The 259,265-nt window shown below is 44.5% G+C and overlaps 5 protein-coding genes, 3 long non-coding RNA genes and 2 pseudogenes across 17 annotated transcripts; 6 read left to right on the top strand and 4 right to left on the bottom strand.

Annotated features, from left to right (window-relative positions):
- Nucleotides 1-23,435: 23,435 nt before the first annotated feature.
- Nucleotides 23,436-32,497, bottom strand: DYNLL2 (dynein light chain LC8-type 2). Of its 2 annotated transcripts, none has more exons than XM_079131510.1 (3): nucleotides 32,222-32,497; nucleotides 28,423-28,561; nucleotides 23,436-25,486 (listed from the first exon to the last, which is right to left on the bottom strand). In XM_079131510.1, the coding sequence occupies exons 2-3, from the start codon at nucleotides 28,552-28,554 to the stop codon at nucleotides 25,349-25,351; spliced, it is 270 nt and encodes an 89-aa protein (XP_078987636.1). In that variant the 5' UTR covers nucleotides 28,555-28,561; nucleotides 32,222-32,497; the 3' UTR covers nucleotides 23,436-25,348. The 2 variants fall into 2 exon arrangements, with proteins under 2 accessions (XP_078987636.1, XP_078987637.1); XM_079131511.1 differs by lacking the exon at nucleotides 32,222-32,497 and adding an exon at nucleotides 31,691-31,814.
- Nucleotides 31,914-38,359, top strand: LOC306656383. Its single transcript, XR_013762501.1, has 3 exons — nucleotides 31,914-32,049; nucleotides 34,180-34,363; nucleotides 37,455-38,359. It is a non-coding gene; the product is annotated as an uncharacterized lncRNA (long non-coding RNA).
- Nucleotides 38,360-68,136: 29,777 nt separating this feature from the next.
- Nucleotides 68,137-75,607, top strand: LOC306656385. Its single transcript, XR_013762503.1, has 3 exons — nucleotides 68,137-68,244; nucleotides 68,682-68,762; nucleotides 75,411-75,607. It is a non-coding gene; the product is annotated as an uncharacterized lncRNA (long non-coding RNA).
- A 17,471-nt stretch (nucleotides 75,608-93,078) lies between these two features.
- LOC306658584 (large ribosomal subunit protein uL30-like) lies at nucleotides 93,079-93,931 on the bottom strand (annotated as a pseudogene). Its single transcript has one exon. The product of its transcript is annotated as a large ribosomal subunit protein uL30-like (transcript).
- A 15,013-nt stretch (nucleotides 93,932-108,944) lies between these two features.
- LOC306656369 (calcyclin-binding protein-like) lies at nucleotides 108,945-111,043 on the bottom strand (annotated as a pseudogene). Its single transcript has one exon. The product of its transcript is annotated as a calcyclin-binding protein-like (transcript).
- A 1,710-nt stretch (nucleotides 111,044-112,753) lies between these two features.
- SRSF1 (serine and arginine rich splicing factor 1) lies at nucleotides 112,754-116,527 on the top strand. Of its 2 annotated transcripts, XR_013762473.1 has the most exons (5): nucleotides 112,754-113,051; nucleotides 113,467-113,651; nucleotides 114,019-114,191; nucleotides 114,392-115,073; nucleotides 116,016-116,527. XR_013762473.1 is itself a non-coding variant. In XM_079131477.1 (4 exons), the coding sequence occupies exons 1-4, from the start codon at nucleotides 112,858-112,860 to the stop codon at nucleotides 114,584-114,586; spliced, it is 747 nt and encodes a 248-aa protein (XP_078987603.1). In that variant the 5' UTR covers nucleotides 112,754-112,857; the 3' UTR covers nucleotides 114,587-116,527. The 2 variants fall into 2 exon arrangements, 1 of the variants encoding a protein (XP_078987603.1); XM_079131477.1 differs by having other exon boundaries at nucleotides 114,392-116,527.
- A 16,760-nt stretch (nucleotides 116,528-133,287) lies between these two features.
- On the top strand, nucleotides 133,288-146,440 carry VEZF1 (vascular endothelial zinc finger 1). 4 transcript variants are annotated; one of them, XM_079131419.1, is made up of 6 exons: nucleotides 133,288-133,631; nucleotides 138,313-139,007; nucleotides 139,779-139,842; nucleotides 141,155-141,356; nucleotides 142,713-142,862; nucleotides 145,680-146,440. In XM_079131419.1, exons 1-6 carry the CDS (start codon nucleotides 133,599-133,601, stop codon nucleotides 146,105-146,107), a joined length of 1,572 nt encoding a protein of 523 aa, XP_078987545.1. In that variant the 5' UTR covers nucleotides 133,288-133,598; the 3' UTR covers nucleotides 146,108-146,440. The 4 variants fall into 4 exon arrangements, with proteins under 4 accessions (XP_078987545.1, XP_078987546.1, XP_078987543.1 ...); XM_079131420.1 differs by having other exon boundaries at nucleotides 133,289-133,631; nucleotides 141,173-141,356; XM_079131417.1 differs by lacking the exon at nucleotides 133,288-133,631 and adding an exon at nucleotides 134,443-135,051.
- Nucleotides 146,441-147,440: 1,000 nt separating this feature from the next.
- On the bottom strand, nucleotides 147,441-153,208 carry LOC306656381. Its single transcript, XR_013762499.1, has 2 exons — nucleotides 150,910-153,208; nucleotides 147,441-149,677 (listed from the first exon to the last, which is right to left on the bottom strand). It is a non-coding gene; the product is annotated as an uncharacterized lncRNA (long non-coding RNA).
- A 7,739-nt stretch (nucleotides 153,209-160,947) lies between these two features.
- Nucleotides 160,948-239,846, top strand: CUEDC1 (CUE domain containing 1). Of its 2 annotated transcripts, none has more exons than XM_079131447.1 (11): nucleotides 160,948-161,101; nucleotides 220,258-220,911; nucleotides 225,444-225,571; nucleotides 229,648-229,774; nucleotides 230,417-230,603; nucleotides 231,908-231,991; nucleotides 233,860-233,931; nucleotides 234,967-235,060; nucleotides 235,916-235,974; nucleotides 236,718-236,788; nucleotides 238,092-239,846. In XM_079131447.1, the coding sequence occupies exons 2-10, from the start codon at nucleotides 220,573-220,575 to the stop codon at nucleotides 236,783-236,785; spliced, it is 1,158 nt and encodes a 385-aa protein (XP_078987573.1). In that variant the 5' UTR covers nucleotides 160,948-161,101; nucleotides 220,258-220,572; the 3' UTR covers nucleotides 236,786-236,788; nucleotides 238,092-239,846. The 2 variants fall into 2 exon arrangements, with proteins under 2 accessions (XP_078987573.1, XP_078987574.1); XM_079131448.1 differs by lacking the exon at nucleotides 160,948-161,101 and adding an exon at nucleotides 162,208-162,228.
- An 8,417-nt stretch (nucleotides 239,847-248,263) lies between these two features.
- MRPS23 (mitochondrial ribosomal protein S23) lies at nucleotides 248,264-256,413 on the top strand. Of its 2 annotated transcripts, none has more exons than XM_079133062.1 (5): nucleotides 248,264-248,397; nucleotides 248,895-249,065; nucleotides 254,630-254,707; nucleotides 254,870-254,996; nucleotides 255,458-256,413. In XM_079133062.1, exons 1-5 carry the CDS (start codon nucleotides 248,354-248,356, stop codon nucleotides 255,605-255,607), a joined length of 570 nt encoding a protein of 189 aa, XP_078989188.1. In that variant the 5' UTR covers nucleotides 248,264-248,353; the 3' UTR covers nucleotides 255,608-256,413. The 2 variants fall into 2 exon arrangements, with proteins under 2 accessions (XP_078989188.1, XP_078989187.1); XM_079133061.1 differs by having other exon boundaries at nucleotides 255,455-256,413.
- Nucleotides 256,414-259,265: the final 2,852 nt, after the last annotated feature.

The raw sequence follows: 259,265 nt of genomic DNA, 5'->3' as shown, positions 1-259,265 counted from the left end.
TATAGTCAAGAATATACAGTGAAATTACCGCATGCAGCAATGTAGAAAATTTTTGCTTTTTATTTTTTATTTTTTTTGGACCTCCGGATTGAATCCAGAGGAGCTTAAACACTAAGCCACATCCCCAGCCCTTTTTATTTTTTATTTTGAGACAGGATCTTGGTAAGTTGCTTAGGGACTCACGAAGTTGCCGAGGCTGGCTTTGAACTTGTGATTCTCCTGCCTCAGCCTCCTGAGCCACTGGGATTACAGGCGCGCATCACCATTCTGACCTGAAGTGGTTTTAATAAGTATTAGTGATACTTAAATGGCCACATTCAATGCTTTTTTTTATCTCAATTTTGACCATTTTGATTTTTTTAATGCATGGCATCTTCACCAAGTAAACTGAAAGGTCTATAATTAGCAGAACAAGTTGGGAGATAATAAGAATTTGTGATAAGCCTTTGAATGATATTAAACACTGCAAATTTCATCTGTTATTTAGAAGATCAAAGAGAATATTTTATCAAACTGCAAAGTTTGTGTGTACTTTTAGACCATAAGAGCTGATACTTTTATTTATGGTTTTATAGATTAAATTGTTTATATATGAAACAATGTAGGAAAGTACATTGAGAAAGGATTATGTTTATAGAGGACTTCTCAACATGTCATATTTCTTCAATTTTTTGGCAGTATTGGGGCTTGAAACTCTAGGTGCTCCTCTGAGCCACAGCCCTATTTGTTTGTTTGTTTACTTATTTATTTTGAGACCAGGTCTGGCTAGACTGCTAGCCTTGGTTTCTTTCTTTCTTTCTTTTTTTGGTATCTGGAATTGAACCCAGGAGTGCTTAACCGCTGAGCCACATCCCTAGCCCTTCTTATATTTTGAGACAGCATCTCACTGAGTTGCTTAGGGCCTCACTAAGTTGCTGAGGCTGGCTTTGAATTCTCCATCTTTCTGCCTCAACCTCCCAAGCCTCTGGGATTGCTGGCGTGCACCACCACGCCAAGCTGCTTAGAGTGGTTTTGAACTGGTGTTTCTCCTTCCTCAACCTCCAGGTGGCTGGGATTACAGGGATATGCCACTGACCCTGGTTTTAAATATACATTTTTAATACATACTTAAGTGATATTTAGGAAACCAAACAAAATAATACAATTTCAGTATAGTACATGTCCACAATTACAAAAATAAAACCATTTTGGTGATTTTAAAAAATGAAGAAAAAGTCTACTGATAATGCGAGGAGAGATAAGCATTTGCAAATCATATATCAGCTAAGGTGCTAATATCCCAAATATACAAGGACACAAGCAGGGCATGGTGGTGCACACCACTAATCCCAGCTACTCCAGAGTATGAGGCAGGAGGATTGCAAATTTGAGACCAGCCTGGGCAACTTAGCAAGAAGAAATAAATAGAAGGAATAAATAAACAGCAAGAACATGGACTGGGTCTGTAGCTCAGTGGTACAGTACTCAGTGGTAGAGTACATGCCTCACATGTCTGAGGTACTAAGTTAGATCCTTAGCACCACATTAAAAAAATAAAAATAAAGGCATTGTGTCCATTTACAACTAAAAATGTTTTTTAAAAAATAGCAAGAACACAAACATTCCCATTACAGTATGGGCAAAGGACTTGAATAGTTATTTCTCACAAGAAAACATGAATGGCCAATAGATAAATGGGAAAAAAAGTTCAATATCTCCAATCATAAGAGCAATGTGAATTAAAACCATAAGATCTCACCTTATACCTGTCAGATTGGCTATTATTTTAAAAAATGAAACGTAAGTGTTGGAGAGGATGTGGTGAAAAGGGAACCTTTATACCTTATTAGTGGTATTGCAAATTAGTACAGCCATTTTGAAAAACTACATGGAAGTTCCTAAAAAACAGAAACTGAAAATAAAATTACCATATGACCCAACGATCCCACTACTGGGTATGTCTCCAAAGCAATCAAAGTCAGCATGTCAAAGAGACATCTGAAAAAAAAAAAAAAAAAAAAAAAAAAAAAGAAAGAAAGAGACATCTGGATGCTCACATTCAATGCAGCATTGTTCACAATAGCCAAGACATGGAAGCAACCTCAGTGCCCATCAACAAATGAACAGATTATTTTATTTTTATTTTATTTATTTATTTATCTATCTATTTATTTAGGTCCTGGGGATTGAAACTAGGGGCACTTTACCATTGAGCTTCTCAGTCATTTTTTTTTAATTTTTATTTTTTTAGTTGTAGATGAACACAAGACCTTTATTTTATTTTATTTTTTTATGTGGTGCTGAGGAGCGAACCCAATGCTTCACACAGGCTAGGCAAGCACTCTACCACTAAGCTACACCCACGGCCCCTCTTACTTTTTATTTTGAAACAGGATCTTGCCAAGTTGCTGAGGTTGGCCTCAAACTTTTTTCTTTTTTTGGTTGTCAGTGGATCTTTATTTTATTTATTTATTTATACACAGTGCTGAGAATTGAACCCAGTGCCTCACATGCCAGGCAAGCACCCTACCACTGAGCCACAACCCCAGCCCAGCCTCAAACTTTTGATTCTCCTGAATAACTGGGGTTATAGGCACACACCATCACACCCAGCAGAATAGATTTTTTAAACATGCTATGTATATACAGTGGAATAGTAGTCAGCCTTTTTTAAAAAACAAAAAATGGGAAAGTCTGTCATTTGCAAAAACATGGATAAACCTAGAGAACATTATATTATTATTATCTCACATATGTGGACTCATAAGTCAAACTCAAGAAAGAATATAAACTTTCAGTTCAATAGGAAAAATAAATTCTGGTTCTCTATTGCACAGTATGGTGATTATAGTTAATGTATATTTCCAAATAACTAAAAAAGAGGATTTTAAATGTTCTCACCACAATGAAATGATAAATATTTGAGGTGATGGATATGCTAATTAGCCTGATTTGATTATTACACAATGTATTCATATATTAAAACATCACATTGGGATGGAGATGTAGCTCAATGGTAGAGCATTTACCTACCATGTGCAAGGCCCTGGGTTCAATTCCCAGCTCTGTAAAAGCAACAAATAAAAATAAAATCATGTGCTATCCCACAAATACATACAATTGTTATTTGTCAATTAAAAACAAAATTTAAAGAAAATGTTTAAATGAGAGGCAAAGGTCTAGTGATAGAGTGAAGATCAGTCTGTTGCCAGAAGATAAGAGGCAGAAAAACTGCCGAAGCATAAAAGAGATAGATGTTTGGGAATATTCTACATCATGATAATGGAGATGGGTACATCACTGAAAACATTTGTCAATATTCAGCAAACTGTGCGCAGATTTACACCAGTAAAACTGGTTTATAAAAATACTGTCTGAAATTAAAACCTGAGTTTTGAAAAATCAATGACTCTAACCTCTGTATGGTTTTATGGTTTTCATAATTGTTTTTCTTAACCTTGTGGGGATCTTTCAGTAATTAATGGGGTGGAAAAATTATTTCAAGTACAATAGTTCCTTCAGATCTACTTCATTCTCTTTCTTTTGAAGAATTTGATTTAAAATTAAGTTTAATTTGCATTTTCATAAAACATATAGAGTAGGAATTAATTTTTACAAAATCATTTCTGTCTAAACTTATCTAAAACTTTCTAGCAATCCTTTCTAGCAATTCTTTTTATATACAAGCACAGAGAGATATGTTTGAAATGATGTTTACCAAATTTACAGTTTTCATCCATTCTAAAACTGCAGATTTCTTTCTTTTACTTGTCATTGCTGACACCTTCTGGTAAGATAAAGAAAGTGCCAACATCAAAACTTGGCTTCATTATCAGTGCCTTGGAAGATAAATCAATAAACTGAATATTCTTTCAAGAAATGCTGCATCATCAATACTCTTGATGTACAAAAAATAATATTGTATTCACACACACACACACACACACACACACACAGATGACTGAGTCAAAAACTGATTCAGAAGAGTTGAACTCTAAATGTGAAGATATTTTAGAAATATATTGACCTGTTTCTTTTTTATGTTCATGTATGAGAAATGTTTGAAAATATATATTTAAATAAATCTAAAAGAGATATTTATTTCAATAAAGATTCTCAGTGATAAAAAGCCTTGCAACATGGTCTAATTGGAAGTATTTTTTTAGCGATGCAAAAAATTATTTGGATCCAAGCACAGTGGCACATGCCTGTAATCCCCCATCTACTTGGGAGGCTGAGGCAGGAGGATCACAACTTTGAGGCCAGTCTCAGTAATGTAGCAAGGCCCTGCCTCCAAATAAAGGTTTTGAAAAGGTCTGGGGATGTAGCTCAGTTGTAGAGCACTTGCTTAGCATGTGCTAGGCCCTGGATTTGATCCCCAGTACTGAAAAAATTTTAAAAAGATGTGGGGGCAGGGAGGTGTGACTCAGTGGTAGAGCACCTGCTTAGCATGTAGGAGGCCATGGGTTCAATGCCCAGCACCAAGAAAAAAACAAAAGATTTGAATTATAATCCAAAACTAAAATTGATGAAATACTGTGTTATGTATTTGTTGCTTTCTTCATTAACTTTTCCATAAAGCTTACTTTTATAATGAATATGGTAAAAGGAATATTATATTGAATATTATATATTATAATTATATGTAGTCTATTACATGATCTATTATGTATGACATAAGATATATGATTTATCTAAAATAGAAATATATTATATAGTAAATATGTAATTATATATTATTATATATAATAAATTATAAATATGCATATTATTTAACAAGTAAAAACTTTTCTAGATGGTTTAAGTTTATTATAAACTATTTGGTATTTTAATTGATATCTTTACTTGAATCATCACCTTGCTTAGCTTGGTGCATAAATTTCTCCATATTCTTCATCTTTTCAGTATTTGGGTCATGGTCCAGCTCTAGAGTGGTTTCTTTCTTTATGGAAATAAATTCTCTTGGGCTGTGTTTTTCTAAGAGCCTCTATTCCTATCTCCCCTTTCTTTCTTTCTCTCTCTTCTCCCTTGTCTCCAACTTTCCTCCACCATCTTCTTCCTTACCTATTTCACAATCCCTAATAGACTTCAGACATAAGCCACTAGTGTTCCTGGGTTAGAATTAAGTCCTAAAGAGGTGGTTCAGTACCATGGACAGTGATCAGGGCTGTCCAAGCAAGTTCTACCCTTAGCCTTTGGATCCCTCCAGAGAACCAGTCAGACTGGCAGAGGGCACCATGCACGGCAAATTCAAGGTCATCCTCCAAGTCAGGCTTAGAAAATTCTCCCCAACAAGGTATCATATAATAGGTACTCAATAACTTTGTTGAATGAATGAATTAATAAATAAACATGACAGCAAACAAAGGGTTATACCTATGTGCTCACTAATTCTCTCTTTTATAGAAATTGAAATATATTGTATACTGTTTTTATGCTGTGTCCTTTTCTCTCAGCATATCCCAGAAATCTTCCTAAATACTCTGTTTACATCTGTAGATGTTGTGAGGATGTCCTATAACTTGTTAAAGCAGTCTCCTGCTGGTGGACATTCATATTTTCAATCTTTTACTGTAACGACAAACCCACCACAGCCTTTAGACATAGGACCAAAGCTGTGGAATATGATCTACAAGGATCCAGACTCTGGTGTTTACTTACAAGATAAGTGACTTTGGGTCAAGTCTTTGGTTCTCTATGCCTGTTTCCTCTTGCAGAATGAGGTTAATAACAGCATTGTGACAACCTTTTGGGGAGGACCAAATGTGAAAATGCATGTACCCGGCCTAAAAGAGTAATAACACTCACAGTGTTCGCCATGTTTTCGGTATTTGCACTTACTGGGCTCTGTGCTGAGAATTCACAAGTTATCTCATTCCAACTGCACAACACTAAAAGGCAGAGACTATTTCCACACTTACCAAAGAGTGACTGAGAAGTTAACCAATATGCCCTCAACTCAGAAAGAAGCAGAAGGGATTCAAATCCAGGGTTTCTCAACTTCGAAGACCTGGTCTGAACCATTGCATCCCCCACTGGTGCTCAGTGATTGTAATTTCACCATCACCATCACTATCATCATCACCAACATCTTTATCGTCATCACCACCTGCTTTGAGCTCACTGGTCTCTGGAATGGCCTATATCCACCTATGTCTTCAGGTTTCCACTGAGCTGGTACCAGTTTTTCCAGAAACCATTTTTTCTGACCTTAGGCCATTGTTTCTTCTGACTTCAGCTACCTGTACACGCATGTGTGTACACACGTGCCCATACACACTCAGGGAGACCATACAGTTTTTTGGTAGCACACAGCATCTGTTTGGGGTGGTCCTTGTTTCATGGTTGTTGTAGCCAACAACAACAGCAAAGGCAGCTGAGCCAGGTGTAGTGGGATCAGGTGGGGCAGTGGGAGGACTGTCTGAGAGAACTGTCCACCTGCTCTTCCACCCCCACCACTACTAGGGCTAGTAGATGGAGGAAAAGAAAAAGAACAAAACTCAGAAGCCCACTCATATATTGCTGGTGAAGTTGCAAATTAGTGCAGCCACTCTGGAAAGCAGCATGGAGATTCCTCAGAAAGCTTGGAATGGAACCACCATTTGACCCAGCTATCCCACACCTTGGTTTATACCCAAAGGACTTAAAATCAGCATACTACAGTAATGCAGCCACATCAATGTTCATAGCAGCTCCATTCACAATAGCTACATTGTGGAACCAACCTCAATGCCCTTCAACTGATGACTGGATAAAGAAACTGTGGTATATACACAATGGAATATTACTCAGCTATAAAGAACAATAAAGTTATGGCATTTGCTGGTAAATGGATGAAGTTGGAAAATATCATGCTTAGTGAGATAAGCCAAACCCAAAAAACCAAAGGCCAAATGTTTTCTCTGATAAGTGCATGACAATATATAATGATGTGGGGTAGCTGGGGGAAGTGAAGAATGAACTTTGGAGGGTGTTGAGAAAAAGAGGGTGGGAGGGGGTGGGGATGGAAAAACAGTAGAATGAAACAGGTAATATTACCCTATATATATGTATGATTACATGAATGGTGTGAATATATATTGTGTACAATCATAGAAAAGTTGTACCCCATTTGTGTACAATGAATCAAAATTTGTCTGTAAAACTAAAAAAATATTTAAAAAAAAACTCAGAAGCCAAGTAGTGAGTGCCTACCACAGAAAAGAAAAAAGAAAAAAAAAAAAAAAGGCACTCTTAGGGTAAGGGAAATGACTTCACGGAGTGAAAGCGAGTTGCCCCCAAACCAAGGTTAGCGAGTGGCTGAGCTAAGGTTCAAAGCCAGGTCTGTGGAGGTGGAGATTTTTATTCAGTGTGTCACCATTCCCAAATCCTGAGAACGAGGGTCAGCCAGAGAGAGGCAAAGCCCCTAAAAGTAATTTGTCTCCCTTAGCCCCTTCCTCCCTCCTGGCCTCCTCTAAGTTGGCACATGTGCCAGAAAACCAGCGAGCCTATCTCCCACCTGCCTTAGAAATCTGATGTCCTGCCCCCGACACTGGGGGTGCCTTTAGGATAGGTTAGTTATGTGACAAAAAAGCTCCAGATCTCACGTTCAGTGTGGATGGGCTGAGGTTCTGCTCCCCATCGTCACTCAGGAATTCAGCTGTGATCTTCACCACAGCTAGAGGGCTGGACTCAGGGCTGGATCTAAAAGCTCTCACCTGGAAGTGACATGCCATGCTCACTCACATCTCATTTAGACAAAGCAAGTGGCATGGTTCACCTGACTCAGTGTGTGCCTGGAAGAGAAGGGAAACGTTTGGTGACCGGCACTGGTGACCACCCCATCCAGAGGCACTGCCCCCCACTGACTCCTGGCCAGACTCTCCTCACTTCCTGGCCTGTCTCCACCTCTCTGCCACCCCTCTGGCACATTTACACTGCCATTATTGCTTCTTTTCCCCTCCTCCAAGGTCCTGAGCATCACTTGATATAGCTGCCATGTCCATGGGATTTTATTGAACCACTGGAACACATCTGCTTTTGGGGGCATAAGTCTTGGGCTGGATTTGCAGGAGGGTTCTAGAAAAGCTTCCAGTGTCTGCTCTGGGGTGAAAGCACCACACGAAGATAAGGTGTTCTCCCAATCCCCTCCCAGGGCCTGGCTTCTCTTCTTTGGCCTCAGTTGTCATTGGCACAATGAGGCAAGGTCTAGGTCCAGAGTGGAAACCAAGGCTGTGGAAAAATGGTCTTAGAGGCAAGCCCCTCACAGTATAGCTGAAGGAAGAACCAGAAATCTGCCAAGTCGGAAAGTGGCTGGTGGCCGCCTGAGGTCTCTGACTCTACTCCCCTTCTCCTGGTGGTCCCTCTCTCCCCAGAACCAGCCATTCACACCATCAGGGGAATTACCCCTGAGGACTGGGATCCAAGGAGCAGCCTAAGGACACTCTTATCCCTAGATAGCTTCCCTTCTTCACTGCCTCAAATCCCTGAAGATTCTACCATTAAAAATTATTCTTTTGGGTGCAGTGGTGCATGCCATTCCCAGCTACTCTGAAGACTAAGGTAGGACGATTGCAAGTTCAAGGTCAGCCTGGGTAACTTTGCAAGACCCTGTCTCGAAATTTAAAAAATAGAACTAGAAAAGACTGGGAGTGTAGTGTAGCTCAACAGGCCAGCGCTTGAGAGCATGTGCAAGACCTGGGTTCAATCCCAGTACTGGGGGTGAGCGGGGAGCTCATTCTTGTGCTAAGGGCGCAAAGATCTTGTGACTCAACCACTCAAACTGCAGAGCGAAAGCACCACCCATTTCTCCTTCCAAACCAAGACACCCTTGATTTCCAGTAACGGAACTCCTTTACACCGTCTTGGGCGTGGTGTTTGCCTGGAGGCACAGGTGCTCCCCGAGGTAGTCAGCAGCAGCAGGTGCCACGGGCCATAGGGCTGTGGAGTAAGGGCAGTCTCCCACATTTTCACTTTCTGGGGCACCCCCCTGAACACCAGTTTTGTAACACCATGGCAATTTCTGTAATTGGTCAAATGTAAATGAGACGAGATCTGTTCTCTCTGGAAGATCTGACCTGCATGGCAGACAGGCATCACCCACAAACTAGAGCAGGAGGGGGAGGGGCGGGAGGGATTTCACCTGGGGAGATGGAAGAGTCCAGGGCCAGACCCAGAAGGGGCAAAGCCATGGTGCCCTTGGCTAACTTACTGAGGCAGTGGGCATGGGTGGTGAGAAATAAGGTGGAAAATTTGTTTAGGTGAAATTGTGGAGCATTTGGGTGCCAGGAAAATGAGTTTAGCTTTTATTGGGGGGGGAGGGGTGTCAGAAGTCACTGAAGGACTGGGACTGATGACAGGAGGGTGGTGCAACTGGCTTCCAGCTGAGGGAGGCATGAGGAAGGGAGGCCATGGAGCCAGGGAAGCTTTTGGAGCAGCCCAGGCACAGAGAGAAAGGGGCTGACTGACCAACTGAGGAACAGGCTGGGGGCAGAACGGCAGGACGGCAGGACTTGCGAGCTCCCTACATGCAAATGACTCCCTTGAAGTGTCCACAAATCTCACAGGCCCCGAGAAGAGGGGCCCCTGGGCAGGGCCTTCTCTGTTTGGGCAAGGGGTGGTAGAAAAGTGTTGGGAAAGATCCAGAGCACAGGCAGCTTCAGTGGGGGACCAGGGTGGAGCCAACAGTTGATGGTGTTGAACATGTGTGTGCCACACATGCACGGGCACACCACCACTACCATTCCAAGCACACCCTGCAGTGACTGGTTCAAATCCTGACTCTGCCTCCTACAGGCTGTGAGGTCTTATGCAAGTCTCTCAACCTCTCTGAGTCTCAGTTTTTTCATCTGTAAATTGTTGATAATAAGATCTACCTCCCAGCTTGTGAGGATGAAAAGAAATAACAATAGCCACGATAGACATCACAAACAAGCCCACATACTCCTGCCCTCCTGTATCTATATCCTTGCAATGTGACCCTGGAGCCCCTCCCATCAAGGGGTGGAATCTAATTCTCAGGACCTAGAATCGGGGTTCAGCATTTGGTTTGGCTGAAGGGACAGTAGTGACACCATAATAGCCTCAAAAACTGCTCAACATAGAGACTTGCTGGCTTGTATGCTTGGAACCCAGATGCCTGGTTAACAAGCTCAGGTTTGATGGGGGACACTGGGATCTTTTGATTGAATGACAATGGAAACGAACATGAGTCAGGTGACCGAACAGAGGCATTGCTTTTATTTGGGCTTCCATCTAAGAGGGGAGGCACAGTTCTGAAAAGAAGACATCGGGATGGCTCCCTGAACGAGAGAAGGAAGCCCATTCTACTGTGACTGGCCGGGTCGGGAGTGGTCACTGGCTCTAGGTGTACTCACTCAAGTATGTCCCCTGTGCTGAAGATTAGTAATCGCAGCTGTTCAAGAGAGCACACACAGGCCACCCTGACCTCAAGATGCAAAGCTGGTGCTGGGGGAAGGTGACACACACAAAGCCTTCTAGGGTCTGCTGGCAGACCTTCAGCCAAGGCCCGCCCAGAAGTGCATTTGTCTTTTGCCTCCATGGTGGTCCCTGTCTCAGGCTGGTCTGCTTGATGACAGACATGTGGCCAAGTTGCCCCAGCAACTGGACATATGACTCAAATCAACAACCAGCAATGCACAAGAAACAGCCACCTTGCTGACCCGTGACTGACTGACGACCTGTGTATTAGGTTGGCCATGGCCAGCAAAACTGCCCCTCGCAAATTGCCGGCATACCAAGTCATGAGAAAATAATGGTGGTTGTTTAAAACTGCTTCTTTAGAATGGGTTATTAGGCTGCAAAATCTAATTGGTAGGATTAGACTCTGCCCAAGATGAAGTAACAGGAAGCAGATTTATCATCCCACCTGAAATAACAACCAAAATAACCAGGTAAGAATCTGGACATTGGTTGGGTAACAAAGCACAGCAGTCCCTAACAGAGAGGAAACCAGCCAATGTGAACGCTATGATTGCCCCAGCTTACTGCCTAGGATAAGGTTACAGACTGTAGTACAGATGGGGAAACCCATATGGAGCAGGGAAACTCCTGAGCTGGAACATAACAGTTTCCAGATCAAGGTGGCTGAAGCTCTCAGGACAGAGTGCCGGAGAGGAGAGGACTGTACAGAAAGAACCCCAGAGATGTGTATTCAACAGAGTACTGATCAGCACATGTGTGTGAGGAAACCACCTGATGTCTAGGAAGGAACCTTCTCACAGGATGAGGGAACAGTGTCCAGCTCTTTCTTGCACAGAGACAGAAAAAATGCCTGCAGCCACCAGCCAGACTGGAAACACTCATAGTTCATTGGCATTGAGGAGGATATTCAATAAGGTCATGCCTTACTACTGGGGAATAATTCATCCTAGAGAGAACATTCCTCCAGTCCTACCTAATAAAAGCAAGGTCTGAAAAAAAAAAGATTACTTAACTGCATCCCAGAAAAATCTAATTGATGCAATACTAAGAAAATGCTCACCATATTCTAGTACCTTTACATAAAGGCACATATTTTACATATATCACTATGTTCATATTACTTGATTTAAGATGACCCTTCTTTCAAAGAGCTGCTGTTAATATCTTCATCGAACACATGATGAAGTCCAAGATAATAATCTATCCGGTGCATAGTATTTTCAAGATATGCTATTTCTTCTTTGCTACATGCCTGCACCAACAGCCATGTGACTTTTCCCACGTTGCACCTCTACTGCAAAGATATCATAGCTTTAAAAAGCCCCAAACTTCAGCTTTCAGGAGGAAATCATTCTTTGGGATCAGGGAAAAGTCCTGAATGAAGAGTCAAGAGTGCTGATTCCAGCTTGGCTCTGTCACTACCTTACAGGTGACCTTGAGTCATCTTCCCCTGATGCATTCATCTGCTATGTGGTGGTGGTTGGGAGAAGGGACAGGGGACTGGCATCAGATTTCTTGAAAGCTACCCCTCACTTTGGAGCCCAGGACCTCAATCCTCATATTATTCTCATATTGTGGGACAAGGAAAAGTTGGAAAAGTGAACGCATTTAACAGTTAAAATGCACCTGTGGTACGTACACACACACACACACACACACACACACACACACACACACTCACACACCCCATTTGAGGAGCCTCTTCAATCCCTTGAAGCATTACCATTTATGCCAGAAGATGGCGCTGTGTCTCCGTGCGCATTCAACTACACTCCTTCAAAACTTAAATGGTTTGAGCCACTACAGTGCCCAAAACGGGTGCCAGACCCAGAGAAAGCACAAAGTGGAACACAGTTTTTCAGAGCCTTACAGTGTAGTCTCAAGTGATACTATCAAATTAGAATGGAATTGGGACTTTGCTGGGAAGAAACTAGGTATTACCGAAAGTGCCCAGCACTGGGCTCGCTGCTTTACAGCCCTACTTTTCAAAGCCAGGGACTCCTTTCCACAATGTATACACATATCAGAACATCAGGCTGCACACAACAAATATGCACGATTTTTATTTGTCAAGTAAAGATAAATACATACAAAAATAAATAAACCAAGGACTCTAATACTGAGAGACAATAAAAATACAAAGTTGGCTCTATGTTGATTTCCACAACATGAAGCCTTCCCAGCACAGGGTGCTTGGTTGATGATCAAAAAAATTGTATTGATATATTGATTGAATTTTAACTTTAGACCTGGTGTGGAGGCTCATGCCTGTAATCGAAGTAACTCAAGAAGTTGAGGCAGGAGGATCTCAAGTTCAAGGCCAACCTCAGCAACTTAGTGAAACTCTGTCTCAAAATAAAAAATAAAAAGGACTGGGACTGAGGCTCAGTGGTTAAGTGCCCCTGGATTCAATCCCTGGTACCAAAAAAAAAAAAAAAAAAAAAAAAAAAAAATTGTAACTTCAGATAGAGAACTAAATGATAAGCCAGAATGGCAGGACCAAAGAGAATACTTAGTTCAAACACTGCAGTTCTTAGATGAAAAATGAGGCCCAGAGAAAAGTGGGAAGAAAAACTATGTGCCTGGCACAAGGGAGGTGTGCTCCAAACATCTGCTAACTAATAAAGTGCTTTTGTCTAAATCCTCATTCCTTGAAGTAGTCATTTGTATCCCCACTTTACAGATGAGAAAACTGAGGCTGTCACAAAGTACCTGGCCAAGACTCCATGGTGCAAAAGCAACACACATTCATTCTGTAGCCTGCATGTTCAAAGCGCATCATAACCTGCCTTCTCAGAGTAGTTCTTTGCATTTCTCTTACTCTTGATGGTTTGTCAGGTGCTTTCAGAAACAGTCATCCATTCCTTCAATCCTAACCGCCAAGAGACACAGGAGAAAGTAAGAGCTGCAGCCTCAGAATCTCTGCTCTTGTTCTATGCCAGTTTATTTTTAACTCAGACATTCTTGGGTGTACAAGAATCCCTAAAATAATTTTTAAAATGTTTTTAGATGTTGATAGACCTTTATTTTATTCATTTACTTACATGTGGGCTGAGAATCAAACCCAGTGCCTCACACATGCTAGGCAAGTGCTCTACCACTGAGCCACAACCCCAGTCCCTACAATAATTTTTTACTTTGTTTTCATTTTGTAAACTTTTCCAAATGGCTCTGAATGGTCACCTCATAACTAAGAGCTGCCTTCTGATTTCAGTGTCCCCATTTCGGTTACTGGTAGCTTTGGCTACTTTAATTATTCAGAGGTAAGGAGGGGAAAAAAAGAGATAGACCTGATACTGAAATGATGTACAAACACTGCATGTAAGCCAAACAGCCCTGTGATGCTTTATAAGAAGGGACAATTTGGAGGGGTTCAAATCACAGCAGTGTGTGTTTGATACAGAAAGAACGAAAAAAAAAAAAAAAAAAGCATTAGTTGTTTGTTTGAATTTTATAGTCTTTGCAATTCTCTTTGTACTTAATTTGGAAATTTGCTTCTAGTTTGATAGTCACATAAGAGCGATATGCTTGTATTTATACCTGGTTTATGGGTATACAGAGGTAAGTAACATTATAACAAAATCAACATTTGGAGTCCCTGGGAATTTTTTCCTTCTAAAAGGATTGCACATAGTCAGATTGGAGCCACAGTGATCCTATTGCCTTTCTCCAAGGAAGGGGCAGAAACCAAGAACACTTTTTCTTCTGAATGGAAAGGGCTCTCACCCTAAAGAACACTTTAGAGAAAGGGGTCATTCCTAGGCCAGATGCAGGGCAGGAGAAAGGTGACCCCTTCTCTCTCACCCAGGCTTCCCTGCAGGCAGGGGGCTGTTTGCTTTGAGTCTAGGAGGGGGTTCCCTGGAGAAGAGGAGCAATTCTCACCTGCGCTAAATCGGGAAGGCAAGAGGATGGTGGATCTCAGGACTAAGGGTAAAGGGTCCACCTTCCTTTCACCTGACTCACTGGCAACTGGAGGTGGCAACATTAGATACAAGGTTTCACCACCAGTTTCCTTTAGAATTTTACTCAACTCTTCAAAACGTCATGAAAGTAACTTATGTTCTTTGCATCCAATGAGACAATAATATGCAAAGAGGTGATTAGTCTCCCCTGCCTTCCACATAAGCAGCTTGGATGCCCTGGGCTAGCCCCTTTTCCATACAGACACTGCTGGGTCTACACACTCTTCTGTATTTACAGGGTGATTTGGTCTTAGTTTGACAGCATGAGATCACACCACACACAGGTCTCAGCCACTTGCTATCTCAACTAAAATCATTTTAACCTTTCAGGTCGATGGATCTAGACCCTCATCTCATTCTTTTTGTGTAATATTTCAGAGGATGGGTGTTGCTTGCTTTACTCACTCCCCTATTGATAGCAGTCAGGTTGTTTTCAAGTTTTCTTTCCTGGCCATGATGTTGAAATAACCTCCTCAGACATGTGGTTTTCTCTCTCACTCCTCTTTTTGGATGGGTTTCTAGAAATGAGGGTAGGTCAACATATGTGGCTATTTTTTTTTTTTAAAGTTTCATAGCTGTTTAAGTTTCATAGCTGTTATTATTCATTTGTTCTCTTCACAGATGTGCATTGAGCACCTGCTGTATGCAGGGCAACTGTGTTAGATGTTCAGGAATAAATAAGACAAGGCTTTGTCCTCAGGGTATACATGTATTAAGAAGTATGTCTATAACTCATATTTAGTTATATAAAGTTATTAGTTTCATATTATATAAGAAGTATTTATGTAACTCTATGCTGTGCACAGAGAAACAGCACCCTAAGGGAGTTAAGTGTGGAAGAAGAGGACAAGAAAGTGTGTATTTGTGTCTGTGTCCTCTTCCTCCAGGATGGGCAGAGAGGGACTTGAGGGGGCTCTTTGTTGGGATCACGTTCTGTGTCCCCCTTCTCTTCATCTCTGGTCTCCACAGAGATAATCTCTGGACCTGGGACACATTGTTCCTGCTTATATTTGCTACCATTATTATAGGGTCCTACTATGTGCTAGACACTTAAAGTATATTCCCTTATTCACACAAATCCTTACAAACACTATATATTATTATCTATTGCTATATAACAAAGTACTCCAAAATGTGGTGATTTAAAACACAAATGTTTATTGTCTCACAGGTTTTATGTAGCCTTTCAAATGTCTCATTCACTTGAAGAGTCAGTGCTGACTGATGGCAGGTCTGTTTCTCTCCAATTAAAGTTGTCACAAAATATAAATAAAAATACAGAATTCCTAGTTAAACTTGCATTCCGATAAACAACAATTTTAGTCTAAGTATATCCCAAATATTGCATGAGACATACTTATTCTAAAAAATTACTCATTGTTCTTCTGAAATGCAAATGTGGCTAGATGTCTTGTGCTGACAAATCTATCCCAATCTAGACTTCTCAATAGGGCTGATTAAATATACTCACAATGTGGTAGTTGGCTTCTATCAGCAAAAGAAAGCACAGTAGGGACTAGGATTGTGGCTCAGTGGTAGAGTGCTTGCCTAGCCCATGTGAGGCACTGGGTTCAATCCTCAGCAGCACAAAAAAAATAAAATAAAGGTATTGTGTCCATCTACAATGAAAAAAAAAAAAAAACAAGCACAGTAGAAACCAAAAGTCTTTTGTGATCTAGAGTCACATGCCATCAGGTCTGCAATGTTCTTTTGGTTACACAGGTCAGCTGTAATCAAGATGAGAGGGAACTAGCCAGGAGCAGTGGCACATGATTATAATCCCAGCTACTCAGGAGGCTAAGGCAGGATCACAAGTTTGAGGCCAGCCTCAGCAATTCAGCAAGACCCTGTCTGAAAAAGAGAGAGAGAGAGAGAGAGAGAGAGAGAGAGAGAGAGAGAGAGAGAGAGAGAGAGAGAGAGAGAAAGCTGAGGATATAATTCAGTGTTCTTCAGTGTTCAGTGGTAGAGCACCCCTGGGTTTAATCCCCAGAACCACAGAGAGAGAGAGAGAGAAATGGCAGATGGTTTCCAACTCATGATAGATAGTTCCACCCACAATTTTTCAACTTTACATGGTGCAAAAGGAGCACACATTCAGTATGTCATATTTCAAATTTTGAATTTTGATGTTTTCTTGGGCTAGGAATATGTGCTCTGATACCCTTTTTTGATGCTGGGCTATAATAGCAAGTCCCAGCTCCCAGTCAGCTATATAATCACAAGGGTAAACAACTGCCCTGGAAAAATTAGGGAAAGAAACAGATGAGCTCAGGGCTTCAGATTTCCAGACTAAATTCTGCATAAACAACCTGAAAGCTTCTAGGTCTGCCATGAAAGAAGTCCTTAGTAACATATTCCCTGGTAACTACGATATGGTTTTTGATCTGGCAAATACTTTTTCTCAATAACTGCTTGTGAAGACACTAGAAGTGGTTTGCTTCCAGCTGTCAAGAGCAGCCACACACCCTCCCAGCCCTGCCCCAGGGGACATCAGCTCTCCAATTCTATGTTATCATTTAGTTCTCAGGGCTCTTGATCACCTCTGCCTTCCACAAAACTGTACGCTGGTCCATCCCATTGATGATGTTATGCTGATTGGACCTGGTGAGTATGAAGTAACATAGACATATTGGTAAGTCATTTGCATTTCATAGGGCAGGATTAAATTTGAAAAAACAAATTCAGATCATTCCACTTCTGTGAAAATTTTTGAGATCTAGCAGTATTGGGGCATGTCAAGATTTCCTTTCTACTTGGTACCAGGGATTGAACCCAGTGGCACTTCACCATTGAGGCACATCCCCAGTCCTTTTTATTTCTCTCTAAATTGCTTAGGGCCTCACTAAGTTGCTGAGGCTGACTTTGAACTTGCAATCCTGTTGCCTCAGTCTCCTGAGTCCCTGGGATTATAGGCATGTGTCACTGTGCTCAGCTGTTATGATCTTTATTAGGAGATTAGGTATAGTTTGAGGTGTGTGGGTGCCAAGGTGACGAGATGTGACTGTGATGGTCAGTTTTATATGTCAAGTTGGCTAGGTTCTAGTACCCAGTTATTCAAAACCTAATCTAGGTGTTACTATAAAGGTATTTTGTAGCTGTAGTTGACTTTATATAAGGACATAATATGGGTAGGCCTGATCTATCTAGTTGAAAGGTCTGATGTGTCCCTGAAAAAGAAATTCCAGCTGTGGAGTGCAATGTCAGCTCCCCACCTGAGAGTTGCCACCTTCTCTACCTCATAGCCTATCTTATGAATTTTGGGCTTGCCTAGTCAGCCCCATGATTCCTTGCAATAATACTAGATAGATGGGGCTGTAGCTCAGTGGCGGAGTACTTGCCTAGCATGCATGAGGCCCTAGGTTCGATCCCCAGCACCACATTTTTAAAAAATGAAAATTTAATAGTTGTTTAAATATGTTTTTTAAAAAACTAGATAGATGATTGATTGATAGATATAGACAGACAAGACAAATATCCTCCTATAATCCCAGTGACTCAGGAGGCTGAGGCAGAAGGATCACAAGTTGGAGGCGAGTCTCAGCAACTTTGCAAGACTCCGTCTCAAACTTAAAAAAGAGTGTAGGAGGAGCTTGGGTTCAACACCTAGTAGCAAAAAAAAAAAAAAAAAGAGAGAGAGAGATCCTATTGAACTCTGACTGATACTCAAATCAACAAATCATCAGAGAAAACCTTGTATCCTTTAAGAGTCAGAGTATGCTTTTGAGCCAAAAGGGATTATCAGACATTTTCATGGCATCAGAACTATTGGGCAAATCACAGGAGTTCCAAAGATATTTCTGACAGAAGAGCAAAATGGCAAAATGGGAGGTCAGAGTCACACACTCCTCAAATACTGTTTTGTCTTTCAGATTTGGTCCTTTCATGTTAAACTATCTGTAATGCACTGGGATATTAGAGTGACTTTAAAGTATGCTCATTATCAACTGTCTAAAAGGAGACACAACATCTCCTAACATCAATTGTTTCTAAAAAGGGGAACCCAGTGGCTGAGGGATACAGGTAGGAGGGAGAATTCACTTTCCGTGCATTCAAAGTATTGGACCATGTGACCGTATCAACCTAGAGTAGAGTTAGCACACTATGCTCCACAGTCAAACCTGAAAAAGTTTTATCAGAACACAGCCAGCATATTTGTTTACATATCTCTATAGTTGCTTTCCTGCTATAATAGCAGAGTTCAGACAAGAACTACATACATGGCATATGACCCATAAGGCCTAAAATATTTACTATATGATCAAAAATTTTTGCCAACCTCAGTGTAGATTTTAAAAAAGCAAATTGACATTTAAAAGATGCCCCAGGAGGCTTAGATAGTTATTTGGATGTGAGTATTGATCAAAATCTGCACTTAAGCATGCTTTGAGAAAGTGTGGGAAAATAAAAAAAAAAGATGCCCCAAGAGATATGAAAACATATGTCCACACAAAAATGTGCACATGCATTTTCATAGCAGCATTATTCATGATAGCCACAAATGTTGTTCAACTGATTGAAAAAAACAAATGTAATTGTAGCCACATAATGGAATATTAGTTAGCCAGAAAAAAAGGAACAGAGTACTGATAGATGCTACAACAAATGAATTTTGGAAATATCATGCTAAGTGGAAGAAGCCAGACACCAAAGGTCACATGATTCTATTTATGTGAAATGTCAGAATAGGCAAATTCAGAGACAAAAAGTAAGTTAGTGGTTTCCAGAGCTTGAGTGGGGAGGGAAGAATAAGGAATGACTACAAATAGGCACAGGGTTATTTGTCTGTTTGGGAGGGGATGTAATAGAAATGTCTGGAACTAGATAGTGGGTATGTTGCACAAGTTTGTGTATATGCTAAAACCTACTCAACTGTACTACACCAGCAAGGACAGGGTCCTCCAGAGTTCAATAGGGAGTGCAGAAGCTACTGATTAGGATCAAACCTGACACGGGAGTCAGAAGACCGAGTTCTACATCCCAGTTGTTCCAAACATTCATACAACCTTAGGTAAGTTCATTTCCATGTCTGGTCTTTAATTTCCTTTCCTATAACATGCACAATTAGGCAGAAAGGGAGAAGGCTGGAGTAATGGGGTTTGAGGGGAGATTTAGGGAACTTAACTTCCCATAATCCTTTACTCTTTCCCCAAACTTTATTAAAAATCCTCATAATCAATATCTTTATTTTTTTGGTATTGAGGATTGAACCCAGGCTTGCTTTACCACTGAGCTACATCCTGTTATGGTTTAGTTATGAGGTATCCCCTGAAAGCTCATTAATGCAAGAGGGTTTTGAGGTACAATGATAGGGTTATGAGAGCTTTAACCTAATCAGTGCATTAATCCCCTGATAGGGATTAACTGGATGGTAACTGTTGGAAGGTAAGGTGTGGCTAGAGGAGGTGGGTCATTGGGGGTGTGCCTTTGGGATATGTATTTTGTCCCCAGAGAGTGGAGCTTTCTGCTTCCTGGTGCCATATTCCTGGCTGCTTTCTTCTGCCACACACTTCCACCATGGGATCTGCCTCAACCCAGGCCCTGAGGAATGAAACCAGCTGTCTATGGACTGAGACCTCTGAAACTATGAGCCCCCAAATAAACTTTTCCTCCTTAAAATTGTTCTTGGTCAGATCTTTTGGTCACAGCAGCAAAAAAAGCTGACTGAAACAATCCCTAGCCCATTTTATTATTTTAAGACAGGGTCTTGCTAAGGTGCTGAGGTTGGTCTCAGACTTCCAATTCTCCTGCTTCAGCCTCTCAAGTTGCTGGGATTACAGCATGTGCTACCAATCCTGGCTCACTATCTTCATTTTAGTCATCCTCGTCCCTTTCCAGTTTCAAAGCACTTCATATACATAACAACATTTAATTCTCATAACCATGCTCTAGGAAAGATGTGTTATCTCCATTTTACAGATAATAGAATTGAAGCTCAGAGAAGTCAAGCTACTTGTTCATGTTCATGTAACAGGGAAGTGTTGGAACTAGAACTTAATTCCAGGTACTCAGGCCCTAGGGCCTATATTCTGCCCATAAAACTAGTTTTTTGTTAGGCCTCTCTCTAGGAAGCCCAAGATAGCAACGTCCAGCAGCTGCACCACAAATGCTACACACCTTTGGAAAAAGGGGAGAGAGGCAGCAGGAACCTAGGGTTCTCCTGGTTTTTTATATTTTCTTATGAACCTCTTTATATTGGCACAGTAGCAGAGTGGATATAAGTATTCATGCACATTGGTGTGCCCACCAAGCCCACATACATCACAAAGATCATATATTATATATGTTGTGTGTGTGTGTGTATTCCGATAATAATATCAGAATTCAGGGAGTCTGCTAAAACCACTCCTCTCATGAAGCCTGAGGGTTTGGGATGAGATAGAGGTAGAAGGTGACTTGCTGCACTACCCAGATTCTGAAGCCTGAGGAGGGGCAGCTCCTTGATTCTTGGTAGAGGAAGGAAGTAATGAGGGAGAGATTTTCCTCTTCAACCATGCTAAAGCAGAGCCCCAGAAGAGGGAACATCAGTGGAACCAGGATTCAGAATTCGACTCAGACCTAAGCCTAAATCTTAAGGAGTGTCAATAAGATCCCTGGCATCCAACATCAACTAATCCTCCTGAGTCACAACAGTGCTGAGCTCTAGAAACAGGCCCAGCTATATGCACTTTGGCAAGTCGCTCACAACTCTTTCCCCATTTGCTTATCTCGAAATGTGGCTAATGACTGCAGGATCAAGTTCACAGGTGTTCTTGAGGGTTCGGTGACAAACTGAAATGCATTTTATGAACACACTCTTTCATTCTTCCATAGCTGGCAAACAAGAGAGGTTGATGCTTGATCACTCTTGGGGAGTGAACCTCTGTTTTCCAGGCAGCAGAAAACACCCAGGGCTTTGGCAACAAGAGAGACCAAGTCAAGGGCAGAAGTCTCTTCAGAAAATGCTGAGACCCCCAGGGCAAAGGGCATGCCCTGGCTTGCTCATACTTTTCTTTTTCATTTGATCAATCAATACTTATCAAGTATTTCTTACAGGACAAGTGCTGTGGTTTAAGATAAAGCAGGTAAGAAAATTGATCTCATGGAGCTTTATTCCAGTTGTAGAAGACAAAGTAAATAACATACATGGAGAATGGTCAGCAGGTGCTATGAGGAATTTAAGTGGATAATGTTAACCAGGCACAGTGGTGCACAACTATAATCTCAAGCTACTTGGGAGGCTGAGGCAGGAGGATCAAATTTGAGGCCAGTTTAGGCAGCTTAGACCCTATTTATAAATAAAATAAAACTATTTATAAATAAATGGGAATGGAGCTCAGTGGTACAGTTTGTCTAGCATGTGCAAGGCCCTGTGTTAAATTCTCAGCACTGTGAAATAAAACAGGTAATGGTGATGGGGGAAAGGTGCTGTTTCATACAGGATGTCAGAAGGCACCTCAGAATAGAGCATGTTTGAGCAAAGACCTCAAGAAGTGAAGGGTTAAAGGGACAGCCACACCTCGGTTCTAGGGTAGAGGCCACTAGGGTCCAGGGGGCAGAGACTGAGAGCACCATGGCAGCATAGGTAACCCAACTCCTCCCCTCCTGCTTAGACTCCATTTGCCCTACTCTTAAGATTCATTCTCTGTCCTTTTCTCTCCTGTTCCCAGCAGCAAGGAAGCTGATCCTTAGACTTCATCTCTGCATCAGTCCTGTCACCTGCCTTTTGGCTGGGTTTAACCAAATGGAGGCCTGAAGACTGGAGAATGAGTAGAAATATTGATGCTCCCACACTCTCTCTCTCTCTCTGCAGGGCCACAATTCTGAGGCTGTGTTCTTCAAGAATTCCAATTCCCTTCTGCCTTCCACAGCCCCTTCAGTGACCGCATCCCTCCCCTGCAGGATTAGCCTTCCAGATAAGCACCATGAACCTAAACGTGCAAAAATCTGTCCACAGGTGGCACGGGTTTGCTTGCTTCTTTGATTAGGGCAGGAAGTGGATGAGTTTTGGCCCTAGAGACACCAGTTATCACAGATGAAATGTGAATTGTGTCCTCGTACTCCTCTAGAAAGTTCTGGCTGTCAAATGACTCAGACCAGCAAAGAGAATAACAAAAGTTGGGGTTCTATAATCCCTTAGGACCTCACTGCCTCAGAGATAAAGCATTCTCCCCAAGATTCAGTCAAGCAACTTCCTTAGGCAATCTACCTACTTCCAATGTTCAAAAGTTCATTGTCCAGTGCATTTCGTTGATAATACATCACTAACAGAAAAGCTTTATTTGTGTGTATGTCTGTTCTACTCATTAGAATGCACATTGCAAAGAAGCATGGAATTTTTGGGCCTCATTTTTGTGTGTTTCTAGGCCCAAGTGTTCAAGAACTCAGTAAATGCTTTGAGTGAACAAATAACAGTGCAAAACACATCAGATTCACCACCTCCCAAAGATTGTGGCCAGTAAGCTTGGACAGTGATGGCTTAGGATCAGGGGTGGGTACGTAGGCACTACTCACTTCTCCCAGGTATTGAGGTGAGCTGAGGCAGGAAACCCACAGTGGAACAACTCTCAGGAGTCAGAGAATCACTGGTTCCATTAAAGAAGAGACTTATCTTTCTGAAGATTCCTAGCTTTCCCATTTGAAGTGGAGAGCCTAACTTGGCAGTCTCCAAGCTTAGGGAACCTAAGATTTGGAGAACTGAGCTTAGACCATGCTCGGGCAGACCCAGCTGCTAGGAAGACAGCAACTATTTTATCAAGGATGAACAATGTGGCTTCCCTGGCCATCCCACACCAAGGCAGGAAGGACTGGGTAAGCTTTATGGGTGAGTGCTGCTGGCTTGTTCTCCCCACTCAACAAATAAGTCCTGCTTCAGGCTGATCAGTATTTCTTGCTTGGTGTTCTCTTCGATTCCCATTCCACCACTCTACCATGCCCCACTGCATGTGGGACCACTGCCTCCAGACCAACACTTCTCCCCTAAAGAAACTCCAAAAAGGGTTGGAGACGCAGCTCAGTGGTAGAGTGCTTCCCCAGAGTATGCAAGGTCCTGGGCTGGAACCCCAGCATAAAAAAAGAAAAAGAAACCCAAACAGCTCAGAGGTGCATCAATCGACCTTTAATGTCCAAAAGAGGCGTGGATGCAGAGCATAGGAGATGTGGCAGGGGCTTATACCCTGCTCCAGAAATGAGGGAGAGATGAACACAAACCAGACACTTCCAACTGGCCACACAAAGTCTGGGAGGGCAGGGGGGTAACACAGATTTGGACATTCATTTAAAAAAAAATAAAATAAAAACAAAAAAAATAAAAACAATTTTATACCCACTGAAGAGACTGATACAGGGAACTCAGTCACCACCCCAGTTCCCACCCTCCCTTGCCAACATTAAAGAAAGCTCGGCACACTAGGACTTAGGAAGGAAGTAGTCTGCCTCCTCGCCAGCCCCAAGAATTGACTGGAAACAAAAATAATGAGCTCGATCCCCCACCCCCCACAGTGTCAACCCTACACATGAGAGTTTTGAATGATTCACGAGAATCAGCAGCTTGATCAGCAATGACCACCCCACCCCTATGTCATTCCTATGTCATCAACACAAGATTTCCCCTACATCCTCCCTGGAATCTCTTCCCACTCACAGGACCTAGTTCACCTCCTGATATCTGGGGTTTCATGACTGTAAACTGACCACTAAGTTCCAAAGAAGCCCTCTCGGCCTTTATTACTTCCATCTCCACCTCCCAAGAGAAGCTGCAATCATCCACAAAGTCAATTTTCCCCTCCACTGAGACCCAGCTCCAGGGCAGGTGGCAGTATAGCTATCTTACCCTGGGTGATCCTCCCAAAGCCTTCTCAAGGAGCAGACAGCCATAAGGCAAGCAGTGTCTGGGCTAGATGACATCTGTCTTCAACCCCACAACAGACACCCCCAGAGGTTTTTAACATAAAGGCCCACTTAGAACTGTGCCTCCTACCTACCTATACATACTAGAGATTCCATCTGTCCTGCCCCCTCCCTCCCTCTACCCCAATCCCACACATGAGACAGACAGACAGACTCACACACACACACTCACACACACACACACAAAGGAGAATCAAGGGAGACATTGATTTGGTTTGATTGCTAAGACCTAACTAAGGAACTACAGTCACCAGAAATTCCCTTACCAGCCAACTAACAGGGGCTGCTCAGAGAGAACTCCAGAGGAATGAGTAAACTGAAGGCTAAGCAGGGAGCAGACAGGAAAGAACATAAAGAAAAAAAATTCAAGCTAATCCTACCCACAACATCCTTCTAGTATGATCTCTGGCAGGAAGAATAAAATAAGGTAATCCACAAAGACACAGCCCTTACTTAGAAATCCTGACAAAGACAGCAAGACAAGTAAGTCTGCTCCCCACTCCCACACACCACAGACACATCACAGGGCCCCTTAAGAACCCATCCCCACCCCACCCTCTGCCCCAAGCCGGAAAAAAATCACAGTTCGTGGAATATTCTCCCTGGTACTAGATCAATCCCCCCACCCTCCTTCCTATCCCTCTCCTCTCTCCTTGCCAATCTTAAAGCTGTCCCCTGCTGCCTCCCTGGTCCTCTCAAAGAAGCACCCACCACCAGGAAGAGGCAGCTGCACAGTTTTAGTTCCACCTCCAGAGACCTATTTTCTTTCCTCAGCCCTCTTCATCTTTTGGGCTTCGTATTCTGTATAGGTAGAGAAAGAGAAAAAGGAGGGGTGGGAGAGATTTCCTAGTGCAATACAACCAAATTTTTTTTTAAGTCTTGAAAAAAAAACATAAAGCAGCCTTCTTCCCCAGGCAACTAAACAGAAAGAAGTTTGGTTTTGTTTACTGCGACATACACATGAAATCGAGTATACAGTCCATGCAGTAGCACAGCCGTTGGAGAGGACATCCTGATGCTGGCCCCAGTGCAAAACAGTCCCAGCAACGCTGCCTGCTTGCCATCGCTGCCGCCGCCACTGACACCTTCACCATGGCCACCTAGCCTGACTTGAAGAGGAGGATTGCAACTTGACCCAAGTAAAAATAGATGAAGTGCTTTGTCTCATGTGTGACGTAGCTGCCAAAATTTCGGCCCACAATACAATGCCAGGTAGGATTATATTTCTTGTCAAATTCCTAAAAAAAGAATAAAAAGGGGAGAAGAAAGGTGATTAAGGTAGCTAGAGGATGGGAAATCAGAATGGGAGCCTCTTCCTGCAACTCTAGCACCCATATATTTAGTTATTACCACCTCCCCACCCCCAGTCCACAGCCTCAGCTCCTGAACCTCAGGAGCTCAGGTTCTAAAGTTGGCCAGGACACTCCTCCTCTCATCAATAATGGAACATCACAAAGGCTCCACTATTCCTCCCTGCAGAGCCTTCTAGCACTCTACACCCTGTTCATCTCTCCTCCTGTAGTTATCCCACACATTCACACCACCCTGAGCCCATCCATGATTCAACGAGATGACCAGAGGCCAGTGGAATGATGGACCATTCCAGTGTTACACAGCATGGAAAATGGAGACTGGCTGCCCACTGCCTCACACATTACCAAACCAGCATTTCCAAATGCATAAACTAAGATATTAGAGCAAATGGGGACTAAAGGTCAGGAGTACCAGGAAGCAGTTTAATATAAATCAACATTAAAGGCAATCCTGTGTACCAAGCAACCATGCAGGCTACATACACCAAAACAAAGACCTCAGCCATGAGACCAAGGTTGATTTCCTCACTTCTGTCAAGAACAACAAAATGATCCAGGAAATCCCTGAGCTAATCAAAGAGGCAGCTCTCTACTCTGGCTCAGTGTGCCTAGATGTATCCTGCCATGGCTATGAAAGGGAAGTAGCCTTCTACCACCAAATAATCAATGCTGCTAACCTTGGGGATCTTCCTCCCACAGGGTGCTCAACATATAAGCTGTTTGGCTTCCTCACAGCCCCCATACCATACAGGAAGCACTCAGTGCATAGAGAACCTGCCGATATGGAGGGCTGACTGGAAATTTTTTAAATGGATGATCAGCACTGGGGTGATAGGTTTGGTACTTTCCAAGAAGTATAATAAAAAGAGGAAATCAAACCCAGCTTCAATCCTGGACTGTAAAATATGGGAAGTCATAGTCACATCTCTGGGTCTCATTTTTATTATCAGCAAAACAAGAAAGGTGATCAGGTAATCTAAGGATTATTCTGGATCCAAAGTTCTAGGATTCTGTATTTTCTCCCTGGCAAGGCCATTACTCAGCAAGAAGCCAGCACCCCCAGCTGGTTTTGTACCCCCGAACACACACATACACATAGTCCAGAGTTTCCTCTTCTCATCCCACCCTTATCAGTAGGAAAACCATCGATTCTGTAAAATTCAAGGAGACCCTACCAACCATACCCCTACTGCTAGATACCAGATTGCCACCAGTCATTCTCTGGAATGCCGGAGCTGAGATTATCAAAGATTAGGACCATGCCTTCACTGGACACATGCTCTGACTGGGAATCAGGGGACTCAGTTAGCCACTTCTTAAATCTATTTCAGGTACCTCCTTAACAGTGTTAACCATATCCATTTGCCAATTCATTTAGGATATTCAGGGACCAAACCTATGGCCCCAATACTGATCATCCATTTTAAAAAAATTATACAGTCTTCCCTCCAATATCTATGACTTCTGCATCCATGCACTCAACTCAACCACAGATGGAAAATATTCAGGGAAAAAATTACATCTGCACTGAACATGTACAGGTTTTTGTTCTTGTCATTATCCCCTAAATAAAGTAAAAACAACTACTTACATAGCATTTACTTGTACTAGCTATTAAAGTGGTCTTGAGATAATTTAAAATATGTGTATACTATGCACAAATACTATGCCATTTTATATGAGGTGTGGATTTTGATATTTGAGGGGGATCCTGTATTCTGAGGTCTTGAATCCAATTCCCAAAACTAAGGAATGACTGCATATTCAAGCCCATTCTTTTCTTAAGAGGATAATGCAATACCTGAGTCCTTTTTTTAGAGAAATAAAACTCCCTACATTATAAGGTACTTTTTTTGTATTGGGACTGAACTCACTGAGCCACACTCCCAGCCCTTTTTATTTTTCATTTTAAATCAGGGTTTCTGCTAAGTTGCTGAGGCTGGGCCTCGAACTTACAATGCTCCTGCCTCAACTTTCTGAGTCACTGGGATTACAGGTGTGTGCCACCATGTCTGGCTTTATAATATCACTTTAAGTGATGCAGATCTCTGAAAATTTGTACATGATTATTCATTCTAATATCCTTGAATTTAATTTTGAATAGTTCTAAACTGAGCCAGAAATACTTAATTTTGACACTTCTCTGTATAGTTTTATCCTTCCTCAATGTCTTATAGTCACCTAATTATCTGTAAATGTAAATATACATACCCAGTGGAGCTTCTGTTAAGAACTCCTAGAGTGAGCTGGGTATGGTGGCTCCTGCCAATAATCCCTGCTACTTGGGAAGCTGAGGCAGGAGGATTTCAAGTTCAAGGCCAGACTGGGTAACGTAGCAGGATCTGATCTCAAAAATAAACTAGAGCCAGACACAGTGGTGCATGCCTATAATCCCAGAGACTAAAGAGGTTGAGGCAAGAGAATCCCAAGCTCAAGGCCAGCCTGGGAAACTTAGAACTTAGTGAGACCCTGTCTCAAAATAAAAATTAAAAAAAAAAAAAAAAAAAAAAAAGGAAGGCAGGGGTTGGCAATGTAGCTCAGCAGTAAAGAACCCCTAGGTTCACGCCTCAGTACCAAAAAATAAAATAATGAGGGTTGGGGTATAGCTCAGGGTTAGAGTACTTGCCTAGCATGTGCAAGGCCCTGGGCCCTGGGTTCAATCCCTAGTATTGCAAACAAAACAAAACAAAATTCCTAAGGTGAATGCTTCGGCAATTCAATTCCCTCCCTAATTTGTATGCTTTATGAGTTCCTAGGGTTTTGTTTGCGTGGAATATCCTTATTTTCTTAGGTGCTCAACTCTAGCCGTCTGTAGAGCCCAGCTCAGTTGCCAATCCCCACCCTTGGCTCTCCTAGCATACCTTCTTGATATAGGCAGCAATGTCCTTCTCTATGTTGTACTTCTCCATGGCCTGTGTGGCGCAGTCAACGGCATCTTGTTGCATGTCCTCAGACATGTCTGCGTTCTTGATCACTGCCTTCCGGTCAGACATTGTGACACTGTAGAAGGAGCAGAAGTGAGGTTGTCAATTCCATGCTGTGAGCAATGAACATGTACTTCTAGTTATAGGTCCTCAGTGGGAAAGGAAGTATAGAAGGTGAGAATATAGGAAATATGAATATGAGACATTAGGACAGGGAGGTCCTGAACTCTAAGCGAACACAGTCCCCACCCCTTGGAAATAAGGGGCAAAGGGAAAAAAACCACAGCGGCCATCAATTTTAATCATGTGTAAATTGAGGTTTTTCTAACTCTAACAGCCATCTATTTCTGATATTCTGTACAGCATTGACAGCCAAATTGATTTTATAGTCTATCACCTAATTGTCTTTGGGCTAGCTACTTTGTGTTTTTTTCCTTTTCTGTAAAATGGGAACTGTAGGATTATCCTGAGGATAAGCCAGATGGCATAACACTGGAACAGAATAAGATCTTGATTTAATGACCATTATTACATCATTGGTATCATAGCAGAAAGAATATGGACTAGGGCTGGGGATATGGGTCAGTGGTACAGCCTTTGCCTAGCATGCATGAGGCCCTGAGTTCCATCCCTAGCACTGGGGGGACAGAGAGCACAGTAAGAAAGAAGATGGGGGCTGGGGTTGTAGCTCAGTGGTAAAGTTCTTGCCTAGCACATGTGAGGCACTGGGTTTGATCCTCAGCACCATATAAAAATAAATAAAATGAAGGTATTGTGTTCATCTACAACTAAAAAAAAAAAAAAAAAAGGAAGAAAGAAAGAAAGATGAACTAGAAATCAATAGCCCTGACTTCTGGTTCTGACTTTGAACTCTTGCAGTCTTGAACAAGTTATTTGGTCTTTCTGCATCAATTACTTCTATTTCAACAATGAAGTTAGTTCTCTACTGGGAACTGTTATAATTATAAGAGCATCTGAAAACAAGTCTATACAGGGGGCTATCCATTCAGGTACCACCTGTTTTTGTACAAAAGAGTGTTACAGGAACACACAATAGAGTCGAGTAGTTGTGAGTGACTACATGGTCTACAAGAACTAAAATTTACTATCTGGCCCTTCACAGTTTACCAACCCCTGTTCTAAAAAAATGAAAAGTAGAGTACGTTCTGGGCCACCAATGCCCAGTGGGGCAAAGACAACAATAACCTTTTAAGTACCCAGGACTGACATGCCCCTAAGAGGTAGAGAAGTTGGGTGACAGTCTCAGACTTGGTCAGTCACTTGTACCACCACATTCCATCCTTCTCTCTGCTTCTCCCCTACAATGTTCAATTTTTAAAGCTCAATTTTTGAAAGTCATAGATTTCAGACCCAGCTCCAAAATGATTCATCATTTTTGCTTGCTCATGTAAAATTTACTTGTTTACTCAAAAAGTACTACCTATTAGGTGAAGTAAAAGGTATTTTGTTAGGGGAGACTAGGGGAGACTATCTTGTCTTCCTTACAGGAATACTGAGACCTTTTCGCTAAATTAAAACATAGGATTGGGAAAAACCTGCAGATAAAGAGTGCAGTGGTGGGGTGGGGGGCAGTACCCAAGAAAGGCGAAGACGTTTTATTTTAACAGCCATGTTCCATATCCCTGCTAACTGGGCCATGGCATTCATCATACAGAAACCAGAGTTCAGAGGGAGACATTGCATAGACACTTCACAGAAAGACAGGAATCCCAAGAGGACTGGCCAGGACCTTTGTGGCAATCTATAGCATGTCAGGTACTTTGCAGAAGCAGGGTGGATGAGCTGCAAATTTCTGTCCTCTGTCCTTGACCACAGTCCCATCACACAAAGTAGAAAGGATTTCCCTCATTTCATGCTGAAAAGTGCCAGTCTGTGGCCCAGTCCAATGGACAAAAATGTTATCAGTCTGGGCTTCTATGATACAAGGTTACAAAGCAGCCTGCCTGCCTGCTCAATAAGAGATCCCTGGTGTCATTTCAGGCCACCATGATCTGAGTCCACACTAGTCTGTGGGCTGGATGGGCTGAACCGCAAAACAGAAATCTCAACCATATTCAGCCTACACCAGATGCACAGGATGCATGCATGCATGCCAGTTGCCAGTCAGGAAGCCCTTGACCTCATCCAAGGCACATTTGTCTGGCACTGTCAAACTTAACCAGGGCTGGCTCCACCTCAGTAGACAATGGCAGAGCAAAGAGTTAGCAGATCACCACCTTCTACCCCCACACCCCAAAGAGAAAAGTCAGAGCCTTAAGAAGTCTGTGAGCACCACAGACTGAGGAAAAGGCCAGGAGAACCCTGTTCTCAAGTCCTGACTAGCAAAGTGACCTTGGGCAAAACAAATATTTTCAATTCAAAAGCCACTGACTGAAGTGAGATAAATGTGGTAACCTCAATGGGTTTTGAGCAAAAGTATGAAAGCAGCACTGGGAGAAGCTTCTGATATTCTAAGACTTTTCTTAGAGGAAATATAGTGTCACCTGGTGGCCTATTCCAGGTTACCACTCAGAAGGGGGCACTGTTTACAAATCCAGAGGTGGGGGTGGGGCCTGCTAAGAGACGTGAAAGATCAAGTATGAAATTGGCACCATTTTGCCAACAAGCTCACCCGCTCCACTGCCTCATCCCCAAAGTCCAAAGGAACTACTCTGTCAGTAATTAAAAGCCACTTTACTCTCCAGGAGAGAGCCTGCGGTTACATAATGTCAATCTTGTGACTACAATGCCACAATTCTTTGCCCCTGGCCCCTCAGGCAACTGAGAGGTAAGGCCCAACCCTACAATCCCTGTCCAAGGTGCCAGTAAGAAAAAAGATAGCCCAGCCTACCCTCTCCCCTCCTAAGAAAAAAGAAAGGGACCTGGGCCTCCACATAAAGTGATGGCCAGAGACCACAGGCCAGCAGCCTCAGTCACGAACCAAGGGCGCCTCCGGAAAGGGAGAGGGGCACTCCTGGACAGATCCCACCCTCTACCCCGAGTCTGGCGACCAAAAAAGAAAAAAAAAAAAAAAAAAAAAAAAAACCAACAACAAAAAAAAGGCTGTCTCCAAATGACCTGGACGGCCTTCCCCTTCCCCACTCTCCAACACACACCAAAGCTATTTCCTCCCTTCAGATCTCCAAGGGGGCTGTACCCTCCACCATCCGGCCCTCCAGAGAGGGGCGGCCCCGAGGGACAGCACCTGGGCCTGAGAAGGAACCGGTCTTTTCCACCTCTGGCCCTCGCCGCCGAGTCAGGTCCGCAGGCCTCGGCGGGTCAGCCGCCCTCCCCCGCCCGGCCTGGAGCAGCGCCGGAGTGACTGGGCGTCCTCGCTGCAGGAAGGACGCCCCAGAGGGTGGCGGCGGCAGGAGGAGCCGCGTCACGCCGAAGCCCTCTCCACCCCCTCTCCCTGGCCCCAGACACCGGAGGCCTCCACGCAGCACGGGGAAGACTCCCCGGGGGTGCGGGAGAGGCAGCGCCGCAGCCTGGGCCCTCCAGTGGCGCCACGAGGGTCGCCAGGACACAGGGCCAACGCTGTGCACACTGGAAAGGGCGCTGGGGGTGAGCGGAGCTGCCCGGCCGTACGCCGAAGGCGACTGGGCCACCGGGCTCCAGGCCCTGGGGCCAGGCGTCGGGCGAGGAGGCCGCAGGGCCGCGGCGGCCAAGGCTGGCGCGCTCAGAGACGCACGCGATGGGCGCCGGCGCGGAGCCCGGGGTCCCACCCACCCCTCACCTTCACCGAGGCGAGTCCGTACGGGCCCCGGGGGAGCAGCGATGGGCTGAGGCAGAGCGCGGGCAGGGGCGGTGTCCCCTGGGCTCCTCCTGCAGCAGCCGCCGCCGCCGCGGTGTCCGACTCCCGCAGCCCGGGGCCGAGCGCTCGCGCCGCCGTCCGCGCTTAGAGCTTCCCCGGACGCCCGCGCTCCGCCTCGCGCCGCCGGGCCGCCCGCCTGCTCCGCGCTGGCGCCTCGCCGCTCCGCTCCGCTCTGCTCTGCCGCTGAGCGAGGCCGACGCGCGGCCCCCGCTGAAATAGCGCCCCGCCCCCGCCCCCCCGCCGCGCGCGCTGCTGTCCGCGTTCCCTATTGGCTGCGCCCGCCCGGCCCCGCACTGCGGGCTTCTCCCCGCGCCGCTCTCGCCCCACATCTTGTTTCCTCCCACAATGCCTCGGGGCCGAGGGAGGGGGTAGGGAAGGGGAGCTGGGGAGGGTGGGGGCAGGGAACTGTGGCCTTTGGAAGAGGGAAAAAAAGAATGCAGATCCCTTTGCCCAGGCTGGAGAGGCCAGGCCCGAAAAGGGATGAAGAGAGGGAAGGAGGGGTGTGGAGACCCCAATCCCAAGGGAAGAAAAAGGCAGAGGGGGATGGAGATTTCAGACCCAGAGAGCAGATGGGAAGAAGCACAGATTTCAACCTTAGGGAGAGACAGGGGAGGAGATGAAGTCACCAGCTCAAAGAAAAAGACAGGACCCCCACCCCCCCCACCACACCAAACCCACCAAACCTGTGGGAAAGAGAGGAACAGCCAGCCCCATGGAAAGTAAAGGCATAAAGAGCCAGGGGGGCTTCCCTCTCTTCACATTCTGAAAAGGCCTCTTCCCCCTCCAGCTCAGTCTTTGTTCTTGAGTCTGAAGGCCTTTAGACCTAACTCCCAGCTGGGGCCCCAGCCGGTATTTATCTTTGAGAGCAATGGAGGCAGACCCTAAGAAAAATTGTGAATGGGGGGCTTTGTCTTGGTACACAGGCCTCTGCCGTCCTTGAAGGTTTATGGTCTTGGGGTTCTTTGGGGAGAGAGGTAAGAGTAAGCTATGTCTTGTAAGCTTGTCCCCACCTGTCCAGTTAGACAGGACTGGAGGGGAATTGAACAGAGCCCCCTAGAGGTGTAAACCAAAGCCTGTCAGTTGAGTCTCAAAAATCAGCCTATCCATGTCCCTCACTTTTTAGAGAAGGTTCAGAAAGGGTAGAGCCCTTGCCATATCCGTGCAAGTTAGGTTAAGTTTGGTTAGTAGACTGAAAAGTGGTGCGTCTAGGCAGGAGCCCCTCTGGAGGCTGGCAGACTCCTGTGTTTGTGCTGTTCATGCATATTGGGAGTGTATCTGCCCTTCACTGTACCTCTGAAAAGACTCCCAGGAAATGTCTGCTTTTTTCCTTCCCAGACCATTTCATACAGGAAAACTAAAGGGATGATAAGGTCTTTATTGGGAGTCAGGCGTTTTGGCTAGACAGTGGAAATTAGGAAGCTCCCAAGGATGGCTCCCAAACCCATCTTTTTCTCTTTCCTGCGCTAAGCCACTGTCAGGAAGTCAGACTTGCTCTGCCCCTGGCCTGCTCTGATTGGGAGTATTAAATCATGGATTCATTGTGAGCCAGGGAAAACCTGGAAAAGCGACCCCTCCTGCCTCTGTTTTCTACAGTTCTGTCTTCTCCCATTTCCAATCAGGGATTCCAGGAAAACAGGCGAAGCCAGTGGTCTCCCCTCAGAGGAAGGGTATTCTGATGTCAGCTTCTGTGTTAATGAATGGGGGGCGGGGCATATGCGAGAAGGGAGAAGAAGAAGGATGATTTATATACTTAGGGCTTTCACAGAACAAATCTTATGGGCTGCTTGGAGAAAGAGCTAGTACCCTCTTTCCCCAAAAGTCATTAGCCTCCAGCCCTTTCCATGTCTTGAAGGTCATAACTGCTGTGTGTGGTTCTGCAGGTTGTTCACTGCACAAGGGCATCCGTCCAAGGAAGCAAGTGAGGACCAAGATACAGCCTACATTCCACATGCTAAACTCTATGCCCTGGTACAGGTCATTGTTCAACCAGAAGATGACTTTTTTCAAGTGTTCACAAAGGTGATTATGAGCCAGCAATGGCCCTTCAGAGGCCAGGCTGCCAAGGTATAAATCCTCTTCTTCCCCGCTCCCCTTCTCTGGAGTAGAGTAGGGAAAGACCTCAATCATGCCCAGTAGGGCTTGTAGTGGGATAGAAGTATGGGAACAAAGAAATTCAGCTAACAGGAGTCAAAGCCAAGACTTGACTTTTCAGAAATGTGACTCTCAAGGTGTGCATGTGAAGTGTGTATCTAGAGAACTAAACTCTATACAGAATTATCAGGGAGACTTGTTAATAGTAGTATGATTTATAGATAATAACAATTAACCCTTAAGGAGGCCTCACTGTGTAAGGCTCTGTTCTAAGTGTTTCAAAATCAGTGCACTCTATTGAACTCCAGAAACTATCTTTTGAAGTGAAGCTAATATCAGTTAGGGACGTTCAATAACTTCCCAGGATTACCCAGGGGAGGATTCATGCCCAGGATGTCTGTTTCCAGGGCCAACCACCTTAGTCATTATACTATACTGCCTCGAACAAAGAGAAAAGTGAAAACCAGGGATTTGGTTCTTTATCTAAATCATTCCTGCACTTCCTAAACTTATCTGATTCCAAAACCATGTTTTATCCAAACATTTTAACACCTCCAGGTACTACTACCCACAGGATACAATTTGGGAAAGTCGGGCTATAGTAATTATTGCTATTCATGTAAAATGCTTACTGTCTGCAGTTAATTACCATGCAATATAGTAACTGTTATAATCGATATGTCAGCTTGCCTTGGACATTACTATTTGACATGGCTCTTTGTGATTGCCTAGTTTTCTGTTGCCCCGATGGCAGTCACATCTTGGTTTTAAAAACCGAAGAGGCCTGTTTTGGTCTCTTCTGTGCCCTCTGTCTTCTTCAGTTTCAGAGTTCCCCATGCACTGCGCTTTGGTCACTGCTCACAAATTTCATTCACATTTCTGATTTTTACCATGATTTGAAAACCAGGGATGCTCTTGTGCCCAGACTGCTGCACTGCAGGTGCCACCAGGCTCTGCAGACTCTTCCTGTACACACACATATTTAGTGCTTAGTGGCATTGTTTGTGGGACCAAGCTGCCTTGATTCTGAATGTTTCCCACTACTCACCAGTTGTATGGATTTCGCCAAGTTAATTCAACATCTCAAAGTTTTAATTTTCCTCCTCTGTAAATTGAGAAGAATAATATGTACTTCGTAGAGTTAAGAAAAAGTGCATGGAAACTCTTGACACAGTGCCTGGGCCATGTAAGTGATTCATAAGTGTTAGCCATTATCAACGGCGCTCTCCCTTTCCTGCATTTCTTACCTCAGTTCATGGTGCCATGAGCCACCCATGTCCAAACCAGAAACCTGACAGCCTCCCTGGAATTGTGTCTCTCTCTTACCCACCCAGTCTCTGTCAGCACCCACCTCTTGGCTATTATTCCCACCCTTGTCTTTCAGTGTCATTATGAATACCTCGCCTCAGGCACCCATTACCTCTTCCAGTTTGTTCCCTGCCTCCATGTTTGGCTCCTAAACCCCAAGTTGAAACTGCAGAAATCAGTTGAAAATACGGACCTCCTTGGGAAGTTTCCTTTTTGCTCTTCAGAATCAAGGCTGCTCTTTCCCATAACTTCCTCCCCGACCCCCACAGGCACCTGCCTCTCTGCCTTATCTCCTTGCGCTTCCCATCTCACTCTTCTGCTTAGTAACACCACAGCCGCCTGTGTTTCCAACATCCAGATTCCACACCTTTGTTCAAGCGGTTCTCTTCCCTGTGCGGCTTGTGACTTTCTTTTCTGGCCTACTTCTTTGGGTGTCATCTATGAAATCTTCCCTGAACCCCAGGAGAATGCACATCCCTCTTCTGTACTCTGTAACTTCCAGGGCTTATCACTGCCCACTTTCTGTTAAACTCATCAGTCTGATGTCTGTCTATAGTTCTTTGCAAGCAGGGATCACATCTTATTTATGTATGGGCTGTAGGACCTTGAACAGTTCCTGAAACTTGGGAAGTTCTCTAAGCAGGGATTAAACTGGTCATGCCCAGCAATAGCTGAAAAACACAATTCAAAGGATATTCCTTCTCTTCCTCTACTCAAAGAGTGGTACCAAGACTCTTCGCCTCTGTCTCCAGAAACAGCAAGGCATGCTATTTATGCTGGGCTCTCCCTGCCCAGAACAGATTGCCAGCTAAGATAAATCATTATCATCCCTGGGGAAAGTCCAGCCCTGATTTCTGAACTGACCTCCTCCTCACACTCTCCACTGGGATTTGACTGAAATCCTTCTAGGTAAATACAATCCAATTCCAGATGACTGGGTCATCTAGAGGAAAGAGACCATGGTGGTGACAGAAATCTTTTTACCAACCCTTTTAAGTCATTGACCTGCTTCAAGGGCTCTGAGAAATTGAAGAAGGGTGGGAAATGCTCACACTAACACTTCCAATGCAAGGCAAACCCTCGGGCCAGTTCCCACACCTAGGTAAGAAGCAGCAGGACTACAGCCGCTGGAAATTGCCACAATTCTTTGCTGACTTCTTGCGAGCCTTGCAAGTTTCCATAGGCAACTATTTTCCAAATCCAAAATATTGCCTCTCCTCCTCACTAAACTCTAAAACCTGGAGGAGCCAGTAAATTCAACCATGTGGCTACAAACATGAGAAATAAGCCCTGGGACTGGGATTCAGAGAAAACCCTAGCCTAGTTTGGGGCTAGTCATTTCACCTCCCAGAATCTGAATTCTTTTGTCTAGAAAATGTAGGACTAGATATATCTGACGTCCCTGTCAGCCCCAAAGTCTTTGATTATCTGCTTTCGACACCCACCACAAATGATACTTTTCTTAGGGGTCAGAGAAATATCTCAGGCTGGGAGCTTCTGCCCCTAACCAAGTTTAAATGCCCTCTTTTTCTGATCCTTCTCTCTTATCCACTCAATCAGAATCCACACCAAATGAATTTCCTGAGAGTCGGGATATCATTTTGTTCATCTTTGTGTTGGCCCAAGAGACAACCTTACCTTGATCCAGTTGAAAGTCAATGAATCATCTAGAGCTTCAATTAAACATTAAACACCTGAACAGGTATTCAAGTCATGACTACTAATAATTTCAGAGTTCTTCTCCTTCATTGTCCAGGCACCCCTGACAAATTCTGTCCCTGCCATGGGAGAATCAAGACAACGGTAGGGAATTTGTTAGCCCTTGAGTATCTGAAGTGACCAAGTTAGGGTTCTTGGATTAAAGATGCATCTGAAGAAAAAGGAAAACAAAAATAAAAATTAAAAAAAAAAAAAAACAGGACCAGAATAGTTCTCCCAACCAGCTGGGATCCCTTAAGGAATCACTCCCAACTCAAAATCCCAGGGAAAAAGCATCCGATTGAACAAATTGGATCACATATCCACCTTGGAGGCATGGAAGGGAAGGGTAGGTAGTCCGACTGACAGATCTTCTGAGATGAGAGAGGAATGATGACAGAAGGAAAGCCCACATGTGCTTAGAAGTAAGAGATGAAAGCCTTCGAGGTGGTACACACCTGTCTTCCCAGCAATTCGGGAGGCTGAGGCAGGAGGATCACAAGTTCTAGGCTGGGAGACTGTAAGCAACTTAGGAAGACCCTGTCTCCAATTTTTAAAAAAAGAAGAAAAAGAGGAAGCAGAAGAAGGAGAAATACAGGCAGAAGCCACAGATATCTACTCTTTTAGAGCCTCAAAAGAGGAGGCAATATCATGTAGGAGGGAGATCCTTGGCCCCACTATCATAAAAATGTACACTATGTCCATTCTCTTAGAATATGGTAGGAATGGTGGGAAGAGGAGTCCTAAAAAAATGAGATCCATGAAACTTTGTCTTCCTTTTTGAGGATGTGTGTGTGTGTGTGTGTGTGTGTGTGTGTGTGTGTGCTGGGATTGAACCAGGGTCGCTTTTCCACGGAACTACATCCCCAGGCCCTTTTTAATTGTTTAATTTTTTACTTTGAGACAGGGTCTCACTAAGTTGCTGAGACTGACTTTGAACTTGCTATCCTCCTGCCTCAGTCTCCCAAGTTCCTGGGATTACAGGTGTGTACCACTGTACCAGCTGTTTTTTGGAGAATAATTTTCAAAGAAGAAGAAAAGAAAATGCTTTGCCTTGTGAGGCATATTGTGGAGAATAATTTTCAAAGAAGAAAAAAGGAAAGAAAAAATCTTTGCCTTGTTGGGCATATTGTAGTTTATTCAAGTCAAGGAAAAAAAACTTTTTTGGGGATCTCACTAGAAGAAAGGAAGTTCACTTTATGATTTGATGTGGTAAATTCTATTTTTTATGTGTAACAGCTTTATTGAGATATAATTAACTCATTATAAAATTTGCCTTCTTAAATTATACAATTCAGTGATTTCTTGTGTATCCATAAAACTGTGTAACCATCACCAAACTTTTAAAACATTTCATCACCCCAACAAGAAACCCCATACCCATTAGTAGTCAGCCTTCCATTTCCTACCAATCCCCACTTATCCACTTTCTCTATGAATTTGCCTATTCTGGACATTCATATAAGTGGAATCATGCAATATGTGGTCTTTGATGACTGACTCATTTCACTAACATGTTTTCAAAGCTTATACCTGTTACGGTATGAATCAATACTTCATTTTTTATGTTCAACTCATATTCCATTGTATGGATATGCCACATTTTGTTTTTTCATCAGTTGATGGACATTTGTGTTGTTTCCACTTTTTAGCTATTACAGCTAATGTGACTGGTAACACTTTTTTGTGTGGAGGTATATATATTTTGAGTGTATGCCTAAGGTGGGTAATTGCTGGGTTTTGTGGTAACCCTGTGCTAAACCTTTTGAGAAGTGGCCACCGGTTTTCAAAGCATCTGTACCATTTTACATTCCTCCAAAAGTGTGTGAGGGTTCCAGTTTCTTCCTAATTTTGTCAACACTTATGGTCTGACTTTTCGAGTATAGATATTCTAGTGGCTGTGAAGTGGTATCTCTTGTGATTTTCACTTGTATTTCTTTGATAACTAGTGATAGTGAACATCTTTCTCAAGTGCTTATTTCCCCTTTGTAGATCTTCTTTGGAAAAATGAATCATCGAATTCTTTGCCCAGTCAGGCACGATAGTGCACGCCTATAATCCCAGTGACTCTAGAGGCTGAGGCAGGAGGATGGCAAATTTGAGACCAGCCTCAGCAACTTATCAAGACTCTGTCTCAAAACAACAACGACAAAAAAAAAAACTGGAGATGTTGCTCAGTGGTAGAGTACCCCTAGGTTCAATCCCCAAGTACCACAAAACAAAAAGCAAATCCTTTGTCCATATTCAGGATTCTAGACCCTCATCACAGACATGGTTTCCAAATATCTCTCCCATTCTGTGGGTTGTATTTTCATTTTCTTCATGGTGTTCTCTGAAGCACAAAGGTTTTTAATTTCGATGAAGTTCAATTTGTTTATTTTTTCTTTTGTGACTTGTGCTTTTGGTGTCTGTGTTAGTCAGCTTTTGGGGGGAGGAGGGGAATAAACCTGTGGCACTTAGCCACTGAGCCACATTCCCAGCCCTAAGTAAGACCCAGAAACTTAGCTGGGTCTCCATAAGTTGCTGAGGGCCTTGCTAAGTTGCTGAGGCTGGCTTCGAACTTGTGGTCCTCCTACCCCAGCCTCCTGAGTCACTGAGGTCATAGTTGTGTTGATCAGCTTTTCATTACTGTGATCAAAATACCTGACAAGAACAACTGAAAGGAGGAAAGATTTATTTTGGCTTATGGCTTCAGAGGATTTAGTCCATGGTCAGCCAGCTTCATTGCTCTGGGCCGGAAGTGAGGCAGAACATCATGGCGGAAGGGTGCAGTGAAGGAAAGCTGCTCAGCTTATGGCAACCAGGAAGAGAGAGAGAGCAAGGAACTAGGGACAAAATATATTTCAAGGTCATGTCCCCAGTAATCTACTTCCTCCAGTCACACCTCACCTGCCTACACTTATCTCCCAGGACAAAAGTCCATTCAAATTATTAATCCAGCAAGGCATAGTTGTACATGCTTATAATCTCAGCAACTCAGGATGTTGATCAAAAGGTTAAGGCCAACTTCAGCAACTTCGCAAGACTCTGTCTCAAAATAAAAATTAAAAAGGACTTGAGAGTTACTCAGTGGTAGAACACACCTGGGTTCAATTCCAAGTACTTTCCCAATGCATTCATCAAATCTAGCTGGGGTTTGAATAGTTATTGGGTTTTGGGGGGGAGGGGTACCGGGCATTGAACTCAGGGGCACTCAGCCACAGAGCCACATGCCCATTTTGTATTTCATTTCGAGACAGGGTCTCACTGAGTTGCTTAGCACCTCACTTTTGCTGAGGCTGGCTTTGAACTCATCAGCCTCCTGAGCTGCTGAGAATAAAGGCAAGTGCCACTGCACCCAGCTTGAATAGGTATTGTTTGGAATCTGTAGATCAATTTGGGGACTACTGCCACCTTAACAATATTAAATTTTCCAATCCATGAACATGAATGCCTTTCCATTTATTTAGGCGTTCTTTCTTTCAGTAATGTGTTATAATTTTCAGTATACATGTTTTTTACATTTTTGGTAAATAAATTCCTCAATAATTAATTCTTTTTGGTGCTACCGTAAATTGAATTTTTTAAATTTCATGTTCAGGCCGCATAAAAATGAAGCTGAGTTTTGCATATTGTATTATCATCTGCATCCTGCAACCTTGCTAAAATCATTCATCAGTTCCTAACAGTGTATGAATGTGTATTTCTTGGAATTTTTATATGCAAGATCGTTTACAAATAAAGATAGTTTTACTTCTTCCTTTTCAACCCAGGTTTCTTTTATTTCTTTTTCCTCTATAAATGTGCAGACTAGAACCTTAGGTTTAGTGTTGAATAGCACTGATGAGAAGCAGTCATCCTTGTCTTGTTTCTGATCTTAGGAGGAAAGTTTATAGTCTTTCATCATTAATTACAATGTTAAATGGGCAGGGGTTTGTAAGTGCTATTATTAAGTTGAGGAAGTTCACCTCTATTCTTAGTTTGAGTGTTTTTGTCATGAAAGGGTGTTGGGTTTTGTTCTGCATCTATTGATGATCATGTAGATGTTGTCTTTTATTCTGTTAATATGGTGTATAATCTTTTTTGTGTGCTACTGTGTTTGTTTTCTTGGATTTTGTTGAGAATTTGTGCATGTATATTCGTGAGCAATATTGATGTCTAATTTTCTCATGATGTATCTAGGTAATACTGGACTCATGAAATGAATTGGAAAGTGTACCTTTCTATTCTTTTGGGTGTATCTGTGTATGTGTGTGAAGGATTAGGTCCAATTCTTTAAATATTAAGTAAAATTCGGTTGTGAAGGCAGAAAATATCAATTTGGTCTCTTTACTTGTTATAAATATATTCATATTTGTTTTTTCAGTGCTGAGGATCAAACCCATGGCCTTGCTAGGTAAGGGATCTCCCGCTGAGTCACATCCCCAGTCCCAGTTCGTGTCTTCCTAAGAATTTGCCCATTTTATGTTCATTATCTAATTTGTTGGCATAGTATTCCTTTAAAATTCCTTTAATTTCTTTAAAGTTGGTATTAATGTCCCCTATTTCATTCCCCAATTTAGTAACTTGAGACTTTTTTCTTTGTTCTTGATCAAGACAGTTAAAGATTTGTCATGTTGAAAGGATTCTTGGCTACTGAGCACGCCAGTAGAGTGTGCCCAGTTCAAACTAGGATGTGCCCCAAGTGTGAAATGCAACCTGGACTTCAAAAGACTTTGTATGAAAAAAGAATGTGAAAGGTGTAAGTAATAATTTTTTGTATTGATCACATTTGAAATGATTACATTTTTTGGATCTAATGAGTTAAATAAACTTTATTATTAAAATTAAAAATAAGATTTGTCATGTTGATTCATCTCTTCAAAGAACTGACTTGTTTTCATTGATTTTTTTCTATTCTTTTCTATTGAGTGTTCAAACAATACAGTCTGCTTGGGTCAGGAGACACTCAGACTGGGACTATTTCTTTGGGCAGCTAGATTCCAGCTCATCACCTTGTCTATTTTCTTCCAAACCAGGGTTCTGTTTCTGTATCTCCCCATCACTTCCACCCTTGGAGTAATATGACAAAACAGAGACCTCACTATTATTTGTTACAGAGGGACACATTTTCCATTAAATCCACAAACATGTCTTGAACACCTGTAACAAGTCCTGTGGAAGGTAGCAAGGGAAGCAGGGAAGCCAGCTTGGACCTCTGCAAGATGATATTGTAGTTAGAAAGACACACCTGCACACAACCAACTTTAACACAGGTCAGACTGCAACAGGGTTGGAACTAAGAATGAGAAAAATGCTCTAGGATCACGGGGTGGGGGGCAATCAATCTGCCTGGAAGTTTTGGGGAACAGAAGAGCTGACATGTAAGATAAGTCTTGAAGAGTGAATAGTATTTTGAAAGAAAACAAGGATAAAGGAGGGTAGAGAGAGCCAGGCATGGAGGCACACACCTGTAATCCCAGCAGCTCAGGAGGCTGAGACAGGAGGATTGCAAGTTCAAAGCCAGCCTCAGCAACCTAGTGAGGCCCTAAGCAACTCAGCAAGACCCTGTCTCTAAATAAAATATTAAAAAGGACTGGGGATGTGGCTCAGTGGTTAAGCGGTTCTGGGTTCAATCCCTGGTACCCAAAAAAGAGGGTAGAGAGGAGCACATGAGCCCAAGAAGGGAATGGTAGGAAGCCAGGTCAGGCAGAAACACAGCATGCTGTGAAAAGGAGCACGTATGACAGAAAAGCTGTGGCCAGACTTTAGAGGGACCCATGCTAAAAATCCACTGAAGAGCTCTGAGTGGGAAAATGACAATGGACCTTTGCTAGGTGCTGTGTTTGGAATCTTGAATGTCCCTCAAAGGTCCAGGTATTAAGCTCGTGGCACTATTAGGAGATAGCAGAAACTTTAGGAGATGGCACCACAGGGAAGGAAATGAGGTCATTGGGGATGTGCTCTTGAAGAGGATGTTGGGACCCCCACCCAATTGCTTCCTCTTTCTCTTTGCTTCCTGGTGGCCTTTGGATGTACAGGCCTCTTGTACCACGTGTTCCTGCTCATAATGTACTGTGCTGCCACAGGCCCAAAGCAACAAGGACAAGTGATCTAGACTGAAACCCATGAGCCAAGATAAACTTTTCCTCCTTATAAATTGATTATGGGTACCTGGTCGTAGTGATAGAGAGTTGTCTAATGCAGTGGGATTGGGGATAATAGCAGAACCCTAAATTGAATTTTTCAGGTTCCATGGTGCCTTCCACTCCTGTAGAAGCCAGCAAAGATGGCTGCCTTCTCCATCATTGATTCTTGGGATTCTCCTCCCTGTATGTCTATGGCATAGCACCTCCATGACTTCCTTCCTACCTCTCTGGCTACTCCTTCCAGGCGCCTCTGCTGACTTCTCTTTCCCTGCCCATCCATTAAATGTTGGTGCTCAGTGCTCCTCAGGGTTCTGTTCTAGATCCTTTTCTCTTCTTCCTTGGTGATCTCAAGTGTTGCCAGGGCAACACCTGAACTGGTTACTCCCAAATCTACACACAGCCTGCCCTGACTACTCAAAAGATCTAACTGCCCTTTGGTCGTCTCTATACTCATTAGAATTAGGTCTAGCTGTGAGTAAAGGAAAATTCCACATACAATTGTTCAAATAAGGAAGACATTTATTTCTTTTTCTTCTTCTCCTTTTTTTTTTTTTTTTTTTTTGGTGGGGAAGGGGGTTCAAGGGAGGATACTAGAGATTGAACCCAGTGGCACTTTACCAATGAGCTACATCCCCAGTCCTTTTTTAATTTTTTATTCTGAGACAGGGTCTCACTAAGCCATTGAGGGTCTTGCTTAGTTGCTGAGGCTGGCCTTGAACCTGCGATCCTCCTACCTCAGCCTCCCAAGTCAATAGCATTATAGATAATCACCACCAGGCCCATCAGGAAGATGCTTGTTTCTGTTGCAGATCAAAGGAGACCAGAGAAATTTATTCCAGGCTTGGTATGATGATGCTTGGTATGAGGGTCTCAGGATCTTTCTGTTATTCTGCCACTCTCAACCCCCAGTCTTCACCTCATGATCTAGGATGACTGCTCAGACCTCAGCAGGAGCGAGGAGGTAATGAGAGCAAGCCTTGCCTTCAGATATGCATCCCAGAAGTCACTCCATGTGTGCTTAAATCCCACTGGCCAGAACTTAGTCAGAGGGCGCACATGGCCATAAGGAGGACTGACAGTATGGTCTGTACTCGGAGTGGTCATGGGCCCAGACAAACAATTGGAGAAGAGAACAAATAGAGAACAATTCTTCCATGATGTCCCCTGAGCAACTCAAAGGCAAGGCACACAAAACTCATAATTTCCAGCCCTTCTGCACCCACTTACCCCACCCTCTTCTTTTTGAGACTTCTCCATCTCATAATGGTCCAAGCAATTGACTGGTTGCCCAGGACAGAAACGTGGGAATCATATCTCTGAAATCTGTGCCTTTGTCTCTTTCTTCAGTCCACCGTCATCCTCCAGATCAACTAGGACAGCCTCACCTCTGGTCCCTCTACCTCCATTTTTGCTCTCTCAAATGCATTCTTTACACCCACAGTGTCCAATATGGTAGCTCCTAGCCACATGTGACTGCTGAGCTCTCGAAAGGTAGGTTGTTCAAGTAGCAAAGTGCTGTAAGTGGAAAATACATACCAGAATTCAAAGGGTTAATATGAAAAAGTAAAATAATTTCTTAATAGTCCCATACTGATTATATGCTAAAATAATATTTTGCATTGTGTTAAATAAAATAATTGTTTTAAGTCATTTTCACGTTTCTTTTTCAGCCGGTTACTAGAAAATTTTAAATGCATATATGACTCCCATTTGTGGTTCTCATGTTTCTATTGAACAGTACCACTCCACACCAAAGCAAAACATATTTTTCTTTCTTTCTTTTTTTTTTTTTTTTTTGGTACTGGGGATTTAACTCGGGGCCACCCGATCACCGAGCCACATCCCCAGCCCTATTTTGAATTTTATTTAGAGACAGGGTCTCACTGAGTTGTTTAGTACCTAGCTTTTGCTGATGCTGGCTTTGAACTCATGATTCTCCTGCCTCAGTCTCCCTAGTTGCTGGGATTATAGGCGTGGGCCACAGCACCCAACTCAACACGTGTTTTTCTATAACACAAATCTGATCATGTCACACATCTTCTTTTGTTTGTTTGTTTTGCAGTGCTGGGGATTAGAACCCAGGGCCTCATTCTTGCAAGGCAAGCACTGTACCAACTGAGCTATATCCCCAGCCCCCACACATCTTCTTAAAACCCGTCCGTGGCTTATCGTGTCTTTAAGTTCATTCTGCTCAGTGTGGCTTTCATGCGCTCCATGAACCAGTCCAGCCTCATCTCTGACCCACTCCTCTCTCCTTCGGTACCTGCATTCTACACTAGAGCCCTGTACACTTCTTTCAGGCCCTACAATGTACCTGATGCTGTTCCCCTACACCTGGAATGGTCTTTTGCTTTTGGCCTGCTTAATGCTTCACTCATCTTTCCAGCATCAGCTTAGGTGTGTCTCTTCCCCAGGAGGCCTTCTCAGCTACTCCACTTCTCTAAGCTCCCATTACTTCTCTCCCCTATCCCTACTCACCTCGCCCCCAACTAACTCTCCCTATTCCGGACTGCTGAGGCTCTTGCCTGTTGTGTTCACTGTGGTAACCCGGCACCAGCCGCAAAGCCTGGCTCATAGTCACCCATAGCTTTTGCTGAATAAATGAATAAATCAAGAATGATACAAACCAAATCAAATTTCAGATAGAAAATAGGACCAGCTGGGGGTGATGGTGCACGCCTGTAATCCCAGTGGCTCGGGAGGCTGAGGCAGGAGGATCACAAGTTCAAAAGCAGCCTCAGCAACTAAGTGAGTCCTAAGCAACTCAGACCCTGTCTCTAAATAAAATCTAAAATAGGGCTGAGGATGTAGCTCAGTGTTTAAGCATCCGTGGATTCAATCCCCTGTTCAAAAAAAAAAGAAAAGAAAAAAGAACAGAAAAGAAAAGCTGAGTCTTGAACAGAGCCTAGGAGAAAGTGAGGAGCACAGTCCTATTTTGTGCCCAGCCCCACTGCTTCTTAGTGCCACCCCACCCCCCCACCCCCCCCCCCCACACACACACAGACACATACTCTTTGCAGATGAGGTCTAACACTTTTTAAGTCCTCTGCCTGATGCCTTGCACTTTAGAACTTGGAGCACCCACTACCCCTTCTCAACTTTAAAGGGCTCCCATTGAATGGATAGTCTTTGGCTCAGGAGGCTGAGACAGGAGGACTGCAAGTTTGAGGCTATAAGGAATCCCATGGAAACCATGCTGGACATGGGAAATCACATAAGACAGAGTGTCTCCCTGCAGGGTAAGAGAGAAAATGAGAGGAAAAGAAAGGGAAAGAAAAAGGGGGCGCGCTAGAGAGAGTGGAAAAGCAAGGAGGAGAGAGAAAGCAAGTCAGGGGGAGAGAAAAGCAAGAGAAAAGATGGTGGGGCAGCTATCCTTAAGCAGTTGAATCCCACTGGGCTAAGAGGGGACCAATAATGGAGAAGGATACTTGCAAGCTGACTGATGAACCAATAGCTAGCTAGGATGTTCACAGACTGACAGTAGTTGGGAGGCGGGGAAATGGCTGCAACGGAAAGGGTGGGGAGAGCAGCTTTGTACATTCCAGAGGCCAGCCTCAGGAACTCACCAAGACCCTAAGCAACTTATCAAGACTCTGTTTCAAAATAAAAAATAAAACAAAACAAAACAGGGCTGATGATGTAGCTAAGTGGTAAAGCACCCCTGAGTTTGATCTCTACTACCAAAAAAAAAAAAAAAAAAAAGACACTGTCTTCAGCCCAGCCAGAGACCACCCTGACATGGGCTGCTCCATAGTGGGGTCTCTGACCTCAAAAGGGTTCAGCATAGACAAGGTAGTGAATTCCCCCTGTTCTACCAAAAGTGGTTTTGTGCGTGTGTGTGCATGTGTGTGTGTGTGCGCGCGATACTAGGGTTTAAGCCCAGGGCCCCATGCCTGCTAATCACATACTCTACCACTGAGCAAAATCTCCAGTCCCAAAAGTGGGTCTCAGGAGTGGGATGCACACTGGAGGCCCATGTTCTTCAGCCAGGCCCTGCACTGCTCAGAGTTTCATCACCCTCTTCTTTTCTCCTTTCACAGCCACCTCAGCTCAAACACAGCAATCAGTGGTCCCTGCAGTAGCCAGCCCGTAAACACTGTCCGCAGGGTGCTGCCGGCAGAAGAGGCTCTGCCCTTGCACACAGGCAGGCTTTGCATTCCTGTTCTCACTCATCTGTGAACTGCTTCCCTTCCCTTTCCTTCCTTTCCCAGGGTGCCTTTGAAAAGGAAATATGAGACTGGGGTTCTTCAGAAAAGCCAGTTCCAACTCCTGGTTCTACTGTAGACAGACTTCAGGCTTCGCTATGATTCAGATCCGTTGGGTCATGTGTTCATTCTTTCATTCAAAACATTTAAGGGACCCCTGCCTGTCCTGGCCTCAGCCTCTTGCTGGGGACACACTGAATGCGACTTTACTCCTACTTTTAAAGAAACGAAATTAAGGATGTGATTTAAGAAGTTATAGTAAAAATCAAAACGTGATGCGCTATAAGGAAAGTACCAATCAAATCCTAGGGAAGAGACAATGTCTACAAGGGCAGTTGTTTCTTGAGAGTACAGTAGCTAAGATTGAAGCTGAGTCCAGGCCCTAGAGATCAAAGTTCGAATCCTGATTTTGCGATTCACTAGCTGTGTAACCCTAAGGAGAAATGGGGAGAATTTTGAGACTATTGTGAAATTGAAGTGCAGTCTGGCACATAGTAGATGTGCAATAAATGTCAACTGCTATAATAAGGGAAGATAGCATATGACATAAATTTTTCTGTGGTATGGAGCAGGAAGTTAGGATATTGTAATAATATGGGCATAGGAAGAAAATGCAGTGTGCATATGGAATTCCCTTTGGCTACTTCAGAACCTGTGAGAAGGGAAGAAAGAGGAGATAAGGTCAGTAAATTGGGTTAGGGTTAAACTTTGGGTCACTGAATGCCAAAATTAACTTGAGAAGAGGTACGATGATACAGACAACCTTAATAGGACAGACTGCCCACCTAACCCAAGCAATGATCCTTATCTTTAGAGCCACATTCACTAGACCAAATTTCGGAGTCTCCAAAGTAGGAGAGCTGGCCCTTGGGGCTTATGTTGTAGATTTTACCCATCTGGAAAGACCTCAGGAGGAGATGAGAGTAGAGAGTGAGGCCAGGCCAGGCTGATCAGGCTTATTATGGTTATTGTCACTACCTTCTGTTTACCTCTGGGTTTAGACAGAACCTCCTCAATCCTATTTGGGAGTGGGGCAGGCAAAGAGCAAAGACTTCATTAAACACAAAACACATTGCAGAGGGGCTCTACAGGGAGAATGCAGAAGACACCAAGAGTCCCAGAGGAGTGATTTGTGGCTCAGGGACCTCCCGACCCTGGGGTTGAGGGAAAAGAGTGGCATTAAGGTTCTGGAGGTTACTTCAAGGAAAAGGATATGAATTGGAAAGGGTCCTCACCTTGGGGAATGGAAGGCCCAGTTCTTGCCCAGGTACATCTCTCAACTTTGTGCAACTCTGAGCAATCACTTCCCCTGGACTTTTTCCTTCTTAGTAAGATGAAAGGGGTTTGCTGGGAGGGACTTAGAGCCTTTCTACTGCTTAGAGTCCTGACATCAGACTCAAGTACTGCCTGGGATCAAGATTGGGGTGTTAGAATGTGCTCTAAATGTTGGAAGAAACCCATAACAGCCAGATCTGAGGGGGGTGGGGATTATAGAGAAGTTATCCACAGCCCCTGGCCCCCAGGATGCACAGAAGGGCTGCAGAAGAGATCGGGAGAGGAGAGAGAATGGGGAGGCAGGGGATCTATCTGAGTGTCAGACATCTCCAGGGCAAGGTTGTAAACTTCCTTTCTTCTCCCAACTCAAGCTACCTCAGGATCCTGTGGAAAAGCTGCATTATAATCGATAGCCTCATAAATAAGTGAAGAGTCAATGCATCCTGTATCCAGCTTAGGACTTCTTCAGGAAAACTGAACCTCGACCCACTTCCGTCGGCCCATTCTGGCTTCTTCAGAGGCCTCCAGAGAAAAGAAACCCTTAACAGGTCATCTGGGGCATCCCTCTGCCTCTGAGCTGACCTCCATGTGCCCTATCCAAGGAGATCAAGGGCTGGGGAGTGCCCTCTTTCACCATCCCACCCAGGCTGACCCCCTCTCCTGGCAGCCTCCCTTCTCCCAGGCCCCTGGGTGCTCCCTCAGACAGGCAGTATTGGTCATTCCCTCCCTTTCTTCTCTTGCTCCTGGTATTCCCTGCTCTTTTCTTTCAGCTTCCACCTTTGCTTCTCTCCTCTCCAAATTTTATGCCTTTCTTCTGACTACTGCACCAAACACTAGTATCTACAGGAGGAAGTCAGTTGCTCCCCACTCCTCTGCAATCTCCCCACGATGCCTCCCCAAGATACCTTGTCATTGATTATAAATGAGCTCCTCAAGGTCTGACAGAGAAAATGCATTTCTGGGTATAAAAGACAAAGACCCATGTGATTTACAGAACAGCAAGTTGTGTGCCAACAAGTTGTCTGGAAGGCAATTTCTTCCTCTCCTGGTTTCCGTTATAAAATAAGAGTGAACCTCCAACAAACCCAGTTGAATATTTTGAACCCCAATGATCAAGATGGCAGTCAGTCCTGTGTGATGATGGACAGCTGCCTTCACGATGTGCCCTGAAACACCTCAGGACCTCTCTTCTTCTTTGGTGCCTCAGTAGAGATGATAGGCAAAGGAGTACCCTCTGCCTGGACCAGAGTCTCAAGTGCTGCTTTGGCAGTTAGCTTGGAGAAAGGAGTTGCTTTGCTCATAATTGTTGATTGTCATGCTTCATCTGGTCCCTGGGGACCGAACATTCCTTTAATTAAAAGTTTCTGACTAGAAGATACTATATCCCTGATTTCTTTGTTCTCTAAGTAAAATATTTTGAACACTTCTTTCTGAGTTAGCCTTGGCAGGGCTTCCATCCAAGTGTCCTAATTCCAGCTGACCTCCTGTCATCAGCCCCATCATCTGAAGGAAATGATCAGGAGGGTGAATTTGTTAGCCAGCACGTCTGAAATGCTTCCCACTGCACATAAACACAACCATGTTGTTTTGAGATGCCTGTGCTGCAATTCCTTTCCCCCTCCCCTAATCGAGGTTTAATTATCCCAGGGAGGAGCTCGGCCTAGGAGGCAGTCAGTAATCCAGGCACCTGGCTCTGATTTGGCCAGTTCCCAGATGACAGAATGTATCTCTGGCACCCCAGAAAGTGGCATAGGATTCTCTGCCTGGTACCTGGCAAGATTCAAGGGTGGCCAGCAGCACAGTTCACTGGGCTTATAAAACTGGTTACTAATTTGCACAGACCCTTCCTTTGTCCCCCTCCCACCACCAAATATGAAAACATGGATTTCCTACCCTAGAAGTTGGAGGTACACTTGGAGAAACGTGCCACAGGAATCTTCAGTTACAGCTCCGGCAGCCCAAAGGGTCTTCAAGCAATTATTTAGGCCAGGCTGTTCAAAGGGAGAGGCCCAGGCTTGAAGTACCAGCCCACGCTTTCCTGGGGGGCACTGAGGTCCAGCCCTAGGTTCCTGGCTCTGACTGCAGCACAGGCTAGGGCTGGCGCTGAGCAAATGGGTTGTGGCTGTCACCAGAGAGGAACTGGCAGCAGACATAGCAGACTATGTTTTCTTTGCAGGCTGAGGGTAACTAGAGGAAGCTGAGAATTCCTCTGTTCTGTCTAAGGGAGGAGGGGACGAGAGAAGGAACAAGCAGGGAAGGCCACTGGCTCTCCCTCCAGAGGGGGAATTTCTTGGGCTCCTAGAATGAGCAAGGTAGTACAGACCAAAGATGGAAGGGGGCCAACCTGGGGTCCCACAGAGTTCCTGGGGTAAATGTCAGGAGCTTGGGTCCCCTGTCTAGAACTCTTCAGGGGCCATCATGGTGGAGCTAGAATTTATTACTGTTCCTTCTGTGCCAGGCACTGTGCTCAGAGCTCAGACGATGAAGGAAGTTTAAGCAGGGACTGGGAACATTGGCCTAAACAACACCCAAATGTGTTCAAGTCCCCAACTTTGCTACTTACTAACTCTGTGACCTTGAATGAGTTATTTAACCTCTCTATGTCTCCCTGACTTCATTAATAAAACGGGAATGCTAATAGTACCCGTTTGATAATTTGAAGATCAAGTGCATTCACACATATAAAGCTTTTAGCAATGTATCCTTGCAAGCAAGCAGTAGATAAGTTTTTGCTATTAATATTTTCTGGAATTCTCCACAAAGCTCCAAAGGAAGCTGAATGACTTGCCCAAGTTTCCTGGGTCCTTTGATTGTCCACCTAAATGCCCCTTAGGGTCTCTTTCTTTAGGAGGAAGCTGCTTCTGCATGGATAGCTCCCCACCCCAGGGCCACTGCAGTTTGGAAACTGCACAGCCTCTTCATCTACAGCAGAAACAAAGGTGGATCTCTATCCTGCCTCGGAGGCCTGGCTTGCCCCTTGGGGCCAGGCTGGCTGGTGGCTCCAGGCCCAGCCAGAAGGTCCCTCCCACTGACTTCAGCAACACACAGAACTGGGAGCCTCCCAGGTGCCTCACCCTACACCACGAGCTCTGGGCCTCCCCCCACACAGCAGTCATCCACCTCATGCAGCACGTTGGCTGCTGGGGCCAGAGGGACCCTGTCATTTTCAGGATAAACAAACTGACATTCTGGCCCAGCCCTCTGCCAGCTTGCTGCTCCCCACCCCCCTCAATCCGCAGTGCACAGCCGCTCCGCTCTGTTCTCCTGCCAACTTGGCAGCTCGTCGCTGCTGTTACTATCAACACCTCTGAGGGAAAAGGGAGAGGAGTCAGCTCTGATCGCCTGACGGGCTGAGCAGCAAATTCATGTCACAGCCAGCCCTGGAATGTCTCCCAGGCTCCCAAGGCTCCTGGTGGGGAGGGAAAGGTGGGACCTGCATCACAGGGGTCTGATGGGGCTGGGGAGTGGCCCAAGGTCTGGTCAGAGCAACCCTGGTTCTGTAGCCTCCCAGCAGAGCCACTGGGTCACCCTTAAGCTCAAGCCCCCAGGAGAAGGCACACCTCTGATAGAATTAGACGCTGCAGGAGGCTGCTTCCGGGGCCTTGGAGGCATGCAGGACAGGAGTCGGGGGGGTCTTGGTCTCACCCCAACTCTAACTGCAGCCCAGAGAGGCTGGGTGGCTTCAATTTCTGGGATGGTTGATCAGGGTTCTATGGCCAGGATAGAAAAAACAGTTTTTTCCCTATCTAGACTGTGAGCTCCAGAATGAATGAACTTTGCCTTTTTCTTTCATCTTTCTTGAACTCCTTGTATGCAAAGCCTTCGTCTCCCCTACCCATTTTTGAATGTGGAACCCCTAAGGTGTGAGTTTCCCCACCAAGTGGAAATTTCCCACAAAATCCTTATCCTTTTCTGACCCCCACCTCCAGTCGCTCAGACCCAGTTCATTGGCCCCAGTAAAGCAGCTGATGCTGGTCTCTGGCTCCCAATAGAACTTCGGGGTTCCAGTTGGGAAAAACGGCCTATATCTTCAAGGACCTAGTGCTCACTGTTGAGCAAAGCCCATCCACAGCTTAGGTTCTATCAGCTCACCTCTCCCTGGACAGGATAGCAGCAGTCACTGTGTAGCCAACCCCTCCCAGGAGGAACGCCTTCCCAGTCTTCCCAGCCTTCCCAGCTTTCCCAGTGCTTGTCACTGAAATGTCTGTGTTCCCTGCCCCTGGCCCTTGGTATCAGCTTCCCAATCCTTATACCCCTGGCCACCTCATCCACCAAAGGAAGTGGTCCTAAGCCCCAGCCTGGAAGTTGCCAGCCTGTTTTCTTCTCTGCATCCTACACAGAAACTTGAGCACCTCACGGGGTTACATGATGCCTGCAAGCTCATCAGTTGTGCCTGGCACTTAGAATCTTCCTTTCATCCTTCTTTAACCTCATTCTTCTCTCTGCTCCTTCCAGGAGCCTTTCTCCCAGATATGTAACTGATACTAAGACCTCCTCTATTCCCACATCCAGAAGTCTGAAAATCCTGAACTTCCTGAGAAGACATCTCTCAGCTTCATCTCTATCCCCAGAAAGCCTGCAGGCTATCCAGGATCCAGACTACAGGAAAGAGAACTCATTTGAGGGCTGGGATGTAAATAAGCCACAAGAGGATGCACAATTCTAGGCTGCACCTGTGAGCATCCCTCTGATGAAGCCCTGTCAGCGTTTCCATGACAAACTCATATTTCCGGATGCCTCTCTTCCAGCTTCAAGAGCGTGCCTCGTGGTGAGGCTTGTCACTGAAAATGCTTTCGTAATTCTTTCCCCTAGAAAAGGTTGCACATTCTAAAGCAGTACATGCTTATTATATATGTTTGCTTTTCATGCTGACAGTTTTGTGGATATGACATTTACTTGGTATACATGCAAGCAGGTACTACATGCATGGGACTTCTTCATCACAGTGATACACAGCCTCCGCACAGTGTGGCAAGATGTTTCTCCTCCCAAAACATCTCCTGCATCCATTTGCCCGTCTCAAATCCTGAAATTCCATCATTAAAGATATTATAATCTTAGGGCTGCTGTTGTAGCTCAGTGGTAGAGTGCTTGCCTAGCATGTGTGAGGCACTGAGTTCAATTCTCAGCACCACATGAAAAATAAAGATATCATGTGCATCTACAACTAAAAATATTTTTAAAAAAAGATATTACAATTTTAACCAGACATGGTGGTGCACACCTGTGTAATCTCAGCAACTTGGGAGTCTTAGGCAGAAGGATCATGAGTTTGAGGCCAGCTTCAGCAACTTAGCGAGCCCTGTCTCAAAATAAAACATAAAATGGTCTGGGGATGTGGCTCAGTAGTTAAGCACCCCTGGATTCAATCCACAGTTCAAAATATATGTACATATATATGTGCATATATATATATATATTCAAGTTCAATATGTGCATATATATATATTCAAGTTCAAAAGTAGTGTATTATGTATAATATATATATACTATATTTTATAGTATATATTCTATATACATACACTACTTTATATATACTACTTTTGAACTTGAATATTTTATAGTATATATTCTATAAATATATATACTACTATATGTATACTACTTTTGAACTTGAATACATATATTTATAGTATATATACTATATATATGACCTTGAAGAGTTTACTTTGTCATACTACATGGAGGCAATGTAGACTCCTAAATGAGCTGACTTTTGAAGCTTGTCAGTTCCCATCTGATGAGGGGTTAGCAGAAGGAAAATAAGGCATCAGGAAGAATGGTCAAAGGGCAAAAGAGCCCTAAAATAAACAAAAGGCATCTTAGACATTTTATTTATTTTACAGGTTTGGTCGGCCTACCTACAGGAGGAAATACACACACATACACTCACACACACATGCACAGTATTCTTTTTGTTTTTTGGATTTGTTTGTTTGTTTGTTTTGGGTACCAATGATTGAACCCAGGGGTGTTTAACCAGCAAGTCAAATCCCCAGTCCCTTTTGTTTTTTATTTTGAGACAAGGACTCTAAGTTACTTAGGTCCCTGATAAAGAGCTGAGGTCTTGAACTTTCAATCCTCCTGCCTCAGTCTCCTGAGTCACTGGGATTACAAGCATGTGTCACCATGCCCAGCCAGGGCATTCTTCTTCTTCTTCTTTTTTTTTTTTTCGGTACTGGGGATTGAATTCAGGGGCACTCCACCACTGAGCCACATCCCCAGCCCTATTTTGTATTTTATTTAGAGACAGGGTCTCACTGAGTTACTTAGCAGCCTTGCTTTTTTGCTGAGTCTGGCTTTGAACTCAGAAATCCTCCTGCCTCAACCTCCTGAGCTGCTGAGATTACATACCTGCACCACCATGCCCGGCAAGGCATTCGTTACATAGAACAGTTGTTCCAAAACTCAGTGGTCTTCACATTCACCTGGGTGCTTCCAAAGATACAGATACCCAGGCCCAGCTCCATACATACTGAATCAGGATTTCCAGGGCTGGAGCCAGGCCTAGGACTCTGCATTTTATAGCAACATCCAGGTGATGCTGATGATTACTCAGGTTTGGAAACCACTGATATGGGAGTTAGAGCACCAGGTGAGAAAACAAAACCTAAATTGGAGTCACAGCAGCACCATTTATTGAGAGATCCTGGGCGCTTGACTCTCTGGACTTGTGAAGGGAATATGGAGATCCCATGGTCCATATGAGGACTAAATGAGGCAATGTTATAAAAATTCCTGTTGAAAACCATCAGACAGCCAGGCACGGTGGGCAGGCCTATAATCCCAGCAACTTGGGAGGCTGAGATAGGAGGATTACAAATTCAAAACCAGCCTCAGCAACTTAGCAAGGCCCTAAGCAACTTAAAGAGACCCCATCACAAAATAAAAAATAAAAAGGGCTGTGGATGTGACTCAGTGGTTAAGTACCCTTGGGTTCAATTCAAGGTACAAAAGAAAGAAAGAAGAGAGAGAGAGAGAGAGCGAGCGAGAGAGAGAGCGAGAGAGAACGAGAGGACAGAGAGAGCGAGAAGAGAGAGAAAGGCAGGCAGACATACGTGGGTATGCCATATATACATGAATGTGTATCCATGTATGCACTGGACCTCATACAGTCAGGGTAGGTATGGTCTTCCTCATTCCCTCTTTTTTCACTTCTTTTTCTCCCCATATTTTTATTGTGCATTCTAGTTATACACAATTGTGGGATTCAATGTTACATATTCAGATGGACCCTGCTTCACTCAGGACACGCTCCCTGAAGTCCTCTCCCAATAAATAGCTCAGCACAGTCCCTAATCATTTTTTTAAAATATTTTTAGTTGTAGATGGACACGATACCTTTATTTTATTTATTTTTATGTGGTGCTGAGGATCGAACCCAGTGCCTCACATGCCCTAGGCAAGCGCTCTACCACTGAGCTATAACCCCAGCCCGTCCCTAATCATTTTAACAAGACTTCCCTGCCTAGTGAATTTATCTGTCATCTATGATCTTTCAGATGTTCATCCCTTCTAGGGAGTAAAAAGAAAGAGGAGTGGTCACTCCTGTTTTATGACAAGGGGAAACCGAGGAAGATGGGTTTAGAGGGCTGAATACCATTTAAACATAGGGCAGTGGTTCTTTTGTTTTGAGAGCCTAGGAAAAATGCAAACACACGGAATTATCATACACATGGTTTCGGGGTTTGGTGGACCTACTGACACCTTTCCCTGGGTCTCTGGAAGTCCAGGAACCCCAGGTAAAAACATCTGCCCCTCTTGGATCTGGCATCCTAAGCCCTTAAACTCTCAGAGGATCATGTTCAGCACATGAGGCATCCTTTCAGTCATGCTTTTACTGATCCCTTCTCCCCAGGCTTCCAGATGAACTCTCCTGACCTCCCCTAGAACGAGTGACACATCATCTGCAACAGGAAAGCATCTTCTCAGACCAGACTATGCCCCCTGTTCATGAGCCTGCAGCACAGAGAGTCTGGGCTGTCATACGGCATCAGGAGGATGGATGGGTTTTATTGCAATAACAGAAAGCTCAACAAACTGGCTACAACAATAAAGAGAACCTATTGGTCCATGACAATAAAAACAAATCGTTTGAGGTAAGGTGGCCTTATGCAAGGTCTGATCTATCTGCTCTATCCTGTTTCTGTTTGTCTCTCCATTCTGTCTTCCATGGTATCAACTTCATCTTAACACCAGTCCTCAAGGTTACAACATGGTTGCCAGCAGCAACCAAAGCTGTCTGCACCTTTGTTCACTCATGGGAGAGACAGCAGCTGCTTTTTGAATAATTCTCGTGGAAGAAAGTAGAAGCTCCTTTCCAGAATCCCTTGGTCAATGTTTCCCCTTGTCTCACTAACCCAGAATGGAAAACATCCCAATCTGAGACCACCTCTTGACCCGGGGAGCTGTGTGGCTAGGAAATTCAGAAGGGGGTGAAGTCATGCCTCCCTGCTCAGAACCCTCAAGACCTAGTCCTTGGACTTTCAGGAAAGGAATTAAAAACTCAAAGGAAGGTTTTTGTAAATGCACGAGCTCTAGTCCTCTCCCACACAGACCCTTGGTGAAAAGCTGAACCAAGCAGGCTGGAACTGTCTCAGGATGGGTCCAGAAAGGGAAGAAAACAGAATCCACAGTCAGGCAACTGATAAGCAAGCAGGCCACACGGGTTCAGGTCTCCTTTAGACAAGTCATCAAGTGACCATGAACAACTTGGTCATCCTCTCTGGCCTCTGTACAAAAACAAGAAAGTGATCACCCCTTCCAGTTAGAGTAACCCACGGGTAAGATTACTACCCCTTGGAAGGAAGCCAAGTCCTCAGAAGATTCTGAACATGTGTGCTGTGCAGAGGTTAGAGAGCATGGTGTGAGGAGTGGGTTCTGGCCAGTTTTTGATTACCAGAATCATCCAGAAAACTATTTAGTGGTAACTCCAATAAAAGTGAGGGCCTCTGAGCCATTGTGGTTCACAATGTAGTTCCCGCCACTTGGGAAGCAGAGATAGGAGAATTCCTGGAGCCCAGCATTTCAAGAGTTCAAGGCCATCCAGGGCAGCATTGTGAGGCCCCCTGTCTTGAAACAAAAAAAAAAAGTATAGGGTCTCCATGAGTCCCAGACTCTACTGGAGGCTCACATAAAGAAACATGATGCTGGGCATGGTGGTGTATGCTTGTAATCCTAGCAACTCTGGAGGCTGAGGCAGGAGGATCACGAGTTCAAAGCCAGCCTCAGCAAAAGCAAGGCACTAAGCAACTCAGTGAGACCCTCTCTCTAAATGAAATGAAATACAAAACAGGGCTGGGGATGTGACTCAGTGGTCCAGTGCCCCTGTGTTCAATCCCCAGTAAACCCCTGCCTGCTGCCCAAAAAAAGAAACATGGTTCAGCAAGTAAGAGTAACTATGAAAGGAATTCCAATTATTTACCTTTCAAAGCTAGAGAAGCATTTTGCAATGTTTTCCTAAAGCCCCTTTCCACCTCCCTAGTTCTCTTACATTCATACCTATTCAAGGTCCAAAGCTGCAACACCCAGATACCTCCCCTTCTCTGAGCTCTTTACTCTGAGGGGTGGTTTGACCTCTTGAGTCAGGTCCTTCTCCTTCTCCTGCGGTGTCTTTCCCCACTTAGTCTCTGCATCCCAGAATAGCAGATTTATTAAGCTAGAAAGAAATCCCCTTAGAATACTCAGGCATCAATAATTCTTGATCCATTCAACAGAAGCATCTTTGGGGAACAGACTTCCAGCCTCATATACGTGAAAGTTGTCTGAATACCTTGAAGTAGAACATGGGCTTCAGTTTTTGCTGGTGGGAGAGGGGATCAGGAACCATTTGCCCTGAGAATACTGCCTTTTAACAGCTGCGACTCCTGGTGTTGTCATTCTGGATAAGCCAAAGTTCTTTGTCAGCCTCTCCAGCTCTACTCTCTAGCCTTCTGCACCCTGCTGGGGGATCCAGAGGCTGACTTGTGGGGTCTCTACCAAAAGGACCCTTTGCCCTTTGGTTTCTAGTTGGGATTGGCCTGTGAGAGACATTGACAAGAGATGGAAAAGAAGAAAAGGAAGGCAGAAGGTTTATTCTCCTAGCTGCCACCTGTCCCAGGCCTTCTCCCACAGCAGTAGCTGTCCCCAAAGCTGTCACTGCTCCACACCTGCCCCATCAGCCTGGAAGTGGCAATGAGTCCCTGCTGTTGGGGGTCCCTGGATACGTTCCCCACCTCTTGTTGCTTCTCTCGACCTTCTACATACCCCCTTCATCCAAGTCTTCTCCTTTCCTTGAGTGACAGAACTCTGACTGATTCAGTGCCCTAGGAATCTTCAGCTTTGTCACCTCATTAGGGATCACGTTATTGTTGTAGAGAGGGGAGGGAGGAAGGATTACACTCATGTATAGAAGTTGTGACACATGAAAGTTCTAAAACCAATTCTGTTAAAAATCAAGCTCTAAGTTGGGTTGAAGTACCGTGGAGCATGTCTGGGTTCCCAGCATACTCAGGAGGCTGAGGCAGGAGGATCACAAATTGGAGACCAGCCTCAGTAATTTAGCGAGACCCAGTATCAAAATAAAAAATAAAGAATTGGAGATGTGGCTCAGTGGTTAAGTGCCCCTGGGTTCAATCATCAGTAAAAAAAAAAAAAAAAAATCCAACAGTGTCTCTTTGTAAAAAGCTGTGTGGAAAATGAATCCACAACTTGTCCCTGTCATGATTGAACCACTGGACTGCCAAAACCAGGCAGCAACCACTAAAATTCATTCTAGTCCATTCTGACCACAAGATCATAAAAGAGAAAACACGAGGTACATCCATCACAAAGGCTGATCAGCATGATTAAAGAGATTCTGGAAAAGATTTCACCCTCGAAATGGCACCTCCCCACACCCGATTTTCCATCCTGGATCTGATTAGAATTATCTGCCCATATCTAAAATTTTACCAGTAAAGGGGAGTAACTTTGCCTCTAGACCAAATGTAAATATCATTCCTTGAAAAGAGTGATTCAGTAATAGTTAATTAGTATTTCCATTACGTGCAGGCACTATGCTAAGCACTAGGTAAGGTTTTGTGTTGTTTTGTTTTTGTATCAGGGATTGAACTCAGGGGCTCTCAACCACTGATCACATCCCTAGCCTTTTTATATTTTACTTAGAGACGAGGTCTCGCTGAGTTGCTAGGGCCTTGCTAAATTGTTGAAGCTGGCTTTGAACATGTGATCCTCCTGCCTCAGCCTCCTGAGCTGCTGGGATTAAAATAGGTCAGGTTTTAATCCTATCACTTACCCTGGAGTATGAATAAACCGAACATCAGGGGAAGATTGTTTGAGTGGCAGGGGATTTGAACCGTGGTCCTTGCGCATGCTAGGCGAGTCCTCTCCAAAAGGAGCTATCTCTTCAGCTCTGAAAGAGATGTGAAGTGAGGAGAAAAGGAGGAAGCCAAAGATGAATTTGCCTTTGTTCATGCTGAGAAACTGGAGTAGAGCACAAATAGATCCATAGCATATGGGCGGTGTTTAGAGGCATGGGACCAGATAAGTTCACCCAGGAGGAAGAACAGAGAGAAGAGGGCAGGGTGAGGGAGAGAAGGAGAAAAGAGGACACTCTAGAACTAAGCCCAAGGGCATTCCCATCTTAGTGATTGTGAAAAAGGGAAAAGTGAATCTAAAAGAAATTGGAGAAGGAACAGCTAGTGAAATAGGAAGAAGACTCTAGAGTGCTGGGATCAACTGAAGAGAGTGTTTCAGTGCCAGCGGCTCGAGAGACTGAGTCAGGAGGCTCACAAGTTCAAAGCCAGCCTCCGAAATTTAGTGAGGACCAGTCTCAAAATAAAAAAATTGAAAAGAAAAGGGCTGGTGATGTGACTCAGTGATTAAGGACTCCTGGATTCAATCCCTGGTACCTCCCCCCTCCCCCCCAAAAAAAGTGTTTTGAGATGAAAGGAGTGATCCAGAGATTTAAAATGCTGCTGATAGGTTGAACAACCCTTAACCATTGAATTTGCCAACAGAGAAGTCATCGGTGACTTGCTACTTGTGGTTTCACTGCCATGGTAGACAAAAAAGCCTGTGTGATGGAGAATGGGACGTGAGGAAATTGAAACAGATACGCGTTTTTTTAACTTTTTCTCTGACTGGTTAACAGACAAATGGTGAAGTAAATGGATGGGAATGTAGGGTCAAGGTTTTTTTTAAAGATGAGAGTTATTATATCCCATTAGTATGCTGATGAGAATGATCCAGTCAAGAGGGAAAATGTGATCATGCAGAGAAGCGGATAATTGCCAGAATGATGCCTTTAATAAGCAGGAGAAGGGCCCATGTGCAAGAGAGGGGGTGGCTTCGGATAGATAGGGGATGGCCCATTCACCACGAGGAGGGGAAGGCAGAGTTCTGTGGGCCTTCAGTAGCTGGAGGTTGATATTTTTGGTGGTGGAAGGATGAGAAGTTGTTTTTTTTTTTTTTTTTTTTTTTTTCCTGATTTCTTTTTTCTCAGTTAGAAAAAAAGTGTTGTCATCAGCTTAAAGTGAGAAGCAGGGAGGGCTGTGTGGAGGACTGAGAGCAGAGGAGGTGTGAGGCCGTTATGGCAAGGAGTAGGAAAGTGGCTTGCAGCGCGTAGGATTGCTGGGTAGCAAGAAGGTCCTCCTTAGATCAGTCATTGTGAAATTAACAGGCAACCTTTCGGCATGGTCCTGTGTTTTTCTCCAGTCACATTCAGCAGCCTGGATGGAGTGCATGGAATAGCTGAAAGTTAGATTTGGGGTCTTGCTAGGCTCATAGGTTGGGAGGGAAGACGGTCAAGAAGATTGTATTAGTTATCTATTGCTGTGAAAGAAATTGTCCCAATACTTAGTGGCTTAAAACAATACACACTGATTACCTCGTAGATTCTGGGAATCGAAATTTGGAATGTAGAAGCAGCTTGGCTGGGCAGTTTGGGATCTGTCGTGAGGCTGCAGTCAAGATGTTAGCTGGGTCTGGAGTTATCTGGGCGTCTGACTGGGGCTGAGGATCTGCTTCCAACATGGTGTACTCATATGACTAGCAGGTCAGTGGTGGTGGCTGGAGACAAGCTCAGTTCCCCTCCACATAGGCCTCTCCACAGGCTGCTTGCGTATTCTTACAACATGACAATGGGCTTCTCCAAGAGCTAGCAATCCAAGAAGGAGACATAAGCAGAAGATATCCTTTTCTAACCTCAAATTACATTGCATTACTTTTATCACATTCTATCTGTTAGCAGCAAGTCACTAAATCCAGTTCACATTCAAGTGGAGGGAAATTAGACTCTACTTTTAGAAGGGACAAATATTGTTATGGACTGAATGTTTGTGTGTCCCTTTGCCCCAAAATTTATATGTTGAGGTCTTAGTCCCTAGTGTAGCTGTATTTGGAGAAAGTGTAAGAAAACCCACGAAAACCACGCCGGACACGGGAAATCACATAAGGGAGTTTATTAAGCAAATAGAGCGTCTCCCTGCAGGGTAAGAGAGAAAATGAGAGGAAAAGAGAAAGGGCGCACGCTAGAGAGAGTGGAAAAGCGAAGAGGAGAGAGAAAGCAAGTGAGTAGGAGACAAAAGCATGAGAAAAGATGGCTGGGGTACTATCCCTAAGCAGTTGAATTCCACTGTGCTAACAGGGGACCAAAAACGGAGAAGGATACTTGCAAACTGACTGATGAACCAATGGCTAGCTAGGATGTTCACAGATGACAAGTAGTTGGGAGGTGGGGAAAATGGCTGCAATGGAAAGGGCGGGGGAGCAGCTTTATATTACAGAAAGGGCCTCTAAGATGGCTATGATGTCACAAAGTGATAAAGTCTTATGGGGCCACCATCGTATAATATGGTCTGTCATTGATCAAAACGTTCATAGCTAAACCTGGGACATGCGCCAGTAATCCTAGCAACTCAGGAGGTTGAAGTAGGAGGATCCCAAATTCAAGACCAGCCTTAGCAATTTGGCGAGACCCTTAGCAACTTAGTGAAAGCCTGTCTCAAAATAAAAAATAAAAAGGGCTGATGATGTGGCTCAGTTGTTAAGTGCCCCTGGGTTCAATCCTCGTGCCAAAAAAAAAAAAAAAAAAAGATGAGACACCAGAGAGCTCAACAACTCTCTCCCTATGTGCATGTACCAAGAAAAGGTCAAAGGAAAGACACAATAAGGTAGACATCTACAAGCCAGCAAGAGAATCTCACCAGAAACCAAATTTGCCAGAACCTTGATCTTGTACTACTAGCATCCAGAACTACGAGAAAATAAATTCTGTTGTTTAAGCAACCCAATCTATGATATTTTGTGATGATAGCCCAAGCAGACTAATACAAGTTTCAAAGAACTTGCAGACCTATTTCAATATCACTACAAGGGCCAAGGGTATATGTCAGTGTATTAATTTTAATGGACCAGGAACTCTAATCTGAGCAGTGAGGGAGGTGATGGTATGGAGGAATGAATGAACATACTGGAAGATCAGTGAATGGAAGGGAGGTCTCTGCAGGTGAAGGGAAATAGGAGTGAGAGTACTAGTGGTGTAAGGCCCCCAAAAAAGGAAACCCCAACTCTGTCCCATGGATGGACGGCAACCCCAATCAACCGCAGGAGGCGTCACTTGATGCAAACCGCAAGAGGTGTTTATTCCAGCGCGCTGGGACCCAACTCAAGGAGTCGAGTCCCTAGCAGAAAATCTTGTAGGTTTATAAAGGCAGAAACCACACATCGGGAGGAGTCACACATGAAAGGGGGAAAGGGGGAAAAGGGGGGACAAAGCTGCCGGGAAATTTCAAAGGGGGGTCTGGGTTTGCTGATAACATACAACATGTTTCACAATGTTTTACAATAGGGCGTAGATTCTGGTCAATAGTTTCTGGTAATCATTCTGTTTGATCACTATCTGGCTATCTGGCTCAATTTACCCTTTTATTCTCTGTTTGGGGCTGTTTCTTGGAACAGCTTTAAGGGCTTTGTTTCCATTCCTGGGAGGGTGACCTTAGGGAGTTGAGATGACTGGGAGGGTGACCTTAGGGAGTTAAGATAACTGGGAGGGTGACCTCAGACAGCTTAAAAAAATGTCCATTCTTTCAGTGGAAGTGAGATGAATGGACGTGAGGTTACGATCAGAGAAAGCTGCTTGGGTTGGGTATGGTGGCCCATGCTTGTAATCCCAGTGACTCAGAGGCTGAGGCAGAAGGATCACAAGTTGGAGGCCAGCCAACCCAACTTAGCAAGAGCCTGTCTCAAAATAAAAAATAAAAGAAGACTGAGGATGTAGCTCAGTGGTGAAATACCCCTGGGTTCAATCCCCAGTACCAAAGAGAAAGAGAGAGAGAGTGCTGCTTGGGGGTTTCTATGACATACCCCCCTCAGATTAGTAATTTGCTAGGACAGTTTACCTTCACTGGTTTATTATAAAGGATGCAAATGAATATCCAAATGAAGAGATACACAGGGCAAGACCTGGAAGAGTACAGAGTCTTTGTCCCAAGGAGTTTGGATGTACCACTCTTCTGGCATGTGGATGCATTCCTAATCCAGAAATTTCCTCATTGCTTGAAAGTTTTTATGACTCAACATCCAGTCAGACTATTGACGGAGCAGCCATTCCAGAAGTATTTTAGGTTAACTCTCTCTGAGGCTGAACTTTTTGTGGTTGTTGTTATTACTAGGGATTGAACCCAGGAGCACTTAACCACTGAGCCACATCCCCAGCCCTTTTTTATATTTTATTTAAAGACAGGATCTCACTGAGTTGTTTGGGACCTCACTAAATCACTGCAGCTGGCTTCAAACTTGCAATCCTCCTTCCTTAGCCTCCTGACTTGCTGGAATTACAGGCATGTGCCACCATACGGAGCTTCTGAGGCTGAACTCTTATCTCCCACATCCAGCAATATCAGCTATCATTCTTTCCTCTACTTCCTCTTGAGATAGTCTGAGTTTGTTTCTGTTCTTTACAACCCAAATGCTCTGACCAAAGATCAGAATAGCCTAAGTGAGCCCTATAAACTAAGAATGACTGGAAAAGGTGGGTGTGGTGGGGCACACCTATAATTCCAGCTACTCAATAGGCTAGGGCAGGAAGAGCACACGTTCAAGGTCACCCTGGGTAACCTAGTAAGATTCTATCTCAAAATAAAATAAAATAAAATAAAATAAAATGGACTGGGAGTCTAACTCAGTGGTTGAGCACCTTTGGATTCAATCTCCAGTACCAGCAAAAAACAAACCAAAAAAAGTGACTGAAAAAGATATCATTAAAATCAATGGTAAAATTTTTCTTTGGGAAAGAACTATTGGAGTCTAAAATATGGACTGTAGGGAATAAATTGGAAGTTGAAGCAGAACAAAGGGAATTGAATTGCTTTGCTGAAAGCAAAGAGAGAATTTTGGTTTTTACATTTAGCCTCCAAAGAGGAAATTTTAGATTGCCTCTAATTTTACTTTATTGTCAAGTTGTCTTGAACAGAAGACACATCCTTGTACAGTACCCCAAACTGATCACATGACCAAATTTCAAGATATGGAACTATTTGGTCATAGCATAGATATATTAGAGGGTGTGGTTGTGTGTTTTTAAATCTGGAACCAAACTCCCTCCAGACAGATTGAAACATGTTATATTTCTGCCAGTAGTAAATGAAAAGTACTTGGTTTTCCAAGTTGTTCATATGTGGGTTTTTGTTTGTTTTGAGACCAGAGATTGAACCCAGGGGCACTCAACCACTGAGTCACATCCCCAGCCCTTTTTGTTTTTTATTTTGAGACAGAGTCTTGCTGAATTACTTAGAACTTTAGTAAATTGCTGAAGCTCTCTTTGAACTCACGATCCCCCACCTCAAGCCTCCTGAGTCGCTGGGATTACAGGTGTGTGCCCAGTTCACTTGTTAATTTAGGAGATAGCCATTTCTTTTCTTTTTTTTTTTTTTTTTAATATTTTTAATTGTAGATGGACACAATACCTTTATTTATTTGATTTTTATGTGGTGCTGAGGATTGAACCCAGTGTCTCACACTGTGAGGCAAGTGTTTCACCACTGAGCTACAACCCCAGCCCTAGGAAATAGCCATTTCTAAAATCTCCTGGTGCCATCCCCAAAGTCTGAATTACTTATCATTCCTGTTGTGAATGTGTACTCAAGGACAGATAACTATTTTTCCCCCCAAGGATGGGAAGAAAGGTAATTGTTTCCCCCAAAATTAGGGAGGGGTGGGATTAGGGAGAGGAAAATGGAGAGGAAGCGAAAGAAACATGTTCATTTCATAAATAAGTCTCAGCAGCAGAGCAGCAAGGGCCATATTCAAAGCATGAAGTGGACCACTGTTAAATTTCCCCACCATTAATTTCTTCAGAAAAATGGCGACTTCTTCCTCCATCTGTTTATTGGCCATATCTGTTTCTTCTTTTAAGAATTACCTCTTACTGGGCACAGTGGTCATACCTGTAATTCCAGTGGCTCAGGAGGCTGAGGCAGGAGGATCGAGAGTTCAAAGCCAGCCTTGGAAATTTAGCAAGACCCTAAGCAACTCAGTGAGACTCTGTCTCTAATAAAATATGAAAAAGGGCTGGAGATGTGGCTCAGTGGTTAAGAGCCCCTGGGTTCAATCCCTGGTAGAAAAACAAACAAACAAACAAAAATCCCACCAAATTAACAAATGAATTACAACATTAGGACAGGGAACACATAGAATGTAGCCTTTGAATCATCTGTTTAACAACTGCCTGTTCCCAGTGATGGGTAGAATCACAGCCTGTGGGACAGGAGTCCCTGTGTTTCTCCTTTGCTAGCAAAGCAATAAAACTTTTTTTTTTTTTTTTTTCCTTCCTTTTTCTCAAAAAGAAGAAATTACCTCTTAACTGGGAATGTAGCTCACTGGTACAGCGCTTGCCCAGCATGTTCAATCTCAGCACTGCAAAATACAAAACAAAACAAAGGATTGCCTCTTAAGGAAAGGCCTTTGTTCTCTCTGTCTGTGCTCCCCCCGCCCTTTCCTAGTGCACACAATCCTACCACTCCTCTTCTCCACCTACTCAGCCCACATGGATTTACTAATCACAACCCCTCACAAAGGGACCGCCTTGTCTGGTTTTAAAACTCAAAAGTCCTGGGCTGGGATGGAGCTCAGTGGCAGAGTGCTTACCCAGCAAGCCAGAAGCTCTGGGTTTATTCGACAGTACAGCAAAAAACAGAACAGAAATAAGACCAAAAGTCCCGCCTCCTAGAAATCACTCAGACCAGGGCAAACAGGGATCAGATGTCCTCTGTTACTCCCAGCCCTTCATTCATTCATCCTGTATATATATGTCATGTCCCACTGTTCTGGGGATGCACTCTGCTACAGAGGTGTCTGGGAGTCCTCAGTAAACAGGACCCAAGTATCCCCAACATCCATGATGGTTCTTCCAGAGGAAGGCTATTTTGTGGCAAATTCTTTTCCCTCCCTCCCTCCCTCCCTTCCTTCCTTCCTTCCTTCCTTCCTTCCTTTCTCTCTCTCTCTCTCTCTTTCTCTCTCTCTCTCTCCTTCTCCTTTTTCTTTTTTCTTTATGTGGTGGTGAGTTTTCAACAGAAGCCTTATGTCATTGCTTGACAACAGATAAGGACACTAATGTGAAGCAGCAAGAGTGGTCCTCTGGGGACACCTGTAAGAGAGGGATGAAGAGGTCAAAAGAAAAACCCAGATGTACTTTGAAGTTTGGCAAGGCTCAGCCTGTCCATAGTCCATCCCAAGAATGGATGACTGTCCATTTCCCCAGAGCCTGATGCAGATGTCCCGCCTTCTGAGGCTCTTACCCCTTGCGCCCTTTAGAGTCCAAAGTCCTCAAAATAGGCATTTTCGAAATGCCTCCGCTGGGCCCCCAGGCCTATAATGACTTCATGCCTCTCTTTTATTAGCCCGGGTATATGGTCTCCAAGATTTTGAAAGAGCTCCTCTCCTCGAGGCATCCCTTTGAGAGGAGTATTACCCATCACTTAGAACAAGAGCTTCTGTGCTCTGCAGTATTGAACCGCACAAAATACCTTTTCACAATGACCAAGGAAGGGCCTCAGAGATGCAGCTGAGGACTTGCCACGGACTGCAGATGCGGAGCTGTTGAGAGCTCTCTCTTGACCACCACCAGGCTAACGGGGCCTGGATTTTTTTTTTTTTTTTTTTTTTTTCCTAATCAAGAGACTGCTGGGAATATGATGAATTCACCGAAGGCAAGAACAAAGTCCTGGCTCCGATTCCCCCTGCGGCACTGAACACAGAGCCTGTACACGGTAGGAGCGAAGAGGTACTGTCCTGACGGAATTGGGAAGACTGGGCGTGGGGAGAGGGGTGTAGGACCCGGAGGAGAGAGCTAAGCTCACAGCCCCTGCCGCTGCAGCTTTCAGGCTGCCGGAAAGTTCTAATGAAAAGCCTGCCAGACCGCTAACGAGAACTCCACTGCCAGCAGGCTGTGATTGCTCATTGTGTTTGGTTATAATTAGCAGCATATTCTGCGATGGCAGAGCAGGCAGTGAGCAGGAGCAGGGCTGGGGAAGGGCTGCCACCCTCGCAGCCACCAGCACCCCATCCCTGCACTGCAAAACCTGGGCTCCTTCCCCTCCTGGCCCTGCCTGTCCTGCCTCTGCAGCAGGGTCCTGTTGACTGGTAGCCCTTGATCATTGATACTGGACCAACCCCAAGCCCCTTTCACAGGCCAAAGAGGACTGTTTTCTGTGACTTCAGGAGAGCACAGGCTGAAAAAATGGGCACACCTGGGTTCCAGATGAAGTTTTTGTCTGCAATTTACAAGCAATATGACTTCAGGCAAGTGAGCCTCAGTTTCCTTATCTGTAATATGGGGACAGAAGTAACAGTACCTATCTTCCTTGTGGATGTGGTGATACTTGAAAGGGGGATAATTAATTTAAATCACAGAATTGCTGTGTTCTGGGCCCTGGGGTGCTTGTATGGCTGGAGGTGGCTTCTGCTCTGGCCCTTTCCTCTCTCCTTTCTGTTCTGTCTCAGCCCTGGGTCAGGCTCCTCCCCCACAGGTGTTCAGCAGCCTTTTTTCCTTCCCTGTTGACTGACTCATGGGGGAGCGTCAGTCTGAACTGTTCACTCTCAGTGTGAATACATGTAACTGTGTGATCTCTCCCAGAAGAATGGTCTCAAACTTTTAAACCATGACTCTCAGAATAAAATACATTTTGTAGAGTAGATGAGAACATGCATGTATCAGTAGATAAAATAGCAATGTAAATTTCATGAGATAATACTTATTAAAACCAAGTGGGATGCATGCTTGTTTTATTTCTTTCTTACGTTCTTTGTTTGTTTGTTTCTTTCTTTCTTTATTTTGGTACTGGGGATCGAACCCAGGAGAGCTTTACTGTTACTGAAAGCTCAGTCTTTGATGCCAATCCAATAAAGAGGACATGGTTTTGAGAAAAAGGAAAAAGAATGTTTATTGCTTTGCTAGCAAAGGAGAAGCACAGGGGGCACTTGTCCCGGAGGCTATGATTCTGCCCATCAAGGGGAGCAAGGGGCTTCTAAAGAGGTGATTCAAAGTCTACATCCCACGTGTTCTCTGTCAAGTTGTAATTCACTTGTTAATTTTAGAAATAGTCATTTCTGAGATCTGGTTCCATCCCCAAAGTCTGGATTACTTCCTTCCTGTGGAGGGTATGTGCTCAAGGACAGATAACTCAGCCGAGGATGGAGAACAAAGGTAATCCTATTTCCCCTGAGATTAGGGAATGGAAGAGATAAGGGAGGAGCAGGGAGAGAGGAAGAGGAAGAAACATGTCCTTTTAAAAAAAAAGTTGCAGTGACCGAGCAGCAAGGGCTATATTCAAAGCATAAAGTGGATCATTGTTACAAAGCCACTGAACTACATCCCCAGCTCTTTTAATTAACCAATTTATTTTTTATTTTGAGACAGGACCTCATTAATTTGCTGAGGCTGGCCTCAAATTTGCGATCCTCCTGTCTCAGCCTCCCCAGTTGCTGGGATTACAGGCATGCCCCGCGGTGCCTAAATGTGATGCATTCTGTCCTCTTCCCTTTCCTCTTCTATAATATGTATTCTTTTATTTATATTATATATAATAGTTATATGTATATTTGTATAAGCTACAGAATATAATAGTTAATATGCAATTTGAATTATTTATATACATGTATTATTCTACTTATTCTATATGTATATAAAATACTTTTGATGATTTGCCAAAGATCAGGACCCATTAAACTGAATTCATGGCCCAACTGTGGTTAAGATATCCAATGTGGAAAAAAAAAAAAAGTGTCCCAGGAGGAAAAGACCCTTATCTCTCATTATTGATTAGAAATCTCTGCTCTCTGTTAAAGGGATTTTTAATCAGGTAGTTAATGGGAAAGAGAATTCTGAAAAGTTGGAAGCTTTTCTTTAAAGCCGTAGAGAGTTAAAGGTGGAAATAAATCTGTCTCTAACCATGATGAGCGTGAGGGTTTTGTTGTTGTTTTTAGTACTGGAGATTAAACAAGGAGCCATATCCCTAGCCTTTTTTATTTTGAGACAGGGTTTTGCTAAGTTGCTGAGGGGCTTGCTGAGCCTGGTTTTGAGCTTATGATACTCCTGCCTCAGCCTTCCGAGTTGCTGGGATTACAGGCATTTCCCACCATGTCCATTGACAGTGAGTTTTTGCATGAGTCTTTGGGAGCTTCAGAATCAAACTATTCCCAGAAAAACAGGGAGGTCACCCATCCGTTGCTGCCACACCATCCTGCAAGCTAATTTTTCCTTAGTTTGGGTTCCAACAAATCTTACAAATGCCATGATGCCTAGGTGCTAAGGAAGCTCAAGATTTATGTAGACTCAGCCAGACAGGAAATGCTTTGAGCTAGGCTTATACTTATGGTTTTTTTCCATAACAAAATCAGGGCATGTGACCTCGCAAGTACTTATAAGGACAATAGGATAAAATATTTAAAACTGGAACTGTCCTGGAAAGTCCCCAACTTGGGATCACAAGGTTACCATGAGAAATGGTGAATTTAATGCCAAGAAAGTCAGAAGGAGGGAAAAGTCCTTCTCTCAAGAACCCAGGTCTTGCCCTCTGATTTCGGGGAAGGAACCTTGTGTTTCCAGAAACTTTTGGAATACCAGAATCTCCTCCAAATACCCTTGAAGGTGTTCGGTTATTAAATACTTTAGTGCATCTGTTGCAGGATTGGATCCTGATTGATGAGAGGAGAAGTAGAGAATAAAAGGAAATGAGAAGTTTCCAAAGTGTTTCCTAATTTTGCTTATAGCTTCTTAAGCTCCCAGCTTCTTGATCCCCAGCCCTGATTCCACCTTCCCCTCATTCTCCACCACATCCCCACAGTCCCCTCAGCTAGTGCTGCCATTAACAACCTGACAAAGACAGAAGAACAAAGAGAGACTGCACTGGACTGAAATTACACAATTGGCTCTTTTCTTCATGGGTCAGTTCCATGTAGGAGAGTGATGTAATCATCTCCTAGTCATTTGGGACCTCGAATGCTGGGGTTCCTCCCTTCTACACTGACATTCAGGTTTCTGAAGCTTGAATAGGAAAATAGTTCTGTGAAAGAATCCATGGACACTCCTCTCCAATATTGCTCTCACAACTTCTCCTTCCAGGCTGTATTAGTTAGCTTTTGTTGCTATAACAAAATACTGGAGGCTGTGCACTTTATAAAGAGAAGAGATTTATTTCACTCATAGTTTTGGAGGTTTATAGGCATGGTGCCAGCATCAGCTTGGCTATGGTGAAGGCCTCATAGTAGTTGGCTTCATGGAAGACGGCATCACTGTAAGAGCACATGTAAGAGGGAGGAGAGGTCACGTAGCATAGAGAGAGAGACTGAGGTTCCACAATAACTGCTTCATTTCTTCCGAGGGAACACCCTAAATGACTTAAAGATCTCCCACTAATGCCTTTTAAATGTCCCACCACCATTTTTTTGTTTGTTTGTTTTCTTTTTTTCCACTTTTATCTCTTTGTTCAAAGTATTTTTGTTAGCAAGTTCATAAATTATTTATATATATATTTTTTTTCCTTCTAGCACTCTATTTTTTATTTTATTTTTTAAATTTTTTAAAAATTTTACAGACTGCATTTTGATTCATTGTACGCAAATGGGTTACATCTTTTCGTTTCTATGGTTGTGCACGATATAGATTCATACCATTCGTGTAATCATACGTGTACGTAGGGTAATGATGTCTGTCCTACCACCTTTTAATATCACTACACTAGACCAAACTTCCAACACGTGTACCTATGGGGAACAAAGCACATCCAAAACATAATAGAGCCCTACTAGCTACATGCACTGCCTGGGTCTACACTCCCTAGTTACATACATAGCCAATGGGTATGGACATCTCCAGGCCTGAGCCTTTGGTGAACTCCTTAGTATTGTTGACGTGGGTCTACAGAAAAGATGTTGGCTCCAACATACACTCAACAGCCTACTCTGGGCCCCAGGTGAGAAAACCAGATGAGACCAAGAAGCACCTCCTCAGAGACCCCTCTATGAGAGCTGCTTCCCCACAGATTCCAGAAAAAGGAAGGGAGGAACAGAGGGAGATGATCTCTTTCAAGATCTCTTTCAATCCCCATTGCTATCAAACAAGTACAGCCCAGCTCCAACAGCCTCCAACCTCCTTGCCAAAAAATAAAATGCAAAGTCCCCTTAATCATTTGCTTGATTGCCTTGCTCCAAGCTCAGACCCTTCCCACTCTCTTTCTTGGCCCTGCACCTTCAGGAAGCAGTGCCTTTAATTAAAACCCCTGGCTGCTGCTGCTCTCTGCCATCTGCCTCCTTTGCCCACTTGTTTCCTATGTCTGTGTTTCTGGGACTCTAATTGTCATTAAATTATAGGGTAATGCTAATAGGGGGGTGAGAACCCAGTTAATGGCTCACTGTTCCACTAAGTAACAATTGTAGTAATCACCAAGCTAAAGGCCCCCGTGCATTAGCTGGAGGTTGCTGGGGTTTCCTGGCCTACGCTTTCTCCACACCCCTGTCTCAGCAACTGAGTACAGTTCAAGGGAAAACTGAAAACTCAGAGGCAAGTGACATGATTGAAAGAATATGGGGGAAAGCAAGAAAATGCTTTCAGGAATAAGAATTTGAGTCACATGAAAGTCAAGGCAAAGGAAATTAAGTTCAATGTTTCAAAAATATCTTGGAAAGTGAAGTTAAGTAATGACAAATTATTATTAAAGGATTTGGGGCTTGATTTTTCAGAGATATGATGAGGTTACAGGAGTACTGGTCCTTCACTCAGTTTTTCCAGAATCATCTAATGGAGGGCACATGTGAGCTAAATATGTAGCTATGCAGAGCAGATCAATGCCCACGAACATGCCAAACAGACACGTGCCAACAGTGCTGCAGTTCCACCCAGTACAGTGTGCTGACCAGGGATAGAAGAAAAACCATATGAGTTCCTTCCTGCAAGATGGTCACAGTCTGAGGAGGGAGGCCATACAGAATTTAACTGTAAGATAGACTGACACTTTTGATCCACTTCTTAATGTAGGAAGCATTTCACAAGATCTCATCTTTGCACATGCCTGTAATCCCAGTGGCTCAGGAGGCTGAGGAAGGAGGATTGCAAGTTCAAAGCCAGCCTCAGCCACTTAGCATAGCCCTAAGCAACTCAGTGAGACCCTGTCTGTAAATAAAATTTTAAAAAGGACTGGTGATGTGGCTCAGTGGTTGAGCACTCCTGAGTTCAATCACCGGTACCAAAAAAAAAAAAAAAATCTCATCTTTGAGGAACATAGGGATTATTATTCTCATTCTACAGATGTAGAAACCAAGGTTCAGAGGGATTAAGTGACATATTTAATGTCACATGTGTCCAAATTTCTGAATTCCTTTGACTCTTGCCTCTTCCTGCAAGAAGTCCCCAGTAATGTTTCAATATGCTCATCAAGAAGTCCTTCCTTGGGGCTGGGAAGATAACTCAGTCGGTAGAGTGCTTGCCTTGTAAGCACAAGGCCCTGGGTTCGATCCCCAGCACCCAAAAAAAAAAAAAAAAAAAGAAGTCCTTCCTTGCCACTGCTCCCCCATCTCACACCAGCCCCTGGACATGCTAGGAAGCAGAAAGGAAGCCCTAATGGGGTTAGAGCGCCATTTAGGGATGCCCAAGGCCTTACAGAGTTTGGTTGAAACAATGACTCTAATTAGACCTCCCTCGCTTAGAATCCAGACTTGGATTGCTGAAGTCCTGGTCCTGTGAATAAATGTCCTGTGAATGTTCAGGATTCGGATCGAAGGAGGACTTTAATTCAAGATGCATCATACATCAAATGTAATCAGACATTAAAATAGATATTTTAGCTGAATCACAAATAGATACCAAAGTGAAGTGCTAGACCAGGATTTTCAAAGCGGCCAAGAATATGTATGGTACAAAAAAGTCGAGGGAACGTTTTTGAAGAGAATTTCTTCGGAGAGAGTTGTGCTGTGAGTCCCACCCCATCCTTATCTCCATCAGAGGTGTCAAGCCTGAGAAACAGAAATGGCAAGGGTACAGCAGAATAGAGGGTCACACAGGGGAGCTGTCCTCACAGAGTTGTTGGGGTAAAGGTGTAAGCTGTGGGTGACTTGGAATGACCAGGGATTTTTATCCAAAAGGGCAGCCTGGAAGGACAAAGAAAACTCAGCCAAGAGAAGCTGGGGATGTGAGCAAATTCCTAGGGAGGAGGAAAAGAGTTTTGCTGGGGGAAAGTGTATCTCCTGAGCTGAGAGGTCGCAGAAATGGGGGGCACAAAAATGTCAGCAATAAACACCTGCCAAGTCCAGGGAACATCAATGCCAAATCCCATGGCAGGACCTAGCAAGAGGAAATTTACCTACTTCTTCTCATTCCAGCACTCATGAGGAGAAGATATCACAGTTCACAAGCGCCAAAGATGGGAGAAGAAGGGTACTTCCCCTAGGTGTCCAACATGAGCCAAAGGAGAGGGGAAAAGCCTCAGTTTTATGTCATTTGGAGTTTTACTGATCGTATGTAAACATCTTTGTGTGTGTGTGTGTGTGTGTGTGTGTGTGTGTGTGTGATAGCTGGGGATCGAACCCAGGGCCTTGTGCTTGCAAGGCAAGCATTCTACCGACTGAGCTATCTCCCCAGCCCCATATATAAACATCTTAATCACTGAGGTGAGACTATTCAGACTTAAAGCAACCGAGAAAGACCTAGAAATTCATGGGGTTCAGTGGTATAGTTGGATAGGAGGAAGAATAACTTCTAATGTTCCATAGCACTGTAGAATGACCACATTTGATGGAAATTAATTGAATATTTCAAAATAGTTAAATTAGTAGAGAATAATTTGCATGTTGTGGGGGGTACTGGGAATTGGACCCAGGAGGGTACCACTGAGCCCTTTGCTTTTTCTTTTCTTCTCTCTCTCTCTTTTTTTTTTTTTTTTTTTTTTTTTTTGACAGGGTTCCATTAAGTTGCTGAGGCTGACCTTGAATTTTTAATCCTCCTGCCTTGGCCTCCTGTGCAACATCATCCCTGGCCTTAGAGAGGTGTTTGAATGTTCCCAACACAAAGAAATGACAAAGGTCATGAGATGACAGACTGGTTTCCCTGATCATTACATGTTGTGTACATGTATTAAAATGTCACAATGTCCCCCTTAAATAAGTACAATTACTATGTGTCAATTAAAAATAAAAATGTATTTTTTATAAAGTCATGGGGTCTGCCTGAATTTTTATCCAGGTGTAGACATGCCAGTTCCACAACATTTTTTCTTCTTCCTTTTTGGGACAGGGTCTTACTAAGTTGCCCCAGCTGACCCAAACTTGTGACTCTCCTGCCTCAGCCTCCTGAGTAGCTGGAATTAAAGCCATACACCACCAGGCCCAGTCCCACCAAATTTGAAAGGTTAATGAAAGAGCAAACTTAATTTTTCAAATAATTTCATTCCATGCATTATGCTTATCTAGTGTGACAGTTGTTTCAAATAATTTGTTAAATTGCTTTACTAAGAAAACTAGAAATGGTTATGTCATTCAAAAATAGACCCCAGTCCTCAGATGATGTTGGGCTATTGGGAGGAGATAAGCCAATGAGAGACAGGCCTCAACTCTTGACGTCACCCACTTGAGGGAAGCAGCCAGTCAGGAGTAAGCCTGAGGGAATCAGTACCCAAGGTCAGGCCTTTGTCACAGTCTGCAGCTGGTAGAACACCACCAGCCTATTCTGAGGATGCCCAGATGTCCTGAGACTCAAGATTCTGCCAGCTTGCCCTGGATGGGAGAGATGGAAAATTATGCAGCTGAGCCTTGGAGCCAAAGTAGCTATGAATACAGAGTCCGCTTCACTTGTTCAGATGGGAGGAATTCTATCCAAGGCTGAGTGGGAGGGGGTGTGGGCAGTGGGTGCCCCTTGTCTCTTTGTTCACAATGTACCATCAATAGGCTCTTTGTACATATGACTGCCTAGGGTAAGTGGACCCACTTCAGCTGAAGCACGCAGGTGGGCAAGGGAGGATGAAAATAGACTGTGTGGAAATTACTCAAGGTAGTTTAGAGGTCATGCCTTTGGAAGTCAGCCCACTGTGTTCATCAGACATGTCCCAGCAAGTCTGAATTCAAGCTGGTGTCAGGCTGAAACCTGTCTTTCCATTCTTTCCCCGCAACTGGTAAGCACATATGCGTGTGTACACACACACACACACACACACACACACACAGAGCTTTAGCAAGTAAAACATAAAAGGGTCAAGAGTGGAGTCCAGCACTTCTGGTACATTTCTTCCTACTGCAATAGAGTCCCTACTGGCCTCCTTGCTTCAAAATATCCCTCCTCAAAGTCAGTCTACATAACACCACCAGATGAATGTCCCTGAACCCCTGTTTTGCCCTCACTCCTTCCTCAAGTGTGAATCATCCTGGAGTCCCTGTTACCTCCAAGCTCTAGCCTCAGCACTGAAAGGGGCTCAAAGCACACACATTTTTAACCTCCTCTGATGCTTCTCTTCCACACAACTCTTCTTCATCTGGGACACTGCTCTATTTGTTGGCCCTGAAGATGCTCCACATTTCCCTCTTTATCTGTTTCCCTGCTTCAGCAGAGCACAGAGTTCCAAAAGCCTCAGCTACAAAGGGCAGAGGAGCCAGCAGGACAAACTGTGAGACCTGGAGCTGCCTGGTTCTACCATTTTCCAGAGCTGTGACCTTCAGGACACAGCTTTGATTTTTTTTCTTTGGGGGGGGGGGGGACTGGGGATTGAACCCAGGGGTGCTTTACCTCTGAGTTACGTCCCCAGCACTCTACCAGCTGAGTTATCTCCCCAGCCCCCCAGCCCTTTTTTATATTCGATTTGAGACAAGGTCTTGCTAAGTTGCTTAGGGCCTAAGTTGCTGAGGCTGATTTTGAACTCATGATCCTCCTGCCTCAGCCTCCCAAGCCACTGGTATTACAGGTGTGCACCACTATGCCCAGCAGTAACTTGATCTGTAAGTCTCTTCTCTTCCCTCATAAAACTATTAGACTGGATGATTTTGAAAAAATTTTCCCCAATTCAAAAGTTTTATGATTCTCCGATTAACCCTGCTTTTAAGAAAAACTACCTCTCAGACAATTTCCAGCCCCAAATGAATTCAAGTTCTATGACGTATCACTTTGTCTCTTCTGGCAGTCCTTAAGCACATTTTCTCTCCTTTAGTCCCCCAAAGAGATGAGCATCTCCATCAATGAAGGAAACTTGACGTTTTGTTTTGTTTTTTTCTTACTACCTACTGAGTTTGAGCATTTGTGTTTTTAATGGCAAAAACTTGACTTGAGGTCCTACTTCAAATGGTGGGCCAATTTTCAAATATTCTGCTGCCCAAAGAACTGGACACAAAAGGCCCTGAGTTCATTTGGAGCCACAAGGACAGGATCCTCAAGGAGAGAAAGGGCAAAGGATTAGTTATAATATTTTCAAAACTCATTAGACTGAAATTTCACAACTCAGGGAAGGCTGGATAGGGGCTTTCACATTTCAAGAGCCTCACCAAGTGATGTTAAGATTGCTTGCCAACCTGTTCTTGGTAACTGTTTTTGTCACCCTCTGAGCACCAAAGACCATGGTGTCTGCCCTCCTTTTCCATCATAAGTCCATTTTAGGATCCTACTCTGATGGACATGAACGCTCCTCAGAAATGCAAATATTTGTCTTAAGGACTGAGCATCCTGGGTACCCATCTTTTTTTTTTTTTTTTTTTTGTAAACAAATGGGATACATGTTGTTTCTCTGTTTGTGCATGGCATAAAGGCATACCATTTGTGTAATCATAAATTTACATAGAGTAATGTTGTTTGATTCATTCTGTTATTTTTTCCCTTCTCCCCACCCCTCCCACCCCTCTTTTCCTTCTATACAGAGCTTCTTTCCTTCATACTTGCCCCCCTCCCTAACCCTAACTCTAACCCTAACACTAACCCTTCCCTCCCCCCATTATTATGTGTCATCATCCACTTATTAGCGATATCATTCTTCCTTTGGCTTTTTGAGATTGGCTTATCTCACTTAGCATGATATTCTCCAATTTCATCCATTTGCCTGCAAATGCCATAATTTTATCATTCTTTATGGCTGAGTAATATTCCATTGTATATATATACCACAGTTTCTTTATCCACTCATCAATTGAAGGGCATCTAGGTTGGTTCCACAGTCTGGCTATTGTGAATTGAGCAGCTATGAACATTGATGTGGCTGTATCTCTGTAGTATGCTGATTTTAAGTCCTTTGGGTATAGGCCAAGGAGTGGGATAGCTGGGTCAAATGGAGGGTCCATTCCAAGTTTTCTAAGGAATCTCCACACTGCTTTCCAGAGTGGCTGCACTAATTTGCAGCCCCACCAGCAATGTATGAGTGTACCTTTCTCCCCACATCCTCGCCAACACCTGTTGTTGCTCATATTCTTGATATTCGCCATTCTAATTGGGGTGAGATGGAATCTTAGGGTGGTTTTGATTTGCATTTCTCTTATTACTAGAGATGTTGAGCATTTTTCCATATGTTTGTTGATTGCTTGTAGATCTTCTTCTGAAGTGTCTATTCATTTCCTTAGCCCATTTGTCAACTGGATTATTTGAATTCTTGGAGTAGAGTTTTTTGAGTTCTTTATAGATTCTGGAGATTAGTGCTCTATCTGAAGTATGATTGGCAAAGATATTCTCCCACTCTGTAGGCTCTTTCCTGGGTACCCATCTTAGACAGCTGTTCTACTAGCTGAATGATCATGGGCTAGAGTAAACCTCTCTGTCTCAGCATATTACCTATAAAATAGAAAATAACAATAGGGTTATCATGAGGACTAAATAAGATAATGTACGTGAAGCCCCAGTCCTGAAGGGGCCTCAAAGCACCCACATTTTTTACCTTTTCTTGTGCTTCTCTTCCACAAAAACCCTTCCTCACATGGTTGACACAATGTTTGGCACTGGTGATTTATATCACAATAGAGTATGAATAACTACACCAAGTGCTCTCTGTCTGTGTGTACTGGAGAGAGGGGTTGGATAATGAGAGGGTACAGAGAGAGAATTCAGGGCCCCAGTTTCTAATCCTGATCTCCATACCTCCTTGCCTTCAACATGAGTTTCAAAGCACCCCTCCCCTCTGCTCAGCACCAATGCTGAGCAGATAAAATAAGAAGTAACATAGAGGCAGCAGGATGCTCAGTTACTAGAATGGCTTAGGAAAGGCTAAGTAAGTGAAGGTAAAATGTAAGAACTGGAGGGGCCACAGCACACCTGGACTCCATTCACCCTTGAGCCTCTCTGTATAGATAAGCAAAGGACAACATGAAACCAACAGTAGGACTGCGCAGGGAGGTCTTCATTGATTGGAGACCCAGGGAAATAGTGATGGGTTAATTTTCAGAAAGTCATGGAGAAACAAATATTTCCTGTTTTTTGTTTTTTTGGGTACTGGGGATTAAAACCAGAGGTGCTTTACCATTGACCTACATCACAGCAAACTTTTAAAACCTTTTTTTTATTTTGAGAAAAACTTTTACTAAGTTGCTTAGGGCCTCCTTAAGTTGCTGAGGCTGGTCTGGAACTTGTGATCCTCCTGTCTCAGCCTCTGGAGAGGATGGGATTACAGGTATGTACCACCATGCCTGGTTCCTGTTTTGTTTTGTTAAACTGAACTTGTACTGGCCTGTAAACCTGGCACCTGGACAGAAAAAGCCTGAGCTGGGGGAGAGCTAGTCTGACTTGATCAGAGAAAATAAGAGAGGGGAGGGTGAGGCAGGCAGAAGCACTGAAGTGAAGTGACCATGGAGGAGGAGGGGGAAATCCTGCAGAGCCCAGAGACTGGTGAAGTTGTCCCAAACTAGGAGTGGTACTTTGAGTGACCAGTGGGCAGTAATAGAGGAAGGAGGAAGGCCTAAATGATATGGTACTATGTGAAGGAGAAAACCCTGATCCCTAAGACGGAGGAAGACGAAGACCTGCCTGAGGTGGAAAATCTAGGAAGACCTGCCAGACCTACTAAGGACACTTGGTAGGAAAGGTTGGTAAAAAGGAAACAGAGAAATAACTTTTACTTTAACCTGAACCATAGGCTAGGTAGTGTGTTTTTAAAATAGTTTTTTTGAGATACAATCACATATCATATAATTCAACCATTCAAAATGTACCGTTTCATGGTTTTAGTGTATTCACAGAGTTGTGTAATAACCACCATTATCTAAACCTAGAACACTTTCATTACTGCTCAAAGAAGCTGCGTGTCATTGGCAACCCTCCTCCACTACACCCCATGGCAATTCTCTCTGAACCCACACCCTAGGCAACCGCTAATTCACTTTGTGGAGTTGTTGATTCTGGACATTCCCTATAAATACAAGTAGACAATTTGTGGGGTATGGGGAGCCATCCCTGTTTAGCAGAGTCAGGCTTGGCTGAGCCATGGTGTACAGAGGTCTGACTCCCAGGAACCGGCAGTCATGAGAGACTGTTTCAGATAGCCAGGGAGTAGGTGGCCCTGTACAAAGTTGGCTCAGTCCTGAGGAAATGCTAATTCTCTAAGCAAATGACTTGCCTAACTCCACCCCATCCTGTTCCTCACAGAAGAAACCCCTCCCTGTCTTGGTCCCTTTACCTATGCAACTATAAATAAAGGGAAGGTGGACTTCTCCATCTTGTTGGAGGCCAGATCTGGTATGGCCCGATCTGTCACACCCCTTCCATTTGAAAAAGAGTATTGGCTCTTGTGTTTATTGATAAGTTATTAGTAATTAGTTTATAGCCAACAACGTCCACTGACAGAAATCCCTTCCCTCATCCACGCCGGACATGGCTGAACCCCCCACAGTAGGGTTTTTGTTTTTTGAGGCAAAGCTGGACTCAAACTCATCCTCTGCCTCCCAAGTAGCTGGGATTACAGATGTGTGCTACTGTGCCCAGTTTAATATGTATATGTATCTTTTGTTTTTGTTTTTTGGGTTTTATTTATTTATTTATTTATTTGGTGACTAATTTGTTTCATTTAGTGTAAGGTTTTTTTAAGTTTCATCCATGTTGTAGCATGTATCAGTACTTGATTTCTTTTTATTGCTAGATAATATTCCATTGCATGGTTTCATTTATTCATTTATTCATTTACTTATTGGTACTGGGGATTGAAAACCCAGGGACACTTAACCACTGAGCCACATCCCCAATCCCTATTGCACCAATATAAAGTAGTCTCCTCTTATCCACTGTTTTATTCTCTTCAGTTTCATTTACCAGTGGTCTCTGTTTAAAAATAAATGGAGAATTCAAAAAATAAACAATTTATAAGTATTAAACCATATGCCAGTCTGAGTAGCAGGATGAAATCTCATGCCATCTGGGTCTGCCTCACCCTGGATGTGACTCGATCCTTTGTTCCGTGTATCCACTGAATATACTGTCCCACTAGTAGTTACCTAGTTGTCATCTAGGTCATCAGATTGACGGTCACATAAGGCAGACCTTAGGTCAAAGCAACTCTCACATAGTAGCCCAAGGTCATGTAACAATACCTCTGTCATTCACCCCATAGCCTTTCATTTTAACCACAAGAAGAAGGATGAGTACAGTACATTATAGTACAGTACCACATTCAAATAGATTTTATTACAGTATATTGTTATAATTGCTCCATTTTATTATTTATTGTTGTTAATCTCTTACGGTGCCTCATTTGGAAGTTAAGCTTCATCATAAGTATGTACGTATAGAAGAAAACATAGTATATATAGGATTTGGTACGAGTATCTACTGGAGGTCCTGGAAAGTATTCCTCAGAGATAAGGGGAAATTACTGTACACATTGTGTTTATCTGTTCATCAGTTGGCAGACATTTGGCTTGTTTCCGCATTTTGGCTATTATGAATAATACCACTGTAAACATTCATGTACATATTTTTTTGTTTTTGATTTTTGGTACTAGGGATTGAACCTAGGGGGGCTTCACCACTGAGCTACATCCCCAGTCCTTTTTATTTTATTTTATTTTGAGACTGAGGGTCTTGCTAAATTGCTGAGGCTGTCCTCAAACTTGTGATCCTCCTGCCTCCGCTTCCTGAGAGGTTGGGATGACAGTCATGCACCACCCCACTCGACCTATGTACAAATTTTTGCATGGACATATGTTTTCATTTTTTTTCAGGTACATACCTGGGAGTAGAATTGCTGGGTTATGTAGTAAATCTGCGCATGATGAATTGCCAGACTGTTTTCCAAAGTGGCTGCTCTACCCTATATTACTATCAGCAGTGTACGTGGGTTTCAATTTGTCCATGTCCTTGCCATTATCTGACTTTTTTTTTAACTATACCCATCTTTGTGGCTGGGAATTGATATATCATTATGGTTTTCACTTACATTTCCCTAATGGATAATGATGTTGAATATTTTTTCATGTGTTTTTGGATTACTTGTATATCATTCTTGGAGAAATATCTATTCAGATCCTTTGCCCATTTTATAATTGGGTTGTCCTTTTATTATTGAATTGTAAGTATTCTTTATATATTCTGTATACTAGATTTCATCAGAGACATGGTCTGCACATATTTTCTCCCTTTTGTGGGTTGTATTTTCACTACCTTCATGGTCCCCTTTAAAGCATGTGTTTACTTTTGATGAAGTCCAATTTATCCATTGTTTTCTTTTGTCACTTGTCTTTTTTTTTTTTTTTTTTTTTTTTTTTGGCATTGGGGACTGAACCCAGGGGCTTTCTACCACTGAGCCACATCCCCACAGTCCTTTTTTATATTTTATTTAGAGACAGGGTCTCGCCAAGTTATTTAGGGTTTCACTAAATTGCTAAGGTTGACTGAACTTGTGATCCTCCTCAGCCACCAGAGTTGCTGGGATTACAGATGGGCAACACCTTGTCTAATTCAAACATTGAAAAAAAATTTTTTTTGTATTTGGGGGTTGAACCCAGGGGCACTTAACCACTGAGCCATGTCCCCAGGCCTTTTTTAATTTTGAGGCAGGCTCTCCCTAAGTTGCTTAGGGACTTGCTAACTTGCAGAGGCTGGCCTCAAATCTGTGATCCTCCTACAAATATGTGTCACTGTGCCTGGTTCAGGGTATGAATTTTGAGAGGACAAAAATATTCGGGCCATATTACAATTCTAACATCTAATCTCCATCTCGTGACCAATATGAAGAATCTATATCGTGCTTAGCACAGTTGTGTTACCTACATGTATGCACATTTCAGAGTAATATTGTTGCACGGCAAGTCCTGCTTTCTGGTTCTTGCAAACATGCTGGGAAGAATTGGAGTGAGACCCATAAAGTCCAAGCCAGAGTTTATCAGAAAGAGTTTATTAGACAGGGTGAGAAATGAGGGAGACATGCCATATAGAGACTGCATGCATCTCCTGTAAAAGAAATGGGCCGATCTTCACAATATGGGGAGTGAGTTTGAAACCAGCTGAAGTTGGCAATTGGTCCCAGAAATTTTTGCTCCTCTTGATGTGATAAGGCTCTGGAGACTAGGAAGAGGCCGAAATACCCCCGGAAATACTGTCTTTCTGAGTCCTGGAATCTTTGATCTGTATTCTTCCTGTTTCCTGAGAAATGTGACATATCCTATTGACTTAAGCCAGGGCAAGGCCAGAGTCACCCAAGGTAAACTGCCTTTTTCAAAAGAAGGCACATGGGGGAGGAGCCAGCACAGCAGACCCAGTCTACAGAACCATGCCCCAAACCCAGGTTCTTATCACTCATGTTTGCTTGCTACCCATCAATATGACTTAATACTGCAAAATAGTCCTTAGTCACTATCTGTAACTTTTGCAAATACCATACTAATTATTGTGAACCACAAAAAGAACATAAAGAGAAACAAGAAAATGAATCTGTGGCACTCCTGGGAAACAATCCTTCATTATGCAAGAATCTATTGCATTCGTGTTATCTGAGAGGAAGGATTTGACAAGTTAATTTGTCTTTTCTCTTACCTGAGTCCTCTGCCACTCAAATCCAAAGCATTCTGTCTGCAACACAGGCAGCAGCACAATTCATTTTGTTTCAGACACTGGGCATGCATAGAAGCACAGAAGTGTTGCCCAGGCACTTGAAGATTATTTCTTGTGAGAATGGATGTTTAGGGTAATGTCATGCTGAGTATAGAATCTGGAGAGGCAAAGTCAGCTGTTTTTAAAATAAATGTGTGTTTGTGATCTAAGGTCCTAGAAAGCTCCAGACTCAGAGCAGGGAACTCTATTGTCTCCCTCTAAGAGTGGTATCTCCAGGAATCTAAGAGAGAAGTGACATGAAAACTTCCAATTATCTTGGAAGTAGACCAGTGTTCCAGAACAGAATAACTTAACTGTGCTTCAAATTTATAACTATACTGTAGTCCTAAGTTTCAGACTAAATAAGTTTAGTTGGTTTGCTTCTCTTAGCTAAGAGACTTTGTCATCCCCTAATGGTGTAGATGAAGTAGATGTTTGAAATATTTTAGAACATTAAACACATTGGAGTTTCCCCAGCCTGCCTCCATTATAAGGATTGAATCCAGGGGTGCTCTACCACTGAGCTACATTCCCAGACCTCTTTTTATATTTTATTTTAATTTTGAAACAGGGTCTAGATAAGTTGCCCAGGCTGGCTTCAAACTCACGGTCCTTCTGCCTCAGCCTTCCAAGCAACTGGCATCAAAGGCATGCACCGCTGCACCAGGCCATATTAGTGAATGTAGCAAATCAAATTAGTGATTTTAATTTGAAATGTTCAATGTCAGCAGACATTATGTTTTGAAATGTTTATCAAAGTTCCCCATGCTTTGTTTCATAGTTTATATTTCATATTTTAAATTTTAAAAAGAAAATACCTGAAAAAAAATTCATATTATAAAGAGTAGACTGAAGGGTTCTCCATCAGTTCCAGTAGCTTCAATTCTTATAGTTCTCCTGGTAATTAACTCTATGTTTCCACAGTATACCGCTCTCATTTTATCATGGAAGAAGGCATGTCTCCAAAGAAGGGTCCAAGGGGTTCCCAGGGAGAAGGGTGAGCTTGACTCAGGACCAGACTTGTTCTTGGCATTCGTGAGGGTAAAGAATTACTACATATGCCATTCAAAGACATGGTCAGAGGTTCATTTAGGAAGTAAATACACATTCAAGGGAGAATGTGGGCAAGCTTAACAGTGAGAAACCTTTGGTGTAAAGCAAGGAGTTCAAACTCAAGGAAAAACGCAACTTATCTCCAGAGAGAAACAAACAGCAACCTATTTGTGTGGAGTGTTAATATTTATAAAGGGAGGGTTGCCAGGAGCGGGACTAGAGGTGGAGGCAGGGTGGCGCTACATACTTTTCAGTTTGGCATTGCCCTCATGTTACAAGGGCATGGGTCAAGGACACAAGCTCAGGAGCATGTGACTCAAGAGTAGCAATTGTTCCTAGTTGCTTTTTGCATCCATCTCCATGGTTCCATTAGGTAGTAGTTAGTAATGAGCAGTGAAACAATAACACTGACAGGGTCATGGGTCTTATTTGAATTGCCTTTAATAAACAATCAAGTAGCTCCTAGAACAGCAGATATACTAACCCTGGGAATAAACCCATGGAAACAAAGGGAGCCTAATAAGAAACAGATCAAGAGAGAAGGATCAACCTGGCTAACTCCTGGCCAGGTCTACTGAGGTCATTGTAAGGCTAGGAATTATGGCCATATGTTTCATTTCAGAAGGGAAATTTCATTAATAGCAGGCACACTAAGATGAAGTCTGCCTGGTCATTAACTCCAGCACCCACATTAACATAGGTGACCCCTGAATAGGATGGTCTTTACCTATTGGTAAAGACTGCAGGAAGTGAAACCCAGTTCTCCTGACAAATGTCAAACAGTAATCAATTTGCAAGTGGCACTATTTCCTTTGTTGTTCTCTCCTCTAAGAGGACCCACTTTCTCTCTTGAAAGTGTTCTTTGCATGAGCCTTACTTAACTTTGACTCAGTAAAATTCTTCTGACTTTGTCTCTGACTTTACTTTTTTTTTTTTTTTTTGCCATATGAATTTTATTTTGTAGGTTAAAATGTATGCCAGAATGTTTGCATGTTGTTTTATTTGATGTCAGAAGTTTTCCTTAGTATGGAGGGTTTCATAGAAAGAAGAAATTTCCCAAAGAAGTGGCAAGGTGTGATGGCTCTTAGACCATCTAACAGGACGATGATTTTTTTTAACCTTTTCAACTTGTGATTTAATTAAAAATTTTCCACACTTACTGAATCATTCGCATTTTAAATAAACATTATTTGTAATTTACTAATAGGGATAAGAAATAGAAAAATTATCTTGTGGTGCTGGGAGTTGAACCCAGGGGTGCTCCATCACTGAGTTATATCCCTAGCACTTTTTATTTTTATTTTATTTTATTTTTTAATTAAAATACTTTTTATTTTTACAGACACATTTTGATTCATTGTACACAAATGGGGTACAAATTTTCATTTCTATGGTTGTGCACAATGTAGATTCACACCATTCAAGTGATCATACATATATACAGGGTAATTCTGTCTGTTTCATTCTACTGTTTTTCCATCCCCACCCTCTCCCACCCCTTTTTCCTCTACACCATCCAAAGTTCCTTCATTCTTCTCTTCCCCCCATTACTCCGCCTCATTATATATTGTCATGCACTTATCAGAGAAAACATTCGGCCTTTGGTTTTTGGGGCTTGGCCTATTTCACTTAGCATGATGTTTTCCAACTTCATCCATTTACCAGCAAGTGCCATAATTTTATTCTTCTTTATGAATGAGTAATATTCCATTGTGTGTATATACCACAGTTTATTTATCCAGTCATCAATTGAAGGGCATCTAGGATGGTTCCACAATCTAGCTATTGTGAATTAAGCTGCTATGAACATTGATGTGGCTGCATCACTGTAGTATGCTGATTTTAAGTCCTTTGGGTATAAACCAGGAGTAGGATAGCTGGGTCAAATGGTGGGTCCATTCCAAGTTTTCTGAGGAATCTCCATACTGCTTTCCAGAGTGGCTGCACCTATTTGCAATTCCACCAACAATGTATAAGTGTGCCTTTTTCCCCACATCCACACCTACACTTATTATTGGTTGTTCTTGATAATAGCCATTCTAATTGGAGTTAGATGAAATCTTAGGGTGTTTTTAATTTGCATTTCTCTAATTACTAGGGATGATGAGCACTTTCTCATATATTTGTTGATCACCTGTATATCTTCTTCTGTGAGGTGTCTGCCCATTTCCTTAGCCCATTTATTGATTGGGTTCTTTGTATTTTGGGTGTAAAGTTTTTTAAGTTCTTCATAAACTTTAGAGATGAGTGCTCTGTCTGAAGTGTGTGGAGAAGATTTCCTCCCACTCTGTAGGCTCTCTTTTCACATTATTAATTGTTTCCTGTGCTAAGAAAAAAACTTTTTAGTTTGAATCAATCCCATTTATTGATTGTTGCTTTTATTTCTTGTGCTATGAGGGTCTTGTTAAGGAAGTCTGGTCCTAAGCCAACGTGATGGAGATTCAGGCCTACTTTTTCTTCTATTTGGTGAAGGGTCTCAGGTCTAATTCCTAGATCCTTGATCCATTTTGAGTTGAGTTTTGTACAGGGTGAGATAGAGGGGCTTAATTTCATTTTATTGCATATAGATTTCCAGTTTTCCCAACACCATTTGTTGAAGAGGCTGTCTTTTCTCCATTGCATATTTTTGGCACCTTTGTCTATTATGAGGTTACTGTACTTATGTGGGTATGTCTCTGTGTCTTCTATCCTGTACCATTGATTTACCTGTCTATTTTGGTGCCAGTACCATGCCATTTTTGTTACTATTGCTCTATAGTAGAGTTTAAGGTCTGGTATAGTGATACCTCCTGCATCACTTCCTACCCAGGATTGCTTTGGCTACTCTGGGTCTTTTGTTCTTCCAGGTGAATTTCATGTTTGCTGTTTCTGTTTCTATGAGAAATGTCATAGGGATTTTAATTGGAATTGCATTAAATCTGTATAGCACCTTTGGAAGTATGGCCATTTTGATAATATTAATTCTGCCTATCCAAGAACATGGGAGATCTTTCCATCTTCTAAGGTCTTCCTCAATTTCTTTCTTTAACATTTTATAGTTTTCATTGTAGAGATCTTTCACCTCTTTGGTTAGAATGATTCCCAAGTATTTTTTTTTTTTTTGAGGCTATTGCGAATGAAGTTGTTTTCCTCATTTCCCTTTCAGATGTTTCATCACTTTTGTATAAAAATGCTTTAGATTTACGTGTGTTGATTTTATATCCTGCTATTTTGCTGAATTCATTTATGAGGTCTAGAAGTTTTCTGGAGGAGTTTTTTGGATTCTCTAAATAGAGAATCATGTCATCAGCAAATAGTGACAGCTTGAGTTCCTCTTTTCGTATTCGTATCTCTTTAATTTCTTTAGTCTTTCTAATTGCTCTGGCTAGTATTTCAAGGACGATGTTGAATAGAAGTGGTGAAAGAGGGCATCCCTGTCTTGTTCCCATTTTTAAAGGGAATGCTTTCAGTTTTACTCCATTAAGAATGATGTAAAGGCTTAGCATAAATAGCCTTTACAATGTTCAGTTATATTCCTACTATCACTATTTTTCTAGTGTTTTGAGCATGAAAGGGTGTTGTATTTTGTTGAACGCTTTTTCTGCATCAATTGAAATAACCATATGATTTTTATCCTTAAGTCTGTTGACATGATGGATTACATTTATTGATTTACAGATGTTGAACCAACCTTGCATTCCCAGGATGAATCCTACTTGATCATGGTGCACTATCTTCTTAATATGTTTTTGGATATGGTTTGCCAGTGTATTGTTAAGGATCTTTGTGTTTATATTCATCAAGGATATTGGTCTAAAATTTTCTTTCCTTGATGTGTCTTTGCCTAGTTTGGGTATGAGAGTGATATTAGCTTCATAGAATGAGTTTGGTAGGGTTCCCTCTTTTTCTATTTCCTGGAATACTTTGAGAAGTATTGGAATGGGTTCTTCTTTGAAGGTCTGGTAGAACTCAGCTGAGAATCCATCTGGTCCTGGGTTTTTCTTGGTTGGTAGGCTTTTTTTTTTTTTTATGGTGCTGGGGAATTGAACCCAGGGCCTTGTGCATACAAGGCAAGCACTCTACCAACTGAGCTACAGTCCCAACTATTTCATTACTTGCTATTGATCTGTTTAAATTGCGTATGTCCTCCTGGCTCACTTTGGGAGGAGCATATGTCTCTAGAAATTTGTCGATGTCTTCAGTATTTTCTATTTTGTTGGAATATAGATTTTCAAAGTAGCTTGTCATTATGTTATGTATTTCAGTGGTGTCTGTCATGATATTTCCTTTTTCATCATGAATTTTAGTAATTTGAGTTTTCTCTCTCCTCTTTGTTAGTGTGGCTAAGGGTGTGTCTATTTTGTTTACTTTTTCAAAGTACCAACTTTTTGTTTTGTAATTTTTTGAATTGTTTCTTTTGTTTCAATTTCATTGATTTCAGCTCTGATTTTAATTATTTCCTGTCTTCTACTACTTTTGTTGTTGTTCTGTTCTTTCTCTAGGGTTTTGAGCTGTAATGTTAGGTCATTTAGTTGTTGACTTTTTATTCTTTTCTTGAATGCGCTCCATGCAATGAATTTTCCTCTTACTACTGCTTTCATAGTGTGCCAGAGATTTTGATATGTTGTATAGTCATTCTTATTTACCTGTAAGAATTTTTTTTATCTCCTCCCTGATGTTTTCTGTTATCCATTGAATAGCATATTATTTAGTCTCCAGGTGTTGGAGTAATTTCTGTTTTTTATTTTGTTGTTGATTTCTAATTTCATTTCTTTATTATCTGATAGGACACAAGGCAGTATCTATTTTTTTGCATTTACTAAAGGCTGCTTTGTGGCATAACATAGTCTACTTTCGAGAAGGTTCCATGTGCTGCTGAGAAGTGAATTTGGTCATTGATGGGTGGAATATTCTATATATGTATGTTAAGTCTAAGTTATTGATTATGTTATTGAGTTCTATGGTTTCTTTGTTTAGTTTTTGTTTGGAAGAACTATCCAGTGGTGACAGTGGTGTGTTAAAGTCATTCAGAATTATTGCATTGTGGTCTATTTGATTCCTGGAATTGCGAAGGATTTGTTTGATGTACATGGATGCACCGGTGTTTGGGGCATAAATATTTATGATTGTTATGTCTTCCTGATTTATGATTCCCTTAAGCAGTATGAAATGTCCTTCTTTATCCCTTCTGACTAACTTTGTCTTGAAGTCCACTTTATCTGAATCTGAAATATGGATGGAAACCCCTGCTTTTTTACTTAGTCCATGTGTGTGGTAGGTTTTTTCCCATCCTTTCACCTTTAGTTTGTGGATATCTTTTTCTATGAGATGAGTTTCTTGAAGGTGGCATATTGTTGGATATTTCTTTTTAATCCATTATGCCAGTCTATGTCTTTTGATTGGTGAGTTTAGGCCATTAAAGTTCAGGGTTATTATTCAGATATGATTTGTATTTCCAGTCATTTGGGTTTATTTTTGGTTTTTAACTTGACTTGGTTTCTCCTTTGAATGGATTTTCCTTTAAGGTAGTTCCTCTTTTTGCTGACCTACATTATTGTTTTTCAATTCCTTCTCATGGAATATTTTGTTGAGAATATTCTGTAACACAGGCTTTCTATTTGTAAATTCTTTTAACTTTTGTTTATCATGGAAGGATTTTATTTTGTCTTCAAATCTGAAGGTTAGTCTTGCTGGGTATAGGATTCTTGGTTGGCAACCATGTTCTTTCAGAACTTGAAATATGTTGTTCCAAGCCCTTCTAGCTTTTAGAGTCTGGGCTGAGAAATCTGATATCCCATATTGGTTTCCCCCTATATGTAATCTGATGCTTTTCTTTTGTAGCCTTCAAAATCCTATCTTTATTTTGTATGTTAGGCATTTTCATTATGATGTGCCTGGTGTGGATCTGTTGTGATTTTGTGCATTTGGTGTTCTGTAAGTCTCTTGCATTTGATTTTCCATTTCATTCTTCAGGCTTGGGAAATTTTCTGATATTATTTCATTGAATAGGTTGTTCATTCCTTTGGCTTGTACCTCTGTGCCTTCCTCAATCCCGATAATTCTTAAATTTGGTCTTTTCATGATGTCCCATAGTTCCTGGAGATTCTGTTCATGATTTCTTACCATCTTCTCTGGGCAACTTTATTTTCAAGATCAAATATTTTGTCTTCATTGTCTGAGGTTCTGTCTTCCAAGTGGTGTACTCTGTTGGTGATGGTTTCCATTGAGTGTTTCATTTGGTTTATTGTTTCCTTCATTTCAAGGATTTCCATTTTTTTTTTTTTTTTGAGAATCTCTATCTCTTTGTTGAAATGATCTTTTGCTTCCTGCAGTTGCTCTTTGCTCTTTCAACTGCTTATTGGTATTATCCTTCATTGCCTGCATTTGCTCTCTTATCTCATCCTTTGCTTCACAAATCATTTTAATCATGTATAATCTGAAGTCCTTTGTTGACATTTCTTCTATTATACTGTCACTGGATTCTATTAATATAGAATCTAGATTTGTTTGGATCATTTTCTTCCCTGGGTTTTTTCATGTTGTTCATGTATCTTCCCCTCTAGCAGTGCAGATCTGGGGTATTACGGTTTGCCCCCCTATAGGCTTATAGTGACCCAATAGGTTTCCAAAACCTTTTCTTTAAGGGGGAGATCATATTAGCAGTGCCCAGTTCAGCCAGTATGCAACCTGAAATCAAACAGCCCCTATGAGGATGTTAACAATATTGTCATAATAAACAGAATGAGTTCAATTATTATCTTCAGTATAACAAATAGATCTGCAATAAGGTCTGCAGTTTATAATGGAGGACAAAGAGTATGCAGAGGGGTGTAGGATGTAGCCGTTAATGGGATAAGAAAAGAATATATAGAAGTTCTAGATCATAGAAAGAGTGAGAGTGTAATCAAAAAGAAGTCAGTTGTTAGCATGGGAAAAGGGAGAAAGAGACTCTGAGGGAACAGGTAAACAAAAGGAAAAGAGAGAGAGAAAAGTAAAGAAATAAAAACTTAAAATTTTTCAATAAGGAGAAAAAATTTCTTTTTCTTTTTTCTACACTATAACAGTCATATAGTATTCAAACCTCCCAGTGTTCAGTTGCCTGATGTATGAGAGGTACCTGACAGTGAGCTTCCAGTCTCCAGCAGGCGTCTCAGGATGGGATTTGCCCCACCTAAAGATGGGAGATACAGCTTCCAGGATCATCCAAGTGGCTGCTCTGGCTTCCAAATGTGTTGGCAAATGGGGAGCTTGAGTTTGGGGTGTGGGCATGGTTGGCTGGAGGTCCTAGAGGCGGGGTTTGGTTGGTTGGGCAGGGGTCCTGGAGGTGGAATGTTGTCGTTCTGGTTGCAGGATCCTAGAGGCAGGGTGCAATCATTCGGTCTGGGAGTCCTGGTGGCGAGGAGCAGTAAGTCGATGTGAGGGCCCCAGAGGCAGGGAGTGATCGGTTGGGCTGAGGGATCCTGGAGACTGGGCTCAGTCACCTGGACAGGGGTCCTACAAGTCCTGGCTGTTGTCTCAAAATCTACATTTTTTTTTTTTACATTGAAAGCAGGTATAGTTTTATTAACTGACCAGATTACCAAAATATGATGGTAGATACCTTAGTTCATCCTTCTAATAAACCTGTTGATCTGGTCCTCCCTGTTGCCAGCATCTCCACCTTCTACAAAATGGGTCGTCTTTTTCTTCATTCCACCTCTTGGAGAAGATAATTTGAAGGGCCACAGAAAGTTATTTACTTCTTTGAAGCACTTTCCAACAGTATAGATCTCATGAATCAGCTCCTCCGTGCAGACGATGTCACATTTACCAAGAAATCCAGCAATCAAAGTGTTATCTGTCAAGGCAATTCATTTCTTCTTGATTTTGCCATTTCCACGCTTGTAGGTTAGTTCATCACTGACGTCAGGTTTGGGTAGCGCCACACAGTAAATGGTTCCACAATCCTCAGCACATTAATTGAAGGCTTGTTGAGCTTAACGAAGGTGCCACTGAAGATCTGGTGAAGGAGAAGAAATTATAACACCTTACCAACCTTTGGGCTCACACCATTGATACCTCTGATCCTGATGACAAATGCCAATTTGGATTCTGCGGGTACATAGAAGTTGTCAGCTTTTCTTGCCATCCTAGCCATTAAGAATCTCCATTCTGTACATCTGCCTACATTCCTTGTAGTACGGCTTGGCTTTTTCATAGATGAGCTTCCTCCTTGCCTTTTGGAGCATCTTTTAGGCAAACTTCTTTAGGCGCTTTACCTTCAGCTCTGCATAATTCCTTTGCTTTTTTCTTAAGGGTTTCTGGCACAGCAGGAACCTTCTTTTTCTTCTCTTTGGTACCCTCTGTGGTTCCAGTCAGAAAAAGAGGAACTACATTTTCTTTCGTTGGAACATAAGAACCGAGGTTTGGAGCTTCATCTTCCCACTCTCCAGTGATAGTTCATAGATGTTTCCTATGAGGCTCAGTATCTCCCCCTTTACTTCCAAATTGCGATTTCAATTTGGCCCATCAGTTGCAAATGGTATTGTTAGGAACCGACAGATATGAATGGTGGCAGCACAAGTTAAGGGAATAATTCCCTCAACTGGGCCCACTTATTCCCTCAACTGGGTCCACTGCGCTGACCCCACATGCTTTCTTTTCCCAGAAGCAATTTACCTGCAGCCCTTCTGGCCTCAGGGAACAGGATATGTCACATTTCTCAGCAAACTCCCAGTTCACTGCAGGAGAAATGCAGGCCCAAAATAATGTTGATAAGAGGAAACCAAGTTACCCTGAAGTGGGGAAAACTTTGTGACCAGATCCTGAAACTTGGAGATAAGGATAGTTTCTCCTAACCATAAATTTGTAAGAATAAAGAATTCTTTATTGATTAAGAATTCAATTAGAACTGGGCCAAGGTGACCTAGAGTTGCCATGACAGTAGGGACTTGAAAGTCTGATGTCACCTTGCTGTTAGTCAAAAGCCAAGAGATAGACATGCGTGGGACTCCCTAGAAACTTCTCTGGGATCCTTAATAAACCTGGAGTACAGGAGAGGCTCATTGTCCCTATCCTTTCTGAGAGGATCCACACTCTCCCTTGAGAGTGTTCCCTTCCCCTTTCCTATCCTTTCAATAAACTCATTCCTGTTACTGTGAGTGACAGTCTGAAATCTTTCTGACTTGATTGCAAGAATCAGGGTTTGAAACGGGGGAATCTTCGCATTGCCTCAGTTTCCTAGAAGGCCCCAGCTCTGTAACAGTGTCTATGACTTCCTATTTTGGTAGATGAAAGTGTTTAACTCTCTTATAACTCCTATCCAATTGCCAACTATAATTATATCGTAGATTTGTTTGAATCCATGTTTCATATTTTAAACACCATGACTATGTAAATATGGTTCAAATATAGATCAGTTGTATACTATGATTTTTCTTTCTTTCTTTTTCTGTGTGTGTGTTGTGGATAGGGAGCCCAGAGGTGTTCTACCACTGAGATACATACACCCCAGCCCTTTTTATTTTTTATATTATTTATTTATTTATTTATTTTGTGGTTCTGGGGATTGAACTCAGGGCTTTGTGCATGTGAGCCAAGCACTCTACCAACTAAGCTATACCCCCAGTCCTTATTTTTTATTTTGAGATGTGTATCACTATATTGCTGAGACTGGCCTTGAATTTGCACTTCTCCTGCCTCAGCCTCCTGAGTGGTTGGGATTACAGGTGTGTACCATTGTGCCCAACTGATTTTACTTTTTTTTTTTTTTTTTTTTGGTATCGGGGATTGAACCCAGGGGTGCTTAATCAGTGAGCCACATTCCCAACCTCTTTTAGTTTTTATTTTGAAACAGAGTCTCACTAAGTCACTTAGGGCCTCTCTCAGTTGCTGAGGCTGGTTTTGAACTGGGATCCTTCTGCCTAAGCCTCCCAAGCCACTCGGACTCTAGGCATATGCCACCGCACCCAGCTTGATTTTACCTCATTTTTAATAAACCTATTGTGTTTTATTGGAATTAGTAATTGCCTCATTTTAAAAAGTGAACTTCAAACATTTAAAAATAGGGCTGGGGTTGTGGCTCAGTGGTAAAGCGTTTGCCTGGCATGTGTGAGGCACTGGGTTCCATCCTCAGCATCATATAAAAATAAATAAATAGGGCTGGGGAGATAGCTCAGTTGGTAAAGTGCCTGCCTTGCAGGCACAGGGCCCTGGGTTTGGTCCCCAGCACCGCCAAAAAAAAAAAAAAAATTTAAATAAATAAGTTATAATTTATAGTTACTACAAAAATAAAACAGAAAGAGCCCATGTGTTCACAGTTTCCCTTATTGCATCAGTGTGCACATCTGTCATTTTTTTATGAACTGATAATGATACATTATTAACTAAAGTCAATACTTTATTCGGATTTTCTCGGTTGTAAACTAATGTCCTTTTTCAATTCCAGGATACCATCCACAATATTTAGTCATTGTGTCTCCTTATATTCCTCTTGGTTATGACAGTTTACTAGATCTGCTTGTTTCCATGATCAGTTTTGAGGATCATTAAGTCAGGTATTTTGTAGACCGATCCCCAATTAAGAGTTGTCTGATGTTCTTCTGATGATTAGACTGGGGTTATATATTTGGGGGAGTGAGACTGCAGAGGTTAAGTGTCATTTCTATCAAAAATGCACATATCAATATTAACCTTGATCACCTGGCTTGAGGGAATGTTTGTTAGCTTTCTGGCAAATATTAATTTTTTAATGAGTGAGGAGTTTTCTCTACATAAACATCTATCTATTGTCTCCCCTTGTTTATTCAGTCATTTCTTTACATATGGACTCATGATTGATTATTTTATAGTTTAGGTTATAACCCAATATTACCTGTTTTGTTTTGTTTTGTTTTTCCTTCCTCATTGCTCAAGTTGTTCCAGCTTTGGCTGTTGGGAGCTCTGTCAGTGGGTTCCTATATCCCTTTGGCATACCCTTATTATTATGGTAGTTTTGTTTGTTTGGGGTTGGGGTTTTTTATTCTTTTATTCTATTTTATTTTTTTGGTATTGGGGATTGAAGCCAGGGCACTCTACTGCTGAGCTATACACCCCCAGTCCTTATTATTTTTTATTTTGAGGCAGGGTCTCACTAAGTTGCTCAAGATGGCATCAGACTTGCAATCATCCTGCTTCACCTCTCAGTCACTGAGATTATGGGCATTCACCACTGCAGCCAGCTGCTTTTATTTTTTTAAAAGCAATTTTATACTTTGTGACTCTAACAGATGTATATTCTCCGTCCCAATACTAGAATCAGACAAGTCTCCAAGGAGACTTGGATCCACTTTAATAGAGAATGGTATTAGAAATGAAGATTTGGTGCTAGGTGTACTTATTTCTGGGGTGTCTTGCTTTTAGTCCCTCTTGGCTGACAGAAGAGGAGATGTACGTGTACATTTCTATATGTAGCCATCTGTATCTATATTAAGTGTAAGTTCATACTGTCTCTAACTGCAGTTCATCACCACATGAATTATTCTAGCCTCTTCCCCTTGCTTATCTTTAACCTTCCATTCCAACAAGTAGAACCTGGCTCCCACCATCAGCCATCCATTTACTTAATTATTCAATTTCTACCTATATGTATTGTGATTTCAGAATTGTTACCCTGTATCCCTGTGGAAAGTTTTCTATCAACTAGTGTGCAGGTCCTTTTATTTTCTAGTTATGAAATCAGCCCCTATTCCACCACCCACTTCAGGGAGGTTGCTTCAAATATTAACAATACATTGAGATTCTTTTGTCACATTCTATATTGCATGCTGGATTCCCCCAGCTTCCTAAATGATTTAAAGTTTGCATACCTTGTAAACTTTGTTCATTCTGCTGTAAAGTTTCTATGTATTTTGAAAATTGCTCAATATTTTGTATTCATCATTACAGTATCATACCAAGTAGTTTTACCACCCTGAAAAAATCCCATATGCCTCATCTATTCAACACTCCTCCTCCTGAGACCCGGTTGACCACAGATCTGCCTACTATCTCTAGTTTTTTTTGCCTTTTCCAGGATGTCATATAATTGGAATACAGTATGTAGTTTTCTGAAGAGTGACTTCTTTCACTCAGTAATATTTAAGATTCAGCCATGTCGTCTTATGGCTTAATTCTTCCTTCCTTTCTTCATGGCTTAATTCTTCCTTCCTTCATGGCTTAATCCTTCCTTCCTTCCTTCCTCCCTCCCTCCCTTCCTTCCTTCCTTCCCTGCCTCCCTCCCTCCCTCCCTCTCTTTATTTTGTACTGAGGATTGAACTCAGGCGTGCTCTACCACTGAGCTACATCCCAAGCACATTTCTATTTTTTTTTTTTTATTTTGGGACAGGGTCTTGATAAGTTGCCAAGGTTGGCCTTGAACTTGGGATCCTCCTGCCTTAGCCTATGGAGTCACTGGGATTACAGGCATGTGATGCCAAACTGGTGATTGTTCATTTCTTCTCATTACTGAGGGTAGTAGTCCATTACACAGATGAACCAATCTCATTTACATGCACTTAAATTTCTTTGAACTTAGTTCAATCTTGTAATGCTCCCCAAAATTGAAATGCCGGTTTTACAGGGTTAATTTTGTCAGATCATCTTTTAGTTCTCGTTTCCCATCCTGGAGACACCACATCTGCAATTTTCCATTATCCTGTACTAGTCTAGGATAATTGTCCTCTAACGAAGCTGCAGGATTGTCTTCTTGGGTTTGTTCTTTGATATCGCCCTAGAAATTTCCTCTCTCTCTCTGTCAACCTCTTGTTCCCTAAATTCAGTTTCTTCCTTTTTTCATGGGTTTACTTCTTCTTTTTTTAATATTTTTTTAGTTGTCAATGGACCTTTATTTTACTTATTTATATGTGGTGCTGAGATTCAAACCCAGTGCCTCATACATGCTAGGCAAACACTCTACCATTAAGCTACAACCCCAGCATGGTTCACTTCTTTATTTTAGTGGAACATATCTTCTAGTGGCCTCCTGAGAAATAGTGAACAGTATGCACTGAAAGTTTTGGATTCACTCACAATTAAAAGTTTGACTAAGTATAGAACTGAACCCTGGAGATAATATTCACTCAAAAATGTAATGAAATTGCTTCCCTATGGTTGCTTCTAACCTCAGCATTGTTATTGAGAAATCTAGAGACATTTCTGATTCCTGGATTTCAATTTTTGTATGTGACCTATTTTTTTCCTTAAAGGCTAAAATTTTTTTTTTTTTTTTTTATACTGGGGGTTGAAACCAGGGTCGCTTAACCACTGAACCACGTCCACAGTCTGGTTTTTTTTTTTTTTTTTTTTTTTTTTTACTTATTTTTTTTATTTAAAATTTTTTTTCCATACATGTATACAGGGTAATAATATCTGTCTCATTCTACCATCCTTCCCATCCCCCCCGTCCTACCCCTCCTCCCACTCCCCTCTGCATAATCCAAAATTCCTTCATTCTTCCCTACTCACCCTCCACTATGGATGAGCATCCGATTATCAGAGAAAACATTTGGCCTTTGGTTTTGGAGGATTGGGTTACTCCACTTAGCATTATATTCTCTAACTCCATCCATTTACCTGCAAATGACATAATTTCATTCTTCTTTAAGGCTGAGTATTGTGTATATATAACACATTTTCTTTATTCATTCATCTGTTGAAGGGCATGTAGATTGGTTCCACAGTTTAGCTATTGTGAATTGAGCTGCTATAAACATTGATGTGGTTGCGTCACTGTAGTATGCTGATTTTTAAGTCCTTTGTGTACAAACCGGGGAGTGGGATAGTTGGGTCAAATGGATCCATTCCAAGTTTTCTTAGAAATCTCCATACTGCTTTACAAAGTGGTTTTACTTTTTATTTTGAGTTGCTTAGGGCCCCATTAAGTTGCTCAGCCTGGCTTTGATCCTCCTACCTCAGTCTCCCAAGCCCCGTGGTGGCATACAGGCGTGTGCTACCACGCGCAGCTCCCTAAAGGGTTTAGAATATTTTCTTTATCCATGGTATTCTAAAATTTCACAATGATGTAATTTGGTGAGGGTCTTTCTTCTTTTTGTTCATGGCCTTATCATTTTGAAGACTTGTGTCCTTTAATTCTGGGAAATACTTTTGTGCTATCTCTTTGAAAATTTCTCCCCATTGTTCTGCCTTTTTGAAGCACTCACTTCTAGTTTTAAAACTTTGTGTGCATGTGTGCGTGTGTTGGGGATGGGACTGGGGACTGAACCCAGGACCTCACACATGCTAGGCAAATGCTCTGCCACTGAATTACATCCTCAGGCAGTTTTTAAACTTTTTACATTAACTGATTTTCTTATCTTTTCTCTCCTATCATGGTCTTTTCTATTCTGATTTCTGAGAGGTTTCCTTGATTTTACCTTCCACTCTTTGGTTTAGGAAAGTTTTTATTCAATATTATCATTTTGAATTTTCAAGAGAACTTCCTTCCTACTCCTTATTTCACACACACATGTGAAGGAATGGACATTTTTTTAAGCTATTTTATCTCAACTCCCTAAGGTCTCCCTCCCAGTGACAGGAACAGAGCCCTTAAAGCTGTTCCAGGAAACAGCCCCAAACAGAGAGTAAAAGAGTAATTGGAGCAAGATAGTATTCAGGCAGTTAAGACACCAGAATCTACACCCTGTTGTAAAACATTGTGAAACATGTTGTATGTTATCAGCAAACCCAGACCCCCTTTGAATTTTCCCGGCAGCTTTGTTCCCCTTTTCCCTTTCATGTGCGACCCCTCCCGATGTGTGGTCTCTGCCTTTATAAACCTACAAGATTTTCTGCTAGGGACTCGACTCCCGGACTCCTGCGTGAGTCACGAGTTGGGTCCCAGCGCGCTGGAATAAACACCTCTTGCGGTTTGCATCAAGTGACGCCTCCTGTGGTTGATTGGGGTTGCCATTGATCCATGGGACAGAGTTGGGTTTCCTTTTTGGGGGCCTTACACATGCATGCATGTGTATGTACACATTATCTTTTATCTCATGGGGGCTGTTAATTGTAGATTCTTTGAAGATTACTCCTATTCCCCACATCGTGTCTGTTTCCTGTGGATCTTCTTTTTCCTATGTCTGCTTTAGTCTCTCTCTTATTGCACATTTTCCTTGAGAAGCAGGTTCACCCTTCCATCTTTTCCACTGAGTGAGATCATGGAGTTCATTCCCTGGGGAGGATAGAGCGACACGTGCCATCATGTAAGTAGAAAGCAGCCCTAACCAGATGTTAACCTGCTGGCACATTGATCTCGGACTTACGCTCCCAAACAATGAGAAAAATATTTCTATTATTTACAAATTATCCAGTCTGGAGTATTTGGTTATAGCAGCCCAAAAAACTAAGACAAATACTATGCAAAGGCTTTCATCATCATAGTTTTAATGCTGAGGAAAGTGTGCTTTTGGAATAGCTTATTAGCAGATTAGTATCCTCTAAAATAGATTCTATGCATCCCGGTGGCATGTGAGGTGGTACTATTTTCTTAATCGGATGTTGTATTAGATACACAACAGTGTGAAAATCCATGTATATAATATACAAAAATTACATACATGAGGAGTTGGTACTCAAAAATATTTTACTGGTGGCATGAGTGATCAGGAATATTTGTAGGATACTATGGTAGACCGGGGTAAGTTGTCCAGGCAGGTGTCATGGTTTTACCTTGTACTCCTAAGTCTAGCTTAGTTCTGGCATTGAGGGACTGCTTGATATGCTCTGAATGAGAGGAAATAAACCAATAAATAAAAGAACATTAATTCAGATGTCCAGGATAATACAACTAGTAAGTGGAGGCATCAGGATTCAAATTCAGATCTGCTTAACTCCAAAATCTACTTTTCCAAGAACAGGTGCTGCTCAGAACACCAAACAGATAAGGGGAACACCAAACAGACAAGTTGTTTTTCAAAATACTTGGTTGTTAAAAAACAAACAAAGAAACAGGGGGCTGGGGAGATAGCTCAGTCGGTAGAGTGCTTGCCTTGTAAGCACAAGGCCCTGGTTTTGATCCCCAGCACCCAAAAACAAACAAACAAACAACACCTAGAGAAATTCTAAGCAACAGAGAAAAGCATTAACCAGGAGGTTTTAACACTTTTCTATTAGAGAGAAATTCTTTGAAAATTTAGGAAGGCAAAAGAGTTACATCATATTTCCTGCAGTTGTATATTAAGGCAGCATCAGAGGCTGCGTCCTTTATGATCAGAAACATTTCTGTTTGTCTATGTGATATATAGAGGAAATTTTGCAACTTAATTTTTCTTTCTAGGTCATATTTGCCCTCTCAAAGATCACATAAAACAAAAACCCAGATTCAGAGCCAGTGTAATGGTGCATACCTGTAATTCCAGCAAATAAGAAGGAAGCTGAGGCAGGAAGACTTCAAGTTCAAGGCCAGCCTCAACAGCCTAGTGAGACCTTGTCTCAAAATAAAAAATAAAAAGGGCTGAAGATGTAACTCAATGGTAAAGCACTCCTGGATTCAATCCCCAGTACCCCAAAACAAACAAACAAAAAAACCCTTAATTCAGGCAAGAACTTGAAATTTCTTTTCACTAAGCTATTTATCCACAATATCAAATTAGTCATAAAACAGACTGACTAGAGTTTCACTTTTTATTCCTTCCTCCAAAGAGTAAAGTGGAACAAAGTCTAAACCACTGATGTTGGAAAACCAAGGGTAAAGGTTTTCAGATCCTGAATGAGAATCACTGCTAATTACTGAGAATTTCTATGTGCAGGGCACTCTACAACTAGTTGATTTCCACATGTTATTTAATCTTCCAACAGCCCTAGAAGTGCTATCATTATCCCCTTAATAAGAAACAGGCTTAAGCAGTTAAGGGCGTTGTGCAAGATCACACAGCTAGGGAATGATTTAGGGAATTTAAACCCAAATCCTTCTTGTTCAAAGTTCATCTTTCCACAACACCATTATATGCCTTTTAGTGGTCAGATACATAGAACAGAGTCTGGCACCATCCCAAGGCTCCCAATGTGAAACATAAGCAGGAAGTAAACCTAAGTTGTTTTGTTAAGTCACTGAGATTTGGGGGGTTGCAACTTTATCCAACAGAAGCTGACAACAGCACTTGTAGTGGTATAAATCTTGGAAAGTGCTATAATAGCTTGTATAGTGCAAACCGAGCCTGGTAAGAACCTCTATTAATTTATACCATCCCCAAACAAATATTTGCTTTTATTTTGACAAAAGTACAAAAATGATTGACGTTTTGCAGAGAAAACAGTGAGTGACTCTGTTGGACTATGCCTTTGGCACTCAAATAGTTGAACACAAATTCTTGCACAAATATCTACAGAGATATATTTTCATAAGGGTAACTAGAATATTTTAAGACTACATTGTCAAATAAGAAATGTAACTAGAACCCCAGATATTCATATATATCTGCAAAATAATTTGGAATTTATAAGAAACTTTCTAGAATTGAGATGTGAAAAAACATCAACAGGGAATCCAGAAAGAAATGGTAATACTCTTTAAACCTGGATTTAGTTGAAGTAAGGAAAACACATATTAGGGTGATAAACAGTTATTTTAGCTACAACAGTAGAGGCTGAACAATCCTTTAGAGCAGACTGTTTCCTTTGGTTAGGTAGTCTACATAAAGGAGCTCTTTGAACAAATTTAAAGCAACACCATTCATCTTGGGAAAAATTATAAAGAAAGAAAAACACTTGAGATTGGGAAGCTAAGTCTATTACTTGGGCATGAAAATTGTTTTTGGTGAAGACAAGCTTGGCCTGTGCAGTTACTGTGGGAGAATGGGAATGTAGAGATAGAGAGATATATTTCTTGTCTTTGTATGGATGTAAATATGTTTTGTGGGAATGTGTATATTCTTGTTTAAGAATATACTTAAATTCTTAAACAAGTATTGTTTAAGAATACTTAAACAATATTCTTAAGTATTGCTTAAGAATACTTAAGCAAGTACTTAAGTATTTGTACTTGCACTATACTTTGCAAGTATAGTTGCATGCACTATACCAGAAACTGAAATCTAAAAGACCATATAAGAGATATTCAGACTCAACTAGAGGAACTGGAACTGGAAAAGGAAAAATAGTACTGGACCTTGTTTGGCTGGTAAAGTTCAACCTTGACTATGTATTGATAATTTCTAACATATGGTATTAACAGTGAACAGTGCAGATTTTGAAAAATATATTAATATTGGCTCATTATTACCTGACATAATTGTTCTGTTGGAAGCAGAGGGAAAGGTTTTATCCTCGCAGAAAAGAGGAAAATCTTATAAAGGCAAAAATTCTCACTCTCAGTCATCCTATGTGAAGGTAGAGCGCAAGACAGGAAATGGAGAACCAGATTCAAGGGAAAGAATTTTTCTTCCCTGTAATCTGAATTTTACAAAAAGCAGACATTTACTTGGAAGCAATTGCAGCTTATGAGGCAGAGTAGCCCTTGACTATGTGAAGGTAGATGGGAACCTAACAAAGAAGGACATGGATCTGGACTGTAGACTGCATAGGTATGCACATCTAGTAGCCCCCAGGGGCCAGGGTGGTAGTCTGAAAGCAAGTGATCCCAGAACTGCAGAAAAACAATCTTCAAATTTGGAAATTTCACCTGAAAATTCCATACTGAGTAGATGTTAATAAATATGGATTTAGAACAAAAATTATTATGAACTAAAGTGTACAATATTACTTCAATGCAAGACTGTCATAGAAACTTGTATTCTTACAAATGTTGGACAATGTTGAATCAAATGGACGACAAAAAAATGTAAGCAACTGGAGCAGAGCAATACCTCCATTTCTGGGCTGGGCCTATGGCAGGAGAGTTTACTTCCACCAGTTCTCAGTATCTTATTACCTGTAGTGGTGGCTGGGGAAGCACATGTAAGCAATATATCGTTTGAAAAAGTATTACTTATGTTTACAACTAATAACAGTATATTACCCATGACAAATACAAGGGGGAGAGGACAGGACAAAATCAATTATTTAAGTTAGGTCAAGCAAATATTACGACAGCAGGTTGTTTCCTTCTTGGTAGTGGGCAGCAAACATTTTCTGTAAAAGGCCAGGCAGCAAATATTTTAGGTTTGTGGACCACAGAGTCTATGATGCCACTAATCAAGTCTTCCTTTGTTGCTTGAAACTAGCCCTAAACAATATAAAATAAGGGGGCATGGCTGGCTCTCAATAAAACTTATGTGTGGATACTGAAATTTTATTTTCATATAACCGTCATGTCACAAAATATTATTCTTTAGATGTTTCCCCAATGGTTTAAAAATGTAAATAACATCCCCAACTCACGGGTATTTCAAAAACAGGCCACAGGCCAGAGTCTATACTGACCCCTGCTCTAGGTCATATAAGCTCTGGAATAGCTTCTATAAACAAATTTAGAAAATTAATTCTGAGAATTTTTAGCTCACCTAATCTGGGATACTTTTAAAATAAAAGGGGCTGAGGCTATAGCTCAGAAGTAGAGTGATTGCCTAGAATGCATAAGGCCCCAGGTTTAATTCCAAGGAGAGCAAAAATAAAGGGGGAAAAAAAAAAGGCCCTGGGTTTGATCTCTAGTATCACAAAAAAAAAAAAAAAAAAAAAATACACACATACACACACATGCGCGCGCACACACACGAAAAGAAAGAAGAAAAAAGTCTTACCTTCAAAACTTTGAAGAATTTTATTGAAATTAATTTTCTAACACATTGGCAGCAGTACGAACATAGTACCACAATTACTACTACTAGTAAAAAAGAACTAACACTTACTTGGACTTGCGCCAGAAGAATAAGTTGCAAGGATGCAGTGCAATGTCACATGCCTGTAATCCCAGGGACTTAAAATATTGAGGCAAGAGGATCACAAGTTCAAGATCAGCCTCAGCAACTTAGTGAGACCTTATCTTAAAATAAAAAATGAAGAGGGCTGGGGATGTAGCTCAGTAGTAGAGTGCGTGCTAGAGTGTATGAGGTGCTGGGTTCCATCCCCAGCCCAGTGCTCTAGAAACTGGAAGGTAGGGTTTTTTTGGCAAATAAAACTCTCTGCCGTATCTTCTATATAATACCTTAAAAGACCCACTTATTCTAGTTAGGAAGTATATGATGTGAACTGGAGTTTTGATTTTTTTTATGGACATAATACCTTTATTTTATTTATTCATTTTTATGTGGTGCTGAGGATTGAACCCAGTGCCTCACGGATGCCAGGCAAGTGCTCTACCACTGAGCCACAACCCCAGTCCTGGACTTTTGATTTTTAAGAGAAAGAAGCAACCATGAAGAGGGGAGAGGGAGTTACAGTAGTAGTAGGAAGAGGAAGACCAAAAAAAAAATTTTTTTAAAGGTGCAAAAATATATTTTTTTCATAATACATTATCTATCTATCTATCTATCTATCTATCTATCTATCTATCTATCTATCATCTCTATCTCTCTTTGTACTACAGACTGAACTCAGGGGCACTTTACTACTGAGCTACACCCACCAGCCCTTTAAATTTTTTTTTTTTTTTTATTTTCAGGCAACTTAGTTTTCACTAAGTTGCTTAGTGCCCCACTAAGCTGCTGACGTTGGTCTAAATTGTGATCCTCCTGCCTCAGACTTGGGAGTCACTGGGATTACAGGCAACATGCCCAGTTTGTAATACATCATTTAAAGAGGATTTTCTGGCAAAACCATATTCTATTGCTATCAGTAATGTGATTTTAAAAAATGGGAAGAAGTAGTTAAAATAAGAAGAATCAAAGCATGAGGGAAGCCAGTCCAAAAATAAAATGATCAAGACTGTATTATTTGATGACTTATTTGGGTTTAAAAAGTGGCTGACTTTTATTGTATTATGAAATGAAGACATTCCATGTATTCATCGTATCTATTCCATGATAGCTAAAGGAAGAAGTTCCCATGGAAACATCCTGCTCATTTACTGTCCCACCTTTTTCAAAGATCAGTCAGTAGCCAATAATATTCATCTTAACAGAGAATATACTGGTAATAAAGGGAATTATTGGCCCATTCTCAACACAATATACCAAGGAGATAAGACATAAATTTTAAAAAGAAATATATTATGTCCTTCCTTTTCAGAGAATATCACCAAAATCAGTAGAGGATAGGAACAGAGAATCACACAGGTGAATTCTTCCTGGGAGTAAACTCCCCTACACTGTGGAATCAAGTATTCCTAACCCTTTAAGTGTCTCTTAGCCAGGCATGGTGGTGTAGGCATGTAATCCCAGCAATTTAGGAGGCTGAGGCAGGACGTTAAGTTGAAGGCCAGCTTGGGCAATTTAGTGGGATCCTGTCTTAAAATAAGAAGGGCTGGGGATGTAGCTCAGTGGGAAAGTGTCCCTGGGTTTAATTCTCAGTACTACCACAAAACAAGCAAACAAACAAAAAGTGTGTCTTAAACTACTATTAAAAATAACAGATATATTTCCTGTGAAGATAGTAAAGATGGGCACAAAAAATGTTGAGCTTGGTGCACTGGCACACACCTGTAATCCCAGCGAGGCTGAGGCAGGAGGATCTCAAGTTCAAAGTCAGTCTCAGCAACTTAGTGAAGCCCTAAGCAACTCAGCAAGAACCTGTCTCTAATAAAATATAAAAGAAGGGCTGGGGATGTGGCTCAGTGGTTGAGTGCCCCTGAGTTCAATCCCTGGTACATCCCCCACCCCCACTCCCGAAGAAAAAGATGAAAACAGCAATTCCAAATTAGAAAATCAATATTTCAGTGCACTCCCAGTAAGCCTTTGCAGGAATGGTAGCGGAGAGCAATCTGGCTGATGATGGAGACACCACAGTCATTTTCAAAAAAGTTTTATTGAATTATAATTTACAATTACTTGTTTTAAGTATACGATTCAGTGGTTTTTAGTATATTCAGAGTTGTGTAACTATCACCACAGGTATGGAGTTTTCAGGGTTAAGCAAATTGCTGGAAAACCGGGTCTTGTGATTTCAACCCTTACAATAAATAACTCTTGGAATTCCACCAGGCCCCAAGTAATCATTTTTGGAATAAAGTCTGGTGCTGACACTAGTAAATATTGGATTGAATGGAAAGCATTTTAAATGTTTCTTTTGCGGGGAAGTAACTTTTCAAAAAGGCAACAATGTTGAAAGTAAGGTCCTTTGTGAGAACCAACCTCCTAAAATCTTATTTTAATAAGTTGATTGTGGAACAATTCATAAAGCTGCCTGTGCATGTGTAACTGAGGAGTATAGGACTCCCTTCCTGTCCAAACTCTGTGAATGCATGTTCAGGAAGCAAAACTGGAATGGACTGCTGTTCACTCAGTAGAAGCCCAATTAATCATCTACTATACTGTTTAGAGAAAGTGTGTAGATTAGTTTATGGAAAGAAAATTGTCAACTTTTACCCAGTATTGTCCAGAGAACAGAGACACAAAATCCAGGAAGCACAAGTTTTCCTATCTTGGAGAACTATACTGTTTTGGAGTAGGTTTCATATGTCAGGTCTCACACTATGATTCATATGAATTAGCCCTCAAAATGATTCACCTCATTTTGTCCTGATTCCCAGTTTATCTGCTTTTAACACTTTCCCCCCCACTTGGTACTGGGATTTAACCCAGGGGTGCCTTATTACTGAATCACATCCCTAGCCCTTTTTATTTTTTGAGACAGGGTCTAAGTTACTTAGGTCCTCACTTATGTTGCTGAGGTTGACCCCAGTCCTTATTTTTTATTTTGAGACAAGGTCTAAGTTGCTTAGGTCCTCACTAAATTGCTGAGGTTGGCCTTGAACTCCAAATCCTCCTGCCTCAGTCTCCAAAGCTGCTGAGATTACAGGCATGTTAATCAACTCTGGGGCACTGAGAATAAAATCACATTCTTCACTGTAATAGTTATCAAGCTAATACTATCCTGGGAGACCCTGATAAACAGCCACCTAGACTGTTCCTCATTATCAACACCAGGACCTATCCTTCAATTACGTTCAAACACAGAGACGCACAAATAGAGAAACAAGAATATCCTATTTACTCTATATTGTTATCCCTATGAAGTGAACAAGATCATGAATGATCATATTAAATTAGACAAGAATTAAAGTGAATTCATGGTTTTCTTATTTTTTTTGGAATGAAAATACCTTGAAATTAAAAGCACCTATGCTTAAAACACTTGTTATAATTGATTTAACATGAATCAACAGAAGAGGAGCCTGAAGACATTTCATCTAAATTAAAAGATAAAAGAACAGCAAGAAAATGTGCCTAGCAAGTAACCGTTGAATGAAGGAATCAACATGAGTGGCTAAAAATGTTTTAAAAATCTCATCTTTTCTGCCACTAAATCAATGGGACAGTGCTAGAAAGTGAATATGATTATTGGGATAGTGTCTTTTTTTTTTTTTTTTTTTTTTTTAGCAGCTCCTTTTTATTAAAAAAAAAAAAAAAAAATCCTGCTTTTTTTTTTTTTAATATTCAAAGTCCAGCTTCAAAAAATATCATTTAAGGATGGTCTGAAGGGTAGACAATCTTTCCTCTAAAATTTTCAAAGGTCCTTTTCAGAGATCTATAGATTCCCTTCAAGAAGCTGAATAAAATTTCAAATCCTCTTTCCAGAACAAAGTACATGCACATATACATATAATTTTGGAGATCAGCCAGAGTTCAGGGACTACCAAAGGTCCTCTACAGGTCTGTTGAGGACCTACAGATGCAATATTAAGCATCCCTACTCATTTCAAATTTGAATTTGTATTTTAGGGTTATGGGGATATAATCGTAAAATACATTTTAAACAGTTTTAGAATTAAGAAAATGTGTTCTTGGAGCCCAGCACAGTGGCCCATACTGTAATCCCAGAAACTCAGGAGACTGAGGCTGGAGGATTTAGAGTTCTAAGCCAGCCTCAGCAACTTAGACAGGGCCTAAGCAACTTACTGAGAGTTTGTCTCAAAATAAAAAAATAAAAAATAAATTACAGGGTTTTTTTTTTTCATTAAATAAAACCCCAACTTTATTGAACCTAGAGATAAATTTTCAAATTCTTTTTTGTTTTATACCCATCTGATCCACAGTAGATCTTACTAATTGCTCCTACAAAGATGCTTATCCTTGTTTTGATTTAGTTTCAATGTCAATTCTGTATTCATAAATAAATGTATTTAAATCTACACAGAAATGTGGCTAGATTATTAGTGCAGGTTATGCATTACTTAAGTCAGAAACAAGCAATCACTCTACAGCAACTTTTAAGCACAAGTACAACTGAGTTTTATGGAAAAATTCAGGTTTTACTCTTATTACATTGGTGGGAGCTGATGTCACTAACTTACCCTGTAAGCAAATACTGCTAACAGAATAAAAAACACAAAATGGGCTGGGGAGATAGCTCAGTTGGTAAAGTGCTTGCCTTGCAGGCACAGGGCCCTGGGTTTGAACCCCAGCACAGCCAAAAAAGAAAAAACAAAACAAAAAAACCCACAAAATGTACCATTTTCATTAGGTCAGACTTGCTTTTTACATTTCAATGAAAATGCCATATAACCGTTTCTTGGGGGGAAAAATGACCAGATACCAATGAAACCATCTTTGAAGTATTTAATAAGCACATTTTATTTAAATATATCCTCCCATAAGTAGAGAATTTACTGTCTTAACTGTGTAAATAGTTGTCAAATTTATATGTGCAGCTCTCCAACATTTTCTTATTGGAAACAACCATATTTCCACATTACAGTTCCCAGAAAGACTTAAAAGTCTCAAAATTCTGTATCTCCTTTGGCTTGCTTCTCTCTTTTTTTTTTATTTAGTTGTCAGTGGATCTTTTTATTTAGTTACATGCCGTGCTGAGCATGGAACTTAGGGCCTCACACATGCCAAGCAAGCCCTCTACCACTGAGCCATAACTCCAGCCAAGGCTGGCTTCTCTCTTGACTTCACCCAGGCTTTATTAATGGTTCGCTCATAATATCATCTCCATCTTCATACATTTTTCTTTAGAATATTCATTAATCCCTCACTAGGGTCTGTTTCAGCATCATATGAAGACTTTTCTTTCTCTTTGCATTCTTTTTCAGCTACTCCCACCGTGTGTTTTCTGCTTGCTTTCTACTTAAGAACTGTATAAGTCTTTACTTTTTTTGAACTGCCTTCCCAGTTTCAAAAGATTGTTCACAATCATGGAATAACTAACTCTTCCAGGTTAAAGTCTTTACTGAAAGTTCAAATGACCTCTCTGCGAAATGCGCCTGCACATTCTCAGTAAGAACTTGATGAACTCCCTTAAAGTAATGTAGATTTTCACAAACTTATCTGATTCCATTCATAATTATTAATTTTCACGGTATATCCTGTTGTAATGGGAGTAACCACAGCAGCTGGCTTTTCATTGTCAAGAAATTCTGTTTTCTTCTGTAATTTCTGTTGCATCTTGTCTCAATCTTTTTTCTGCTGTGATAGCATCACGTACTCTTTTCCTAGTGGTCATTTCCAGCAACACCTTTACCTCTTCGAGATTCTTCTGCAACTCGTCCAGAGCCGAAGCCAGGTTCGGGCTGGGTCAGGCCGCCGACCCGCGCTGCAGCAGTGCACCAGAGATAGGTAACACCGCGCGCGCCGTGCTCACCAGGAGCGTAGATGCAACCGGTGCAGCCTACGCGCGCACCCCACCCTGTGCGAGACTGCGGCCCGCCCTCCACACGCAGGGCCTCCGGAAGAGTTTTGTTTTTAACTCGAATTAATTATACCAACATTTAAACACCCCACGATTTCATGCACGAGGTCCAATCCCCAGCACTGCACAAAAGAAATTTCACATAAAATCCCACTATTCAGACGTTTCTGGAAGAAAGGCAAAGTTCTTATCTCCCTAGGCCAGAATGCAAACGGGACCAACAGTCCTGCGCAGTAGTAACGGTTCTCATACATCCATTTTGCTCATTTGAAAACTCTTGTATATAAACTTCCTGCCTTACTTCCCTCTACCTGTCACACTGGGATCAGGAGCACCTGGTGTACCAAGCTATGCCTTCAGCTCTTTATTTTTTGACACAAGGTCTTGCTACGTTCCCAAGGCTGGTCTCGAACTTACAATCCTTCTGCATCCGCTTGTATATAACTTTTACCTGCTTTTTTTTTTTTTTTGCGGTGCTGGGGATTAGAACTCGGGGCCTTGTGCTTGCGAGGCAAGCACTCTACCGACTGAGCTATCTCCCCAGCCCCCGCTTGTATATAACTTTTAGAGGAAACCTTTGAAAAAGGAATTAACCTCAGAATTCACACACACACACACTCTCTCTCTCTCTCTCTCTCTCTCTCTCTCTCTCTCTCTCTCTCACACACACACACACACACACACACACTTTTCTTTCCGCGTTCTTTGAATAGAGGAAGAGAACAGGCACAAGTTAATGGGCAAATATTCAGAGCTTCTCTGCGGTAGGTCCAGTGACAGGCAATTAACAAGAAAAAAATTACCGAGAGAAGCAAGATCTGGGTCCTGAACGGCGGTATAATGGTTTCTTCTTTTATGATTAGCAAGTGCCACCGGTGACTGATCAGGGTGCGACCCACTGCCACTATAAAGACCGTAGAATTGAGCCATACAAATTCTGAATTGAAGTTGGACCAGCAGTGTATTTTTCAAGAAATTTAAACTGGATTTCTCTAAATAGGACTCAGTCTAAGCAATCACCACCTATTGGCAGAAGGGGTAGGAAGGTACCGCTAAGCTCTGGCTTTTAATTGAATCACCTGCAATCCGGCTTCTGAACCACAAGCAACATCCGAAGATGCCCTGGTTTCCGGAGTAACCGCCCGATCCCTCCCCCTTTGGTCCCGCCCCCGGAGCCTTTCCCGCCAAAGGCCGTTAACGCCGCGGAGCATGGTGGGACGAGATTCTAGGCTAGGTTTCACCAAGGCCTTTCCGAGAGAAGAGTGGCTTTCAAAGAGGAACATTCCTAGGGAAACTGGCTTGCTGGAAGATCCCATGGGAATTAATAACACCTTTCACGAGGCTTCAGTATTTAACTTTTCCCAAACAGCTACTCCTTCCAATAGCCAATTACCCGCATGCGAGGAACGCCGGGGACTTTTTCCCCTTCGTGCGGAGGGTGACGTTGCGCGTGCGTGAGCGTCCTCGCAGAGTGCCCGTTACGCTCCTGCGCGTGCGTATTGAGGTCGAATAGCTGCTTCCTCCCGCTTCTCTTCCTCCCTCCCCCCATATCCGTGCGCCGAGCTGATAAAGGCGCCATTTTGGAGGGGCCGCGGGAGACGTGGTGCCGCTGCGGGCTCGTTCTGCCGTGCGCTAGGCTTGGTGGGAAGGCCTGTTCTCGAGTCCGCGCTTTTCGTCGCCGCCATGTCGGGAGGTGGTGTGATTCGTGGTCCTGCAGGGAACAACGACTGCCGCATCTACGTGGGTAACTTACCTCCAGACATCCGAACCAAGGACATTGAGGACGTGTTTTACAAATACGGCGCTATCCGCGACATCGACCTCAAGAATCGCCGCGGGGGACCTCCCTTCGCCTTCGTTGAGTTCGAGGACCCGCGGTGAGGCAGCATGGGGCTTGCACCCTTGAGGAAATAGGTCGGAGTAGTTGGGGAAGGCTCCAAGGCCTTAACATAATGGGGAAGGAGGGGCTCTTGGGCTGGGGGCGACACGCTATCGCCCCTGCAGAAGTCGAGTAAGGAGCCGAGTCGGTGTGGTGTCCCAGGTGACTGGGCGCCTTGGACGCCCCCAGAGCCCACGCGCAGGCCCGGAGCGGGAAACTGAGGCGCCGGGGGCTGTGTAGTGGTCGGGCGCCTAGCGTGTTTCTGGGTGGGGGAGGGGCCGGCCCTATTATGCAGCGCATGTGGGCTCTTCCACAGTGGGTGCGCATGTGCCGGGGTCCTCTCGTTCCCTACTGAGTTAGTTTTTGTCCGCGGGTCTCTTTTCTCATCCCTTTTGCTTTCTATGATCACGCAGGGACGCGGAAGACGCGGTGTATGGTCGCGACGGCTATGATTACGATGGATACCGTCTGCGGGTGGAGTTTCCTCGAAGCGGCCGTGGTACAGGCCGAGGCGGCGGCGGGGGTGGAGGTGGCGGAGCTCCCCGAGGCCGCTATGGCCCCCCATCTAGGCGGTCTGAAAACAGAGTGGTTGTCTCTGGTGAGCTTATGTCACTCTTGTGGGTTGAGAAGGGACAGGAATCCCTTAGGATATTTTCTTTGCATGACCGGTTTAACGATTGCACGTTGTTCGCTCTGGGCCTTAAATTATTTCGGTTTTGGGGTGAATTTAGTAAATAAGGATTACTGTGGTGGTGATTTGCCCAAATTAGGTTGCGGTTCTAGAATATGAAGATCCTTTACAAATAAATTTGGACTCTGGATCTCAGACTCTTACCAGCTCTTTACCTGGAATCACTTAAGTACAATCATTAAGCATTTTTAAGTAATCTTTGTTCTAATGTATGTTATAAGTTGTAATATAAAACTTAGGGTAATTGGTGTTAAGGGAAAAATCGTTTTTTCAGGACTGCCTCCAAGTGGAAGCTGGCAGGATTTAAAGGATCACATGCGTGAGGCAGGTGATGTATGTTATGCTGATGTTTACCGAGATGGCACTGGTGTCGTGGAGTTTGTACGGAAAGAAGATATGACCTATGCAGTTCGAAAACTGGATAACACTAAGTTTAGATCTCATGAGGTAGGTTATACACTTATTCTTTTATTTGACCAGAATTGGATACAGTGGTCTTAACAATGGAATTTGAAGGTAAGGATTCAGGCAAAGGTGTCCACGTAAATTACCAGATACCTGGTTTTAGTTACTTTGTATTCATTCAGCATGCCTGAAGATAGGTGAAAGCTTAGATCTTTCAATGGAAAGTTCTGTCTATCCAATAGGGAGAAACTGCCTACATCCGGGTTAAAGTTGATGGGCCCAGAAGTCCAAGTTATGGAAGATCTCGATCTCGAAGCCGTAGTCGTAGCAGAAGCCGTAGCAGAAGCAACAGCAGGAGTCGCAGTTACTCCCCAAGGAGAAGCAGAGGATCACCACGCTATTCTCCCCGTCATAGCAGATCTCGCTCTCGTACATAAGATGATTGGTGACACTTTTTGTAGCACCCATGTTGTATACAGTTTTCCTTTACTCAGTACAATCTTTTCATTTTTTAATTCAAACTGTTTTGTTCAGAATGGGCTAAAGTGTTGAATTGCATTCTTGTGTAATATCCCCTTGCTCCTAACATCTACATTCCCCTCATGTCTTTGATAAATTGTATTTTAAGTGATGTCATAGACAGGATTGTTTAAATTTAGTTAACTCTCCATGCTCTTCAGACTGTGATACTGTGTAAATGTCTATTCTGCTCTGGTTTGTGTGAACTGGGATGTTGGGGTGTTTGTGGTTATCTCACCTGGGGAAGTTCTTATGTTTATCTTGCTTTTCATGTGTCTTTCTGTAGACATATCTGAAGAGATGGATTAAGAATGCTTTGGATTAAGGATTGTGGAGCACATTTCAATCATTTTAGGATTGTCAAAAGGAGGATTGAGGAGGATCAGATCAATAATGGAGGCAATGGTATGACTCCAAGTGCTATTGTCACAGATGAAATTGGCAGTATTGACCTTATACTAAAAGGCAAGGGTTAAAAATGATTTTTATATATATATACATATATATATATCTTAAAACACTTGCAAACATCTGATGCAGGTATTTTTAGCTACAATTGCTTTGCTCTTTAAACCTTGGCAATTGTGGCAAAATTACATCGCCCATTTTGTAACTATTTTGCTCCCTTCCCCCCCTTTTTTTTGTTTTAATAGGGACTAATGTGGGAAGAACTGGCTAATTTGTCACAGTGCTTAGTTGCAACTGTTAATGTGTGACCTGCTGTTGGTGTACATGTGGGTACAGGGTGTCTTTAATTCCAACAAGATAGAGTATAATATCAATACTGCTAAATCTGCATGTCCTCTGTGTGACTGATAAGAGCGTTGCTATTTCATTTTTTTAAGACAAAATGAAAGCAAAATATAGAATTCCAATGTATTGGTGTAGATAATCTAGTATCTAGTTGGGAGTACTTTTAAGTCTCACCTTCCCCTTTAAACTAATATTCATAATTGACTCATGTTTAAGACACTTTAATTTACAAATTAAATTGCAGATGGGAGCATTAGATTTAGTTTAGACTTAGGTGGGTAACAATATCAGTAAACTTTTCAGCTACATAACTTTTTGCAACCACAAAACCTGTAATACGCTGTACAGTAACAAGTGTTGGCATTATCAGTTGAACTGTAAATATAAAATGCTTCTTCCAATTAGTCTCTATGATGATTAAGTTTCTAAGATTTATCTGAACACCATTCAGAAACTTGTTTTGGGGAATTTGATAGTTATTGATGTACATCTGTTAAACTGATGACAGACATAACTCATCATTCCCCAGAAACCTTTTTTGATTACAGTATCTAACATTTTGCCTCCTCTTTTTTGGTTTTGCTGGTTATAAAGGTTTGGATTGGAGAGGGCTCACTGGATCCCAATCCTTGGAGCTGGATCATTGGATTCAAATCATAATGTGGATAGGATAGGGAGGATGAATTACAAGGATTCATGGAGCGGGATCAGATTACCAGGAACATAGGAGTGGATTCCTGCCCCAACCAAACCGCATTCGTGTGGATTTTTTTATTCAACTTAATTGGCTATTCCAAAGATTTTTTTTTTTTTCCTATTTTTGACGATTGGAGCCCTTAAGATGCACGATGGAATTGTGTTTTGCATTTTTTGGTAAAAGGAGCAAAGCGAGGACCTGGAGATATACGCTGGAGCAATCTCCTTGGAAGGATTCAGCACGAGTAGATGGTAAACATTTAAAGGGGAAAGGGGGGGTTTGTTTAAATAGTAAATCAGTAAGTCACTTCTAAATTTAAAGAAAACAAAATTGGAGTTGAAGAATAAGTAGGTTTCCAATTGGCTATTGCCGTTTTTCTTTGAAAAAATAAACATTTTTTAAAAAACTATGCATGGTTGTCCTTTTTCCTCTTCATGTAAGATTTTAACTGGGTAACTATTCTATCAGTTAATTCTTTAAATTAGTAAGATTAAGATTCTGACGCTTGTGTTTATACTAGTTAATTAAAAGTTCTTGGAAGGCAATCTGAATCGTTTTAGCTTTCTTAATTTTTGTAACAGTCTAAGGGGACAATAAGGGAGAAATTTGTAATATGGTAGTTGAGGCTGTGATCTAGTCTCTGAAAGATGCTTTGCATACTTTTTGCTAAAATGGTTAAAAACTTAGAGATACTGCTTAATTTGTTGACCATTTAGACAACAGAGGTTTGTGTAAAATTGGCTGATAAATATAAACTTGGAGATAGCCTTTGAGATTCTCAATGAGACTTACTTTAAAAATTGATAAGTAGTACCTGTAAACTTAGGTATATTAGAACTCAACACAAATGGCTTTCTTTTTGAAATGTGAACAGTGCACTGGAGGATTTAACTGCTTATTTGAGTGAATCTTTACCTGTAAACCTTTGATCGTAAGGTTGTTCTGTCCCCAAACTTGATATTCTGTTAGTTTTTTTTTTTTTAAAGACTTTTACTAAAGAGCCCCTTGATGTTAAATTTTCAGCTTTGGGTTGAGGAAGAGAAATTTTACTTAAAATTGCTTATCTTTTGATTTCCTCAAACCACTCCTTTCTGTATCCAACAGAAATATCTAGATCTTTAAAACTTTTTCCTTGTGTGCTAATCATAGTTGTAAGCTGCATTAAAAATGATTATTCAGGTGATAAAATTTAAAACAGGGAAAACCAGAAGTAATCATGGTAGTGGAAGAAATGAGCAAAAGAGATTTGTCACACAACCAGTACATTAAATTACGTGATAGAAAGTCAGGAGGTAGAGAGGGTAGGTTCAAAATAAGAACTGTACTTTAAAGCCATACTTTGGTGTAGATCCATTAGGTTAAGTAGTAATATAGGAATTCAAAATAGCAAAAATAGTAGATTTTGTTTTAACAGTTCTGAAGAGTTACATGACATGCTTGAAGTTTTAAGTGTGATGTGCGGAATTTTTTTTAAGAATATCTTTAGTAAATGAAATTATTAGAGGAAACAGTCAAATGACTAAGAGCTATACTTTGCAAACCAGGTTTCATTTGTGTTCACTGAATGTTTGGAAACAGGACCAAAGTAGAAATAGCCTTTATTCAATCTTGTCTATTAATTTAGATGAGATGTACTAAAAATTTTAGTAGTTCAACCCCAGATTGAAATGAGAAGAGATATTTTTTGCTAAGTAGGGTTAAGAGTGAAGATTAGAGGACTTAATGCATACTATGAAAGGTAGAGAAGCAGGTTTTGTAGTTCAGTGATCAAACAGCTAAAAGCCAGACAGAAACTAGGATGTTGTTTTTAATGTTAGGAAATGGCCCTCTACCCATATTGGCGATTACCTGTTGGAACTACAAAGGCTACCTTGAATTTTTCCCTTCTGTGTCCCTCTATAATATTGTAGGGAATCTATAAATAGTTTATTTTTTAACCAAGAAAGCACTTTAAGAAGCAGTAACTATTCATAACATCAGATTGAGTAACCCACCTTGCCGTTCAGCCCACATCCTACTGGAAACAAAAGGTAAGACCCATTTTCTGATTCCTAATTGTCTGGGATCTAAATTATATTTTGAAAGCTAATATTTTTTAACTTGGTGTTTGAAATGTGACTATTTCCCCTCACTTAAAATGTTTTCCCTAAGTTTTATACTTTTAATAAATTTCAAGTGTTCATAAATCAACCTATTTTAGTGCTTGAGTTCAATATGATTAACTCTAGAACCTCAACTTTCTCAGTTTTGTCTATAACATGTCTTGTTCATTAGGGCTGGTGCTGTTTTCAGGTTTCTGTGGTCAAGGTGGATTTCTTATGTGTGCCTTTTTGCTTTGTATATGAAATTTGTAATGAAATTACAAATGAAACAAGTTATATGTATGTATACCATAAATAGTATTAAAAGGTCAGAAAGTATTAGACTCAAGTTCTGTTGTAACAATTTTTTGGCTTACCTTATTTCCATCACTGTGTGAATACAAATGCAGAAAACAGATTCACAATCTCTTATCCACAATTTTGAAATTTTAACCTGAATAAAAGGTTTTTTTTGTTGTTGATCCAGTGGAATGTAAAAACTGACAAGAATTGATGCCTGCCTTTTGCACTTAGTATGACTAAGCATTTTTCCTGCAGAAATAACTGGTGTACTTTGATTAATCATCACATAGTTGCCAAGACTTTACCAAGGGCATTATGTAACAGTATATATAATATACCTTTTATAGAAGTACAGCCAGCCCTAACTCTCATACATCTGCTCTGGAGTTTGGATAAGGGATTGGAGAACTGTACTAAAACACACAGGTTTAATGCTGCTGTGTAGTTTTGAGTGTGAGTGAAAATCAGCCTGTTTTGTTCCTTGATTGAGATTTAAGTTCCTCATTATTTTAGGCTGGGAAGCAGATAGTAGAAGAAAAGGTATGACCACATTTCTTTATATTCTGTTGCTATAGTAGGCTCACAACAATTTTATACTGTTGAAGGAAGTATTCAGCCATCCAAAATACATAGTATAATACTGTTTTGAGGTTGTTTCTATTTTAATACTTAAGGAACATTGACATTAATCATTTTGATCCTTGGGAAAGGTTAGGGATTGGCATGAAGTAGAGATCATAAGGAAAATATCTGCATATTTAATCTGTTGTGATTGTTGAATAAATAGGTTGGCAAAATAACTTGCTTTAAACATAGACCTAAGAAGTTAGTGTATTTAAACCAGAACTTATTAATTCTATGATTAAGAACTTTGGAGTACTTGTTAGATTTGATGGCTATACCTGACAACCCACAGAGTTGTGTTTGTAGGAATCAAGGAAAAGATTAAGATATTTTTTCCTATTAAAAATCACTTGGTGCTTCAATAGAACACAAAATAAATTGACGTTTTTGTAGTGTAGAAGGGAATTTCAGAAATATTTCCAATTTCAGAGTTAGAAATAGCCTCATTATTTACAACTTTGTGTGTGTGTTGGGGGTTTCTGGGAATTGGCAAGCACTCTTAATCACTGAGCTTAGCTATACCCACAGCCCAACTTATATTTTAATAGGTGCCAGGATGGATTATCAAGGTGAGAAAAAACAAATGCTTTTTTGTAAGGTTACCATTATTTTGTTTCCTTTTTTTGGTACTGGGGATTGAGCTGTATCCCCAGGTCTTCAGTTTAGGGTCTCACTGTTAATGCCATAAGGTTACCATTAATATAAGAAAATAAATGAAATCACAATTCAGCTTTGTATTCTAGTACTTAAAAAGTACAAAGGAGATGATAAGCACTGGGTTGAGTTCTATCAGCATACAAATATCAGCTGTTGGCTATTGATTGGACCCTATAAACAGAAGAGATGTTGGAAACTGAACTTCTAGGATACTATACTTACCCATACCACACAGACTGAATAAAAAGTTTGGAGGTCTGGGATTGTGGCTCAGTGGTGGATCACTTGCCTAGCATGTGTGAGGCACTGGGTTTGATTCTCAGCACCACATACAGATACATAAGTAAAGGTTCTTCAACAACCAATAAAAATTTTAAAAAACAATTTGAAGGGATACCAAAGTGTCTAGTAATTTTTCACAATGCTCTATTCCACTTGGAATAAATGATAGAAATTGTCTAGCGTGGTGGTACATGCCTGTAATCCCAGCAAACGTGTGTGGGGGTGTGGGGTAAGGCAGGATTGCAAATTCCAGGGCAGTCTGATTAAGCATAGCCCTAAGCAACCGGGCTGGGGATGTATCCCAGTGGTCAAGCGCTCCTGGGTTCAATCTCTCAAAACAAAAGGAAAAAATCAACCACTAGAGGGAGCTATGGCAATGGTCAGCCAGGAAGGTTATCCCTATTTGTAAAGAAATACAGCAAGGTGAAGGGAGACCAGCTTCCTTGATCTGGATCAACTAAAAGATGATTTGGGTAAATTTTCCTATAATTACCACTGCCTTCCCATATGTTGCAATATCCTTTCCCTTTGCAGCTTTGGATCCATTTAGGTTTTGAATAGTACTTACCATGTTATGTATTCAACTTATGTAAATCAGAAAAATGCCTAGATTCTGGGATTTAGGAGAAGATGCTGAAGACCTGCATGTGCTTGTTTTTCTCTCTGCCTTATCTCTAGGTAAGGAATATAAAGCATGGAACATAAAGCTTGATACAGGAGTAGGTACAGTGCAAAAAAAACAAAACCTAGGTAGGTATGACATTAGTCACATACTAAGAAAAATAAACATGTTTTCAGGGGTGTTCATAGTTTTGGTGGTATGAAGTGGCTTTGTGTGTGTGTGGGGGGGGGGGTAACCAGGGATTGAACTTAATGGCGCTGAGCCACATCCCCAGCCCTATTTTGTATTTTTTTTAGAGACAGTGTCTCACTGAGTTGCTTTGTGCCTCACTTTTTGCCGAGGCTGGCTTTGAACTCATGATCCCCCTGCCTCAGCCTCCCAAGCAGTTGGAATTGCAGGCATGCGTCACCGCACTCAAGAGTGAAGTGGTTTTAAGAGATTTTTTCCCCCTTTGCTATTAGGGGCTTTGTTTTTGTTGTTGTTGTTTTTGTACTGAGGATTGAATTTGGGGCGCTTAACCACTGAGCCATGTGTCTGTCCCTGTCAGTTTTTTTATTTCTATAGAGACAGGGTCTTACTAAATTGCTGAGGCTGGCTTTGAACTTTGCAGTTCTCCTGCCTCTGCTGGGATTGTAGGCATGTATCACCATAGCTGGCTCTATTAGGGTCTTTTCAAAACCCTGCTTATTTATTTCTAGGCCTTGATTTTTGAAAAATCAGTATAAATAGATTTTTTAATACATTTTCTACTTGTAGATAGATGGACACAATACCTTTACTTTATTCATTTATTTTATGTGGTTCTGAGGCTCGAACCCAGTGCCTCACGCATGCCAGGCAAGCCCTCCATCACTCAGCCACAGCCCCAGTATACACAGATCTTGACAATGCAATTTTAAGAGCTGGAATTTATTGAGAATGAAACAGTTTGACATTTGTCATTCCCATCATCCCCTGCCTCCCAAGTTTATATTATGGAAATGGAAAGGACAGACTTGCCTTCTGTTCATGAAGTAATGTCACTAAGAATACTATATATTAGTGACTTTTTTAAGCCCACTTGATGTGATTTAGTCATTAGGAGGATGGATGTGGGAACACTGGCATTAAATCAGTGTTGAGCCTGGGGATATAGTTCAGTGGTAGAGCGTAGCATGTATAAGGCAGTTTGATCCCAGCACCACAAAATAAATAAATAAATTGAAGTATTAGAACGGGGCATAGAAATGCATGTCTATAATTGGAGTGATTCAAGACTCTGAGGCAGGAGAACCAGAATGGGCATTTACCTCAATGGTAAAGTGGTCCTGGGTTCAATACCTAGTACTGCTGCTACTGTCCACCCACCCCCCTGCAAAAATTTTAGGGTTAGAAATTTGCCTGTTTGAAGAATACATCTGAAAGTAGGTATATAGATTAGGTAGTTTTCTATAAGAGAAAGGAAGGAATAGTCACAATTGCACAATAGAAATTTTCCTGCCTATGAGGCTAGCAAGAGAAATAACAAAAATAGGTGGTTAGTGGGCATGTTGCAAATTGGATTTGAGTTCATCCTCAATCTGAAAAATGTTAGCTCTTGATGTCCCTTTACTAATTTAATATCTGAAAGGTGCTCTGAAGCCACTGATAATCTAGAATTCATAGATGAGAAGGGCTAAACAGGTTTTAATACATAGGAGTAGAATACGGCATTTATCAAATAAAAGGAAATCTACAGCTTTTAAGTGGACTTGAGAAGCCCTAAACTGAATATCTTCTGTTCTTAACAATGGCATGCCCAGAAATTCTAGTTAAAAAATACTGAAAGTGACATCTACATCTTAAGACTAGAAATGTAAAATATTAACAATACATCAAATACACTTGAAGAAAACCAAAAACAACTTTTGCCCTCTAAAATCAGGCAGTAAACTGTAGTAAGGTAATAGTCGATAGTACCATTGCTTTTATGACAGGTGGAACTAGGTTTTGTTTTCTTGCCAGATAGTTTTTCAAAATGTGCTGTTTGGATTTGCCTCCCATTTCAGTAGCATCCTTGTCTGTATACCCAAATTTGTTACTGAAGTGCTTTAGATGGTATTAGTGATTTAAGTCTTCATCCTATTGTCTGACCTTCATAAAATGTTATCACTCCCCTATTGTGAATTCTTGATGAATTATATCCTACCTTTCCAATTTATTATTTCTTAAATCACATCTTCCAGTTGGTAAATACTGTACTGACCCATTTGGTTTTGCTTTGTGGTCTGGTTATATTTTCAGATCCCCACTTCCTTCCCTTAGCAGCCTGCCTCTTCAAACCCTAACCATCCTCAAAGGTTCAGCTTAAGTCACATCTAATTCCTGAATCTAAAAAACAAGGTGCTAAAGCTCTTTAGTAGCTCTTTTTGTTAGTGTATACTTGTTCTCACAAGTATCATTGGCAGTTTTGTGTCTGTTTTTCCTACCCAGTGGAATTTTTGCAATACTTTTTATTTCTCAATGAACCAAATGCGATGCTGATAGTTTTAATATCAATTGAGAAAAATAGTAGTACTCCCTAAAAGCAAAGTGTTATTGAAGTCTGCATTTCACAAAACAATTAACTGAGTAGATGATTGGAGAAAGTATTTTAATCCTAACATTGGATTAAATAATTCCTCCTTAGATGTGAAGCCAGGAAATTCAAATTAATTTATATGCTAAGCCCAAGTATAATTGGAAAAGTAAAGGTTGCCCCCAAACTGGTCTTGAAAAATAGTTATCTTGATGTATGTTGTTGACAATTCAGTATGTATAGGTAATTAAGAATTAATGGCACTGTTTCCAGTTATCTATCTTGCTTCCTCTTAGGCCTCCTTTTAATGTCATACTTAAGCTTGATTCTTAAGAGAGGATGCCTTAAGTCACCTATGACTTCAGTGGTTTTGCCCCAGAATCCCTGCACATTTCTCTTTGGGGTTGAATCAATTCAGTTCTTTTTAATAATCTTTAAAGGATTAATTCTTACATTGAGATTTAGAGTGAGCTGGCTTGGTGGTGCATGCCTGTGATCTCAGGTACTTGTGGGGCTGAGGCAGGATTGCAAGTTTGAGGTATGAGCCTCAGCAATTTACAGATACCCTGTTGCAAAATATAAAGAGCTAGGGATGGAGCTCACTGGTAGAGAGGCTCTGGGTTTTAGCACCAGTACTGGGTTGGTAGAGATTTAGAGAGAGAGAGAGAGTGTGTGTGTGGGGGGGGGGGGGGGGGGGGGTGGGGGAGATGGACAGTGTGTTATTGGGTTGTTTTTTTCAGGACCCTGACCCTGTTTTTTTAGACTGATAAAGACAACCAGTGTAAGTGATTAAAAAAAATTATTGTTGATGGACCTTTATTTATTCGTATGTGGTGCTGAGAATCAAACCCAGTGCCTCACACATGCGAGGCAAGTACTGATCCACAATCCTAGCTCTGTAAATGATTTTCTCAAAGCCAAGAGATCCTATATACATGTATTTAACTATGCCCCAAATCCCACAAGCAGCCCCATTCCTTTAGCACCTTTCTTGATCAGCCAATGACTGAGACATTTGTGAACTATTTGCACTCTTTCTGTTTCACTTTTCTTCGGCATGTTTATACAGTGTGTGACATGCATGTACTTAGGTCCCCTTAAAACTGCTCTTTAGTTGTTCCATGTGTATGTTTTGTTTCCCCCAGCTACATAGCAGACTCTTAAGGGCTGTGGGTTTTTTTTTTTTTTTGTTTTTTGTTTTTTGTTTTTTGTAAACGGGATACATGTTGTTTGTTTGTACATGGAATAACAGCATACCATTTGTGTAATCATACATTCACATAGGGTAATGAGATTTGATTCATTCTGTTATTTTTTCCTACCCCTCCCACCCCTCTTTTCCTTCTATACAGTCCCTCCTTCCTCCATTCTTGCCCCCCTCCCACCCCCCATTATGTGTCATCATCCGCTTATCAGTGAGATCATTCGTCTTTTGGATTTTTGAGATTGGCTTATCTCGCTTAGCATGATATTCTCAATTTCATCCATTTAAGGGCTGTGGTTTTTAACTTCCTCATAAGATGCCCACTATGACAGTACACAAACCTCAGTAAAGGTCTATGAATAAACACATTAGCAAAATGTGAACTAAGACTCCTACATACCTACAGTCTGAAAGCCCTTCCAGTCCAATTGGGCTTATTCCTAGAGTAAGTACCCTTAAGGGTTCATGTCCTTGCTACCTTTTCTAATGGAAACATTTGAAGGAAAACCTAGTGTTAAAATAATGGCTGTTTTGCAAAGCATTTTGACTCATTTTAATCCTCAATTGCTATTAACCTAATTTTGCAGTTTGAGGAAACAACCAGAGGTGTTAAGTGGCAGACCCACCAGGTCTGGTAGTGTACACCTGTAATCCCAGCAACTTGAGGCTGAGGTAGGAGGATTGCTAGTTCAAAACCAGCCTCAGCAATTTAGCGAGGCCCTGTCTCAAAAAAGTGCTGGGATGTTTCTCAGTAGAACACTCCTGGGCTCAATCCCTGATGTACACACACACAATGGCAGACCCAAAACTTGAACTTTTAAAAAGCTAGTCTGCCTTTTCCAGTTGAGAGGTTCTTCAGGGCAAGAATATGCCTGCTTCAAGTGAACACCACCTGTAATATCTACCTGATGCCACCAGGGTGTCCCATGGTACCGTCTTTGATCTCTACTTTTCAGACCAGTTCAGTTGCCATGACCAGAGTACATCTGAAGACAATAGGAAGCTTGGCTTCCTAGCTTTGCAGTGTACAGTGTATATATAGCCAGTTCTCAGCTAAACCCCTGCTCTTTTTTGGCCCCTGCTAGTCAAACTGAACTCATGGAAGGACAGGTCACACAGTGGCCAGGACCTGGCTATACACTAAATAACTAGGCAGCAGCCCTACAAAAGACTAGCATGCAAGAGAGCCTATGAATGGGTAAAGTCTACAAATAGCAGCATTTGTTTTAATACCCGAGTTTACACTTAAATTTGTATTAATAAAATAGATCCATAAAGGCAAAACAGACTGAGTTGCTACCATACTAAGTAGATAAATTTTATTAATTCATTTGGTACTGGGGGATTGAACCCAGGGGCACTTAACCACTGGGCCACATCTCTACCCCTTTTATTTTTCGAGATGGTCTTGCCAAGTTGCTGAGGCTGGTTTTTAACTTAATTCTCGTGCTTCAGCCTTCTGGGACACTGGGATTATTGGTGTGTGCCACTGTGTCTAGCAGTAGATGAATTTTAAAAGTCAGTATGTGCTGTCCTCCCACTTTCCAATTTGCATTGAAAATGTTTGCATTGCAGTTAACCTGAATGTATTGCCTCCTGTCAGTTTTTATATTCAAAGCCCTTAGATGAGCTACAGTCTCTTTTATGTGAGAACCAATGAGATGAAGTCTCAGATTTTATATTAGGAAACAAACAGCCACTTTAAAAAATTGTCTCTTTCCCAGTACCTAAGTACTTTGTACAAATATGTATAACTGGTTTATAATATTTTTAACAAGTGCCCAGGAAATATTTGTTTATTGAAATAGCAACATATATAAATTTCTGAGATAGGTCTATGTATGAACCACTTTTGTAAAGAGAGGGATTTTTGTTGTAAGCTAAGATTGTGAACTGGAAAAGCAGTCGCTGGGATGTCCCAGTTGGCCTTTCACAAGGTTCTATGTTGGGATTCTCATCCAGGCTTGAGTTTGGGACTGTGGCTAAGCTATTTCTCTTTAGGTGTCATCTGTGCAATAGCTCTCATCTTTGTTGCAGGGGAGCGGTACTGGGGATTGAACCCAGGTGTGCTTAGCCACCAGTCCTTTTTATTTACTTTTTTTTTTTTGAGACAGGGTCTTGCTAAATTCCTAAGGCTGGCTTTGAACTAGTTGTCCTCCTGCCTTAACCTCCCCTGATTTGCTGGGATTAGAGGCATGAGCCACTGCACCCAACTGTGTAATATCTCTTAAACTGAGGGTTTACCAGGGAGGGTCTTAAGCCACCAGGACAGACTACATAAGAATAAACCACTGATTTGAGATACTGTACTTGAGGTGCCTCTCTCCCACTCTGTTCCCTGCTTCCTTGCATGAATTTCTATCTTGGAACTTCAGAAATGGTTTTAGGGGTTTTTTGTTTTGTTTTTAATTGCAATGTGGAGATTGAACCCAGGCCTTCCAGCGTGTTAAGCAAAGGCTCTTCCATTGAGCTACACCCCAAGCCCTAAACCTACCATATTAAAAGGTAGGTTTTAGTTCCTCTCTGGTGAGAAAGCTAATCACACCAGATTACATATTGTAGTACTAACCTGGATTCTTTTTCCATGTGTTTTTCTTAGGTGATCAGTATAATTATCTCCACCAAATAAACTCGTGTAAAAAGCAATGGACGTTCACAGGCTTTCAGGAGACCATGGACAAGTTCTGATACAAACAACTCTTGTCCTTAAATATCATTAAAAGAGGGTATCATTAAAGGATTTTCCCCCCCATACTATCTGGCTTAATATATTGGTCCAAAAATATCCTTTCACATATGAGAAATGAGTGATGTGCCTTTCTTACACAAAGTACTAAAAGGCAGAAGTACTGTGTATTCCAATCCTCATAAAGTGTTTTTCTGGACTTGCTTTGTACCTGACGCACAGGAACTGTTCTCACTGCCTTGGGTTGTCTACTTGCCATCTGTTCCCTGAGCATTCATTGCTGCATGAAAGGGGAGAGAAAGTGAAAGGAGAGGTGGGGAGAGAGAGGAAGCTGGAGAAATAGAGGAAACAGCTGGAAGCTGAGGGGGTGAGACTCATCTAAGGTCAGTAAAACGAAAAGCAGAGGGCAGGGTCAGATCTTGGGGTAGAGAGCTAATTAACTTCTGTCAGCTATTTGAGTAGAGCCTTGTATACTTTGTTAAAGATACTTCAAAGGGAAAATCTAGATTTTCCATGTACCTTAGTAAATTGTTCATTGGATCAAACTCCATCCTGCCCTCCTGAAATTCTGGTCTTGTTTTTAGGTCACTGCTGCTCACTTTCTTCACCTAGGGAAGCTGCTCAACACCTGTGTCATTATTCCCTGTTCACTTCCAAGAATGGAGGGATATCCCCTGCAACTGAATATCACATTGATCCAGTAGAGAAGAGATTGATTAGAGATGTTTGTTGGAGTTTGGGTAAAGGGCATTCACTAGTTAGGTTTTTGCCCTGCCCCTGCATGTGAACAACACAGTTTTTCTGATAACGCAGATGGTTAACACAACACTGGTGCCATATATAGACAGACAGATATATATAGATAGATAGATAGATAACTCACCCACATCTCCAACCCTTTTCTATTTTTTTAATTTTGAGATTTTGAGAGAGGGTCTCTTTAAATTGCTTAGTCCTCGCTAAATTGAGGCTGACCTCAAACTTGGCAGTTACTCTGCCTCAGCCTTCTGAGTCGCTGGGATTACAGCCATGCACCATGCCCAGCTGTATTCTTTTTTAAATGTATTTGAGTTAGAGGTTATAGCCACTGAGAAGAAAGTCAACTCTTCTCACCTGTGTATCATGTACAAAGCAAGCCCATAAGACAACTATATGTAGGATTTGGCTTATGTTTTTTACTATTAACACAGCTGTATAACTGAGGCTAAACATTATAGTTTGGTTCAGGCGAACCAAGTTTATGTAACTATTAAGTATCAATTGTTTTTTAAGTTTAGCCATTGCCCCAGGGCTGGGGCATTTGAGGGCAGTGAGGAACAGGTGTCCAGAGGAGAAATGTGGGTGCCCAAGAGTGTGTTTTCCAGTTGTATTGAATTTCTTACTTGGTGTATTTTTGACCTGTCTTTTTCTTTCCTGCTTGTGGCCTATGCTGTTTTGCTTGCTATTTGTTGGATATTCTGTCAGTCATTCAATAATTATAAAATGGAAGTTAGTAGTTTTGCACAAATGCTTTAAGGATGAAACTGGTAGGTTTAGCATTGACTTTTTTTTCTTAGTACTGGAGGTTGAACCCAGGGGCACTCACCACTGAGCCACATCCCCAACCCTTTTTATATTTTATTTAGAGACAGGGTCTTGCTAAGTTGCTGAAGATGACTTTGAACTCACCATCCTCCTGCCTTGGCCTCCCGAGTTACTGGGATTACAGGCGTGTTGCCACCGCACCTGGCTTGACATTAACTTTTGCCAGTCAAGAAGACTTAAAGTGATAAATGTATTTCTGTGACTTTGGACTTGTTTCTGGAGTTTTGTATATATGACCCTTACTAGAAACAATACCGTTTTAGTTTACTTAAATATGGGCACTGTGGCACAGGCCTGTGGCACAGGCCTGTATCCCAGCAACTCTGGGGCTACGGGGGCTACGGCAGGAGGATCGTAAGTACAAGGCCAGCCTTAGAAACTTGGTTGAGATCCTATCTCAAAATAAAAATTTCCAAAGGGGAGGTTGGGGATATAACTCAGTGGTAAAGCACCCATAGGTTAAATTCCTAGTACCACCATAAAAAGGGAAAAAGAATCCTCAACTACCAATTGAATTAAATATGTACTCGGAAAATGGGTAGATTTGTTCCCTTGTTCTCTGTGACTGTGTTCCAGTATTTGGGGTGTGGGGGGGGGGATGTTTCCCTTCTGCACTTTGCCAGTTAAATTGGACATAACTAGTGATGGTACTTAGGTGGTAGAATGGAAACACTAACCTGACTTCTGACCACATGGGCCATAGGGAAGTGGTTGGTTTTTTTAGCAGAGGTAGAGAGGGTGGTGCAGTGGGAAGGAGATTCCTTATGCTTTCCTCCCAGAGAAGCCTAGGGTTTTTAAGTGTTGGGTAGAAGAGTATGGTTCTTTTGGGTCTGGTATGAGCATGCTGCTTTTTTTTCCTGATTGCATTGAGGCTGATATCTAAGGGTAATATTTCTTTTCTGGCCAATGCATTTTGGTATTTCTAAATATTGCAGTCTATTAATTGTCAGTTCTGGTTTTTTTGCATGAGTCTATTTGCTAATTTGAAGTTTCTTCTAATTAGATATTCTGTACTTAAAGTTTTGGATCTGATTTGTTTTTGGTTTGTCGAGCAGTCTTACCTGGAGACAAGTAGCCGACAACAGCAAATTGCTTTCTATTCTTAGGACGCTGTCTGTAATCCAGATCTTTAATGTAGTCACAGGACTTTAAAATTCTCTCCTAACTAGGAAGGAAATATCCTGTTGCTTTCTAAACAAATTTGTGTGTGTGCACAAGCATGCCACTAGTAGGAATTGAACCAGAGCTTCATGAGTGTTCACTCTAAGCTGAGCTGTAGTCTCAGTCCTTTTGTTTTTAGTTTGAGATAGGATCTCTTGCTAAATTGCACTTACTGGCCTTCAACTTGTGATCTGCCTGCCTCAGCCCTAAGTAGCTGAAAATTACAGGCATGGATCAAGAAGCCCAAAACTTAATGGGCATGTTCCTTTGTCAAATGTCATTAGCTCTTTGCCATTTACCTTAGGGTTCTTTGAATGAAAGAGATAGAGAACATGTCACTTTGAAAAAAAGTTATTTTATTATTACCATTATTTGTGTGTGGTGCTGGGGATTGAACCCAGGGCCTTGTGTATGCAAGGCAAAGCACTCTACCAACTGAGCTATATCCCCAACCCATGAAAAAAAGTTTAAGGAATAATTAACTGGCTCAGAGGTGTTCTGAGTTCCTAGCCCCAAAATTAATCTAGAATTACTCAACAGCACCAATAGAAATATGTACTTAGCACTTGTTACATTTTATGAATGTGTTCTAAAATGTTTTTTAAGAATTTTGTATACATTTTTCATTTTGTCTATAGGCTGCCCCTGTGAGATAGGCTTTTTTTTTTTTCCCCCTACAGTACTCAGGATTGAACCCAGTGCTCTACCACTGAGTTACAACCCCAGGCCCCTTCCTTTTTTTTTTTTTTTTTTTTTTTATTTTGAGACAGGATCTCGGGCCTCTAACTTGCTAACTTCTTGCTTCAGTGAATAGATGGGATTACAGGGCATACTTGTCTCTTTGTTTTTGTTTGGAACTGGGGATTGACCCCAGGGTGCTTAATCACTGAACCAAGTCCCCAGCCCTTTTTATTTTTTATTTTGATTTTATTTGGGGCAGGGGTTACTGGGGATTGAACTCAGGGGCCCTCAACCACTGAGCCACATCCTTAGCCCTATTTTGTATTTCGTTTAGAGACAGAGTCTCACTGAGTTGCCTAGGCCTTGCCAGTGCTGAGAGTGGCTTTGGACTCGTGATCCTCCTGCTTCAGCCTCCTGGACCACTGGGATTATAGGGGAGTGCCACTGGGTCCGGCTTATTTTTTATTTTGAGACAGGGTCTTGCTAAGTTGCTAAGGCTGGCCTCAGGTTTGCAGTCCTCCTGCCTCAGCCTCTGTAGGATTACAGGCATGTGCCACCATGCCAGGGTCAGGGTGGAATCTTTGAGCTCACTGGTTTGATTATAATCCTCTAACAATTGGAGCTGATTGTTTTTGAGTACTTGTTCTAAACTTTAAGGTATTTTTCTTTGCAAAATGTTCCAATGTTAAAATTTTCATCTGAATTTAAAAGTTTGTTAACTTTTCTTTTTAGGGGAGAGTGGGCAACCATCAGGAATTCTGGTTTTGTCTTAAGGAGAGATAAAATTAGCCATTTCCATTTTCCTCAAGAAAAGTGATATTTCTGAATCTCAACTCTTCAGTAAGGAGAACTGGACTGTTTTTACTTGACCTCTACTACCTGTTCGTGGGGAAACTCCTCTCCAGAGGTGCTGTGAGAAAGATTGCTAGATTGGGAAAAGGGTTTCTAGATGCCAGGATATGAAGTTCAAGTCCACAATATTGCCATTAGAAGAATGGTATTCCTAATCCTGAAGCTTTTTTTCCCTCCACCATACTTGGAAAGACAGGAGTAGTTAAGCATAACAGGTCATGCAGGGGAGGAGGAAAACCGAGGAAATGCTTTAAAGACATTGAAGTTAATGTTTGGGCAGGGAAGAAGCAAAGAAGCAGGAGAGAAGCTGTATACTGAATGAAAATGGACATGCAGTAACCAAGATCAGAGCAAGAACATAGAGATTCTACCTTGTTAATTCTTGCATCTTATTTCCCTCCTCAGCTTGCATGTATATACAAATCTAGGCTTTCCAAAAGATACTAATGAACATTTATAGGAGTTATAGAGGCCATTTATAGGAGGCATGGGGACCAGTAGAACAGTTGAGCTGAAGAATGTATCAGAAACCATCGTCATTTTCTGTCCCCTCCTGTCTTAGGCTTGCCGGTTCCCTGGTGTTACCTGCTTCTGCCACTGTTCCAAACTACAGAACTTATTCATCCCCAAGGCCTCCGGGCAGTATCCAATGGGGAATCAGCTCTAAAAGGAAACCAGAACATCGTTTTCCAGCCCCTTCATTCTGCTGACTGATGGAAGGAAAGAGTGGGAGGAGGGATATACTTGCCTTTTGGATGGAAAAGAAACAGACCGTCAAATTACTATACCTCCATTACCATAGAATTCTGCAACCATACTTTTTGTATTGTATACGTTTTGGGGAAAGTTAGTTGGTGACCTTCATTAGAAGTTTCTGGAGGGGATAAGAGTCAGTTGGTTTTGAAAGATGTTGAAGCCTTGACATAATGTGCTCATCTGAGGAATTTTTTAAATTTAAAAGCTGTTCATAAAAATACCACTGATACAACTGCCCCCTCATTTCCCCACTACAGACTTCTTGGACTGGAGACACTTGTTTAATAATAGCTTGTCTCAGTAGCTACCTCTGTGAGGAAAGGATAGAAAACGTTCAGGACATCATCATACAGGCTCCTCATCTACAAAGTTCCAGCAGCAGTGACGCCTACACAGAAGACTTGGAACTGCAGACAGGCTGGGGTCACCTCAGTGACATCCCCAGAGACGCTGTCCAACCAAAAGTTCGATTTTTGTTTTCGGGGGTGAAGAAGGAAGCAGAATGTACTAAAAGACTAAAATAATTTCAAGTCTGACTTTCTCACATTTTATTTTTTGGCGGGAGAGGAGGGGATTCGGTAGAATTTCACATCATCTGGAGTGAAAGGAGGGAGGATGGGGAAGCTCAGCCCTTCACCCAAGAATAACCCAGTAATGACATCTGTATGCGTGGGAAGTGTTTCCCTCCACACTGGGAGGATCTGAGACTGCACCCCAGTGGGATTCCCTGCTTGAATTGGGAGGCCATTCAGAAGGCGATGGCATATCATACCGCGAGCGCCGACGGCTTAGCCGGCCAGGAATAAAATGACAGGGAAGAGACTGGAGTCGAAGGGGCATCCCCCAATTTGTAGGTGGGGGTTATGCAGGAGTGGCTGAAGAGCCAGGTGACCGCTGTGGCTCGTGCCCTCTGCTGAGGGTCTGGCAGGGATGCGACGCTGCTGGGCACCATGTCCTAGTCACGCGAGACGGCCCAGCTGTGCCCAGCGGGCCAGCGCCAGACCCTGGCGTCCTCCATCTTCTCTCCTGAGCTCCCCCTGCTCCAGCTGCCTGAGCCACGGACCGCAGCACCACACACCCCCGCGGGGGGGGACGCCGCGCCCCATCCCCGCCCCCGGCCCCACCCCAGTCCCCCCGCGGGGGCCCTGACCCCACCGCCGGCGGGCACTGGCTGAACTCCGAGGCAGTGAGCCGGCAGCGGGAACGCTCAGAAGGGGTCCGGGCAACTGGGGGCGGCGGCGGCCGGGCCGGGGCTCCCCCCCCGCCCGCGCTCGCCGCCGCGGTGGTGCGTCCCGGAGGTTACCGGAAGTGGCCGCGCTCGGCGCTGCCATGTTGAGGAGCCGCCGCTGCCGCTGCCGCCGCCGCCGCCGCCGCTTTGTTGTCGCCTCCTCCGGCTGAGGAGGCTCCCCGAGCGGGGGGAGTGGGGAGGAGGGGGGTCGGCCACCGCAGCCATGGAGGCCAACTGGACCGCGTTCCTGTTCCAGGTACTGGGGGCCCCCCCGGGGGGGACGGGGGGGACAGGGGGGCCGGGCCCCGGGCTGGCGGGCGGGCGGGCGGGCGCTCCTCCTCCCCTCCCTCCCGGCTCCGCTCTCCGGCCCGGCCTTAATCCCCCTTTGTTTTTCCGCCCGCCCGCCCCGGCGGAGCCCGGCTGCTGAGGTGAAAGGAGGCGGCCTCACGGGGTGCGGGGGAGAGAACAGGCCTCGGGGTGAACCCCGGGCCCCCCCCCAGCACACACGCACACACACACACCCTTCCCTCCCGCTCTAAAGGGGAAGGGAGGAGACCGGTGGCTGTCACCACCCCGCGGGCCACAGAAAGGAGGGCGCCGGGCCGCTGGATAGCGCGGGCCCTCGGTCACTGCGCGCCGGGCCGGGCCGCACCGTGGGGTGAGGGGGTCCCCGGGTCCTGCTCTGAGTCTCCTCCCCCCACACACTTGATCCATCTTTCGCTCGCACTCCTTTCTCTTTCCCTCCCTTTCCTCTCTTTTTGTGTGTATGCGTGTGTGTTGACTTTCTGACCTCCTCCTGCATCCCGCGAATAGCGGGTATCCCTGGGTTCCCCGCCACTCCCCCTTCCCGCCGCCCCTCTCGTGTTTACCCACTTAGAAGGGGGTGTTGTGCGTGCGTCTCCCCTCCCCAAACTTTTTCACTAGGTTTCTTTTTTCTTTCCCAAGCCCCAGCCGAGCCGTGGCAGCTGGCACCCTCTCCCTCTGTCCATCCCTCCCGCCGTCCCATTCAGCTCGGGGAATCCCCCAGCCGGGCCGGGCGGGGGCGGGGGCGCGGGGGAGCGGCGGGGGCCGGGACTCCTGGAGGCCCGACCTTTCCCGGAGCGCTTTTCTCTCGCAGCCCGCTCGAAGGTTTCCTCCAGCCAAGTGGGGAGACCGAAAGCGGAGAGCGCAAACAAAGTCCGCTTACAAAGCCCCTAGATGAGTCACTCCTTGGGGTGTTGGTCTCCGCTTTTTGCAAGAAACTTAAAAGTGACTGTTGCTGATATGTTGACCATCCTCTAACCCTCCCACTTTAGGTGGGGAACCCTGTTTGGGAGATGTAGGCTGAAACTTTTTTTTTCTGCTTCGTTTCGGTTTGCAAACGAAGCATTTAGTGGGCAGTGGAGATGAGCTCAACCGAGAAACTTCAGAACCGGAGGAGGTTAGGAAGCTCGTCACTTTTAAGTGCGTCCTTCCCGCCTCTATGAGTTATTTTCCTTGTTTGAATATTTCGTGAAATCCCAAACGCGTATCTTTGGCGCGAGACCTTTCGGAACTAACCAGGAACGGATGCAGAATTTTCAAATTATCCTTCCAGCCTCCGATGCCATCCCAGTGGCGTTAATATGGGGAATGGAGAATTCAAAATCACTTTTTGTGTGAACCTAGTTTATTGTTATAAGACGTACATTTCGAATGTGAGCAATTTGATTTTTAAGTAATTGTCAAAATATATTCGGGCTTCTTAAAATTTAAAAATACCCAAAAGTATGGAGCTTCTCCCTTTTCTTATTTTGATTTAATATTGTTTTATTGTGTTTTGATGAGCTTGATATTAATGTGATAAATCAACTCAAGAATGCATTGGAAAAGAAAGGATCCATTAACTAGCCGGCATCCAGGTTGTTAAAGGTGTCAGTGCCTTCTTTAGAAAAGTTCTCAGATGGACATTTTAAAATAAAGGATTGATGGACATTTTAAAATAAGTGATTTTCACGTGATTAAAACTCTATTAAACTTTGTGACTAAATTTTCTGGAGATTGAAAAAAAAAGTTCTTTATGGAAAGGGATAACTCATACATAACTCAATTTTGAAAAGCTTAGTTAAATGATATTTTGTAATACTCCTTAAATTATTATTCTTCCCCTGGATAAAGCACATGCCAAGTATTTCTTGATCAACTTTTAAATAAGATTTTATATTAATTTTTTTCAGCTTTAAAATATTTTCTCCATTTGGAGAAATGTGAAAGCTATTATTTGATTAAGAGTTAGGCAACTTGTGCAGTGAAAGTCGTTGGAATACAATTTAGAGCTGATAATAGTTAAAGGGGTAAAAATATTTCAGTCTTTTCTAAAAACAAGTATGAATAAACTTAAACCAGTTCTGATTTTAAATAACTTTCACTGGGGAAATGGAGAATTAGAGTCTCTGGTTTGTTTCCTGTAGCATCCTGTTGAATTTATACTTTAAAGCAATTTAATACCTGCTTGCTTTCCAGATAACTTGGTGGAAAGTAAAAGTCATAGCTGTTAAGATGTTTGATGGATGATTCTCTTAACAGGACATTCAAGATATGACTCACTGATGCTAATTTGTTTCAGTACAGAATCCTTTACCCTCTGGCACTGGAGATTTCATGGTGCCGTATCCTACCACCCTGGGTGATGAAATAACATTTCTGTTTTGTTTTTTGCAAACCCCAGAAAAGGAAAGCTTGGAGCTTGGGCAGGGCTAAAAAAGCTTTACATTTGAAAGAGGAAATAAAATTAAAACTTTGAGTCAATGATGCTAGTCAAATAAAAACCTCCCTAGAAGTTATATTTTAAAAATAAGCCACCTAACTAAAGGTAGGCCATGGTTGTTACTTTACCTTGTCTCTCCTTGAGAGAGAAAGTTGGAAAACCCAGTTCCCTCTATGAAGACTAAATGTAGAAGTGTGAGTATCCTAGGAATCCTCAGAAAATAATTCAGTAGTGGTTCTACAGCATTTCACCCAAGAAGCAGGGACCTGATGTGACCTTTGGGTGAGAATGAACTTCAGCAATGCTGTACAAAATACTTCATGTTGCTACAGACATCTGGATTGGTAAAATGGTAGTAAGAACTTTTAGTACTCCATTGTACTGATGGTTTAGAATTGAAAAATGCCTCAAAATGTTATAAGTTTGAACTTTGTCCTAAAGATTTTCATTCCTTACCATCTGATCTGTTAGCCTTTGAAATTATATATCTTGAGCTGTCTTCAACTATTAACCATTTGTATACTGTATGGAAACATGGGTGTCCTACAGCCAGGGTGGAAAAGGAATAGTATTAGAATCCAAATACTATAGTCTGTACTAATACCACCTAGTAGGTGGACCCCAACAGTTATAGGAGCTGCACATTAAAAGTGGACTGTAATTCAATATGAGCATTAAGTCTAGGAAGATACTCATAAGTAATCAGTTTCTGAGAGTGCCTCCCGGACCAAAGTTTATTTAAATCAGAATTGTTAAATTGAAACTGATAACTCTGGATACCACACCTCCTTATCATTTGGGGAAGAATAATTCCATTCTAAGCCGTTGTGCTGCCATTAAGTAAACATGGAGCAATGTGTGGTAGATGTTCTTATCCATCAGGGGAGGAGCTGTGTGTATGTGTTTCCTTGTTTTTTCTTCTTTAATCAGGTTTGCTGATCAAGTGATTATAGAGTGAGAAGGGTAAATAACTGTCTAAAGTATCTAAAATGATGGAATGGGCCCTTCCTAGCACATTGTATGCTAAAAATACTTGCAGCTCTTACCTCTGAGTGTCCGTGTTCTTTTAGGATTACAAAACTCAAGCATCGGGTCTTGGGCTTATTCTCAAGGGCTTCAAAATAACGTTGGTAAAGAACATACTAGAAAGAAGTAGTTCAGGAATTTTTTTGTTCATTATTTCCTAAATATGTGTCTATATGGAGGTGTGGAGAAATTTGAAAGAATCAAAACCAAGAGAGTAACTTCAGATACCAAGAACTTGATCCACGATGAAATTTTGATTTCAGTGCAGCTAAAGAAAATTTCCACACAGTGGTCCAGCCCCCACTTTTGGAGTGGAGAAGCACATTGTAACAGCAAATGTCTAATACTTTATCAAAACCTACAACTGCTGGAAGAAGATGGACGTGAAAGGAACTTAAGTGTTTACAATTTGTTTTTCTCTAACTAATCTGTTTTTAAGGTAGGGTTTGAACAACTAGTGTTGCTAGAGGATATAGACTCTAGTGGAAGATTAAATGACCTGAGAAACAAGTGACAGGTGTTTTGCCATGGGCTACCTTCATAGATGCCTTCCAGGTTGATTAATAGCAGATTTCATTTCAACCAAATTTTTAATAAAGTGAAAACTTTAAAACTAACAACTAGCATATGTATTTTGAGAACTGGGTTTCTTTCATCACATAGCAATAGCTCCTTTCTCAGTCACTTAAGTTTTCTTTTGATGGAAAGGGAGGGACATGGTGCTTTTCCTTTTCTGGGTAATAGGCAAGTAGATGATTATGTCATTGTGTGTGAGTGTGCATTTGTGTGTTGTTGCAGGAAGGTACTCTTAAATACTTAAGTCTGGGGTGTAATTTTTTTTGACAAGTTATTTAAACTTGGTTTCAGCGCTAACAGACCAATGCAAACTGATTTCATCAGCTGCTGTGCCCCTTATGATTCAGGGTAGTTTGTAGTTCAGTCAGCTATTTGAAAGCAAGATCACTGTCAGCAACTTAGTTGCAAAAGTTTTGTGTCTGCACAGTGATTTTTCAATGCTTTGTATTTGGAGCTCTGAGAATAACTAGGTGATTGCTGGATCTCTGCTGCAGAGAATCACTCACAGGCTCTTCCACTGTTTCTTCTGGTCTCTATTGTCTGGAACATGTTGAATTTTGAAGGTCATTGTGAGAGGCTGAGTTTCTTAAGTGTAAATGTTTGGTTTTAGGCCCATGAAGCCTCCCATCACCAACAGCAGGCAGCACAGAACAGCTTGCTGCCCCTCCTGAGCTCTGCTGTGGAGCCCCCTGATCAGAAACCATTGCTTCCAATACCAATAACTCAGAAACCTCAGGCTGCACCAGAAACATTAAAGGATGCCATTGGGATTAAAAAAGAAAAACCCAAAACTTCATTTGTATGCACTTACTGCAGTAAAGCTTTCAGGGACAGCTATCACCTGAGGCGCCACCAGTCCTGCCACACAGGGATCAAGTTGGTGTCCCGCTCAAAGAAAACCCCCACCACGGTGGTTCCCCTTATCTCCACCATCGCAGGGGACAGCAGCCGAACTTCGTTGGTCTCCACCATTGCAGGCATCTTGTCTACAGTCACTACATCTTCCTCGGGCACCAACCCCAGTAGCAGTGCCAGCACCACAGCTATGCCTGTGACCCAGTCTGTCAAGAAACCCAGTAAGCCTGTCAAGAAGAACCATGCTTGTGAGATGTGTGGAAAGGCCTTTCGAGATGTGTACCACCTCAATCGGCACAAGCTCTCCCATTCGGACGAAAAGCCCTTCGAGTGTCCTATTTGTAATCAGCGCTTCAAGAGGAAGGACCGGATGACTTACCATGTGAGGTCTCATGAAGGAGGCATCACCAAACCTTATACTTGCAGTGTTTGTGGGAAAGGCTTCTCGAGGTACTGCGTTTTGCTTTGCTTTTTTTTTTTTTTTGTTTTGTTTTCATTATGGTTATCCGTGAACTTCAGTTTTGTCTCTGTGTGACCTAGAAGATATATGTGAGAATAGATGTGGGCAGGCCTGTGTTATTAGTGGAGATTGATGATAGATAAATATTACACCTCCAGGTCTAATTCCAGTTTGGTGTGGTTGACAAGTGGTGTCATAGTGATTAGTCTGTTACTTTGTTTAAGAAGTCCCTTAGATTCAGGTCTTCATTTAGCATGTGGGTACTTCTTATCACTACAAAAGCACTAGTTTCCAATTTAGCTGAGAGACTAGACATGAGGTTTACTGTGCAAATCAAGGAAACTTATTTCCTGGAAGTTGGGATGACCTTGGATACTCTTAATAAAACTTTTAAAATGTTTTCCCATTTTTCTGTGGGCACTAACATTTTACTAATGGCATTTTTAAAAACTTTTAGAGTTAATATAGTAATAGCTATTCCTGGTAAGTGTTAGGACTAAAACTTTGGGTATTTTGTGATTGTAAAGAATCAAGACCTAATATGATTTGATGTTGGCTAAGAGAAAATGAACAGGTAAGCACTTTTTTGTTTGTGGTTAAGAGAGGTAAGGAGGCTTGCATTGGGGGGAGGTGGAGTTGGTAATTCTGCTACTTTCTTTAAAATGCTCCCCCCTAATCTGCCAAGCACTTAAGCATCACATAAGTAACATTTCTCTGTGTGTGTTCCATTACATCTTCTATTGAAACTCTCTTTTTCACAGGCCTGACCACTTAAGCTGTCACGTAAAACATGTCCATTCAACAGAAAGACCCTTCAAATGCCAAGTAAGAGTTAAAATGACTTATCCTTAGTGTAGCACTTAATGCACATTATCCAGAAAGTCTGAGCCAGTCAAATCTCACCATTCTTGAATAGGTGTAAAATCACTGACTTGAGTAAATGTGGTCCATTTGAATTCTGGTTTTATAAACTATAAATGACAGCTTCTGTTTCTATAAGACAAGATCATTGAAAAATGTAAGTGTTGTTTTTGTTAAATTATATTTCCCTTTCCTTGTGCAACAGCATTTTTGGTAAAAATTGTAGTTTTATAAAAGTTGTTATATAATTAAAATGAATTTTGAAAAAGGTTTTAAATTGATTTCTGGACTGATGGTTAAGGGTGTTTTAACTGTAATAGGAGAAAATAAGAACTTTTCTTCCAAGTGTTATTATTGACTAGATTTTTATCTTCTGTTATCAAATTAGAACATTTTCTAGTTGGTTGAAAATCTATTCAGGTTAACGATTTTTTTCTTTTTCTCTTCTTTTCTCTTTTTTTTGGGGGGCAGGTACCGGGGATTGAACTCAGGAACACTCAACCCCTGAGCCACATCCCCAGCCCTATTTTGTATTTTATTTAAAGACAGGGTCTTACTGAGTTGCTTAGTGTCTCGATTTTGCTAAGGCTGGCTTTGAACTTGGGATCCTCCTGTCTCAGCCTCCTTAACCACGGGGATTATAGGTGTGCACCACTGCACCTGGCAAGGTTAACGATTTTATTTGATATGTTATGATAATGAAAAGGTTAAGAACTTTGTTAAATTAAATGACTATTTTAAGCATCACTAATCCAAACAAATCCTAGTTTGTTGTTAGAAATCCTATAGTGCTCCTTTCAGTTATGTTTGTTAATGATTGATTTTTAAAGTAAATGATTTGAATTCTAAGAAAAATCTGGTTGGAGGAAGGAAGCTTGTGTCATTGAGTACTTGCTATGTGTGCCAGGCTTTTAATCCTCTAATAATTTTTGTAATAGGTATTATTATTCCCATCTACAGATGAAGAAACATTCAGATAGGTTAACTAATTGTTCAACATTACAGTGGTTAGTGAATGGTGAAGCTCAGTTTAAATCCAGGTTTAACTGACTCTGGTTCTCACATCCTTTCACTACTCTGTATTGATATATATTTTCTTCCCCCAAAATGGAAGACTCTAAAATTCATCAGGTGTTTTAGTATGATTATGATTCTGAGTAACACGTGCAATTAAAATTCAACTAATTCAGTCAGCTTGCTGACATGGGTAGAGTAATGCATAGAATATAACATACTTTAAAATGAGTAGAACAGGATAGTCTATATTTAAAAAAAGTTTTCCTCCCTCATGCAGACATGCACTGCTGCCTTTGCCACCAAAGACAGACTACGGACACACATGGTGCGCCATGAAGGCAAGGTATCATGTAACATCTGTGGGAAGCTCCTGAGTGCAGCATACATCACCAGCCACTTAAAGACGCATGGACAGAGCCAAAGTATCAACTGTAATACATGTAAACAGGGCATCAGTAAAAGTAGGTGTTGCTTCAGACCTTTGCATTTCAGAGTGATGAAATCTAGATTTTTAAAAAATATATCAAAGGTATTTTCATGTGTTCTCAGGGCTGTATTAATGTTCATCTTACATGTTTCCTCCTATCACTAGAACGTGCAAGCACGCATCTTTGGAGAGAGTATGTTAGTGTGGGAACTGTGCCTTACATGCATATATGCAAACAGCATTGATGAGCTCCCCATGCTTGTCCACATAACAACCATACCAGAAGAGCAAAATTCTCCACAACACTTTTTCAGTGTGTCCTTTTTTCTATGGAGTTTGAATAAAAAGCTCTAGTTTTTAGAATTGAGGCAGGAGAAACCACACTGGGCAGCTGTGTTGTATGCTAGGCAATTTTGTTTTTATTTATCATTAAGATTTTCGAGTATCAGCATCTCCTAATTCCAGATCATATTAATAAAATGTCCTTAATGATAACCTTAAAGATGAAAACTATGTTAAGTTTGCTTTTCAAATCCAAATTTGTAGAGAAATGGAAATACATATCCATTTGAAGGTTTAAATGCTTTGCTCATGTTAACTGCAGAATTGAAGATAGAATATTCCAGAAACATATGGATAAAATTTAATACTTGTATTTACCCAGACTTTTAAAAATGTTGCCCTAATCACTAGAAGAAAGTATTTTCCTAATTTTTCATTTTATTGTATATGTATTTTATGCAACAGAAATAGCAAATTCTCAACAACAAAAATAGGTAACCAAAGTGAATGGGAAAGAAAGCTTGTGTTTTAAATCTCATCCATCTTTGCTTATTTGTAAGTACATTGCATTTATTATCTAGCATCTTGTACTTTACAAAAATTTACTTTTAGTGTATGTCAAGTAAGCAAATATATTGGATATTTTAATGAACAAATGTTGGTGAGTCTATGCTAATATTACCCAACCTCCATTTTTAAGACACTTGCCTTTTCTTAAATGACAGTTACTTTATTTACCATACTATATTTTGCTTGCTTCCTTTGTTTTTTGAGGTATTGGGGATTGAACCCAGGGACCTCATGCTTGTGATGTAAGCACTCTTCCACTGAGCTACATCCCTAGCCCCAAGACACTTGCTTCTTAAATAGCAAAGAATTCTTTTCTCCTTTGTATAGGTTTTTCCTAGTTCTCTAGATTTTTTAATCAATTTGTTTATTTTGATCAATATAGAAACAAGCAGAAAAAAAGATGCACTATAGATAAATAGATGAGCTGTTAAATGATAGAGGTCACAGAGGCATAAGGAGTCAAAGTACTTTAAATTTTAGAAAAATGGTCACGTTTTTTCAAGGTAAATACAATGTTTGGGGTTTGTCTTTGGAATAGCATGCATGAGTGAGGAGACCAGCAATCAGAAGCAGCAGCAGCAACAGCAGCAGCAGCAGCAACAGCAACAACAACATGTGACAAGCTGGCCAGGGAAGCAGGTAGAGACACTGAGACTGTGGGAAGAAGCTGTCAAAGCAAGGAAGAAAGGTAAGATGAGGCATCTAGTGTTCTAAGTGTGGCTTGAGAAAGTAATTTAGTATGCTAAGTAATCAAAGGCAAGAAATCACAGGGTAAGAAATCTAGCTTTATGGAAACACATGCTGAGAAATAGCTATAACTTCGTATTGTCAATAGAGTTTACAGACAAATGTTTATTACTAGAAAATAAAAAGTCTTAGTACTTCCTATCACATTCTTAATTTTGATTTGGTCCTTTGTTGTACTCAGAGTTCTATTTTTAATGTTCATTTTGATGTCAACTTCCATGCATTATGGGCTCCTTTTTTTTCTTTCTAAATATTCCCACTTTTAGAGGTGGATGAAACATCCTTGTGTGTATGGAAGTTCATTTTCTTGTAACTATGTTATTTTCTGCACTTTACTGTTCTTTCTCCCTTGTATTCTTTGATACATGATTCAGACTATTTAATGCTGATGTCTTTTCTCCATGTCTCACCCTTAATCTCCTTTCATCTATTACTGGGGACAGCCTTAGCTTAACTTGTTTGCATTTCCATAGAGACACTGCTGTAAATTTAAAAAGTTGAGATTGATTCGCTTTTCTCTATGTATATCTTAACAAATCAGTCAGAGGATCCGTTTTCAATTTAATAGTTACAGCTTTGACTTCTGGACTATTGTATAGTCATTTCAAATAAATCATTTTGTCATCCCACTATGAGCTGTAGGCCATTCCTAAATTTCTTTTTTCCTCCTCCACCCCTGCCATGTCTTAGTGCTTTAAGATCTAAGGAATCTTCTACATATAGGTTTGTCTGTATGTAATTCCTTTGTGGTGTAGTTTTTTTTTTTTTTCCCACATTTTACTTTCATATATTTTAACTGTTCCCTTCATCAGATTCCTTCTAAACATACTGTACTTGAATAAAGATAAAAGGAATAGCATCCTTCTTCATTCATCTACTGTCATTGAAGGAGTGCATCTTGTTCCTATCTTCTAAATGAAGATTTGTCATTATTTTGAGAAAATGTTTTGTACTAGGAAAGGGGGTGGCAAATGAGGAGGAAGATAGGAACTGGCAGTGGGGAGCAAAAAAAAATGTAGTGCTATGATAATTATACAGTGGGTCAAAAGGATATTATGCAGGATATTAGAGAAGGAGTAGAAATGAGTGTTTTAAGTCTTAGTGAAAGGATAGTGTTGAAGCTGGAGGTTTAGGTCACTGGTTGAGCATTTGCAGGGCTGTGAATTTGATCCCAGCATAGATGGGGGAAGGGGAGATACTGTTAAAATGAAAGCACTGGAGGTGTGAGGGATGGCACACAAAGTGAAAATTCCTGCTTTGGAGGAAGCTATCCTTAGTAATGCTACCATTACCTCAAAAGTGAGTTAGCTTTCACTCCCATTCTCTCTCTCTCTACACTCTTCTATTTGGTATTGTATTTCAGTTTGCTTTTGCACAATAAGACTTGATTGTTTAGCTCATCTTCTGACCTCCATTAAACAAAATGCTATTGTGTTCCCATTTGTACCATGCATGTCTCTGGAAAAGACCACTGATGTTAGAAACCTCTGTATTCATGTTAGTAAATGTTGATTTTGGGGGGAGAGGAGATTCCTGAACTGAAAATATATATTTGAATCAGCAATGTCTTTTTATTAGACCTAAGTAAAATAATATAAGTTCCCAAACCTGAATGAAAATCAGATCATCTCTGATGAACCTTCACAGATTTTTCAAGTTTTATCTCAATTTCACTATTGAACTTCTTGGGGATACTTTTTTTTTTTTTTAAAGCTCTCTGGATAGATGACTGATCCTCAGCCAGGTTTAGGAATTGCTTGCATGGAGTGTGGAGACCCCAAAGTTATGTTGATCAAGGAAGGGCTGGAGAGGAGTTGGAGGGGGTGCACCTGAGGTGATTTGGCTTACGGGTCCACCGGGCGGACGAGGGGTGGGGTTGCCTGGTTTTCCTTCTTGGTATGCTTGATGGTGTGTGTTATATGTGCAATTAAGATAACTGGGCATAAAGTATGTGATTTTTGTCAACATCAGATAAAGAAGAGGAAGTGTGAGTGAGGAGAACACAAACCTATTGAGTAGTTTTTTTTTTAATTTTAATACAATTAAGAAACATCAGAAACTACAAGATTATTTAACTAGAAAATTTTTTCTGTGACTCAGATAAACAGATGATACTAAAATAGCTTGCTTATCATTCCTCAATTATATATTTTTAAAACTTAACAGAATGTAGCTTTACTCCTGAGAAGGCTTTAACATACCATCAAGTACACACACCTTTCTCTGCTAGTTACAGTGTGCCTTATGAGAAGATTTTTTGGATTATCTGTTATTGTGTAACTATTACCAGCTCTGTGTAAATAATCTCTTTTCACCTGGTCTGCTGGTGGTTGACTCAACCCAGGAAAGTTTTTAAAACTCAGAACTACATGAAATGGTAGAACTACATGAAATGGCGAACACTTAGCTGTACTTGGTATCTTTGTCCCCCACTCCCCAGAATGCCTTACAGATTTTAAGTGATTCTCCCAACGTCACTGTGAGGTAGGTAAGTAAATCTGAACTTGAAAAACCCAAAGCTAAACAAGTTACCTAAGTCTTTACAGGAGGTACAGCATCAGAGAAGAGATTTGTATACTGGAATCTCTAGCTCCCGAGCTTTTACTCAGAGGGAATCTCTCTTCCTGTTGAGCCTTGGCAGAAAACTGTAATTTGATTTATTAAATGTTCATCCTTTTTAATTAAAAGAAGTGATTCAAACTGTGAATTTTGTTCACTTTTTTGAGAGTCTAAAGCCCCTTTTGTCTTCTCATTTTAGAAGCTGCTAACCTGTGCCAAACCTCCACGGCTGCTACGACACCTGTGACTCTTACTACTCCATTCAATATAACATCCTCTGTGTCATCTGGGACTATGTCAAACCCAGTCACAGTGGCAGCTGCAATGAGCATGAGAAGTCCAGTAAATGTTTCAAGTGCAGTTAACATAACCAGCCCAATGAACATAGGGCACCCTGTAACTATAACAAGTCCATTATCCATGACCTCTCCTTTAACACTCACTACCCCTGTAAACCTCCCCACCCCTGTCACTGCCCCAGTGAATATAGCACACCCTGTCACGATCACATCTCCAATGAACCTGCCCACACCTATGACATTAGCTGCCCCTCTCAATATAGCAATGAGGCCTGTAGAAAGCATGCCTTTCTTGCCCCAAGCTTTGCCTACTTCACCGCCTTGGTAAACAGTATTATAATATCAAAATATGGGTTAAAGTAAATATTTACCAGCAACTTACTCTTAGTTGATTAAAGCAAAAAGCAAACCATGAAATTGGGAAATATTATTACATTAGTTAATAAGAGTGTAGTAGCATTTTCCTCCAATTTGGCTGGGATGGTTCAAAGTAGGGTGTATATGTAACTTATCACTGGACCACTTTAGTTTAATCAAAAATTCCTTTTAGCTGACATAATTGCTTAAACAGAATAGTATTTGGCAAGATAAAATGCCAGAATCAAAACCAATCATAAAAAAAAAAAACCATCAAAATTTAAAAAAACAAAATAAAAAAACAGCATTACTGTTTCTAATCCCAAGAAATCATTTTGTTCTAAACACTAGCAGAAACTTCTCCCTATACAAGGTGGATGGCTGATTTTAACCTGAAATTCTAAATCCACAGATTGAGAGCTAGTGTAGAATTGTCTGTTTATTGTTTTTATGAGTAAATACATGCATTATCATAATAAAATGCATTTCAGAGAATATGCATTTTACCTTTGGGAATATGTTAATTTCAGGCAGCATTCCCTATGGGAAAGGTGATACCAGCTCTGATATGCAAAGCATATGATAATTTATCATTCTAACTTCAACATATAATAGGGATTGTGACCTGATATTTGGAGATGTAAATATTGCTCAGCATATTAATCCTGATGGAATATAGCATTGTAGTTGACTTTTTAAAAAAATTTTAAAAAATATATACAAATTGTGTTTTGGTAAGAAAGGCCACAATTGACAGGAGAAGTCAAGTGTATGGACCCAGGGGTCCTAACAAACAGGCCAGTGGGACTCCTGTTCAGGAGCCAAGGAGTACTTTGGAACAGTTTAAATATATTGCTTTAAATTGGAAGACGCTGGAGGCACTGGGATGTAATATGCCCCTCTCTCTCCCAATCAGAGCCTGTTGATGTTACAACAGGGACAGATGTGTTAGATGCTCACTAGAGTTTATGTCTTATATTAAATTGTATACAGTTTTTATTCTAACCACTAACTAGGTAGTATGCCCCTTCAGAACAAGCAGAGTATATCTTTTTTTTTTCCTCCTTCCGTTTAATCAAGTATTGTGCAGATTTGTTCAACTTTGTAAATACGGACATCACTTTTTTTTTTCTTTGATAAAACACTTGTATCAGCTTTTTGGTGTTTTCAGGGAGACAGCGGTCTGTACTCTCTGTAGAAACCCAGCAATGATTGTGCACGTTGAGACATGTGCTTTTTATTTTTTAGCAGGATATTTTATCTCTGTACATAAGGTAGAAACCAAAAGCTAGGGAAACAGATACTCTTTACACCATCATGCCACACATTAATGTTTGTAAAGCATTGTGTTTAAAAAAGAGTTAACTAAAACCAAGATGCTGTGATTTTTTTTTTTTAGTTGCAATGATTGTTTTTTTCCATTTTTAATCTTGCAGTTAAGACAAATGGAAATTAGTTGTGTTAATCCTGCAGAATGTTTGCAGGACTGACTATCAAACTGGATGACTTCCGTTTATACCCCACTGTGTCAGTTCAAGCATAAAAATACCTTGCATCTGAGGCAGACTTCCTATATCAGGGATAGGTATCTGTGTGTCATTATACAAAACAGTTCTAGGGGGTTGAACTACATAGTAAAAAAATAAATAAATAGTACCTAGTGTAAAATAATTTTATAAATGATCTTTTGTACTTTAGGACATTAAATTGTACAACTTTTGTATATATAAGAGCTTAGAAACTTTCTGTTTAGCAGGAAGGCAACACATTCCTACACTTTTAATGTATATGTTTGTTATAATGTCCATGTAAACATGCCCTATGTTTGTGCCTTTTAATTAGTTTGTCTCAATAAACAAAATGTAGAGAAAAATATGTAGCTATGACTTTGTTACAATTGTTCTTATCCACAGTACAAAAATGGTTTGTTTTTAATATGTAGAGCATTATGTGTGGACTACTGGAAGGACTCATGTAGGGAAGGCCCAGGATTGGCCCTGCTGAGGCCTGGATTGGGAGGGCAGGGACCACATTTGGAGGAAGCCCACATTTTCTGGCATACATACCCAAGACTGGGTTCTGGCTCTGCTGCTGGGACCAGTCATTTCTTTCTGGTGGACTAGCAGTCATAATCCTCCATGATTTAGACAGCCCAGGCTTCCTCCGTAGTGGCCCAAGGAGCAATTCTCAATGGGGGCAGATGTGATGGACCCTACCCCCAGGCCAGAGTGTGGTTGTCAGTCTCCTGAAAGAATTAGTTCTTTTAAAAAAAAAAAAAAAAAAAAAAAGATATATACTAGAAATTATTGTTTTATCAATTCATTGTATAATAAACAGGAGTGAGACTTCATTGTATGACTTCAGTTAAAATGCTATTTTGTATGCATTCTTTATTCACTTAAGAAGCTTGTCTGCAATAATAAAACCACGTCGTGTCTTCTTTTGGGAGGGAGCAAGTTGATGGCAGGATTGGGGTGAGGGCTGGCCACTGCAAAGGGGCCAAACAGGTTATATGGTGAAACCCTCCTGTGTCTTGGAACTGGAATTGAGTTGCGATGCTGATGAACTGATTCAGCCAGGTGTTGAAGGTACGACGGCCACCGCTCTTCAGAAAGGCAGAGTATGTTTTTCCCTTCTGGTTATAACCTGGTTGAGAGCTTCCCCTTTATCAGATTGGCAGCTAAATGGTTGTATTAGATAATCCTCAAATCTGACATCCAACCTGTTATGCTCTCAGGCTCACTGCTTGGCCTGCATTTGCCTTGTATTGTGTATCCATTTCCCTCCTAAGGTGTGCTCCTAAATGAAGGTTTCTATGTAAGCAGATGATGATTTTACCTGTCAATACCAGCACTGTATTACTAACATGCAAAATATTGCAGATTTATTTTGACAAATTAAAGTTAACCAGTCACAAATGTTATGATGGATTGCTTAATACCTCAGAAGCTTCATCAATTTGCAATGATAGAGAAATCTTTGAAGCACTACTTCTCCAGGTGTATACTTCTCAATATTGGACTGAAAGGGAGGGAGGGATCATGTGGGCTGGTTGGTATCTCCATACCCCAGAAGACAAAGGGTGAAAAGGCACTAAAGTGACTGCAGAGGGGAAATACCCATACCAAGCATCTCCACTGAAGACCAACAATGTGCTGGACGATGATGGGCACTTAAGGACTTGTAAAAGTGATTAAGGCATGGTTGCTGCTGCCAAAGAGGCTGTCAAGGGAGGTGTGACGTAAACAAATGACGATATCACTAGATAGCAAATCAAGATGGATTTGACACTTCATTTATTGAAAAAGTTTTGCATACCTACATGTTTTATATAGAATTGAGGCGTTCCAAACTTACCTTGATAATTGCTTTAGTCTCTATTGACTCACTGAATATAGCTGGAGGGAAAGTGTTCTTTGTCGTGTTCTCTTGGGAATAAGAAGTTTATTTCACTGAATTGCAGTTAAAACTTTCCAGTCCCAGGTGTCCAGGTGTCTGCTCTTCTCAGGGGGCCCCGTAGTTTGGTTCTCTCTGAAGAGACCTGGTTTGGAATGTAGAAAGGATAGTGGAAGTTTCATTTCAGTATCCTCAAGAATCACTGGACAGAAAGTCCAATCTGTTTGTGGATTAGAAATCAATTTTCTCTCCTGCCTTAATACAACTAGTCCTTAATCTACTACCATCCTCTGCACTTCCTCTTTAAAGAGTCTTGTAGTCTAAAAGAATTATCATTTGTTCCCATATGGATCTATACATCTCTTCACTGCTGGCCTACCCCTGGCAGGTAACTGAATCATCTCCCACTAAACCCATGGGGCAGGCTGGTCAGTGTACAATGATCCAGGACTGAATGCTAACTGAGTTTGTGTAGTAGTCCAGACTCTAGCTTCTCTTGGTGGCCACCTTTGGGCAATGTAAGGCCCATTTTGTTCCCAAGAAAGGGATGGAGGGCCAAGGGCTTTACCTCAGATCTTTGTGTGAGCAAGCCTTCTCCCTGAACTTACCCACTAGGGGTTGGCTAGTTAAGTCTTCCTCTTCCAAAGACAAGCACTTGGACCATGAGAATTCATATATAGCACTTTATGAAAACTGTCCTCCCATGGTAAAGGAATGAAGTCACATACTTCAGATCCTGTATCATCACCAACTTGCACCATAATTTCAGATATTTTTTTCGTCACTATGTTAAATTAACGTCCCACCTCCCAAACCCTAAATATCCCTTGGAAAAGTATATAAAATAAGAGCTTAAAACCACTACTCATTTTGGACTGAATCCTTTCTAGTGTATGTAACTTAGCCATGCAGGTAGAATAATGTGGGGTGTTTTGTAAATTCTTGTTTACCAAGTTTCCTCAAAGTGGGATCCACCTGCATTTTGGCTGTGTCAACCCAGGTCAAAGATGGACATTTGAGGAAAACATTCTATTCTGTCAGGAAGCTATTTCTTTGGCATGACAGCTGGGGACTTTTGAAAAGACGAAAAGATGAAGGGGAATAGAAGGGATATACCCTTTCAGAAACGGGTCCTGCAGTTCATGCTGGCAGTCAGTGCTCAGGTCCAAGACTGGGGCAGATTTGCCAGTTCTAGAGAATGCTCATGGAGAACAGAGCCAACCTCAAGAGACCAGGTTGGGAAGCTAGGCTTTTGTACATCTTAGAGGCAGTTAGGGCCCCCAGAGCCTTTTCTGCTCAGGGTTACTAGAGTCAACCAGATCTAAAGTTCTCACTTGGATCCCAAAGGCCCTTGCTCCAGAACCAAGAAATTCCTACCTTTGTTGGTGGTGGGAAAAGAGCCAGAGGGAAATCAGTCTTGTATACGTGGGGAAAGGGAACAAGGAAGTCTTGGACATTACAAAGAGTCTAAGGAAGAGGAGAGAGAGGGATTTTGAAGACAATGTCCTTGGGCTACCTGTGACATCACCCCTCCCCCACCTCTCTCCTTTCCCCATGCACCACCCCTGAGCTGGACCTGATTATTCAGAGGACTCAAGTCAGGCTGCTAGTCCCAGCCAGCTGTGATAATTTCAGCTACTGTCAATAGGCAGAAAAGAAGATGTGCTTTCCTTGGCTGGATAAAAGATAAAACGAGGAGCTGAAGAAGCAAGCAAGATTCAAGTAATGAGGAGGGAATTCAGGAGTTGGGAACCAGTAAGGTGCTTCCTGCTGGAGGAGGTGATGGACCCATTCCTTTCTGGAAACTCAGTTTCATCCCAAGAGCGCAGGCCCTGGTTCCAGGGGAGCCTTCTCCCACACAAGGGAGTTCTGTCCACCCCAGAGGCTTTGTCATCAGGGATCTCGAAGGGAGAAGAATGGGGTGGGGTCTTTGGGAACAGAAGGAGAAAAGAGGCAAAACAACAGCTTATACTGTCCCATGGGCCTAGGATACCTTCCCCACAATCAACCCTCCAACCTACTGTCTCCACTGTGAATCCCTTGACATCTAGAAAAGCCATTTAAATGTCACTCCCTCTGAAACTTAAGGCATTAGCTTGTTCCACCTTGTATAATAGGAGGTTGGAAGATATTAAAATAAAGGTGGGTGTAGTCCAGTACCTCAAGAAATGAAGACAGGCCCTACATTGGACTGTAGGTTCCAAAAATTGTGCCAATCTTAACTCTCCCATTCCAAATTAGTGGAGGCACAGCAGGCTGTGATTTTTGCTGATTTTGCCCTTCGTGGATGAGTCCCAATGTCTAGGAGATCTGAAATGCAACAAGGAGTCAAACACCAAGGCCAGAAACAGGAGCAATTGGCAAAGTAAATGAGGAGACCCTCCAGAAGATCCAGAGCAGAGGGTGATTTAGCGTAAGGGATGGAATGAAGGGGTGGCGGAATCACAATAAAGGGTTGCAATCAAGAGCAGAGGCTTGGAATCTGACAGGCCCACTTGGAGCTGTGTGACCTTGGCATAGTATATAACCTTTCTGGTCTCTTTCCTCAGCTGTAAAATAAGGACAGTAATAACTACAATCTAGTACAGTTTTGATCTAACTCATGTAAAATTTCTAGCACAGAGCCTGGTATAGAATATGAACTCTCAAATCTAATGCATCCCCTCTTCACCTGGTCTTCCTGTTTCCTATCTCAGTCATGGCAACATTGGTTCGCTCAAAAGCATCCCTTGAAAGACCTGCAAATGAGCTGAATTCATCCTGCATGGCTTCCTCACCTCAGACTGGAGATTTGGGATTTTGTCACCTGGTATGGAAACAAAAGCTTCATTACAGAAATGAGAAAATTCTATGGGAAACGTCTGAGAAGCAGATAGTTGAAGGTTGGCTCTAGATGTGACAGGGAGGTTTTCTGATTAGACCCAGGGAAGAACTTCCAGGCTTGAAGATATGTGCCTATCTGGGGTGCATCCTGCTTGGAGAATTGTTCCATCTCACTTCACTTCCCCATATTAAGGTTCCTGTACAGCTGCCCTCCGTAATTTTTATCCTCCTGAAAATCAGGGAGTTAGTTCTTCTGAATAACTAGCTGCAAGCCTCCTCTTTCCCTTCCAAGAAGAAAGGGGAGGGCACCACCACCTACCCAGGTTGGTTGGAGAAGAGGCCAGACATCCTTCGAGCCCAGCTCGCTCCAGAGGCTGTCCTCACAGCTGCATCTCCTCTCACAGGGCGTCCTGGATTCAGGGTCTGAGAGAGGAGTCCCACAGAGCGCAAGACAAATGTGGGTGTTGCCATAGCCCAGGATCAGCCCAGGCCTAGCATTCGCTGTCCTCCACTTTTTGGTTTAACCTACTTTGCCAGCTTCTGGGCGTCCTCTCCGCCTCCTTCTCCCTAGGAGCTGGAGCCAGGGCTTGGGGGGCGGGAAGCCTGGGAGACAGGCGGACAAACAACTCTTGGGCGTGTTGGCCCCGTGGCCCCGCCCCGACTGGAGCATCGCCGAGTTGGGATTGGTTGATATCTCCTGGGTTCTGATTGGCCGGGTGTCGGTCAGGCTGCTCATTCACGGCATTACTACGGTATCTACCGAGGCTTCGATTGCTGCACTCTGACAATAGTTGTACTCATCCTATGTAAAAAGATAAAATTCAGTTCCATTGTTTTCGCAGATGATGTGCCCTCAAATACAAAGCTGGTTCCCTCAAGGATGACTGAATCTCAGTTTATTGTATCCTACCTCCAAATCACACATGTGCAAGAGATCTGGAAGAGGCCTATGCGAAGCTGTGGAGGGCTGCGTTCTGCATACCCAGGCAAGCCGCGGCTTATCCTGGGAGGTCGGTGGTTTGGTGGGTTGACCCTTTTTTTGTCAACACCAGTCCTTTCTACCATCTATACTTACGTCACCTTTTCTTGCCTTTGATCACACTGTTCCACGTGTTAGGAATGCTTTTTCTTATTCACCTATGTCTACTACCTTTTCATTTTTTTTAAGCTCGGAATTGAACCCAGGGCCACTTTGTCACTGAGCTACATCCCAGCCTCCTGCTTCAGGTTCCCAAATTGCTGGGATTACAGGCGGGCAGCATTGGATGACCTTCACTAGTTTCAAAATGTGGTTAAATGCTCTTGTTCACTAGGATTTCCCTTAGAGAAAAAGCTCATGGCAGGGCTTAAGCAGAGAAAACACAAGGCGAACATTAGGGGAAAAAATGTTTTTATTTGGAAATGTTTCCAAACTTAAAAAAAGACTTGCAAAATTGAAAATACTACAGTCAACACATATGTACCCTTTACCCAGAATCAATGAATCGACATTTTATTCCTTGCTTAATCACTTGTGGGCTCTATAGATCTAAATTTTTCAGGACCATTTCAGAGTTCCATACATATTGTCTTTACCCCTAAATACTTTCCTGTGTTTTTCCTAAAACTAGGTTAATACTCTTACACATTTTACTTATTAATTTTATATTTTTAAATTTATTTCATTTGATCTACCATTCAAATTCCAATTTTATCAACATTTCTTTTCTCCTCTAGTATAAGATCTAGTCTAGGGTCAGGTATATGTGTTGTTGTCATGTCTCTAGTCTTCTCAATTCTGGAACATTTATGTATCTGAAAAATTTAAGATACCCCTTAGGCTGGGGTTGTGGCTCAAGGATAGAGCTCTTGCCTAGCATGTATGAGGCACTGGGTTTGATCCTTAGCACCACATAAAAATAAATAAATAAAATAAAGGTATTGTGTTCATCTACAACTAAAAAATAAATATTAAAGTTTTTTTTTTTTAAAATACCCCTGCCTTATTTTTTTACTAGAACATTCCTCGTTTTCTGTTTGTCTGACATTCCCTCATGAAGTTATGCATTGTTAGCTGGAATACAGCATAGGCAATGTGTCCCCAGGATATCCCATTTGGTGTCCCTCTCTCCCTCATAGATGACATTAATTTGGACCATCCAAATCAAAGTGTTGTCTAATTTCCCCACCATATAAAAGCCTCCCCCTACACTTTACTAATCAGCAGTCTAAAGGGAGACTCAAGGGACTGAGGCAGGACCAGGTTTATAACTTGCTCCATATTTATTGTGGGACCTTAGGCAACTTATATGACCTGTCTGTGACTTAATTTCCACATCTTTAAAGCCTGGTGTTAGGGGTTTTCTGAAGATCAAATGAGAAAAGACATGCAAAACTACTTAAAACAGGGTCAGACACATTGTAAATGTTCAAGGAAGTTTATCATCTACTACTATTATTATTTTTAAGTGAGTGTCAAGGCAATATTCTCTTTGCCATTTTAGAGATAAGGAAAATGAGACTCAGAGAAGTTAAGTAATGAGCTCACTGTCACCCAGCTAGGAAGTGGTGCAGCAGGGATTATTTGTACCCTAGTCTTAGTGGCTCTAAGTTCTGGGCACTTAGCTACTGCTTTATGCTTGGGGTTTCAGAGAGAGTTCAGGATGAAAGGGGCATCCGCAGCTGCGGGGGAGACCAAACCTTCTTACCTTGGACCAACAAACCTGCCTCCAGCCACAGTGAAAGTATTTGTAGTGAACATTTAACTCCAGACCCTCTTTCCCCACAACTACTCCAATACCCTCATTGGGGTCCCTCACTGCTTCAGTTCTTGGTGTTGTCAGGGAAATTAAAGTATATTTGACTGTAAATTTGTGATTACTGTCCTTTTTAAAAGCCCTGGATGCCTCCCCCACCCACAGCAGATTCCTTCCTGCAGTGTTCCAAGCAGGTCACTGTCATGCCTCACTTACCCTTCCATACCTACCTTGCTGCTACCCACCACCCACCCTGCAATTGCCATCTACCCCCTCCCCCACCACCTACCCCCTCCCCCACTCTGGCCATGGCCAATGGTCACTCACATTCCAAAGGTGCTCCCAAATCCTCAACCCCTTGCCTTTGCTTAAGCTGTGCTGGGAAGGGGAATGCTCTTCCCTCGTTTGAATCACTATTCAAGGCTCACCTCACATGCCAGCTCTTTTAAGGTGCCCTCTTTGGCTCCTCCCCTACCAGAACTAACCCCTTCCTCCGTGTGGAACACCAGGCTACACGGGTCTCATTTGAGCAAGTGTCACACTCTACCTTGTGTTGTTTGCCAATCCACCTCACATCCACTTTCCCCTTAGATGTGGTGGTAGTGTGTGTGTGGGTGGGTGCTGCCTATTTTTGTCTTTGGGATCTTAGTGTGAGCACAGGGAAGGTGAATAAAAATGGTCATAGAATCTGTGGCACAGCCAGTAGTCCCAGCGACTTTGGAGGCTGATGCAGGAGGTTAGCAAGTTCCAGGCCATCCTCAGGAATTTTGCAAGGCCCTGTATCAAAATAAAAATTAAAAGAGCTGGGGATGTAGCTTACTGGTAGAATGCTTGAGGGTTCAATCCCCGACAGGAAAAAAATAAGTCATGGAACTGGATTGAAACAGCCTGTTAAACATAATTAAGGAAGAAACTTACTTATTTTTAATCTTCCTCCTTCGAATCATAATGATTTTGAAGACTGAATGTAGGTAACATACATGTGATTATAAAGAAATGTGTGTCCAAGGTAGGAAATTTGTAAAATCTAGAAAAATATTAATAACAAACTAAAAGTTATATATAAAATCTTAATTCAATAATTGTTAACATTTTGGCATATCTTCTAGTCTTTTCTATGTTTATAACTAACTAAATAAAAACCAATATATAGGATCATATTTCATAGACTCTTTTGTAAGCTATCCTTTCCCAAACATTATATTGTGATTGTTTTTACAGACATTAAATATAATTTGAAACTGGTTTTTAAAATTTTTTTTAATTTTAATTTTTTATTTTTCTGTGGTACTTGGGATTGAACCCAGGGGTGCTTTACCACTGGGTCACAAACCCAGCCCTTTTTATTTTTTACTTTGAGGCAGGGTCTTGCTAAGTTGCTGGAGCTGCCTTAAACTTGTGATCCTCCTGCTTCTGCCTCAGCCTCCTGAGTCACTGGGATCCCAGGTATACCTTCCCCGTGTCTCATGTTCTTTCGAATCCCCTAATAATGTTACTGATTCTTTAAAAGTTTCCTCAGAAGCTCCTTAAATCAGTCAAGATGTAGAAAGGGACAGGATTATCTACACGCTCTGGAGTTTACACTTTGCTTTTCTACCTTGGGCCCGTTAAGCTGACTTAGGTGGTGTTAGGAGGAGTGGCTGTCGTAGTGGTGGGGACAATGTGGTTGGTTCCAAATCTGCACCACTCATGCCCTGGCATGTGCCTGGACCTGGGGAAATCTGGAAGGAAAATGTCCTGTCTTCCCTATGGTCCTGTTGCAGCCTACCCTTTCTATTCCTGAGCCGAACAGTTCCCCATGATGCTCATCTTCACAGTGGATAATGATGTACATTTCCATCTGACCTTAGCATAGGCCCAGACTCAGCAAAAGGTTCCCTTCACCTTCCTGTTTACACTATGGAAACCCACAAGTGTTCCTAGTGGGTTCTAGAGCCTGGGTGTGTGGGCAGGATGAGGAAGGAAAGGAAAGGAGCTGGGAGTTAGTTTAAGGGCAGACTAGGAACGACCTCTGTAAGGAGTTTGTGCTAGCTTTCTGATACTGTAACAAACAACTGAGATAATCAACTAATAAAGGTTTATTTGGACTCATGTTTCAGAGATTCCAGTTCATGATCAGTTGGCCCCATTGCTTTTGAGCCTGTGGCAAGGCAACACATCTTGGCAGGGAGCACGTCACAGAGCAAAACTGGATGGAAGTGAAAGACAGGAAGAAAAAGGGGCTGGGATCTCACTATCCCCTTTGAGGGCATGCTCCCAGTGACCTGAAGATCTCCCACTAGACCTCACTTCCTCAAGACTCCATCACCTCCCAATAGCACCAAACCAGGGACCAAGCTTTTAACATATAGGCCTTTGGGGGACATTCCAGATCCAAACTACACAGTAGAGTTTAAATTTTATTCTCCAAGCAATAGAGAGTATACACACACACACACACACGCACACACACACTGGGGATTGAACCCAGGGAGGGGTGCTTAATTACTGAGCCACATCCCCAACCCTTTATAGTTTTTACTTTGAGATTGAGACAGGGCCTCACTAAATTGCTGAAGATGGCTTTGAACTTGCTATCCTCCTGCCTCAGCTTCCCAAGTTGCTGGAATTACAGGCATGAGCCACCATACCTGGCTAGAGAAATAGCTACTAGTACTGAAGAGGATGAGTTGACAGGCAGGACTTGGTGGCAGGGTCTGAAATAGGGCAGGATGTGGGAATGAATAGGGGGAAGTTTCCAGAAAAATTCAGAAATTAGACAGCCTTGCTTTTACATGGAGTTTGCATGTGAGAGATAGGGAAGGCAGCATGTAGGCCAGGAGCTCAGGTGAATGGCAAGTGTGCTCATCCAGGATGGAGATTCTAGCAAAGGAGGGTGTGGAGATGATAAATTCCAGGCTTGCCATGCTGAAAGTGAGGTCACTGTGGGACAGCCTGTCCCATGACTGGAATGTTCAAATTCCAGTCAGGGGACTCAAGAGGGGGAATGGGGTGTGGAGAGAGGTCATCATTACATTCTACCTGAGGACAGATGTAAAATTAATAACAATACCAGCAGTTATGTAACAAGACAGGTGCTGTTTTGTGCACTTCACATGTGTGGATTGTTTCATTCTTACCACAATCCTTTGAGGTAAGTATTAGTATTAGCCCAAATACAGAAGAGAACACTGAGGTGTAGAGAGAGTTAAGCAAATGTCCTAAGGTCATGCAGCATACAGGAAAAGCTGTCAGAGCTTGGTATTTGCTTCATGCTATTAACCTCTGTGAGCACAACCTGGGAAGAGGGGTATGTGAGACAGAGGACTGAGACCTGGAGAAGGCCCTGGAGAGTCAGAGCTAAAGAAATGAAGGCGTAAGAAGGAAAACCAGGAAACAAGGAGGCTGTGGGGGCTGGAGTGACTTCATAGAGGCATTAATAGGATCCGAGAACCAGGAAGGAGCCAAGGAGTGGGGCAAGCAGGAAGCCCATGGGTTCCAACAGTGAGCCTGCTAGTGCCTCCCATGGAGAGCTGCCCCTGGAATGATGGGGAAGGAGGTCCAAATGCAGGAAGCTGAGGAAACAGGGGGCATATCTATGGCCGCATCTTAGAGGGTCTATTGATGAACAAGGAAGAGAGAAATAAAGCAATGATTTGACAGCAAGGCATTCTGAAATGTTGGTCGGTTTGAAACAGGGAGAGCAAGAACTAGGAGTCTTCTGAGGCAGGCAGGAGGTTTGGCTAGAAAGAAATAGGGATATCTTACCCTCTGAGAAGAGCACAGATGGTAAGGGCCTGAACCAGGCAAAAGCTATGGGATGGAGGGAAGGTGAGGGAAAGGAGGGACAAATGAACAGGACTTGAAAACCAACCAAATGCCTGGGAAGGGGTGGGGTCAAGGCTTCTCACTTCTGAGCCAGAGTGGCATTGAAACAAGAAGGAGGCTGTGGACAGAACAGCTGTAAATGTGCTTTTAGCTTCCTTCAGTTCCTGGGGTCCAAAGGATTCTCAGGTGGAGAACCTGTGCCAGCTGGAGTGCAGGACGGAGATCAGGCCTGGAACCCTAGGGGCTCAGAGGCAGCCGCTGGAGTGGGAGAGGTTACACAAGTGGTAATACACTTGTGGTAATTACAAGAGGTAATGCGCATACACTTACACAAGCAAGAGCTTCTATCACAATGATCGTTTTTATTGATGACTATAATGATAACATATTTGAACGTTTTATGAGCAATTCAGTGGCAGGTGCAAACGGAAACCTCCAAGCTCACAGATGCATTTTTGCAGTCCTGAAATACCAAAGTGACCGGGATGAACCACAGGGGGATCTTGTCAGTAAGCAGAAAAATGGCAGATGAACTGCACTGTGGGTAAGTATAAGGTAACACATTGAATAACATCAGCTAGACTCTACTGCTAGAATCTTGATAAATTCAAGAACTTGGATAAATTCCAAGTTCTCAGTTACAACACTGGAGAAGAGCCAGGGGTCTGCATAGAGGCCTGGGTCAGTCCCTCTAGAATAAGAATCTTTAATCTGGGCTCTAGGTATCATCTCTTGGAGTTTTGAGGGCTCCCAGAAACTGAGTATACAACCAAGTAAAGGAGCACGCATGGGCAGAGGAAGACAGGAGAGATTCTCAGAGGGGTATGGGAACCCAGTCCTGGAGTCCAGCTCAACATGCTAACCTAATGTTGGGTCTCTGAGGTTTCTCCATTTCCCCAGGTTCCCAACTTGCTGAAATTTACCCTTGACATGCAAATGATGGCAACATTGGTGTCTGTGGCACTTTGGTTTGTGGTTTTTACCATCAGATGATTCTGTGGCTGAGCATGGTGATCCTTCTTAGGAAGGCTAGCAGGTTGCAAGTCTTTAGAGGAGAGGAGAGGGGGCTATCCTGCAGGGTCCCTGCCTAGAGGGGCAAGTGGGTCTGTAAGATAGGCTTTCCCAGAAGGGTCCTAATCCTTTGCAAACTGTTTGGGGACAGAGTTGGAACTGATCTGGCCTTCACCCTCCTCAGATTCCTAGGTAGCTTCTCTTTAAAGTAGGGTACTTGGTGGTCACTGGCTGCCCCATCCTACCACTCCCAAATTAGAGTCGGAAATCAAAGCACATGGGAAAAGAATGGTCAAAGTAGTTTTTTCGTTTATTAAACAAATCTCTCTAGGGCTCAAAAGTCCCTGAAGTGAGGAGGTGGGTGCTGGAGAGGAGATGGGGAGATGGCAATTGCTATCCGATAGTGTGATTGTGGAATAGCTTTGATTTCCTGCCACACCCCACTGTCTCCTCTGATCTCAGCATTTCATTTTGTTTTCCTTGCCAGAGCCCTAACTCCCAGGAAGCCGCCCCTCCCCCACACTCCTCCTGTCCCAAGCCCCAGGTGTGCGTCCACAAGCTGCACCCTGACCGTGGGTTCCTGGTCAATGTCTCCAACCTCACGGGTCAGCCCTGCCCTTAGGCTCTCCCCATCCAAGTTTCCGAGATTATGGGTCTTCCCTCCCCACCATCTCCATGCGCTGCTCCCTTAGCCAAGAGGGGCAGGGCGCTCCGCACCCCGCTCTGCCCGGGAGACCGTGGCTCCCCGCAAGCCAGGGAGTCACTGCAGCTGTTGCGGGGTGGACACGGAGGGGATTGTCCTAATCTTCACCTGGTACTCCCAGTCCCCCGCAACCATGCTGGTTTTGGGACCCCCGTTTCTTCTTCCCTCTTCTCTGGAGAGGGGTCTGGTACTCGGGAGGGTCTGGGGGCACCTCAGCCTGGCTCCTGCCCCGCCTGCAGCCCCGCTCCTCCCTGCGCGGCCCCACTTGTGGCCCCGCCGGCAGCCGAGCAGGGACAGCTGCATTTCTCGCCGCCCGCCGCTAGGAAGCTGGCCTCGCCTCCCATTCTCCGCCTCCCCGCGCCCAGCCGCGCCGCGGAGCCCGGCCCGCCGCCGCCGCCGCCGCCGCCGCGGGATCGCCGCCCCTCCCCCGCCCGCCGGTGCGCCCGGCCCCACCGGCCCGCGGGCAGCGGAGGCGCGCGGCGGCTGCTCGGTAAGACCCTCCTTCGCTCTCGCCGGCTTCCGCCCGGGCCTGGGCGCCGACTCCGCCCGGCACCCCGCGCAATCTCGGCCCCTGGCCCGGCGGCCCCACCTTCTCGGGACCCATCGCCTAGGCGCCACCGCGAGGGCCCGGCCGTCGCGAGTTTGATTCCCCGTGCTGTCGCCGCGGCTTCCCCGGAGCCCGCGCCGCGCCAGTAGCGTGCGGCAGGTCCCCGCCCGCCTTTCCTCCGAGCCCCCACCTCATCCCGAGCCCTGGTCGCGGGGGGCGTGCGGGCACCTGGGACTGGGAGCTCGGCGCGCTATTAGAGGGGTGGTCGCCGGCCGGCGCGGTGGGGAAGGAAACGGAGGCCTCGGGGAGCCGGCGCCTCCTGAGTCCCCTCTCCCACCGCTCCCCCTTTTGTGTGGGCGCCCCTCCCCGCTTTGCCCCGGCCTGGGGGTGCAGGCAGGGCGGCAACAGTAGGCTGGGGCACCGGCTGGGAGCAGAGCTTCTTTTAGGGGGAGGGGAGACTCGCTTCCTGCTCCCGCCGATGTCACAGGTCGGTCCCACCCCGTCCCTTGGGAGCTGCATCTCCCGGAGACTGGGCTAGGGAAAGTTCAGAACGCACTGTCCCCGCCCCCGCTGCCCCCACCCCGCCCCTCCGGCTCTAAGTGCCCGGGGCGCAAAGCTCCAGGGGGTTGGCTGTTTCCTTTATTCCTTCTGTCCCCTTCATTTTTTCTTGTGCATTGTTGCCATGCACCCAGCACTGGCTATCCATTTCATTTCCTCTTTTAAAAAGTTTTAACTCCGAGAAAGGAGCTAAATTCCAGGAAGGAATTTGTTTTAACGGGAGGAAGGTTTTAGGTTTTCCTTCCTTTGGTGGCAGTGGATGTTGAGGGGCTAACTGGGAGTTTAGAAATAAGACATCCTAAAGGTGATACTGGGTAGAGAACCACCCATCCCCCCTCCCCACCTGCTCCTCAAGCAGCAGCAGTCTGGAAAGAGGGGGAATAGCCGTTCCCTTGGTTATCTTGAAGCCCCCTGAGCTACCTGGCCCAGGAGAAGAGACTCAGGGGGATGATCTAGACCTCACACACCATTTCTTTATAGCTTGGTGGAGTTAGCCTGGCTGCCTGAAGGAGGTGAGTGACACTGGGAATTCTCTGATGGAGGAAGTCATCTCCTCACTGGGTTTGGCCTCTGCTGAAACAAATGTGAAGTTGGGACCTCCCTTTGAATGGAGAGTGGCATCTCTGGTATGGAGAGGTGCTGATGGGAGCATCTCTCATCCAACAGGAAGTCTGTGGAGGGGTTGGGTTTGAAATCCTCTATCTACTTTCTGCCACTGGAAGGAGCAGGAGACAGGGAAACAGACCCTGGATAGCTGGGATAACCCAGATATGGTGATATGACCAAGGGGGAAGGAAGGAATTAAAGCCAGAGGTTAGGGTCATGAGCCCTGTTGAGAATCTGGTGAATGTTCTCCCCTCTGACCCCCAGAACATGCACACATGCAGGGACACATTCGTATTCAATATCAGAGGGCTAATATACCCCCTTGAACTAGGATTCTGATTAGACCTTTGCTCTAGTGTTTGTGGTGTAGCCTAGTCCATTTGAAACAGTTCCCTCCTTTGCTGCTGGTAGTGAATAATCCTAGGTGCAAAAGTATACCTTTTGTGAGAACTTTTCTCATGACCTTCCTATGCAACTTTGGGCTTTGGGCTGTGGAGACCTGGAGGTTCTGGTCTGGCTTTCAGCTCCCTACAGCTAGCTAGAGGATGGGGACAGGTGACCTTTCTCCAGGGGCTGAGTTTGCTGTCTTTGTGGTGTGGAGGCCCTGAGTTGGGGCAATTGGGCAAGCGAATTATAGGAAAATGAAGGGACTAGGGTGGGGTGGGTATATTAGGGTTTTCACTGGGTGTAGGAACGAGGCCCTTTAGGAGCCCCTTCAATCTTGGGGAAATGGTGTTGAGGGGCCTTAGTAGAGAGTGCTGCGTGTGAAAGACTGCTGGCATGATGGTGGTGGTGCATGCTTATAATCCCAGCAGCTCAGGAGGCTGAGGCAGGAGGATTTCAAGTTCAAAGCCAGCCCCAGCAACTTAGTGAGGCCCTGAGCAACTTATTGGAGACCCTGTCTCTAAATAAAATATTTTTTAAAAGGCCTGGGGATGTGATTCAGTGGTTAAGTGCCCCTGGTACAAGGAAAAAAAGAAAAAAAAGAAGGAAAGACTTTCTTGAGGAGGCCTTCGGGGAGATTTGCCCAAGAACAGGATCTGGGTATTGTAGCTTCCTTCCATCCCTCAGGATTTGATAAAGCAAGTGGAAGCCAGAGGTAGTGCAGCCCCCAGGCCTAGCTGCAGCTCATGGAGCCTTAGGCTGCTGCACAGGTGTTTGTGGAGTCTGCACTTGCCAGGGATCTAGAAGAGCTTTTAGAAGAGTCTGCTATGTGACTTTTCTGCCTTGCTATTGAGAAGCCCTCCTTAGTCTCAAGTCCCTCCCATCCCCCAGACAATAGCAGCTCATGGGGACTTGTCTTTGTTGAACTTTTGAACACAGTGTTTGGCATATGACACCACTCATTCCTGTTTCATCCTCTTGCCTTTTCTTCAGTTACTCCCTCTGGCACTAAACAACAGAACTGTGTGTTTTCTAGAGCCCTTGGGCAGAGGAAGCTCGGCATCAGACAGGGATCACTTCTGACTATACAAAGGAACCTGAGGAAGGTGGTGCCTCTGGTCTCCTGGCTTCCACATTTATGGGAAGTAAGAGCCTTAAAAGACCCTACAGATGGCATGGTGGCACATTCCTGTAATCCCAGCAACTTGGGAGGTTGAGGCAGGAGGAGCACAAGTTTGAGACCAGCCTTGGTGACTTAGTAAGGCCCTGAGCAACTTAGCAAGACCCTGTCTTAAAATAAGAACCTAAAAAGGGCTGGGGATATAGCTCAGGGGTGAAGTAACCATGGGTTTAAAAAAAAAAAAAAAGGACACTGACTGGCAAGGGCTGTCCAGTGGTCCCTGACTTTGGATTTGGACATCATCTTGGTAGCATGTAAGATGGTAATTACTGGGGATTCACCTTCCTTATTGTCTGTCTTCTGTGACTCTTGCTTTTGTGAGTTGGTGAACTCGGTGTTGACTCACTCTCTTCCCCTATCACCCCGCTTCCAACCTCCTTTGGATGTCCCAGAGCAATAGAATGGACTCCTAATGATGCCTTTGAAGTTCTTATCTTTAAAACAGGTCATAAATGATAAATGCAATAACAATGCTTATAAAAATAACTCCCTTCTCATAAAATGTGATCGCTGCATTTCTGTTATGGCAGCACCAAATGTTTTCAAGGAGTTCTTGGTGCGATATGAAAGATCTAACTCCAGCGGTCTAACCTGCACCCCGAGGAAGCAATCCAGCCAATTTGTGCCCATTTTCATTAGGGCTTAGTGATTTTTTGGTTTCCACTTATGCATGTGTGTGTATGAAGGATTGAACTCAGGACCTTGTGTGTGCTGTACCACTGAGCTACTGCCAGCCCCACAACTCAGTGGTTTAGAGCATAGGATCTGAAATTAGACCTCCTCTGGTAGAATCCCAGCTCTTTGTCTTACTCTAAATCTTTGCAAGTGCCTCAGTAGTCATGCTAAGAAGGAGTGGAAAGAGATCTGAAGAGCAAATTTTCATTTGATAGAAGCTATTATTATCATTATTTTTGCACGTGGGTGCAAACGTTCTGAGATTTGTTATTAAGGAAAATCTTTGGTCAAAACCATAGAGGTGCAGTAGCATGAGACCCAATCTCAAAATAAAATAATAAAGCCAGGTGCAGTGCCCCACACCTGTTATCCCAGTCACTCAGGAAGCTGAGGCAGGAGGATCTCAAGTTCAAGGCCAGCTTGGGTAACTTAGTGAGACCATGTCTTGAAACAAAATATACAAAAGGCTGGGAATGTAGCTTAGTAGTAAAGTGCCCCTGGGTTCCGTCCCCAGTACTGAAAACAAATAAATAATGAATAAAAATAAAAAGGGCTGGGGATGTAGCTCAGTGGTAGAGTACCCCTGGTTCAATCCTCAGTAGTCCCCCCGACCACAAAACCAAACCAAAAACAAATAAAATACTGTAGTAGCCGAGGCTGACTTTGGAGGAATAGGAGTAGGTGGGGTGAAACTCTTGAACTGTGGTGGTGTATGCAGGGGGGGCAGGCGTTGAAATGTTGGGGTTGACAGCTAACAATAGTTAGGAGTGCAGTGACTCAGCATTTGTAACCCTCATCTCCCATTTCTTGGAGAGCTTGTCCTATTAGCTGGAGGCTAGGGTGCAGAGGAATAATGCTAACATTGGTCCAGAGGGACAGCGTGCCTAAGTGAGGGGGTGGGGCAGGCCCCACATGCTGTCTAGTGGAAGTGAGTGGTGAGAGGTTTCCATGAGAGCATAGGCTTGGGAAGCCTAATTCCAGTATTCATGGAGGTCAGATCACTGCTGTAGGTGGGAACCTGTCTTTATTGCTTCCGCAGATTAGCTCATTTAAGCCTCACAAGACCCTGTGAGATATATCCATTTGTCAGATGAAGAAATAGAGACATAAGACACATCAAAAGGTTAAATAACTTGCCCAAGATCATGTAGCTAGAAAGTGGCACTTGGAATTCAAGTGGCCTGGCTTCAGGCTCACACCCTTGGAGACATTCTTGAAGAGGCCTTTACCAAGCTGTGGTGCCGCTGGAATGAGAGACTGTGCTCTGTTGAAGGGCAGCCAGTGGGGGCAGTGTCCAGGTCCAGGAGCAGGACTAGGGGGTTCAGCTGAATGCAGTCTGCTGAGAACCACTGGCCAAGTGCTAGGCACTCTGCTGATGTCTGACCCAGGGCACAAAGGTCACCCTGAAGAGGCCTGCAGTTCAGTAGCAAGACAAACAGTTTAGCCTAGAGTTCCAGTCATCATGGCAAGTACCGTGACTAGATGGAGCACTGGTGCTGGGGATGTGATCCAGTAGTAGAGCCCTTGCCTAGCATGTGTGACATCCTTGGTTCAATCCCCAGTGCCACAAAAGCAGAACACATAACAAAAAAACAAAAAAACCCAGATAGAGCCCTGAAGAATGGGGTACTTTGCTAGCCAGAAGAGAAACGAGCAAGGAAGGCTTCTGGAGTAGGGGGCACTTGGGCTGAGTGAGGATTGAGGTGGCCACAGGAGGACATACTGCTCCTTGAACTCTGAGTAAAGCTGAGTGACTGGTGTGTGGGCCTCAGAGGAGGTCAGGTTTTCTTGATCCTGCAACACCCTTCCCAGGGTGAGGCAGGAACTGGGCAGTGTGGTCAGCTTCCTTGATGCCTTTGTGGTTTTTAATAGCTGAGCAGCACTGTCGCCTTCTGTACTGAAGAAGAAACAGAAGTCTCGTAAGGGTTGCCACTCAGAAGGCAGTGATTCACTCTTGTCTTTCTGTGCCTAGAAGAACCTGAGGCAAATGAATTTAAACTGCGGGGGAAGGACTCAAATAAGATATGAGGGGGACGTTCCAGATAGGATGTAAGATGTGAGAGAGGTGACTCATAGGAGCAGAGGGGAATGGCCTCCCCCCAGAGGTCTTTGGAAATGGGAATAAGTTTCGTTTATCATTGTAGCTTAAGAGGTTTCATCTGGAAACAGGAAGATGAAGTAGAGACCCCTAGAGTGGCATGTCAGCTCAGTGGTAGGAGGATAAAAGGACATGCATTTTTGAACTTGAAGGTTGCCTACATTGGGCCCAAGTCCTCATTTGACCATGAAGTGACCAAAGAATACACAGGAACATTGGGTGGCCCACTGTCTTCTCAGAACCTGGAACTCTGGCCCTGTGTGAATCCCAGTCACATGGGGATACTCACAGGAGTGGCCCTTGGCCGTACAGGATGAGGTCCAAACCTTGGGAGAAGTGAGGTAGGAGAACTGGAAGTAGGTGAACATTTCTCTGGGTATTGGCTACAGAAACCCTCAATTCCCAATCAGAAGATGTTTCTGTGAATGGTGTTCCCAGTTGGAGTAGCACCTTCTAGTCCAGCACCTAGAAGAGTTGGCAGATAGAAGACCCTCAGTAAACTTTTTGAATGAATAAATAAAAAGTGGATAATCCAAGGTATTTCTCTTTGACCATATACCTGCTAGGCCAATGCACTTCCCTTCATGTTCTGTTTTGCTTAAACTAACAGTAGAATCATTTTGTAATACTTTCAGCAACAGGGAAAGGGGCCAACAGGTATGCAGAGGGGCAAGGGTAAGATTACCAAAACACATCTGAGAATCCCTCTCAAAATTTATAATTCTTTGAATGATCATCAAAGGATGACATGTTCATTTATAGTGACTTTTTTGTTGTTGTTGTTCCAAGCAAAAAGTAAAAGGCTTCAAAATTTAGGGGAAAAACGTAGAACAGCCATCTCAACCGCATTCAATAAAATGACTCCAGAGGTCTCAGAAGAGAGCAAGCTTGAACTCAGAAGGGACTCTGATTAAGATTGAATCAAATATGAACACATGCTGGACAAGGAATTTAAAATACCGGGTGGTGAACCCTAGCTCCCAGGATGAATTTAAATTGATGTGCAAATTAAAGAGAAGTAGCAGAAACCACCATGGCAAAAGCTCTTGCTTCCTCCTCTAGCCTCATGATACCCCATTCATTAAGGAAGCATTGGTTTTAGGAGGGAGCCTGCCAAGATTTGTATTTTTCCAAAGCTGGATTGGAGGTGAAGATGCTCTGTGGTCATGTAGGGTGATCAGGCTCAGGAAATTTATTTCACTTTGTTCGGGTCTGAGATTAGTTTCAGTTTCAGACTGTACCAGGAGCTGAGAGTTGGTGAGAGCCGGGGGAGGGATGAGCTGGGAGAGAGTTTCGCCACTGGCTGTGTCAGCAAGTGGCAAGGTCGGTGGACAGGGAACTCCTATGCCAAGCATAGAGAGGAAGGAGGTGAATCCCAGATGGAGTTGGGGAAGGCAGTGATTGAGCCTCTGGAGGTGAGGCTGCATGGTGGAGGGATGAAGATATCAGGTGTGCACAGGGTAAAATCCTGCGTGATTACAGGACTGCTGAGCCATGGGCAGCAGGTCACAGGAAAGTCTTAATACACAGATTACCTGGGAGAGGGTGGATTTTCCACCCGCAGGCATAGACCCAAAAGGAAAGCAAACTCACCTTGGCACAAGACCAAATATATTTTTTGCTGGCATCGTTAAGACTGACCACTAAAATGTGCAGCATTTTCTTGCATTTGACTTTCATTCAAACAAAATAAAACAAAAGCAAACTGAAGTTTGATAACTGATAGTTACAAACTTGCAGACCTTTGCATGTTGGTGCAGCCTCTAAGAACTTCAAGCTGTCATTTTTCCTGAGATGGTTGGGGCCAGTCTGGTTACTTCACAGGGCATCATTACCCCAGAAAATCAGTGGTTTTCCTCCCCTGACTGGTTCTGGGTGAGGCATACACAGATGTTTCATTCCATCTTAGCAGAACTAGAGCATCATTGCATTTGATATTTTGAAGTCATAAATTTATTTTACTTCTAAATAAGAGGAGCCCAGAATTTTAAAGCCCGAAAGGATTTTGAAGATTACCCAGTCTGCTCCTAGAGGAATTTGTGGTCCTGGGTCATTAAGCACCTGGAAAAGGCAGATGGTATGTGGTTAAGAACACGGAATCAGACTTCCTGTGTTTGAATTCAGTCTCTGCTAGTTGGTGCTGTGTTTTGGGGGCAAGTTACTCAACCTCTCTGAGTCTTAGCTTTCTAATTCATATAATGAGAGTAATAATATTATGAATGGTTGCTAATGAGAATCAAATAGTTATTAAACCCTTAGCAAAATGCTCTGTGTATATTGTAAGTTCTCAATAAATGTTAATTGTTGTTATTATTACTTAAATTTTTTTCCCCCATGAAATTGCATAGCTACTTAGTCATAGAGCCAGGGTTGTAGTGCTAGATTCTTTTTATTTCTAGTTCTCTCATGCATGGTCGTAAGGTGATTTTACCTAGTTTTGAAATATATGAAGAGCTTTATGAAAGTGTGCAGAATACTATGAATGTTTATAATAGAACTAGAAGAAATGCACTTAAGCCTATTTTTTTAGATATATTTAGATGCTTGGGGCTGGGGATGTAGCTCAGTTGATAGAGTGCTTGCCTTGCAAGCACAGGGCCCTGGGCTCAACCCCCAGCACCACAAAAACAAAAAAACAAAACAAAACAAAACAAATGTACCTAGTCTCTGGACATGAGAGCATGTGTTTACCAAATAATTTGCTTCCAAGTGATATATCATTCACTAGCATTTAGAGGTCTTCTAAATGTCACACTAGTGACATTTAGTGCTGGAGAATCTGGGTGTTTCTAGATGTTTTTGTTGAGTTCTTCTCAACTTGGAAACATCCATTTCCATGAGTAGTGATGGCAAAGCAGACTTTAGAGTGTAATGGAAATATTCCTGTAACTTGGCTGCAATGTATCAAGGGTGAAGACAGTGCAGATGTTTAAAAAAAAAAATATGGGCTTGGCAAAAGTCCACGTGTCTTAGACCATTCCTACCCAAATGTGTTCCCAAATGATTTGCACTGACCTTTTGCAAAATTGCCGACAGCCCAGGAGCCTCCCAAGGGAGCCGTTTGAGGCTGAAACAGTGTTGAAGCCAGCGTAATCCCTGGCCTTGGGCAGTCTTAGACACCTTTGACGGGGTGGCACCCTTCCCTGAGGATGCTTTGGAGTGTTTTCTTGGGAATGTGAAAAAGAATGGAAATTAATTTTGTTTGGCAAATCCTGCTTCACTCCCTTGAGATTCTGCCTCTCTCAATGGGATGTAGAATTGAAAGCTGTTTTTGATGCAGATTCATGGGACTTCTTAAGTTTCCATGCCTGAAGGAGGGAGTGTATTAAAGTGTGAAATTTGTGAGTGTGCAAATTAGAATCTATGACCAGAACTGTAGTCTCAGCTCTGTCACGTGTGGATAGTGGCATTCCTAGCAGGTCACTTAACTTTTTAATTTGTACTTTTTTTGAGGCTAGTCTCTTTTACCCCATTACTGCAAGTGACTTTTGAACACACCTGATAAATAGAGCTGCAAATCATGATCCTAACTGCACAGGATTGTTGTAACAGTCTAGTAATGATAGCCAATATTTATCGCATGTTTACTGCATGCCAGTCAGCTGTCTAAGCATGTAGAAATGTTAATGTATCTAATCCACTGTCTAGGAGATAGTATTGTCACCACTTTGCATAGGAGGATACTGAGGCAGCAGAAGGTTAAGTGAACTTGCCTAAGGTCATACCACTAGTTAGCTGAGGAAGTGGGTCTCAACTCAAAAAGGCGGGCAACCAGGTCTGTGTATGTGTTCACCAGAGCGCTGCAACACTGCAGTCTTGTGATTCTTCTTTGACTGTTGCTCTTCTTATTCCACAAGCTGAGGGAGGGATAAACTGAGCCTGCAGGCAGATTAAGTGTACAGATCAGTGTTGGAACGAGGAGGCAGAGCATCTGAGAGCTTATTTTGGAGTTGTAGGGAAACAGCTGTTTCTAAGTTTGGGCTAGAGCTGAGGAGATTCATCAGGGACAGAGAAGGACATTTCGTGGGTGGGTTTTTACTATCTGCTGGGAGGGATTGCATGCCTGTGGATTTCAGAGCTGCACGTCGCCTTCCCTCCTATTCCATTTTTATTTGGAAACCTATCTTTAAACCACAACTTGGCCCCAGTGGCAGCAGTCATGGGAACTTAGAAAATGGCCAAAGATAGTGAATGCTTGAGATGGGAAAGGAAAGGTGAAGGGTGGGATTCTAGTGGGGTTGCTGTTAAGTCCATGTTGGGGGTGAGCCATGAAGTGACTGTGTTCTATGGAGAGAGGGTTGGGAACTTGGGTGACTTCCCCTTTCTAAGGAGTTGATTTAATAAGAGAATGAATCATCCTATTAGTTTTCATCCTAGGGAAAGAGAGAGAGAGAGAGAGAGAGAGAGAGAGAGAGAGAGAGAGAGAGAGAGAGAGAGAGAGAGAGAGAGAGAGAGAGTGCAAGTGACATGGCATTTGACTAAAGCCAGAGTCTTCTGTGCTGGCCTCTTAGGACAGGCACCAGGTTCCTGGTGGCTCGTGCCAAGGGTGAGGTTCCCTCCAGGGGCTTTTGGAAGGGCTCCCAGCTTCCCATCACTGCCACCCTCAGCCCTCTTCATCCTGGTGAGGTTCTGACCTCAGGATGTGTCATTAAAAGTAGACTACTGGTGAAATTCATACTCAGCCACGGTCATTTTGAAGACATTGGCATAAAAATGTATTCCATAAAACTAAACAATTGAAAATAGTTTTGGACCTTCTTGGATGTAAATGAGCACTCATGCCCTGCCTATGAAGGTGGCAGGGTCTTCTCTCTGATTGACCCCTTGGGACACCTGTGGGACATCTGGTTCTGTTCCAGGCTCCAGCTGTGAGCCTTCCAGCCTGGCTGGCCCTTCTCTGGTTTGCTGCGAGGACAGGGAGCACATCCTTTGCCAAGCCACTCTTCATGACCTTTTTGTGGACCAGTGACCTTACCTTGGATTCTGAGCTGATGCTTGGGCTCCCCAAGGGAATGTGAGTACTGCCAAGGAGGGAGTGGGTGCATGGGAAATCTCAGACCCAACTGGACCCCAAGCTCAAATAGGAACAACGATAGGGTGATCCTTTTTTCAGACTCTGACTTGGGGTTACACATTTCCCAAGCTGCTTACTTTTCTTGACAGCGTCTGTCTCTCTTTGCCTGTTTCCTTCCTGCCCCAGTCTTCAGCAGCAGCTACTGTTAATAGCTCCCATTTGGAGGAGGACACATTCTGTATCAAGCATTTTATTTGTGTAATTTAATTTAGCCCATGCATCAGCTCTAACAGCCAGGGATTATTATCTTTTGGGATCTGGGAACTGAGCCTGAGTAACTTGTCCAAGTAACATATCCACTTACTGGGTGGGATTTCTTGTTGTTGTTGTTGTTTTTAATCTTTTGTTGTGATAAATTTCAGACACAAGAGTGTCTAATCTAGTAAATTTCTATGTATCCATCACCAAGCTTCTTCACCCTTTATGGAGAAACCCGGGCAGACAAGTTGGGGTGAATTAGATGAAGGTCCTTCTTCCAGGGTCCACAGCCTGATAAGCAGTGCGTGGACTGGATTCCCACTCTGTTGGCTCTTCTGGAGGGGCACCTTGTGCAGTCAACAGCCTGCATGACTGTCTATAGGGACCCTGCCTGCGTAACTTTTCCTCTTCTCAACTAGCTTTTGGCATAAGAAAAGGAGGCTGTGTAGCTACACACTTGACAAAGCCATGACTTCTCTGGTCAGTCCTCAGCTGTGTGGGTTGAGGGGAGGAAAGCTCAGAAGTTGAGGAATTTTTCAGTTAAAATTAATCAGGAAGATGAATTTACTTCTGCTGCAGAGGAGGGAGGAGGCAGGTGCGCTGTGTCTTTTGCTGCTCCCGTTTTCTACAGCCTCCTACTCCCTCTACAACTCCTCCCTGATGTCTCTCCTGCTCTGACCTGTGCCCAGGGCCAGGGAAGCACTTTGCAGCTGCAGCCACGAGGCTGGCAGAGGTGGAGTCCAGGGTGTGAAAGCCTGGTGTGAACTCACTCTTGGCTGCCACCTTCCTGGAGTCCTTGGGACACGCTGTCTTTGCCTCCTGGTGGCTTAGAGCATATCTCAGGGCTCCGTTAGCCAGGGGCCCTGTGGAAGCTCTGCTTTTGCACCTCTCGAACTATTTTTTAGCCCAAAGTGGGGCCTATGGATAAACAGAAAGGGAGCTCTTCAGGGTAGCTATTGGGGTGTTTTTTTTTTTTTTTTTTTTCCTTTCCCTATTACTGTGCCTTTGACTGTAAAAATTGTGACATCTGGCACTGATGCTCCAGAAATACTTGCTGCACAGGTGAACATTAGTCAATTAAGTGAAGCATCCAGGGAAATATGCCGAAGGGCCCAGGTGGGGGTAAGTTTTGTGTTTCAATCAAGGAGTGCTCAAAACCCTGACTTCCCAGGGACTTGACACAATCAAAGTTTGTTTTTGGCTTATGGAAGTTCCGATAGGCTGAGGCAGTTCTTCATCTGTGGCCACTCCATCTGGAATAAGGAGTCTTCAAGGTGACGGCAGGAAGGGGAGAGCAGCATCCTGGATTCAAACTGCCTTGGTAGGGAACTCCCTGCCACTGCCCTTCTCATTGCACTGGCCAGAATTAGCCACATGGCATGGACAGACCTCACTGCAAGGGAGGCTGGGAAATGTAGAGGAGCAGAAGGCTATCTTCACTCTTCCAAAGGAGAGGATTTGGTAGTTTTTGTCCCTGGCCTTAGTGTACTGGAGCATCCCAGGCAGGAAGGGAATACCTGCCCCTCCTTTTAGCCTGAGGAAGGAGGCAGAGATGGCCCTAAAGGACAGGCTTTATAACCACTCAATGATAGCATGTTGGTCATGTGATATTCACTTACTCCCTTCATCTCTGTAGTCTCTTTCCTCCTTTGTACAAGGGGTTAGTGAGACCAGCCATCTCCGCTCAGACTTTACTGGGTGTAAGGAATGGAAACTAGCTATTTGAAGTCATGGGGGAATTGAAGAATCAAGAACAGGAAATGCAACTGGCCTCCTGGGTGCTTGGGACAAAGACAGCTGTTCTCAGCGCCTCTGCCTGGTGCACCTGCAGGATGCCACTGCTTTCGTGGATATGTGTCAGATGTCGTGGTCCCTTGGCTCCCAAGTAGACCCATCCTTTTTCTAGTAACAGAGACAAAATAAGTATCTGAACCTTGGTTTGAATTCCTGGGAGAGTATCTGATTGGCTAGTTTGGGTCAGCTTCTACTGCTGGTCCAATTAGCTATGGCTAGGAGAATGTGGTCCCGTAGGACCACCATGGTACTGGGGGCCTTCCCCTGTGAATGGGGGTGGAGTCAGTCCTCATAGAAGGGATGTGAGCTGGGTACATACCTCAGAACCATGTCCATGCTTACCTGGTCCAAGGGTTGTTGGGTTGGTTGGATAACGTCTGTAAGAGAGTTTTGAACACTGTTAGGAGCTGCATACATGTGAACTGGTATGGTGGTGTGGGACACCTTGTTAGGAATTTTGGAGATTGTGCTGCCCTAAAAGGGCTTAGGAGGGATTATACTGGTATAAGCTAGAATTTAAAAATCTTCGTGGAGGTAGGGGAGCTGTTTGTTGGAAGGTCATGAAATAGGTATGGGACGGAGTGGCCAGGCAGCCCAGCTGCTGCCAAGGGTTAAGCTAGGTTTATGGGCCATTAGAGCATGACATTATAAAAGAGGGAGTGTGTGTCTCTCACCTGCATGGACACAGATGCTTCTATGGTTGAATCTGTGTGACGTGGAAAGGATGTTAACCCGGATTTAGCACTTCAGTCCTTGTCCCCAAACTGACCCAACTAGCTGTGTACCTATGAGTAAGTCACCTCACCTCTCTGGGGCTTAGTTCTGCGTTTGAAGACTCTGTGTGTGCAGCATATATCCAAATAAATGGGGGTGAAGGCATGGAGCCTGGAGCGAAATAGCTGGGTTTGAATCCTCGTTCTTCATTCATCAGCTGTGTGACCTGGGCAGATTTCTTAACCTCCCTGAGTCTCAGTTTCCTTTCCGGCCCCAGATAGTATTGTGAGGATTACATCAATGAGTGCCCAGTAAAATATTAACTAATATTATTAATAGAAACTAAGGCCAGGCCAACTCCAGGGACCTATAGGCAGGTAGTCAGTGCTCAGGCCCTTGACAAGTGAGAATGTACTTGGAGGTCTGTTTGGGGTCGGGGGTGCAAGAAGAAGCTCTGTGAGAGGCTAGAAAGCTGGAGGGGGAGTAGGGAGGAGTGGACAGACTGCCAGTGGAGGGTTTGGGCCTCATCTACACTGCTTCTCAGGTCTTCCTATTAATCCAGTTTTTTCAGAGCTGTCCACAACTCAGGTGGAGACACAGCCTCTGAGCCAGGAGCCAGCGCTGACCACTTCTCCCACTCCCCCATCTGCTTCCCTGCCCCTTCAATGGAGCCTTTAGGGATGACTCTGCAAAATCCTGAGTGCTGGCTCCCCAACCAGTCCTCAGGTGTGGGATCAGAGTGCTTCCGGTCCTGCAACTACAGAGCCCAGAGTTAAAAAATAAATGAAGAATCCCTTCTGACCACAGAGCAGTTGAGGGCTGAATTATTCAGAGCTTCTGCTCTCTGCCTCCTCAGGGGGGAGGGCCCAGGGAGGTCTGTGGAGCCAAGGAAGGCCTCTGTTCAAGGACCTTCCTGGCTCAGGAGCTCAGCGGAGCCCACACTGTCAGACCTCGGCCTCCCACCTTTGTCCTTGGGCAACAAGGGTCCAGCAGTTTGCAGCAGCAGCGACTGGGTTGCCTGGTTCAGGCTGAGGCTGAGAGGAGAGTCCCTCCCTTTCCTTCTTCAGAGGCTGAGGTCTTGCCTGTGCCAGATCCCTCTTGGCTGCAGGACACAGTGATAATGAATTACATAAATAAGTCATTCCCATTAGCAGCTGGGCCAGTCGCTGGCCCAGGAGGCAGGGTGGTTCCTGGGGAGGCATGTGTGGACCTGGCCAGCGTCTCCTCCCCAGCTAGGCTACTCCAGTTGCCTGGTCTTTCTCTCAGGGACCCCTGAGGGAGGTGGCCCTTGAATTTGCCCAGCAGGCCTCTTTTATTCACCAGGGTTATGTTTTCAACCTGGGGAGATTTCCACAGCTATGAGGGTCCAGGACAGGGGTGTTTGGGGGTCAGTAGGGTCCACTAGGAGGGTTTCGAGGTGGGTGTCTGGGTGCTGAGACTGCTGTGGCCCAGTCTGCCTAGGCTTGGCTGGCAAAGGTGGACTGTGGCCATAGCAACCCCTGGCCGCAGGCAGCTGGGGTAAACACAGGCTTTCAAAGGGGGCCTTGTTCTCTGTGGGAGCCCTTCAATTCCAGCCTACTGGGGCTTTTCACACCTGGGGAGTACAGAGAGGACAGGGAGGGCAGTGGGGATGGGGCTGGCTTGCCTGTGAGGAAATGTCACCCCTGCTTCCCCCTTCCCCCTGGCCCCAGGCATATTTCCTGGAGGCCCCTGTTTCCAGAGCTCCTGCTTCTGGAGACTGAAAAGAAGAGTAAGCACCAGGAATGCATCCCGTCTCTAGGCAACAGGCTGTGAGTGTGTGTGTAATTGAGGGGAGGGAAGAAAGATCATTGTCAACTCTGGCCACTGGGGAGTGGAAGGCCCTCTGCTCTGCATGGTTTCAGCAAGCTAGCCAGGGCCACCTGAAGCAGATCTTTAAGGACTGCTCATCCTGTTGGCACTGAATACCAAATAAGCAACATCCCAGAGAGAACACTAAGCCATTCATTAAGTGTAAGGTGACCACACTGGCGATTTGCATTCTTCTAATGAGTCTCAGTGAGAAAGCTGGTCGTGGGGCGTGGATCGGCGTTTCTGCCTTTGGGGAAGCTTGGTCCCTGAATTTCCCTGCTCATGTTTTGGCTTTAAGGTGCCCGAGTGTGGCAGTCAGTAAGGAGGGCATGTCCTTTCTTTAAGCACCTATATCACATGCGAGGTATTCTCTCTCTTGGTGAATGTGTGACTGGTGAATGCAGTGCTACTTCTCAGGGAAGAGCGGGTCCACGTCCAGATACCCTGCTTTGACACTCCATTTCTCTTTAGTTTTGTCTGAAGGGGTGGCGGGCATGGGCAGCCTCCCATGCAGGGTGACTGTGTATCTGAATACTGGACTGCCCTCTTGGTCAGGTCCCCAGTGCACCTGGGGATCCTTGAGAGAGCTGTGGGAAAAGATCCCAGGCCACAAGCAGGACCCAGAAAGGAGCTGATCAGGGCCTCTGATCATTTATTCTCGAGTCACTATCAGCCTGAGGAACATAGCATCTGGTCTGCTAGATTGGAGTTCACTGCTGATGACCCCAGCCTCATGCCCTCCATTCTGGCCAGAAGGGTGGCATCTCATAAACATGAACATCCAAAGGCCAAGTATCCAGAGGTGGCAACTCTAGCCATGCCCACTCCAGAGAGGGCATGGCCAGTCTGTTTCAGGGGTTGGATACTTGGACCAAAAACAAGTGGCTGGGTTCTCCTGCATCATCTCTCCTGTCTCTTCCTTCCTTTGTAATTCTTCCTTGTTATATGCTGAATTTGAATGAATTGGTGCTATTTAAAGTGGTTTATTCATCTGAAGTTTGGGTGGAGGGCATTTATGAACTTTCTGAACTTTTTTTTGATGTGCATAAAATAAGAGTCACTATATTGGGTTTTGTGCAGAGGGCGGGGGAAGCAGATACAGTTCCTGCATCTGGAGAGATATGGTCTAATAGAGAAGCCAACCAGCACATTAGAAGAGCATTAGAGCATCTAAAGGGACAGGCATTTCTGTTTACTTTTAGAAGCTTGGATCAGACAGAGATCTTTAAAGTCTCCAGAGAATAGTTCCCTTCAGTGGTCTCGCCCTTGCTGCACATTAGAATAGCTGATTCTGCCTGAGTGGGGCGGGGCCAGGCATGAATGAGTTTATAAGCGCCCCCAGGTGCTTCTAATGTGCACCAGGGTGGAGAATCATTCCCTCTAGTGCAGTGGGTCACAAATGGGGACAGTCTTTCCTCCAAGGAGACATTGAGTGTGTCTGGAGTCGGTTTTGGTTGTCACAGCTGGGGGTGGTGATACCACTGGCATTTGTGGGTAGAGGCCAGGCATGCTGTTCAGCATCTGCCAATGTATAGGACGGCGCCCCCCACCCCAACCCCCCAGAGGACTATCCAACTCAAATATCAGTAGTGGCCAAGATGGAGAATCTCTGCTCTTGTGTTGGGACCAGACTTTCTGGGGATGTGTTTCCAGCAGAATTTGGAGATAGAGAAGGATGTGGTTGGGTGGAGAGGAATGGGGTGGGGGCATGGGATAGGAGTGCATTTTAACAAGCTGGTTCATGTGCACATTAGAGTTTGAGAAGGCTTTGGAAGCCAATAGCTCATCTGAGCATCTTACATGCCTCTGGCTTTACAAAGTACTTTAAGATAGTGCTTCTCAGACTGAGTTGAAAGATACCTTTTTTCCCCCCATTTGTTGAGGGACCAATGAGAACCAGCAGTCTGTGAGTCTGATGACATCTGAACTGGTCTATACCCAACCAGAGAGGCAAGTCTATGGGTCATGGGGTTGGATGTTGTGCTACAGCCAACTTGCTAGAAAGGTTTTTAAGTCCTTCCCTACCCTACTTTCTTTTCCTATACTAATCTTGCCAAGGACCCACAACTAGCCATTTGTGGGTGGTTTACAGATGCACTTTTAGTGGCTCTGGTGGAGAATACTATCTGTGGTGTCAAATAGATCCAGATTTGAATCCTGGCACTGTCTTGTACTTGTTGTGTGTACTTGGCAGCTGTTTAGCCTCATTTTTAATTTGGTCATTTTAAAATTGGAGATAATAAAGCCTCTGCCTCCTAGGGGTTGAGGTGAGGATGAAATGAAATGAAGAGTAAAACACTGGAGCCCGGCACACAGAACTTGTGCTTGATAATACTGGGCGTCAAATGTTGGCAGCAGCATCATTGTTATTGTTTACTGTCTTGCAGCATCTGAAAATGAGGAAAGTAGCCTCAGTTAAAAGACACCCTTGTGAGCTTTAAAACTGTAGCAAATTAGTTTAGAACAGAAACCTGCCCCTTCCTGCTAATGTCTGATAGTTGGGAGCTACAGAATAAATTTTTCTCTAGGTAGATCTAACAAAAACCAGGATCGGAATTGGGACAGTGTTGGAACTTGTTTTTAAGTGTTGGAAAGAAGTAATAAACACTACGTAGGAAATCTTTAATTCCACAGGACCTGGCTATTAACCCTTCCCCTCCTGCCACCCACCATATCTCCTGGATGCCTTCTCTCCAGGAGGCTGGGGTGGGTTTTCAAAGTCTGTTGCCCAAAACTCTCAACAGCTGTAGTATGCCCTTCCTTTCTAGAGGAATTCAGACTGCCCTCTTGTCAGGATAGGAAGGACGTAAAGTGAGAAAGTAGAGGACTCAAGTCAGAAGATCTGTGTTCTGGAATCAAGTTAGCAATACCTTGGGGATACCTATAAATTGATCCTTGATTCTTAACCCTTTTTCTGGTCCCAGACCCTCTTTGATAATCTAAAGAGAACTGTGAAGCCCCGGTCACCTTAATGCACACGCACATGAACATGTTAAATTGTGCGTTCAGTTTCACAGTGGTGCTGCAGGCCTCCCAGAAACCTCCCAGACCCTCAGCTAAGAGCCTCATACCAGGCTGCAAGCTCCACAAGGCTTGTCTCTGTTGTCTGGTGGCTGAGAGGCCTTCAGGAGAAAACAGGGGTTAAGTGCACAAGCTTTGGAGTCAGGTGCTGGCCTTTGTATCCTTCCTCTGCTACTTGCTGGCTTGTTGACCTTGGGTACAGTAGATTATCCTCTGTAAGCCCCAGGTTCCCCATCTGTAAAGTGGGAATAAGAACCGTACCTACCCCATAGGTTAGTTAGGAGGTTAGATGAGGTGATGTTTGTAAAATGCTCGTGTTGCATAAATTATTGTTGGTTAGCTTACAGAGTGTCCCGTGCCATCTGGGGGAATTCTCCCTTGGTAGTGGGAACTCATTTGTTGCTGAGCAACAGGTAGCTGAACTGTAGGTAAATATGAGACTTTCCTTCAAATGTGTAGGGGGTAGACTCCTTACCATACCTCTGGGAAATTTGAGGGACCAGGGAGCTTCAGAGCAAGGCTCCTAGAAGCCCTCTTGACTCCACTGCTTCTGTCTAGCAAGTCCACGTGGTGGTGTTTCTTTTAGCCCCAGACGTGGAGAACCTTGCCCTGGGAGCTTCTCTGAAACTAGATGCCCAAGCCAGAGGGTGTGGGAAGGAGGGAAGTTTCAAAGAAGAGCAGAGACACTTTTTTTTCTTCCTTTAATTAACTTTGGCTCTTGCTCCCTGGGCTTTCGGGCTCTCTGCATCCCCAACAATTGGGGAGAATGTTAACCAGGTCTGTGGCAGTGGCAAGGCTTAGGCTGCGGAGCAGGGGCCTTGGGGACTGTGCAGAAGAGGAGAAAGTGCCTCTCGGGCATCCTGGGATGAGGGCTTGGCCTCCTGCTGCCCTGGCCCACCTGCCCCTTGCTGCCCTCTTTTAGCTGAGCTGCCTGGAAACCCATTGCCACCTCCTTACAGCGCGGTGCTCCGCTCTCTCCGCTGTGCTGTGAGAATGGTGGAGTTAAAAGATTCCAAACATTGGCCCCCACAGGGCCCTTAATTACATTAACGCACAAAGCTCAGTGCCAGCGCCGGGGCATCGCGGGCCAACCATCACAGGAACAATTGCCGGTCTGTTCTCACAGCCGTTCCCCCAGCTGTGCCTCCCTTTCATCCCAGCCTCATTCCCAGGACGTGGGGCTCTAACCTCCTTACTTCTTCCCTGTTTCACTGGTTTTGTGTCTTCCTTTGCCCTCCTTGGCCCGGGAGGCCCAGTGTGGCAGCAGCCTTAGAGCCCATTTCTTGGGTTCCCGAAGCTGCCCCATCAATTCTGTTTCAGGGCATTTTGGAAAAATAACAAATGTGCTCATCTGGTTTTGCTTCTGATTTGCATATTGTCCTAAGAGGAAACACAACTTCCCCAATTTATCATGATACCCAGGAATCATCCTGACACATTCCATTTATTTTTAGAATCGATCGGTTTTTCAAAATGCCATCCCATACAGAGCCATACATGGATCTATAAGCAGGTTGGTGCCGCAGTGAGGACTGGAGTTGCTAACTCTGTTCCAGGGGAGAAGAGGCTTGAGCAGCATAGGACCCAGCAGTTCGACCTCCCAGGCTGGTGCTTTACTGCGCTTGTCTCCTTAGCATTGTCAGGGTAGTCTTGGGTCTCTGCCAGAATGCCACCACAGAGGCCATCCAGGAGGGACACCTTCGGTGATGCTGTGAGGGAGGCTAGAGAACGGCCTTTCTCACCTCACCGCTTCTCCAGCTTCTAGGGACTGGGACCTCATTTTTTCCTGTTCCAGGGTTGAGCTATTCCAGATGCTTAGGTCTTTAATCTCTCCAGAGAAGGAAATTCTCCAGTTATCCCCCTGTTCCGGGAGCTCCCAGCCCTGGCCCCCAGAACAGGCCTTCGAACCCTATGATGAGGGCAGGAAGCTGGACCTGGGGCTTCCCTGCCCACGTGGGGGAGCACGGGGCCCTGAGGCCCAGCCAGGCCTCCCGCCACCCCAGCGTCAGCTGCAGGCAGCCAAACACAGGTGGCCTACGAGTGCCTAGAGCTCTGGGGCCCCTGCTTGCAATCCCAGGCCTCCCTCAGGCAGCAGAGCCTGGTAATTAGTGTTCTTTGGAGACAGCTGCTGCAGCTCCTGTCTTAACCCCCTTCCTTCCTCACATGTGCACGTGGCTTAGGGACCTGCCATTCTCCCTCATGCTGTTGTCCCCAGGAGGCTCCTGAGCCCCATATGGTGAAGCTGGTCTCTTTTATGGCCCTGTACTAGGGGGATGGCAATGCAGGCAGGAATCCTCACGTACTAGGGGTCTCTGAGGGACGTTGGACCCTCCAGGGCAGCTGTTTTCTGCCTCTGCCTTGGGCAGAGCACCTGACTGCACTGTTTCACTTTGGTGTCTTGCCAAACTTTTAGAGCACTTGAAAGGCAAATGGGCTTTTCCTTTTGTTCCCTGGAGAATTTGGGCCCCTTGGGAAGGTACCCCGGGGCTAGCTTGTGACCACAACAGGCTCAAGAGCCTTCAGACTGCAGCTGTGCCTGCACCAGCTCTGGGCTTCCTGTGGGTTTGTACCACCTCAACAGGTGACTTCCTCAAATCTGGGCCAGGATATGTTCTTACCCCTGGGTAGTTTACGTGCTCATTAAAGAAGAACTGGAAAATGCTTCATTTCCAATAAAAATTGATCATTCTGATCATTAAAATACTGCCATTGGTAACATTTAGTTGTATTTCCCTTCATTTTTTTTTTCCTTCAAATATACATAGATTTCAAAAACTAGTTGTGAGTTGGGTGTGGGACCACACATTTGTAATCCTAGCCACTTGTGAGACTGAGACAGGAGGATCACAAATTCAAGGCCAGCCTCACTTATCAGGACCCTGTCCAAAAATTTAAAAATTAGGGGCTCAGCGGTAGAGTACCCCTGGGTTCAATTCCCAGCACTGCCAAAAAGAAAGAAAGAGAGAGAGAAGGAAAGAAACCAGTTGTGGATATTACTGCCTTTTTTCATGTAATACTACATGAGCATTCAAAATCAAATAGCTTTTTAAAAATCATGCTAAATGTTAAAAGCATTTCCTCCATTGTTTACTGTTGTCTCCCCCCACACCCTTACGTACACACACTTCTTCATTTTATGCCTCAGAACTTTAAGGATCATGAAAGTCAGGAGCCATTTGTTGGGTTCCTCAGGTGTAATATTAATCCAGGACTAGGGCTTCAACCCAGACCTCTTCTTGCCAAGGTGCTAGGAGGAAGGACCAGGCTATGGTACAGATCTGGGACCATCATGGGACAGAAGTTCCGAGCATAGCCTCTTCGCCCCCAGCTCTGTGGTCCTTAGAGTGGACACTCATTTGAGTGCCCTCCGACTGCTTCAGGAAGCTTCCTGTGGCTTTTGCAGAGGTGGAGTAATGGAACACAGGCCGAGATTGGGTCTTAGGGCCCAGCAGCACATTTGATCGAGTTGCACTTCTAGCCTTGTACCTAGGTGGTGGCTCCGGTGCCAGAAGCATGCTGCCCTGACTCAGGCCACCTCCTTCCTTAAGCTGTCGGGTTGCTCGGCTCCTGCTTACTCCCATAGCCAGGCTTTTCTCCCAAAGGCTGGAGTTCACCCCGGAGGCTTCAGGTGCTGCCCAGCTTTCCAGAGGCACTGGTCTGCTGCAAATGGCCTGGGACCAGGGTCTTACTTAGCCACCCTAAACCCAGGACAGACACCTACCTTTTCTCTCAACATCTCTTAATTATACTAGATGATGACAATGATTGGTAATAATTATAATAAGCATTATTCTTTGTTTTTGGAGACCCAAAGCCACTTCCAGTTCTGTTGATTTTTACACTTTTCCCTTTCTTCTTCTCAGTGAAAGGGTAAATCAAGTCACTGAGTGATTTAAGAATTTTGAGCAGCAAGAATTGAACAGGCTTAGAATGCAATCCTGGCTCTGACCTGTGTGTTTTCCCTTGTCATCTACATGTTGAATCTCAGTCTCCTCAGTAGGTGTCATATAACCAGTTTCACTCAGTTCTCAGTGTACAATGAAAACAGCAATACCTGACTTGCAAAGTTGATGTGAAGATCAAATGAATGCCTTTCTTTTCTTTTTGGTATGGGATTGAACTTAGGGTCTTGTGCATGCTAAGCAATTGCTCTACCACTGAGGTATGACCTCAGCCCTTTTTATTTTTTTAATCTTGAGATAGGGTCTTGCTAAATTGCCCAGACTGGCCTCAAAGTTGCAATTCTCTTGCCTCAGCTTCCTAAGTAGCTGGGGTTACAGGTGTGTAGCACCATGCTCGGCAGATGAAATTATTTCTTTAACCGCCTGGCACACAGTAGGTGCCCAGTCAGTGCCACAAAATGCACCAACCTCAAAGGCATGGCCCATCCAGATCCCTCCCTGTTCATGTTTCCTGAGAGTCCCTTCCACTGTGCCTTTACCAAGCCAGGTCCAGGCAGGAAGTGTTCTGCTTGGCTGATTAGAGGAGTCTGGCTGGCCAGAGTTGCTGTTGTTCCAACTCCTTCTGGCTGGGACATCCTGCCAAGTCAGGCCATGATCTCCTACACCCTACTCAAGAGAGTGGAAGTAACTAGGGCCCTTTCCACTGACTTCTCCCTTGGATATCTTCAGAAGGCAACTTGCATGAATGCAGGCTTTGGAGTCAACATTAATTTGCTAATGTGATTTTGTGGCTACATTTGTGACTGAAAAGCCAACAGGAAACTGAAGAGAGTCATCTGGGGACAGGCTTTGGTTCTGGAGCTTTGTGCCCCAATCTGAGGTCATAGAGTTGACTGTTTGCTTGCAGGCACTGCAGTCTGGCTTGACAGAACTGGCCTTCGAGACTGTGCAGGAAGAAGAATCTTGTAACCTTTCCAGCCATCCTTCCATAACCTGAAGTTTTGGGTGCCATTCTTCCTGAGGCCTAGGACCAGTGTCATAGACATCACCTGGGTGCTAGTTAGAAATGCTAACTCTCAGGGCGTCACACCAAACCTACTGAGTCAAGAACTGCGTACTGGGATGTTCCCTAGAAAATTTGTGTGCATGTTAAAGGGTGAGGGGTGCTAATTTAGACCATAGTTTTCAGCTGCAGGTGTACATTAGAATCACCTGGAGAATTTCTTAAAAACATACTGCTTCTACCAGGTGTGGTGGTGCACACCTGTACTCCATGTGACTTGAGAGGCTGAGGTAAGAGGATTATGAGTTTGAGGCCAGCCTCAGCAACTTGGTGAGGCCCTAAACACCTTAGCAAGACTCTGTCTCAAATAAAAAAAATTTAAAAGCCAGGGGATGTTGCTCAGTGGTTAAGTGCTCCTAGGTTTAAGCCCTAGTCCCATAAATAAATAAATAAATAAATAAATAAATAAATAAATACTGGTTCCTTAGGACCCACCTTCAGACCAATGAATCAGAATCAGCGGATAAGATCTGGTTTTGGCATTGAAGAGGCGGGGGGGAGTTCCCTAGGTGATTCTAATGTGCAGCCTGACTGGAGAACTGAGTTAGACCCTTGTATTGGGATAGGTGGTTCAAATGTGGATGATCATGATGGTAGTAATTGCTCTTTATTGAGCCCCTACTGTACACACAGAACTTTATCCTAGTCTGTCATCTGTATTCCAAACATGGAAGGTACTGGTGCTCTCCCTGTCTTTGCATGAGAAAACTGGTCTAGGGGGTGAACTGAGTTGTCTAAGGTGACATAAGAGGTGGGGCTGGAACTGTCTACCCCAAGGCTTCATTTGGCATTACTTTAACCATGCTCATGATGGTTGAGATGGGTCTAGTTCTCCTTGGAAAATCTGGCTGGGAATTCTTTCCTGAAATAGTTGCCATGATACCTCCAGACAATATAGTCTTAGATTGTTCAGTCTGAGGAAAAGTCCTGCCATTTTTAGTCCTCAGCGAAGGGGTGAGATCAGTGACAGACAAATTGCAGATGAATGACAGCAGTCTGAAGGAAAGGAGGTATTTCCAAAGGCTATACAGAGACATGGACTTTGGAGCCAGAGCACCCGACCCAACTCTGTTTATTTTAAGTTAACTCTGTGGGTTCAAGCAAATCTCCTGTCCCTCTGTACTCACCCCCAGATGAGCAAATCTGTGTTCTAAGATAAAAAAAATGGGAATTGAGGCATTGCCAGAAGTGAACTGACCTAGAGGCAACTGGGAGGCAGTGCTGGAGATGGTGACCCGTCAGTGCGGCAGGAGGTATCCAGAACCCTCAAACAGAACTCCTGAGGACCTGTGAGCCTGCAGAAAGACCAGGCGAGAAGCACAAGAAAACAGGCCAGACATTGAGAAATGGCCCTGTCTTTTCATGTTTTGAACTATTTCCAAACCTAACTTCTAAGTTGGAATAAGGATTTGGAAATCAGCCTGAGGCTCCCACGGAATCTAAATCCAGGTTACTCTGTATAGCTTCCTTATAAAGTCATGGAATATCAGTGTTTAGGGAATGGAATGAGTGAGGGTAAATGTTTCACTGCTTTTTTTCATCTCTTCTGTTCATGAAAACACTTGGCATTGTATAGCACCTTGCAGTTCACAAGGGCCTTTTATGTACTTCACTGTGTTGTTCACTCCTGTGCCCACACTATGGGGCCGAGGGTGGTGTGGGGTTACCCCTCTCCTACAGCAGAGGAAACACAGGCTCATGGAGAGAGCCTTGAGGTTCCACAGCAATAGAGGCAGAGCCTGATCTTGAATGTGGGGCTTCCAGCTCCAAGCACAGCTCTGCTTTTGTTTTACTAACACCTCCCTACTGACTACTTTGGCCTTCTAGGGACTAAGGCTAGAAACTGGCAACAGCCTTGAGTAGACTGAACTCATAAAGTACAATCAATTTCCAGTGATCTGCACTTGTGTTTAAAAACATGCTTTTGCACTTGCCTGTAATCCCAGCAGATCTGGAGGCTGCAGCAGGAGGATCGCAAGTTCAAAGCCAGCTTTAGCAATTTAGCAATTCCCTAAGTAACATAGTGAGACCCTGTCTCAAAATAAGAAAAAAAGATCTGGGGATGTGTTTCAGTGGTTGAGCACCCCTGGGTTCAATACCTGGTATCCAAAAATAAAAAAATTTAAAAAAAAATGAAAACACGCTTTTCTTTTAAATTGTATCACCAATGTAAAACTACATCTTTTATTAAAATTTTCAAATAATATAAAGCTCCTTTTAACTCCCCTATCCCCCATTCCATATCACTCCTCAGAGGAAACCAATGAGGGCAGTATAGTGTGAATCCTCCTAACCCTTTTTTCTTTATATATATATATATATATGTTAAACCTTAGACCTTTGTTTTTATTCATTTATTTATATGTGGTGCTGAGAATCAAACCCAGTGCCTCACACATGCTAGGCAAGTGCTCTACCACTGAGCCACAACCTCAGCCCCACTCCTTACGCATTTTAAAAAATGCATTTGGTGTATGTTACTGATGGATTTTTATAATCCCTAACCATCTTGCTTGCCCTAATTGCCAGCTGTGTTTTTGTGCATGGAGAAAGCAAATATTCTAATGTTACCTTCAGCAAGATAAAACCAGTATGTTTAGCCAGTCAGACTGATGGTTTAGGGCAGTGAACGTGGATGTGCATATGAATCCCTCATAGATTTTGCTGAAAGGCAGCTACTGATTCAGTATGTTTGGATGAGGTCCTGGGATCCTCCTTTGCTAATGAGTTGACGTGGGTGCTGCTGGTTGAAGGCTGTGCCATGAGTAGAGAGGGTTCTAGAACTGGGAGTATGGAATCGAACAGACCCACCGGGCCCTTAGTTGCTAGCTTTCTGTGCTGGGGAATCAGGAATAAGAATGGCTCCTGACTCAGGGTTGCTGGGAAAACAACCTGCTAAGGCCTGTGAAGCACTTAGTCCATGCCTGGCACATAGTGCACAATAAATATGGTTGTTAGCATCACCAAGTGACCAACAACATGAAGTGGCTCAAACCAGAGAACCCTTGCAGTGGGCTACCATTTGGGGCTGCTGTGCTGACGCACTCCTCTATCATTTGTTTATCATTGACATCTTCAGGATGGGGCTTTGTTTGTTTGTTTGTTTGTTTGTTTTTCAGGACTGGGGATTGAATCCAGGGGTGCTCTACCACTGGGCTACATCCTCAGCCCTTTTTTATTTTTATTTTGAGATAAAGTCTTACTAGGTTATTCAGGCTGGCCTCAAACTTTGCAACCCTGCCTCAGCTCCAAAGTCACTGGGATCACAGGTGTGTATCATCAGAATTTTAAACATGGCTTGTATTATACTCATGTGCTTTGGGGAAGCTGAGGCTGAAGGAGGCTGGAGGACGCAGCCAGATCAACACAGCTAAGGAGCAGGAGAAGCAAACTCACACCCAAGATCTAGGTCTAGTGCTTGTTATATGTTTTTTTTCTCTCTCTTTAATTAAAAAAATTTAACCTAATTTCTGTTGGTATATTATAATTATACATAAGAGTGAGATTTGTCGTGACATGTTCATACATGCATGTAACATAATTTGGTCAATTTCATTTCCCCGTACTTCCCATTTCCTCTCTTCCCTGCGCCTGGGTCCTCTTCCTCTCCTCTTCTGATCTTCATTCTATTTTTATGAGATTCTCCTGCTTTCTTTTTATTCTTTTTCTCTCTAGCTCACATAGGACCCTTGACTTTCTGAATCTGCCTTATTTTGTCTAACATAATGCTCTCGAGTTATATGCGTTTTTCTGCAAATGACATAATTTTGTTCTTCTTTATGACAGAATAAAACTCCATTTTGTGTGTGTGCCTCTCACATTTTTTTTAAATCAGTTTATCTGTTGATGGACACCTAGGCTGGTTCCATAACTTGGCTACTGTGAATTTCGCTGCTATAAATACAGGTATGCACGTATCACTGTAGTAAGCTGACTTCAGTTCTTTTTGATCAAGACCAAGGAGTGGTGAAACTGGGTCATATGGTTGGTTCCATTCCTACTCTTTTGAGGAAACTCTGTGGTAGTCGTGTTAATTCCCATAATGTTTCTACTAATTTACAACCCCATCAACAGTGTGAAAGTGTTCCTTTTTCCCACATCCTCACCAGCATTTATTATTATTTGTATTCTTGATGATTACCATTCTAATTGGAGTGAGATGAAATTTCAGTGTAGTATTAATTTGCAGATCCCTGAGTACTAAAGGTGTTGAACAGTTTTTCACATATTTGTTGCCTGTTTGTATTTCTTCTTTTGAGAAATGTCTGGTGAGTTCATTTGCCCATTTATTGATTGGGGTTTTTGTTGTTTTTTGTTGTTGTTGTTTTGTTTTTTTGTGGTTTTTTTTTTTTTTTTTTTTTTTTTTTTTTTTGGTGTGCTTCTGCCTTCTTTTGAGAATTTACTATAGCCTTGGTTCAGTGGGTCTGTCAGTGAGGTAGTGAGAGCCCATGAATGTGGCTCCATGGAAGTAAAACAATCGGCTTAAAAGTTTTTCACTCCCACAAAGAATTTTGAAAAATTGGATCTTCTCACACATTTTTAAATTGACATAGAATTTTTATCAGAATTTTAAGTAGACCATTTCCAGACTTTTTATGTGTCATATATTTGCCTCAGATATATTTTTGTTGAAGCCTTAGAGCTGCAAACTCAGCAGTGTTGGAAAATGTCTGTCATAATTCCTAATTGGCAAAACTGGATCTTGTTGTGAGACCAGGCAGCCAGTCATACTTTAGGTCAGAAAAAGCCTGACTTCATTTTTTTATTCAAGGAATTGTGTTGAACATGTGTCCCTGTTTCACTTTCTTGCTCCCTTATTCTAACCCTAAAATAAGCAGATGACACCGTGAGTTGAAGGTAAAAATAAAGCCAGCTCCCTCTTCAGTATGCAGTTTTTGTGTGTGTGTGTGTGTGTGTGTTTTGCCGGGGGCCAGGGCAGGGATTAAACTCAGGCACTCCACCCCAGCCACATCCCCAGCCCTGTTTTGTATTTTATTTAGAGACAGGGTCTCACTGAGTTGCTTAGCACCTCACTTTTGCTGAGGCTGGCTCTGAACTGGCTTTGATCCTCCTGCTTCAGCCTCCCTAGCTGCACATGCGTGCACCACCGCCTAGCGGTATACATTTTTTTTTTTCCAGTACTGGGAACTGAACCCAGAACCTCACACATGTTGTGCATAGCACCAAATTAAATTCCCAGCCTTTTTTAGTTTTTATTTTGGAACAGGGTCTTACTAAGTTTCCCAGGCTGGCCTCAAACTTGCGATCCTCCTGACTCAGCCCCGGTGCCCTACCATACCAGGCTTGTCTTCCTCAGTGTCTTAAGGAATCTCTGTCTCCCTGGAATTCCCCCCAGGAGGATGGCGTTCTTTGATGGCTTTTACACCTCAGGGCAGGGAACCAGTGTTAAGTGACTGGGGTAGGCTTTTCTTTTGGGAATTGGTTAGGAGGGCTGCTGTCTGGCAGACCCAGACAGTTCTCAGAAGATCAGTTTTACGAAGGAGTACAGGTGCAAATTGATTCCCTGGAAGCCATCCATAGTGGAACACCCTTGGAAGTCCCTGGATTCCCCAAATGTACCCTGGTGGGCCTAGAGAGGCTGCCCAGGGTTTTGCTCTGTAAACATTACATTGTTCATTTCAGAACCTGTGGATCTTTGGGAATATTTGCTGCAGCCAGGACTGAGTCTTCTCCTTCCACTGGCTCTCTGGTGACATCTTTGTTGCGTGTTCCTCTTCTCAATGAGAAGTTGGTGGTAGGGCGCAGGACCTGCAGCGATGGCTTCTTGTTGCAGAGGGGTAAACTGAAGCCCAGAACAGGGGAGTGACTTCATGACCACAGAGCTGGTCGTGTATTCTACCAAGAAAGCGAGCTGGCCTTCCTGGGGGAGGCCTTATAAGACAGAATGCCTTGGTGTAGGTTAGGAGACCTGGTTTTCAGAGTCCATCTCTGCCCCAGAGTCTCCCTGTGCCTCAGTGCATGTCACTTGTATTCTTTCATCCTCCATGTCTGTTCAATGGGGCTGATGTGGCTGGTGTTCTGCCTGGTGTTCACGGGCTCTGCAAGCGGACAGAGCTATATTTGAATCCAGGCTTTGCCACTCACCAGTTGCATGACCTCGACTGAGTTACTTAGTTCCCTGTGCCTGTCTCTCCATCAGTAAATGGGGCACGAGTAGTTTCTCCCTCCTGGGGTGATTGAGGGGATGAAGAGGACACAATGGTCACTTAGTGCCTGGCCAACATAGCATGCTCTGTAAATATTCTGCTGTTATCCATGTTTCCCGCCTCGTTCCCTGTAGGAATTATAGTGAGGGAAAGACCCAGTAGAGTGAAGTCCTGGTGAGATTCTCCAAGGGCAGGGTATGTGGGCTTGTGGCCTTGTCCCCTTTTCAAGGATGGCAACATGTGCGGAGAAGTGCTTAATACATGTCACCTGATGAATGGCGAGAGCAGGCCAAGAGGTTCTTGTGACTGCCCTTGAGCCCCTGCCATCTGCTGAGCATACTGTTGGCATCTTCTTCTGGCCTCCACCCCTGGGACATTTCAAGCCTCTCTTCTTCTCGTGGTCCCTGGGGAGATGTGGGATACTACCCACATTTCCTCTCAGCTCAATGGCTTAGAGAGTGTCCATGCACCCCGCTGAGATGTCCATGCACCCTGCTAAGACTGGCCACCTAAGGAACCTTGTTGGACACCTGTTGCCTCCCAACTTCCTCTACTCTTTATTTCTGTTCCTGGGTCCTTCCTGTCAAATGGCCTGGGGCATTCTGCTCACTCTCCTCTCTGTTTCAAAGCTGCCACATCTCAGTTTCCTTGTGGGCCTCTCCCAGCAGGTGCTTTATGAGCAGAGACCTGTCCTCACCCTTCCATCCCTTCCCCTTAGGTGTTTTGTCAACTTTTCTTACAAACTTCCCACTGGAAGTTATTTCCTCCCTCACCACCCGCAGACTCCTCCTCAGCCTCAGCCTCAGAGAAGTAGTAATGAGACAAAACAAAGCCTTCCATCCACCCTTTGGAGGAATCCCTTTGTCAAGCAAAGAATTCTTTTGTGAAGTGAATAATCTTTCCCTTTGGATTTCTGTTCAGGATTTTTTGTCCAGGATCTTTCTCAAGAGTGGGGCCCAGGCAGGCGAGTTAGTGGGCCTGGGAGTGGGGAGGCCTCTGCCTCCTCTCTGTCAACTGAAAGGGCTCCTGGTGTGGCTTCCAAGATCTGCTGATTACCTTTCATCCTTCCTGTCGGGGCTCTGGCCCGCCAACATCGATCATGCTGGCCCGGAAGGTGGTGACGGGGCTTGTGTTTCTTGCTCTGTTTTGTTCCTTTGCTTAGCCAATCGTGTCTCCATGGAAACAGGTGCAGCCTTTGTGTTGCCTTTGCTTTGGGCAAATCGATGCTAGTGGGGACTTTTTTTTTTTGCTTCCCACCCCTCCTCTCTTTGGGATCAAAGCAGGGGTGTGCATTGCAGGGACTGACAGCAGGAGGCCTTGTGGTAGCCTGGGTCTGTACTCCAGCTGGGCATCCCTGCAGCATGGCTCCTGACCTGGCCTGCCCTGCACAGTCTGTCCTCTGCATCATGAGGCCATGGAGATGGAGTGGGGTGTGCAGTGATTTATAAATTCTCTCAGCCCCTCTCAGCCCACTGTATTCTTAGAGGCAGCTGCTGGCCACCTGGGGCGGGTTGCTAGGTAGGGGGTCAGTGAGCTGGCACCAGTTCTGCTTCTTTGGCGTGACCTTGAGGGCAAGGCCTGTGACCTTTCCAGGCCCAGGCTTCTCCTAAGAGGTTTAGAAGACAGGGCTTTGGTGGTGGAAATTCTTTTGCCTTAGGGAAATCTACATCTGCAGTTTTTGTCATATGACTATCCTATGATCAATAGTAAATTCTGTGTTTAATTCAGAAAGTTGTGGGTTGGAAATGAAACATTCAGGAGTGCATCTTGCTTATAAGATGGCCCTCTCCTTGCTGCCCAGGATGTTCATCCTTCCTGGGATAATGATAACCTACCAGGGAGCCTTCTGTTCTGGGCCAAACACAAGGGTTGGTCTGGGCAGTCTGGGGCAGCAGCAGATCTGCTTTGTGTCCTTGGGGCCCTCCAGCGTTTCAGGAGTGGGAAGGGCAGCCAGGCAGCAAGGGGCTTCCTAAGGTGGGGTGGCAGTTTCCTGCCTGAGCTGCTTGCCTGCCTAGATATCTGTCACTGCTGCTCTGATGAACTACATCATCCAACAGGTGAAACTGTGGCTTTTAGCAAAAATGCATACTAACTTTATTGCATTCACATTAACCTCATTGATTAAATCAGCAACCTCCAAACTCTGCCCATTTGTTAAAAATAAAGACTTTATTTTTAATATCTGAATTCTCAGCCCACCTGCTTGTTAAATTTAGCAAAGGATGTGTGTGACCTTGGATTTTGCACTGTATCCAAAAACCTCACTTGAAACTGGAAGTGGAGCCAAGTTGCCTCAAGAGACCTCTGATGCTCCTGTGGTGGTAAAAGCCAAGTTGTCCAGTCTCCTGCCCACAGAATGAGCACTTGATACAGCTGCAACTTCCCAGATCTTTCCTGGGAAGTGAACTAAAATACCTTTTTACAGTCAAGAAGTTTTTCTGGAATCTAACCTAAGTCCCATTTTATTTTGTTCTGTCTTTAAGGAAGATAGCCAATAAAGAACAAGTATCCTTAATGGTTTAGTCAAAGATATTTAAACCTCTCCCTTAGCCCTTGGCCAAACACACCCAATGTTTGAGGGCTGCCTCCTCAGCTTCTCTCCTTCCAGTAGAACAATGCCTGATTCCCTGTTGGTAAAACAAGGAGAATAGTAGTTGCCTCATTGGGTTGGTGTGAAAATCAAATAAAGACTGTGGGGCTGCACCTTGCCAAGTGCCTGGCATATGGTTCATTTTCAATTACTCTGGTTGAGTCTGAATACATTTTATTTCCTGCCCACTTTTATGCCATTCATCACTACTGCTTCTCTTTGCAGCCTCTCCTGAGAAATGCACCCTGGACTGGTGGGACATCATCCTCACTAGCCTGTTCCTGGGCCCAGACAGCCCAGGTGGGCAAGTGTCCTCGAACCTGTGGCTAGGAGACTTGGACTCTTCTCCCTTCCCTGGGAGTGTTGGGCATGGGAGAGAAAGCCCTCGCCTACCAAGGCCCTGCATAACATTATCCCTATTCCTGGGTTTAGATTGACTTCCCAGAGCTCCCAGTTGGGAATGCTGACTCCTGGGCCTCCTAAATGCATGCAATAGTTTCCCAGCAATCTCATGGAGAGGGGCCTTGAGGAGAGAGAGAGATCGTTCCTGCTCTGATAGACAGCAACCTGAATCTGTGTTTCATCCAAAGGGTGAAGTTTTGGGGTCACTGTGACCCCTAAGCCACAGGGAGTAAGGACTTCAGAAGCAGCTATTTTCCCCCAGGTTTTACTCTTTCTCCTTTTGAACCAGAGATAGCATGTGGCACATTTACCTCCTGTGTCTCAGCCTTCTCTCTGGCACATAGGAAGTGCTAATAAAAGTATCTGTTAGAATTCCCCTAGAGTTTTGAACAATGTGCCTTGTGGAACTGCTTGACTTTAAATTTCCTCCCCTCCATTTCTTCTGATCAACATAAATACACATATTGCTTGTCTGTTCCATGCTGGGCACTGAGCTGGGTGTTGGGGACAGGGAACTGAATGAGACCAAAGAAATCCCATTTTCCAGGTGGGCACTGCCTGTCCTTAGAGCAATTATGAGATCATGTGATCAGTGTGGCTGGTGGAGGAGAAGAGAGGGTCTGACAGGCCAAGGCCATGTAGGAATGAGCAGGAGGTGAACAGTGTAATCCCAGCAACTTGGGAGGTTGAGGCAGAAGGAGCTCAATTTCAAGGCCAATTTCTACAACTTAATGAGACCCTGTCTCACAATTAAAAATAAAAAGGACTGGGGATGTTACTCAGTGGTAGAGTGCTCCTGGGTTCCATCCCCAGTACCTCCCCACACACATACAAAAAGGAAAACAATACATGCGGGAAGACTTCTTGGAAGAAGAAGACTATAATGCGAATCCTGAAATAGAGCTGCAGTTGGTTACTGTGAGGCTGCTGGGACCTGGGAATTAGGGCTCAGAAGCAGGGAAATGTGCTGCGATGGGGCAGTGGCCAGTGGTGGACAAAAGGAGGAGTGGCTCAGGACTCAACCATGCATTGGCCAAAGCAGCTGGTCCTTGGAGGACTGGTTTTCTTGTGTGAGAGGACGATGCTATTTCCTGTCTGGAAACATCTTTGGAATGGGAGCCAGAGATAGGCAGTATCTCAGTGTTAACACTGCTGCTCTTCCCAACTGGCCTCTGCAACCCCTGCAACCCCTGCCCCTTCTTAGATGAGGATCTGCTCCTAACAGACCTGACCTCTGGGGTAGTGTCTCTTAACTAGGAGTGGCCTGCAATACCTTGGAGTCTCTGACTTGCTTGGGACTTGGGGGACAGGGATTGAGAACACCTCAGAGGATTCTGATGGAGGGAGGCTCCCAGAGATCCTGATGCACCCCTCCAGTCGGGAATCACTCTACCAGGGAGGACTGTATGTGTGGAGGGTTTCCCCTTGGAGGCATTGATGGAACTTCTCCACCCAGTCTCTTTGTAATTTCTTTTTTTAAATTTTAAACAGTGGCATTATTGCTGTTTTTTTTTTTTAATCTCTCCTTTTATTCTTCCAGATTGGATCTTTATCATCTCATGTTTTGGTTTCACTACATTTTTTTTTTTTTTTTTTTTTTTTTGGGAAGGGGGAGTAGTGAGCCTTGGTAGATAGTAAGACTCTGGAATAAAAGTGAAAGCTGACCAAAGTCAAGGAGAAACCAACATCCACCTTGCAGGATCCAGAATCTCTTTAGCCTGCTCAGAATGTCTTGTTGGGCAGAGGCCTAAGTGTCCAGACTCCCAGATGTGTGAATAAACGGGGCCCAGGTCTGCTTGTTACCATCTTGTCATTAGGAGGCAGTGTCACCTTGCCTCCTTCTGGTGAGTTCCAGGTCTGCACGGTCACAGCATCTGCTGGGACATCTGTTCTTCTAACAATGTCTGCCCATAAACCCTGCCTACCAGTCCAGAGTAGCTTAGCTGGGGGAACAATGGAGCCTACAGCCAGCAGACAAACCCTCACCATGGTTACGAGAGGGTGTGACTGCTACTGTGTGTGCTTGTTGGTGGACACAAGCACCTGCATCTGGGGCCAAGTTGTGAGTCTGTCGCAGTATGGTGGAGAGGGAGGGACTGTGGCTTTCAGTAGTAGATTTCTCTCGAAACTCATGTTCTGTAATTCTACAGCTCTGTGAAGAAGAGAGGTTTTGTTTGTTTGTTTGTTTGTTTTTGTGATACTGAGGATTGAATATGGGACCTCAAGCGTGCTAGGCAAGTGCTCTATTACTGAACTATACCCTCAGCCCTTTTCCTTGTATGTTGAGAGAGGGTCACAATATGTTTCCCAGGATGGACTTGAATTTGCCCGCTTCCTACCTCAGCCCACCATCATACCCCGCTGAAAAGAGGTGTTTTTAATGCATTTTAAATTTTATTTATTGCCATTTTAACTTCCTTCCTTTCTTTTTTTCTTTTCTTTTTCTTTTTCTTTTTTTTTTCATGGTGTTAAGGATGGAACCTAGGGCCTTGAAAATACTAGGCAAGCACTCTACCACTGAGCTACACCCCCAGCCTGAAAAGAGAATTTTATCTTATGCATCCTGACATACAGTCAGAGCTCAGTAAGTGTAATAATTAGAACTCTGTGTGTGATGTCATCGGAGAGCCTGTGAATGAGATAGGTTTATTTCACTCGGGATATGAGCAATACCTCCTGAATACTATGGGACACTGAAGTGTCTCCCCCAGTCTCTGCCCTTGGGAGCTGATATGATGGAGGGGAGCTGACCCCATAAGACATGAGATGATAAAATGCTACATTGCACATCAATGCCACTAAGTACCTTCTCCCTCCAGCAGACCACCTTTCAGTGCTAGAGGTGGAAGAAAGGCAAAAAGAGATCAATAATAGCCCAAGTTTTCAGGGACTGCCTCATGGAGAAGGGGAACCTGAGCTAGGATAGGCAGAGCTGCTTTAGGAATACAGAGGAGAAGTGAAAATCAGGTGCACACTTCTCAGTGTGCAGCAGCAGCAGAGGCAGATATACACATTCTTGGACCCCACTCCAGACCTGGGGAACCAGGAGCTCTGAGGGTAGAGCCCACCAATGCATGTTTAGTAGGTACTGCAGGTGCCAGGTGACCAGATGACAGCTGGCCGAAAGGAAGGGATGCTGGGAAGTGAGCTGGTAAAGAGAGAAGATGGGTGGAAGACGGCAGATCAGCTAGAAGGCATCAAGGGAAGTTGGCTTGGGATGCCAATTGTCTTGACTAGATTCTTGGTGGCTGTGGGAACCTAGCACAGAGCTGGTGGGAGAATGGGCAAGGCTGGAGACAGATTCCCTCTGGTGCCATGCTTTTAAGAGCACTCTTATTTTGAAAATGCTTAGAAACAACTGGGCCACTCATGATCACATTATGATATTCTAATTGTGGAAAAACACAAGAAAGGGAAACAAGAATACAGAATTCCACCATCCAGGACAAGTTTTGATATGTTGGCACATTTTCTTCTAGTCTCCTTTCCTAGTATTTTTATATAGATTTATCTATATATATACTTATATCTGTGTATACATACACATGCACATGTGTATATTTATGTCTATTTTTCAATTTGCATCCTGCATTCTTTGTTTAACGAAATATCATAAACATTTCCCTACGTGCTTTCAGGCTGTCTCTGTTTTCAAAGAAGTCCCATGGGCTGGCAGGGCAGGTAACAAGTTTGGAGAGAAGAAGAAGATTGGTTCATGGAGTCTGACTGGGGGACAGCTACAGTGAGCAGCCTGGGCTCTTCAACACATAGATTATGAAGGAAAAAAAAGGATGGAAGGGAAATTATAGATTTAAGAAAAAAATAGTGGGCAAGATAAAGTACAGTGTGTTCAGGGATGTACATTTGAGTGATGAACAAACACAAGGAAGTGATTTCTGCAAAAGTCAGCTTGTGGTGTGTGGAGGGGGTTTTGGAGTGACTGGCAAAGTTTTGTTTCTTTGCTTTTTCTTTTTTTTTTTTTTTTTTTTCAGTTCTGGGAATTGAACCAGGGGCTCTTTACCACTGAGCTACATCCCCAGACCTTTTTTCATTTTTCATTTTGAGACAGGGTTTTGCTAAGTTGTTGAAGCTGGCCTTGAACTTGAGATCCTCCTGTCTCAGCCTCTTGAGGGAATTACAGTTGTACACCAGCCATGCCTATCAAAGTCTTGTTGCTTGACCTGGGTAGTTAGAAGGTGTTTGCCTAATAATTTATTAAGCTTATGTGTGTTTTATGCACGTAATTTTTAATTTAGAAAAATACTGACATTTAAAAGGAACCCGTCCAGGATCCTGGTTCACAGATCTGTCCTCAAAGTCTTCATTCTTCCTTGTGCCCAAACTTGGTGTGTTGTCTGCTTAGCCAGCAACCTCCAATGTGTTTTGTGAGAAAAATAGATTTACAGGTCATTTTGATTAACTTTTGGGGAGAGATGGTGATGCTGCTTTGATTCAAATGGAGATATTCTTAAGAAAACCTGCGAAGTTAGGGGTGATGGTATCTAACTCTGGTGTCATGGTATGTGTTGATGGGTGGGAGGCGCTTCTGTCTATCTCTGTTTCTGGTTAGTTTAGAGAGACAGGACAAAACACCCAGTCATGGTCTGCATGGTTAGAACCTCTTCAGGGTCACTTCCTTGGCCTGACCCTGGGTTATTTTTAACAGTGTTTTTATTTTTAGTAAAAACTTGTCCACCCCATTTCCTCTGGGCCCTGTTCGCCTGAATCCTTCCCATTCATTGCACTGAAGAAGCCCCAAGTGGGCAGTGTCAGGTGTGCCCTGGAGACGGGACAGTGGAGGAACCTTGGGATGCTGAGAACACCCTCCCCACAAGGCAATCTGGGAGACCCTTTCTGAAATCAGGACTCCCAGCTAGACCATGGCTCCCCTCTGCCCCGGGTGTCGAGCTTGCAAGAAACAGGCCAAAGCTTTGATCTTGGATGAGGCTGAGGTCAGGAGTGGTGAAAGGCATGGAGCTCACTCCAGCTCTGTCTGCCAGGAGCCTGGGAGGGTCCTAACTGGGGTTTGCTGTCCACTGTCCTTGGTCTTCCCCCTTGCAGGTACAGAAAATCAAGGCCCTGTTTTACTAAGAAGAAGAGCTCTCCTCTGGGTTCTAGAACGGTGCTGATAGAACTTCCTGCAATGTTGGAATGTTCTGAAGTATGCATTGTTCATCCTGATGGCCATCAGCCACTGGAACTGTTGCGCATTTAAAATGTGGTGATGTGACCAAGGAACTGCATTCTTAATCTTATTTAATTTTAATTAAAAATTTAATTTTTATTGCTACACGTAACTAGTGGCTACCTTTTTGGACAGTGAAGTTCTAGAAGTGGATCTCTAAGAAGGTAATAGTATCATATCAAGATCTTTCAGAACTGCATGTTCTTTTCTTTCTTATGTGTGTGTGAGTGCATGCACGCGCACGCACACACACACACACACACACACACACACACACACACAGGCACAAATAATATCTGGCATGTTTGAAGAAGTCCCTAGATACAGTGTCCTTTTATAAAAAGTCCACTGTTGAAATATTCTTATCTCGAGTGAGGCAGAGCTGCCACTGACCACAAACATGCCCCCCCCCCCCCCCCCCCCCCCGCCAGCTCTTCTTTGTTTTTGTATGATGGAGATAGCAGAATAAAACCCCAGGAAACTGTGCTCCGGAGGTCTGTCATGGGTAGTCCCAGGCCTCAGTCTGGCATCCCACTGGGGTGTGCCTTGGCTCCCCTGTGCTTATTCCTCCTAGAAAGGAAGGATCAGTGTTCCGTGACGCCTGGTAACTGGCTGATGGGCACGATCGTGTAAGCCCAGCCACGAGGGTGCTCAACCCACACTGGCAGTTTGATCTTATTTTGGATCTAATTGTCTCTTTGTTCTTGCATAATGGAGATAAGCAGGGTAAAACCTCAGGAAGAGTTTTTCCCAAGTCACAGGGATTTTGGCCTTCTGTAAGAATGTGGGGTGGGGGGGGTGGGCCAGGCGTGGTGGCGCATGCTTGTAACCTCAATGACTCAGGGGACTAAGACTAGAGGATCACAAGTTTGAGGCCAGCCTCAGCAACTTAGCAAGAACCTATCTCAAAACAAAAAATAAAAAAAGCCGAGACTGTAGCTCAGTGGTAGAGTGCTGTTGGGTTCTATCCCCAGTCCTGCAAAAGAGAAAAAAAAAAAAAGTAGAAGAAGAATGTGTGGGGGGGACAGGGCACCTTTTTCTTTCTTGTCTTCTGTAGTTATGTACTTTTAAGCAAGGCAGGTGGCAGGACTGAAGATGCACTCAAGGACAGATGGTCCCTGATTTTTCAGCTTAGGATTTTTCAAGTTCGTGTTGCTGTGAAAGCATACCTGTTCTGTTTTCCCCCTTCAATACAGTATTCAATCAGTTACATGAGATGCGCAACACTTTAGCACAAAACATACTTTGTGTTGATTTTGCCCACCGTGGGCTGATGCAAGTATACTGAGCACATTTCAAGTAGATTAGGCCAAGCTCTGAGGTTTGCAGGTTACATGTATTATATGCATTTTTGACTTATGATATTTTCAGTTTACATGGGGTTTATCAGGATGGGACCCCATGAAAAGTTGAGGACCCTTTGTACCACCTGCTGGGTGCATCCCCTCATCCCGCGGTCCCACCTCCCCACTGCCTAGGGCCGGGAGTGCTCTGCAGTATCTGCTGGATGAATGATTTTGTCTGCCCGTGCCCTCTGGTCACACTGGGCTTATCCTCTTGCCTTGACTCCTGCCCTTTCTCCCCAGGACAGCAACCTCCTCCCCTTCCCTCTGTGCGAGCACTCAGCTGCAGGCCTCTTGTTCCAGCACACTGACCTTTCTAATGGCTGTTTCCTAATGTATCATAACCCAGTCATTCCAAGTGTCCAGAAAGTATGCCTGCATTGCCATCTTCCCCAGCCCCATGGCGTGTGTGACTCTGCAGGCCATGTGAACAGTCCTCGTCAACAGGGGAGCCATTGTGTGTCGGCCCACTCCATGCAGATGGGGACAGAGCCCCTCTGTGTGTGCCAGGATTTCCTGTGTGCCACTCTGAATTTCCCAAGCAGTGCTCCCTTCTGCCCATGATTCAGTGTCTTCTGCAACCAGTGGCTCATCCTCCCTCAATCCCTCTCTTTCTTCCTTCCTATTCCTCCCTCCCTCTCTTTCTTGTGGTAAAATTTACCATTTTAACCATTTTTGGGGGGAGAGGATACTGGGGACTGAACTCGGGTGCATTCAACCACTGAGCCACATCCCCAGCCCTATTTTATATTTTATTTTAGAGACAGGGTCTCACTGAGTTGCTTAGCACCTCACTTTTGCTGAGACCGGCTTTGAATTCTCAATTTCCTGGCCTCAACCTCCCAAGCCACTGGGATTACAGGCGTGGGTCACTGTGCCTGACCATTTTAACCATTTTTAAGCATATGGCTCAGTGACTCTTAGTGCATTCACATTGCAGTACAGCCATCACCACTATCTATTTCCAGAACTTGGCCATCATCCCAGAGAGAAACTCTGTGTTCCTTAAGCAATAACTCTCCATTCCCTGCCCCCTCGTCCCTGAAAACCTCTATTCCACTTTTCTTCTTTATGAATTTGCCTATTCTAGGTATCTTTTATAAGTGGAATCATATAATATTTGTCCTCTTAAGTCTTACTTATTTTACTCAGCATGTTTTTAGGGTTCACCCCCATTATAGCATATATCAGAATTCTACTCCTTCTGGTGACTAAGTAATATTCCATTATTCTGACTATACATTTTACCACTCATCTGTTGATAGACACTTGGGTTATCTCTACCTGTGGCCTATTGTGAACAATGTTACTATGAATACCTGCGTATGTAGTTGCTGTGAATACCTGCTTTCAACTCTTTTGGGTATGTATCCATGATTGGAATTACTGAACCACATGGGAATTCTGTGTTCAACTTTTTGAGGAAACACCAAACTTTTTCACTATTACTATGCCATTTTACATTCCTTTTTTGGGGGATGATGTGGGCAATGAGAATTGAACCCAGCTAAGCAATATCCCCAATTCTTTCTTCTTCTTTTTTTTTTTTTTTTTTTGAAGCAGGGTCTCACTAAATTGCTGAGGCTGGCCTTGAACTTGTGATCCATCTGCCTCAAACTTCTCAGTTGCTAGGACTACAGGCTTGTGCCTCCATTCTGGGCCTATTTTATATTCCTACTAGCAATGTGCTTTTTTTTTTTTTTTTTTTTTTTTTTTTTCCCCTTAAGTTCTTAAACTACAAAAATAAAGCAAATGTGTTGTAAAATCATTAAGGATGCAGAGGTGCAGGAAGTAAACAGCAAGTCCTCTCCCCCTGCAACCCTCCCTCTAAGTACCTGCTGCTCAGCAGTTGGTGCATATCCACCCAGATGTCCTCTGTGTCCACCCAGACCCACACATAGACACGCAGACATCTTAACAACAGTGGTGTAGTATACTCCTGGCACTGCCTCTTGGTGTTTTTGTGCGAGTCTGTGTCAGTGCCTGAAGGTCCCTGCTGCATGTGGTGATACCCTATGTTATTTATTAGTTACTAGTATTGAGAGATAACTGGGTGATTTCCCCTTTTTTGATTTCCCAAACCGCTCTGTATTTATGACTTTGCACACGTGGGGTTACCTACTGTTTCGCAGGGTCACAGTCCGCTTGGGGAATGCAGGACCTGCTGAGCCTTGCATGGGGAAGGTCAGAACAACCTTCCCACGATCTCAGGTTTGCCTGGGTCTCTTTCCACTCCCCATGCAGCTGAACTAGGCTGAGTACTGAACTCCCTTGTGAAGGAGGGCCACCCACCTGGCCTTACCAAAGTGAAAGCCACAGCCAGGCACACCCTCCCCTCTGGGAATACAGGGAGTCTCCCTCCACCCAGGAACTTAGAGCAGAGCTGAGAGCCAGCCACAGGCCCAAGTGTGAGGAGATTTAACCCTTAGCAGGCTGGGCTCCAGTAGTGTTGCAGTCAGGATGTTCTCCATGGTTGCTCATGGGCCCTGAAAAGCACACAGTCCTCTCACACACTCAGAAAGACCAAGTGAGGCCTGGCAAAAGGCCACCTGTGAAGCCAGGGACAGCCGGTCTTTGGCTAGTACCTTTTTCTGCAGAGCCGCGGGCAGCTGGTGGGAGAACACAGAGGCCTGGAAAATCCACCAACTGCATAATCAGCCCCTGCATCTTGGCCGCTTGACTCTGTTTATTGCTTCCTGTCCCCGAAAGCCCTTTACAAACAGAGCGGCTTTGAAGGGGGTGAGTTCGACCTGGTGGGTGGCCTGCTCCTGCCAGGCGTCCCACACAGCACCGAGGAACAGCTTCCCTAAACAGGCCCTTTCCTTGTTCCTTGCTACCTCTTTGCTGCCACCCAGCAGAGTCCAGGGAATGGGGTGGGGGGTGCAAATCCAGAGGGGTGTCTGAGAGTATGAGAAGACTGCCCCCTCATAGGAAGGCAGTTCCCCAGAGAGCTGTTTATTCTGTATTTGGCAAAGGGCAAGGGTCCTGTTTCTCTTAATTTCTTTAAGGGCCCCAGGGTTTAAGCTCTAAAGAGATGCAGGAGGGAAGCAGAATAAAATCTTAGCCTCCTGTGTACCCCTGTGACATGCGTAGGCAGTGGAGAAAGGGTTGGCCTTTTCCTGGGACCTAAAGACAGTCCTGGTCCAAGGGATTATGGGGCTTGCTTGAAGTCCATTTTCATTATTGTTTGCATTACATATTTAGAAACAGGTTTTTCCTTGTGGATTGACTTTTCTGCCCTGGTAACCATATTCCTTGACTCCCTCCCCCAGAATGAACTAATTCACTTCACAGCCTTTTGGGCCAAGATGTGACTCTTCCAGGGAATAGCTGCAGCCCTGGCAAGTTGCCCTAACCATAGGATTTTGGGGCTGCTGGGGTGCCCAGGAGGACTGTTACCAGTGTTTCTCTCTCACCTGGGACACAGGATGGGTGTGCATGACACCTGCATGGTTACAAGAGGGATGCTGTCTTTTGGGAGCAGGGTACAGGAAGGCAGTCTTTCAGAGCAGGGGGATGAGGGGATGTTGTCCATCTCTCTTAGACTCAGAGTTTCCACAGGGTCTGCTGGCCTGGTCCCTTTCTTCTGCTGCTGCTGCTTTTGACTTGGCCAACATGACCACAAAGCTCAAATTTTATACCCTTTTGGAAGCCCTCTCTGGTTTAAAAATCAGTGGAGCCAGGCATGGTGGTACACTCCTATACCAGCAATTCGGGAGGCTGAGGCAGGAAGATCACAAGTTCAAGGCCAGTCTTAGCAATTTAGCAAAGACCCTAAGCAACTTAGTGACACCGTCTCAAAATTTTAAAATTATAAAAGAAAAAAAAAGCAGGAGGTCGGGGCTGGGTACAGCTCAGTGATAGAGCACTCCTGGGCACCCCTCCAAAAAAAATAAATAATAAAATAAAATAAAAAGCAGTGGAGAAGGGTTGCCCATGCTCTCTCTAGACCTGCTGGCTGGGAGGGGCCATGGTTTACCTGTGCTTTTTCTGCAGGTGGCCTGAACATGGGACCGGAGTGTGTCTGAGCCTGTGCTTTGGTTGTGTAATTCTGAGCCTGCCCCACCCTCCCAGGTCCTTCCTGAAAGTGAAATGCTGTATTCCTTGCTCAAGAACAAAGGCCCCAAGCTCAGCCCTGCATGTTAATGATTGTTGAGTGTGGCCATTTCCTCTTGCCTGGCCTGACTCACCCTAGCTGTTGCCCTATGTGGCTTCACTGGAAATACAACATAGAGGGCCCAGACCAGGACAAGGAGGTCCTACTGCGGGTAGCCATGGAGACTGGCAAGGTGCCCTCCAGACCTGGGACCACTCTGGCAAAGGAGATATAAGACATGACTGGCCTGCTTGGTTCTGAGCTGGGTGCCCTGAACTGCTCTTTCATCTCCCTGCTCAGGGCTGGAGGGAAGACTTTTGCCAGGCTCACCCCATATGCCTAACCCTTCTGGGCACATTTTCTTCTTTGCCCCTTGCAGAAGTACAGAGGTTCATTACTGTAAGTGGGGTTAAGAGTGTGGGATTGGGGTCACTTCCTGGCTGCGAGACCTTGGGCAAGTTAGTGAGCTCCTCTGTTCTTTGATTTCCCCATCTGCAAACTAGCAATTCTACCTCGGAGGACTGTTGTGAGAATTCCATGTAGCTCAAGTGCCTCGCCTGGAGCCTGTCTGATAGAAAGAGCTCATGGACTCTCACCCAGCATTGTAAACTTTTAAGTGCTGTGCAATCATGTTGAGCAGTCAGCGTGGTCAAAGTGAGAGGATGATCTGTTTTCTTTTTCTTAAACAACAAGGATCAGCAGATCCTGGCCATGATTCACAGATGGGTTTTCATTCTTGCCTTTCCTGTCTGCCCTTCCCCTTTAGTTATTTTGCACACACAGGTTCACCATAGGTGATGGCCAGCATCCGTGTTGTGTGTCTGATAAGCCCTACAACTTCACCGTCAAGGATTCACAGCCCTGAAGGGACCAGTCAGTCTTACATTTGTCACCAGCAAGTGATGTTTAAGAACTAGCTGAATATATCATGCTTTAATGGTGATCATTAAAGGAACCATGGACTAAGTAGATTCCTGAAAGCAGCTGCCAGCTGCTTCTCATACTGTCTTCTCACATCCCTTCATTCTGGATAACCACACAATCCTTTTATAGGTTTGGGCCATTCTATCCAGCCCAGTCCCTCATGCTCATCCTGTGCTGGGAGGACAGGAACGCACCATCCACACATCCCAAACTGGCTGCTTCCCATGAGAGATGGAGCTGGTGCATGTTTGGGCATGTGAGGTGATTTGGCAGTGCCTTTGTTTGATGACTGTTGACTAAGCCCAGGTGTGCAGACCCAATGTTTACAGAATCCTGGTTGGTTTAGGGCTGTGACTGGAATGAAGAAAATAGATGTTCAGGGAGGAGGAAGGGAGCAAGAATAACCCCAAAGCCATTTGTTTGGGTCCTGGAGCTAAAGTATTTTTGCAGATTTCCCTAAATCAACCCCAGACAAGAGGGTTTTTTTTTCCCCCCCAGTTCTGGGAATTGAATCCAGAATCTTGTGCATGGTAGGTAAGTGCTTTGTCATTGAGTTACATTCCCAGCCCTTTTTATTTTATTTCGAGACAAGGTCTCAATGTTGCCCAGGCTCACCTCAAAGTTTCCATCCTCCTGCCTCAGTCTCCTGGGTAGCTGTGATTACAGGTATGTGCTGCTGCACCTGGTTCAGACAGGAACTGTTTGTAATGAGTGCCTACAGTGTATGTTGACCTCAGTTCCTACATGTATGGACCATTTGGGGATTCAGAGCAGACACAGAGATGTCGGGGGTGGAATGAATGTTGAAGTTCATCTAGACCTCCCTGCCCTGGAAATCTGAAAGTCCAGGACATAAATGGACTTGCCTAAGGTCATTTGGCTAGTTAGTGATGGGACTAAAATCAGTGTCCCAGACTCCAAACTGCATTAGTGATCTCCATAATTTACTATGCACCAGAATAACCTGGCCACACCCCCAGAAATTCTGATTTAATAGTGGGGTGGAGAGTATACATTCCTAGCAAGCCCCTCAGGGGAGTCTGATGACAGCAGTCTTTACCACCCTCTTATATGCTACTAGAGTGCAAAGAGCATTTGCTTCTTAGACCCATAGAAAAGCATATTTGCATTTCCTGAAGCCTCATACACAGCAGTGAGGGAAATAGGCAGATACGAAGACAGTTCAGGAGATAAGAGCAGGAGGATATAAACTCAGGCTTTAAAATCTCAGCAACTCTGGAGGCTGAGGCAGGAGGATTGCAAGTCTGAGATCAGCCTCAACAACTTAGCGAGGCTGTAAGCAACTTAGCAAGACCCTATCTCTAAATAAAATATAAAAAGGGCTGGGGATGTGGCTCAGTGCTTAAGCACCCCTGGATTCAATCCCTGGCACCCAAACCAAATCAAACTAAATACAAAACAACAACAACAAAAAAACCCTGTTGCACATGACTCTAGTGTGTTGAGACTTAACATATTCTTCTCTGCCCTGTAAGGCTGTGCAGGTTGGATGTGGTGGGGTCCTGAACAATCTCTAGATCATACATGTCTCAGTGTTCCTATCTGTAAAATGATGTGGATAATTGTACAAAGTAATAATCTACAGAATTACACTGTTATCAGGATTTAAATGACATGAGAACACTGCTTAGCCCCTGGTAAATGGCAGGTTTTCAATAATGCATAATTGCTGGGGGTGGGCAAGGGCAGCTTTCTGCTTAATGTCTTTTAATAATGGACTTCTGTGGGTTTCACTTGAGGGAATGGGTTTGGTTCTGTAGCTAAAGGAAGTATACAGGACCTTCTAGCCCTGAGGGACTGGAATGCGGTTACCTTGTGCAGAGGTGTCATTGTGGCTTGTGCCTAGTACAGTGGTATCTTTCTCTGGCCCTGATCCACTTCCCCAGCGCGCCCCCTCCACCCCTATATCCATGCATTCCCAGAGAATTTCATTGGTCAGACTGAACAAGGACTGTTGATATCCATTTGCTAGAAGTAGAGACAGAGGCTCCTGGGAGGTGAAGGAGGCTGATTAGGGGACCCCTGAAAGCTCCTGTCCCTCCCCCGTGACTGTCACATTGGAGGGCCAAGGCTTCAGCCCAGCTGGCCTGAGGTTCCTGCACTGTCTCTCTGTGGGAGCCGGGCTTGCAGGCAGCCAGGAAGCTAGGCCTTGGCTCTGTGGGCCACTGCCTGGTTCTGGCCTGTTTTGCTGCAAGTCAGGTCAGCCTGACCTCAGTGCTGTATAAACCATTACAGGCACAGATGGGGAAGAGAAAGGGAGGAAGGGAGGGATCCTGGGCCTCATCTGGCCCTGCCATCAACCTGATGAAGGGCGTGTGTGTGTGTGTGTGTGTGTGTGTGTGTGTGTGTGTGTGTGTGGACAGTGACAGCTTTAGGGTTGGGTTGAGAGGAAGGGACTGATTGCCTGAGCTGAATGGCAGGTGCATGAAGAGTGTGTCAGTGTCAGGGTTCATGAGGGTCTGGGGCGGGCATGCAGCACAGTGCCATAAGCTGGTGTGTGTGGCAGTGAGCAGGAGCCCGATGAGCATGTGAGCTGTGTGTAGGACCATGCTGCTGTGTGCTTCCCCACAAGGAGGGTGCCTGGGCCTGAGTCTCCTGATCTGCGTTCAAATCACAGCATGGCAGCCACTGAGCTTTGTGACCCTTGGCCACCTGCACCCTCTGGAAGTGAGAACCTGAGGTTTCTCCCGCCTTCCTAACCGCAGGACTTCAGAGTGCATGTGTGGCATGTGGGGGTGTGAGTGAGGGAAGGCGGAGAGGTCCCTGGGTGCTGGCCTCGTGTCCCTGGCTGTGAGGAGCTCTGCTGCTGCTTGGACCAGCAGGAGTGGAGAGGACAGCCTGTGGTTGGGGGAGTAGCTGGCCCTAGGGAAGTGACTCGAAAAGCCCCATCTGCTGTCTGGGCTGGCCCTTCTCACTCGGGGTGGGATTTCTGATGGTGTCCTGGCTGCCAGAGGGGATGGCCCTCCCAGCCACAGCTGCTGCTTGCTCCTCTGAAGCTTAGCCATGGGCCTGCCACCCCCCTCCTAGCCTCAGCTCCCCAGCCTTGGGCCTGCATTCCTGGGCTGCCAGAGGCCAGATTTCTGAGAGGGCCACTCTGCCTGTGCTCCTGCTGCCTGGGGCCTGGGAACCCCTCCCCAAGTGGGCAGGCCATCTCCCCAGTAGGAGTGGGAGGAGGGCAACCCACACCCTGGTAAGATTCCAATCACTCCTCCCCTTGGAAACTTTGCTGAGAGCAGGGTATGGGCAGAAAAGGGCAGAGGGGCTGTTGGCGCTGGTCCTTGCTCCTCCCTTACCCCCACCCCATGCCTACACTGAGGGCCTTGTGCTGTCCACTCTCCCCCTGCAGGGCTGGATTCAAGATCACAACCCCTGGTCCCACTGGACTTGTAGGTCAGCTTCTAGACTTAACTCCTGAGAACTGTGTGGCCTTAGGGCTTGAAAGGCACATGCCAGTCTAAACAACCGCTGCCACCAACTGTGGAGTGCTATATGTATTCACCACAGTGCATCCCCTCACTATCCCCATTGGAGAGGGTTTAGGTATCCCTGTTTATTTTTTTGAGATAGAGCCTCCCTAAGTTGCTGGGGCTGGCTTTGAACTTGTGATCCTCTTGCTTCAGCCTCCTGAGTTGCTGGGATTACAGGTGTGTGCCACCACACCTGGCTAGGTGTCCCTGTTTTTCAGAAAACTTGCTGAGAAAGACTCCAGTCACCTAGTTAGCTACAAAATCAGGATTTCTGAGCTATAAGGTTACCTGCCTGAGCTAGAGCACTGCTCTTCGCCATTCTGCTCTGTTGCCTCTGATCCCAGGCACTCTGCACAAGTAGACACCAGCTTGTGGTGACGTCTGCCTCTGGCTATGTTCTGCCTCTGAAAAGCTATGACCTGGGCCATGCCTTGTCCCCTGGGCCTTTATTCCTCCCCTGTATCCCCACCAGGAGCAAGCTGGTCCCTGGCTAGAATGGAAGATGCAGAGTGCAGGGACCAACTTGGTTCCCACTGAGGCAGGACTGGAGACAGTCTGCCTAAAGAATCACGGCAGCAAAGACTGGGCTGGGAGTCTAAGGGTGGCCATGGTGGTAACCCCTGCAGGCTCTGTTGCTTGCTTCCTTAAGGTTTCTTTTTTCTATCTTTATTGTTTTTCTTTTGTTGTTGTTTTGTTTTAGTTGGAGAGACAGTGTAAGGTGGATGTTAAGGAAAACATGGGTTCTGGGGCCAGACTGTTTAGATTCATATTCTAGTTCTGCTAACTGTGTGATCTTATATAAGTCATTTAACCTCTCTGAGTCTTAGTTTCCTTATCTGTAAATTGGGTGAAATAATTGCTTCACTGTGGGAATTTGGTGGGATAATGCATGCCAAGTGCTTAGAAAGTACATTGCACAAACAACTACTCATGGATATTTGCTATAATTATTATTAAAAAATAACTCAGGGGGCTGGAGGTATAGCTTAATGGTAGAATATAGGTTTATTAACTGTGAGGCCCTGGAATCAATCCCCAGCACCAAAAAAGAAAAAAAAAAGTAACTCCTATCCATCGTAGATACTAGACATACACAAATGCAAAAAGAACATAAAGATCACTGGCAGTGCTATTACTTTAATGTTCTTTAGGTTATTTGCATATTTTATTCTAAAATTATTAAATGGATATGAACCAAAATTGAAAAGTTATAAAAAATTTACAGGGAAATTTTCCCTGATCTGTTTTTATGGCTCAGTTCTCCCCAGAGGAAACTTATACTACCCATTTCTTTTGAATTCTTTTCAAACGTTCTTTCTCCCTACCCACACACGCCTGCGTGCGCGCACACACACACACACACACACACACACACACAAATGCCCTATAGTGTAGTAAATATACTCACTGTGCTTTGCATTGTTCCCTTAGGTCTTGACCAAAAGGAGATATATTGAAATGCCTCATTTTTGTTCACTGTTGAATAATATTCCCTTATATATATGGGATGATAATGTACCATAATTTCACCAGCCTCCTGTTGGTGAGCATTTAGAATGTAACTGAACTTCCACTGTTACAGTTCACAAGGCACTTCTTTATGCACATATTAGGCACATGTGCAAATAGACCTATAGGTAAACTCCACAGAAATGGAATTCAGGAGTCAGTGGGTAGATAGGTGTGGTGTGTGTTAGTGGGGGCGGGGCCGGGCTTGGGACTTCTGTTCCTAAGACCCTCCTCTGCCCATCCTGAACACCCCTCCTAATCTTAGGTTCCTTGGCCTAGATTTCCCAGCCAGGCTTAGATTCTAAATAGTGGGACATTGACTGCCCACCTATCCAAGCCCAGAGATGTTGCCTGCTCCTGTTGGGATTTGAGAGGTCAGGTGCAGACCCTGCAGCTCCAGCCTGTGGAAGTGCCTCCGTCTGCCTGCCTGTAGGAGAGACACAGGGAGGAGTAGCTGGCCCCTCTTTCTTCAGAAGCTGGGCCTAGGCCAGCATGAGCTCACACCTGGAGCTGGCCCAGCTTCCTGGCCCTGCACCAGAGCTGCCAGTGGCCCCTTCTTCCAGTCTGGGCCATTGCACTCGGTCCCAAGTATGTATGTGTTCCTGTTAGTCCACCGGGGCTCCCCAGAGCTGCAGCACCTGAGCGGAGAGGGCAGTGGAGTAACACCCCTCCATCTGCGGAGGTTCTGTCTTCTCCCAGGCGCCTGGGTTGAACGTCTTGGCTGAGCTGCTGGTGTTTGCTGATGGAGAAAGGAATTATCGTGGAAATAGTCCCCAACCGTTGGCCCAGGTTGTGGTGCTAAACAGTTTGTTGCTCAGGCAACCTGAAACTTTGGTGGGGTGGAGAAAAGGTTTCTTGTAAGGAAATTGGTTTTAGCAAGGCTTCTCTTTTTTTCTCGTAGGTAAGGTTTTACCCTCAGGCTCTTCCTTTCTTGCTTCCTGAACATGAGTGCCACATGGCCCTTAAACTCTGGAGGTGCTCAGGCCTCCCCTCTCTTCCCTCCCAGTTCCCCAGCATCTCCAGGGGTGACTCAGACCCTTTAGGACTCAGTGCAGCACAGCCTTGCTGTGTGCCTGGCTCTGTGCTTGGCTCCAGGGAACAGAGTGCTGCCCAAGCTTGCTGGATGGAGAGTGTTGAATCTGGAATCGGAATGCCTGGGTTCATATTTCAGCTTGCTCACTTGGCTGTGTGACTTTGAACAAGTTGCTCCATTCTCTGTGCCTCATTTTTGTATCTATACAATGTAAAGGGCAGGAGTGACATGTACCTCACAGGGCTATGGAGACGATGGAGACAGCAGGCATGGGGCACTTGGAACAGTGGCACCTGAGGACGCAGGCAGTGTTAACTACTGTCATTATGCCTATCCTTACCATTATCTTTCTATGATGAAACAAACAACTGACACTGTTTTTATTTCTGATGAGTTTTATCTTGGATCTTTTCAACCAGAAAGCAGAGTTGGCCTCTCCTTTTTTGGGCCTGGGGACTGAGCCCAGGGGCACTTTACCACTGAACTACATCGCAGTCATTTTTATTTTAAATTTTGAGACAGGGTCTCACTGAGTTGCCCAGGCTGGCCTCAAACTTGTGGTCCTCCTGCTTCAGCCTCTGGAGTCACTGGAATTGCAGGCATGCACTACTACGGCCAGGGCAGACTTGGCTTCTTTTTTGGGGGGGGCGGGTGGTGGTGCTGGGGATTGAACCCAGGTCCTTGTGCTTGACAGACTTGGCTTCTTGATGTCATCTGCCATATTTGGGTGTCAGGAACAGAGATGAATGATGGTGTCCTTAGAACCGAGGACCCAGATGGGCACAGTGGTACACATCTGTCATCCCAGGAGGCTGGAGTTGGAAGACTACAAGTTTGAGGGCAGCCTGGGCAACTTAGTGAAGCCCTGCCTCAAAACTGGGAAAAAAAAAATGCCCCTGGGTTCAATCCCTAGTAAGGCGCGCGCCCGCGCACGAGCGCGCGCGCACACACACACACACACACACACACACACACAGATGAGGATCCAGGGCCAGTCTGCCATGCAAGAGGGGCATTAACCTCCTTTGAATTCTTTTGCTTAGTCCCTGCCCCACTTCTCTCAATAGCAACTGACCTGGCCACAAACATTGATGCAGGACAGAGAAAAATGAGCAAAAGTTCCTTTTTCTCTTTTTGCTTCTTCAGATTTTGTAAAGATTTTTTTTAAAAAAGAAAGAAAAGAAAAACAATTGGATGCCCTAGCCTTATAGATCTGTCTAAATGCTGGGGTGGGCGTGTCCACATGTCCCAACACTGGTACAGGTGGCAGCCCTGGGAAGGCAGGTACTGCTCCCAGACTCTCACCCGTGCAGGTTGTGTCACTGCTGCTTGCATGGAAGCCATATGTCCTCCTTCTTTGTATCCCTCTTCTTCCTAGCCCAGAGAGGTAAGGGGCCAATCCAAGGTCACACAGCAAGGTGTGGCAGAACTGTGTCTCTCCTCCTGTTTTTCTTCCTCTTCCTTCTCTGGGGTCAGGCCCATCCTCTTTCTCCACTGGCTGTGTTGGGAGTCCTCTCTGCCCTTACTGGCCACTCCTGGGTGGGCACAGGTGTGGCTGCCCAGCAGCCCTGAGAGCCTCGGCAGTGAGGCTGGCTTTGTCGCAGCCCCAGCAGCTGTGGCCATTTGGGCCGAGTTTCCATTAAGCTGTTTCCGCGCCTTGGGCAGGAGCAGGAGGCTCAGCATTTAAAGGTCACCCGGCTTTTGAAGCTGCAGCGACATTAATAGCTTGGGAAGAAAACAAGCCTGTGCAGGGGCAGGAGGACAAGGAAACTCTGTCAGGGCTGTCCCTTTCTGCTCCCCCTGGTTGTGCATGTGCGCGCGCACACACATATACACACACGCACGCACACACGCACGCACCACAGAGGCATCCTGAGAGCCCCTTTCTGTCCCTTGCTCTTCCCTCCTTCCTTTCTCCCCCTTTTGGAGCCTCTTTAGCTCAGAAGCCAAGAAGCTCGGCAGACTGCCCCGCGCCCCACCCCCATTGCGTTGGAGGTGACAATTGGTGGAGGATGCAGCTGTCTGGACCCAGCAGCCTCTCCCTTCACACTGCCATTACCCACTTGAGGTTCCCCAGAACTTAACCATGGTTACACAAGCCTCCCAGGGGTCATATGACCTCATTCTGGCCCCTGCTGGCTTTTGCAGCCTGGACTCCTGATGAGACAAAGTAAGCCTGGGCCCAGGCTTCCCGGATGGGGAGCGACGGGGCTGGCAGCTGCTGCATTTCACATACCAGTTCTAGTCACCAGCTAGTGGCTCACCTAGAGTGCCCTGTTGCACAGGGTCCTGAGGCTGGGATGAGGGTGGGGTGGGAGGTCCGCAGGACACTACCTGGATGGATTAGCATGTCTGCCAAGGACAAGGGGTCAAAAGTGGTGGCAGAATGCTACATGTTTCCCACCTTAGAAGCCTTGGGTTTCTAAGATTCCTGGGGTGACTGGCTGAGTTTTTTTCTCCTTGGGGTGTCCCAGGGTGGGGGCAGGGTGCATCCTTGGGTTCTGGGAGAGAAGCTGCGGTTTGCCCTTTCCCTGGAGCAGCCAGGGCCGGCGCCCCAGACACCACCTAGTGGCCTGGCCTGGCGGTGCCACTGGGCTTGGCCCAGATCCTTGGCAAGAAAAATCCCGCTACAGGCGGGGACCTTAGCAATTAAAGACAGACCACAAGATCCAGGGGGCATTCCGGAGTGGTTTTCAGAAGGAGTCTGGGGTGCACAGGAATAGAGCTTGTCTGGGGCAATCCCACCCCTCCTTCCAGAAGGGTGATTCTGTGGGGGGCAGAAGGGGTGGAAAATGCTGGCCATTGGGACCTCTGGTTTCCTGACCCACACCTCCTCCTGAGGCCTCCTAACCCCACCTCTCAGGGTGACCCTCGTCCTCCTGGGGGCAGAATGGAAGTTGAGGTCAGCTCTGGGGTGGGGTGGTCTCCTACCCCCTGACTGACTGGTGTTGGCAGAGAGGGGCAGCCTGCCATCAGCCTTGTGTGTCTGGAAGGAGGCCCTGAAGCCAGGCAGCAGAAAGCTCTGGCCTCAGTCACTTTGGGAAGTGGGATAATAACGCATGTTCCTACTTACCTTAGAGGTTCGTGGTAAGGAGTGAGAGTGTGCAGGAGAAAGGACTTCAGAAACTGAAAGGCCTGCCCACCCACCATTGCCAGGGGAGGAAGGCAAGGGAAGAAAACCCATAGTGAGCTGGGTGTGGTGTGTGCACACCTGTAATCCCAGTCACTTGGGTAGCTGAGACAAGAGGATCGAAAGTTCAAGATTAGCCTGGGTAACTTAGTGAGACTTGTTTCACTAAGGTGTGTATTTGCACCTGTGCACGTTTGACGTAATTCAGTGGTAGAGTGCTTCTGGGTTCAATTCTCAGCACCAGAAAAAAAAAAAGAGAGAGAACCCATAGTCATTGCATGCCTCCAGCTTCGCTTACCCACTTAACGCACGTCTGTTGAGCGTTCTGGGCACCGTTCTGGCACTGGGGATCCCGCGGTGAATACAGCACACACCCTGCCCTTGTGGAGCTTGAGACTAGTGGAGGAGGTGGTCAGCGACACACGTGCCATCGAGGTGGTCTGGTACAGAGGACAAAGGAGTGCAAAGGTTGGGGGATGGGTGGAGCTGCCTCCCTGAAAAGGAAGGGAGGGAGGGGGCCCTGTGGATTTGTGAGAGAAGGACACAGCAGATGCTGGAAAGAGTGTAGTCAGAGAGTCTGGACAAGCGTGTGCTTGGCTTGCTGGTGATCTACCAAGGATGCAGGGTAGCTGGACAGAGTCTGGAAGGTCGGTATGTGTCTGTGCATGTGTGTCTCTGTGTGTGCCTGTCTGTATTCACACATGTACACACTTGATGGCAAGGTCAAAGAGGTGGCAGGAGCAGGACCACGCAGGGCCCAGTCGGCCACATTAAAGCTCTGGGTTGTAATCCGAGGACATGAGAAACCCTGGGGCTTTTGGAACTGGGGAATGACATGGCCACATAGTAAATAGTCTATAGGGAGGAGGCAGGGAGATCGGCAGGAGATAGTAGCATGGAGGCGGTAAGGAGTGGAGTGGCCAGGTTCTGAAATCATTTTGAAGTCCGAGAAGACAGAATTTGCTGTGGATTGGGTATAGGCTGTAAGAGAATGAGAGCCCTCAGAGATGACTGCACAGCTTTGGCCTGAGCTATTAGCAAAGGTGGAGAAGGCAGGGAGGAGCAGGTTGGGGTCAGAGGGCATCAGACCCATTTGTTGGACCTGCTTTTGAACATCCCTGTGAAAGTAGCAGGCAGGAGTTGAGGGGGAGAGGTCAGAAAGCGCGAGAGAATGTGGGAGCCGGTGTGCAGAGTGCAGATGGCACTTAAGGCCGCGGGGCTGGATGAGACCCCTCAGGGAGTGGTGTGGCCTGGCAGACGGTCCAAGGCCTATGCCTGGGCCCCACTAGCCTATCTCATTGGGTGCCTACTCGGCTCCAGGCACCCATGTAAATTCTATTACAGCTCTCCTTCCAAGTAGGTTTTATCCCTGTTCCAGCCAACAAGGAAGCTAAGATTCAGAGCAGTGAAATAATTTCCCATCACACAGCCTCACCAGGGTCAGATGTGAACCCAGGACTCTGATTCTCAAATCTGCTGTGCAGACCTGACCCTGGCCCTGATGTAAAGGCCTTTCTCAGGCAAGAGGCTGCCTGGGTTGACCTTGGACAAGGCCGGGTGAGCCTCACTGGGGCAGTCTGCCCACCTCTCTGGGCCAGGCTGGGAGTGACTCAGGTTTGGCTGATACCCACACTGGGAGTGGAGATTGGCTCTGTGCCGCCCCCTGCCAGGCCTGGATTCCTTCACAGGGGGGTGGAGACTGGCTCCCTGGGACCTGGAGGAGGACAGGTGTGATGTTTCTGCTTCCAGGTCCTCAGATCACCCACAACCACACATCCGTGTAGAGGTCTAACGGGCTCAGCCAGTTTGATTCATTTCCTTTGTCAGAAGCCAGTCAGGGGTTATCTTCCTATTTTCCTGCCAGCACTCAGCAGCTGGGTTCAGAGAGGTGGTATGGTTTCCCCAAGGTCACAGAGCCAGGTCTGGGGCAGAGCCAGCAGACCTCCCCTGTGCTGTCTGTCCTTTGTTGGAATGTCCTAAGCCTGGGGCACACATGGCTGCATTTCTCAGGCTCCTTGGCTCCTAGCCCTTTCAGCCTTACTTGGCATTTTTGGCTCTTGGGAAGTAGGTTGTTAATTCTGGTCTCTCTACATACTTGCCGTGTGACTTTGGGCCCGTTATCTAACTTATCTGAACCAGTTTCCACAGCTATAAAGTAGAGACAATAGCATCTATCTCATGAAGTTGTAATAAAGATTAAATGTGGGGGCTGGGGATGGGGCTCAGTGGTGGAGTGCTTGCTTAGTGTGAGTGAAGCCCTAGTTGGAGCCCTTATACTACAAGAAAAAAAAAAAAGAGAGAGAGAGAGAGAGAGAGAGAGGAGAGAGAGAGAGAGAGAGAGAGAGAGAGAGAGAGAGAGAGAGAGAGAGAGAGAGAGTGGCTTACAAGCTTATAAACCTAGATTATCTGCATGCCTTAATTTTTCCAAGTATTCAAAATTTTTTTTTCTTTTTTGGGTTCTAGGGATTTAACTCAGGGGTAATTTACTATTGAGGCACATCCCTAGCCCTTTTTATTTTGAGACAGAGTCTCACTAAGTTATTCAGGGCCTCACTAAGTTGCTGAGGCTGGCCTCAAGCTTGTGATCCTCCTGCCTTGGCCTCCTGAGTTGCTGGGATTACAGGCGAATGCCACCATGCCCGGCTTAAATTGCTTCTTATCTGAGCAGTGCTGGTTGCAAAGGCAGCCTGACACAGATGAGGCTGACCTTAAGGATGATCCTTCTTTCCTGGCAGCTAGACACACCTTAGTCCTTGCCTCCAACTCTGGCTCATTCTTAACCAGGGGGAGAGAGAATGGTCCTCTGGGAATTGGGACCCTCATAGCCCCACTCAGTATTACCTGTCAGCAGCCTGCTTCTGGGAGTCCCTGAGTGCTTATAGAATCCTGTGAGGTGGTATTTCTAAGAGTCAAACCCTGTTTCCCTGTGTTTGCCGTTGCTGTTTCTGAGCTTTCTCCTCATCCGCACACCTGCCCTTTGATGGAAAAGTCTAGGCTTTGCCATTGGTTGCTGTGTCTTTGGGCAGCTCTCTTCTAGTCTGAGGTCTCAGTCTCTTTATCGAAACCTGGAGAGGGTGTGTGAGGCTGGCTTGCCACTGTCCACCATCCCCATGTCATGGCCCACACACAAAGTGATGTTTCTCAGGGCTTTGCGCCTGGAGTAAATGGAAGTAGCTGCCTCCCCTTCACATTTCCTTCCAGAAGGCAGAAGGAATTCTGGGGGTTCACATCTAGATGGTGGGGGAAATCCCCAAAAACTCCTCCTCTCGCCAGCTCCCTGCACCTAGGGAGCAGCTTGGCTAGCACACCGACTGCCCCAGGCTTTTCGCCAGCCTGCCGGGGCAGAGAACAAGAATGCCTTGCTGTCTTCCATGCTCTGTGCTGGGGATCGTGTTGCACTGAAGTCACCTCAGGGTGCATTCAGACTTACATGAACCCTGCTGCCGGTGGCAGACCTGCATGAACCCAGCCTGGGGCTGAACCAGTGCATGCTTATTGTTGATGGCAGAGTTCTAGAATGCCTCTCGGGGGGCCAAGCCTAAGGGACCTATCCAGGGGCTATTAATGGGGAAGGTGTAGGCCCCACCATTTTCTTTCTTCCTCTTCTGGGGGTGGGCCAGGTCCTGGCCTCTTCCTTTCTGCTCTTAGCAAAGTGAGAGTTGGGTCTCCCAGCTTTCTTACTGAATTACTAGGGGGCAGGGAGATGGTGGCTTCACTGCAGAGGGCATTAACACAACGCTGTGACCCCTATGTGTGATGACCAGGGCATTCGCTTCTGGGGCCTCCTGACCCACAGAGGTCTTTGTTAGAGGCCTGAGGGCAAAGACGGCTACTAGGAGGGCATTTTGGCAAAGCCAGAGCGGCATCCCCCGACCTTCTGATGTGTTGGGGTGGGTGGGAGATGTAGAGGCTGGGGTGTCTGAAGCCGGCAGGAGAAGCCACATCATATTGGGCTGCCTTCCTGTGTAAATTCTTATAACTTAATGCTTAGACCAATCATCTGCACTTGCTCCTGTTTTTCCTTGTGAAATGGCGATGGCTCCCTGGGCTATGACTGGCTCATCTGGGAAGAGGTGGGGTAGAGGGAGTTGGATAATAAATCATGCTTCACCCAGTTAACGAACACCATTCAAGCATTAAGCATGATGAAGTAGGTCTGTATCTTCTGACATGGGAAGATGGTCACAGCACACTATTAAGTAGAAAACACTAGCGGCATGGCAGGATTTATGGTTTGATCACATTTTAGTAAAATAAATTCATACACATGGTAATACATGCAAAGACAAATACCTACACATAGATACATTATTGCACTAACAAGTCTCCTCCTGGTGGGAGAGGATTTCAGTTTTCTAACCTTGGTGTCCGTGCACCTCTAGTTTTCTGTTCTCAAATACAACCCACCTCTCTGGGACTAGCAGACACCAGAACAGGAGCCCTTGACAATTTCCACAGCCCTTCATGGAGGCAGAGGAGTTAAGCTTTTAAGAACCTCAGCATGGTGCACTTGAAGCCACCAGGGAAGTATGAGGTCCCAATGAACCTACAGGGACTGACCTAAAGGGACAGGGATTCTTCTGACTCTAGGGTGGAGAGCACCCCTTACACCTTCAGCCATATGACGTCGAGACAGTGGTAAGGAAGTTCCCTTTGATCTTGCACCTGTTTCATCAAATTTAAGAATAACCTTGAGCTGGGTGGTGGCACACGCCTGTAATCGCAGCAGCTCCCGAGGCTGAGGCAGGAGGATTGCAAGTTCAAAGCCAGTCTCAGCAATTTAGCAAGGCCCTAAGCAACTTAGCAAGACCCTGTCTCTAAATAAAGTATAAAAAAAAGGGCAGGGGATGTGGCTCAGTGGTTAAGTACCCCTGGGCTCAATCCCTGGTACCAAAAATAGAGAATGTCCTTTGATGGAACAGTCCCTTAAAAGACACTCCACTTTTCTACAATTAACAAAATTATTGTAGATCTTGGGGTAAAAAGGAGAAAGTAAGAACACTGATGTTTTTAGACTCATTCTGCTCTCCCTTGTGCACACTAACAGGGGTGTGACATTGGCCGTCATTTACTTGCCTAACCTAAGTGGGCTGGGCGGTTTTTTGTTGCAGACTTAGGTTCCTAATTGTGCTTGACTCTCAGTCGCATCCATCCATGTCCTCAGGTACACTCTCCTGGCACTGGGGACCAGGGGCCAGGTTGGCCGGGTCAGGTAACTGGGTTTCTTGGGTATAAGAACAGAATGTAGGGCATACCTGTTCCTTAAGACAACTTTGAGAGGGTACTTCTAGAATTTTTGTTTCTTTTTCAATATATAGGGACACAGTGTTCCATAAAAAACAAATTTGTGTCTCTGATATAAATAAAAGGTATTAGTGTAACATTGGGGTAAGAAGAATGAATCTAGGGGTTGATGTTGGCCTCGAGTTCCTGTGCTTCCCTCTGTTGGGCTGGTGCTTCTCAAAGGCAAGGACTGAGTTTTAGGGCCTGATGTGGTTCCTCTAAGAGTGGGACCTGGCTTCCCCTATCAGCCCCAAGGTGTTTAAGGATGAACATGACATTTCCTCTCTCAGGTTGGAAGCTCTTGGTGATGCTGGGGAGTCCTCAGGATTCTTTGGGGCTCTGCACAAGGGACACCCTGGTGGTGGGACCATGATGGTAGGGTGGTGATGTGGGAAGATAAGGAAAGCAGCAACTGGTTGGGAGTAGTAACTAGAGGGGCAAGGCCACTATACAAAGCCCCTGCTGGCCTAGTTGTGTCCTCAGGGGTCCTTGGCAGCATGTGTAGTGGTTGAGACAAGTGGCTTGGGGGGGGGGTCATGAGTCCTGGGTTCAAATCCTGTCTTCTCTGCTTTGATCCTTTTAGTCAATGCCTCAGTGTTCCATCTGCAAAATGGGGATATTAGCGCCTACCTCACTACCTGAGTGTTGTCATGAGTTAGCCCACATAGAGCACTTTGTACCTGGCACAAAGGAAGTCCTGTCTAACCGAAGCTCTCCTGCGTTCCGTGGCTGTTAAGAATCTCCACTGGAGAGAAAACACAAAAGCTTGGTCTCCCTCAGGCAGGGGAGAGGTTGTCCCAACTTGAGCTCAGATTGGTTTGCCCTTGACCCTGACTGTCTCCCTCGTTTCAGGTGGGACCCTCCGTGGAGCCGGCGGCAGGATGCCCCGATGGTGTGGATGACCAGTGGTCCAGCCCCAGCACCACCCAGGCCCGCATGCCGCCTCCCCGCGACAACCGCTCCCCGAGGGCAGCCTGGGCCCCGGAGCCGGTAGACTCCTGACCCGGAGCCCCGCCGCCCATCCATCCCTCCTGGACGCCCGGGGGGCGGAGGAGGCGCAGGAGTGAGCTGCCCCCGCCAGGAGCCAGCCAGCGACCGACGGCGGAGGGACCAGGACGAGGGGCTTCGCAGCCGGGCGGAAACATTCTCCCCAAGAGGCTCGGCAAGATGACCAGCCTGTTCCGCCGGAGCAGCAGCGGCGGCGGGGGCGGCGGCGGCGGCGCGGCGGGGGCGCGCGGGGCGGGGGCCGGGGGCGGCGCGGCCCCGCAGGAGCTCAACAACAGCCGGCCCGCCCGCCAGGTGCGCCGCCTCGAGTTCAACCAGGCCATGGACGACTTCAAGACCATGTTCCCCAACATGGACTACGACATCATCGAGTGCGTGCTGCGCGCCAACAGCGGCGCGGTGGACGCCACCATCGACCAGCTGCTGCAGATGAACCTGGAGGGCGGCGGCGGCAGCGCCTACGAGGACAGCTCGGACTCCGAGGACAGCATTCCCCCCGAGGTAGGGGCGCGGCCCCCGTAATTCGCCTCTAGCTCAGACCACCTGGTTGAACCTCTTAAGAGGATCTGGCTTATTCCCCTGCCTGAGTTCTAACTAGCAAGCAGCTCTCCATCCCCGGGGGAAACGTCTGGTCAGGCAGAGACCTGATTTTATGGGCAGAAATCCCGCAGTCATTCAGCACTGAGCACCGGCTCGGTTGTGTGCCAGGCACAGTAGTAGACGCTGGGTCCTCGTCATCAGAATCCATGTGCTCGGTTTAAAAATGCAACACGGCCAGGTGTGGTGGCTCACGCCCGTCATCCCAGAGACTCCGTGACAGACCAGGAGGATTGCAAGTTCGAGGCCAGCTTCAGCAACTCAGTGAGGCCCTAAGCAACTTACTAGACCCTGTCTCAAAAATAAAATAAAATAAAATAAAATAATAAAAGGACTGGGGATGTAGCTCAGTGGTACATCAGTGGGTTTGATTCCCCTAACTTAATTAATTAATTAAATAAAATTCCAACGTAGCTCCAGTGCCCTGGGTCCCAATTCCAGGCCTCAAGTCCTCTAGTGTGTATTTTTCAAGAAGGTCTATGGAACCTCCTCGTTCCCACCTTAGCCATATCAGAAGTTTCTGTCCTCCTGGAGCTCATAGTCCAGTGTGGCCTGGAGGCAAGAGTGGGGCACTGACTGCCCAGAGTGGTGCATGCTACAGGGGAGAGAAGCAAGCACAGGCCGAGGGGAGGGCTGACCCCCGCTCCCCTGGCCTGGTACCTCGAGGAAGAGCAAAGAGCCCAGAAAGGATGTGCAGGTAAAGGGAGCAGCTTCGCAGAGACTCAGGTGAAATAGTGCAGGACTGGTTAGGGAACTGGCCCCAGGACCACCTCAGGATCCCAGAGTGAGAGAGACCACGGAGGCCGCACGTCTTTGCTGCTGAGAAAGCTTGGGGCTGTATCCCTAGATCATAGGGAGCCTGGAAGGAGAATGGCCTTCAGACCTGCCAGTTCAGTCCCTCTGACTGAGGTGTGATAGAGGTGGACATGGGAAGTTCTGCTCTTGGCTCTCCAGGGAAGTGGCTGGGGAGGGAGGACCGCCACATTACATCAAAGCCCACTGCGGGGAGCGTCTGGTGCTCTCCAACCTCATCTGGAGTTCAGTGCACGTCTATCTCCCCAGTCTCCAAAGGATCTGTAGTGCTCAGTGCAGAAGGGGCAAGGCATGCAGTCTGTCAGTGAAAGGGTCACTGCCTGCAGGGGCATCTGGGACATGCAAGATGGACAAGGACCCAGCAGATGGGACTTAGCTCCACTCTTCATTGAATCTGAGTCCTGTGCCAGGCACCATCCTGGGTTCTTTGGTGGCATTTTCTCTTCTAATCCACACACATTTTGTGAGGAGCATTATTATTATCCTCATTTATAGTGAGACAACTTAGACTTGCATATGGCCTCAGTCCTCAAGAGTCCTGCAGGCAGCCACTCCCCATCAAACATGGTCATCCTGCAGGGGGAAGCCTCCTTGCTTCCCCTTTTCTTATTGGGTGCCCCTGAAATTTCTTTCTCTCCAGTGGAGGAGAAATTGTGTAGACAGTGAAGTCTGGCTTATCCCTGTGTCAGCTGCAACACCCAGGACAACCTGAGCACATAACAAGCACACAGGGCACATTTGTTGACTGAACAAACGTTGCTGCAGTCTTTGCTGGGCTTTCTGTCATCTCTTTCCCTTCCCCGGGGAGACACTTCTTCGACCTGCCTTGATTAGCAGGAAAGGAAGGGTGTGAGTGTGTGTGTGTTTTCAGTGTGTACAGATACATTTTTTTCAGAATGGGCTGGAAAGTTTCCTGCAAACTCTGACCCTTTCTACAGTGCCATTTGTCCTGACAGTGAGGCGGATAGGACATTTCCTCCTTGTTCACAGTGCACAGCCCTTGTGCATGGCTTCTCCAGCCCCTAAATTGCCTGCACTTTGTGTTCACTTGTTTTCTAAGACCCTTGCCCTCGGTTGAGCCCCTGCTCAGCACCCCTGCCCTTTCCTTGGCTCTTTCCCTACTCCCTACCTCTGGAGCGCTGCCTGAGCCCATCAGCAGGCGGCTCCTGAGCCAGCAGAAAGTGCTGCAGGAAATTTATGAGCAGCAGCTGAACGACAATACTGCTGACTGGAAAAAAATCCCCTTTCGGGGGCTGATGGATGGTGGGCTGGCCCAGGGGGTATCCTTACCACAGAGAAATATCTCCTGTCAGATGAATGGCTCAGACCCTGCTTCCAGAACACCTGGCAGGCATCCATCACCCACAGCGACTTAAGTCAGGAGGCCACAGAGGCTGAAAACCCAGCACCTTTAGAGCCAGAAGAGCAAGCACCTGTGGCTAGTGGGGTTGGAAGAGAGAGGCAGAGGAGGCCAGGAAGGCACGGGGTTCTCCATGGGGCTTGGGATCTGCTTTTCTGGAGCCTGTCTGGTCCACTGCCTCTGTCCTTGACATTTCCCCGTTCCTCTCCAGGAGCCTCTGCAAGGCGGGGCTTGCTGCCCCAGGAAGTCGCACTGTGGAGCTGGAGGGGCCCCGGGAGCCTGCTCTCCCTGAGTCTTGTGGGCTGACTGCTGCAGGTCACAGCCAAAGGAAACCCCAAGTGGCTTCTTCTGGGAAGAGTTCCCCTTGAGCCCTCCTCCTGTCCTATCTCATGAGACCAGTCTCAGCCAGGATAGTCCAGGCTAAGCCCCAGCCTGGAATCCTCGGAGCAAAGGAAATGGATGTGTGAGCCGTGTGTGGCAGCAGCAAGTCCTCTGTGTGCCCCAGGTTCTTGCTAAGCCATTCCCCTGTGCCAGGCATCAGAAATTTTGGCAGTGAACAGGAACAGCCCTTATATTGTTTGTCCTCTGTCTCTCTTGAGCGCTGTCTTACTTCTCGTGAAAATCTGGGGTAAGCAAAGCAGTGGCCCACAAAACGGCTACATTCTTCTTTTCCTGCAAAAGCATCTGTTTAAATACTTTCTGCCTCAAAGGAAGAAACGCTAGCACATTCCAGGGTGGAGGCCGCCTTGGGTCGGCCTGGCTGTGTGTGTACGTGCTCACATGTGCATGCTCGCTGCCAGGGTGTCCCTGTGAGGCTCCATGCAGGACATGGCTGGTCCAGAGCAGAGATGTGCCAGTCTGTGCAGCCCAGCCCAGACTTGCAGAGGCAGAAACAGAGGCCACTTTAGGGGTGACTTCTGCAAACTCAATTGGAGTGAAACGTGAGGCCTGGGGACTCTGGGCCAATTCATAGCCTCTGAGCCCTTCCAGTTTCCTTGGTCTAGGAGATGGAAAAAGTGCTATGGGGAGGAAGAGAGAGAAGCAGGAGGCTAAGGAGTAGCCAGTTGGGGTGTATGCTGAAGGATTTGCCCCAAATGCCTCTGTGGACCTCTGGGAAAGGGTCTAGGTCAGTCTGTGTGGCAGGAACCCAGCCTTTGCCGAGCCCAGGCCTCTCCCTGCCCTCTCTCACTCCTGGATGAAGAGAAGAGTTTAAAGGGAAAGCAGTCATCTAGAACCTGTCCACCCTGGGAATTCAACCTGGGCATTCAGATATTGGCCGTGAAGACCATACTCCAAGTTGAAGACTCGATTCTAAAAACATTGGGTAGCTTTTGCTGTCATTTAGTCAACCTGGACCTCAGTTTTCTCATCTGTAAAATGGGTGTAATGATCTACATCTTACCTCACCAGGCTGTTTGAGGTTAAGCTAACAGATGTGGAAGTACTTTGAGAAGGGTGTGAATGATGTTATCAAAGAACAGCACACGTACAAGAAGAAGTTACAGGGCTGGGGATATAGCTCAGGTAGTAGAGTGCTTGCCTTGCAAGCACAAGGCCCTGGGTTCAATCCCCAGCACCACACACAAAAAAAAACGAAAACAAAAAGAAGTTACAAATCTCAAGCACCCAGCTCGATGAAGTCTAGATCAAGAAACATCATCAGTGTGGGGCAGTGTGGTACAAGGCTGTAATCCCAGAGGCTGAGGCAGGAGGACCTCGAGTTCAAAGCCAGCCTCAGCAACTTAACAAGCTACTCAGCAGGACCTCATCTCAAAATAAAAAAAATAAAAAACAGGTTGGGGATGTTGCTCAGTGGTTAAGCGCCCCTGGGTTCAATCTCTGGTACCAAAACAAACAAACAATGAAAAAGAAATCATCCAGAGAACCTGGAGTCCCCTGATGCCCCTCCCCCTCCTGACCCACCCCACCGAGTTCATGATGCTCTAACTTATATCCTTATGTGTGTTTTTCCTATTCTTGAGCCTTACTTGGATGGCTAGTGTTGCCCTGAACCTTCCCTTTGGGTACATGTACTTTCATGTCTGCTGAGAGTCTTGGAATAGTAGGGGCAGAGGTAGCCATGTGTCCAGCTTTAGCAGATAAGGCCAGTTTTCCAAAGAAGTGGTTGTATCCATTTACACTCCCACCAGCAACACACTGAGTTCCTTACTACCGATCCTCGCCCACACTTGGTTTTGTCTGAATGCCATTTAAATTCAGGGAAGGATTATTAATATTTCTTTCTCTATTGTCTCTGATTTAGATCTTGGAAAGGACTTTGGAACCTGATAGCTCCGATGAAGAGCCCCCGCCTGTGTACTCCCCGCCGGCCTACCACATGCACATGTTCGACAGGCCTTACCCTCTAGCTCCCCCGACTCCACCTCCCCGGTGAGAATCCATCTTGCCTCAGAGTGCAGGGGAGCAGGGAAGGGAACAGGGCTGGGGCTGTGTATGAACACAGTGGGAAACTCCACTGGACCTCTCAGTGTATTAGTCCATCAAGAACAAGCTTCTACTGTGGCAAGAAACATTTTAGCTAGATACCAAGGAGAACTTTCCAAGGATAAGGATTGCATAAACAAACACATACTAAATTCCTAGTCTATAGGTAGCATGTCCCATACTATTTGGGATGCAGTTAAGTATGGTTTAACCTCTGCTTTCTGGGATCTTATTCTCAAGGGACATGCAGAATAGGAAGAGAGAGTACATGAAACACATATTGACTCTTCCCTTCTGAAGCCCTTGCAAATATTACTTTTTGTTTCAATACTGGGGATTGAATTAGGGCCTCATGTATGCTAGGCAAGCACTCTATCACCGAGCCACATCCCCAGCCCTTTTTATTTTAATTTGAGGCAGAGTCTTGCTAAGTTGCCCGAGCTGGCCTCAAACTTTTGCAATCCTCCTGCCTCAGCCTCCCCAGTAACTGAGGCATGTGCCACAACACCTGGCTCACAGAATCATTACTAATTAATCACAGTGCGCTTTCCTGCTGAGGCAAGACAACACCTCAGAGTCCCCTTCAACACAGCACTCCCAGCTAGTCATCAGTCCCTGATGGAATGGCTATTGGTTTGTCACCCCTGGGCTGTGGGTATTATGGGAATTTTTAAGCAATAGGAGCATGTCTTCTTTTCTGGGACAGTTTGATAATTGGAGGCAGGAGAGTAGTAGTCTGCGAGGTCCCTGAAAACTTCCAGGTTAAAGATTGTAATTTGGAAGCTTAGAATGAAGCAGGCCACCAACAGGATCCCATGGGTCTTAGGACCCTGTTTTCCTGGGCTCCTCAAGCTGCTGTTCCTTAGAATGATGCAGGCAGGGCGGGGAGGAAAACAGGGACTTGCCACCTGGATCTTCCCTTCTGGGGATCTTGGAAGCCTCAGACCAGTGATGGAGAACTTGTGTTATTGGACAGGTATAGCTAGTAGGAACACTATCATTACCCCCTTTTTTACAGAGAAGGAAACTGAGCCTCAGAGAGACTTAATAAGCTTCCCCAAGACTAAAGGTTGAGATTCAAATTATTTTATTTGGAGGCAGAGTCTTGCTAAGTCGCACAAGCTGGCCTTGAGTTTGCTCCCGCCTGCCTCAGCCTCCCCAGTTGCTGGGATTGCAGACCTGTGCTGCTTGGCCCTGGACATTTCTTTCTAACTTCAAAGCTGCTTACTCTTCTCTGCTGTGTTCTGTCACCTCCCTAATGGGAAATCTCTGACTGTAGCTTAGGGAGCTGATAGAGTGGCAGAAGTTTACGGGGTGGGGAGTAGCTAGCGTTACTACCCCTGAGTTAGGGGTAGGAGCAGAGCTGCGGTCTACCTCAAGTGGTACCCAGGAACTGCAGGCTGTGCTGGGGTGAAAGGTGAGGAGTCAGTGGATGGATCTGGGTGGGTCTGCCCCTTCGCCCCCATAGGAGATCCTAAAGGAACTGCAATTCAAGCTGTGACCCAAGGCCACGTGCTTTGGTACTAGCCTGACGAAGCAGAAAACAGCACAGGCCGAGCCAAGGAAGAGGGTCTAGGGAACTCCTGGAGCGTCACATGGCTGGATGGGCCCCCAGAGGCCTGCAGATCTCAGGGGCCTCTTAGCCTTCCAAGGAGCTTCCATCTTACCTGCAGCCGTGGGGAGCCCCAGAAAGGGTTTCAGCTGGAGAGTGGTGTGTGGTCCCGTTTTGTGTTTCAGGAACCTCCCCCTGGCTGCTGAAGGGAGATGAAATTTTAAGGGGCAAATGGTCTGGTTCCCTTCTGCCACCTTGTTACTGGATTCCTAAGAGCCGCAGATGGGGTGGAGTTTGGGAGCTTGAACATTGCTTTGCTAGAGGCAGAGAGGCAGGGTCATCCAGGGGAGCAAGCCTGGAAAGCCCGCAGTCCTGCACCCTGGTTTTGGCTGGATGACCTTTCTGCCCTGGCATCAGGAGGACCCTTATGCACCTCAGTGTCCAGCTTCATCCAAAATCCTGCCAGGGAGACCCATCTTGACAATCCTTCTCAGCCAGGTTTGACATTCTATGGGTAACCCAGGGGGGCCTAAATGGAGCTTGAAGTTTTAGTTTTGGGCACCAGAGATGCAGGGCCAGGATATCCTCCCCAGCCTTCTGTCGCCTTCCCCTCCCCCAGCCTGTCCTTCCTTCCATCTGTCTAAAAGTCTCTGAAGCCCAAGGGACCCCTCCATACAGGCTGCTGCCTGTTGTTTTTCCACTGAAATTACAGCCTTGGAAATTTTTCATGTGCCTCTCAGCTCATTTCTGACATTCCTTTCTGACCACAATGGAGTTGCCTGGGCTGCCCATGCGCCCTTCGGTCCCCAACCCAGCAGTTATGGGCTGACCTCATCTCTGCCAGGGCCAGGGCGAGGAGGGGCCCGAGTCTGTCCTTCCTCCAGGACCGCCAGCAAGGAAGAAAATAGCAGGGGTCCTCCACCTTGACCCCTCCCATTTGGGTATCTTAGTAACAAAGGGCTAGGGTGTCCACATAGAACTCTGGGCTTTCCTTCTGCTTTTCCTGGGGCTTTTTAGGTGGTTGAGCTGGGAGTGAGCACCTGTGCCCCAGTTGAAGGTCCTGAGACCCGAGGAAGGGTAATGACCCTAGAGGAGATTTCTGTCCGCGGGGCGGAGGTGGTCTTCCACACCCTGAGAGATGGGGCATCCTCTCCCTGCCTCTCAGGCCTGGGGAGGGATATGGAGCGTCTGCCAGGGGCAGAAGGTGGTAGGGTGATGTAGTAGGAATCTTGGCCCAGCAAGGGGAGTCCCGGTTATGATGCAGGTGCCTCCCTGAGGCTTCCCTCGCTGTACAGCCAGCGAGAGGGTGGACCGTGCGCAGGGTTCCCCTGGCTCCAGGCTGAGCACACTGAGCTCCCACCGAGCACTTAGCAGCTGGTTACCCGTCTGCTGCCGCCCCCGCCCTCCCCGCGCCCCCACCCGGCCACCCGCCCAAAATAGAAAAGGAAAGGAAGTTATTTCCACAGTCAGCTGCAGCCCGGAAAAACTCCCCTCCAGTGAGGGGGCGGGCGGGATTCCTGGAGCTGGAGGCCAAATCAAAGCCAGGCCCCAGCACCCGCGAGTGAGCGAGAGCGGGCCCCCACCGCCCCGGCCCGCTGCCTTCTCAGTGTGTCATTTCCCTGATTCAGCAGAACACGTGTCCTGCGGTTGCCACGCTGCAGGCTGCCTAGGAACTGTGGGGAGCTCCTGGACCGACTCCAGGCTGCCCTCAGGCATGGGAGTCAGAGCAGGAGGCTGGGGGTCAGGGAGGCTGCTGGCCTGGCTTCCTCTCCTGCCCGCTGCCTCTCACTGCTGGCCTCTGCCCTGGCACAGACCTCCTGACACACACCTTGTTTAGGAATAGTGGCCCCTGAGGGCCCCTGGGAACAAGAATCTTCTGCAGGCTTCTCCATATGCCTGCTCAGAAGGTTGTTCAAGACCCAGCTGGTGAGTCTTCAGAAGACCACCCCACTGGCTTGTGGCTGACCCAGAATGGGAGCTCAGATCTGCTTTCTTCTCTCTAGGGGTCCTGGAGTCTCCTCTCCTCCCCAACAAACCAATGGGCAGGCAAGTCAGGCTGTTGGTGGCTTTTGCGTTTGTTCATTTGGACTGTACCTGTTACTCAGTAGCCACAAGTTGGGCACTGTGTTAGTGCAAGGGATATAAGCACAAAAGGACAGAACTACTGCTGTCTCTAGGGGCCATTGACAAAGGTCTACTTATAAATCCACAGCATCTACATTAGCATGAGGACACTGAGTGGAGAGCAGTGACTGTCAGTCTGAGCCCAAGGCCAAGGCTGGGGAGTTGAGGCTGATTGAGTGGAGTCCCTACTGATGACAGAGAGAGTGCCAGCTTTGTTCTGGAGGCAGTGGAAGCTGCTGGAACCCCTGAGTGAGATCCCACCTACTTGAGGATCTGGTATGGTGGGCCAGGGGTCCTGTCATTGAGCTTGACTGCTCCCTCCTGGTTATCGCCTCCCATTCCCCAGGATCGATGTGCTGTGCTCTGGACCCCCTGCAAGCCAGAGGCGCTATCGGAACTGGAACCCACCATTGCTGGGCAACCTCCCTGATGACTTCCTCCGCATCTTGCCCCAGCAGCTGGACAGCATACAGGTAATGGGCTTTCCCCACCCTCCATGCCCCCTGCCTGTTCAGCATCTCTTTGCCCACACAATTTGTGCCAGCCAGTTTTGCTTCTTGGTTTTTAAGCCCAGGCTGAGCTATTTCTGTTGCCCTGGGTTTGTGGGGAAAGAATGCTGGACCAAAAGCTTCACTTCCTGTCTAGGCCAGGAGGTTTCCTGTTTAACCCAGGGAGGGAGACAGCCTGCAAGGCTTTCTGGCTGTAGCCATTGGCAGTCAATGGCAGAGGGCCAGAGTACCTCCCTTCCCTTTCTTGGGAAAGGGCCAGGAGCATCTTCTCCCCAGATGTTGGCATGTCCCAAAGTGCCCTGTGGTGTGCAGGTCTCACCCTGAAGCAGATGGTGCAGGAGAGGTTTGAGTTTGAGAGTTCCTGTGTGGGCTGTTGAGCAGATTTAGATCCTTTTCGGAACTACTCAGGTTGTGGATGAAGGAATGAGGTGGCCCAAGGTCAGAGGGAAAAATAGTTTTTAGACCCTTTCTGCTTCCTCAGCAGAGAGGGCTCTGACCTGTTCCTGTGACTTTAACTGACCATTAGGTGTGAGAAGGGGTGAGGCTGGAGGATCCTGGGAAAGGACATATGTGAGTGGGCACTCAGCATATTCACCCCCTCCTCAGGGTAACACCGGGGGCTCCAAGCCTGTGAGTGGAGAGGGGGGCCCTCCCCCTGTGGCCGGGCCTGGGACCCAGGACAGCCGCTGGAAACAGTACCTGGAAGACGAGAGGATTGCGCTCTTCCTACAGAATGAGGAGTTCATGAAGGAGCTGCAGCGCAACCGGGACTTCCTCCTTGCTCTGGAGAGAGGTGGGCACTGCCCAGGCACTGCAGACTTTAGCCTTGGGGCTCAGGGAGGGCTGTGATGGAGGCCAAGGTGCTAGGTGCTTTCTGTGCTGCTGGGGCATGACCTTCATCATGTTATCCAGAATTCTGCCAACAGGGACCTGGGGAACCTTGGGACTGAGGGGAAAGGGGTGTGCCCACTTAGGCCTTCCCCACCCCCTCTACCTCTGCTCTGCGCAGCCCTTTGCCTTGGCATGGGCAGCAGGGATGAGAGTACCTTGGTGCCTTCCCTCACCGATCCCTGGACATAGGGCAGGCATGAAGTGTCTGGAGTCCCAGGAACTGAGTGACTAGCTCTGTGGGTGCCAGAGAAGACTTTCTGAGTGAAGGACATGAATTAGGACATTAGGGTATTTGGGTAGGCTTTAGGTGGGGTGCCCTGCTCCCTAGCCTGGCTGCCTCATCCCTTCAGGATAGCGTGGTGTTTAAGGTGACATATAGAGGGCTGTGGAAGTAGTCTAGTGAGGGTCATAGTGTAAGATTCTGCGTGTGTATGACTGACCCATGTCAGTGAAGGAGGAGCAAGTTGTGCAGTGAGAACACTGGTCCTGAGGGCTGGCCTGCCTCCTCAGCCAAGGTGTTGGAGGTCTCAGGCCCTTTTCTTTTAAATTAGGGGCATTGGACTCTACCATTTCAAGGACCTTTGAATTCTGATATTCTAACATTCCAGATGGTTGTCTGACAGTTGTTGTTATCACTGGTTGGTCCTTCCTTCCTTCCTTCCTTCCTTCCTTCCTTCCTTCCTTCCTTCCTTCCTTCCTTCCTTCCTTCCTTCCTTCCTTCCTTCCTTCCTTCCTTCCTTCCTTCCTTCCTTCCTTCCTTCCTTCCTTCCTTCCTTCCTTCCTTCCTTCCTTCCTTCCTTCCTTCCTTCCTTCCTTCCTTCCTTCCTTCCTTCCTTCCTTCCTTCCTTCCTTCCTTCCTTCCTTCCTTCCTTCCTTCCTTCCTTCCTTTTTGTGGTACTGAACCCAGGGGTGTTCTACCACTGAGCTACACCCTCTGTCCTTTTATTTTGAGACAGGGTCTCACTAAGTTCCTGGCAACTTGCAATCCTCCTGCTTCAGCCTCCCAGGTAGCTGGCATGACAGGCATGCCACCACACCTGGCTTATCACTGGTTCTTTAAGAGCTGGAACATGTTGTGTGCTTGCATATTTTGTGTTCTCGTGTGCACTTGTGTGTGATTTGGGGGATTCAGCCTCCAACCACCTCCAGCATGCCTTGGGGAGCCCAGGAGTTAACTCCCCTAACAGGAGCATGGTCTTTTTCCAGATCGATTGAAATATGAGTCCCAGAAATCCAAATCCAGCAGTGTGGCTGTGGGAAACGACTTTGGCTTTCCTTCTTCAGTCCCAGGTAACCTTGGCTTCCTGAGGGAGAAACCTGGAGGGTGTATGTGGGGGAGGGGGGCTCACACCACAACTTTCCCTTGGATATTTGGAGCTTGGGGGTAGGAGGGGGAAAGAGACCCAGGGTAGGAGCCTGAGGCCCCTCAGCAGGCTAGAGGGGATGACTCTGGCTCTACCACCACATGGGCCATGCAGTAAGATGTCCCCTTCACTGAGCAGCAAGGGGTCTTTACTAACCCAGGGGCTGTGGGATTGACATGGGTTGTCTGAACTCCCACCAATTCCTGGAGCATGTCTACCAGAAGACATGCTACCCCACATAATGTCCCTTGATAGCAAGTGGGTGTGGCAAAGCTTCAGACTCATAGACTTGGTATCTGCCCTGGAGGAGCTTATGGTCTTGTAAGGAGATGTGTCCAAGAGATAGGTAGAGCAAACCAGCGAAGCTGGGGACATGCTCATTGATTATAGCAAATGCACAACGAGAAGGAGAGCAAGATTAACCTGGGAAGGGTTCATTCATTCATTAAGTATCTGGGGAATAACTGCCATGGGCCAGGCTCTGCCTTTGGTGTAGAAGGAAGAAAAATTTGGAGCTTAGAGTTTAAGGCGGTAAGAAGTAGGAATTGCCTCAAAGAGGGTGAGGCCTACTGCTCAGGAGGCCTAATGCTGAGGGGGACCAGGGTGTGGACAGCAGTGCTATTGGGATCCACAGACATGAGGGTTGTGCTGGAGACAGGAACGTGGGCTAAGGCCCAGCCAGAGGCCGTGCCTTCACACCCAGCAGCTAGATGCTGTGCCTGTAGACACAGTTGCACCTACTCAGTCACTACCCCTGTCCCACACACATCCACAAACTGCCTGCCTCACAGAAAGGCTCAGAAGCTTTTGCCTGAACAGACCTTTCATCGCATGGTAGAGTGGGGCGTGCAGGAATGGGTGGGGGTGGGGAGCTCAGCTGATCCCAGCTTGGAGAGAGAAAATCCCACGGAACTGATTCATAAGCAACAGTCTAGGAGCTTAGGCCCCACCAGATGCGCATCTGGGAGTTTTCACGGAGCCTCTTGTCCTTGATCCCGAATTAACCAGAGACACCAGAGCTGCTGAGATGGATCAGAATGACTCAAAGGGGACTTAGCAGGCAAGGTGACTGGGGATTATCCAGGTTGCAGGATGGACAACAGTGGCTTTAGAAGGGCAGTGGGAGACCCAAGTGGTGCCCAGGTGAGTGGGCAGCTCGGGGTGGCAGCTGAGTTCTGACCTTGGCCCAGCCCTATACATGTTCTTGCTTAGTGTTGCGGAGGGAGTGATGGACAGACTGGGACAGACTGATCCTGGAAGGACAAAGGGGCTCTCCCAGGCACTCTGGGCTGTGCTGTTCCTCCTTTGACTCATGCCCATGCCAGGATTCAGGCAGCCCCCCATTTAGCTGGTGAATGGGTGCACGGGAAGCCCAGTTTGCAGTGCCTCTGACTCCCATGGTGTAAACACCCCACCAGAGCTCATTTCAAACTTCCAACATGACTTCACAGAATATGGAATTTGTCACGGAAGTGGATAGTCAGGACCCCATTTCATCTGGCTCTCCACACATACAGCAGATGTCTATAAGAGCACCCCCATTTTCACAGGGGAGAAAAACACAGCTTACAAGGAAAAAGGAGAACCCAGAAAATTCTCCTTGCTTTAAACTCCCTCCCGGTTAAGGAAGAAGTCTGCATCCTTGCTAAAATGGAAGGATGGGGCTAAAACAGCCTCCATGGGGGACAGCCCTGACCTATCTCCCCAGGGCCTTGGTAGCTGCTTGCTCTCCTTCTCCAGCAGGACCTGAGAGAGCCAAGGGGGCCAATCCCTTAGCATGTCTCCTCCTTCCAGGAGCCAGTGATGCCAACCCCACCGTGTCTGAAGATGCCTTATTCAGGGACAAGTTGAAGCACATGGGAAAATGTGAGTCTTGCCCACGCCCCTCCCCGCCCCAGCTCTTTGGAGGCAGACCCTGTGGCCTAATGGGAGGGAAGGAACCCCCACCAGAATTTTGAGTGCTGCTAACTCTTGGTGAACTGAAGTGACATTTTAATCACAGGCTGGCTCTCTCAGGCTTCCTACCTCACTTCCCTCTACAGCTGAATCTAGAGACAAATTAAGTTTAAATCCTCTTGAGCCAGCTGTCTGCAGAAAAATAATGTGCTGCACATCCCCTCACCCAGCGTCAGTGTTCACATTCTCTGCACCTTGCCGCCACTTGGCTGGGTCTGACTTGGGGGAAGCCCTTCCTAAGCCCACTTTCTGTGGCAGTGGGAGGCCTTTAGATTTGGGACCTTGTTCCACAAAGTCCTGCCAGTCTTGAATGCCCCCTTCCCGTCTGCCTTACCTCCCTATCACACAGACCCACATCCAGTGTAAATCAAGATTCTTTCAGGCTGTATTTCAAGGAAAATCTCGGATTAGTCATGGAAATTCCAGTACTGACTCTGGAGATGGCTAGGGGAGAGGTGGGAAGGCAGGGGCCGAGGTCGGGAAAGAAAGCCAAGATGCGGGGGGAAGGGAAAAAATAACAGAATGAATCAAACAACATTACTGTATGTAAATTTATGATTACACAAATGGTATGCCTTTACGCCATGTACAAACAGAGAAACAACATGTATCCCATTTGTTTACATTAAAAAAAAAAAAAAAAAAAAGAAAGCCAAGATGCGTGGCTGTCTGTCACAGTCAGGGAAGGAATACCCGGATCTTGTGCTGCTGGCTGGCCTGGGCCTGGCTCTTGGTGGCTTGTGCTGCCCCTGCAGGCAGACCTGGGATGGCAGCCTTGCTCCTGAGGTGGCATTCTGGTCTGGGATTCCTGTCACCTCCCTCTCTCCAGCTCCCACCCCGGGAGTCCTGGTGCAGTCCTGGCCTCGCCTCGCCCAGGCCTGTGGGGAGACCATATGGTGCTCTGGCTGCCAAGAGAATAAACAGCTCACGGTCTCTCTGCCCCAGCCACCCGGAGGAAGCTGTTTGAACTGGCCCGGGCCTTCTCGGAGAAGACCAAAATGAGGAAGTCAAAGAGGAAGCACTTGCCGAAGCATCCATCGTATCCTTCCAGTCTGGCTCTGGGTGGGGTGGTGGATGCCAAGGGCCCTGATTAAGACCCCAGCTGGACTCCCCCAGGCTGTGCCCTCCCCAAGATTAGGCCCCGGCTTTGCAGCCTCCCTTCTGTTCTGTGAGCTAGGCTGCCAGCTGGCTGCCCACCACTCAGAGCACCAGGGGCCAGACATGGAGAGTGGGGCAGTGGCTTTGGTCTTCCTTCTGTGGAAATTTCTCCTTGGCAGAAAAATTGAAATCACTGAATTCATTTGAAATTAGCAAACCTTTTCCTAATTTCTCTAGTTGAACTGGTCCATGGTTTTCCTGCCTCCTCATCTCAGTTTCCTTCTCACTTCTGGTTCCTTGAGTAGAAATTAAGTAATTCTAAGCCAGACACGATGGTGCATGCCTATAATCCCAATGATTTGGGAAGTTGAGTCAGGAAAGAAAAGAAGTTCAAGCCCAGCCTGGGCAACTTAGCATAGACCTTGTCTAAAAGGACTGGGGATGTAACACAGTGGTAAAGTGTCCCTGGGTTCAATCCCTTGTACCAGGAAAAAAAAAGTTTTTCCACATTTTTACCCAAACTCCCATCCTTTCTTGTTAAACAGGGCCCAGGATATTTAAAGCTAAACAACCAAAGGGGAGCAGGGAGAAGGTTGCTTTCCTGTCTCCAGCAATGGGAGCAAAGCGAGAGGGTTGGGACCCCAAGAAAGGAACTAGCAGTATTGGGGTGTTGTGGGGTAGGAGATGTAGGTAGAAGCCTCTGGAATTCGGGGGTGGGTTGGGTGGGAGTGAGTACTGGGTGGGCTGTGCCAGTACTTGACCATCTTTGGGACTGTGTTCCTGAACAGCTGGACAGGCTGGTGGCTGCTGCATCAACAGCCAATCTTCTGGAGGATGTGGAGGGTCACGCTTGTGGTGAGGCAGGGAGATCCTGTGATGGGTGATCCTGAAAGAGGAGGTCCTGGGTGTTTCCTGTCAGGGAGGGGGCACCCAACCAGGGGGACAGACACATCAAGGGTTGGTGGGCAGGTAACCCACAGAAGTGTGGTGCACAGTGCCTCCCCTCATACAGTCCCTGAAAGCAAGCCAACCCACCTCTATCTCAATTTCTACCTATGTCACAAAGCCCCAGGCACTGGAACATTCTGGGCAGTATTCGCTGGGGTATAAGGGAACAGAAAGGGCTGCCCACATGACGAGCCAAACACTAGGTAGCTTTAGTCAGAGGGCCCAGAGACATTTCAACTTTTGCTGAGTCCCTTCCAAATGCCACAGGGGCCAGAAGACCCTACCAGGCCACATATAGCTCAACCCTGATCCTCATGCCATTGGACCCTTCTACGGTCAGGAAAACTCCAGAAAGAAGGACTAGAGAACCTTGGAGGTTATCTGGATAGTCCAACTTCCCCATCTCATTTTATATATAAGGAAACTGAGGTCCAAAGAAGAGGGAAGAACTTGTCCAAAGTCTGAGCTCAGTGATGAGTCAGGCCAACACCCAGGTGTCCTGTGCCTCTTTCATCAGACCCAACCACTGCCCATCTGGGAATCAGCATGTGCCTCATCAGATGAAGGGGGCACTCTCTTGTGCATCCTGGGGACATGCCTGAGTGAGGACTGCAGGGTGGAGGATGAGGCAGTTCCCCTCTGCTTTTCAGATGAAGACTTCCGGGGAAAGCGGCAGGAGGTGCCCAAGGTGGAAGAAGCCCTAAGAGAAGGACAGTAAGAGGTAAGTCCTGGGACACAGCTGCCTGGGACTGTCCAAGGGCAGAACCCACCTGACTCCACTCCCCATGTCTTCCCAGGGGTCCAGAGGTGCTGGGCTCAAGCCGCTGGATACTGCAGAGCCTGGATCTCTTTCCTTGTTGTGGCAGGAAACGTGGGCTTCTGCATGCAAACCAGTCTTTTGCATTTCTTTTATTTAGCTGTTTATTCATTTGAAAAAGATAAACACACCTGCCTTTGACAGATGCTAGAATAAGGAAAGCAAAATCAGCTTTTGACCTTGAGTAGTTTCTAGCCCAGTTGAAAAGACAGTCCAGGATACACATTGCACACTGAGAGGACAGTTGAAGAAAATCGAGGTGGCCCTGCACACACAGATCTGTGTCCAATCCCCTACTTGAGTTGGGTGGTCTGGGATCTGTGCTGGCTGCAGCCCCTGGTCGCAGACTGATTTTCCTTTCTGCCTCCCTGTGCACCCCTCTGGGAATGAACAGGGAATGCAGACCCCTCTTGCAGGACTTAAGTGCACCTGCCCTTCTTCCAGCCCCTCCCCTGCATCCATTTGCTGCCACCCCCTACACCCTTTCCCCATCTTGTCCTGCATTCTTCTGGTGTGCCCATCCACACACGATGACCACAGTCCTTCCTGAAACCCTCCCTTGGCTTTGGAAACCCCGAGGAGCCCTGGCACTCTTTCCTCCCTCCCAAGCTTCTGTTGCTCCTCCCACTACCTAAATACCTATCTGTTGCTCTGCCCTGGACCCTCTTCAGCCTTCTCTCTCCCCACTCTCCGGCAGAACCACCGCCCTCTTTTACAGCATCAGCAATACTTGTGTGCAGTTGGCTTCAAAATCAGGATCTCTTGCACGGTTTTACTCCTCCAGATCTGCTCTGCATCCCCAGCTGCACCCATGGTTGTCTCTCCAGCCCTGGATGTCAACTCTCTGAAAGCGCGAGTCTCCTCCTGACTTCCTCACTCCATTTCTCTTCCCTGTCTTCCCGTCACTTCCCTGCTAGACTCATCACCTCCTTAGCAGCCCTCATCTGTCTGCTGCCCCACCTCTTTTCATCCTACAACCAAAAAACCCTTTAGTCCCACTTCTCCCTTGCTCTTTGAGTGGGTCTTCTAAGCAGAGTCTGTGACCTCCTCAGTTTGATGTCTGGGGCTCACCCAGAGGCCCTGGAGAAAGGAAGGAGCTGCTGTGTTTGGTTGTTTCTGCCCCCAACTCACTCTCCAGGAACCAGAGACCAAGAAAGATGAGGGGGCTTCCTTGAAAGAGACTTTACCCATCCTTTTTCCCTGCCAGATGCCAGCAGCTCCTCCTCGCCAGAGATGCTCTGACCCAGTGGGGGCAGCAAGAACAACACCGGCACCCAGCTGAAGGGCCCAGCTGCAGCCGGACAGATGGTGCTTGCATACCGAGGCCCAGTGGTTCTCCGGCCACAGTCCAGCCCAGCCACTGCCACTTTTCATGGGACTTAGAACTTCGGAGTTGCCATCTTGTTATTGGAGGAGGGACCCTCAAGCCAGCAGCTGGTCACAGCCCCTTTCGTGGCCGGGCTTTTCTATGGGCAATGGGAAATGCAGGAACCAACCCTTCCTTTAAAAAAAAAAAAAAAAAAAAAAATCCCAGCAAGTGGCCTAGGTTGGAGTTTGGGAAAGGGCAAGATAATCCTGGCCTGCAGGTAGAGCTCCTGCCTCTCTCTCTTCCCCATCTCTCCTGCCAGGCCACACACCGCCTGGTTTACCCCCATCCCCTATTCCCTTTGGGCACCTCCTGCTCTTTCTTCCCAAGGTCTCCTGCATCCCATCCTTTTCTGGGGTTGCTGACCCCTCTGCACAGCCCTTGCACAAGAATTCAGTGTGGGAGAGCCCTGGGCACTCAATCGGGTACCCTCTGAGGAGTGCTAGGCCACCACCAGGAGCAATCTGCCACCTACCCAGGCCTGGCTCATCAGGCTGCTTCTGTTAGGGGCTGGCAGGGTTCCCCAGCAGCCTTGTCTTCACCCAGCAGGGATGGGGAGGGTGGTTCCCCCCGGAGCTGGAGGACTCTGGGTGGGCAGGGTCTTTAGTTTGGCAGAAGACAAAAGCCAGGTCAGGAGTCACACACTGAAGTAGTGGCTCCCAGGGGCCTTGCCTCCGCAGCTGGACTCTTAGGGTGGGCGGCAGTGGTGGGAGAGGGGTGGTCAGGAGTGAACCCCCTTAACAAAGTACAGGGCTGAAGAGCAAGGCAAAGAGGCTGTCAGCCTGGATGGGAGCTTGTAGGACAGAAGGGCTCGCGGGGTGCCCCTCGCCCAAGGCCAGAGGTGACCTGAGAAGGAAACTCCGATTCTACGAATGCTTAACCGGCACCAACCACTGCCAAGGGGAAGGAGGCCGTGTGTCTCTTCGGCCCCTCCCTGGACATGGGAACGCGCTGACCTTTCCAGAGAGCCGGGAAGCCTGGGCAGGCACGAAGCTCCCGGAGTGCGGGACCAGCCCCGCCTCATCTAGCTCCCCGGCGCGGGTTTGGGGGTTTGGGAATGAGATCCAATCTCATCGGGTTGGGCTCTGGTGGCATCCAGGGACTGAGAGACCGTGAATGCGTGGCCAGGGCGAGAGTGAGGGCTTGATTGCACCTCGTCCCTGTCTGCCCTCTACGCGACTTCTGGCGCTGAGCTTCCCTAGCTCCCGAGAGCGGCGAGAGCGAGAGCGGCGGCGAGCGCGCTGCTGAGCTTGACCAAGTTTGGAAGCGCTCACCGTGCTGGGGGCGCTGGCAAAGGGCCGCCCGCCCTCGGCTGATCCCCGGCCACGGGCCTCAGGAGGGAGGGAGAGCAGCCCTCCTCCAGTCAGTGAGATGCCATCAGTGAGATGCCCAGACGGGTCTGACCCTAAGCGGCAGAGGAAGGGGTCTGGGCTGTGACCCTGACCCCTCCCCACGCAAGGGCCAAGTGCACGCGGGGAAGCCCCCACCCCATGTCTGTGTGTGTTGCTTTGTTATTTTTTCCCCTCCTATGTGTGGGTTTTTTCTTGGAGCTGTTTCATAGGAATTCCTGTAATAAAGACTTGGTGTTCTCTTGGTGCTCTGATGTGGCCAGTGGCGTGGGCTGGACCCTCCCTCTTACTCCCTCGGGGACAGGGGTCGGCCTCTGGAGCATCTGTGGCCCACCTGCTTCGCGACACCCCATTAACCTCATTATCTAGGGCCGGAAGAGCTCCAGCGCTGTCCCCACTGCACTTAGGAGGTGACACCTGCCTCCCGCTTTATCCAGCGTTTTAGCCTTCCGGTTTGCCCCAGGGGAAGTAGACCGCTTGCTGATAGGAAAGCTAGTCTGTTGGGAAAGCTCCAGACGGTCACCTTCCTAAATAGATAGTTTATGGATTAACAGGCCAGGTGACTGGAGTGCAATCTCAGACTTCAAAAGGAATGCAGGTTCCTTCCAGTTCGTGTATCTCTAGCTTACCCCTTCTCCCCAGCCCAGTTGGAACACCTCCCACACAGGGACAGGAAAACTGGTTGCAGAGAGAGGAAGCTGATGCCATTTTCAGACAGAGCAGTTCTGAAGGTTAAAAATTCTTCCTTGCATTGAGCCAAAGGCTTCTTTAAAACTCCCAAGCACACATCTTGTTCCTGAGTTCTGGTCACCTGTTTCAGGACAAACAACTGTTCCTCCTGCACTCCTGTTCCTCCTGCACTCCTACAAAGAAGTTCCTTCATGAGCATCTGTCTGTACCCCCATCAGACCCACTACACAAGGTGGGCTTGTACAGTGGCATACCTGGGACAGCTGGTGATGCTGCCTGTGTTCTGTCCTAGGCAAACCAAGATTCTCTGCCAATCTGGTTTTGCATATTAATTTGCTGATCTCTGTGAATTAGTGTAATACCGGGAGCATATCCCAGAACACCTAGAAACTTGTTAGAAATGCCAATTCTCAGCCCTACTCCAGACCTATTGAGTCAGAAGCCCTGGGGGTTGGAGCTCAGCAATGATCCTTCTGGACACCAAAGTAGACTAGGAGGCAGTATTAGGTCAGTTCCCAGTACTGGCCACACATAATGCTTTTTTTAAAATTCCAATGCTCCCCGGGTGTGGTGGTGCAGGCCTGTAATCCCAGCAGCTTGGGAAACTGAGGCTGGAGGATTGAGAGTTCAAAGCCGGTCTCAGCAAAAGTGAGGTGCTGAGCAATTTAGTGAGACACTGTCTCAAACACAAAATAGGACTGGGGATGTTGCTCAGTGGTCCAGTGCCCCTGAGTTCAATCCCTGGTACCACCCCCACCCCACAAAATTTCCAATGCTCAGTACCCCAGAGCAGTTAAATCAACAACTTGGGTTTATTTTAAAATTATTATTATTAGTAGTAGTAGTAGTAGTAGTAGTAGTAGTACCAGGGATTGAACTCAGGGGCACTTGACCACTGAGCCACATCTCCAGCCCTATTTTGTATTTAGAGACAGGGGTCTCACTGGGTTGCTTAGTGGCTCACTTTTGCTGACACTGGCTTTGAACTCAAGATCCTCTTGCCTCAGCCTCCCAAGCTGCTGGGATTATAGGCAGGGCCATGGCACTGGCTTAAACATATTTTTTAAAATAAATTCCACCTGGGAAATTCAAGTTCGAGGACTAAAAGACCAGCCCTTCTGTCAGGTGTTTCATATTAGCCCAATTGACCTTGCCCCAAACAGCTACAAATGATGAAATAACAATTCAGATACCTTAAGTAACTCCTTCAAGATCACAGAGCTAGAGCTGCATTAGGCCAGAAAAGGAGACCCAGGGCTTGCCTGATTGATCCCAAGGCTGATGGTGTATGTGTGAGAGTTTTGTGGTATTAGGGATTGAACCTAGTAATGCTTTACCGCCGAGTTATTCCCCCTGCCCTTTTAATTTTTTAAAATTAATTAATTAATTAATTGTTTTTGCCAGAGCATGTGTGGCACCTTCTATTCCCCTGTTGCTCAAAGTGTAGCAATAGCATTTTCTGGGAGTGTGTTAGAAATGCTTATTATCACTGGTTACTGTGGTGTGTGTCTGCAATCCCAATTACTCAGAAGGTTGAGGCAGAAGGATCACAAGTTCAAGGCCAGCCTCAGCTAACTTAGGGAGACCTTGTTTCAAAATGGGGTCGGGGGTAAAAAAAGGAAGAAAAAAGACCTGAGTGCATAGTTCCAGTGGTAGAGCACTCCTGGCTTCAATCCCTAGTACCTCACAAAAAAAAAAAAAAAAAAAAAAAAATGCTTATATCAGGCCCACTCCACATCTGCTGAACCTGCAACTTGGTGTAGTGTAACAAGCCTTCCTGATGATTCTGATACATGCTCAAATCTGAGTACTATAGTTCCACAACTTGGCTACTCAAATTTGGTTTGTGGTCCAGCAGTAGTATTATTACCTGGAAGCTCATTAGAGAGACACAGAATCTCTGACTCTGTCCCAGACCTATTGAACCAGAATATGCATTTGAACAACTCTTCAGATGACTCGTATGCATTATTTTACCTAATCTCCACACACAATTATATGAAATCAGTATTACCTTTCACACATATGTCAGGCAACTAAGGCTCAGAGATGTTCAAGTCCTGTTCAAGCTCAATATTTATCCTCAGTAAGTGCTAGTACCTGGATTTGAACCCAGCAGCTGAATTCCTGTATTGATGCTTAAATACTAAGTTATATGTTGAGGGTAGGTGGGGAGCAGGTGATAAGACCCAGGAGCCCTGCATGGATTCATTTTGTGGAGCAGAAAAAGGATCTGCCTGCTTAAAAACAGCTCCACAGTGATCTGTGATCCAGCAGTGTGCCTGGAACTCCCCCATTAGCATTCTTTATCTGGTTTGAAAAACAATCTCTTAGCATTTCCATTAAATGGCAAATAAGCTATTGAGAGAGAAGCACATGAACTCCTTATGCCCATTATCACAGCATAGATTAATTTGTTGGATTAGCCGGCTGGGCTAGCTGGGGGACGTTGGAAATTTCTGGAGACAGTGGGGATTGAAAGTGACTGTGTAAATCTCCTGCCACCTGGTGTTCACTTTGCAGAAGTGGCAGTCACTGGCCAATGAAAGAAAATCATTTTTCCAGAAGGAAGATGTGAACACCTGTTTGCCTTAGGCCAAACAGACAGAAGGGAATTTGTTCACATGGTCATGTTTTGTGAAATTTGCAAAACAAAGATTTGTCTAAATTTAAGTAAGACTATATAAGACACAAAACAGTGTCTACCCTGGCAGGATGTCTCAGGCCTGGAGTCAGGTATAATTTCTTGAGAGTAACGAGTCACTATTCTTTTTCAAAACTCCTTTCTATTTACCTTGTTTTCTTTAATGGTTCTGGGGACCAAACTCAGATCCTCAGGCATACCAGGCAAGTGCTGTACCATTGAGCTACACCCCAACCCTAAGAGTCACTATCATGGCAAGAGAATTATTCCAGGGAATCTGGAGTGAGCAGTTGTGAAGCTCATTATATAAACTCTGCATAAGTGACCTACGTAGTGTGGTCCAGATGCACAATTTTCAATGCTAAAATGGAAAAAAGTTCAATAAAACTTTCATTGCAAACGTGGGTAAGTTGGTTACCCCTCCTGCAGACTACCAGCACTAGTGTCAACCTGGATGCTTGTTAGAAATGCAGAGTTGCAGGCCTCATGCCAGTCTGCTGAGTCAGGCTCTGTGTTTCTCAATATCTCCAGGGGGCTCACATGCACCCTAAAGATCTAACTTCTGCAGGAAGAGAAGAGTCCACAGCAACTCTAAAATATCTGTGTTAGGGTTGGGGTTGTGGCTCGGTGGTGGAGTGCTTTCCTAGCACACATGAGGTACTGGGTTTGATCCTCCGCACCACATAAAAATAAATGAATAAAATAAACGTATCATGTTCATCTACAGCTAAAAAATATTTTTAAAAAGAAGCATAGTAAAAACTTACTAATGCTGTTCATAAAATATATCTGTTTTAGAGGGATTTTATTCTTAGTGGGCTGCAAAAGACCACAGAGTGATTCTAATTGACTTTTAATTCTAACAGTAAAAGGCCAGATGGTTGCTCCAGGCCCAGCTGGCTCCTGTTTCCTTGGATATAGAAAGGAGCCAAGGTGATACAGACCTTACAGGACACATGTTGACCTAAAGTACTGATCTCTGTCTCAACTGGATTCTCCCTGGGGGCAAGCCCTTACTTGGTGAAGAAAAGAGCGGGCAGTCATGTGAAAATACCTTGCAAATTGTTAGATGGGATTTAACTATAGGACACTGTTGCTCATAGTCAGAAATCGTTGTCATCACTTGTATTTATTGAACTGTTCTTAGATACCAGGCACTGTTTTAGGCACTGTGCTGGTGTTAACCCACTGACTCCTTGAAGCTATAATTCTCTCCATTTTACAGATGACAAGGCTGAGGCCCAGAGGATTGTAAAAAAGATCCATTAGTGAGGCACAGAGGACAGGGAGAAGGGGAGAAGACCCAGACCCTGATATCCAATGCAAAGTGGGGTGGTGACTATTTCCACCTACCCACAGCTTTTTCCTATCAGCTTATCAGGGGAAGCCCTTAAAAGAAAGTTGGACCTAGGTGGGAGGGCCAGATGTGGGCAGGCACCAAGTCAGAGTTGGGATCATTGCATCCTCCTTGGTCCTAAGTTGGCTTTATCCATCCCTGCTGTTCAAAGGGGAACTCAAGGAGCCGGCTCCAGGCCAAGCAGCAGGCTGGTAGGGCAGGCAGAGATCAAGGCCCTGATTTCTGTTTTCAGAGAAACTCAGACAGCCTCAGACAAGAAACAGAGTGTGTGAGAGAATGAAGCGTAGGGAGGGAGGAGCAGGTCGAGGCACTCGCCCAGCTTGACTGAGTATGTAGGAGGCTGCAGAAGTCGGTGTCCCACCAGGAGCGCTCAGCCAGGAGAGGGAGCAGAGCTCAACCCCTTGGAGAAAAGAGGAGGCACTTCTGCCTCCTTCACCCTCTTTGTCCTGGGACTCAGCAGACCTGCAATTCTTATGCTGTGTATTACATATATACTATTTCTTCCTCCCTTTTAAAGCAACCAGCTATTTGCTCCCAGATCCTAGCTGTCTACCATAGGTGAGTAGCAGCATCCATGGTTTCCTCAACATGCTGGAATTTTGACTTATCAAACCTGTTCCACTATTGGGGATATGCTCTTCTTTCTGTTTGACAAATTTATATGCACTACTTAAATAGGGCACCATTTACAAGGATGTGGGGAAGCCAGAAGGGATAGATGGCTGAGACCCCATGGCTAGTGATGGAGGGGCATAGTGTATGAGCTGCACCTGGTGTCAGAGAGCTCTGTATAAAGAACTGCCCACAGGGGCTGTGACCTTACATTCCTGGACAGTGCATGGTGGGAGCCAGGCAAATAAAGGCTGACTCCACCCTCCACCTACCTTCCAGCCCTCTGCCAGCACCTCCCACTGGCAGTACCAACTGGAATCCATCTGGAAGCAGAGAGCAAAGGGTTGGATCAGCACCTTTTCTTTTCTTTTCTTTTTTTTTTTTTTTTTTTTTTTTTTTTTTTTTGCAGTACTGAGGATTGAACCCAGGGCCTCATGTGTGCTAGGCAAGCACTACATCTATCTGAGCTACATCCTCAGTCCAACAGCAAGGGGTTAGAGGATGCTATCCATAGAAGTCAGCCTCCTGTGGTGAAAAGCAGGGCAAAGAATGGCAGAGGGTGGATGTGGATTTGAGGATGAATGTGAGCTATTCAGCACAAACACTTCCTAATCAATGTCACGGGTTAAACTATGTTCCCTCCAGTACCTCAGATTGTTACTGTATTTGGAAATATGGTCTTTAAAAAGGTAATTAAGTTGAAGAGGGATCATACTGGTGGACCTTAATCCAACATCTGGCTCCCCATGGGATAGATCTTAGCTCACAGAGGAAAGACCATGAGAAGACACAGAGAGATCTACAAGGCAAGGAGCGAGGCCTTGGTCTTGCAGACATCTTGATCTTGGATTTCTAGCCTCTGGAATTGTGAGAAAATACATGTGTGTTGTGTTAGCCACCTGCTCTGTGCACTTTGTTATGGCAGCCCTAGGAAACCTAACGTAACCAACAAGCTATTCATCACATCACTTATCAATTATGTATTTGCCTATTCAACTCTCCTATTATCTGATACCTTTAGGACTCAGCACAACATCAGTTTAAGTGCTTAAATGCTTGTGGGAAGAATGGATCATTTCTCAAGAAAATTAAACAATCAGGCAACCTATGGAATATCATCAGCCTGTTGCCCCAGCTCCTTTCAGCCTTAAGAGACTATGGTCTCTACTCCAGAAGACAGAAAGCCTCAAATGTCTTTTTTTTTTTTTTTTTTTTTTTCTGTCCCCAGCTGCTTAACAGCTTCCCACTGCACTATGAATGAACACTTCTTGGGTGCACCTCCTGTTGTACGCTCAAAGGGCTTCCAGTCAGTCATGTTGCCACAGCCCCCATGGTCCCCCCATTCTGCCCACCATCATTCTGCTCTCTCAGTTGCAGAAGCATTAAATGTGATGCTGGAATGGGAAACTTCAAAGACTCAAAAGAGGAAGGGACCACCCCAAGATAATTAAGAGAGAAAATTTCTGCCTTGTAATTTCTCCCTCATTGAGGGTTTGGGTCTTTGGCTCCCCTCCCTGAATTTGGAATAAACCCTTCTAATTCTTTAGCAGCAGAGACTTGCTAGCCTCCAGGGTCAGGCTCAGGTAGAGAAGGGAAGTGTGCCTGTAGTCCTGCCTGGCAGATACTCTGACTTAGACAAAATTAGAAAGTTAGGAGGCCTAGGAAAACTATATTTAGCTAGGGGCATGTTTGCTCTCCCGAGCAAAATATTCTAGACCTCTTTAGGAGAATAGAGCCTCCACAAGTGGCCAGAGGCCAGAGCTGTGCTTTTTCCGCAGGTCATGAGGCAGCAGTGAAGCCCACTTCTCAGTTGGGACCTAGCCTCAAGTCACTGCACCCCCTGACTTTGGGGCCAGTTTTATTCAACCCCATCAGTCCTCCAGTCTCCAGCATTATGCTAGTTTAAGTAGCATTGTGGGGTCCTGGAAAGGGTCCAGGCTGGCTGGATCCTGCCTCTATCATACAGGTTACCTAACCTCCTGCAGACTTGCTTCTCATCTATAATGAGGATGATAGTAGTTACCTTGTGAGTAGGCATGTGAATTCTGTGAGATAACACAAACAAGTAGTAACTGCTCATCAAAAATTCCCTGCCTCCCCATCAAGAGTCTCCTTTAGAGTGGCAGAACTTTGGGATGACTTATTGCTCTTTCCTGCTGACAAAGATAATGGACTCCCTAGAGACCTTGTGTGTGTGTGTGTGATTCAAGACATTAATTAGATTAAAAGGTTCACATATAAATACAAACTCTTTACAAGTCAAACTCTAAAACATTCATAAAGAAAAGCGTCTCCATCCCCCCTTCCAATTTTGTTCCAAGACACCCAATGTCCACAGCCTGGTTGTGTCCTTTCACAGTTTCTATCCTCATATAAACACAGGCACATAGACGGATGTTTTCTTTTTTCCTCTAACAGGCTGGAATCCCACTAAAGGTGTTTCTGCATCTTCCTTTTTTATTTAACTATAAGCCACAGGAATTAATATAAGTAAATACATATGGGTCCAGCTTTTTCATTTTAACAGCTGCACAGGTGTCCATACAACGTATGAACCAAAGTTTTCCATCTACTTTCTATTTGAAGAATTTTTTTTTTTGCCCTACAAATAATGCTGCAATGACGATTCTTATACAAATATTCAGATTAAATTATGCTTTGATTTCTATGGAATACTTCTTAAGTGTGATAACTGAGCTACACACCCAACCACGTATTTGTTAACAGTTTAGCACCGAGAAGTTAGTTTCCCCAGATTTCCGAGTTTCCTTCTCAGAATCGGTTGTTCTTGATACTTTCACATTTCAAGCTCCGATGGAGAGCAAGCCAGTGACGCCTCCACCGGAGGACACAGCCCATGCAAGCAGCATCCCGGTGACTGCGGATGCGGGCGACACTCCAGGGAAGGGCTTAGGTGGCGTGTGCTGCACAGCCGGAGGCGGAGGAATGAGAACTGGGTTCCAAGTAACGTGGGAAAGTGACTGCCGGTCCCTGACTCGGTTTCCTTCTGGGTAGCTTGTGCCTCTGACCAAGAGTGGGCCCAGTCCGGCCTGAGAGCTATTGACTTCATCTCTGCCCCGCTCTCCCCCACCATATTCCCTCTGTTCGGCCCGAATTTTTGGTCAGAAGACCAGAAAAGGTAAAGCAAACACCATACTTAATCCCTCCCCTGGATCGGTCATTTATTACTTCTGCTCGCCTTTGGTTCGCTCCCTCTCTTTTGGCTCGGCTATCGAGTGCTCCTGCCTGAACCTGGTAAGCAGTCGGGAGCGCGCCTCTTTGGGCCTTCATTTGCTTCCGCCTGGCTCCGCCCCCCGGATGGGGCTGTGGCGTAAGCATTCGATCCTCGGCTCGGCTAGCAACTTATGCCCCCTTTACCTGCCATCGCCGCCGCCGTCAACCGCTTCCGGTTCCGGTAGCGGCAGGTTGTACTCTCTCCCAGGCGCGGGTCATGGCGGGGAGCCGGCTGGAGACCGTGGGGAGTGTCTTTTCGCGGTGCGTGCTTGCACCCGGGTGTGGGCAGAGGGTGCGTACCCAAGGAGGAGTCTCAGTAAGCCATGCCTTTCCTTGGGTGGGATTGAGCAGTGCTAGGCTTCTGTTGGGTGCGCGCATCTTAAGTCAGGTGAAGCCCTAATGCTGTCTCCTGGTTCGGAGTATTTTTAACTAACTTTATCAATCGCGCGCCTTACCAGTAGAAGTCTAGGAAGAGGAAGGGAGGAAGATAGAGGCTGATGGGCCTGACTAGACTGTCCTGCATTTTCCGTGATGGGCCCGGGTGGTATGCACGAAAGGGAGTTAACTCCTGGCTGTTGCAAGGTTGATGTGATATGTGGCCATATTTTCCCTGTAAGTGGGGAACACTCTGATGGGTCCTTTTTCCGCCGTTATATGCTGTGGACTGCCTGGTACCTTTGATGTTCCAAGCAGTGCTAGACTGATTAGGGTCTTTAGCAGGCTGTTGTCGTCCACTGACCTTGATTCTACCCCCTAAGGACTCGAGATCTGCTTCGGTCTGGGGTGTTGAAGGAGAAGCCCCTCTGGTATGACATATACGAGGCCTTCCCACCTTTGAGGGAGCCAGTCTTCCAAAGACCTCGCCTGCGGTATGGCAAAGCCAAAGCTCTCATCCAGGACATCTGGTACCACGAGGATCGAATAAGAGCGTGAGTGTGCAGCCTGTGTAGTGATCAGGACACAACAGAAGTTAAGAAGGGAGGATTTAAGTAGCAGTCTGGTAACATAAATAAGTTGAGTCAGGGACTTGCCCTGTGGAGGTGATCTTGTATATCAAAGTCAAATTAGGGCATCAACAGTCCTTCCTTCCCTATGGTGAGAAGAAACAGAAGTTCTGAGAAATGAAATCTGGACCCTAGCAACTGACAGATCATTGTAGTTGTAACTGCCTATTTTCTGCCAATCTGCTTTGTTCCAGACACTGCTAAATCATTTTCAGATAGTATCTTGTAGACCTTCCTCTAACCCTGTAAGGTAGGTATCCTTGTCTCCATTTTATCCAAGAGGACTATGAGACTGAAGGAGGTTAACTTCCTGTGGTTATAGAGGACGGTAGCAACTTGGGGAATCTTATCTCTTACTCCAAGCTCAGGTTCGTCATTGTGCCTGCTGCTCTAGGAGTGGAGACAGGGGTATGTGGTCAATGAAACTAGTAGTTGGGATCTTTGAAGCCACTCAGAAGGATGCTTAAAAGTCCAAGGGATTTCAAATAATCACACTAATAATTTGAAGGAAAGTACTTACATCCTTATTTCCTTGGCATCTGTTTCCTTTTTTATTATAAAAGTAATAACGTGCTTATTATATAAAATTTAGAAACAAAGGAGAAGCATAAAGAAGAAAGCACAAATCACCTGTAATCCCACAGTTTAGAGAGAGTGGTTTGAGGGCAAGCCCTGTGACTTGACTTAGCCTGTGTCCTAGGGCAAATTATCCCTGTAAGCTTCAGTTTCCATACAGTAAAATATAATAATAGTACTTCTGGAGTTATAAAGGTGAAATAAGATAATGCATAAAAGTTTTTTTAGTTCAGTGCTTGGCACAAAGTAAACCTTTAATAAATGTCAGCCATTATTATTAACAACATTTGAGTCTTCTGTTTTCTGTATGTATGTAGTGTGTATATATATATTTAATCAGTAACATGATACAAATAATTTGTGTCTTTTTACTTAACATTGTGAGCAATTTCTCATGTTACATATTTTTAAAAATTTAGTTGCTTATTGTGAATATTCTATAACCATTTATTTAGAGTTGGATATTTGGTGTTTATATATTATTAGCTATAATAAATAGCAATATTTCTGAAAATGTCTTTGTAACACTGATTGTTTCTTTAAGGTATATGTCTACTACTAGAGTTGATCATGTCAAAGAACGTGAACATTTTTAAAAATTTTTTTAAATTTTTATTTTATTTTTTATTTTTTTGGGTAGTAGAGATTGAACTCAGGGGCACTTGAACACTGAGCCACATCCCTAGCCCTATTTTGTATTTTATTTAGAGATAGAGTCTCACTGAGTTGCTTAGCACCTTGCTTTTGCTGAAGCTGGCTTTGAATTTACTATACCCATTCCTCAGCCTCCTGACTGCTAGGATTATAGGTGGGTACCACCATGCCCTGCCAGCTTGAACATTTTTAAAGTTTTTGCCACTGTTACCCAGTTTGTTTCAAAAAAGTTGTCCTACTTTCACTCTGATTAGTAGTATCTGAGAATTCTTACTTGCCAGCACTGATAATTACTTAAAATTTTTTTCTGATCTAGTTTTAAAAATAGTGTCTAGAAATTTTGTTTCCTTGATTAGTAATTTTCCCCACTTTCTTGTTTATTGGCCATTGAATTTTTGTTTGGAATATTTTATGTATACCTGCTGTTTTAATTATTACTATTAGTCTGTTTATCTTATTCTTCCTTTGCTGAGGCTGACCTCAAACTTGTGATTTTTCTCTTTCAACTTCCAAAGTTACTGGGATTAGTCATGTGCCACCATGTCCAGCAATAATTGTTACTACTTATCAATAAGAGTTTGTCATTTTTGTTTTGTTTTTGAGATGGGGTCTTGCTTTGTTGCTCAGGCTGACCTGAACTCCTAGGCTGAAGGCATCTGCCTGCCTCAGCCTCCGAAGTAGCTGGGACTATAAGTGCGTGCAGCTACACCCAGCTTTCAATTAGAGTTCTTTATAGAATCAAAGATATAATATCGTAAACATTTATTATTCATAATTTCTTTTTAGTATATAGAAATTAATTATTTTATTCCATGAATGTTTTCTGTGGTGCTTTCTATGTGCCAACTATTGTGCCATTGTGCACCAGGATATTTTATGTATTCAGATATACCAATTTTTTTTTTTTCTGTTGGCCTCATTGCCCTTAGTTTTAGAGTGATTAGGAAAGTCTTTTTCAGTAAATTCCATGATTTCTTTCTGAGTTACTTTCAAAGTACAAATTAGGTGTTGAAAGTAAATATTTGTTCTTTAATCTCCATTCCTCCTTCCATCTTGTTTCCCCCCAAACCTAAATAGCCTAAGTAACTAAAAGCACAGGTAAGTAGCTTAAATAGCATGTACTTACGATTTCTCACCAACCTTCTTAAAAATGACTTGAAAGCCCTCTACTTTTTCATAGTAAAGAGTAATTCAGATGTCACACTTTTGGAGATTGAGCTCTGCTGCCTTCCCCTGTTAGTGTCTTTCTAGTATATTCTGAATATTTTGTTCATATTGCTCTGTGAGGTTCTGAAACCTATCTTTAATAGCTCTGCATGCCAGGTACCATCTTTATTCAACAATACACTTTTATTAAGCACTACATGGGCCATTTACTATCTGATTTATTCTTGTACTAGCACCTAGCCCAGTAAATGATATGGAAATTACTCATTAATTGTTGCTCAGTTGAAAAAATTAGTAAATTAATCAATAAACAAATGAACCACTAGTCTAGTAGAGGGAGATGAGAGAAAATCCTTGGAAAGGAAGGGTGAAGGACCAAGATTATAGTTCTTTGGAGGATAGCCATCAAGAGTTTTATGAGTTCCCTGAATCATCTCCTGAAACAGTGGATTAGAAGCCATTTCTGTGACTACATTCAGCTTTTCTGTACATATATCTGCACTGCACCACTCACTGAGAATTTACTGATAAAGCCCTTCCCTCAAATACTCATGTAAGCTTTTAGCATCTACAGTTTGTATGGTTTCTTTTATCTTAAATGTTAAGATTGGCGATTGTGCCTAATTGAAGTTAATACACATCCCTTATTCTTTTTTTTTTTTTTGTACCAGGAATTGAACACAGGGGCATTTAACCACAGAACCACATCCCTAGCCCATTTGGTATTTTATTTAGAGACAGGGGCTCACTGAGTTGCTTAGTTCTTGATAAATTCCTGAGGCTGGGTTTGAACTTGAGATTCTCCTGCGTCAGCCTCCAGAACGACCTGAAGGCATGTGCCCGGCTCTTATTCTTAGTCATTATTCCTGGATACAAGAAAATGGCATTGATAGTCTTTATAGTCTTAACTGAGATCCAGGCTGTTTTTTTTTTTTTTTTTTTTTTTTTTACTACAGAGCTACATTCACAGTCGTTTTTATTTTATTTTGAGACAGGGTCTTGCTAAGTGGCTCAGTCTGGCCTTGAACTTGGGATCTTCCTACCTCAGCTCCTGGGTTGTTGGGATCACAGGCATGTGCCACCAATGTCTGGCAGGATCCAGGCATCTTTTATTTGAGGACGCTTATTTTCATAGCATTTTAAGGTAGCAGAAGAAGTATGTGGAAATTTTCAGGATAGGATATGAGATATTTGGGGGAATTAAAGACTTTTTCTGTACCTTTTTGCTTAGATTCATTGCATGTACTTGTTCAGGATGCTTTTGTGCTTTATTTATACATTAACATTATTTGTGCTTCTGTGGATGTCATTGGAACCGGATGATAGGTCATCAGAGAATGTGGAATATTTTACTGTTCCATCTATTTGCTTAAATATTATAATTATTAAGTAGTAACACTTGGTATTTATACAATTTGTTGAATGTTTATCTTTGTGACTCTTTTAAGTAGTGTTTTTAATAATTTTCAGAACCTAAAATAAATTCCAGCTATATCAAGACCTAAATTTAAAAAGTAAAACCATATAGTACTGGAAAAAAATATGGTAGAATTTAAAAAGTAATCTGAGTGATAAAGTCCTTTTCAAGCTTCACATAAAATCCAGAAGCTATAAAAGAATGTTAAAGTTTTATGCACAAAAAAGTACAATAAGCAGGATCAAAAGACAAGCAAAGAAATTGGGAAAAATTTTAGTAACGTGTATGACAAAGGACTAATTTCCTATTTAGATAACCATAGAGTTTGCTCATAAACCAGTGAGTGAAAGACCACTATTTTAGTTGGGCTGCTATAAGAAATTCCATGGCCTGGGTGGCTTATAGACAACTGAAATTTATTACTCATAGTTTTGGAGGCTGTAAAGTCTGAGATAAGGGTTCTGGTGAGACCCCTCTTCCTGATTCACTGAGGGTCCTCTTGCTGTCTTCACATGGGGGCAAGGAAGCAAGCCCTCTCCTCTTTTCTAAGGGTGCTAATCCTATCGTGCAGGTTGTACCCATGGCCTGATAACCTCCCAGTGGTCCATCACCTTGGGAATTAGGGTTTTAACATAGGAATTTTGGGGGACACAAACATTCAGTCCACAGCAACCACCAAATAGAAAAATGGGCAAAGAACATAAATAGTTCACAGAAAAGGAAATTCACTTTGCCTTTAAACTTGAAAAGATCATTTAAGAAAAGCAAATTAAAACTACAGAGACCCAGTATGGTGCTGTATGCCTGTAATCCCCTCTACTTGAGAGTGTAAGGCAAGAGGATCACAAGCTCATCGTCAGCCTGGGTAAATTAACAAGACACTGTCTAGAATGAGTTATGATTTCTCAGCTATCAAATTGGCAATCAAAAAGTTGGAATATAATAACTTGGTCTGGATACAGGGAAATAGTCACTCATACATGACTGGTGTGAGTGTAAATTGGTACAATTGCTTTGAAAAGCATGTGGCAGTTTGGAAGGCTTATTTACAAATGCACGTACTTTGATCCAATAATACCATTTTTTTTGTTAATTTATTCCACAGACTTATTTGCACAGTGCAGAGGAACTATAGGTACAGGTAATTCTGTAGCACTGTCTAGAGTAGCAAAGAACTGGAAACATTCTATATGTACTGATTTGAGGTAATCTTTAATAAATTAAGTTAAAAAGGCAAGATGAGGGAGGGCAAAATGAATAACTGCTTAACAAGTACAGGGCCTCTTTGAGCAATGATGAAAATGTTTTAGAATTAGAGGTCATAGTGATTATACTGAATGTTGCTCAGTTGTTCATTTCAGAAGGGTTTATTTTTATGCAATTTACTACAGTTTAAAAAAGGGGGAAGATGTAGGGCAGGATCTCCCATTCTTTAGGAATGTGACTAAGACAGGGAATGGTAGAGGCTTGTGTGTTGGTAGGATATTTCTGGGTGGAATGTGCACAAAACTGGTTCGTGATGCCTCCTGAGAGAGAAACTGGGGGATTGGGGTGCAGAAGGGAGAGGAGTGTTACTTTTCACTCCCCATGAGCGAGAAGTTATTCTTTATTCCTTCTGTCCCACTGGCCACATCTGTAATTGTATATTTATATCATATTGTTTGTATTTTTCTAGGAAATTTTATTCTTCCTATGGGTCTGGCCAAAAAGCTTTTGATCTGTTCAATCCAAACTTCAAGTCAAACTGTCAACGGTAAGCCATTTTCAAGTTTTGAGTTGCCCCGCCCAAGGATTCAGTCATCAGTCTGAGGAGTTTTGTCGAACTCTACTTCAGAGAAAGATGTAGTGCTTGGTGCTATGTAGCAGCACGTCCTAGTTGCCCTGACATCCAGACCTCAGATGTGGTTGCTTCCAGGTTTGTGGAGAAGTACATGGAGCTTCAGAACCTTGGAGAAGTAGATGAAGAGAAATTATTTGTGGAAACGGGGAAGGCTTTATTGGCACAAGGTGTCATTTTAAGACGAGTAGGAGAAGCAAAGACTGTGAGTACTTTATTATAAGATTGTTACTGTTGGACTTGGGGGTGTAGCTCAGAGGTGGAGCCTGTGTGAGACCCTGGGTTCCATCCCCTGCATTGAAAAAAAGAAGTTAGTGTTAAAATTGGTTTTGTTCCTATTTGACAGAAATTAACAGGGAGTTTGTTTTTTTCCTCCAACCTTGGCTCATATTCTAAAACTTAAGGTCAAATACTGTTTGTTTGAATATACTGAAATTTTGTGGTAATGACTGCCACTTAGAACAAGTGAGTTGTCATTAGGGCTCTTGAAATTGTGATTCTGTACAAATTTTTATCATGTTTACTCTTTGTCATTACAGAATTTGACTTGAGATATTAGTGCTAAATTTTTCACTCAGTGACAGAATGTGTCTAGTCATGTCTCCAGCCAGTTAATTGAGTGGAAGTGATAACATCTGTGTTACTTATATCTGGTCTTTTAAACAGCAGGAAGGTAGTCAGAGTTCCTGGAAATCTGAACAGACAAGTATCACACCTCAGACTGCATTGGAAGGAAACCAGCCTCAGCAAGACGTTGCCCAGGACCCACATTTGGAGACACCTGAAGTGCAGTCCAAAAGTCTCCCCAGTCCCTGAAGAACTTGTGTACTGTGAACACTGACAGACACACTGTGCTCGCTGGATGCATGCTGAACTATTTTTAACAGTCGAACTATGTAAATGTTTCTTGATCTCTGAGGCACCATTTGCCTAGTCTTAGTTCCTATTTCTGGGTTGTTTAGAAGCTCAGTATCATGGTCTGAAAGAAGCAGTTTTGTGAACTTGCAGGACATTACTAAATAAAGGATTCCCTGACTGCTTATAAAGTAAATTTGCTTTGAATTTATAAATAACATGAAGAAACCTTCATAAAGATTGTTTGAACAGAACTCGTTCTGAATAGGTTGGCTCAGAGGTGTGTGTTAGTTAGCCTGTGGCTGGCCACATTTGATTCTCTGGCATGAATAGTCTCTGGATCCTTCACACTTTTACTCGCACACATAGTGTGGTCCCTTGACAACTGTTTCTGTCCACAGGTAATCTTTGTACTTTTTGCCATAATACTGTTAACTTCAACTCGAGAGGCTGAACTGACCTGTGCTTTGCTGGGAAAGTGAGGACCTGTCATTGATGGATAACGGCCAAGACTTTAATCTCGTGGATTAAGTATGTTGGAGACAATTAGCATAGGCTTGCACATAATAGACCCTTGGAACTCAAGACTGAATTTAGATGGCATCTCTGTAGGTTACTGGATTGCCGGGGTGGTGGGGGACATCTGCTTCAGACACGCTCCACGAGCATCCTGCTTCCCTGGTGCTGAGGTGTTTGTAAGTCCTTACCAGCTGAGTTGACTTTCTCATTTCCCCGTATCTTACTAAATAAATGAAATATTCCTCTGACATTGCAGCCCTTGTATTTGTGACCAAGCATCTTCTAAAATTCCTTGATTTAAAACTGGTGTAGCTTTTCCACCTGACCGTTGTGTGTGTGGCCTTTCTGCTGGCAGGCTGAGCAGCGGTCTGCATCTCAAGTCTCAGTGCCTCCTTGCACATGGGTGCTCTGTTAATGAAGGCCATTGAGTCCATGAGGCAGAAGCAGTCCTCAACCACGTTCCCCTCAGCCCCCAACGTTTGTCACTGTTTTACAATTCCTTCTATTTGGGGAATAATGCACTTTTAGATGGGGAAGTAAATTTTATCCATTCAAAGACATTAAGTGGTTGGGGGCTGAATATCTGGCCAGACCTTGGGAAGAGGATCTAACAAGCAGGTGAACAAGATAGTACTAAGGAGCAGTTGGGAGGGCGGGGAGTCACTCATGTCCCTAAAACTCATGTTTCTGGGTTGTTCTTTTTTTTATTTTTTTTAATTTGTAAATGGACACAATTCCTTTATTTTATTTATTTTTTTTGTGGTGCTGAGGATCAAACCCAGTGCCTCACATGTGTTAGGCAAGCACTCTACCACTGAGCCACAACTCCAGCTCATGTTCTGGGTTTATAAAAAAGCAGTTTCTTTACCACAATGGTGAAGACTTTTGGTACCAGGAATTGAACTTAGAGGGGTTTAACTACTGAGCCACATCTATGGCCCTTTTTAATTTTATTTTATTTTGAGCCAGGGTCTTGCTAAGTTACTTAGGGTCTTGCTACATTGCTGAGGCTGGCTTTGAACTTGAGTTCCTCCTGCCTCAGCCTCCCTAGTTGTTAGGATTTACAGGCATGTACCACTGCACCCAGCTGAAGACTTTTTTTTTAAGTTATGTAATTCTTTAAGAACATATATGAATGGGATATAGAATTTAAAGGTAAAAAGTCCCATCCCTATTGCTCAGTCACCCATCCTCACCCCCAGGCTATTTCCAGAAATATTTGAGTGTATATATGAAGACACTATGCATGTCTTTTTGTACCTTGTTTTTCCAGTTAATATATCTTAGAGATCCTTTGCACAGATGCTTCGTGATTTAGCCAGTGCCCAGTTGATGAGAATGGTCATTATTTCTGCTTTACTGGGCTGCAAATGGGCCAGTATAGTATGGGGCCTGGGGGTGAAGGAAAAGCCCATCTTCGATTTTGGTAATATCCCCTGTGAAACTCTGCCCAGTTCTGCCCTCGTCAGCAACTTATGAGAATGCCCATTTGACCCCACATCCTGATCTTGCTAAGTGAGAGGGACTCATGAGGAGGGCCTGGGCCTGTAGAAGGGAGAAGGCTGCCGTCACACACTGCCTTCTTCCGGTGGAGTCCCAGTGGTGGAAACGTGAAAGGGGTGAAGCTTACTTGGGAAATTGAGAACCTTTCCCACAGTTTGGGCAAAAGCCATTATCAGTTCCCTGCAGTGTTCTTGGAGAGAATGGAAGTGTGACATTTTTGCCTTAAAAAGCTGGAAATCGAGTTGGGAAGACAGGTGACTTGAGAACAGCAAGATGAGCAGGAGACCTTTTGAATCATGCTATATGGCATATGATATATGGTAGAGGTTCCTGGACAAGAGATCAGCCCTGGACTAGTCCAGGCGTCCTGCATGTAAGCCTGGAATGGTGAGTGGGGTTGAAGTGAGTGCACTGTCTCTTCTGCCAGAGGCACTCTCCCTGCCACTAAGGTCTTTGGAGAGCAACTTAAGTGCCGTTTCAGTTGGTGTCTGCTCAGAACCTTCTCGTTTGTATCAAATGTCAAGTCCCCGTTGAACTCCCATACAGATGCACTCAGAGGCACTTCACTCAGTATACCTGGTCTGCTATCTATGCTCTTGCCTAATGTACTTCGGCCTTCATTCCACATTAAGAGCATAAACAGGGGTGGAGATTCTCAGCCACTCTTTCTGGAACACACACTCCTCCAAAGCAGAGGAAGTGTGCATCCAGGTTACAGTGATTTTTGCACAAGTCACAAAATCTGGGTAGTTTTGGATATTCCAGTTTTTACCCCTGTCAGTCTACCAGGCCTATGAAATAAGAAGTGTTTGCCTTGTGGGTGACCAGTTAGTGCTGCAAGGGTTGAGGTAATGGGTGCAAAGTTCATCCATAATGTGAGTTACAGGTGCTTTCATTAGTATTTTGAGGAGTGGTGGAAAACAGGTTTGAGTGGATATGGTGAGATCAGATTTGGTGGCTGTGACAGACACATGGAGGAGTTCAGTTGGGATAAAGAATGGAGTCGGGAGTGGGGAGGGAGGATGAGAAGAGGAGACAGCTATTCCAAGGTTATAAACCTGAATGACCAGAAGACTATCAGTGTCACTAATATCTGTCTAGGGGAGGGAAATCTGAGCTCTAGGAAGAGAGCTGCAGATCTACTAAGTTGGAAGTGTCCAAGTGGCAGACAGCTGAGGGAGAGAGGGAGGAGAGCCCCACTCAAGGGTAAGCTTTGGAGCAAGGAGGATGAGTGAGCTCTCTAAGGAGGGTGGAAAGAAACAAAGGATGTGGGGACTGGCCAAGTGAGGGCTCTTTTAAGATAGGAAGGAGAAAAAGCAAAAGAAACTGACACCTTCCATCACCTGCATCTTCTATCATCTCAATATCGAGGCTTGTTTAAGTGGTTCTGGATCCACTGGATTTTACAGAGTTCTGCCTTTGCTTTTGTTGAGTAGACCTGCTTCTTGCTTGGTGTCCTTAGAAAACTAAGCCCATTTTTTAAAAAAAGAAAGAATTTCCCTCCAGTTCTGGGGCTTGATCCTAGGGCCTTGTGCATGCTGGGTAAATGTGATTGTTGAGCCACATCCCCAGCCCCCTGGGGAAGTGTTGCATTCTT

The sequence above is a fragment of the Sciurus vulgaris genome (assembly GCF_902686455.1).
Source record: "Sciurus vulgaris genome assembly, chromosome: 3".
Lineage (NCBI taxonomy): Eukaryota > Metazoa > Chordata > Mammalia > Rodentia > Sciuridae > Sciurus > Sciurus vulgaris.
This window is presented reverse-complemented; position numbering and strand designations above follow the sequence as displayed.

Excerpts from the sequence above, each read along its gene's own strand:
- CUEDC1 (XM_079131447.1), top strand. The coding sequence starts at position 220,573 with ATGACCAGCCTGTTCCGCCGGAGCAGCAGCGGCGGCGGGGGCGGCGGC. Across the intron at positions 229,775-230,416 it reads AGCAGCTGGACAGCATACAG|GGTAACACCGGGGGCTCCAA; the intron begins GTAATGGGCTTT and ends CCCCCTCCTCAG. Across the intron at positions 235,975-236,717 it reads TGTGGAGGGTCACGCTTGTG|ATGAAGACTTCCGGGGAAAG; the intron begins GTGAGGCAGGGA and ends TCTGCTTTTCAG.
- VEZF1 (XM_079131417.1), top strand. The coding sequence starts at position 134,980 with ATGGGGAATGGAGAATTCAAAATCACTTTTTGTGTGAACCTAGTTTAT. Across the intron at positions 139,008-139,778 it reads TGTGGGAAAGGCTTCTCGAG|GCCTGACCACTTAAGCTGTC; the intron begins GTACTGCGTTTT and ends TCTTTTTCACAG. Across the intron at positions 141,357-142,712 it reads TAAACAGGGCATCAGTAAAA|CATGCATGAGTGAGGAGACC; the intron begins GTAGGTGTTGCT and ends TCTTTGGAATAG.
- SRSF1 (XM_079131477.1), top strand. The coding sequence starts at position 112,858 with ATGTCGGGAGGTGGTGTGATTCGTGGTCCTGCAGGGAACAACGACTGC. Across the intron at positions 113,652-114,018 it reads AAACAGAGTGGTTGTCTCTG|GACTGCCTCCAAGTGGAAGC; the intron begins GTGAGCTTATGT and ends TCGTTTTTTCAG. Across the intron at positions 114,192-114,391 it reads CTAAGTTTAGATCTCATGAG|GGAGAAACTGCCTACATCCG; the intron begins GTAGGTTATACA and ends TCTATCCAATAG.
- MRPS23 (XM_079133061.1), top strand. The coding sequence starts at position 248,354 with ATGGCGGGGAGCCGGCTGGAGACCGTGGGGAGTGTCTTTTCGCG. Across the intron at positions 248,398-248,894 it reads GTGGGGAGTGTCTTTTCGCG|GACTCGAGATCTGCTTCGGT; the intron begins GTGCGTGCTTGC and ends CTACCCCCTAAG. Across the intron at positions 254,997-255,454 it reads GAGTAGGAGAAGCAAAGACT|CAGCAGGAAGGTAGTCAGAG; the intron begins GTGAGTACTTTA and ends TGGTCTTTTAAA.
- DYNLL2 (XM_079131510.1), bottom strand. The coding sequence starts at position 28,554 with ATGTCTGACCGGAAGGCAGTGATCAAGAACGCAGACATGTCTGAGGAC. Across the intron at positions 25,487-28,422 it reads TTGCTGCCTATATCAAGAAG|GAATTTGACAAGAAATATAA; the intron begins GTATGCTAGGAG and ends TTCTTTTTTTAG.